The sequence below is a fragment of the Anarhichas minor genome, unplaced genomic scaffold (assembly GCF_050575085.1).
Source record: "Anarhichas minor isolate MPS153535 unplaced genomic scaffold, ASM5057508v1 ptg000136l, whole genome shotgun sequence".
In the NCBI taxonomy this organism is placed as follows: Eukaryota; Metazoa; Chordata; class Actinopteri; order Perciformes; family Anarhichadidae; genus Anarhichas; species Anarhichas minor.
In genome coordinates, this window is record NW_027466582.1 from 16,108,038 (window position 1) to 16,351,742 (window position 243,705).

Genomic DNA, 243,705 nt, shown 5'->3' on the forward strand with positions numbered 1-243,705 from the left:
GTGAGGTAAACATGCTTAAACGTCCGGTCCGCTCCATGAAGACGTGAAAAATTACGTCAGACGAAAACATCAGCTCCGTGTGGGCTGACGAGGAGTCTGTAACGTTCCTCATATTGAGTCGTGAAATACGTAAATAGAAATGGTTCTCCTCTAATTGGGGTTTGGCTGGCACTCTTTTAATTATGACATCTTGCATGACATCATGCCCTCTTCTTCTGCTATGGTTTAATGGCACCTTACTGGTGTATAAGCATTTAGGGGGATCTATTGGGAGAAATGGAATATAATATTAATAATTATGTTTTCTTTAATGTGTATTCAACTAAAAATAAGAAGTGTTTGGTTTTCGTTAGCTTAGAATTAGCTATTTACATCTTCATAGGGAGCGGGTCCTCTTCACGGAGTCCGCTACGTTGCACCGCCATGTTTCTACAGTAGCCCAGAATGGACACACAAAACATTTGCTCAAGTAAGCCACCATAGTTCTCTTACACGCTTGGCACACGCTTGGAGTTTTAGTTGGTTGCAATCTGCAACCTCACCACTAGATGCCGCCAAATCCTACACACGGGCCCTTCAACGTACCCAAGTTACATATTTTCTTTTGCCTATTTTCTGGGAATTCAGTTGAGATTTGCAATATATTTCAATGGAGACTTGACTAAAGACTCATGTTTTGAAATACCACGAATAAAAGAAACATCTTGTGGGAATCAATGCTATCAAGCTAGGTTCACTTTCTACTTTCCGAGAGGACGCTCGGTAACCTAACTTGCTAGCTTGAACTTGTAAAGTGGAATACAAACATAATGGCACAATGTGTCTTCCCAAAGTTACATGTGTTGAAGGGAGAGACATCTTAAATGAAGGGTACATGACCAAGGATATGTGGGCTTGTTGAAAAAGGGGAAAAATGTGTTCCAGTCGGTGCCGCACCACAGAGGTTTACAGCACATCTCCCATCAACACCAGCTCTCAGATGTCAGTCAACCTCGTTGGTGGGAAACGCCAACCAAGAGGCTTGAAGCTTCAAGGCTGTTCCCAGAAATCTGTTCAAAAGTAGTCTTATCCTCTTTTGAAAACTGGAAAAGTTCAGAAGCTGCCTGAAGACTTTTTTTGCTCTTGTATGGCATCTCCGCCATACAAAACTGGAATGTGACAACCTGTTTATTAGTCACTTGAGACATATAACTTCCACATGGTCCTATGGGCTTACACGACATAACTTGGACGTATTTGGAACTGCTTACAACATGGTCTTTGTGGTGAAGTCACAGCCGTCTGTGGACCTGCGTGTTAGCATCATCAGTTTCCACATGTGGCCTTTACAGTATCTGACTCATCAGATCTTGGGGAGCTACTGTTTTGAAGCCTCTGACAATACATCCTTTGTGCTGGAAGTGTCCTGCTCAGACTCTTCCTGTTAAGGGCCTCACACAATGTCTGACCTTGGACAACAAACAGAGCGCTCATGTCTGGGGGCTGTGAGGTGTAGCTGGGCCTGGGATATCAGAGCAGCTGTTTCTTTTCTGCCTGCGGAGTGCAGAGTGAGTGTTGAAGCTTTAGACCCCCTGGGGGAGGGGGGCAGACGGCGGGGGGGGATAGCCTGTTGAGGCCAAGGTGAAAGGGTGCCACGGACCTGCAAATGGAGACGCTCAATCTGACTCTGCCAGTCAGGGGGGGAGATATGCAGTCTGGATGGGTGCACTGTCTGCCTGCCTTCTGCTCAAGAGACAGAAGCCCTCTGTTGCTCTGTTGTTCTGTCGTTCTTTCTCTCTTTCTCACTCCTCCTCTCACTCTCTCTCTCTCTCCGCTTCCAGCCTTCCCATCTGCATGTGATTTAGGCACAGGCTCAGGGGAGAGGCAAGTCCGCTAGGGGAGAGGAATCAGGGCAGGGAGGGAGGGGAAGAGAGGAAGGGAGGAAGTCCACACAAGTTTGTTTTACAGGACTCTGGCCGGGCCGGGAACTAGACGCGGTGCTGCATCTGGAGGTCGGCAGCAGTGGGAGAAGCGAAGCCAACGGGTGCAGCCGAGCAAGAGGAGCTGCCCAGAGACTTTCCTACGGCCAGGAGACACTGGTAGAGACAAGGACAGAGAGGGAGGATTAGTGCTCCACTGGGCAAACACACAAATATGGCTGCTGACTCTCTGACCTGCTTCTGCCTTCTCTGCATCCTGTCGGGGATTGCCTATCCAGCTTCTGCCGCAAGGCTTGGGGAACAGCAACAGTCGCTGCTAAAAGTAAGACAGATTTGGTTTGATCTAAATTTGGCTGGTAAAACCGTGCATGCTAACACAGCTACGTTTAGTTTCTGACCCTTTCTACCCGCTGCACATGTATGTTAGTGAGGCTGATGATCGTGTACACAAATGTTAAGGTGAAAACGGTAAAAGATGAGGCAGGATTGGGGTGTGTGTTGGGAGTGATCGGTTATGGCAGTCTGCAGGGGTCTCTGGGGACCTCACAATGGTCCTGCTTTGTGTTCACGCATGTGTGTGTTTGTGTCATCAGACGTACCCCGAGGCTAAAGCTCACATGGGCTCTGAGTTACTGTCTCCGCTGTCATGGCCCTCCTGCCCCTCCCTGGCAGTTCCCTAATGGAAACCAGCTGCCAAATGTTGAGCAACAACCCAGAGAGGGAGAGAAAGAGAGAGCACAATAGACAGTAAGGGCATGAGAAGCAGTACAGGACAACTTGCCAATGTTCCCTTAGCTTAGTATGCTACAAAGGATATAAGATCAGGGGCCAAACTTTCCAAACTCGGCTGACAATTTGCTTTAAATGTTTAAATCTTTTCTGGTTCTGAGTTCATCTGTTTTGCTCTCAAGTTATAATCGATAAGATTTTCATCATATCTAATCCCTTTTATTGCCATTTTCTTTCCCACAATCTGATCATTCGATCATGATCACCATCTTTACCGTATAGACTGCGTGGTGATTCCTCTCAGCCCACTGTTTGTTTGTCCGCACTGTAAACAGATACAAGTGTGTGGAGGATGCGGGGATGTTTGGCCGTGTTGGTCATCTTTCATGCAGAAAACTGGAGTTCTTGTCCCGACACAGACCTGCACCTGAGCTTTAGTTTGTGTTGTGCCTCCGTGCCAGCGACAACCTTGAATGTTTTCAAGTCGTCCTTCCGGTCCATTGAGGTTATTTCTAAAAATTTGGCACAAGCGTCCACTTAGACTTAAGCACGAACTGATTCAATTTTGGAGGTCAAAGGTCACTGTGACTTCACGTCCGTCCCGTTTTGTGATATCTCAGGGAAAGCCTTGAACAAATTTCTTCAAATTTGGCCCAAACGTTCACATGGCCTCAAGGATGAACTGAATCACTGAGAAAACATAGTTTGGGCCTTAACTCAAGAATCCATATGCTGACTAGGACAATTTTACACAAATGTCTAATGATGATGGAGTGATGACGATTCTAGACTTAACCATGTGTATTAGTTGCCGAACACTGCCGTAACCATCATTTATTCGCCATAACCACGTTCTTTCCCTAAACTTTTGAGTGATTTTGTGGAAAGCAAAAAGTTTAAATACACAAAATAAGGTATTATCTTAATCTGGGGTTCTGCAGAGTCGAACAATATTGACATTCTTCTCTAGCAAAAGGGTTACCGTCAACTATATCTGAGCGAAACCATTCTAAATGCTTTACTTTAGAGCAACATCTTGCTTGCCAAATTGTGTGACAAAACAAAAGAAAAAACTGTGCAAGTGTTTTGTTGCACAGTTCTGATGTCCTCTTAGTCATCTGTATGGCATATGTGCTAGCTGCCAATGGCTGCCAATAAGTAGAACAAGATTTCAGGCGGTAGATAAACTACAACTCTATCCTGTTACAGAAATGTTCCGTTACACTGTGACTGTAATTATGTGGCTGCTTGATTTGTGTCCATTGGCCCCATAGAACTGAAACAGGGAGCCTTGATTCTTGGCTGTCGGGTGACTTTGTTCAAAGCTGATCTGTACAAAGAAACATCCAGGGAAAATAGAGCATGTAGAAGTAGTCAATCCCCACACTTGGCAGAGTTAAACCAGCTCTATTTAATCATTTCTTTAATTTGTTTTTCTATTGCACCATGTTTATTTCTCAATGTCTGAGTTTTCTGAAGTTGAGGGTCCCCGGAGAAGGGGCCTCGCCCCCGCAGCCAGACTGTCTGTGTGCAGTTATTGAGTTAGGATGAGATTCTCATGACCCTGGATCTGTCCCGTCCTGAGGATGTTCGGAGGAGTTAGCGTGACTAAATCCAGCGTCTGAACCCCTCTTCGAGGTCAATATAAATACAGCAGCCAGTTGTGAGGCAAAGCGGAAATGAGATTCAAGCTTTAACACTTAATCCACATAATTCTCCCACTCTGGGAAAAACTCCGTCGGCAGGCCAGATGTACATAAAAACACACACACACACATTTAAAAGTCAACTTTATAAAACATCATTCTAGAGATCCAACCGTCACAGAGACCCCACAAACACTGCAGAGAGTGGGCACGGCCACAGTTGTTGGAGCAACATGACCAGAGGGTGTGTTGACTTTGGACAGCGCTCAGCTGTAGAGCCAAATCCTGTTTTTGTGCTCGATTGCCAGCTGCATTTGTTCGGCTCTGTTTCGCAGAGATAGAGCCTCGTGGTGAATCCCCTAAGCGTCCAGTCAACGCACAGGAAGTACACTGACAAATGCTGAGACGAGGCGGCTTCACGTGGAAACAGAGAGTGGCTGTATATAACGTGTTGAATGTCATCTTTGTTCTCCACTGTGGGAGGGCCACAGAAATAGTTCACATTACTGAGTGTGCTCACAGTTGGCAGACGGCTGCAAATGTCAATTGGTATAATTCCCATGATAGTTAGGGGTTTATTAAAGTAACCATCATGTTTGAAATCCCTATTCAGTATTCGTATTACAGCCCCCCCCCCCCCCTAGAGAAATGGGTCTAAAATATGATGAAATATTCCTTTTAGGTCTGGCGCAAAGGCAAGTGATTACAACATCAAGTTATCCAAACATGGGCAGAAACATGTTAGTCCACAAGCTGCTGGGTTGTATATATGAGATGCATTCCTCTAAATTTTGAGGACTCTAAAGAGTCCGTGTCCTACCTCAAGACCATCTGCAGCGTCTCCCCTAACCTTAACCCTCTGCCCTGTGCTCCAGCAGCTGTTTTACCCATTACAGACTGTCATACAGCTAACAGGCCTGAAGTCCTTCAAAACTCTTTAAAGTAGGCTTTACAAATGGTAAGTAGCTCGGCATCTCAGTGCTTTTCCCATAAGCTTGTGGTTCATGGCTTGAACTACCATTTGGGGCCAGAACTTTTATCTTTTTTTCCTTCGAGCACGGAACCCGTTTGCATCATTAGCTGCATTTCTTCAGGATGTGTTTACATGGAAGGTTGACACCTTGAATGTTTATGTGGTAGTGATGCATGGGTCTGGTATCAGCATGTGAACTGTGGGTCAGGGGAAATCCGGACTGCAGGAAGAATCAGTGCGGCTGTTCACGGGGTGTTTCGCATTAGCTGACTACAGAAGCATGACTTTGTCTCACAGCCCATCTGTGAATAAATCAAAGGAAAAATGTGAATCATAAGTAGCCATACAGTACTGTTGGTCTGTGGAATGTTCCGTCTGCTGGCCGTCCTGCATGCAGCAATGTCCGGCTAACTGAGTGGAACAAGGAGGTCAAACTATGGACTTCTTACAGACTGCTATTGTACGCCTCATTGAATGGTGCTGCTTCAAATGTTCAAAGAGGTTCAAAGGCCTGTGTGTGTGTGTGTGTGTGTGGGGGGGGGGGGGGGGTCGTCGCTGCTCTGAACTCTGACATCACACCATCAAGAGAAACCGTGTTGAACAAACGTGAGACAGGATGCAGGTTTTAAAATGACATTCTGTAAATGGGAGGAAACTGCTGCCATTCAGTGAACTTTTCCTCCCACTTGGTGCAGAAATCATCTTAGACTTACCTCCAGCAGGTTACTCAGGTGTTTTAGCGGTACTGGTGCGGCGCCCGTTGACAACATGTCTGTTCAGAACAGGCCGAATGCTCGGAATGTGTCGTTGCTGTTTGTCGCGTTAAATACATTTTCTGAAATAAAATCGCAAAAAAATGCAGGAAAAAAATGATTTCCACGCTGCTTCATGCACACGCAGCAGAGATAAGAAAAAATCAGCGCTGTTTCACATACACGTGAGTAGAGAGCGAGTATGTAGCGTTATCGCCTACCCTCTCTGGAAGACCAACGACTGGTTTGTGATGGAAAACGCAATTTTAACAATTCTTTTCCCGGAATGTTGCCGCAGACAACCAATTCGTATCACCATTGTGTTGCCTCCTTTGGCAAAATATAGTGACTTAACAGACATTTATTTCAATGAAAATCTTTGCGATTGATACATTTGTAAGTGAGTATTTTCTGTTCCCACTGCAGGTGTGTGCAAAGGGATTTTTCCTGAGTGAGCAAAACATATGCCTGCCATGTAACTGCAAAGGCCACGCGGACTACTGCGACGACATCACTGGCGTTTGTAGAGTAAGTGTCCCCCACGTTGATTCTCTCTGTGTCAGAGTGAACAAATCACGTCCGTTCACTTCATTTCCATACCCATAACCAGTAGATCTTTTTAATACTGCTTTTAACATCCTCCCTTTCAGAAGTGCAAGGACCACAGTACAGGTGATTTCTGTGAAATGTGTGACCATGGCTACATGCTGGCTCGCAGCCTGGACGGACGCCACACCTGCCGACCCTGCGCCTGCCCCCTCTCCGTCCCCTCCAATAAGTAAGCCGGTCTGTTCATAATCCTGCAGACGCAAGACTGGGCGTTGGCAAGCGGTGGGTAATCTCTGACAATACTTTCCCCCTGTGTTTCCCGGCCAGCTTCGCAGTGCGCTGTGACAAAGGAGGTGGCCCACTGCGGTGCAAGTGCCAAGAGGGCTACGCTGGACATGTCTGTGAGAGGTCAGTGCTGACGAGGTTTTGAACAACCAATCAAGAAGTTATATAAATCAAACGTCTGTGCACAGTCAATCAAAACTACAGATTACTGACTGAGGTAAGCAGAACCTCATGACAGTATGAAAAGCATTCAAGCAGTCAGCTGAACAAGTTGCGCCTTGTCTGTGGATCATTTTAAGATGCCAAATTTGAAATTCAGAACATATCTATGATAGTAGGGATTGCCTCCACACGGCTCTCAACATGGCGACGGCTGAGCCGGTCGGCTAGAGGCTAACAGCGCAAATGGTGAAAACAGAATTTAGCACCTTTAAAGTCATAATGGAAAACAAAACAAAAACATCCCGTAAGAAATCCTGGCATGCACCGAAAAATCAAAGAGAATCGGTGGATTTTTCATGACCCTGTCCATTGTTACAGGCAGTGGTATTGTCGCTCACCCTGCTGTCTTTCTCATCCAGGTGTGCTCCAGGCTTCTATGGCAACCCCATGGCGATCGGTAATTCCTGTAAGCGATGCGACTGCAACAGCAACTCCGACCCCAACCTGATCTTCAACGAGTGCCACAACGTGACGGGCCACTGCCAGCACTGCTGGGGAAACACCGCCGGCGCCAACTGCGAGAGGTGTGCCCCGGGTTTCTACGGCGACGCCATCAACGCCAAGAACTGCAGAGGTGGGAGCGACGAGTTGACTCGTTCGTCCGAGATATGTTTGATCCGTGCTTGATAGACTCGTGATGTTCAGGGGAGCTTCCATTGCTCAAAAGTTATGCTTCAGTGAAGGTATCGCTGTTACTTAATGTTCTATGGAAGCTGAACAACTCTACTGCTGGCATATAATGTACTTTGTGGTGTGTATGTCATCCTGAAGCCGTTCAGTGGAAAAGATACGACAAGGTGACAAGTCAGGATCAAGGATTACCGCATGCCTCTTTGGAGGCCCTGCAAGTCCTAAAATAACCCTCTCCTTGTGACATCATCTGACCTCTAACGTTCTCATCGTTGAATGTGCCCTGTGTCTGTCGCAGAGTGCGAGTGCAATGAATGCGGCACCTCTTCATGCGACGACAGGAAAGGAATGTGCCACTGCAAGCCGGGTGTCACCGGACGACTCTGTGACCAATGTGAGGTGAGAGGAACCGCGTGACTCTGGTCCTACGTCATTTCTTCTGGGAGACATCCAGGAGGTTAAAGGTTTTTTAACTGCGCGGGTTTTTGTTTTTTTTCATGGTTTTGGCATTCATGCCTATCGGTAATATTAACATTATCGCAGCAATATAGTTAAAAAGAAGATCAATGGGGCAAGAAACACACGATCAGTCAGACAGTTAGCCAAAATGATTTATGGGCATTATTAATTAAGGAGAGAAGACACAGGCTGATTTCCTGATACAAATTTGAATAAGGTTTCTCAACGTGGTGCGCTCACCTGATTTCAATTTCCAAATAAAATAGTACCTATAATTTGGCTAAACAGGTTTGTGACAACCTGTCTGATATAAATAAGACCCGGAATCCTCCTTTAATTGATGCACAATGTTTCTGAATGAACATGAGCAGCCAGATACCGGACTCTAACAGTGTTGTTTCACTCGTGTAATCTAGGAGGGCTACTTTGGTTTCTCCAGCTGTCAGGGCTGCCGGAGGTGCGAATGTGGGCCAGCTTCCATTCGCTCCACCTGCCATCCCCTCACCCACAGCTGTCCGTGCCGCCCGGGGGCCGGAGGTCGTTACTGCGAGCGCTGCCTCCCAGGCTACTGGGACTACAGCCCCGCCGGCTGCCAGAGTAAGTTATCCGTCCGTCATACAGCATGTCAAATCGTGAAAAAAATAAAAGAGCATTTGCCAAAACATTCAATGCAGATAACACTCCCAGAGGAAAAGGCTGCGTTGAGTGCTCATGTTCCCACACCCTACTACCACAGTAGTGCGCATGATGTCAGAGCAGCATCTGCCGAGAGCGGCGACCCTGTGGCCGGAGACTCTCTGCTGAGAGCTAGCTGACATCACCATGCGGCCCGAATCTATATACGCACACATACGCACACACAGCTGCAAACACAATCCCACACAAGAGACGCCACAAGACAGATGTGCGGCCTCAAGCCAAATTCCCATCTGTGGGTCTTTACATACTGTATGCTTGATAACTGCACTGACCTGTTTCCAGCTGATCAAAAACGTAGGTTTTCTGGCTTACACTCGATGATGAAGTGCATCTGTTTTTTTGGGTGGGGGTTTCACAGAGTGTGACTGTGAGAGCGGCCACTGTGATATGCACACAGGAGAGTGCCTGCCAGAGGCTGCAACAGTCAACCTGTGCAACATCAGTAAGTGGACTTAACAACCCGTAGCAGAGACTCCACTGCAGCATTTTGGAAAAGAGCAAAAGACAAAAACTGTTTGAAGTTATAGCATAATTGCAACTCTGCTGTAATGCATTTCTCTTTGGTTTTTAGGTTGCGATGAGTGCATTTGGCATCTGATCGGGGACTTGCGGGTGTCCAATAAAACGCTGGACCAGCTGAAAGTCGCAGTGCTGAACATCTCCACCGGCGCTGCTGCCAACGACAGGCTCAAATACTACAACTATACCGCTCAACAACTGCAGGTACGGACACACGTGGAAGAACAAATGCAGATGTAAATGCAAGAAAAATACAACATGCATTAAAAGACAAGTTAAGCATGCAGCTGTTTTTAGCAAACCAGCTCTGACTGTACATTACCTCCCCAGCACTAAATGAGAGACAATGTTAGCGACTAGCTAGTGGAGCTACGCACAGATGCACAGATCAGCAGTGTAACAGTGTAACTTTCCTTTTCCTTGACATGTACTTTACACCACAATGAGCCGGTCTGATGAATGATTTCATCTGCTTTGCTGTTAGGCTCAGTTTCAAGGCTGGAGAAACAGGTCCTCTCTGAAGCCCCAGACTGGGGAGCTGGAGAAGGTCACAGACACCGTGGTGGTGGACATCAAACAGCTGGGAGAGTCGGTGAGCAAAGCCATCATCTTTCATTTAAATCACTTCAACCATTTAAGTGAAGTTTCTGGAATTTAAAAGGCTAAAGAAGTTTAACCATTGTGCATTTTATCGATTTTTCAATCACTTTGCATGTATAAATGCATATGGTATATATTTTGGTAGGGTGTCAGGTTTTGTTTTGGAAGAAGGGGGTGGGGGAGTCCAAACCCCACTCTTATAATAAGTCTATAGTAAACATTGTTGCCAATATACAGACACTCAATGTCCCAATTGAAAACACATCAAAAATCTATTTTGATCACACAGCCATGACAGTATAAAATCATGCGTTCTATGATATCAGGCTTTCAATCCAGAGCCCCGGCTTCAAAATTGTAGTTTTGAAGCATTTTCTCTTGTTTGCCCTAGAGCGGTGAATACATGCTATTTCCTAGTTTCCATTAGAGGCATTGCTGCTGTATTATGGAGCATTGTTTGATGGAATGGGTCAAAATAATTGTTGTTGCTAATCATTGACATATCTTAGACTGCAAAAAATAATCCCATTTAATATACAGAAAATAATTTAGTTTTGTGGTTTTTTTCATATAAAAAACCAAGAGTGGCATTATGTAAACAAACTGGTATTTAAAGGGATGAAAATCTTAAAATGAATGAATGTGTTGTAGTTGTGACCAGGGCTGATGGTTCAGATTTACCTCTGTGAAAGTGGAACATAATGTTCGTACATGCAGCTTTATAGCAGTTTTAGGACATCAGAGCAACTTCTCAGTGTTATTTGCCCCATTGAAATACATTTTGCATCAGTTCTTACCTTGTGCATCAGATTAACTACTGTACTGTACTCATAATTCCACTAAAGTTGCTTCAAACTGCTTTTCCTCATATCCATACCCTTCTATACATTATGCCAATCAGATCCGATGCATAATTTACACAACATAACATAGCCGAGTAGTGACTTCACCCGCTGATCGATGTGTCATTGATTAGTTTGTGTGGTGGTTTTCCAGGAGAGTGTGGTGAAGACTCTGGGGAACAAGCTGGATACCGACACGCTGGAGACCTTGACCCTGGCTGAGCTGCTCAGCATAAACCTCACTGACCTCAACCTACGCATTGAAGGTACCAAGCGGCTCTGGTCTTTTAGTCCTATTAGTGTCTCATGCGTTGTCTGCAATCATGAAGTTGTCCTACTGGAGAGAATTAAAAAGTTACTGACTTGTCTTTGGGAGTTGATTTTGCAGGGTGCATACAGTCATTTTAAACACATTATAGTGCATGGCCTTAAGTGCATAACGCAAGCGCAATCAGGGCGGACCAACTCCAGCTTTGCTAGTTAAATGGCGCAATCTGAGAATCAGATTAGATAAAATGTTTGGATCACACGAGTTAGAAACAATCCTACTCAGGCACCACTGGAATATCATTCTACAAATAGTATGATACTAATAATATTAGCTGATTTTTATCTGCAACTATGCAGAAATACTGAACCTGGAAGTAGCCTAAGTCTACACTCGCACACAGAGGGGTTTACGAAAGGGGTCTACGTGAGGTGTAAAAACATTTTCACCATAAATTGGTGCATGAAATGTCCCCAGAATGCAGGAAATGGAGAGTTTGACCCTCAAAATATCCATTGTGAACCTGCCTTACTATCTGAATAATGTGCCATTTAAATAGCAGGACAATGCTGTGCACATTGACTTTAGACTACGTTTTTATAGGTCAAAGGCACAATCTCTTTCTGCTGCCTCAAGATAGCAATGTGCCAACAAAGCTCCTGACCACACCTCATTTTAAGACCATGGGTGCAAGTATATTTGCTACTTTTACAACGTGAAAAAAACAACTGCAACCGTCTGAAACTAGCAGGGACAGTTTGCGCTGGGTGTAAGATAGGGCCCTAAATATACAGTCTCTTAAGTGTGCTGAATTTTATAAAACCATTTGACCTCTTAGTCTGCACTTGCAATCTGGGTCACTTACATATGTATTTAGGTTCCTAACTCATATGTGTGTGTGTTAACGTTTGTGCACAGAGATGATCCATGACTGGGAGCTGTACAGTGTTCACCAGGATGTGGATCCAGAGGCGGCCAGGCGGAACACTGAGCAGGCCCAGGGAATGGTGACCTGGATGAGGACACTGGATCTGTCCCCACGGGAGCCCATCGCCACTGACGAGTCCACGGAAGCCCATGACTGTGAGGAGATATTTACGGCAGTTCTCAAAATGACCAGAGAGCAAACGCAGGCAGAGACAGGCTCAACATACTGATTATTTTATCTTATGGCAATGAGTCGCACTCACGAAATTGTATCAAAATAACAGAGCGCTAGTTTGAATATGGACGGTGGGGACATGTCCCTAACAATATTTTGGGAGGACAGAATTATCCCTACCAATGCCCTCCCAGAGGCTACTGTACGTCTGAGAGGCAAACTAGCATGCTGGCATTTGATTGGCTAAAAGTAAGGGTCTATCTGAAAGCTCACGTCACGTGCAAATATCGTACCTAGTGCCAGACGTGGAGGAGGCGAGAGCTGATGAGTGTGCTTCAGTTATTCTGACTTTAAGTGAAAGGGTTTATACATTAGTTCAAATGAATGAATGTATCACTGAGGTGAATAGGTCCCACATGCACATTTAAAGAGGTTACTTCCCCAAAGAAAAGACACAAAAGAGAAGAGAAGAGTAAATCATGCCTACATTTGGGCTGACTCAACAGAGATAACGTTAAACGATCTTTAAATTGTCACCCGCCGCCTGTATTTGGTGTCACATTAATCAAGACATTTCCACCATAAATTGGTGCATTAAAATTGATACCCAAAATGTCCTTGTGGAGAACCCCCACAGTAACAGTAACACAACCAATTAGCACTTAAAATAAATTACAGCAGACCAAACTAGTAAAACTAGTAGTTAGTCGTTGAAATTCATTCATGCCTCGTGTTTCCGGGTTGTGTTTCCAGTGCTGAGGCGTACCCGTCAGTTGGAGAAGAAGTTGATGGTCACAGACGGCCGCCTCCCACCTGTCAAGGAGATCCTGTCCCGCTTCTCCGCCAAGCTGTCGGACGCTCAGGGCTTTCTGCAGAAAGCAGCCGGCACCGTCCAGGAGACGGAGGACATGAACAGAGCCAGCACCCTCAAATTCCGGAGGAATGAGGTGATTTCCCATGACCACCCCATCAGGCTCCTGCTGAGCACTACTCCCCTCTCTCATCTCTCCTCCAACACTCTGTCTTTCTGCATCTGTCAGTATGGACGGATGCATTAGTAGACAGTCCTGCTAAAGAGCCCACAGTCGTTCCTCCCCCCGTCGTAAGGTAGCGTGTTGGCACGGAGTTCCTCCTCTAAGTGCCGTCTGCTTTATCTCCTCTCACAATGTTACAAACAATGTTGAGTTGCGCTCAATCACAACGAGGCACCTCCCTGGCCTGAAAAGACACAAGTAGAGCTTGTCCTTAAAGGCCGAGAGAGAGAGAGAGAGAGAGAGAGAGAGAGAGAGAGAGAGAGAGAGAGAGAGAGAGAGAGAGAGAGAGCTCTGCTTGTTGTCTGCCAGGCATGTCAGAGAAGTCTATTACTGGTGGTATTTAAGTGCCGAGAACAGAAACACAAAACCATCTGTGGGAGCTTTGGGCTGTTACATTAGGAGGAGGCCCGCACAGGGGGAGCAGCAATGCCGCAATACAATTAGTTTTCCCCATGATAGAATCCAGAGCCTACATACAGAAAATGACTTTATTCCCTTGTGATACAGAAGAATCATTACTGTACAGAGAAGATTCATCTTATCCCAACTCCGAGGGTGAAAACCAAAACGCTGAAAGGTTTTTACACTGCTCAGCAAACGTTCTTCAGTATATAGTGCTGTATACTATATATCAAATAGATACAGCATATAGAAAGATATGTAGTCGTGCATTCACGCAGATTGGAAAAATTTGGGGTTCAGCCCAAATCTATTGGGGTTTGAGGCCCCCCCCCCATGGTTAATTTGTTTCCCATTAACGGCAGCTCTATGCACTATTTTTCAAGCCATGCCTACAAATCTGTACTTCACTTTGGAAAAACATCATAGTTGCCAAAGAAAAAAAGTAAATCATCCTGTAGATGCTCCATCCTACTTTGTATCTAATTTGTATCCAACTGTCTTCCATCATTCAGAACACAACAAATGTTGAGATTGTCACTCCTGCTCCCTAAAAACAAGCAAAGATTGTCCGATGTTACCATTTTTAAGTTACATAAACATACATACGCAGGCTGGGAATCTGGCATAAACAGCATTGCTAATCTGGAGACCTATTTTTGTCATACTATGCTGGAGTAGAGTTCACAGAATGAATGTTAAACTGACAAATCTTCTCCATTTGAATCCATGCATGATATTCTGCCATAATTGCAAATCCCCAACTAATAAAGTAAATTTTGTCTTCACAATTGACGTAATACAGTTGAATAGTAGGCCAACAGCAGAATAGTTACTTAATTATCTTACTTACTTTTGGGAATAACGTAGTATTAGTAGTAGTAGTAGTAGTAGTAGTAGTAGTAGTAGTAGTAGCGCAGAACAAACCCGTCAGGGTGGACATAAATGGAAATATTTCCCCAGCCCTGTGTTTGTGTATTTTTAGTTGCGTGAGTGTAATCAGGAGTGGGGATCTCCATGATCAGGGTCCCTGCTGTAAATCAATGCCGTGAATGGTGCACTAACCAAACATGGAGCCTCTACTAATCCGGGGTTCCTCCTAGCTTCAGCACAGACCGGTAGACACCAGCTGCACAGTGTGCACACTGCCGGCTTTCCACTACACGGCCAATCAAACGATCACACCCTTGTGCCATACTCTGTCATGCAGTCACATTAAAGGTGGGGTGTGGGTACTGTAATCTATTATCTCCAACAACCACATGAAATTAGTATTAAGCACGATATAATAGTAAGCACTATAAAAGCTACTTAACCTATATCTGGGCAGTTATATCTTTTATTTATTTATTAAGAGAGGGACCAAACATGCAACAAAAGTCCCAGACTGGAATAGAATTGAGGACGTTACGGTTGTATTGTTAACTAGGCCACTAAGACGCTCCAATATCACAGTTTTTCCACTTGGGAATTAATTAGTAATACAAGTAAAATGTTAGCCCACAAATCAGCAGAAAAAAGTTAAATACAAACTTAAATTTGAAGCTACAATCCCATACAACTGCATTCTCAATTACGAGTCAAGGGAACCGTATTTTCTCACGGATTACGGTCGCAGTTTTAAACACGTGATTAGCGTGGTCAATTTAATCAAATCAAAACAAAAATGCAACAAAACTACTTGGTTGGATTTAGTAATGGTTTGGCTTAAAATAAGTACGTCTGTTATGTTATTTAAGTAACGGACGTAAATTACAATAAGTAAATGTTGACTTTTGGTTCCACACGGGACATGAACGACAGTCTCCTGGGTGAAAGTCCTGTGTCTGTTTGACCCACCCGGACCTCGTCCCTGCACGGACTTCTGCAGACTATGATTAGAAACGTATTCGTGAAACATCAAAAACAAAACGTCATTTGGGAGAAAATACGTTTCCTTCGGAACAGAATTGACAATGTTGTTTAATTGCATGGGAACGTACTTTATAGGAGACCAGGCTGGTGTGTTGAATAAGGAGCTGGAACCAGGAGGTGATTAGCCTAGCTTAGCATAAAGACTGGAAGCAGGCTAGCCAGGCTAGCTATTTCACATTGCTTCCAGTCTTCATGCTAAGCTAAGCTAATCGCCTCTCAGCTCTAGCTCCAAACTTAACACACAGGTGTTAGAGTGACATCGATCTTCTTATCTCACTCTCAGCAAGAAACCGGAAAAAGTGTTTTTGCCTAAATGACAAGAATAAAAGATAGACAAAGATAGTGTTTCAAGGTGGTCAAGGCCCTAAACTTGTATTTGCAACGTGGAGATCCCCCTTCTCATTTCATATGGATCTCTAGTGTATCCTAGTTCTGAAGCTTGAATTGTGGCTACATTTGATCATGTTTATTTCCTTGTGTCACCAGGCGAAGCAGCAGATGCTGACAGAGGACCACGCCGCTGTCAACGATACGCTGGGAATAGCCAGCGGCTCCATCTCTGAAACAGAGAGGACAGTGGCTGAGGTGGATGCCATGGTGCAGGTGAGGCCTACATGACTGCGAGGACCTATGACGGTCAGGAGGGACCCATTGTGGTCTCATAAGCAGAGGTCGGTTGTTAAAATGGAAAAAATCTCTGGGTTCCTGCTGTCCAAAGATGCTCAGGTTTTCTTTATGGCTCACTGAGTGGGGAGGGGGGTTATGTTTCATAATCTAATAGACTGAGATATAGGGCCACAGTATCTCAGAGATTGCATTGAATTTATTCATGAAATGGATTCCTGAGACGCAGCCCTCTCAGTATCTAAAACTAGCCAATTTGATTTGGAAGCAATTTGTGGATGCCAGAGATTGAATAAGCTGTGTTCTCAAACAGCTCTGCCTTTTCAGTCAAGTACCTCTGTATTGAGTTACTCTGTGAATTACAATCATCCTGAGGTAACAATGTTAGCTTGGCTCTAAAGTAAAAAAAAAAATCACTTTCTGAGGATGTAACTAAGAAAAGCACCTCTACAGAGATCATTGGGGATTGTAAGAATGGGACATGAATGCAAAACGGTGGAACGTCCTTGTAAATAAATGAGTAAATGACATGTCTATGTGTTCGTGTGTTTGCACATGTACGTCTGCACAGAATGTGACCATGTACCATGCGCCGATCGATGGCGCCAGCCAAAGGCTGACGGAGAAGACCGAGCGTCTCTCGCTGGCTGACAGAGATCTGGTGCAGAGGGCCGACGAGCACGCCAACGAGCTGGACAGACAGGCCAATGACTTGGAGGAGTGAGACACCCTTCTGAGCTCAGCTTATTAGTTACAAATAATCAGACCCATGGAAAGAGCAAAGGCAACAAAGCATTAGTCCATCTCTCAAGACTTCTCTGTCCTGTCTGTGGCACTGGAAAATGTAAACCTTTGAAAATGAAATATAGGTTCAAGTTTAATTTTTTTCTTTTTTAAAAAGAAAGCTCAGTAAAACTCTAAAACTGGTCACTGTACTTTTTAGAAATCTGCATAAAGTGCATTTGAGGGGGGGCTATTTTCAGGTGCAAATTACGACACCTTCCATGCAATAGTTAGTATTTATACATTTAAATATATATAAGTATCGATTCAAAGTAAACAGTGTGTTAATGGTAATGATGGAACATACACCCAGTTCAGCAATATCTGTGTTCCCATTGACATATTTTTACATGCATTTTAAAGTATTGTATTAGAAAAGCTATATGGAAATGTGATAAAACTTCCTCAAAACGGACAACATGGCCAATACTGGCTGACATGAAAGAACGATTAAAACTTGGAAGAGTGTTGTTTTGTACCCGGTTCCCGGGTCTGTCAATATGAGCGACCCCTTTCACCTATAGTCATTTGATCCATTGTTAATATAAAAATATTGATCGGTGCGGCTTTAATTTAATATGATTTCCATGAGCACTGGGGATTTTTGATGCTGTTATACACAATACAGAAACACTCGGGTTAGACTGCAACATCTATCACCCTGTGTCCACCAGGGATCTGAGAGAGAGTGACGCCAATGGCTTTGTGCAGAAAGCCATAAGTGCCGCCAACGTCTACAACAACATAGTGAAATACACCGACGACGCCAACATCACCTCGCTCACCACCCTCAGCTTATCCCAACGAGTTGAAGACGTATGTTGTATCGCAGAAATACGAAGTACACATCCACTGTAATACCTGTCAATTCCGCCGCTTTGTTTTAATATGTTCTGTGTTTCAGGCCACCGCCGGGATCAATATGCAGCTTGGGCACCTGGTAACGCAGAGCGACAACGTTTTCAAGGAGTCTGTTTCATTACATTCTGAACAAAAAGGTATGGGGCTGTCACAGAATGAGATATCTGTCTCTTTTTTCCATTGTTAATGTATCCAAAGTCCCTTTGACTTTTACCATATCCCCCTCCAACAGAGGTTGAAGTTGAGGTGATTGACAAGCTGAAATACATCGAGGAGACCAAAGAGACCATGGATAAAAACACCAAGAAACTTTCAGAATTAGCGGAGGATATCAGTGGAATTCATGCAGGTAAGACAATACTTTGCTGTCAAACCCACGGATGGATGAGAAAATCTAATTTCCTATCTGTGTGTGCATTGCAAAGAAGAGTCAGCGGTGTGCTTAGCCTAGCTTAGCACAAACACTGGAGGGAGATGGAAACTGCAAGTGTAGTTCCTGTTAGACTTCTCTTTCTTTGTTTGAATTATTAAAGGGTTGTTTCACCAGCACGTTCTTACTCCCAACTTGTCAAACACCGACCCTTCAGTCAGTGGCACTATGACGCTCTAGGTACCCCGCTAGCTTTTCAAAATAAACTTCCAACGTTGGTTTACTTGGTTTTTAGGAAAACATCGCAGTTTGGGCTAAAATAAGTGTGTTTGTTACGTAACTGGCATTAGTTGACGTAAGAAAAATCAACAATATCAGACACGAACAATGGTCTGAAAGTCATGTGTTTGTTTGACACAACCACCCTACCCTCCAACCCGCCCTACGCGGCCTAACTTTATACTAGTTACTCTGAGCGTCTAATACTGACGTTGATGGGATTACATTGGAGTTAGTTCAAGTTGACCATTTTAAACATTGGGTTTTAATGACAGCAGGTCACCTTTCCTATAGGCCCATCAACTAAATAAAGTAGACCTTGACATAGAGTATCATAATTTACTCTCTGTCACCCTCTGCCTCCATTCCAGACAGAACACCACAGCGACTGGAGTTTACCTTGAACGTGGCTGAGGGGACTCTCAACCGCTCGGCAGAGGTCCTTCAAACCATCAACCCCATCAGCACCAAGGTGGAGGAGTGGGCCAACAACATGAGAAACAAGGAATACTCCACAACTGATTATGAGCAGGCCGTCATGTCTGCCGGGGAAGCAGGTATCATTACTGCTGCAACACGAACATATCTTGGATATTTTAAAGATCCTCATTAGGAAATCACCATTAAACAGTGACTTAAAAATGTATTAACCCTGTTTGGAATGCCACGTTTGTGTTCAGTTTCCTAAATTGTTTTGTACATTTTATCCCGTTTAAATTATCTTGTTTTCCTCTCGTTCAATGTACTTTTTAGTGGAGAACCTGAATGTACTCGTTCCCAAGCTGCTGGACAGGCTGAAGATGGTCGAGGAGAAGAAGCCTGTCAACAACGTGACCACCAACATCCTGAGGATCAGAGAGCTTATAGCTCAAGCCAGGAGTGTGGCCAAGAAAGTGAGTTCATCATTCGGAACATGCCTACAATACGGTCAATTCAGGATCAAGGGGTGTAGTGCTATTTGTTTAAGTTAAAGAGAGCACCTGGCTCGTTTTGAAGGCTATGTTCCCACTGCTCATACTGTGGCAGGTTTACATACATTAGTCAACTATAAGTGACCACGCGATCAAATGTTAGACGGACTTTATGAATAGTTTCATCATGTTGAGAATATTACGCGGCAGTTAGCCAAACATCTGGCTAAATAGTATAAGGCGGTACCATGGATGTATCAGGTTGTAATAAGCATGGCATTAAGAAATATATGCAAAGGAAAACCAATAGTTTGTGTTTTGATTTATTGTATTTACTTACCTTGCCAAGCAACCTAGCTTCGGCTGTGCCCTAATCTTCTTTCTGGATAATATATTTGTGAAATTAGAATAGGTGAACTTCCTGCTATTTACCGCCAGAGACTACACTAATCACCTATTATTTCCTTGAAATATTAAAAGAAAAACATGTATTGCATTTCCCATTCAAAGCCATCAGCCAGCTGTCACCAAGTGCATATAGAAATCTGATCACCACGGCGTGGATTGTAGAGGTTGATAAACGTTTGCACTATTCATCAAACAAGCATAGCCTTTGTTAAAATCCAGGGTTATGATCACATCGATAGACAGATATCAGTCCAAAACTTACTCCAAAAAAAGTTAGGAAAGCAAAGCAATGTTTAAGTCAAGCCTGATGTTACGTTATACATAAAAGAAAGGTATTGGTACTGTGACGGAAAAAGTCAGATCAGTGCATCCCTATTTTGAAAACATTACTTTTGCGTTGAAATTTTAAATGTATGGCATTCAAACTGATATTGATGTCACCATAAGCTCTAAGACATTCTGTTTTTTTTCTACCCCAGGTCCAAGTGTCCATGAAATTCAATGGTCAGTCCTCAGTGGAGGTTCATCCTCACAGCAACCTGGAAGACCTGAAGACAGTGACGTCCATCAGCCTGTTCATCAGAGTGGACCCTGACAAGGATCCCATAGAGGACCGTTTCATCTTATACTTGGGAGACAGAAATGTAAGGAATCCAGGGAAAACTATGTGGTTGCTTTGCTATTTGGGGTAATCAGTTACTATAAAACAAATGCATACCAGGATGCTAAGTGGATACAGATGGGAGCCATTAAATCAAGTAAAATCACTTATGGGGAACTACAAGGCATGTACATTTAGCTCCCAACTCTACGCTCTAAGAAATAAACTAGAGCCAATAGGGTTTGTTGGCTTGTCCCCATAGGAGAACCCTTTCAGAGGGTCTAGAACCCAACATAAAGGGCTATACCTAGAGCCATCTGTAAAGGGTTTCGCCCTGAACCCCCTATGGGAGGTTCTACATTGAACACTTCTGTAGTGTAATCGCTCAACCCAGAACCCTCTTCGGAGATTTTGTCCAGAACCTTTCTACCTTCGAAGGGTGCCAACAAGAACCCACCCAGGGAGTTCTACAGAGTAACCTTTTATATACCAAGGATTTCGTCTAGAACCTACCTGGTGGGTTCTACCAAAAACCCTTTTATATTCCAAGGGTTTCATCTACAACCCAAGATACCTCATGATACTAAAGGGTTGCCGATAATTTGGTGCAGCGCAACCCACAACAATCATGGTCCACAGTTGTGCGTGTTCGGGCTGGGAGGATCTTTTAACATCCATGCTTTCAACAATCCTTGAAGAACTATTTTCCAAAAAGGGTTGTTTAGATGAAAAGGGAACCCTTAATGGAACCCTTAGTCTTACAAAGAAACCCTTGAAAAACTCTTTCTTCAAAAAGATGAAATGGTTCTGTGTAAAACCTCAGCCCTTCAGGAAGAACCCTTTTGTAACCCTTATTCCTAGTGGTAAAAAAGTGAACGCCCAGGCCATGCTTGTGTTGAATAGTTGCTACAATAGTTAGCGAGAAGGTTTTAGGGTGAGTACGTGGCCCAGATCTGCTGCTGAAACTTCACAAACTTGCACCCAGAGGCCCATGGCAGAGATGAAAGGCAGAGAGCTCCTTATGGACATGAATAGTTTGTTGTGATCATGGAGGCAGGAATGACGGGCTTCGAAAGCACACAGTTGCCCTTTCAAAAGGTCTCCAAGAGACGCCTGTTACAATAGTGCATGTGTATGCCTTCAAAGTTGGAGTTAATTTGCATAAATACCGTTAGCCCCCACCCACCGGGGCACAGTAACAGTGCAGCTACCCAAAGTGGGGCCTCTCTGTTCTCTTTAACCACACTTCACCCTGGTGATTTCACTGCCACTGAAATCTATGCAGTGGTGTTTGTCTCCAGCTTTTCAGTGTGGAATAATGCCTTCAGCATGAGCACGATAGGTAGCCTCAAATGAAGGATGTTTCTGTTTGTCAAACCATTATATTCCAAGGTTGAATAACATCGAATATGATCATTTCCCTGTTGGGAACTCATACAGCAGTGGTGACCCGTTGTAAAATGACTAAACAAAGGCCATGATGGGAAAATGGAAAGAGTATGAACTCACCTGGAGGTTTTTCTTGCTTTTTTTTGCTCACAGGGCAGGAAAGACTACATGGGACTGGCTATCAAGAATGACAACCTGGTGTACGTGTACAACCTCGGGGGGGAAGATGTTGAGATCCCATTGGGTTCAAAGCCTGTGAGCCAGTGGCCCGCAGTCTTTAACTACGTCAAAGTGGAGAGGTAACACCCGTTAATGAAAGTGTTTGGGCTTTATACAATAATCCCTCGAACAAACTGATTCATCCAATTAACACAAACAAGTGATTAATAGAAGCAAATATTTTCGACCAATTATGATTTGAAGGAATTTTCATTTCAATATGTCAGTGCAATCAACAGAAAATGTCGGCGATTGGATGGTGAACACTTCTGTTCTGGAAACTGCTCATAAACCCCTCTTATTGTGAATATACCTAGGAGCCATACATCCTCTGCACAAGGCCTTTAGTTTGTGGTTGTAAAGTTTCATGAGGCTGTGATTATCCCAAAGGTCACTACAGGTCATTCTACCCGCTCCTGGATACCCATGAAACCCATTTTCATCAACATATCTTGAGGCGAGAGGCCAAGCCAGTTTTACCCTACACAAAATGTACCAATAAATGCCTTAGGTCATGTAGTAATACATAATGCAAGTATTTCCCCCCCCCCCCTAGCTTTCAAACTGAGCCCACTACAGCCTCTGAAAGACAATATGTCAGCAGGTTATGGCCGTTAAAATGACAGTGAGTACTCATGCTCCTTTGTGCACTTTGCTTGCAGGCTGGGCAGACATGGAAAAGTCTTCCTGACCATCCCCAGCCAGAGCTCCACCGACGAGCAGAAGTTCATCCAGAAAGGCGAAGCTCCAGGCACTGACTCGCTGTTTGACATCGACCCCAAGGATATAGTGTTCTTTGTTGGTGGTGTCCCAGCAGATGTCAGGGTAATGCCTTCAAGCATTCCTTACACACAAATCCTTATTTAATCATCTGTTTTTTCCTAAATGATGACTTGTATTTCTTTTAATTTTAATCAACCAGCTTCCACCTCCTCTGAGTCTAGCTCCTTTTGTGGGCTGCATCGAGTTGGGTTCGCTGAACAACGACGTGATCAGTCTTTACAATTTCAAAGAGGCTCACAAGATGGATGTCGTTACATCAGCGCCGTGCTCCAGGTACAGTACACATTTGCACGACTAGGGCCCTCGAGCAAAAATGTGCTGTTGGGCCCCTACTGACCCCATCCTTGTTACCTACCTACTCTGTACATTGTGTATGTGCCCTGCCACCTCCACATTCCAAGTACAGTGCACACAGCAGACTTCAGAGGTATCGGCAGCCTGCTACAGCTGTACTCCTTCTGTTCCTACCTTTCACAATAAAAGAGATAAGAGGAAACTGACAAGATAGCGTGCAATACGATAAAATAGCTTACAGTAGCTAACCCCAGACAGTGGAAATGACGGTGGAACAACCTGGTTTAATATTAACTGTGGAAACTCTACCCGTCAAAAGAGCCCCTTTGATGGCGGAGGCAAAGAAGGCGAAGAGGGAACGTGATGAAAGACATTCTTTGCCACTTTCAGCCATTAAAACTAAATGTTGCTGCTCCATTGATACTGTACTTTAGTGACGCAGACTCCCTAACAAATTAGCTTTCCATCAAATTAACAAAACCAATTGACATTTAGAAAACCTGCCACTTTCCCCCGTAGGAGCTGTCTATTTTTCCCATTTGGTAAAGCACCCTTCTCATTTGATACTTTCTTTCCGGTTGAATTACAAATGATACATCCCGAAACGAGATGTTGACACATTCTGCATTCTGAATACATCACACAGAGTGTTTGGAAATACCATTCCTCCTTCTGCTCTCAGGTACAAGTTGGCATTTTCCCAGAGTCGTGTTGCCAGCTACCTGTTTGACGGAACGGGCTACGCACTCATCAACAATATCGAGAGGAGGGGCAGATTTGGTGTTGTCACAAGATTTGATATTTCAGTGCGAACTGTCGCAAACAATGGTGTCCTTTTACTCATGGTCAATGGGGTAAGTCTAAAGACTCTTGAAATGTGCTTCAATCTTTAACCTCTTCAGTACATTTTCGGTCACGCACGGTTGATAGCCGGTATAAAAGATAGCCAAGATACATTAGCTGGCAGAGTATGACACAGACTGCCATTTAGCCTGCAGCCTGAGCTTGTGCACACTGACAAATAACTTGTGTTGTCGAAACATAGTTAGTTTTTCAATGTAACTGAAATGTCACAGGCAAATCCTAATGTATTTTAACGTCTTCTTTTCAGGATAATTTCTTCCTTTTAGAGTTAAAGGATGGCTTCCTGCGCCTAATGTACAACTTTGGCTTCAGCAAAGGGCCACAACTTATGGAGAGTAACTCACCGAAGCTGCAAATAAATGATGCGCGATACCATGAGGTAGATTCCCTCTTCTCATTTAGCCTGTTGGACAATTTCAACTTGAGCTTGTGACTAAGTTATATGTTATTTTTTTTAACTGTCTTGCTGGGCCGTTTGCACAGGTGTCAGTGATCTACCATCAGTCAAAGAAGGTTATCCTACTGCTGGACAAGAGCCACGTCAAATCATTGGAGAATCCAAAAACCACGCTGCCGTTCACTGATATCTACATCGGAGGGGCTCCCTCGAGCATTCTCCAATCCAGGTGAGTCAAATATACTTGCAACCAGACATATTGTTTTCAGCAGGAACTGCATTTACAGTATGTTTCTCGTGTGTAGACGAAAAAAATGAACACCTTTTAGGGCATCACCCTTTGGAAGCCCCAAGTGGCAGCAGAGAGCACCATATTTCATTTTTCCAACTTCTCTGGAGGGGACAGTTGCTCTCTGCTGTCAACAAAGTATTGACATGCATGTAATACCGTATGAAATTGCTATTGCGGATGTGTTTTAGCAATCGGTTGTGTGTTTTTTTGTTTCTTGTGGACTTCTTTTGCCTCCAAAAGGCCAAAAAGTCTATAACTACAGTTTTAAAAAGAAAGATCAGATTTCAAGTTTCAACCTGTGACATTTCATGTTTGTCAAGAGATTTCCTTGTTGCAACTATACCTATGTTTGGGGCAGATAGGTGACTAAATATAAGTAACCACTTTACAATTTGCCAGCATATGAAATATGTCTTATATATAGATAGCGTGACTAGCGCAGCTTAGAAATTCACAATAAGATGGTGACAATATGTGTATCACCACAGGCCTGAGCTGTCTGCTGTCGTAGGCCTGAAAGGCTGTGTGAAAGGTTTCCAGTTCCAGAAAAAAGACTTCAATCTGCTGGAGGAGCCTGGCACCATTGGCATCAGCAGCGGCTGCTCTGAGGAGTCCTTTGTAAGTGCTCCCTCCACCACTTCACACACTGTCAGCAATAATGCACAGCATATATCCCCCGAGGACCAATTTCAAATTCGGATGACGAGAGCAGTCTAACAATCAGTAAAACACACAAACTTTCAGTCTCATTTGAGATCAAATATTCTGTTGTTCTTGTAAAAACAGCTTTCAGACGAGTCAAACGCTGTTGCCATTGGGGGATTACTGAACTGTAAGCTGAACGCAGAGTGAAAGGTAATGGGTGATGAAAGTGCGATGTGTTTTTATCGTGACAGATGTCCCGGAAAGCCTATTTCACCGGAGAGAGCTACCTGGGATCCACAGCAAAGATTTCCCCCTTCGACAGCTTTGAAGGAGGACTCAACTTCAGAACGCTGCAGCCCGGCGGACTCCTGTTCTATCTGAGTGAAGGGGTATACACGCATCTTTGTTTTTATACACAGGGGGGGGACATTTGTTTGTGCAATTTCAAAGGATTTGGGGTCCAAACAAGGATAAGCACAAGTATGATTTAGTCATAAAAAGACCAATCAAGAATTTTACCTGGGATGTCATTGTAATAATTTGTAATAGTGCTGCTATATAATAGCTATTGCCTTATTTTCTCCCACTTCAGTCTGATGAGTTCAGTATCTCTCTGGAGAATGGAGCCGTGGTGCTGAACTCCAGAGGCACTCGAGTTAAATCGCACAAGAAACAATACAATGACGGACGGACACACTTCTTAGTGGCCTCAGTAAACAACCAGAAGTAAGTATTCAACTTGGCAGCTGCAGCGTCCTGCCGACAGCTGCCTTTTGTGAGTGTTGGGCTTTGAGTCCAGCCGTCTCTACATCCTGTTTCCTCTCAAATTAATGATGTTAGACACATGGAGAGTGTTAAACTCTTCTTAGAGCCTCCATGTTCGAAATTGTATTTGAGAGGAATTTTATTTGGTTATAGTATGTTTCGATTTCGTTTATTTGGCCTATACTACAGCAATATAACCATAAGTTTCACAAATAACTAACTGACCGGTTGAACTGTTCACCTTAGGTATTCGCTGTTGGTGGACGACAAGGACAAGCAGGAGAAGAAACGTCCGTCATCTGCCACAAGATCCTCCTCAGGTTCTGCTGTGAAGACCTTCTACTACGGAGGGTCGCCGAGCAGCAGCTTCAAGAACTTCACAGGCTGCATCAGCTACGCCTACATCAACAGGTAGATCCCCACTGAACAGTCACGACAGCCTGAAGTAAGAAGGGATGCAACTGATTTATCCTACAGGTTACACGAGGCCAAATCCTCCCCTTCATATCTCTCCACACTGCAACGCTGAGATCTTTCTAACCTTTATAAAATGTTCCACCTGGAACCACAGAGAACTATTCTATGAGGACAAGTCAAAGAACCCTATATGGTTCTTGGGTCTTTATTGTTTATTGTAGGATTGTTGCTGTTTAGTGTAGGGGATTTACCCTCTATCCCTCCATGGGAGGAAGAGACTCACAAATTAGGCTGTGAGTACTTAAGGACATGGTGTCTGTTGCTATGAAGACATGCTAGTGTGTTGAGAGCTCTCTTACATGTTTAGCACTCTTCTACCTGTATTTCTGTAGACAGGACCGGGACATTGAGCCGGAGGACTTCCAGCGATACACAGAGAAGGTCCAGACGTCCCTGCAGGACTGTCCAGTCCAGCGCCCCCCTGCTGCTCTGCTGTCAAGGCACAGGGAACACACTTCTAGAGCCAAACAGGGCCAATCACAAAAGGTAAAACAAAGAGTGTTGCAAAACTGACTTTCTTGGGGATCTTAATTTAGTTGCTATGATCTGCATCATCCTGACATTCAACAAATACTCCCATAGGTTAGCAGGGAGAAGTCCAGCCTCCCTCTGGGCCTGATGGAACTGAAGAGCGATGACCTGGAGCCATTAGAGCTGAACGACGAGCCATGCTACCTCTCCTCAAGTCCCAGAGCAACCCGCAAAGCCTTCCACTACGGCGGCATCGCCAACAGCAGGCAGCACTACACAGACCTCCCAGACTCCCTCTCCAAGAGGTACGTCAATCGAGGAACACTTTACAAGTAACCTCAAGGTTAAGTGTGTTTCGAAAAGCTCACTCTGCACTCTTTCAAGGGTTTTCTTTTTTGCCTGCACGCATGACTTAATGCGCCTACCACCTTCCAGGTCCCACTTCTCCTTGTCCCTGAAGACCCACTCGTCCTTTGGCCTCATCTTTTATGTATCGGATGTCCAAGAGGACAACTTCATGGCTCTCTTCCTGGCCCACGGGAAGCTTGTGTACACCTTCAACGTAGCAGACCAAAGAGTCAAAATCAGGAGCGAGGAGAAATACAACGACGGAGTGTGGCACAATGTAAGTTCATGAACTTATTCCATCCGTCAATACTGAGTGGATGCATTCAGTTATGTGTCAACAATGTCTACGGTGACGATTACTTCCTCTTCTCCTGCTGAAGGTTGTTTTTATCCGTGATGGGAGTATGGGGCGGTTAATAATTGATGGGCTCACGGTGCTGGAAGACAGAGCTCAGGGAGGAAACGTCTCCTGGCATGTCAGTAGTCCCGTCTACGTCGGGGGAGTTCCTCCAGAGATGGCCCAAAAGAATATTCAGGTATGGATTCAAGTTTATGTGGAAGAGGTTTAACAATTAAAACATACACTGCATGAGTCATTTGAAACACACAGATTTTGTATCACGGTCTGTAGCTTTGAATAAAAGAGTTACCTCTCACAAATTTCTGTAATTTATGAGCAGTATTAATAGATGTTTTTGGCAACCTTTGCAAAAAACTGTACATGCATAAAGGGGAAAAATGAGAGGAGGATTTTCTTTCATTTTGCATTTCGAGGATAAAGTCAAAATTTTAGAATATGCGCTAATGGTAGTTGTAGCATTCTCAACGATTCTACTTCATTTCAACATTTTATTCTTAACATATCGACTTCATTTTCAACAGTAAAACTCTATTTCTACTCTGTTCCCGACATTTCGACTTATTCTCAAAATTTCAACTTTATTCTCAAAATGCTGTTTCAACTTTATTGTCAACAATTCGACTTTATTATGAATCAATAAATAATCTTCCTCCTCTGATTTCTTATGTCTGGCACTAATACTAAAAATTCCACCTTATTCTGGACATTTAGACTTTCTTACATTCTCGAAATGAAAAATTATAAAAAGGATGTGTTTTATTGGTTATGAATTCAAGTTTTTCTTTGTAATCACTTAAATACCCAGCTCCCTGTGAGTTTGAAGAATAACCCCATAATGTTTATCTCACCTTCTGATATGCGTCTCCGCGTGTCTCCCTTCAGAGGAACTCTGCGTACAGCTTCACCGGCTGCCTGAAGAACCTTCAGCTTGACGGACAGTGGCTGTCCTCCGGGGCAGAGACCTTTGGGGTCACCCCGTGCTTCGAGGGACTCTCTGAGGCGGGAACGTACTTCTCAGAGGAAGGAGGATATGTCGTGCTAGGTACATTCTAGTAGTTTGATAATGGGAGACAAAAGGAATTCTACGCTTTGTATGAATGCAAAGATGTCACAGTGTTGATTCTGTGCAATCTTTCTTCCCGTATGTTACATCGGGCAACTGTTTGCGAAATTGAACATCTGTTATTACGCGGCTCATTAGATTCCCTTGTGGAAAAAAGCTCACAAGCCCCGGCTGGTCTCTCACCATCCCTGTGTGCACGGAGAGAGTTCGGTTGGGTGGGGGAACATGATACCCTCGGTGCAACTGTGGTGAAAGTGTGTCTCTGCTGAGAGGGGAGAGCTGAGGATGGGAGGGAGGGGTGGGGAAGGCCCCAAGGGACTTGGGAACCGAAACTGCAGCTGTTGAAGGAGCAGAGTAATTTCACACGTGCGCGCACCGCAGAGAAACCCGGCTGATTAATGTGGCAGAGAGGTGAGGCCCGGAGCGGATGAGGTACCCCAGAACTCACTTCATCTCGCTCGCTCTGCTTCTCCTCCTTCAGATGAAACATTCGACCTGGGGCTGAGGTTTGAGCTGGTGATGGAGGTGCGCCCCCGCGTGACATCGGGGGTCCTGCTGAATGTGCGCACTGCCGAGGGCTACTTTACCATGTACATTCATCAAGGGGCGGTAAGTAAGAAAAGAAACCACATCGTGTTGATCAAACATGCACCTTTCCGTTCAAAAGTATGGATGCAGTGTTGGCGTGTGTCTCCAGGTGGTGGTTCTCGTGAACGATGGGTCGCATGAGTTCTTCACAAAGGTGTCGCCGAGACAGGGTCTGTGTGCCGGCAACTGGCACAGAATCACTGGTGAGAATGTATTAGTTAAAACTACAGTTGGTAACTTTGATAAAAAATTATCAAAAGCTTTTTGTCATATTTGCACAGTATATTTTTATGAAAACACTTCTTTACTTCTAAAGATTTTAATCTTATTGTATCTTATTAATCTTATTGTATTTCAAAATAAACTTTGAAATACAATAATTTTACTTGTAACTGAGACTTCTCACATTGTGGTTTTGCTACTTTTCCTAAATAACGTGTCTGAATACTTTAAATACTATTACTAATGATATTAAAGAGTCTAAATACTCTTAATAGTAACCCACAGTTATTTGGATTCATTATATAAACTTGTTTGGATTTATTTTGGCTAAACCGATGCGTTCCATCCTTGCTTGATCTCAGTGATCCGGGACGCCAACGTCGTCCAGCTGGATGTGGACTCTGAGGTCAACCATGTGGTGGGTCCCCTGGACCCCGGCTCCACAAACACCAAGAAGCCAGTGTTCATTGGCGGAGCTCCAGGTGAACCCAGGAAGAGATTTCTGATTTTCCTCCGTTGTACTCGTCTATCATCACATCTCTCTAAACGTGCTACGCACTCTTCCTTCCTCAGATCTTTTCCTCCCAGAGAGCATCGCCACCCAGAAGCCCTACGTGGGCTGCGTGAGGAACCTGACCATCAATCACAGCCGAGTGAGCTTCAGCAAAGCCGTTCTGGTCAGCGGGGCGGTCAGCGTTGGAACCTGTCCCGCAGCGTGAACACTTCCGTCCACACCATCCCCAATACAGCACTGACCAAATACGTTACAAAACGCTCTCTGTCCAACGTAACCATTAAGAGAAGTATCGTCACTGTTTGTCCTTGTTTCTCTCTTCTACTGTCATTTTTTCATTTATTTCTGTATTTTTTAATTTTTTATTTACATGATAATGTCTCATGCCAAGAATACGACCAAATTGTCCCAAATTTGAAAATAACCGGTAAAGATTTATAAGACGAAAGGCTCACAACCATCCTGAGGAACCTACAGTGTGTCCATGATTTAGACTTTTTACATAATATAAAAGATGTTAATGCATTTTATGTTCCACCATCCCACCTTATACTCACAATGACACTTTTGTTTTTGCACAAGCTCATGTTCAAAACTTTTCTTTTTGTACAGTTTTATTTCTGATAAATAAAACATATTTTACATCCATGTACGGGTTTTGATTGCTAAAACGAGGACGTTTCATGTAGTTTTTATGGCCTTTTCGTTGGTTTAGAATCTTTCTTTATGTACAGTTCAAAATATTTGTAAACAATACGTATGTAATTATTTGTAATATTTGTTCTGCAATGGCCAAACTTTTACCCAGGGAATATTCATAGCAAAGTCAGTCCAATGTGTAATGACTTTGTGACAACCTCCAGACTGAGACAGAGAGCGAGTAGCTCCGTTTGTATCCATAAAAGGTTGGTGGATGGATATTATTGGGAAATCTCCTTTTATTTTCCAGCCATGGAGAGAATTTCAGGAAATGCGTTTATCATGATGCTAATAGCTCAATGCTTACGATTAACAGAAGCATAAAACAAGGCTGCCCATTTCCCAATCTCTCCTCAGCGGAAATATTCTTCTAAAGAATTTACATATTGAGCCGTTTAGACTCTAGATTTATTTTCAGAAGCATCTGGTTTACAATTGAACTTGAAAAAAAGGTGGGTTTATGAGTTATACATGACTGCCATCTTGTGGCAGCATACGGTATCCCCATTATATCAATATGATAGGTGTGCATATTACAAAGCATGCTAAATGAAGTGAAACTTTGAATATATGGAACAGCATGGAGGAGCGCCAGTCAAGATGAGACAGGTGATCAATTAGAGATCTTTCTCTTTTCAGGTCATAATTATACAACAAAGATGGAAAGTCTTTCAGCATTCATCCAGCTAAAGACCATCAACAAGTTACACTTTGACATTTGGAAAAGAAAACCTCATTCTATGAAGAAAGCTGCCATTGCAGACGATTAGGAAGGTGATGCTCCACAGGCCATTGACTTTGATTGTGTAAATGGAACCCTTCAAAATCAAATATTACAGCTTTTGGTATTTTTTTATGATTTGTGGTATTGATTGTCTTCTACGTTGTGACTTTTTTGTTCAAAAATTACCTGTAAAATTGTCCTCATTCCCATCACAAGTGGTTGTATTGAACGCTATTTTACAAACACAGTTTCACACCGCACCCATCTCAAATTACAGATTCATTCTTTTTAGAAATAGGTCTCTATTCTACAGTGACTGGGTGGAGAAAATGATTTGGTCCGTCACCCACTTATTAGATGATTGTAGCAACATCTCATCTGTTGAGAAATTCTGCAGCCTTTCATTTCCAGTAAAATTATTGCAACCGTAAACAAACAATGAGGTTATTAGAATCATATTTACGACTCATGTGGTTGCCCCCTCCAATCTCCCTTCACTGATGAATGATGGACACGATTTCTCAAGTAAGATCTCTCCAAACAAAGTGAGCCGTAGTCTCTTTACATGTGATTTATTTCCCATGCAATTCAGCAGGAACTCAGCAACTCATACATTTTGTCAGCCTATACGTTAAAGAAATTATGCATCAACTTCTGTAAAGTTACCTTTACCTCCAAAAGCAAAAGAGGTTCATTTCAAGTATACAAAGATACATATTCATCAGGAGAACTCTTTAGACAAAGGTTCAACATTGATCCCAATAACTGTTTATTCTGTGATGAAGAAATAGTAACTACGGACACTAGTAATTGTTTTTCTTATGTCTAAACAGAAATACTTTCTGGTGCATGATTGGCTCTCTCTCATTTTACCAGAAATTTAGAATCATAACGGAGGTTCTGTTGAATACTTTATTATTTTTTTTAGGTAGTTTGTTCATCCATAAATGTAAATGTATAAGTATGTGGAAAAGAAAGTAGCAAAACTACTTCAAAATATTTTTGAATAAAAGTCTGCCATGTGTAGGAGACGGAGACTTAATTGATATATAAAAAAATATATATTAATGATTTAAATATTCATGAGACAAAGAGATAAGTGATGAATGAATATGAATTGCAAGCTGCAGTTTACGCTCTGCATTGCCAAATACGCCGTTTCCATGGTAAAACGTCATCAGCCCTCGACCAAACACAGTGGAGGCGCGAGACGAGAAGCGTTCAAAAGTCTTCTCTAAAAGTCGTCTTAATGGACAGTTATTGAATAAAGTTAACATTAAGTATGCCTTAGCCCCGCGTTAGAAAGGGCTCTGCGTGCTGCTGCTGCCATGACACAGTCAGTCGTTGTCCAAGGTGAGTTACAACCCGGGTGCAGCAAAAAGTGTCTGGATGACGTTAGCGTCCAGACACGAGCTAACAGCTAGCTTAGCCGTCATTTGCTTTGTAGGTACTGTAGCCTCGCTATTAGCGGAACGGTCATAACTTCATCATACGTTCTTAGCTCGTTGAGTTGGTTAACTCTACCGCTGAGTTAACGGACGGTTGGCACGCGGAAACATTTACCCCAGCATGTGCTAACTACACTCTGAATTGGTGTTCTTCAGTTGGCCAGTGTGGAAACCAGGTCGGCTGCAGGTTCTGGGACCTCGCTCTGCGAGAACACGCACACGTCAATAAAGTAAGTAACACACACGTGCGATACGGAAAAGGCACTTAACCGTCATTCAAGTCAAACACAGCCTCACTCTCATCTTACATTACATTTGCTCACAATAGGCTTGTTTCTTCTTCTTCACAACAGACATTTTGACATGTCATTAAACAATAATGATGCATGAGTTACATATTTTTTAACTGGGATTCTTCAATAGAACGGAGCAATGATGAATTCACGTACTTACTTACACCTGTGCTTCTCTGGTTACTGTAAGTGACAATGTATACAATGAAAAAAGACTAGCAGTAGTAGAGCATACAGTTATATATCATATGGTAATACTTTTATGTGCATGAGATCCTCCTTTCCTTGCTGAGAATTGTGATAAGCAATTGTCTGAAATTGTATAGACCGACAATAAATCGATTAATCAGTTAACATATATTTAATTCCCATAAAGCAGCCTTTGAATTTAAATTTATATTGAGAGATGTTTACACCTCTAGCACGCACGCAAATACACAGGCTATGCATAAACATTGTTGTTGTGTCCTTAACTCATCAAACAGACATGTTGATCGCCTACCACGACCTGTAACGACATCACTAACATCCCATTTGTTCCCCCTCATATTCAGAAAGGATTGTATGATGAGGCACTGGGTAGCTTTTTCCGAAACGTGGACTCAAGGTAATCCCACCTTCTTCCACTGAGTAACGGCTAAATGGGTTGAGACATTAGCCTCCGTGCAGCGGTCCAAATGTAGCCCTGTTATGTTTGGTTTCTTCCTCCAGGGAGAGGGATGGGGGAGCCTGTGCTGTTGGTGGGAGGATCCAGCATCTGAAGGCCAGGGTAAGTTTTTGCTCCTTATTAGAAAACGGCATGAGAACATCTTTCATCCCCTGGTCTTCACAGGGGGTAACAGCTTATTTTAGAGTCGGAGGCCGAGGTCAGGGTTGGATTCTGCCTTTCAGGTGAGGCATCCATTGGTTAAGGTTACAAAGAGGAGTTGAGGAATGATGGCGGGCTGTCAAAGGCAACGAAAAAATTTGTGCTGGCCTCATACTTGCATATTTGAATCCACAGGCGGTGCTGGTGGACATGGAGGAGGGTGTGGTCAACGAGATCCTGCAGGGCCCATTGAGAGAAGTGTTCGACAGCACCCAGCTCCTCACGGACGTGTCGGGTTCAGGCAACAACTGGTGAGAGACAGACGAGCAACGGGGCCGTCTGCACACGGGCTCATGTGGCCGGCAGCAACTGTTACGAACCATCATTTTACCTGTTTCACAAGCAGTTAAACCACAGAGAGTTGTGTTCAGGGATTGAGGCGATGAAGCTGGATTGCCAGAGTTGTTTTCTTAAACTCCTAAATATGAATTGAAATCATAAAAACCTGCTGTCTTACACAGACGCTACATTTCAAATTCCAGACAAGCGTAGTAGTCTCAACAAGTGGGTCTAGTTTTCTTTCCCCCATTTGCTCTTTCTCAAGCCTACAGAGCATAATTAGGAGGAAAGGTCAGCTGTGCTTCCTGACAGGGCCGGTGCTAATACCCCCTCTGGAGGTTTTAGCCTGACAGCCATTGTTAAAAAGAAGCAATGCCTCTTATGCAGAACAGTTGAAACACCCGGAGTGGATTTTGCAGCATGTTAAAAGGCAGTTCACAGAGAGACACGTGTTTGAGTTATTTTAGAGCTGTGATTCTCACAGCATGTCGACTACCCCCCCCCCCCCCCCTTTAAATGCTTACAATAATTGTTTGCATCTTCAAACATATATATTTTTTTCTGGGGTGTCACCGGCCATAACAAACCATTGGAATATCTGTAAATCTTTGGAACATCCAGCACATACCACAAAGAGTGTGTGAACATATAATGTTTGTAGTGTCCACTTTGTGTTTCTCTGTCAGACAGACTCACTCACTGCTGCACCAGAGACTGTCTAATGCCACATTCTTTTTTTTTTTTCTTTTTTTTTCACCGCTTGCGATGTTTTCAGTATTCGACCCAAATTAGAAAATGAATCTACCATTCTGGAAGCAAAAGTTCATTTATACGTAGTACTTATGAGTTGAACAGCCCATTCTTGCTTCATGAAACCAAAACATTGTTTTACAACTTTGCATTAAAATACTTCTTCTTTTTTCTCTCCAGGGCAGTGGGATACCTGACGTATGGCTCAGCCTACAGGGAGCAGATAGTGGACAAGCTGAGGAAGGCAGCGGAACACTGTGACTGTCTGCAGTGCTTCTTTCTCATTCACTCTATGGGAGGAGGTAAGACGGGGACAGTTTGACCGCTTCCTGATTTTATTAGTCTTGTATTTTGTGCGTGTATGTCAAAGCATTTGGACTGACACATCTTCTGTTTTACAAATACCTCGGTTTATGTTTACATGCCTAAAAGATGTGCTTTCTCCGGGGGAAGTTAAGCTGGGAAAATCAGGCTTCTACAGTATTCCACACTATTAACAGAAACCAGGTTTCTGGTGAACGTGAGCCTGAGGAAGTCGGGTTACAGCAGACAGTTAATGCACCGATGTTGAATGTGAGGTACGGGCTCCGGCCTGGGGACCAGGGTGCTGAGCCTGCTGGAGGAGGAGTTCCCCGAGGTGTGTCGCATCGTCTCCTCCATCTATCCGTCCGCGGAGGACGACGTCGTCACCTCCCCCTACAACAGCGTCCTGGCCATGAGGGAGCTCACGGAGCACGCCGACTGTGTCCTGCCCGTCGAAAACCAAGTGTGTTTTTTATTCTCCTCCTCTTTCTGCAAGAATCTCTGCCATATGCACACGTTGACAACCGACGAGCATTTGTTCTCCTCCTCCAGTCGTTGGTGGACATTGTGAACAAGATCAAACAGATGTCTCACGGTGGGAGGCCGGGGTCGGCCATCAAGAGAGACAGCGCCGTCATCTCCGGGCAGGGCGGGCTCAGCGGGGCAGAGAAGCCCTTCGATGCCATGAATAATATCGTGGCTAACCTGTTGCTCAACATCACCAGGTATAGTATATCTGTTTGCTCACACACAGACGAGTGTTTCTTTCACCACTAGATCTGGAGACTGTGAAAGCCACAACGTATGATTCATCTTTTTTGAGCACATCAAACCACTCACTGGACCCTTGCCTCCTGTATGGAAGCATCCGTCTTTGTTTTGTTTCCTTGTGTAGTTCTTTTTTTGTCTCTTCAATTGGGCACCCACCTGTAGTTTTCAGACTGTATTTTGTCCTGTAGTTATTAAGTCTATTTTGCATTATTATGCATTACTCCATCACTGCTGGACAGACAGACAGGAAATAGATGTTGTGTAAACGCAATAACCAACGTAATAAAACGACAGCCTAGACAATCAGCATGGCGGAAATGTAAAACACATATGAAGGAAATGGAATCGGGAGGATGTCGGGCAGCTTCCAGGTGTCGCCAAAGAGAACCGACCTCCCTCCTCCACCAGGAGGGAGGGAGGGAGAGAGGGAGGGAGGGAGAGAGAGAAAATGACTTTTCCTGCTAAATCACTTGTTGCTGCTTATGCCTCGCCCTAAGTTTCCTTTGTTCCAGCTCGGCTCGTTTCGACGGATCCCTCAACATGGACCTGAACGAGATCGCCATGAACCTGGTGCCCTTCCCTCGGCTGCACTACCTGGTGCCCAGCCTCACCCCTCTGTACACGCTGGCCGATGTCAGTGTCCCCACCAGAAGGTCTGCTCTCTGGCTGTCACCAACCAGCAGTGGCAACTTCAAGTCTAGTACTTGCGGGCTTGTGACAGGACAAAAAAAAACATTTGATCTTGCATGCTGAGCATGCAAGATATTTTTAAGATATTTTTAATGCATTCAAAAATATCTTGCATGCTCAGCAGAACTTGCCTGGACACAAAGGTACAAATATTGCCCCCTTTGGCCCCGAGTCTAACTCCAGTGTACCTGAAATCCCTCCTCCACCTTTCACCCACTATAACCAGTAAAGAGAGACTGGTGTTTCTGTTTCCCCCCCAACGGAAACCACCCGCCTCTCCTTGAAAGAAATAAACAAAATATTTTATTTATCCAATTTCGGTTGTTTTATTTCAGCTCCGTGGGAAAGTCTTACCTGCGCTTTGCTGCCATTTACCGTCATGCTAGTTTCTGCCCTCCTTCCTCTTATGTGGAGCTTTGTACGCGGCGTGTTTAAAGCTCGCTACCAACAGAAGCTGCTCTGTTTCGACAATATGAGGGCGAAAGATTTCCGTGAAATACAACCGAATTGAAAATGCAGTGATTTAAAGCACAAAGGCTGTGTTATGTGGAAGTATAGCGTTTGTCATGTTTGGTTTCCTGTCTCCTCTAACCGTGCCCCTCTAGACTGGATCAGATGTTCAGCGATGCCTTCAGCAAAGACCACCAGCTGATCCGAGCCGACCCGAGGCGCAGCCTCTACCTGGCCTGCGCCCTCATGGTCCGGGGCAACGTGCAGGTGTCTGATGTCCGCAGGAACATCGAGAGGTCAGAGCAGCCGCCCCCCCCCCCCCACTGCACCAATCCTGGTGGGCTCTAAATAGTGCCCCCATTCAGCACCGGCAGCGGTGATTCATGACTGGTCCATTCAGCAGCCCCCTCCCCTCTCTCCTCAGCTCTCCCCCCCGCAGGCCTTGTTTTTCATGTGGCGTGTTGTCGAGGGAATCTGAAACAGAAGCGGCTGTGAGAGCACATATTTGTGTGCAACCATGGTTTAAAAGGGAAGGGGGGGGGGGGGCAGAAAGTATACTTCTATAAGAAGAAATGATACCCCACCAAAAGACTCTTAAGGGCACACATTAACACTGGACATACTGCATTTACTGTTTATTGGTCCCTTTTTAAATTTAATTTCGTTCAAAGAACAAATAAAAACAGGATGTTTTTACCATAAACTTTGGAAGTGTTGACGAAACTAAACACCAACAAAGGTGTTGACCGGTGAACCGTTTTATCAAGCAGAAGTGCCAAACATGGTTCAAGCTGCTCAAAGATGAAGAGTTGCTGCTTTTCTCTATTTTAAATCATGATCAACAGAATCCCTTTGAGTTTTGGACGGCTGGTTTGACATAACAAGACATTTGAAGACGTCAACTTTGAATTGACGAAACTCATTTAACTAACCTAATGATCAACTAGGTGATTCGGGTAAAAAAAAATAAAGATATTTTTTCAAGATTTCTTTCTTGTGAACTTCTGATTTTAATCTCAAGAGAATTTCAATTTTTATTTCTTGCAACTTTATGGCTTTATAATCTTTTCTCGTAAATATGTGAGGTTTTTTTCCTTGTAAAATGACCACTTACATCTCAGAGAATATCCATGCATTTTTCTCATGAAAATTATTCTTAGAATATTAACCCCTTCCTCTGGCTCTGTAATTTCTTTTTTTTTTAACTTACAATGGCCTGAATACACCACCATAGGTTATTAAAGACATCTGGATCATTTCCCATCCCTGAAATGTAAAATGCCCGTAGGTGCTCCATGAGCACTGCAGCCCTTTCCTTGCGTTTGACGGGTCGTTCTCGTCCCTGCTCTAGACTGAAGCCTTCGCTGCCCTTTGTCTCGTGGAACCAGGAGGGCTGGAAGACGGGCCTGTGTTCGGTGCCTCCTGTGGGTCACGCCCACTCCCTGCTGGCCCTGGCCAACAACACCTGTGTGAAGCTCACCTTCATGGAGCTGAGGGAACGTTTCACCAAGCTCTACAGGAAGAAGGTGCAAAGTCATTGTATGTTTTTTAGACCAACATAAGTTTCAGCCAAGTAAGGTATCACTTATACATTAAACCATCAAATGTTTTCTCGATACATCTTGTTAAATGTGTGGATTACTAGTTTTTATCATAGAATACCTTCTGGGTTTTTTGGACAGTTTAAGCAGATTGACGATACTGTAGTGGACATTTGTTTTGGATATGTAAATATATTGAATTAGTTTTCTCAGACTTCATAACTGACCGGCACGCCCTCTGTCTTTTCCAGGCTCACCTCCACCACTACCTGCATGTTGACGGGATGGAGCAGAGCTTCTTCTCGGAGGCCGTGGGCTCACTGAGCTCGCTGATTGAAGAGTACCACCATCTGGATGCCACCAAGGGGAGACTCGTGCCCGACGCACCCAGACTTGGCATCGCCAGCTGAAGGTTCCGCTCTGTTGTAAATCTCTGTGTAGCTGATCGGCCTCTATGTCTGTCTCCTTCTACGGCAGAGATTGTGTTTTCAATAAGGACTTCACACAACCAAATCTTTTGTACATACCTTTATAAGTTATTTATCAATATTGTCTGATTTATGACCCGATTTTAAAATGTAACACAAGGAACAACAACTCAATCTGTGTGACCTGATTTGCCATTTCTTGGCTCCCTGACCGTAGTATTATGAGGTTCTGTTAATATGTCAGCATCTGCTGTTACAGCTACAGGCGCTGGACAGATTCCTTGTTCTTATTGCACATGCATGTCCTGAAGATCGGGCTCATAAAAGCTTTTATCATAACTAGAAGTCTTCATCTATTCAATGATCCCAGCCACTCGTTCCTTACGAAAAGAGGTTGTTTTTTCTAACTTAATGACCAGAGTATGCATATGTTTCTGTCCTTAGTCCGCCACAGCAGGGATCACGTCCCAGCGCCTGTGTCTCGGTTGGATCCGTCAGAGTAACCGCAGGTCTGAGAACATGTCGTCTGGATCGGTGCACTTCCTCTGGCACACGCAGGACGTGATCCACTGCATCTTCCACTGTGTGTTGGAGCCCGCCTTGCACGTGAAGTTGACTTTGATCATGCTCGACTTGTTGGGGACACAGCAGCGCTTGTCCGTACAGACGCCGCAGTACGTGGGCTTGAACTTCTTGGTGCTGGTGCAGCCCGAGAGCGTCAGCTTCTCCGCTTTCTTCGCTTGGAACTTAGGCCGGCACGTCTTTCCCTTTGGCATCTGAGAGGAGAAAACAGCGAATTTTGTTTGTGTATATTTTTTGTAGGATTTCTAATAAATCAACACTTCAATAGAATTTTGACAAACTTGTCACCTTAACACTCCTCATCACGCTCTTCTCACACGGCCGCAGCAGACACAGGCGTCGGCCCTTCCTCATCTCGCACTTGCCGTTGTCGTTGTCGACACGCACCGAGATGCCCAGGCCGCAGGTTTTGGAGCAGGGGCTCCAGGGCGTGGTCTGGATCAGACAGTTCTTCTTCCAGGCTAAAGGAGGATCCCTGTAAGCTTTCAGTTTTACAGTTAAAGGGCACTGTGTCAGCAACATCCCGCGCAAAGAACTGTGTGCCACCTTACTGCCAAGCAGTGCATAGGCCCCACATACCTAACCCGCCAAGGAAATTCACCAAAACTTTAAATTCCTTTAGAGCTGTGCTTACTGTACAGGAGTTAAGAATGAGTCAGAAAAGGGCATTTAGCAGAACTGAAACTGTATTTCTGTTTCCTTGTGAGTATGTCAGCTCTTACATTTTAAATCTAAACAATGTGCTCTGTTCATCCAGTGAGGAATTAAATGTTTGTTTCCACGACAGGTCATGATATAGATATGTTTCTGCAAGAGTTTCATGCAAAGCAAACCAATGACTGTACTGTGCTTTTAATAAAAACAGGCAGTCGTCCCTCGTGCTGCTCATAACTGGAACCATCCATCTTTCTGTTTAGTAATGACACACCCACTCCCCTTTCCCCCCCCAACCAGCTAACTCAGACAGCAATTAGCATTCCAGGCCAGACGCTTGTGCACAGGTTTGCTCCGTAAACACACACCTGACATGTAGGTCGTGTCCTGCTGGTGCTTCTTCGGGCTCTGGCCACTGCGAAGGCCGGCTGGCATGTTGCCCATCAGAGGGGCGGGGCCCAGGAGAGCAGCAGGCTTCTGGATGAAAGCGGGGGTGCAGCCGATGGCTCCAGCAATACAAGTGCACTTATAGAGGGGGCTGGGCTGGAATCCTTCTCCGTTCTCATAGTGGGCCCCATTCAGGTCGCAGCCTACTGCCATCAGGTCTGACAGAGTGAGGGGAAACATGTCACAGCTCAGGCAGCGCAACTCTCTTCATGATGTTAATGGGAATCTAAAATGTTGTGTGAGATTTGTACATAACTTTTATTTGGTCACACAATTATGTTGACAAACTAAATATTAAAAAATACAATCTGGCATTAATGTATTTACAAAAATGTACTCATTCATACAATAAAAGTTTGGCAATGTGTATACATTAATTAATACGTTGATTGCAGGTACATTCGTAGCAGAAACGTTAGCTGTGTCGGCAGCTTTATTGATTACAATGTGTGTGTGTGTGTGTTCCATCAGATGCTCGTGAAACTTTAAAACATGCCTGAAACGCTCATGGTGCATACACTATACAAGAAGGGGACGTAGTCGTGGTGACGTCACTCACTTCCGTTTAGAAGCCTTGAGTTTGGCATTTTGGCCGTCGCCATTTTAGTTTTTTGGAACCAGAAGTGACGATATTGGGAGCGAGGCAGGGCCAGGTAGCTAGCTAGCTAGCTTGGGGGGCAAGATGCATCTGTAGTTCACGTTAACTGTGATATTAATTGGGATGCTAATTTTGTCTCGTGGAAAACAGGCTTAAGACAAAATGTGGGAGTGTCTAGTACGACTGAATGCTGAACATCACAGTGGTCACTCAAAGCGTCCACACCCTTAATTATGCATAACTTTAAGCCTTGAGTCAATTTAAATGGCTGAGTTGTATAAAGATTCACTCCATGTACAGTTGACAGGAACAGGGATATTAGCTATAGAGACCGGGCTGTAAACATGTTTATTTCTGCTGTTAAATTGGGCATTTTAACATTGCAGTCTATGGGGATTGACTCGACTTTGGAGAAGTGGCCATTTGAGGAACGGCAGTTTTTGGCACTTCCGCATTGGCTTACATTTTGGGGACTGGATGTTCGGTGTAGACCATGGCTGTATTAAGGAGAGATGCCTTCAAAGATAGCTGCCCATTCATTCCTATTGGAGCTGCTCACTGAGTGGTTATGCTGAAAAAACCTCTTTTTCTATTTTTGTCCAGCTAAGCAGGTTGAGAGTGTGCACATCCAAGACTTCTGCTGGCTGAGCCGGCTTACTTACATCCTTTTGGGACAAAATAATTGAATCGTTGGGCCCGGCTCATATAAAAACAGCTCCGTAGCTACTAGAGGTCTGCAACTTTAATTAGGCTACAGCTGTTATCTCAGTATATCGGATGCACGTTTCTAGTATTCATTCCCTCCATGACGAAGATGAAAGCCACTCACATGCACACACTCCGACCTCGTATCTGGGCCGGTCAGCTGAGAAGTCACAGTACATGTTCTTGTGCGGGTCGCAGACGTCCCTCTCGTTGCACGGCTCTCCGATCTGCCTCGCGCAGCTCTTGCAGCAGCCGCACCCGTCCAGGACGGAGCTCACCCCCGGGGCGCAGTGGGGTCTCTGCCGACACTTGCAGGGCCACTGGCAGAACTGCCGCCTCTCGGCCGCGGCCCGCCCGTCTCGAGGAGCCAGCTGCCCATTGTTCTGAGCCCAGCTGAAGCACTGGGGGAGGAGGGCAGAGATCCATCAGCTTTAGCTCACCATTTGTTTACTGGAGCTGTGTTTGATGTTCATAACACTTTTACTCAGCACACCCTCGCACCTCAAAGGCATCTTTTTGAATGGAAAACAGTAACGCCTTTGCAGTGTTAACTCACTACCTGTCTATAATCCCATGGACAGCTGCATGGTTAGCTACGTTAGAAAAAGTATGACGAGGTCGGTCAGAAAATGCCACGTGCGAGGTAGTTTGTTTGAACTGCAGAATCTGTAACGGGCCACCACAGTCATAAAATACCCTCTCATACCGAGATGTTCTTACTTTTCCAGAGAGAGAGAGAGAGCCTACAAGTTACTTCTAGTTTGAGCAGATAAACCAGTAGGGCAAGACTGGTTTATAAAAAAATAACTTGTGTTATAACTTGTTCGAGGTACACCGTGTAACTTGTCTAGGTGAGAGTTCAGAGGAGGGGGGGTGGGGGCTTGGGGTATAAAGTAGTACTCTTTGTGATGCAAATAAATCAGCATGAGCTGAAGAAAATCCAATCTCTCTCTCGTGTTCGTTACCGCGCTCCTGACAGTGAGAGCCTGTGGTGTCTCACCACGAGTCAGATAGAGAACAGGTACTGAGCCAGCCGTTAGGTATTGAGGTTTAACATAAGTCTTGAAGTCAAAGAGGCTGATCATCAACAAAAAAACAAAACACAACAGAACGTTTCAATCAAGACTACGAAAGAATAACTAGCTCAGAGTCACCAAAAGGCCATATCAGATTGCCATTTTCTATCATTCCTCTGACTGAATTCATGCATGTTGGTTGTATACAAGAGATTTGTACGGATGGCTAAAGGTCCCACTGATGAAACTAAAAGGTGGAAAAGCTAAATTTACATTCTGTGTCAAAGTTGCCTCAGGAAACTTTGGAGAAATATTTGCCTGCTTCATGCCTCTTTGACATCAGTGCCTCATGCACAGTCCCGCTGTCCTAAATACTCACTAGAACACTGAATGTGGATTAATCCGCTGCTGAAAATAGTCCCCAAAAAATGGACTATTCACTTTTGTTTGACTTAAAAACTACAGTGCCCAGCTGTTCACCGAGTTACTGAGCCTTTTTTAAAGGGCCAGTGTGTAGAAGTTGGCATGCGAATGTCCCTCTCTAGAGCCAGTGTTTGGTTTGTCCATTCTGGGCTACTGTAGAAACATGGCGGCCGGCTCCGTCAAAAGGACCCGGAGTTCCGTATGTAGATACAAACGGCTCATTCTAACCATCATTTTGCATCATCACTGACTGTTGAAGGTGTACATTTTCGCACCTATGAAATGTAACGTATTGCATGATGGGATTGTTAGCTGTTGTGGGATTTCATGAGGTTTATCTAACTCGCCTCGCATATTTATTTTAGCTCTTTACTGTCGATTACAAGAATTCAAAAAGTAAAAAAAAAAAGAGAAAAGTTCCCTTTAAAATGCAAACATACATTTTAAAGGGGCAGTGTGTTGCATTTAGGGTAATATATTAACAGGAATATATTAATGATCTCATTAATTCATCTCAAAATAAGAATCGTGTTTTCGGCAGCTTGGAATGAGCCGTTTGTATCTACATAGAGCGGCACTTCTTCACAGAGCCATGTGCCTACAGTAGCCCAGAACGGACAAACCAAACACTGGCTCTAAATAGGACCAATCCAGTTTCCACATTTTTTGCGTTGGCCACCATAGTTCACATGCACACGTGGCACACTGGAGAAGCTTCGGTTGGTTGCAATCTGCCAACTCACCACTAGATGACGCCTAACCCTACACACTGGTCTTTTAAGCCCAATCGGTTACAATCTCAACTTCTTCCTTTTCACTGCCACCTCGAATGATGTGACGCTCTTTTGTAGCTATGAATTTGAGCATTTTTCCTATTATGGTCACACAGCCATGTTTTAATGCCTTCAACCTAACTGCACATCGAGGAAGAAGGCATTTCAAATGTAAAAGACTACAGATGGCTCGGAGCGGTGACAGCCCAACAGCTTATAAATATTTTAGTGTGCGGGCCTATACAACTGGTTTGCTTGGTATTTGCTATGATGCAATCTCTGCGCGGTGCCACTTGTGCTCCAATTCCCCCGACTGCTGCTCAAGGGTCACTGAAGGCTATGCCAAAAATCTGAAGCCTGTCTGCCAGGTTTACTGAATGAGCTCATTTCATGGTGTGAAAATGGGTCCACGGGAGTTTTAAATACAAAGACGTCAGACTTCGCTCCCGTTTTCTACTCTCTGTGAAAGGAGGACCAACTCTGAGCCCAATAAAATTGAGAATACAAATATACTTGTAAATGGCCAGCTGATTATTATTTCAGAATATTTATCCAAATAGATATATTCCAAGAGTCAAATTATGAAAAGGCAAATTCAGATGGTGCCCTGCTACTGAGAAAACCAAAGCATCTGTTGTTGTTTTGCCCTCAAGACTCATCAAAAACCTCAGACTGTCTATAGAGTCAGAATAGAAAGGAAAATAAAAAGGAAGAGAATGCTCTTCTTACCTGTTGAGCAAGGATGAGCAGGAGGTAACGGCAGGGAAGCGATAGCATCTCTTAAGTGAAAAGGTCTGTGTGAGCTGCAGGAGGGCGCAGGGGGACGAGGGGAGCTGGAAGGTGGGATTTAGGGAGGAAGACTGGCAGAGGGAGAGAGGAATAAAGGGGGGGGGGGTAGAGATTGGGAGTTCTGACCTGTCGGAGAAGGGGGACAAAGCAGCCTTCTGTGTCCTCTCCAAACGCACCTTTTCCCCCCCGCCTTACTGATCCAGAGGGGAAATATTTGTCTTCATAACTGCCGGGCCACTCCAGGACCTTCAAGTCCCGCCCACTTGTTTATTCTTAGTCTGCCGAACCTCGCGCACATTTACCTGGGTGCGACTAACCGTTAAATCTGCAGAACCATGTGTGACAGGCCGCTACATGGCGCTCGGTAAAGAACGTGCTGTCTGGTTCATTCTGTAATGGACAAAAACGGGTCCGGTTGGGATGTGTGAATGCAGTCACTGTGTGTGTTGTTTGTTTAATGTGGTTCCGAAGCTGTATGGCCCCACTTAATGCGCACAGACATGTATTTGAGTTCACATTCCATTATTATTTACACTGAGTAAAGAGGTCCCTCTCAGAGCCAGCCCTCCACCTCCGTCCACGTACAGCCAACGCCCCTCTGGGAGGTCACATGGACGGACCAGAATAAAACCTGCTTACTTCTCTGTTTTTACTACTGCTATACCTGATATTACTATTGCTATACCTGCTATTACTACTGCTATACCTGCTATTACTACTGCCTGTACTACCAGCCATAAGAGCCCAACCAATACTGGATGTGTGAGGCGGATACTGATATTTGAGACAATAGTGCAGTGGCACAGAGTACAAAGTGTGCTGGAATAAATATGGAAGCATTAATGTCACATGTAAGTGGATATGACGGTATACACGGCGTGATTAGATTTCTATTGGAAGTGATGGTATTTGGCCTTCATGTTAAAAGAAACTAGACTATATAATTTACAGGTACAGTGGATGTTTAGTGGTACAGAGTCATTGCATAGGGATTGTTCCTGACACTATGCGACTGATGTTAAGTGTCCATCAGAGTGAAAAGGCTTTGGGAACAAACGGTTCTTGTGTCTGATTGTTTTGATTACAGTGTTCTGTGGCGCCTTCCAAACAGGTGGTGTCCAGGGTGTGAAGGGTCTGCAGTGATGTTTCCTGACTCTGGGGGTGTACTAGTCCTGGATGGAGGGCTGGCACCAATCATTTTCTCTGTAGTCCTGACCGTCCGTTGTAGTCTGTCCCTGTCCCGTTTAGTGGCCGATCCAAACCACACAGTGATGGAGGAGCAGAGAACAGACTGGATTTTTGCGGTGAAGGACCGGATGTTCAGTATGGTGATGAGGGGCAGTCTAGGAGGGGGTTGAGCTCCAGATTGTTCTGACCACACCAGAGGACCAGCTGTTCAACCTCCCGTCTGTACGCAGACTCATCACCGTCCCTGATGAGGCCGATGACCGTTGTGTCTTCTGTGAGCAGTCGTTGGTGTAGAGGGAGAAGAGCAGTAGGGAGAGCACACATCCCTGAAGGGCGCCAGTGCTGATGGTCCGGGTGCTGGGTACGATTTTACCCATGCAGTTATTTATTTATGCTAGCTCCGTTATTATTTTTAACACGAATGAACCATGATCTTTTTCTCTTTTTTTAACCTTCAACAAGTAGTTTTGTTTCCTCAACCCAACCAATCGCTTCACAAAGTTATCACTGGCATTGTGCGTTTCTGCAAACGTCACATGAATTGATGAATCGTATTTTTGCTTCAGAAATGTCGACATTCAACTACCCCGTGGTGTGCAGAAATGTACAATACACTTCTGTCTGTACAATGCATTCCCTCTCAAATTCAAAGGGGCTTTATTGGCCTGACATTTTCAAGAACAATGTTTCCAAAGCATTAAAATACAAAAGTACACAATAACGGTACCATATGAATATTAACACAGCACTAAGATTGATATACACATGAGTGAGTTATGTGCAGGTTTTGGCGTGTTGATACATATTGGGCAGAAACTGTTCCTGATTTCATTGAATGTTTTACGTAGTTGGAAGAAGCCTTTTTGTCCAACACTGACCCCATATTCAATTTTCTTTTGGGTACTATTATTTTATTTGTGTTTGTTCCTAATTCACTTGCCAGTTTATGGTCACAGAGCGTGCACTCGGTTAGGATCTGTCTCTGCTTTCTATCTCTGACAGCAGAGAGATATTTTTGCTAATTTACAATCTCTTTTTAGGGCCGGATGACATTCTCATCCGCTCGTTCCAAATAGATTTCTTTACATTGCGTTATAATTTGTTTTTCTGTGGTTGGTGTTTGGAGAGCAGGGTTTTTGTGAAACTGAGCACAGTGTGTCTGAGGGGGGGGGCAGTTAGCCTCAGCAGCAACTGAAATAGGGGACTATTTCTGGGCTCAGCTCTTGGGTTTGAAGGCTTTGGATTGGAGGGTCTCTGGGGCTGGATTTAAGGTGATAAAATAGAATGGAATGTTTATTATACCAGCGGGTATCTCCATAGTTGTGCTGCTCTACATGCATTTGTTGGTGTCTTTTACGTATACTTGTAAAATGTATCCGCAGAATTCTGCATTGCAAGATTGGGTATGATGTTTGGGTCTAGCTGTGATGACTGAGTGGACCCCATACTTTACTACCATACAGCGCAATGGGCTGGATGACACTTTAAATTACAATAGTCTCAAACTACATTGGACCTGCTTGATACTTTTATAATCTGCTGCTGCAAAACTTTCAACCTCTGTAACACCAGTGCTATGAGCAAAAAAAAAAAAAAAAAAGAGAGGTGAGCGTACAGCCCCGCTCCCCATAGCAGCAGGCAAATGTAAAGAAAGTCCCGACAATGGCCATACTCATCTGTAGTTGTTAGTTTTTGTAGTCACTTTCATTGATTTCAGTGCAGATTGCAGGGAGTCCAGATGTCTTGAGCTGATGTTTAGACTCCTCAGTGAGGTAATTATCTGTGCAGTAAGCACATCCTAATCTGCCTTGTGTTAGCAGCGCTGACGGTGGTGCCTGAGGGCGAATGCCCCACCTTTAAAGAGCCCAGTTATGCTCTTCGTTTGATCTTGCACTCTGCATCCTGCTTGGTCTGTTAGTCGAGCATTCCAGCTGTGTTTCCACGTTCCCTCCACGGGGGCGTGAGAGCCTTTCACTCTGGAAAATCAAATTGTAAACCGAAATCTATCGCAGTGTAAGATTTGACATACATTAAGACCTATATATATATATATATATTTAAAGAAAAGTTTGGAACACACAAAGAAAGCACATGTCTCAGTGGGATTGGATCATTTGGTTTCATGTTATTTTGATTAAATATCGGAACATATTTATAGTACTCAGATGAGTACCAACAGTTACAGGTGTCCATCTACAGCGGTGTATACTAACTGTATCATAGTGAGAATTAACAGTCGTAGCTGACGCTGACACTGGACTGACGATGAACTAAAGTACAAGTCCTGAAATGTTCCGTTACAACCTTCACAGAGCTATAGACTCTCACGCAACGGTTTCAGATTTTCTTCTTTTTCAGGCTGGTTTTGTGGAAATGGAGCTAGTCGTGGTGAAACGTTGTGTAACAGTGATACTCGTTACTAGAGAAGTTAGAAGGAGATATACATTTCTACAATGTTATGTTTCTACGTTAAAAAAAACATCGGCTGGGTTAGCCTGAACTATCCTGCGACCGCTCATCAGCCAGGTTCAAATTGGGAAGAGGAATAGCATCGGGTCCTAGCTGCGTTAGCTTAGCTTCCATCTCGCCTCTGCTCCCGCTCCCTCTCCGTGGACGAGACTCGTCTCAAGGTCCGCTGCCAGAAAATGTATCCAATCCCCACGCTTCCTTCTCCGACGTTGATGAGTGTATTCTGTCATGTGCCATAAGTACTTCAGTGAAATGGCCAACAAATTAAAACTAAAATGTAGCGAAATTCAGGGGAGCTACCGACCGCGGCATGTACATTCCATCTTTCTGACCTGTTTTTGCTGCTGAATAAGTTATATCCTAATCCTACAAACGCAAAGTATAGACCCTTCTGCCTGCTTCTCTCTGAAATCGCGTTTTTCAAAAAATATGGATGATATCTAATCAGGGAGTGCAGTTAGTGACAGTGTGTACTTTTGGCTGGTGAGTTGATTTAACCGCAAGATGGTGCTACAGTGTGTAAAGCAAGGAAGAGTAACAAGACAGGTGTTTTAAAATGTATATATAAATTGGTTTTCAACCCATTTTTCCTGTTTGGTACCTGATGTGAGCTGAAACATTGAGCTTTATGTGTTTTAATGTATCAGAGCCAATGATGAAATATATATTCTATTTACTGTATTTAGAGAATATCCTGCAGCACTCACTCTTTACTGTTTTGTCCGCTTGGCACTGAATGGGAGATCTGGTTTTTGGCACCAGGTTGAATGTATTTGTGAAATTTCTCTTAACCCTGCGACTCTTTTCTGATGCGTTTTTGCTTTGGAAATACAAACCCTTGAATAGGATTCCACGCGCCCACCGCTCACAGTGCGAGACGTGAACTGCCGGAGCCCCACAACTCATCAAAGAATGCCGAACGTCACTCCTCTCAGATTACCCCGAAAGATCTGTTCCAGATTTCGTGTATGGTTTTGATAGTGAGTTCTGCTTTGAGCCACGTAGTAGCGGAAGGCTCAATTTCCTGGAAGAAGAATCGCCCCGCCGAGGTCAAACTATGCAGCGGTAGCTCATGTCAGCAAATGACCCAATAAGGCAGATAAACGGGAGCCGCTGATGAAGGCATAGTAATAATCCCTCACTGCTGTAATTATCTACTTCTTTTGTGTCACCAGCTTAGAAATTTTTTTGAGCTTTGAGCGAGAGGAAGGGAGGGACAGAGGGGGAAGCAGCTCCTCCCACAGAGAGCAGACACCTCCCTCCTGCTTTGGTTCACTCCCGTCGCTCACATAAGAGGTTAAGTCACTCTCAGAGAGACGCACCACAGATAGCACCAGGTCGCACTCACACTGGAGCACAACACCACTGTGACTGCACACTCTCTCCACCTGTTGGTCATCAGCGTGGTGCCGACATCCATTCCACTCGTTTACCTCAGTTATTTGACTGACCCCTCTGCCTCTATCAGCTTGTGCATCTTTCACAGCTCCAGTTTCAGGAGCACTTTTGTACTTTCTGAATCCGAGCGCATCTGTCACAGAGCAGCGCATGTTGAGTATGCATCTGCAGGAAAAGCCAGAAAAAATTAACTTTGATGGCATCCTCTGTCTCATTGGAGGCTTTGGGAAGTTCCAGAAGGTCTTGTTTGTGTGGATCTGTCTGCCTCAGATCTTTCTGGCGTTCCACATGCTGGTCTCCGTCTTCACAGGGGCCGTCCCGCCGCATTTGTGCCGCTCCTCGTGGCCCTCAGCGGGCGCTCCGGCCTCCTCGGACTTCAACTTCAGCCGTCTGGCCGCCACCGATGGCCGGCCTGATCTGTCCTGCGCGGTACCCTTGAACCACAGCGGTGCTGTAGCTCTTGGCGATGGACACCCTGCTGGGAGCTGCCAGGGGGGCTGGCAGTACAGCACAGAGACCTTCCAAAGCACCACAGTAACTGAGGTGAGTGAAAAAACCAACCGCCTGCCAGGCAGCCTCTCACCTCAGGATATCTACGTTTTCACCTGATGTGTTTAACATGAGGACTCCATGCAGCTGAGGAAAGCCTAGGGTCCGTTTTATTTCCGTGGGCTCTGGTGATACCTGAGACAGGGTTAAACCGAGTGAGGTTTGAGAGATGGACTCCTGCAGAGCAGGCATCTTCTGGCCTACCCTACCCTGTTTTGTAACCTAAGGGTTGGGCAGGCGGAGCCGTTATATCACCAAAATGACGCGATTGGACAAAACAGTGTCACGTGTGGCAACGTGACGGGCCAGCTGCTGTGACCACAGTTGGACAGTAAGTCGGACAAATCTGCAATTGATTTAGAAATTGTCCGGACCTCTACTTTGGCCCTTGATGCGAAGATGTCCGGGGCTCTGTAATGTCCCCAAGCTGTGGATAACATAAGGAGCCTTAGCGGTGTGTGCTGGAAAGGAATCTCCAACAGAGCCGGCCTCTTGAGTACGGCCTCAAGAACAAAGGTTTAAATCTAGTTATCTGTTGGCTCGAGAGATGCTTAACATCAAGGTGGTGCTCATGGAGCCCCCAGAAAGGAAATGGTTAATCCTCTGGGGAACATGAATATACAGAATATATCACTTCTCTATGCTTCTTGCAGTGGGACCTGGTTTGTGATAGTGCCAGCCTGAACAACATGGCCTCCTCCATGTACATGTTTGGCCTCCTAGTAGGAGCTGTTGTGTATGGGAGCTTAGCCGATAAGTAAGTTTGATCACACCACATCCATCCTCGGAGCACTATTAAATACATGATGTAACTCCTTGTTACTTTCTCCCACGATCTGCATCAGAACAATTCTCAAAGTGTTGTTCACATGGAATGACAAGAGTTATGAAATGTCTTGTCTTGTTCCAGGTACGGTCGCAGGATCATCATTCTCATCAACCTGGCGGTCCAGGCTGTCTTTGGGGTCGGGGCTGCTTTCGCCCCTAATTTCTACGTTTACATCGCCCTCCGCTTTGTGGTTGGAACAACCATCTCTGGTGTCATCATGAATGCCTTTGTCCTAGGTCAGTGGTTCATGGAAAGTGAAAGACATCTGGGATTTCTGTCTCTTATCAAAGGATGAATTTTATTTCAATGATTTAAAAAAAAAAAAAGCATTGTGTTATCTAGCCAATCACATTGGTTTGATTTAGTTTACCATGGTTTTTAAGATGTCCTACGAGCCCCCCCCCCCCTCTCAACAAAAGCAACATGTCTCTACAGAGAGAATGTCGCGAGTACTCAAGATAATTCACAGACCTCACTGTGTAGTTTTCATGCGCAACTGGAAACCATTTACAGATTTACAGTTGCACTAATGAACAGGTTGTGAGAGGGAAGCAGCAGCAATAGATAGCTGCTGATATTTCAAATATTTTGCCTCTATGGATAAGAAGCTGTTGATGTGGGTGAACTGGTCCTTTTTCCAGCTTCAGGCTTTTGTTTTGTTTTGTTACGTTTGAAAAAAATCCTGTGTTCTGTTTTAAAGGTACAAATACCGTAAACACTAGAGATGGATGAATAACCTGAGTTTAATACAAAGTCTTAAAGAACAGTCCCCTGATTTTACACAAAAAGGCTCTACTAGTGATGAGATTGACTACTAATTATGCAAAAACAGTTGTATTTAGTCATCTGTGGCTCTGGACGAGCAATGTCCAGTATGAGGAAATAACCCTGACGATGGCTTATAGAATGAACTGGGCCGATCCACTTGTTTTTATATGTAGTTTCTCAAGCAGTTATTATCTGTACGTACAGTATATGTGATTGCATGTAATCCGTGTGTCTCATCCAGGCACAGAATGGACAGGATCCAAGCAGCGGATGTTGGCAGGTATAATCACCGACTACTTCTTCGGCTTCGGCTATATTCTTCTGGCCGGAGTGGCGTACCTCATAAGAGACTGGCGTAAACTGCAGCTGGCTATCTCAGCACCCGGTTTCCTCTTCATCTTTTACATCTGGTCAGTGGGCAGAGCAGTGTGACCCAGATTTGATGCAGCGTGTTCTGTTCTCCAGTATCTTCAAACTCAAAAACAAACTTGTTGTGCTTTGTTAATGATGGAGATCCCGTTTCAGACCCTGTGATTGAAAACAAAATGTGTGGCGAATGCTCAATGTCAGGCATGATCGGTGCCAAATTTCTCTCGTACTTTTTAGTGCAGCAGTACAGGGAGATGCAAAGAGCTTCTTTGAGGAGTATCCCTCTGTGTGCCCCTTGCCATAGATCTTACTCAAGTACGGTTTTATTAGTAAATCACCTTTTAAAACAAAGTCTGCTTCACAGGACACAGTTACAGAAAAATTAGAAACATACATAAACATCTATATACAGAAAGGACACGTATACAAATACAGAGGATTGGTGATGTTCCAGAGTTGGAAAACGCAGGTTTGTACGCGCATGTTTTTGTGCGGGTCAAAGTTCAGATTCTGACCAACAGCTCCACAGGCCGTCTCCTCAGCCCTCCGCCTAGACCTGTCGCACCTGGAGAACAAGAAAACCAGTGAGAGAACGCGGTTCATCGATTTTGGTTTAGCATTCGACAGTCATCCCCCAGAAGCCGGTGTGGAAGTTGGCCTTTCCTGGTAACTGGATTCTGGACCTTCGCAGCCCCCACCCCCCAGGGATGTTCTGTTTGGACTAATGAGCCACGGCTGCTCCGCCAAACAAGGCTCCAATCGTAATTATCAAGTTCGCGGGCGACGCAGCGCTGGTGGGTAACAACCTCAACGTCGATAAGGTGAAAGAGATGACAGTCGCCTCCCTCCTCTCAACGACGGCTGTGTTGTGTGAAACAAGGAAGAAGCAGCAAGTTTAGTGGGGTGCACATTTGTGATGACCTCACCCTCAGACATGTGCATCTTGTTGTTTCCACCTCAGGTTAACGGATGGAGCACAATACAGTCTCTCTTACCTAATCTTAAAGCCACTGTGTGCAGGATTTGTGATTTTCTTAAGCGCCATGGTGGTAGCAAGAACAGCACAGTGTTTCATTCCTGTAAATATTTTTTTTAAAGGGATAGTTTGGGTGTTATGAAGTTTGGTTGTGTAATGTACTTATCCATAGTCAGTGTATTACCCACAGTACATTACGGTCGGCATGTCCCCAGTTTGGAGAAACACACAGGAGAAGCAAAGCAGTGGACAGCTGTGGACGGGGGCAGCAGGAGTTGCTAGTCTACCGCTGGCTGCCTCGATAGGTTGGTTTGTGTTATTGTGGGACTTTGGTTAGATTGGATTCACCAAAGTCACACAATTACACAAACAAACTAAACGATTGAGGGAGTAGTAGACCACTTACTCCTGTGTTCCACGAGGTGAAATTACAGGTTTTTTTTTCAATGGAGTCTGGTGGCTTTGGCGAGAGCATGGATGGATATGACGGCTTCAGTTCCCCCTTGGGAACGTCTGTCTTATGGCAAGGTAAACCGGCAAAAATATTCTAAATATAGTGTACACTTAAACTGATAAAGATTATTTTTAGGTGTCTAAAAATGGTTTTGCTGCTGCCCCCGTCCACAGCAGTAAACTGCTTTTCTCCTCCGTGCTGGTACTCCTGTCTGTTTCTCCAAACTGGAGGGCTTTCACATGAGACTTTCATGTTTTGTAGATAATACACAGTGGGCTGAGTGCAAGTGTTTGTAAGTAGGTCACCTGAACAATTTGCTTTTACATTTTTAGGGTGTTGCCAAAATCTGCTCGCTGGCTAATGGCTAATGACAGAAAGGAGGAAGCATGGGAACTGATCCGGAAAGCAGCGCAGATGAATGGGAGGCCCCTCAGCAAAGATTTGGAGATGCGGCAGGTACAGATGCAATATATTTCATTATTTTCTAGTCTGTGAATATTTGTTACATATTAGTCATTTATTTAATCTGTTCAAAATGACAACATTAATAACAAATACCCATCGCTGTAAGCCTCCACCTCCACCTAGTTACCCTAGTTAACGTAGCGTTACAATGTAGCGTTACAAGGTAGCGTTACAAGGTAGCGTTACAAGGTAGCGTGCCAAGGTAGCGTGCCAAGGTAGCGTGCCCAGGTAGCGTGCCAAGGTAGCCTGACAAGGTAGTGTGAATTATGATTTTGAGATCACTTCATTGATCATTGCTGCACAGTGCTGAATAGTTCCCCTTGCTTTAGTAGCAGTGAGAGAGCACTAACTGTATGACATAGGTACTCCGGTCTCACTCTGAAGCAACCATTATTACTTTGCATAAATGTCATTATCATTTACACATGCAAACTACTTAAACAGTAGTGTTCTGCCACCTTTTAACCCGGACTCCCAAGTCTGTTGCTCACTGTCTTACTCCCTGTTTTTTCCAGGTCCATAACGTTGAAGAGAAAGTCGGGGTGAAGAAAAAATACTCATTCCTAGACCTTGTTCGAACCCCCAAAATGAGGAAGCACTCTTTGATTGTTTTTTATCTCTGGTGAGTATGAGCAGAGCATTCCCTTTTTCCTTATGTCAGTATTTATATCTGGATATGAAAACGCATCTTTGTCTCCCCAGCATTTTTGTCCTCATGACCATGTTGGGATTTGACATGCCAAAATAAAAAGCTCTACAGTTGGTTACGTTATTATTATTATTGCTGCACTGTAGTGCTGCGGTACGGCTCTTTTATTTGTGTGTTTTTTGTGTTTTACAGTGGCACACCCAAACAGCACAACTCTTTATCCCCTGTGTAAAACTGGAGGGGCACTTGGAGTTTTGTTGCCCTCCCACATTCTGAACAACTTTGTTTTTACAATGCACTCCTCTTTGCCATCTCTTGCCAAAGCTTATTCCTCCCTAGCAGTATTTCAAACTGGGAAACTTTGTGTATATTTGCAAAGATTTTCAGAAGATGAGTAAAAGAAAAATAAATGTAAAAATAAATAAAGTTATAAATCTGTAAGTAAATAATAATATAAAGTTGATAATATTGTTGGTCAATTTAATGGCATATTATTGTATTTATTGAGTCATTGATTGATTTATTTGTGCAGCTTCTGTCTTCCATACTAAATGTGTGTCAGTGAAACTAAGTCTTCAGCGCTGCTCGTGGCTCTGTGATTACTAACGAAACCAAACTGGCAGATTGATCCACTTTGAGGTCCAAAGTTAGTTAGTTTATCTTTAGCAATGACGGTGAAATTAATGGAGAAATGGTACTAGTTAGTATGCTAACATGTTCACAATAAAAGTTTCAACAAGGTTATCAGTTAATGATTAATTTACCACGGTCATCATTTTAGTTGAAGCAGGCTTCTATTTACTTACATGCAAATTGTCATCAAACACTAACTGCAGCTGAGGCTGATGGGAATGTCTTTCTTTTTGATGTTTTTTATTGCACTACATGTTTGTACCTGTTCGTGCATCTTGTTGTTTCCACCTCATGTTAACATATGGAGCACAATACAGTCTCTTGATTTTCCTACTCAAGCGCGGTGGTGGTATCAAGAACAGCACAGTGGAGGTGTTTCATTCTTGTAAATATTTTTTGCCGACTGTCATCTACTGCAGATAATACACTGGCTATGGATAAGTACCTCATACAACCCCGCCTCAAAACCCCCAAACCATCCCTTTCATTTTGCATGCATTATGTCCTAAATCTCCCACAAACTAAAATGTACGCCGTTATTTGAAAGATCCCACACATGCTAACTTTAAAGTGCGTCGGTTACACGATGCCCTCCAAACAAACGACGCTATATTTCCACTTTTCTGTCTCAGGTTCGCCAACGTGCTCGTGTACTACGGCCTGTCGCTGAACATTTCTGACTTTGGAATGAACATCTACCTGACCCAGATGATCTTCGGCCTGGTGGAGATGCCGGCACGCACCATCACCCTGTTCACCCTCAACCGCTCACGCAAGCTCTCCCAGCTAGCGTTCCTGGCCGTGGGCGGCACGGCCTGCCTGCTGACCGTCTTCATCCCCAATGGTATGGACACACTCGGCCGCTTACTGCAGACCTCCTCATAGACTGTCCAAACAGAGAACAATGAACATACTAATCTCGTCATGTATAAACTATATGGTTTGCTTGTCCCCACAAAATTATACAACATACGTGAATGCGTGAAACGGTTCCAGAACAATTCTTACTATGTAAACTGCAACATAGTAAAAAAAAAAGAACTTAAAAAATAAATATTAGAGACATATAGTATATGCTGCTTTTTTGGCATGACTGTTTTTAATAAAATCAACGTTGCCAAAATTTATTTTAAAAAGGCACACAATAAAATTACAATGACTATTAATACACGTAAACACAATTCCTTTGTTGTTTTTTCTTTTGTTGTTTTAGATAGAAAGCTGTATATATACAGTATATGTATATTTATATATACAGCTTTCTATCCAAAACGAGAGTTGGAAAATCACTATAAACTGACCACTGTTGTTGTAGGAAATGTCCACTTCTTAGTTTTACAAATTGTTATTGTGTCACATGTCGATGGGTGCCGTGGTGTTTCACCCTGTTAAAGAGAGTTCGTTGTGGGTTATTAATGGTGGTGCTACAAAGTTCTAACCAGCTTTTCCCTCACTTCCCTTTGACCTCTCCTCTAGAGCTCTCTGTCGTCAAAACCGTGCTGGCCATGATCGGGAAGTTCGGCATCACGGCGTCTCTCTCCATTGTTTACGTGTACTCGGCGGAGGTGTTCCCCACCGTTATCAGGTGAGTGTTTCCCTCCCAAAACACTCCTGTGGTTTACAGACTAAATCTTCCCAACGAGGTTGCCGAGCCCCATTTGACGTGACTCATCAGCGTGTGCTGAGACCAAACCTGCTCTGGTTGTAAGGACATCAGACAGGTTGTCCGACACCAAGTGGTCTATGACCCTGTGTAATGCAATGAAGCCAGCTGTGATTACGGTATGTTATAATTGAGATGTGATGCCATAAAAAAAAAACATTTGACACAAAGCAATTGTGATCATAGATTACAGTCCAATGCCAGCCAGACTGTTTTATAGTGCAGCTCACGATAAATAGGCTTTATTATGAGGCTTTTTTTTATGCACTCTGGCACCTTATTTACATTAAAGTACATATTTGAATCATTGGGAAAAGTGTGCAACCACAAAAAATTGTTGCTTTTTTTCCAGATGAAGTACTAATCGTGATGTTAAAACATAACGTCAAGTTATGTAATGCAACGCGAGGTTTTTAAAACCAAATCAACGACAGTCATGATGAAGAGAAATGTAGCATAATGACCCAGGGACGCCGCTGGTACAGCTGATGTAGATATGTACCTTTGGCCTTTTTGACCCTCTTTGTGTGTCTCCCACAGACAGAACGGGATCGGTATTGGCTCCATGTGTGCTCGGACTGGAGGGGTCCTGGCTCCCATGCTGTACCTCCTGAAGGGCATCAGTCCGCAGGCCCCCATGGTTCTGTGCGGGCTTTGCCCTCTGCTGGGCTCCGCCCTCACCCTGCTGCTACCTGAGACGGCCAATAAGCCGCTGCCCGACACCATCGAAGACGTGGAGGGATCCAACCTCAGGTTTGACACCGCCGCTTTCAGAACTTTCTGTTTTTTTTAAAGGCTCACTTCACCTAAACAACAAAAAAATGGACTGGAGGATTGGTAGAACCAGGAGGCAGACTGTCAGACCCATGCTGCAGTAAAATCTGAGGTTTTCTGAAGGGACTCTGGCAGCTGCAGATCTTTGCAGAAACACTACCGCTTCACGGGGTGAAACACCACCGCTTCACGTGTGAAACACCACCGCTTCACGAGGTGAAACACTACCGCTTCACGAGGTGAAACACTACCGCTTCACGAGGTGAAACACTACCGCTTCACGGGGTGAAACACTACCGCTTCACGGGGTGAAACACTACCGCTTCACGTGTGAAACACTACCGCTTCACGTGTGAAACACCACCGCTTCACGAGGTGAAACACCACCGCTTCACGTGTGAAACACCACCGCTTCACGAGGTGAAACACTACCGCTTCACGTGTGAAACACCACCGCTTCACGAGGTGAAACACTACCGCTTCACGGGGTGAAACACTACCGCTTCACGTGTGAAACACTACCGCTTCACGTGTGAAACACCACCGCTTCACGAGGTGAAACACCACCGCTTCACGAGGTGAAACACCACCGCTTCACGGGGTGAAACACCACCGCTTCACGAGGTGAAACACTACCGCTTCACGGGGTGAAACACTACCGCTTCACGGGGTGAAACACCACCGCTTCACGAGGTGAAACACCACCGCTTCACGGGGTGAAACACTACCGCTTCACGGGGTGAAACACCACCGCTTCACGAGGTGAAACACCACCGCTTCACGGTGTGAAACACTACCGCTTCACGAGGTGAAACACTACCGCTTCACGGGGTGAAACACTACCGCTTCACGAGGTGAAACACCACCGCTTCACGGGGTGAAACACCACCGCTTCACGTGTGAAACACCACCGCTTCACGAGGTGAAACACCACCGCTTCACGGTGTGAAACACTACCGCTTCACGAGGTGAAACACTACCGCTTCACGGGGTGAAACACTACCGCTTTCGTCCACAGGAGCCACCAAGTTCAACACAAAATCTTGTAGTAACTTTTAATTATTTTATGTTTATGAATTGGGGAGTGAAGATAGTAGCGGTGTGGACCTGCACCTTGACTTTGTCACCAATGTTTTACTTGAACTTTATTAACCTACATTTGGAGCCTTGTCACTTGAAAAAGACCAATACCCTGAATCTGAAAGCTATAGCTGGAGTATTAACTGATGTATTCTGGTGTGTAGACACAAATAATGTTGTTGCTCATGTTGGGATTCGCGTTGAAGTCGAGGCAGATTTTTTTCAATCTTCTAAAACAGGCATGTCCAAAGTCCGGCCCGCGGGCCAATCACGGCCCGAGGTCAGATTTTATATGGCCCGCACTTTCTGTCTTAAAATGCATTATTTATGTCATGTTAAGGCAAGAAAAAAAAGGAAAGTCGATAATGAGGGCCGCCGCTTCCAGGAGAGGTGGAGATCGCAATATTTTTTTCAGCGAAAACCGAAACAACTGTGTCTGCCTAATTAGTCATGAGACTGTTGCCTTGTTTAAGGAATATAATGTAAAGAGACACTACGAGACCAAACATGTTAATGCTACAACAAGCTATCAGAGCGACCGAGCTAGAAAAGTGAAGCAACTCCAAGATAACTTGGCCACACAGCAGCGGTCCTTTTCACATGAAAACATCATCAAAGTAAGCTACCAAGTGGCCATGGTAATTGCTAAACATGACAAAGTTTATCAAAGACTGTGTTATGAAAATAGCAGAAAACATTTGCCCCGAAAAGAAGACCGAGTTTGCTAATGTTTGCCTGGCTCGTAACACATCATCAGATACTAAGAGACAACTTGATTTTTTTCGTTAGCCTGTTTCATGTGTGTTGAACTTAAATGTGAGACAACTTTTCATTACCCTCACTAAGTCATATTTAAGATTGTCTTGAGGTGAGAATATTGATCGGTTTCTATGTAATTAGCTTTTAGATGGCTTGTTCTTTGTGTTATCTGACTTTCAAGATGTGAAAGAAAGGCAGACTAGTTGTTGAGATGTGTTCACACATGAATGCTTACATTTGGTTACATTGCTATTTGCTGTCATTGAAAATAAAATGATTAAATAACAATGTATGTATAGGCTACTTGTATTGTTTAAAATAATGTCAGCAGGGACTGTTGACCCTTGGGCATTTTCACATTATCAAATCTGGCCCTCTTTGAAAAAAGTTTGGACACCCCTGTGGTAAAATAACAATGTCAGGAAGTAAAGTGACATTTTTTTATCAACCTGACAAAATTACGTTCTTGTGGGAAGAAAAGAAAAGGCAACAATGTAACTTCTTTACATTCTAATAGAATATAAAGAAGTTACATTGTATCAGAATGTAACTTCTTTACATTCTAATCGAATGTAAAGAAGCTACATTGTATAGAATGATTCTATTGAAGTTATTCCTTTTTTAAATGTTTTAGACGAGTCACTAATCACTTTAAAATAGTGATTATAGCTGATTTAACTTACAGACATGAGATTGATCTTCTCATGTCACTCTCTTTATACAATGATATAAATTCATCCCCATTTTATCTACAAGGCTACTTGTATTGTTTAAAATAATGTCAGCAGGGACTGTTGGCCCTTGGGCATTTTCACATTATCAAATCTGGCCCTCTTTGAAAAAAGTTTGGACACCCCTGTTCTAAAAGAAGTGGAATTTTAAGATTCTGTTTTTAATCCGAACTCTGCAGTTGTTCCTCGGCTGCACTGAGGCTCAAATTGTCTATCACATGCCTCCATCTTTTCTTTTTCAGTGAGGAAGGTGACAGTCGTCTTTGAGCCCTCTCCGAGGAAAACTGGATATCTGCGGCGGCGGCACCGGGATGGACTGATGAACAACAACAACAGCAGCACCGGTGCAAGCTGCCGCATCAGTATGAGTACTTTTAAGGACTATTCCAAAAGGCAAACGTCTACGCTTCCAGTCAAAGTCAAGATTAAACTTTATTCATTTTTTATGGGTTTTTGCAAGATTCTGAACACTTTGTTTGTAAGTAAAATATGTTTACTCTTTTTCCACCATCTTTTGTACAAAGTTGTTTTTTTTACGCCATCTTTGCTTGTGTCAAAGAGCATCAGCTTAGATACATATTTTTTTGTCGGTGGAGTGAAATGACTCTTTTTATGTAATGTTAGTACTAAAGTATACTCCCTGTGTTGTATGACGAGCTGCGGTTTACGCATTACACACGTGTGCATTCTCCAAGTCAAAAGGAGCCATTATCGCAAAATAAAGCACTTATTTAAAGAGACAGCGTCGTCCTCTTACACGGTACCAGTTTGCTGCGGTAACTTCTCACGCAAGAAGTCCCGCAAATGTATTTTCGTACACTTCTTTTTTTACGCTGCAAATGACATGAGTGTGACTTTGTGGTCTCTAGGGGGCAGCAGAGCAAGCTGTAAACACAACATGGACATATTATCACTTTATGAAGTTGTTTGCTAAAAGAAACAGCCTCCTGTGGCCTGTGAATAGTGTGCGTCCGTGTTTCCTTTGTGTCAACAATTTGTGTTGTTCCCTTTCCTTTTACAAGGAAGCAGAGCTCTTTACCTCAACCTCATCCAACACCTTATAGGATGAATTGGAATGCAGACTGTGAGCCAGATCCCTTATCGGGGTTCCCACGCAACCTGAAAACTAATTTTAACGTTCTCCTATTTTCCTTCTGATGAAAATGATGCTCTCTGCGATCTGCTGAATCAGAGCTCCCCGAAATGGATTACATAGCCATCTGAAAGTAGGATCATATTAACGTTCAAATGGTAGTTTATGGACTATTTGGAAAAGGGTTCCCATAAGTCACGTCCCATGGTAACACATGCGGGTCACAACTTAAAGGGACAGTTCACCTCAAAATACATATTTCTCCTCTTGGTGCCATCTATCAGTTTGTTTTGGTGTAAGATGTTGGAGACGTCGGCCTTGATGACTTCTCTCCAATTTAACGGCACTATATGACACTTGACTTAACAAATATATACATTTGAATAACTCAACGTATAAGTGTACGTTTCTGAATATTTTGACTTGTATACCGTATTTTCTGTCATGTAACATTTGAGAGATCTTTTTTTTGGGGGATCTCTCCTGTGTCTCCAGCTTACAGTTTACAATGGATGTAAACAAACCGGCACTACTGCAGAGACAAAGCAGCGACTGTGTCTCTTCTGTCAGCTTAGTACAGCCAGTGGAGGCCCATAAAACTTAATCGGCCCCAGAACCAATAATATCCGTGTTCTATGCAAGCCCTTACAGAGTACGTTTGGTGTTCGGACGATAAACTCTGGTGACAACACGAGAGTTGTGGTGCACAATATGTTCGGTTTAAAATGCTCGAAAAACACAGTTTAAGTAGCAAAAGACACTTGAATGTTTGACTCAAGGCTCTTATGTGTTCTTCTTTTTTGATGTTATGTAAAATGATTGTATCGATGCGTCTCTATACTTTTACATTTATATACAGAGATTCTGCAGAACCAAAGTCTGTGACTCAAGTTGTTGCTGTGAAAATTATTTTCTATTGACTTGTTTTGTACAATAAAGATTTCTCAAGCAGAATGTATGTCGTGCTCGTCTGTTAAATTCAAAATGTTTTCCTTTGAATTTTTTATTGTGATCTATAGCGGTTATTAGCATAAAACAAACTACTCAAATGATTGGGAAATGATTTTTTATTTCAAATTTAAATCTTGTCATTAGTAGTTTTGATGATGTAGTACAAGCTGTTCAGAGCTAGTGTTAGGAAGTGAAACAGGTCGTAATTCCCTGTCTTATATCTATTTTATATGGCTGTGAAAACATTCCCTTGAAACAACTGGATTTGTTGAAGTTTCTCACCAAAAACTACATTTTACAAGATTACATTTGAACACATGATCGCGTTATAAGGATAATAAATAAATACAAAGTTGTCTGTGAAACAGGTGGGGGGAGTTGTTTGTTGTTGTAATATTCATTTTGGCCACAAGAGGCAGAAGTGCACCCCCATGTCCTTGTAATTGTAATTTCTCCATGCACTCTTAACACACAATAAATATATATATTGTGTGTTAGCAAGTTATCTAAATTAATACTCACCTGAAAACCAAAAAAAGAGATCATACTTAGAAAATGAATCGCCAGATAAAAAAAAAAATCTTCAATCTACAATTCCATCCCATCATATCAGGTTACTTATTAACCCGTCATCAGTTTCATTATTTCAGTGGGGGGTGTCCGTGTGCGTGCAACCGTCTGCGCGTGAGTCCACTCCGCCGAAGCAGCTGTAGGCTCTGAGCTGTGGGAAGCTGACAGACATCAGACAGCAACTGTTACTTCAAGAGCGGGTCTGGGATGGCTGCAAAGGCCCGAACGAAGTGATGAGGGGCTTGACTGTACGGAGTGAGACGGCTGCTCTGTAAGGCGTTAAAGTGCTGTTCCACTGTGTAGCCAGAAGATGGCGCTCCAACGTCAAGTAAAAAACAAAACAAAAAGTAAACATGCACTGCAACTCATACAGCTGTTTGTCACTTCATTGGAAGTCAAACCGAAATATAGCACCGCCTATAAGAAAAAACACACTTAAACCTTTCAGATGTTCATATGTTACTATATTTCTATTGAGACCTAGACATGTTTTTTTATTCTCGATGTCATTAATCTTCTAAAACCTAATACAAGTCTAGGATCATTTACTTCTGCTGTGACATCTGTGTTAAATCCACGTTTATTAGAAATCTTAATCAAAGGAATCTGTTTACACCATCCCCGTCCCACCCACCCACTGCCCCCTCGCTATCCTCTGATTGGACGGGCGTCCTGCCAGTCAAAGACCGGGCCCGTTATGCGTCCTTCACTTGCTTCTGGAAAGCTCTGGATTCTGACTGTCGGAGCAATCAATTGGGGTAATAAAAGCCAAACAACAATTAATAAGTCAAAAAAGTACGTAACAAAGTAATGCTTATTTATTTGTAATAAATGCAGTTGTTTAATTTTCGAAAACTCATACCAAAAGAGAGACATTCAACGAGACCAATCCTTGTCAGAGGGAATACCAATAAGATGGGCTGCAGGTCAGATAAAATCAGCCAACAAATCATGTCGTGGATTTTGTGTCCTCTGTCCTTTAAACATCCCATTCGACAGCTCGGATACAAAGAACAATTTCCATGTCTTATTTCCTCAGATAAATCTTCTATGCAACCCGCACAACCCGTTTTGTTGCACCCCGTTGGTTGCCGCACGCTGCCTCAGCGTGACATTTCCGACGGCTCGTGAAGGCGGCGCTAGTTTCATTGTGGGCCCTGCAGAGCTAACGCCATCACACGCAGCGGCCACGACGAGCGGAGCACGGCGACACCAGGGCAGCCTGTCTCACTGTCCCACTGTCAAACCACTTCATCACAACGGCAATGGAGTATAGTGCTGCGGGATATTAGACGCGTTTGAACAGGTAAGACGTGTCCCCTTTCTCTCATCACTCTGCTGCCTTGGTACCTCTGAAGCAGAGTGACTTACTTTGATTTTTTTTTCTCTCTCCATGTAGTATCAATATTATTGACATTTCTTCAACGTTAAAAGGCGCTTTAGCATGTTAGCTAGCTACGCCTTCTCCCGCTCCTCTACATGGGAAGGCTGTCTTTTTTTTTTTTTTTTTAATGACACCTGGTGTGTATTTCGGTGAAATGTTGTTACACACCAGCACATATCTAGCCCGCGTCACTGGAGTGAAGACACGGGTTTCCCGGAGCTAATTAACCTCAGACAAGTCAACGGAGAAACAGAAGGAATACTTTACGTTTGTTATCACCGGGAGGCGTTTAGCCCTGAAAGCATCTTGACGCATTGGTGTCAGGGTCCTCTGCTCGTGTTGTTTACCATGCTTACACCCCCCAGCATCATCAGCAGCAGCAGCATCATCAGCAGCAGCAGCATCAGCATCTCCCTCTCCCTATAGAGGCTAAATGGAGAGTCAGGTGAAGGACACAACCTCACGTGATTGGCAGTCTCTCTCTCCCTCTCTCTGTCTCTTGTATATACCTGGGATGCGTTTAGGCGCTCCCGCGTGCATTAGGGAAACCGTAGTGCTCAGCAGACTTTGAGGACCAGCTCGCATTCCTCCACGCATCGAGGCGCGCGATGCTGGTAAAGTGTGTCGGCATCACTTGAGAACACCACCCACCCAAGCTGATGTTTGGTCTGTGATAAGATTGCCTCCTCTCATATGATGACGGCCCTCTTCCTCTAACTGCTTCCATCACCTTTCCATCCCTCAACCCTTTCATTTAGCCTATAAAACGTCACCACAGCCATTTTCTTAATCATTGTCTGCACAATCGGTGTCATTGATAGTATTGTCGTCGGCTGCCCAACAGTTTCTCCCAATGAAGCGGCCTGTATTTACAACAGGCGACAGACAGCAAGACGTGCCACTTGGAATGACTTTATTTTTAGGTGGCTCTCAGGGGAAAAACTGCAAAATCATACAGGTGCAGGTGTATGGAAACCCAGTGTATGGATCAGTCCCCAGGCTGCCGGCATCATCTCTGTCTGAGTGGTAGTACTCTTTGAAACCAAGCACAGAAACCAGAGGCGCTTTATGAAATATATTCGTTTTTTTCCTGTAGAAGCTGTTGCGTCACGTTGTCCAGGTCTGAATATCTCGATTTAGCAGACATCAAACAAATCTTTACGTCCATGTTTGTGTTAAAAACTCATCGATGAGTTATGAGTTGAGGGCTGCTCCTCTTTCTTTTTTTATTATCGGTGCTGTACAATAGGATGAGGCATCGCTCTCTATCGCTGATTAAAGTCCCCTGTGTTTAGCATGCGGGCCCGGTTAGACAGACCACTTTAAACGACTTGTCATCCTCCTTACAGGCACTGCCAAAGTACCGCGCTCCTGATCCCAGCTCACGCCGGATACTTTGTTTTTGGCAGGAGAGACCTGATCAGGCAGGTTATCACACAGGGGTGAGGACAGTAGAACACAGGAAAGCTAATGAAGTAGTAGATCTTTACCAGCTGATCTTTTATTTTAGTCCCAATGATACACTTGGGGAAACTCAAGTCTGCAATCTGCTTTTAGATTTTTGTTTTCATTAAAGCATCACTTGAAGTTACTTTGAGGAACTTCTCACTGGTTATAAAACAGTCTGGATTTAAAGCTACCATGAGGAACTTTCCTTCTGTGTTGATTTTGGCGGTCCCTGTGGACGAAAGTGGTAGTGTTTGCGAGTCCTGGTTCGTCTCAGTCTTTTAACTTTAAAAGAAATGTTTCGCTTATGGTCACATTTTCTCATATAGAGGCATGAGTTCTGAATTCAGACTTTGTTTTAACTAATTCAATTAAAAAAATATGAATCACTTTAGCCATTTTTATGCCAAAATTACAATTTTACTGGCTAAAGTTGTTGGATATTTGCTGTTTATGTTGGTCTTCTGTGAAACTTAAGTGAATGTCTTTGGATTTTACACTGATGGTCTGGAAAAAAACATCAATTTAAGAATGTTAATTTTGGGCACTGGGAAATTATGTGCATTTTTCAGTATTTTCTTTTTTTTTGAGCCAAATAATGAATTTATTGAACAAATGTGAATCTTAAATGAATAAAAAATGAATCTGCAATGAATCCGTAACACTGAATAGCGGTAATCTTTTTCACGTGTACACAGCGAGTGTACTCTAAGATACAAATATACATCTAAAGACAGCCAACATGTCTCTGCTTGACCAAAATGTAGAGAGTCTTTTTCCCAGGGCTTTCCACCACATCTCATGGTCTTCATCAGGGAGGCAGTTTGCTCAGTTGTGATGGAGCTTGAAGTTCATCCTCAGGTGATCGACCTAAGTTCATCACTTGATAACAAGTGAGCGATCTCAGCTGAGCAAACTTTGCTGATGAAGATGGTAAGATGCGATTGAAAGCTCCGGAAAAAGCCGAGTAAGTGGACCTTGAGTATATGTGCAGTATATACAGCTTTCTTTGATGTGCAATTCCTAGTAAGAGGATATTAAATGCTATTGCAGACATTGCTTAACCACCAGAATACTGTGACAATCAGCATATTAAATCAAACCCAGTGTTTTCACACTATTGATTAAATGTAGAGCAGTCAGCTGCTCCTCCACGCTCAGCGTCACGCCACAACCTCTGAGGTCAGAAAGACATCGCTACAGTGTCGTCCTTTGTGTCACGCTCCCAGAGGAGAGGGACAAACTGTCCCCCCCCCCCTGCTGAGGCTGAGTCGTGACATAGCTATTGTTACAGATGAGTAAATGTTGAGCCACAGATCGAGGTTGAAGACGTACCGTACACTTAAACGTGTTTTTTAAGCTTCTGACTAAATGATATGGCTGGGATGATGTTGACCTGGACGTTTCTCACCAAATTTAATAAAAACTGTGATGTAAAAAGCCATCTTCTGTTTTAAATCAGCTCTAATATCGCAAGGCCAGCTCCTAGATAGAGTTGACCGTTCTAGACTAATCTACGTCATCAAATAAATAAATGTTAACGCCCTCTGATCAAACCCCCCCCCCCCCCCCCCCCCCCCTTCTTGCCTCTCTCCACGGCGTCTGTCATTTTTTACTCTTGCAGTCACCACTGTGTATCATTACTGTCACAGCGCAACACGAGCCTGTTCTCTCCTTCCTGTGTGCTGATAGTTAAGCTATCAGCACATCTCACCATCTGGTGAATCAGTGTTAGTAGCTGATTATCTGGCGATAGCAATGTGCTAACGTACGCTGTGACAAGGGTGCGTAGAGCGTTTAGTATTTCAATTTGACTCATTTAGCAGCCGGCTCGTGTGCTAGCTAACGTCAGCTTGCTAATTCCACCGTGTTTTCATGCTCTGGCTACGCTGGTTACAGGAAATGAGTGGAACAGCTCTCTGGGGGCCATTGGCCCCTGCTTCCCCGTCACTAGGAGGCTACAGCCGGTAATAGAGCAGGCTGAGGCTTTGTTTTTGTTTTTCAAGTTTTTCTTGCCCTCATACATAACGTTTTATTTATTGGCGCTTATCAAATAATAGAAAAACAAGGTTAATCGACCCTTCGTCCCGCCTCTAAAACGCAGTCTGTCCAATCATTAGCAGAGTACGTTAGCACCTCATTAACTGGCGTTGGCACGTCTATGCTACGCTAGCTACTAAAGGTGTACTGAATGTATACACGGGCTGTTTTTGCCTTTTAATGATTGTAACAGTGAATAAAGATCTACCCGGCTTTACAGGAACAATGTTGATCCTTAATTTCAATGTCTTCTGTCTCGATCTCCACGATGATTCACCTTACACTGTAACCAGCTGGCTTTAGCTTCTATCTTTTATCTTTTTAGCTCATTTTAGCTCATTCTTTTTAGCTCATTTTCACTGCTGAATCACTTTGACAACCTTTCATACGCACATTGTAAACCCTTCTATCTGCTTCTCTCTGAAATCGCTTTGTTGTTTTTCCAAAAGTGTGATCATATGTATCCAGGGAGTGAAGTTAGTGACAGTGTGGGCTCCAATGTAGCTCTGACAGCTTGATCGAGTAGCAAAAAACAACGCGTTTAATTCTCTTGTACCACTTGCAATCCCTCCAGCATCTCCATATCACAACTGCTAGTTTTGTTTTCACTCTACTAATTAAAAACCCAAGAGGTTTTACGCCGCCCTTTTTCTTTTCTTCTAGCTTTTTACAAGATCCATCAGCTTCATTAAAAAAAAATGTGAATGCAGCGAGCCGGGCATATGTCTCTGGGTCATCGTTGCAGCGATATCCAGGGAGGAAATGATGTGTGAAAGCGACACACTCGCATGAAAGCTCGTCAAAACGAACCCGCGGAGATGTCCGTCTTAAGGGTGTTTTTCTTCAAAGGAATTCAATTAGCCGGAGTTGTTTGTCTCGCTTCGAGGGGCAGGTGTAACCGATGCCGTCGATCTGATAGCATCACGCACAGTCCCTTATCGGCCCGCCACTTCCACCTGCCATGGCTCGTCTTTGTGTTCGGCTCCAAATGTGCAAAGTCAGTCGCCGGTCGTCAAGTGTGGCTTCATTTCCCTCTGAAGGGAATCACATTTGCTCATTTACATCTGGGGCGCAGGCAAGGCATGAGAGTGCCAGCAAGCGTGGCTCTCTCTCTCATATCCTGCTCAACATTTTCCATTTTTAATCTCCCTTTTTCTTCTTTCTTAATCTCTCCGATTCCATTCAGCTCTCAAGTCCATTTAGCCTTTTATTCAGGAGGTTAATAGTGCACTGGAGCGCCTCTGTCTATATTTAAAACCTTACCGCTGAATAAAGTCGAGCAAGTATCTTTTAATTTCTGCCACAGCCTGAACGGAAAGTTTCTACTGCTGCTGAAGCGGTGGTATGGCAATGGTAGGTTACTATAACAGGTTTCCTCCATATGCGGGTGTCTGAGCAGCTAGCAGCAGATCCAAGGCACCATGTGGTGGTTAGAGAAGCAGCTGAAGGAGCTCACTGACTCCATGCATTATGCTCAGTATTGTATTTAACAAGGCACAAAACGCTGTTTTCCTTCTTCTTTAGGGCATCAACTAGTCATTTTTGTTTAAATTAACCCGTCGATCGTTCTTTTGATTATGCGTATGAAATGCCAGAGGTAGTTTGAAAATCCAACAGTTACATCTTCTTCACATTCTTTGTTTTGTTCGACCAAAAGTCCAAATACCATACATGTTTAAAGTTATTACTTGATTTTGGCGGCCCCTGTGGACAACAGCGGTAGTGTTTACGAGCACCAGAGTCCCTTTTAGAAAGCCTTTCATTTTACTGCAGCAGGGCCTGACAGTCTGCCCCCGCTCAGTCCTGGTTCTGGTTCTCCCGCGCCTCCCTTTCCTCCAGCAGGCCCAGCAATACATCCTGGGCCCGTCTGCCCTGTGGTGTCTGTGTTGGCCTCGAATAGGGACCGGCGGAGCTCCTGGCCGGTGGAGGAGAGGCCGCTGCCGGGCGCGGAGCTCTTAACCTCCCGCCAGAGCTCCGACTGCAGGTCGAAGCCGGATCAGGGTCTGTCCCCGGTGGACTGGTCGGAGGCCCAGTTTGTAGTGTGACAAGATGATCGAGTCACTTAAACTATCTGCTTTTTGTTTAATTTAATGACTTAAAAAATTTGAAAATCATCACCCATCTGTAGTTCCTTGGAGTAACTTTAATTTACAATGAGCCCGGCTGAGTGTTATTCGTCTACTCCCAGCAGATTTAGAAAATTCTAATAAATAGATCATAAACAAAAAGTTGATTTTGTGAATTAATTAAAGACGGTAATGTTTTATTCATGCTTACTGTGTTGGCAGTGGAGAGACAAACGTTAACTTTTGGTGTGAACTCCTTACAATCTAACAGCGTAGTTTTTTCTCTCTAGACTCTGATGTTCAACAGTAATGTTCTTCAGATCTACCCGACTCACAGTAGCGTCAATAGACCAGCAGGCAATGCAGCACACGCCTTTGCAGGTTTTCAGATGTGTGTTACCGATGGTGTGTGAAAAGCAAAGTCTCCCTTCAATGGCTTCTTGTTTGAAGAATTTTGCAAAGCACATGACCGCATATTGGCGTCACTTTCTTTTCCTGCACCAGCCCTGTTTATGGTAAATGCAAAAAGCCTCGAACCAATTCTCAAGAAAAGTGTGTATCTATCTGTTTTCGGACCACAGACTGGTTGGAGAGCGAGTTGAGTTTGGGCCACATTAACAATATGGATCTCGATGCTGTTCTTAAAGGTGCAAGAGACGTGATCCGGGAGCATTTGGATTGCCTCTCAGCGGTTAACGGCTCGGTGTTGCGTCATAAGGCTCAGCCTGCCAGACACAAGTAGCAATTACGTTGCCTTCGCCGAAACGCACGGCGAGGCGGACAATGCGCCTCGCCGTGCCCTATTACTTATTAATGATATGTTTACCGCGGTGGCAGGCAGATTGATGACAAGTATTTGCGTTTTGTAAGGAAAACAAAGTGCTTTCTGTGCCCCTCATACATGATTAACTCGCTGCGAGTTTTCCAGCTGTGTCGCGTGTGAGTGACAGAGGCCGTATTCTGCCCCAACAAAAGCCTCCCTGTGCTGCACGCGGACGATGCGGTTAGAAGATCTGCATCGCAAAGAGGCTACTGTGTTTTATGGTGTCATATGAATTTCAATATGGTCTCATTTCAGGATTTTTCGTTTTTTTTGTCAACGCAGAGCACAGCGGAAGTGTTTACATGTAGAATCCTGGCCTCCGAGCGTTGCCAGACTACTCGCCAGGAGCTCCTATTATGGCCAATCTCCACCGCAGTGCTCAGTCTCCTGAACTCTGCCGGCTGTCTGCCCTCTGTGGAGCGCTGCGCTGTCCGTTTTGCTGTGCAGGCGTGCAGTTCTCTGCATTGCCGACGCAGACAAAAAGGAGATGACCGCTCATTGATCCGGCACGCCAGACCCGGGCCGGCGACGTCGCAGGGCTTCGTCTTCCGGATGCTCTGTCACGTGTTAAATAACCCCCCCCCCCCCCCCAAGGCCAGAGAAGGTGTTCCTGCTATGCACATATGTGGTATAAAGTGTTTCCACTGGTAATGTTTTACATTATGCTTCACGATAAAAGACTCTCTGTCATGTTTTATGGCCTGGCTCAGATTTAAACCCCCAAATACACAAACTAAAGCCGTACATAGTACTGTACATGTCACCGGTTTATTGATGGGATTGTCCAGTGTAAAATATTTGTTTGATATTCTGCTAGCTAACTGGCTAACGTCAAACTCTCCGCTAGCAACTGTCTGATCGGTACTGCACATGTGCAACTCTCAACAGAGATGAGGGAGAAAAAAGCGAGGTTTTCTCATCGTTGGCTCCTTCCATTAATCGATTTTGGACGCGGTGATAGTTATGTAATTAGTTGCACAATTCACAGTACGGATAGGTCGCTCCTGAGGAGATGGCGGGGAGCAGAAACAAAGAGGATGTGGGCGAAACTCTGAGTGTGTATTGCGCAGTCTGCAGCAAGTTTGAGGGCAAGGCGGATAAAAAAAACTGGGTCATTTTTCAAGGGCTGAAAAGGTTGCTGGGCTGCCATAACAAGAGCCGACAGCACCTTGCTTGCATTGCAGCTAAGAGGGCTGCCGTCAGCCTCTCCTCCGGGCAGGTAATCACAGAACTGACTACCACAGCGCATCATGTTTCAAACCTTTCAAAAGTCTAGTCTCTGCCGTTATTGGTTTGAATAAATACAACTTATTGGTAGAATAAAGGAGTTTTCGGTCACTGTAATTACTCTCCCTATCTTTACCGGCTGTGAAGTGACCCCTTCTTAACATCATCACAATGTAAGACATGGGGGACAAACTCCACTGTCCTGAGGTCTCACAAGTGTCTCTTTCTGGAGGTTCCACCGATTTCAAAAGGGAGCTTTAAATGTTTTTTTGCTTCCCTCAGGTGGAAGCTGCATCAGGAAATCAAAGTTGGATCTGATGAATTCTGTCTTCCTACAAACAGACGCTTTTCGGTGTTTCTGAAGTGTTGGTTCTTGATCTGGGAAAGAAAACGCCCTCCTTTTTGCTTCCTCCATAACGCTTTAATCACCTGGCAAATCCCTCTCTCTCTCTCTCTCTCTCTCTCTCTCTCTCTCTCTCTCTCTCTCTCTCTCTTTTTCTCTCTCTCGTAGCGTAGGCCTGTGTGCAGACAGCCAGTGCATTACAGTACAGAGTCCATTTTAATCCACTCCTCAGCAGCGTCTGTCAGTCAGCCTCTCAGCGAGGGCTCTCAGGCCTGACCTGCCAATCACATCACCTCCGTCAGGGCTCATGGGAACGGGGATGAAACGATCTGGATTTAATTAGCGTGCCGGCATGTCATATCTTTACCCATGAACCCCACGACAATGTTTCATAAAAAACAAAGAGAACCACAGGCGGCTGAATATATTATCATTACCGAGCCACCCCACCGTCTGCAAGGTTGCTCTAAATCCATGTAAAGGCTGCAGCCCGCAGCTGTAAGCTTTGCAAATGCAGCTCCTATTGAGACGGCAGAGTGCCCTACTTACCCTTCAGAGACTAGCCCCGAAATGAACCAGAAGTGGGCGGCTGACGGCGGGTTTTGTGTTCAACCGTGCGAGGCGCGGAGCCGAAAGCAGTCGCCCAACAACACCATGAGACTTGGGTTCATTTCCCAGCAGAAGGCCCCTTCAGTGAGTGGCCCCGGGGCCCTCTAAGATGCTGAGTGGCTGAGTGGTTGAGGTTTTGTCAAGTTGTTGTTTTTTCTTCTCTTTGTTTTATGAATTTGAAGCTAACTGGAGCAAAGCATATAAAGACGATACCAGATAGTCTTTCTGCTGTCTTAATCTGACATGTGAAGTAAACCACACAACACACTTGCCCTCATAACTTTGATTTATGTGCAAAACTCTTGTTTCCTTAAGTAGAACGATCTGTGAGAAGTTTGCTCCACTTTACAGCAATGGCTGTTGTTACTCTGCGGTAATATTCATCTTTAAGAGAATACTAGCATTAGCCTACTAGCATAACGCACCGGAATCTCCGACCGAACTGTCAGCGTTTGGGTTCCGTTGTGGGTAATGCAGTTGCCACGTTTTTTGACCAGGAAGAATGCATGGAATAAAATCGTCACAAATTACCGATTTTGGCACTGTTGGTACCATTAGCACGGCTGTTACTCCGTCAGCACTGTTAGCACCATCAGCACGACTGATGCTCGGTCAGCTTTGTAGAAGTTGGCGTAGCTATCACTGCTAACATTAGCTAGCTGCCTGTTGCTTTTCATATGTGTCGTGTGTCTTTGGCCTACATTCAGTCATTTTATGCGTGTTTATATTGATTAAAAATAATCCTTCACTGAATGCCATAGACACACATTTTATTTAATGAAAGACTGGAAATATTAATGTTGGCAGCTCACAGTCCCGGTGGGTACGTGGGTCTATTAGGCAAATAGGGGAAATGAAATGAATCCGCACAAAGCCTGATTTCTCCTCTTGAACTCTGGCTGCACTGTGGAGCACATGCAGTGCCTTCCTGCCCACTGTCGCTCACTGTGGGGTCTTCTCTGTTGATGCTGCTGTGTGTCTCTCACTTCAGTCCCACTCATCTGTCCCAGCAGAATGACTGAGTCCGTTGTGCCTCAGGCCGGTCATGTGACCGCTCCGCGTAGCTGAATGACCCCCTCCGCCCCCCCGCAACCTCAGCGCCATTATGTTTTATTGGGAGTGGGCTGCTGATGAAAAGAGAGAGTCAGCTATTCCTCCGGGTGTCAGGGGCCCCACGGAACTCACAGCAAAGCCTGCTGGGAGCCCCGTCGCCATGACTGCATCAGGCGACAGAGAGAGAGAGGACGGGGGCCACAGAGCGGACGCAGACATGCGGAGCAGCCAAATGGCAATTTTCTGCTGGTAAAGAAGACTTAAATCACACGTTACACACACACACACACACTGAGGTCAGCTCGAGTATTTTGGGTAACCCTCACAGTTCTTGTGCACAGAATCCCCAAAAATAGACGCCTAGTGAAAAAGCAGTTGTGTTTCTGGCTGAACATGTGAGCACTACTGAATGCTCACTCATCCCCCTGTAGTAACGCTTGTTTTGTTAAAAGGTGCTTTCCGACCTGCTGAATTAAAGCCTCTGACTCAAATAGACTCAAGCGGTCTCAAGTGTCTCATCCTGTTGTCCTCATTATCTTCGCTTTGTTTCTCTCTCTCTTGCTCATTTCCTCTGTCTCTTCTTCTACTGTGGGTGTGTGGTCAGAACCGTACGTGATGACGGCTTATATCTTGGCGAAAGTCTTCATGACCCTCCACTCCACATGTTCGTCTACATTGCCAAATAACAGGACTGATGCACACAGACTAATGTATATTCTTTCAGCTCGTTACCCATCATGCACCGCTTCACGCGTATTGATCTTGTGATTACAAAATCAGTCGGCATTTGCCGAGTGAACCAATATCAGGAAGTGATCATGTAACAGACCCCGACATGCACAAACCAGCAGCAGCTTTCCACGTGGGCGTCTGAACAAACAGTTTGCATCACATCACCGGAGCCCGCGTGCACTCGCAGCACCCAATACAGCGCGAGCTGCTCCGGCAGTCGGCAGAAGCCACAGAGACAGATTAAATTAGATTAGCGGGGCTGAGCTTTTAAAGTCAAATCAGCAGCTAATGGGGCTCTAACATATCTGGCAGCGACGACGGAGCGTCTTTTGTAAATAAAGGGCGGTTAGGAGGTGCAGTTAACACCCCCCCCACACACACACACACACACACACACACACACGGCCCTGCTGCTGCACAATGACTGCATTGTGTGTTTCTGCTGTCAGTTCGAAGAGCCGGCAGCCACCGTCAAAGTTCGTCCACGCCCGGTGGAGATTTGTTCTTGTGAATGAAGGTCGCCTTGTAGCGTGCCAGAGACGTCCTCTGTGGTTTAGCTCACAGTTGTGAGATTTACATTTGTGTTGTAGGAGTTAGAGAATACTCTGTCAGATAAATGCTTTAAAAAAAAATACCTTTAATTTTTTCCATTTCCACAAAACAGTTTTAATAGTACATACAGCATCAATGACAGAGAAAGAAGAACTTACAATTACACAGTTTCCGACTCCCCATGTAACATAAAGTTAATGCGTATGATTTAATGAGAGAACAAGAATGAGTCATGTGAAGGAAGATGAGCGCTTAAGATACAAAAGCAAACTAGAGACCGACCATCTTGAGATTGGATCGTCACACCAGCCGCGACGCCAGATCCCAGTGTGTTGAAATGAAAAGATGAATTGTCGAGTCCACTACCAGATGGCATGGAGTGTTTTTTTGGTTTAATTTGTCAAGCCTGCTTGTGATGCCCTACATTTAATAGCGTCTCCTCATTCACACCTGGAGAGGTGAGCCAATGGATTTTCTAAAAATCCACCCGCCTGCTGGAGAGGCAGTGAAAACGGGGCCATCACACAGGCTTTTGATTCAAGCCGGCAGCAACCTGTTGTTTACCAATTGAAATATTTCGGCCACAGTGGCGACATGTTTCTGTTTTTGTTCTTCTGAGTGGTCATTTATTCCAGCTGGACAGATCTGTGTGTATCGAACCTGTTCCTCTCTACTTTTTATCACACGTCTCGTGTTTTATCACCATGATAATAGTAAAAAAAAAAAAAAAAAGAGCGTCACCATTAGAGGTTGACGTCGTCTCAAAGCATTGTGGGAAAAGTTTGACCCATTTTGGCGAAGAAGTGTGAATGGCGGGGGCTGCCACGTGTGGCTGGTATTCATGTTTTATTGAATGCGACGATGAATAATTGAGCGTCTCTGTGTCCCCGCAGGGCCTCTGTTTCGGCGGCGCACGAAGCAATGTGGAGGAAATAGAAAAGAAAAGAAATCCTGAAACGCCGAAAACCAGAGGTATGACTCGTCCCACTCCGCTGGACTCCCAACACTCCCACGCTCATTCATAACCTCACACGAACTCTCTCCAATTCAGGGCGCGTTCACGTCGGCGTGTTGGGAGAGGAGTCTTTTTAAGGATAGCAGAGCACACATGCATTAAACCACGCACAGGTAGTCACCGCGCTGAGAGGCCAACCTGCTGTCTTAACCGCATACTCACACCTGTGGCGCATAAGCATGGGCTGTATATAATAGATTTTAAAAATCCTTGTTTTCCTTAAGAGGTTTATGTAATCCTGTTAAGGACTACATTTAAACTACATACTACCTCACTCCAAACTGAATAGAATACATTACTACCAATAAGAGCATTCAAAATATAATAAACTGTTTTGGTAAAATTCATATAAAAATACTTAATTTGTTAAAGCTGTGGCGAAAGTGTTAAGAAAGATGGACCGATGCACCAAAAAAAAGAAGTGATTTGGAGCTGTAGAGCAACTGCCACCACACACACAAGTGTACCTGCCATCACCGGGGCGGTATGTTGTTGTTGTTGTTGTTGCTTGAGGTTGACCTGCAGGGCAACAGATGCTAGCTAAAAGCTAAAGTGTTTATTGCTTGATATCTCCATATGACCTTACCCAACTGTCCATCTTTAATCCGCAACCAGCAGCAGTAAGGTCGGGGCCCGTACGTCTCCACGGGGGTCAATGTGAGATCAGCCAGTTCCACACTGCAGCTAACCCGCTGTGTGATTCCTCATGTGTCCTACCCCCCCCCCCTTAGTACGTGTTGTTTGTTCTTATCCCATGCAACATGTTGCGGCAGATGAAAGACGTGACGTATCTATACCGAGAACTTAACATACATACTGTGCACCTCTCTAGAGGTTCTATGCGGAACCTTTCCATCTTCTAAGAGTGCTAACAAGAACCCACCCAGGGTTCCTCACGAGGCTCCTAAAGGGCCAGGGTTGATGTGGTGCAGCACAACTCACAACAATCATGGTTCACAATTTTAGTTTTTTGGGGGGTCTAGAATAACACTTTCTTCCTAAAAGGCATTTAAAAAAATGTTCGCTGTGTAATTCGCACATCAATATATTGTTTCAAACTGTTGTTTTTGTCATGAATACTTTCACTCAGTAAGTGAATGCTTTTTAACGAAGACATGAGAGTCTGCATCATCAACCTCTTTCATTTGTCACCCATCAAACAAACCGCTAGCAGCCGGGCCTCTTCATATATTGTAGTTGTGAGTCAAGAACCTTTTATTGTGCACAGCAGCCATTTGCTAGCTTCACTTGTTCTGCGACCTGTTTTGAAGCCAAAGAGATGTCCATGTCTGACCGAGTCAGAGGCATTCCTGCAGCTTCCTCTTCTTCACTGTGAGAGGAGCCGCCGACAAAGGAGACTCGTTGTAATAAAAAATGAAAAACCAGCCGAGCAACCGACAAACGGCTATAAATGGGAACGAGGGTTGTTTTTTTCTCTTTTGGTGGAATTCATCAATGGGTTAGTGGAAAAGAGCTGAACAAGGGTTCCTTCCAGGAAACCAGAGTCAGCTGGGTATCCGGCATTCATCGCAACTGTATTAATTATGCAGGTTCAGTCATCGCTGCGCTAATAGCTCCTTTATTTGCGTGTGCTCCAGTTTGCTACAGTGCTCCTGCATGTCTCGCTGCTCAGAGATTGGAGTCACCAGAGCGGGCTCGTTACGGAGTTTCTCAGCTTTTTCTTTCTTTTTTGTCGGTGACACGGAAGATACGGCAGGTGTCAAGAAGAAGAAGCTCTTCACGGCCGCGATGGTAGCACATCAACTTTACTGTGGGAACGTGGAACAGGTTTATGTGTGTGTGTAGGTGTGTGAATGCTTCAGCTCCCTTGCTGGGTAGGCGGTATTGCAGGCTGGTGAGAAACCAAAAATGAGTCACCGGCTCCAATCATGTTTTCACGCTGAAGAGTTTCAGCATTGTGCAGATAAACGGCACAGAGGTGATCATCCTCACATTATCCCAGACATCGATACTGCTAGAGTCGCTTGCGGCCGCTCCCAAGCCGACCTCTCGGCCTCCCGGCTCGTCGCCTCCACCGACAGTGACGGCGTGGGCCGCGCAGCTATTCGCCGAAATGTCAGCGCCGCCCTCGGACTTTATTGTGGTTCTCAGTTTGTCTGATTGCAAGGAGGCCCAGAAGTGGTGCCGATAATGAACCCTAGTTAGGCTCCACTCCGTTATATTGACACATCTGGTGGCATGTTTTGTCTTCAGCATGCTTTTCCTGTCGCCTAATTAAGTGATCCGTATGAGGCTGCAAACTACCGCCTAGGCTCACGCAGGATGTGCTGTGTGTTGGCTCCCCGTGCTTGTTACCGAGTCCTAAAGAGGCCCTCTGTGACCTCCGCGTCACACACTGGCCAGCCGTCACCAGCAGGTTTTCTCATCATAGAACGTCTATATATATATATATATATATATATATATATATATATATATATATATTATATATATACTGGTCCAGCGACAGCTTGGTCTGTTTGCTTCTGCTGTAAGAACAATGTGCTAGAAATATCCCAAGATAAAAATATACACCCCAAGCAGCAAAATGAGCCCAAAAATGCTGGTTTGTTTGCCAGTAGCGTTTGTTTGGTTTTTAAAGGTTTTTTTTTCTTAGTAGTCGGGTAGAATTATGCGTTGCGGTTTGAGCTTGTGTTCTTTTGCACTGCCCTGCTAACCATGCATACACACATACACAAATAGTAGTAGTAAATCTAGAAGAGGTGGAGAGGAAAAAGAGCAAAGAAGAGGTGTTCTCCTCCATCCCTCATCCCTCCACTTTGCTTCAGATGAAAGGGATCCAGCATGGGCGTGGGGGAACTCATTGGCTGGAGGGGTTTTTCAACCACAGCGCCTCAATGATCCCTCACCTAAACCCCTTTATCTGTTGCCTGTAATAGCGGTCGGCTGGGTGGGTGGAGGCCACGTGCGGGAGGCTGAAGTTTGGAAAGGAAAGGACCGGGATATCCATGTCTGTTTACACCGATTGTGTTTTTTGGGGTTTGTTTGACCGGCGAAAAAGCAACATGGTTTCAAGTTCATGAACCGTCTCCGCTCGACAGCCGAACAGCTGGCTGCAGCTCTTACAGGATGCAAGTGTGTGTGTGAAGATGTGGTTGTGTCTGTGTGTGTGTGTGTGTGTGTGTGTGTGTGTGCGCGGGAAGGCCTGCTGTGCAAACGCTACAGCAGCGTAACCTCATCCTGTTTTTTACTGACTCGCCGACTTGCTAAAGACCCCACCTTCACCGCGCCTGCTGCAGCACTCTAATGACTTGCTTTCGAATCCGTCTCAGTGATTTTATGACTCCGAGAATTCTCCTCCAAGCCCTGCAAGTCGACTCGAAACTACTCGTGCGGTTGAAGGTGCCCTTTTGTCTTTCTCTTGCTGCAGAAAGGGATCTTCAGAAAGTAGTGATCTCCGTGTCTCTAATGCATGCAGATTAAGCGTGGAGGCCGCCATATGGCCCGGGAGGAGAGAATAAACTCAGATTTTTTTATTGGCCGGTTTTGATAAAAGCAGGGGTGAGGGGAATCAGATGGTTGAACAACAGCAGCCGTAGCTCCTCATTGACTGAAGCTTTAGACTTACTTAGAGCCGTGACAGGTATATTGTGCGCGAGGCCTTCTAAGTAGCATCCCACTCTGATGGGTCCGATTGGAAACACGGACGCGCAGAGGCCAACAATGGAGTCTTTCACTCGGCCGCGGCACGGGAAACTATTCTGGTTTGCATATGAGCACCAATCTGGACCCTCCCGGGCACGACGCAATCGAATCGGGACAAAGAAGAAAACACACCCTGGGGCAGAAACAAATCCCACGGGGTTCCAGTTATCTAAACGTCCCACCGCGTGGACTGCTGCGCTTCGATTCCCTCGGAGCTCTCGGTGTTCCCGCTCAGCGTTGTCGTCGTTATCGAGTGCGGTGTCGGTGGTGCCAACGCCGAGAGGAGAGCACTTTTTAATGTTTGCACTGGCTTCCTCCGTTCGGGGCAGTCTGGCTCGTCGATAACTGGCCGCGGGTTTCCATCGGCGCTCCACATGTTGGATGTTTAGCAGTGACGAGGTTTTGATTATAATGTGGAGGGAGGGAGGGAGGGAGGGGGGTGGAGCGAGGGCGGCCGTTGGGCCTCGTCCATTTGCCGGGCTTCGGATCCCCAGGGGCTAAGCCAGCGGCTTAATGAGCAGCCCCGCAGGAATTAGTGCTACTTTAACCTCGGTGTTTTGACTGCTGGGAGAAGACCGCTGCTCAGCTGATTTACAGCCTCTGGCGGGGGGGCGGGGAAAAAATCTATTTACTGTTGTAGACGGGGGCAGCAGTAAAACCTGTTTTAGACACCTAAAAAAATCATTATCAGCTGAAGTGTATGCTATATTTAGAATATTTTTCAATGCTTAATCTTGCCATCAGACAGCCATTCCCAACCACCATCTACTGTTCAGGATTACACTGACTATGGATAAGTACCTCATACAACCCCACTTCAAAACATCCAAACTATCCCTTTAAAAACTACAATCTTCCATTGCTAAGGCTGGGAGCTGTTAGAAACACTAGTGCCAATACAATAGCAGGTATTCAGTGCTGAATATTCAGTGCTGAATACCTGCTATAGAAATATTAACGTCTCTTCAAGCGGTTGTACCGGAGCTTTCCTTAAATAAACTCTCTGGACAAACCACATACCCATACTGTTCAATTATTCAGGTGAGTGTAAATAATTCTACACCTGCCGCAACTGTTTGTCTACTCGAACACATAGCTAAAAATGCATAAACGCTCCGAGTGCTGCGGACCACGCGTTGTGCTGCAGACACCGTCCACAGTCAGCCGAAAGCTGGAGATAGAATCGTAGCTGCAGTGAGCGGCTTTCCAATCAGCCATGGATGTAAGATATCTTTGTTAGCTCACGCATGGGTAAAAACCTGGGGGCGGCATCAGAAGGAAACGCAGGAAGTGTGACCGATGGTGAGAACACCAGCTAATCTTTCACATTAATTTTGTCATTCTTTCCTAAATGTCCGACGTCCCACCTACTGCTTCATCATCAGCACCGCAGCCCTTCAGACGGTCCCTGTTGATTCATCTTGAAGGAGCCCGCTGTGTTTTTGCTGGAGCCTCGTAAACCAAAGACAGACAGCGGGGGGGGGGGGGGGGGGCTAGGCTAATGGCATCAGGCCTCATCTCTCGTATGATATTACCGCAGTGACCGAAAGTCAAACCTCGTTCGTAATCAAGTGTGGGAGGTGGACAATACAGACTCACAGCTTCGGGTGTCTGCGGGGTCAAGCGCTTCCATCGGACAGGGCGCGTAGACTTTGAAGACTTGTCACAGTGACTTCTAATGTTCTAATCTCATGTGTCGTATGTATTTATAGATGTATGTGTGATAGAGGCTGGTTATCTTTGACGGAACCACGACTGATGGTCAGTCAATCACACAGGAAGTCTCCCCCCCCCCCCCCCCCCCCCCCCCCCCCCTAAATGGTCCATGACAAGATATCTAAAGACCATTTTCCACCGCAGGAACTCCTCCCAAATATGTTTTGAATACTTTGCGATGTAGAAAAGGCTTTGAAACAACGGTTTGACCATAATGTAGGGAGATTGATTCATAGGTTGATGGGAAAATTTCACGTCACAATTATCCCGGACAGAAATATTTGCCCCAAATATTATCCCAATAATAATCAAAATATGCCAAAAATTCTGAAAATGATACTAACACATTAAAAAAAACATGTTTTCTTTAAAAAATAAAAAATATATTTTATCATTGGCTTTTCAAATTGCCTGACAAATGCTTCCGTCAGGAAAAGCGAAACACAATCGATGCTTCAAATTGCAACATTATTCATGTCTCTTTTTAAAGTTTTGCCCAAAATAAGGAGTTTGCACGAACAAGATACCATAAAAGAACATTAAATTCCGGGCTCCTCAGCACAACTGAGGACAAACAGTCACATGACAAAGATTCAGGTAAACTTAGACTGAGCTGCAGGCTGTTTACAAAGAGACGGGGGGGGGGGGGGGGGGGGGGGGGTTGTGAGTAGAGGGCGTGAATATAAAATAAGAAGTTTAATATGTAGAGCACGTGGAGCCCTCATTCTTTCCCCTGATGTTGGTAACACTTGTTGGTACTTGAAAACGCGATGCATGTTTATATAGACACATTTTTTCTCAATTTATGTAAAACACAAATAAATGTATTATTTTACGATTTGTGACATTATGAATGTGCTGCATAACAGACATGTTTGAGTTCTCTACCTCTAGTCAAGATTGTGTTTTTTCCATGTAGGTGTGGGACTGTTCTATTGCAGTTTTCTATGTTAATTTCGGTGATGAAGAAACATAAAAACATTTTTTTTTTTTTTTTAACAAGCTCTATTCATTTGACATTTTAGTCGTCAGTTTGTGAAAATTGGCATTCATGTTCACGTCCCGTCTCTCCTGTAGGGCTGCGTTGCTCTTTGCAGGCGTGAACCGTGATGAGCCTTAAAGATGATCCACAGCCGGGACACAATCCTCTTTGGAGGGTGCTGAGGGGGGGGGGGGGGGGGGTCTGGGTTGTTGTCTAGACGCTTGCAGCTCAGCTCTGTGTGCCGGAACGTGCCGTACTGAGCCAGGCACAGCTGTGCACACGCTCCTCTCCTCTGAGGCACGGCACAAGACACACACACACACACAGAGACGTATGTTGAAGCAGTGCTGTCTTAAGGTGGGAGTGATGTTGCGCTGGTTCATCCTCTGTCACTCACAGGATCTGCCATCGCCATGGCTACTGCATCAGTACCACTCAACCCCGACTCTGCCAGGGCGAGGAACCCCATAGCAGCACTCGCTGTGCTCATGAATGTGGTAACCTAGCAACGGGGGGGGGGGGGGGGGATGATGGGCAACCGTGCCTCGTTCAATTCGAGGTAAATCTTGCTCCTGTGACGTCCACCTCTGATGTTCATCAGCAGTTCAATAAACGCTTAATGGCACAGAAGTTCTCCAATACTCCAAATACATAACAATAACATCAATTTTCCATAATAAAAAAATGTAACCCGTACCCCCCCCCCCATTCTTGAGGTGTAAGTTGAGTAAAAACTGTCATGAAAGCGAATCTGAAAGTTCTAGGAAGCGGGTTTTTAAAAAACAGTTGGAAATGTATTGCGAAACCTAAAACTGATGGACCACATGATCAAAACATCTGTGTGCTCACAAATTATTAGTGCCGGCAGAAGAAAGGTGACGTGTATAAAGATGCTTTTCTGTCACTTCCTTTTCCTCCTGCGAGGTAGAGGAAGTGAGCGCAGCACTAATGCTCATTTCTCCTGTCAGGAAGGATGGATGTGGCTGCCGGGGTCATAAAACATGCATCTGCTGCTAGTGGAAGGCGTAGTAGCCTCAACATGTGGAGCACTTCAAAGTAAGCTTTGTGTTTCACTCCTGCTGTAGAAAGTGGATGACACGAGCCAGAGTCAAAACCCGTGACACCACGCCCCCCCCCGCCTTGTTCGACTCTGGGTTTGGAAAGTGGAACTGCGAAGATGAAACGCAGGGAGCTGGCTGGGGCGGGACACAGAGGCCTCCTCTATTCATAGGATGACTGGTCGAGTCGGACGCGAGGCACTTCATCAGCAAAACTGTCTTCCTCCTGAATGGAAGAAGCGAGCAGTTATTTTCAGCTGTTTGTTTTGGGGGGGGGGGGGGCAAGCCACGTCATCGCAAAGCCGATGTTCTCAGAGAGTTTGATGGAAATGTGACACCGTTTCAAGGTGTATTTCAGGCTTTTTAACCACATCCCGTCACACAGCGATGAGGCCCAGATAAGTGTGCGTTCAGCGGGTTGTTGCACCTACTGCACATCTGCAGGAAAATGCAGCGCCCACGAGCTGAAACGCACAGTTGGTACGGCTTCTTCTTTTTCTCACAGCACATGTAGATCACCCCCCACCTCATGAAGGGCGACTTCTGGTTCAAAACTCTGTACTCTTTTTAAGGTAATAATTAGGTCATTTTAACATGAGCAACATGGTCTTTTGGGAGATGTCACTTCAAACTTACTATCGGCCATCTTCCTCTCCCTCCTCCCGTCTCCAGTCTGCTACTACGCTGTCTTCTGTCTAATGAAGGCTGAATTATATTTTAGAAATATTTGTGTTGAAATTCTCGTTACATTCCCACAACAATCAATAAATCAAATCCTCTGTTTTAAAAAAAGAAACTGAAAATAAAATCCGGTACCTGCGGCTGTGTCTGGACTTTATTAAGCCTTTCCCGTCATTCGTCACCAGAGTCCTCCACAAGCTTGACAGCGGTGAGTTACAATAGCTACGTTTGTTGTTTACGTTCATGATGACCATTTTGGGGGAGTGGCCTGAAGAGACGGGCTTGTTGGTGATTTAGCAACTTTTGGAGCTAGTGCGGCTAGCTACTTTCATAGGGAAAGAAGTTGACACCTGGCTGCCTTTTTTGTTGTTTTCTACAATCTCACCGACCAAAGCTTTACTCAAACTCACTTTCACTTAAGCTTTATTTATAAATACTCCAGAATCCAAAATGATTCGTTGTGAAACGGTGTTGTTCGGCAGAGGAGATGTCCGTGTTCAGTGTGTTTTTTAGTTTGTGAAATGTAATTATAACATTATTTTGACAACTAAAAATGTCTCTTTCAGCATTCGGTTGTACTTAGCTCCACCCTGTCGTGTCATTTGTCAAAAAAAAACAAGATGGCGTCGGCCAAAATACCAAAAATGGAGGCTTTGAAACCGGATTCCACAAACCAACGTGTGTCCACTTCTTATGCATGGTCAACGATGTCATCATCGTATTAGCTTGGACGTTGGTTATTTAGCACTGTAGTCGGACTTTGTCGACCTGATTTAGATGGTGCGTCTGAACTCCATCGCGCCGTGGACAGAAGTGTCAAAAGAAACGGGCTCCCTTCTGTCCGATCTGAAGGACAAAATGTGTTCTAGAGCCTTGAGAAGACAAATAAGCTCCTGAAACTGTCGAGCTGTCCCTCTGAGGGTGTTTGTGTAGTTACTCTGAAGGCGTCTCCTCTATTCTGTGCTGCTGAGCCAAAGCCCAGTGCTGTATACAGCCGCTCGGCAGGTGAAGCCAATGACATGCTCACACGCTAAATACATACCAATGTACTGAAACCGGCATTTACTGTAGATGATAAAATCACGTGTGCAGTTGACGCTCACGTTCACAGCGCGAAGAAGAGCACTCCAATGAGGTGGAAAGAGAATGGATGCTTTTTTATCCGAGGAGGAGGACCCGATATTTCACTGTGGAGAGCAGAGGCAGCGTCTTCTTGTGTTGCCGTTGATTCATCCGGAGCCCAGAGGGGAAGTGAAGAGTATCAGGGGGGGCGGGGGGGCTGCCAGGTCAAGTCCTGGACACGGCTGCATTATTAACAGAAGGTCAGCTGTCAGCGCCCGTCTGCAGGGCTCACATCAAGCGGCACCACTCCATTTTTTTTTGCACGTCCCTGGCTGACATGTTCGTAACCTTGTTGGTCGTTTAATAAAGGTTCGCAAGCCTTCTCTTCCAGCAGCCACGTTATTTATTTATTTTCTTGTTCCAATAAAACGGAGCCAGACCACAAAGAGCACATAACACACGGAGCACCTGGAGCAAGATGTATTACCTCCACCGTAAAAAGACGGAGAAGATATATTGGGTGAGAGGCTGCACATATTGACTTGGAAAACATTAAAGGGCTGCGACAAAAAAAAAAAAAAGCTCTTTAATTGAGGTTACCGTGAGGAGCTTTTAGCTGCTTTTGAAACAGTATCAATGTAGTACTGATGCCTCTATATGAAGGGCTCTAACTCTGAACATCTTTTTGGTTAATCAACCGATCTATTGATCATTTCAGCGCCAATAGCTTCCATCCCTTCAGTTTTACTGAGGAGGAGAATGGCTGCAGTAGTAGTCCGGACTCTAGAAGGCCCGACAGTTTTTGTCGCAGACTGCCGTCTCCATCGCCACCTCTGAGGATCACTAGGTGTCCGCCGTCTTCCCTGCGCCGGCTCCTACCGGCGCCGCTGCTGTCGTCCCTTACCGCTGCTGACACTGAGCCGCCCTGACACAATGGTGTCACCGCTGGTCCCGCCCGGCTTGCATTTCGACTGAGGCTTGTTCCTTCCACACAGTACAGAGAGAGAGAGAAGAGAGGATCATGGGCCTGTGTTGTTGTGATCCACGCTCAGCCAGCAGGAAGAGATGTAGACAAGCATGTGGCCTCTCCGGGAGGAAGGGCTGTTCCAGTTTTGACAGCTCGTAATCCCCCAACCAGAGAGAGGAGATGAGCCAGCAGTGTATACAAAAAATAAGTGGAGCTACGTTAATGCTCAAACTTGCCTGCCTCCCTACTTTTCTGTGCTTTACGGCTGTCTGCAGGCTCAGGTGGCGCAGACGGGCCTTTATCATCTCCGCGCTGAGGAGGCGACCTGCTCGCTCTGACGGGCTCCCGCGGAGAGGGATAAAAGCAGGATGGAGTCAGTGATTTTTTTGTTTTAACGAAGGCGGTCGGTGCATCCTGAGGCGGACCTCCTGCGGGGATACGTGCTGTAAAAAAGAGCTGTGAAAACGAGATAATCGAGCCCAGATCCTTGGCTTTATTGACTCCACCAGGCCTCTTTGAAGTAAACTGGTTTCTGGCGCTGCAGGAGCTTCAGCCTTTGAGCGCTTACTTGAGGCTTTAATGTTGACCTCGGGGAAGCCGTTAGCAGCTATTCGTGTCTTATTGAGGTCTACCGTTTCAAAAAGACAATCTTCCTAAATTGGGAGAAATGTCTTTTTGTTTCTCCTCTCCACTTAATTCAACATTTCCTCCTCTACTGACATCGTCTCAAGGTTGCAAATCACTTCCTCCTGTTGCCCCTTAGTTAGTGTCTCTGGTCAGCTGTGTGTGCTTTCCTGTCGCCCACCACAGAGCCTGGTTCCCTGAAATGGGGGGGGGGGGGGGGCTACTTTATCTCCTATTGGTCAGGATGGCGCGATGGAGGGTCGCCCTGGAGGCAGCGGGAGTGTTTTTTTTTTTGGGGGGGGGGGATAGCAGCGGTGTTTTTTTCCTGTGATGTGCCAGGTGACCTCAGGGACCTCGCGGCGCAAAGCCAGGGCTGCCCACAGAGAAGCTAAGCCAGAACATTGGTCGAGGTCGTTTGTCTAGACTGGTCCCTTTTTATTTAATACCAAGCAAACAATTGGGAAAACATGTCAACTTTTTTTTGTTTTTATGTTGAGACACTATTCTGATGGTCCATCATTTTAGAATTTAATTGCATTCTACTATAGTAAAAACAGTCCTGTGTTCTGTTTACGCACTTAAAACTGAATTAATTCTAAATAATCAACCCGTCACCACGACCCCCTTTGTTACTGTTGCTAACCCTGTTAAGGTCACTAATTTAACATCACACATGGCAGTTTAAAATGATAGCGTTTTACTTCTCAAAATCTGTGGATCTTTTTCAGACAAGGGCCCAAATCCAATCCGGCCCTGACACACTTCCGCTCCGTCTGGTGGCGGGTCCGCCATATTAAGTGCGTTAACATTGTATTTAGGATCAAATATACCCTTTTCTAGCCTTGAAAACGGTGGATGCGTTCATTTGATTGTCAAGTGCAAAAACCAAGCAGCTCATGAACACCAGAGTTAAAATCGAGAAGATGTTTACAGAAAAAGAGGAGAAGGGGAAAAAAGGCCACCAAAGAAGCTTGGGAGTTTTATTTTCCTCCACAGGCCGAAGTCGCTTCTTCCAACATGATGCTGATATGAAACCATGGTTAAGACAAAGCTGCTAGCGTCAGCATCACCATAAACTCCTCGGTAAGAACACCAGTTAACCGGGCGTGCTAGCCTTAGGGTTCCGATTAACCTTTTCCTCCACACTGTCTCGTCACCAGTGATCGGTGATTAACGGTGTCCCTTCACACCAGGCCATAAATGTGACGAGAGGCGAGGCAGCAGAGACTTGACGTGAATAAATGTTATGTTGTTAAACCCGTCGACCCCAGCTTTCTGTCATGGTGCCGTGTTCAGGCCCAGATGTGACGCACACGGTGACTTGTGAGAACTGAGTGAGGATGCTGGCTGCATGCGTGCTCGTAGCTCATGCGTCACATGACTAAATACAAGAGGAAGCGATGAAGTGTGAGTGGTAACACTGACTGGCACGGGCCTCCTCTTCTCTGCATGACACCGGCAGGAGTGCGGAGACGAGGGCCTTCCCTCTGGCAGAAGAAGCCGGCGCAGCATGTGACAACCCGGAGTCCATCATTATCCCGCTCCCTTTGACAAGAGTCGGGAGGGGGGGGGGGGGGGGACTTCCTGTCCATCCACTCTCGCCTTTATGCTTCAGTTCCATCTCACTCCTCCTCTTCCTCCTCCTCTCGATCAGCCACCGTTCTTCCTCCTCTGTAGTGGTTTTCTACCTCATTATGACTCCGTGTAGACCTCTCTGTCTCTGTCTGTCTATTTTGGTGTTCCTCCTGATGAAGGGCACAGCACGAGGACGGTGTAAAGTGATTATTATCATGATGGGTTGCCCGTATAACAACAGAGTGAGAGACAGCAGGGTCGGTTGCATCATCAGCGGCCTTTGCAGACATGGGAGGGAGATGGGTCCCGAGCCGAGAGATCTCTGTTTCCAGCGGCACGGTTTAAAATTGTGATGAGTTGTATAATAATAATTCTGCCACATGTATGTCCCAATCCGTGCGAAAACAAATTAGTTCGCACCTCTCCAGCCTCCACCCACCCTCTTTCCACTCTCCTGGAGCCGGAGGTGTTTTCACTCACACGGACACGATCCCGCCGGGGTTCACTTCACACCTCCAGTGACCGATGGGGTGGAAAAAGCCTTTCCCAGAGGGGTTAAACCGTGATAGTAAGACCTCCGTCAACAACCACCCAGAGGACCCGCCCCATCACCTCTCCATCAAATGTAAATTCAGGTCCCCGGACGGCTGCCCCCGAACGCCATGACATACCTTCAGCTCCGCGCAACCTTCCCATAAATTATTCACTCAGAGTAGCACGTGCACATGGGCGTGCCTCTGTATGAACCCCCCGCCTCAGCACCCTTCTTTATCCGTGTATCTTTTCTCAGACCGTTGGACGCCACCTTGTTTCATGTTGAGTTAACCAGTCTTCACCCCCATTCACTCCTTAAATCACTCTCTTTACATGTGCACATGCTTTCAGTCTTTGGCACCAATTAAAGCACCTAATTAATTTTGTCGATCCAGTGTTCTATCAATAGCCTTTTTGCGTTAACTATTTATAGAGCCCACTCCACCGCTGGTCACGTCCTGCCCTGAAATTAGATTTTCCCCCGGAGGGTTCATCGGTTTCATGTTGAAAGCGGCTGAAACATTGGAGGAGGCGCTCGGCCCGACGTGAATCATGACTGCATACTGAAAGCTGTAAGCCAACAAAAGGAGAATAATTCATTTCATATTATATGAAAGCGTATACATTTTAGAGACTCTGGAACGTTTTCATTTTAGTGAAGCGACAGCCCTCTGGGATTGAAAAAACGAAAAACAGCCCCTACGGCAAGCAGGTGGCGGCTTTTTTTTTAATGCGAAGGAGGAATAATTAATCAGCAGAGAGGGCTGCGTGAAAAGGAGGGAAGGAAGAGAGAAATAAAGAGATGAAAGAGCCTTCAGTTCAAAGAGAGCAACGGGCGATGAGCTCGGCCCTTTGCCGGGCCTGCAGAGAGCTCTGCTGAGGAAGACGTCGGGCAAACGGGGTTATTACTGCAACGGCTGTCTTCGGACTCGAGCAGATTGCTTACTGAGACACTTTTTGGCGTTTTTACCCTTTCATTTGCTTGACACATCGCAGTGGTGAGAGATGATCTGCCCCGAATCAGAATCAGAAATCCATCAGAGCCACCTACCTACGTGACGGCTCCGTACGACCGGCTGTGATGCTAAATCAGACCTCTCCCCGGAAACACACCCCCCGACTCCAAAGGTTATCGTTGCACCCACTGCACAGGAAATACCGTCCGTCCGGCTCAGAGGGATCAATACATTTGTATCCCAAAACTGACTCGGTGTGCCTCTGCCGGTCACGGGGGTAAAGAGTCAGAACGGCGAGCACTTCCTGGTCTCAGCCGTCCGCTGTGAGCACACACACGATTAGAGACGCTCGGCAGTCTGGCGCCGAGCATGGCATCGCCGCTGCTGTTGCCTTTAGTTACCCATATCGGGCAATTTTATTTTAACTCGTGAAAGATGCTAACATTAAAAACAAGACACACAATGAACACATAAGAGAGAAGACACGGGCATTCAGTTTGAAAAGGTTGGTCCTTGGTGTGTTTTCTTGTTTGGGTTTGAAAAAAAACAAGAAAACACAAATAATCCGGTACTTTCTCACTTCCTGTGACAACCTCTGATCGTGGCTGACGGGCGTTTCGGCCTCCGCGTGCCGTCTGAGGGATGGGCCTGTAATTATGCTGAGAGAGAGTGGTCACAGCGTGTCAGTCAGTGTTTGGCTCCCGTCCTAAATTGGCAGAGAAGAGGGCTGCTGTCGGCTGCTGTCGGCGGCGAGGCGGCATCAACAAAGACCATCATTCTAAAGTGGTAAAAGTTGCATTGAATGTCGGAGGTTAAAGACCTGCCAGCTGAATCCTAGACGTCGCAGGGTTTATTTACGATTATCAATATGGAAATCCTGGATGGAAGGAGCCACATGTAAATAATTGAGTCAATTAAGTACAGTAGTAATTGTAAGAATGGGTACTTTTACATGCTCAAGTATCCTGTTTTGATCAGTGATGGAAGAATTATTACGACATGTTGCTGAAAGAGAAACGTTGGTATGTTAACACTATTTTCCCATGTTTTTGAGTCTATAGCCGTAGACACACAGGACTAGTATTCACAACAAATGACCTACCGTATATACTCATAATATTAGTCCCTTGCGAATCAGCACTTTTTTGTCATTTGGAAAGGACCTAACAGAGAACTTAAACCTGTTTTTGTTTTTACGTTTGGCTTCATCCGGTCTGCTCGTTATTGTCTAACCACGTCTCGCTCGAGGAGAGGTCTCTTACAGAAATGTTGCGTCCTCATCCACGTTGTTGATCTAAATATTCAGCCATGACATTGAAAACTGACACTGACAACACTCTGCACTCCTCTCTCGTACTCCCACTCACATCTCCACCGATGTCCTCACACGACACGTGACAAGTCATACGCTAATTATGGCAATTTCACACGAATGTCTGATCGGATAAAATGACGAAGTGATGACATTTTCCACAGGTATGGATGTAAACTGCAGCCTGACTGGTTGGTGGAGGCATATGACCGCGGGGCGGGTCATCGTATTTCTCTTTTGATTCCTCGTTTGGTCTATAAAATGTCTGGTGTCCGTGGTGGCACCAGACAAAAACCCTATGGACCATCCTCTGGGGAACATGAATGCCCACAGCAGATTTCACAGTGATGGATGATAGATATTGTGTGCTGGTGTTGCTATTCGGTTACTTTTCAGCCTCTTGTTTACGGCAGCTACTCATTAGATCGGGGCGTGATTATGTCAGCCACACTGAGGAGTGCGATTCCTCCTCTACGATCCTCCACTTGTTTATTGCCGCTCCTAAGAAAAGGGGAAGCCCACCCTCCTCATTCATCATTCTCCTCTCTGTCCTCACGGTGTGTCACAAGTGAATCCTGCTTCTCTCCGCAGTCAGATGAGGCGACTGAGACAGAGGGAAGGCAGGGGGGAGGGGGAGGGAGGGAGGGAGAGAGAGAGAGAGTGAAATATATTCTCAAGTGACACATTCTGAGGACAGACTGGCTGAAGGCCAGACCGACACTTTGTCTTCAGAGGAGAACCTGGATTTATGGCCTGTTGTGTCTCCGCGCCCGACGCTGGTATTTTCGTCCTTGTTGCAGAGAAACAATTAGACGGCGTTGATTCCTCTGAGGGTACGCAACATTGTCCAAGGGTAATCTTGTGGCCCCGCTGCGGCGCGTCATTTTTCAAATCTCAGCAATTAATTTTGCCGAGGGAATGACCATCATTCAGTTTAGTTATAAATATACTACTGAGAAAGTATTTCAAGATGTTTCTTTAAGACTGTAATCTGGAGCGGTACCTACATGTGCTACAGAAACCTTCTTTCTATTACAAATGTGCAAAACGTGAAAAGACAATAAGAAAGTAAATGAATAAATAAATAGGGCAAATAATGGAAATAACAAAATAATAACATTCATAAACATGTGCGCTTTGGGTCGCCCCCCCAGACCCTTTAAGGGGGGGGCTGGTCCATTGTGGGTTTGATCCCAGACCCTTGGAAGGGGGCCTTGACTTGCAACTTAACGTGCAGTGCAAGAGAACTTTTACATAAGTGGGATTATGGGAGAGGATTTCTCTGTAGACAGCACGGTAAAGAATAGAGTCCAGCGCTCCGTCCAAAATGTTTAAGACAGGCGAAGGCCGGTTGTCCGTCCTCGCGCTGCTCTCCGAAGCCCGTTATTCCCTCCCCCCTGACCGAGAAAGAGACACACTTGTTTGTGTGAGTCATCCGGGGACACGGGCTGTGTGTGTGTGTGTGTGTGTGTGTGTGTGTGTGTGTGTGTGTGTTTGTGTGTGTGTGTGTGTGTGTCAGGCTATAAACTCAATGTCCCTGCCTGCCCGACTAGAGTGCCGATCAGCAGAAGAATGTCGTCCGCAGAGAAAGCAGCGTGAGCGGAGAACCTTGAGCGGAGCGATGAGTGCAGCTATGTTCGGGTGCGCTGAGCGCAGACAGACAGTTTTTCATCTCATCGATCCAGCCGTCCAGCTCATAGTACATAAGTTAAATTCATTGCCTGCGTTAATGCTCTTTTAGCCTGTTTTTATTTCTCCCGCCCCTTTATCAACATGTAATCTTCCTGCTGTCTTTTATAAACAAACATAAACCAACCCCCCTTTTTCCTCCCCCTGTCGTCCACAGATTATAGATAATGGGCTGTGTGCAATGCAAGGATAAGGAAGTAACCAAACTCACAGACGACCATGACACCGGCATCTCCCAGGGAGCGGGCTACCGCTATGGGGCCGACCCCACGCCGCAGCACTACCCCAGCTTCGGGGTCGCCGCCATCCCCAACTACAACAACTTCAACGCCCCCGTCGGACAGGAGATGACCGTCTTCGGGGGGGTCAGCACCTCCTCTCACACCGGAACCCTGAGGACCCGTGGCGGGACAGGTGAGGGATGTTCACAGCTAGTTAGGAAGAGTCACCATCAGACGTGTTTGCCGACCACGGTACCTGCTCGAATATCAAATACAAAGCTTTCTGATTGGTCACTGAAATCGCACTTAGCCCATGCTTTTTGCACTCAAAAATAGGCAAATCTCCAGGGGGAATGACCGTCAATCAAAAAGTGATCTCAAAGAGACGGCAAAGGCTCGGAGAGACGATCTGTATTTTAGAAAGAACAGAGGAGGAAGAAGTAACTCATTGGTACTTCAGTGCGTCTTTATTGTTTTGTCGGAACACGGAAAGTGTCTGCAGCCGTGGAGTGTGAAGGTCATTTCTTTTGACTGCATTCCCACGCAGTTACAGCATTCTACACACCCAGTGACAGACTGGCTCGCAGGCCGCCCACACACACACCTCCGTTTGCAAAACTCTTCGGGGAGCCTTGTGCGTTTAAAGACTTCCTTCGTCAGCCCAAAATCTTGGCGACCCTCGCCTCACAGCCCCTCGTGCAGCCCCACCGCCGACGACCAGCCCAGCCCCAGCCCAGCCCCCTGTCAGGAACGTCCGGCTGGCTTTGGCGCTGGGGCTTTGTGAGCCGGGGATCCTTGTTTATGTAGGGGAATATTCCTACTCAGGATATCCTTTATGTTTGGACTGAGCCCCGGGCCGGCTCTGCAGAGGAACTCTGCGTTTCCACTCGACCTAGCAGGAGCCCTCTCCCTCAAAGTGCGGATTATGTTCCGCGCTGCATAATCCAAATCCACTCGGCGGGCAGAGGAGCAGAGAGGGGGTTTTAGCTTTTTAATTTTCTCCTGGTGGGGGGAAATGTGGGCATAAGCCGGCCCTTCCCTCCCAACCCCTGTTATAACACAGCTGCCGAGCTTGTTTGCTCTGATGGCCACAATCAATCCCCTCCGTCGCCCTGCAGAGGAGCCCAAATTGCGGTTGGCATCAGAAATCTTATCGATCATCAGTTGACCTTTTGCTGATGTCCATTCGCCAAATGGAAATTCCTCTGACCTTATGTAACTCATTGAGTGGGGTCCCCGCAGACAGCTCCGGGATGAATCAATATGCCAGTTTATACCTGACGCCCACCTCTGCTGAACTAATGGAATATTCGAACAGTGCGAAACCACAGCAGTGAGGCGTTCAGGGTCTTGCGTTGCGTTCCAATCAGACACTCTCTTCCGAACAGTGTGCCCTCCCTTCTCTCTGTTTTCCCGTCTCTGACACGTAAATGGCGGCGGGTCCTCTCCATCTGTGACAGAGAGATGTCTCACACGCCCTCTCTTCATATCAACACGGTTTCCCAGAGAGCCTCAGTCCCAGTCAGAGCGTCTGAAGTGAAAAAAAAAAAATTTGATCAAGAGAGTTTAAGTGGGCTTTGAAGAAGTGCCCATTCGACTTCCATTTGTCAAACACTCAGAGGCATGAAACAGCTTAATAGCTGCAGTCGCCTCAGACCTGAGCGAAACACTCTTGAGTGCTGCCGTCTGATCGCTGCACTCCTGCGCTGTTATGAGTCAAGACCAATCAAACTACGACAGTGAGCGATGGTGATGGAGAGACAGACCTCTTAAAGGAGAATTCCAGTTTATAACACTGTTCATAATTTCATAAACTCATTTCATAGTAATGTATTTTACCGTGATTCCCACCCCCAATTCCCAAGTGTACCACCACTAATAGAACCACATTCTCTGGGGAACACTGCAGATCTAAGCGTTTTCGAAATTGTGCAAAAACTTTTATTACTACAAACACTTTTCAGTAACTTTGACGCAGACAAATTCTTCTCTGTTTCAGCCACTGTGATGCTGCCAGTCTCGTACGTCAGTAGAGTCGATTGTGGGCGAGATAATGGAACGATAATGGTTTTCAGGCCACTGGCTTTTATCAAGCGAGGTTTTTAGCCGGCCTCATGGGAGTCGAACTGGACTGAGGCATCCCCAAATCCCAGCTCCTGTCACTAGACCGATCGACGTTTGTGGCCCTACCCCGCCCGGCTGGATTCACATTACTGACGCGTCACGCATTCTGCTTCAGACTGGCATTCCCATGCCCCCCGGAAATTTAGTTGTAGGGATTTAGCTGATTCTGTCATTAAGAGAAACACACAGCGAGTCAACCGGCAAAGAGCTCGGCGTCTTATTCAGTTGTTGGAAAGTGAATCCATTTACAGACGGAGCTCTCAAACTACTATATAACCCTGTAACCCCAATTAAAAGTAAGCAAGAATGAGTGATTCATCTTTTCAGAGTGGAATTTCACATTTTGTGTTCACTCAATTGAAGCCGTATTGAGATGCGAGCCCTATTATGTGGTTTAGTTCGTCCCCCGGGGAGTTTATATCTTTACTAAATGTTTTCCTCTGTCGTTTCTCCGTCGTCTCCTAATCATGGACTATTTGTTCTATTTACGTTTTTTTTACCCGGCACCCCTAAAAGGGCCGTTTAACAGTTAGAGCTTTTCCTCCACCTCCCATCTTCATTTGTATTGCTCCCCTCCCGCTGCGATCTGTTTACACATCCTGCAACCGGCCCGAATTCCTTTCGTCACGTTCGCCAGGAGCGAGCAATGAGCAGGAGCGTAACGCCGGGGAGTGGTTCCTGTGAGAGAAAGTGCCGCTGTGAGATATTCAAATGAGCGCTGCTGTTCTCCGCCAGGACGAGAGCATGAATTAGTAGGATTAATGGAGGGGAGATATGGGAGAGGGGATAAGACTCCATGGAGAGGAGGTGACTTCGGGTTAGTTTGTGAGAATGATTCTGCAAAGGTTATTCTGCCATCACGACGCCGGTTCAACCTCAGGAACGCCGTACCGTATCGGAGCACCGAAGTGTTCATAGCTGTTCTGAACGGCCATGCTGTGCTGGCCTCCACCTGGCTGCCCCCCCCCCATTTAGAAAAGCCACAAAAACGGTCAAACGCAGCCAATCCATCAAGTCGATGTTCACTGGATGATTGAAAAGTTTGACATGCTGGTGGCGCCAGATAAAAAGTTAGGGGGTTATTTCGTTGTTACGGTTCATCCTGCGGGGACCATGAAAAACATTTCTAAATGTCATTGTAATTCAAGCAATATGGTGAAGGCGACTGGCAACTGCCGAGCGCTGACGCTGTGCTTTCCGTCCCTCCCGCAGGAGTCACCCTCTTCGTGGCACTTTACGACTACGAGGCGCGGACGGAGGACGACCTCACCTTCAGGAAAGGAGAGAGGTTCCAGATTATCAACAGCACGTAAGTCAGCTATGGGTAAAAAGTGGCGGCTAAGAAGTGTTGCGGTGTGACAACGAGCGGTAAACGCCGTTCATTTAAGACGTGCAGGGACTCCAGCCAGCTGTGATGAGTGTGGTGTTCCTTGAAGACTTCCCCTCTGAGCTTGGACTGGAAGGACCCCTGCTGCACCCACAGTGATGTGGGCTGATCTTTCTTTCCGATCAGCAGAAATGCAGACGTGTGTGTGTGTGTGTGTGTGTGTGTGTGTGTGTGTGTGCGCGCGTGTGCGTGTGCGTGTGCGTGTGTGTGTGTGTGTTCCAGCTCTTTAACTATCGTGGCCTCGGCTCTGCAGATTCATATTTTGTTTCCGTCTGCATGAGGCTGCTTGGAGCTGCCTCTCTGTTTGTTTGGGTTTCTGGAGCGCTGCAGTGACATGTGAGGAGGCGGGGGGAGGGATGAGGGGGGGGGGGGGGCTGCTGGATCTGTGCTCCGACACTATTCTCCGTTAGATTTCCAGGTGATTATGCTGCTCTCTGCGTGCACTGTGCATCACTGCAGAGGGACGGCAAGTGACTATTGTTTCAGAAATGAGCTGATGGTCTGATCCGTACTGCGCGTGTTGGACTCTCACTAGATCGCCCACTCGTTAGCTAATTCCTTCATCAATGTCAGACACAGCAAGTAACAATGTTGAAAGATTATATATATATATATATACTGTATATAGGAGAATGATATAGTATTATATATTGGTGCTTTACTCCTGGGAGGAGTTTACATGCTATAATTTAAAGAATCAACACATGGTGGACATGTTCTAGGTTGATTTTAGTATTTTTGGATTTAATGTTTCAATTTAGCAAACAAAAATAAAGGATCCAGTTATTTCCCAACCTGAAGTCTGGAGAAACAGCGTTTAGATTCCCGTCACGTTGAGAAATACAACATTTCAATGAAAATAGAATTCAGCAGTTAACTGAATACACGTAATATAAATAAAAACAAATAATAAAGAACAATGTGATTTGGAATTATGGGGGAAAGAGGATAAACCGCGTCAACTGCTATGCACGCAATAGACCATTTCACAGTTGTAAACATTGCAAACGTGTCCCAGTTTACTTCCTGTTGCAGAGTTAGTGAATGAAGCTGTCAAGAAGTAAACATGGACCCAAGCTGTCGCCTAGCACTGCATCTCCGTTGAAACGACCCATAAATTGTAATTAAAGCCAACAGTAGAGAGTCAAGCATACAATTCAACATGTATGAAGAAAAAAGTGTCCACACATGAATGAAGTGTCAATGCATGTAGTTCTACTATTCGTCAATATTATGCAGCGCGAGTGTTTATTTCACTGATGTTTTCCTCTAAACAAGCACAAACTGTGCTTTCACACCAAAATACAGTGTTTGAAATATAGAAATGTGAATGCTATTAAAGCTCTCCACTGTACACGGCTGCCTTATCGCCTCAGCCTTCGGTCCAGCGGCAGTCGGCGGTCGGCCTTCCTCCCCACCACCACACCCAGTCAGCATCCTGTCCCTGCCGGCGTCTCGCACACCTCGGGGCCCCTGCTGGGCCTCAGCCACGAGCAGGAAGACACTTCTTACTCTCCTCTCTCCTCCTCCTCAGCAGGGGCTAGACATCTTCACCCCCTCCTCCTCCCTCGTCCGCCCACGCCTCGCTGCTTCAACCGGCCTCCAAGAACGTTTTTGGACTGGGCTTCTTGCAGCCGGCCACACTGACCCCTGCTGGACAAAGGCAGTATCAGAAATCCTCCTGTCAGAGCTTTGCAGGAAGTGGTTGACAGATTCCCACGAGCAGGCGGGGGAGTCGGGGGGCACCAGAGATCCCAGCCTCGGCTGACAGAAGGCACTTCTCTTTTGGTTTTGCGATGGCATCGTCCAGGAAGCAGCTCTCCGTCCCTGTGAGTGTGTGTTGTGAAGGACAGGAAACGGCTCTCGTCCGTGAATGAAATTTACCGTCGCTCTGATTGAACTGCAGGCCGTGAATAGACGACACTGTGGCCCCTTGCGACGCTGTACGACTCGTCTCAGTCGACGCGGCCTCTGCGTTTAATTATTCTATCAGCAGACAGGAGGGAGGCTCTTTGTTTACTCTGTCGTTGCTTTCTGTCCTGTTGGGTTTTTTGCGGGTTTAAAAGATTGTTTCTGGAGACAAAAAGAGTCAGCGGGACAGACTGGGGCCCCACCCCCCCATCTGTTTATGTCTCTCCCAGGCTCCATGAAAACACAGATGCCGACACAAAACACATCCTCTTGCTCCTGCATACTTTTCCCCGAAGAAGGAGACAACCGATATTCGGGATTCCGTCTGTCCCTCCTCGTTCCCATCCCTCCATCCTCAGGGATCTTCCATGAACAAAGGGAAGCGGACCTGTTTCTGCCTGGGATGTCGTCCCCAGGCGAACCCCCCCCCCCCCCCCCCCCCATCATGGCTTTATTCAGCACAAATGAAGGCGTGGTGCGTCAGGGATGGGATGAAAACGAGCACAGTGTGCCAGAGAGACATTGTCAAAGCACGGGGGTTGGGGGGGGGGGGGGGGCGGTACATGAGTTATTGTGCATTCATGTGTAAGCATCTGTAATGACGGTGAACCACTACCGCTATCTGTCCCTTAAGAGAGCCGTGTGTGTGTGTGTGTGAGAGAGAGAGATTGTTAGCGAATCCCATGAAAAGATCAAAACCAATAATGCTTTTGTCTCGATACCTTCCCATTTCCCTCCCCTGTTGCCGTTGAAGATTATAATAATTGTAATTGTAATTATAATAATTGAAGCTATATAATTGTGACCCTAAAAAAGGGTCACAATTATATAGCTCCCTTTTTTCAGTAATTTTCATACATTTCATGAATTCCATACAGGAGGATATAGTGCATTTAATTCATCAATTTCCTGTGTTTCCAGCAGCGGGGCGGTTAATATTTTTAATTCGCGGATAAAGAAAAATCGAGTGGAAATGCCAGAAATACAATTAAATACAATTACATGTGGCCGAGGTGGAAAAGTTGGTGCATCGATGAACGCAAAGGTTGACGAAGTGCAATAGAAACTGACTTTGAGGTTTGACTGAAGATCTTCCTCTGCAGTGGTGTAATGGGACCCCTCACTGCACTGAAGACTTTGTTTGCCTCACCAGCTGTTTGCCTCAATGCAAAGTTTTCTGGAAATTAGTTTGAAATGTACAATAAATTTAGATGGAAACTTGACTAGTGTTTGAAAGAGTCAAATTAAGCTGCAGTGTGTGTGTGTGATTGTGATAATGAAGAAACATGTCAACCAGTACTTTCATACAGGAAGTACCTGATGCATCGTATTAATCTCCTTTTCCTTTTTTTAAAAAAAATCTGTCAAATATCAATATTGTGGATATTAAGATGCGTGCCATTCCACGCATTTCAACATTGAGAAAGTTCCATTTCTCATGCTAATGTACCTCAAACGAATGTGGCCAAATAAACTGAAGCTCTGCTTTTTAAATGGAAATAGAGGGAGCAGGAGGTGTGGTGAACTCAGCGTGGGAATATGAAAGGAGGAAAAAGATGAGAAATGTGAGGTAGACGGGGGAGAGGAAGATGAGTAGCTCGGTGAATGAACAAATGAAAAGACTCTGAGGCGCAGTGAGGGACGGAAGGGTGAGCGAGGAAGAGATGCACAGAGGACTTCAGAGAGAGACACTAATGGCTGTGTGGGTGTCCAGACTGAGAGGTCCTCTCCTCCTCTTCCCCCGTTTGTCACCTTCTACACATTTAGCACACACCCTTTCTCAAAGCAGCTAAACTGCAGTTTGTGTGTCACAAACTGCACCAGCAGCAGTTGAGGCTGAAGCAATATGAAGATGAGGAACTAGTAAAACGGTTCAGCTATATACATATTTTCAGGACGTGGTTAGCCTAGCTTAGCAGGGGGGAGAGCAGCTAGCCTCCAGCTAGCAAAAGTTACATTTTCATTAAAGTTCATTCAGTGTGTCCAATCATTTCATCCCTTTAACATTTTTAATCAATTGACTAGTACAGAGGACAAAGTACAGAGCTGGAGTCTAGCCTAGCTTAGCATTAGAAGCGGGGGGAAACGGCTAGCTTGGCTCTGCCCGAAATGAATAAATACGTCTTCCAACGCCTCTGATCAATTCTCATGTTGTACCCTGTTTATTTAACCGATACATAAAAAGACATGTAAAAACAAGAAGTTATTTTAGAGGGAGCTACATGTTGGAGCTAACATATCTCCGTCGTTAGCTAAGAAACCCTAACAGCACGTCTCTCCTTCTAAAACCACAAACAATCACCTCCACATTACTGTATGAACATGTTTAAAGGTTTAAAGAGACACAACCGGCTGCCTCGTGATGTAGAGTTCATGTTGCTCGGTGCAACCTCCACTGTGGACGGTCACGCCACGTGTTCCCCGTCTGCCTCCAGTCTTTACGCTAAGCTAGGCTAACCCCAGCCATTTCTGTGGGCATGGTTGTATGTATTGCTAGACCATTCGTGTCCGTGTCATACTACCTGTCTTCTAACTTATATTCCTGTTGACTGGTCCTTCTTGATTCCTCTAATCTCGTACAGCGTTAACATGTGTTCATACATTTGTATTACGGGTGGCTGCAGGGCTTTTCTACCGCCACGTGTCGCCCTCTACTTTCCTCCCCACAGACTCACTTTAGCCGATGTGTTTTCCACATGGAGCAGCAGCAGGGAGCAGGTCCAACTTAAGCTGTGATGTGTTCAATGGCACAGAGATCATGCCTGCTCATGCCTAAAGTGTATTACTGTGCTCATATTAATGTGCTTCCACTGTTTCTTCTCACTCTCTCTCTCTTTCAGCGAAGGGGACTGGTGGGATGCTCGCTCGCTCAACACCGGTGGCAGTGGCTACATTCCCAGTAATTACGTGGCTCCAGTGGACTCCATCCAGGCAGAGGAGTAAGTTGTGTGTGTGTGTGTGTGAGAGAGTAGTGTGTGTGTGTGTGTGTGTAAATGCTCCCCAGAGAGCCACAGTACACTGGTCCAGGACTAGTGACTTTCATCTAGAATGTGCTCTGAAGTAGCTGCAGAGTGACTGCCGCACATGTGCAGACTTTACTCCAACATATGATGATGAGGACATAAAAGTATTCTTAATCTCCCTCATAGCTGTAAACTAGTGCTAAAGGCCTATTAGAATAACTGTTGTGCATGTGTTACGGAGAAGCAGGGAGCAGGAACAATGTTCTAACATCTGCACCGAGTTGAGCAGCTGTCTTTTGCACGTTTCTCTCTGGGCTTTCAGGTCACAACCATTAAGTCTCAACAATGTGTGTGTCGGATCAAAATACTCTCGACCTCATTGACTACGAGCCACTGGTACTGTGCAGGATTGAGTTAACATGTTCTCTCCTGCGCTTGCAGCTGGTACTTCGGTAAACTGGGCCGTAAGGACGCGGAGAGGCAGCTGCAGTCCACCGGCAACCCTCGAGGAACCTATCTCATCAGGGAGAGTGAAACCACAAAGGGTAAACCCTCTCAGAGTCACACAGGCCGTTGTGTGTTTATGCCGTGACAGATTCACTACCTCTGTGGAAGAAAACAACACACAGAGCCGTAATGGTTTTTGAGTGGCAGCCGCATTGTTTTAAGTCCTTTGAATAGATTTTTGCTGATTTACACCATCGACTAGTTCGTGATGTTTAGCGACTCCAACCCTGTACTGTGTGTCCCCCCTCAGGTGCTTTCTCCTTGTCCATACGGGACTGGGACAATGTGAAAGGTGACCACGTCAAGCATTATAAGATCCGCAAGCTGGACAGTGGCGGCTACTACATCACCACGAGGGCTCAGTTTGACACGCTGCAGCAGCTGGTCCAGCACTACTCAGGTATAAAACACTGCGCTTTAAATGACTTTTACACTGCTGTCATATCTAGATGGAAATTTAAGGAGGTGTTGATTTTAGGACTTCCAACTTAGCAGTGCTACATAATAAAATACTATGAACGTATTCGCGTTCACTTTACAACGTATTTGTTATTTTTAGGATACATTCTGGTTACTTTAAGGACGTATTCCACTTTATTTATTCTCATTCACTTGAGGACTTATCCTTGTTATTTTCTAGGATGTGTTCTGGTTAGTTAGCATTTGGTTCATTTTTATTCTGGACAGAAGAAGACAAAAACTACAGCAACTACAGACATAAAGGACGAGTAAATATACAGCTGTAAAGATACAGACATCATGTCTGGAAGGTTGAATCTTTATTTGTGATTTAAATAAAGTTATTGCATTGTGCAGCTTACAACCTCCAGCACTGAAATAATATGTTATGCACATTAGCCTGAAAACCACCGAGGCTGCCCCTCAGTGGTCAGGCTGCCATACGGCCCGTGAAGCATTGCGTCGCCCACTTTCCACTAACGAGGGAAACGGACAGATGTTGCCATGGAGAGGTGCGTTGCGATGGAGACGGAGCGCGAACACCGTGGCCCAAATAGCAACGTCAAAGTCTTCTCCTCTGCCCAGTGTCCATTTCCTTGAATTGATCCAGAATGCATTAAGCAGACACTGTTACACTGTAATTGCATCTGGTCTGCCAGCACATTTTTTAACATAGAGGAATCAAAGGTGGCACTTACCACGGGGTGCAAGTAGAAAGAAATGGAAACCTACTACACGTGAAAATTTGTTTTCCATTCGCGTCTTTATTTATTTAGGTAGATTCGCGAAAAGCCACTTATTTAGCGCTCTGCTTGAGCAAAGGGAGACTCGGTTAGCATCACGTCATCCAGATGTGTGCGTTGAGCTTGTGCTGTCAGTAGATGACCCGCTGCATCTGTGCCGCAGACACACATGTTAGATAATCTGATTTACAGGATGAGACGGTGATTATTGTACTTGTTGTCAGTTTTTCCTTCTTTGTTCACTTTGTTCTCGTTTGCCTCTCTTACTCTACGTCTAGGGCGTAACGATGACGCGTTCATGTGTTCCGTTTCACCGCTCTCATCCTCTGCGTCCCTCTCACTGAGAAACGGTTGTTTTTTTTCCCGTCACGCTCTGGTTGGCACATTGACGTATCGACGTTTAAGCCCTAAAATCAACACCATGTTTGTTTTTTTCTGTGTGTTTGTGTCATTGCGCAATAACTGCCCCGTCTACGTCACCATTTATTCATCACCATCCCAGATGACCTACGGAGCCGACGACGCGTCTTTCGCAAAGAACCTTGACTCTTTTCAGGACGTTTGCTTTAATTGCTTTCTGCTTTCCTCTGTTGTCATGTCTTCAAAGAGCTAAAGAGCATATCTGGCAGTATGTACTGTAGCTATTCGTCAGATGCGACTGAAGGGACGAGAAATGCCTTGAGAATCGAGGTTATGTAATATTGGAAAAGAACAAATAGCACATTCATCCTGAATTCATGGGCAATAGAGCAGCCTTGCTTAAGTCAAATAGATGAAAAAGTAGACATGATACAAAATACAAAATGCTCATGGTAAGTCAAATTTAAAGAAGTAACAATTGAGTCAAAAATGTTGACTTATTATCTTATAATAATGACTTACTAAGTCTAGTTTAGGAGATACTAAGTCAAATTTTTGAGATAGCAATTGCACGTCAAAATGTTTACGTTTCATCTTTGCCAACGTTGACTTAGTAAGTCTTGGTCCTGATGAGAACTGGTCCAGGCTATGTCCAGTAAGTCTTTGTCCCCAGGTTGGATCAGTGGCTGTTGGTAAACTACCTCTCGGCGACGCCAAAGTTAGAACGGAAAGGAAACCAAAATGGACCGTCAGACCAAATCTGGTTTAGAAAGTTGAATAACCGCATCCTCGCTGACAGATTCTTTAAAATAAAAATAACATTTCATCGGGGGGGTAATGGATGGAATTTATTGACTCGGATCATTTGAAGCTTCCATGTATTTCTAGGAAAGCCTGTTGTGATGCGTGGTGTGTGGCTGCACACGCTGTTATGGCAGCCAGCAGGGCGAACATCGAGCTGTATTGACGTCTTGAGTGGAGCCGCTGAGGCAGCAGGCGGGCGGCCCAGATGGGCTTTGATGGTCAAGTTGCAGGGGGGGGAGACGCGGGCCTTTATCTCGTATTTACTGCCTCGTGCAAACAGCCTGGGGCCTTATCGCTGGCAGCGGGGAGGAGGGGGGGGGGGGGGTCTCACTAGATGGAGATACCAACGGAAACTCTGCCTTTAATCCACTGGCCTAATCAATCACGGGCAAACACGAGAGCTTCCTTTCAGAGTAAAAGTTGTTTGATTTCGTGACACAGAGAACACGGTGTCATCGGCTAAAGGGACAACCATCGCGGCCGCGGAGGGGTCGAAATGGGAGCAGCTGGAGCGCCACTCGGTTGCCTAAACAAGCGCGGTGCTTAATGCTTCTCGTGGAGCATGACGTCCCCGTATTTAACCACAACTGGGTGGCGTACATTTCCCAGATGGGTGACCGACGTGCCGGAGCTATCTCTCTGCGCAAAGTACCGTCATTATCGTAAAGTGTATGCGAGTCATAGATGCCATTCGCCAAAGTGAGCCATATCACGGAGCCTTGCTTTTCCTATGACTTGCTGCTTTAGCAGTAGTATGAGTTACTGGTGAGGAAGCTTACACATCTGGCACTGAATTCCTCTTCTTTTTAAATTAAACAACTAAGTACCGGATCCTAAACTTCCCATAATGCAACACAATAGTGCTTCCCTGTCTGATAAATACCCCCGTTTTTTAACGCAGGCTTTCCTTTAGAGATTTGTAGATTCCAAGCCAAAAAAACAAAACATGACATCATTGAAATAACCCAGATGACATCACTAATGATCATGGAGACCAGATTAGACTGATCTCTCCTGGATGGCCTGACCTGAAAGCAGCCTGGTTTCCAGTTGGCTCTTCGTCCTCCTTGTGTCTAGTTTCTTGTGTTGCTTTGAGGATTTTCCCGCTCTCCTGCTGGACGCTCTGCTAACGCTCTCCACGTCTCTGTCTATGCTTTTATTTGTGCATCGCCGTGCGGGGCGCGTGCAGACCGAGCCGCCGGGCTCTGCTGTCGCTTGGTGGTTCCCTGCCACAAAGGGATGCCACGCCTCGCCGACCTGTCCGTTAAAACCAAAGACGTGTGGGAGATCCCGCGGGAGTCGCTGCAGCTCATCAAGCGTCTCGGGAACGGGCAGTTTGGGGAGGTCTGGATGGGTACGGATCCAGTCGCCTCCGGAAGAGGAGGGCCGCATGGAAGGGGCCGAGCCTGAGCCAGCAGAGACACCAGACTGACTCCAAAACGCCAAGCGAATAATCTGGCCCCGGGAAGGGAGGGGATGAAATGAGAAAATGGGGCAGGAAATTACGATAATTCTCAGTTTGGGGCTTTTGCCAGGGAAATGCTTTTGGGTTTTCTGACCCCTCCCTTCCAAAATCATCTGTAAGAAAGATCCAATGTGTCAGGAGACTCTGCTCTCACGGTCTGGAGATGGCTCCCTTCCATGTCCCTCAATGCATGTTCCTCTCCCCAGTAGTTAACCCTGTGTGCCTTGCCTTCCCTCCCCATGTAGAGAGTGCGGATGGTTTGTGCTTTAATTTAACGGGCGTGTGTGTGAACTACATCCCTGACACTGTGGGCTTGAATCATGATGCCTGGGAGATCAACAGAGACACACTTGAGTTGGAAGTAAAGCTGGGGACGGGATGTTTTGCTGATGTGTTTTACGGTAAGGAAACTCCCACCCCGCCCCCCCAAAAAGTACCCTTTTTTTAAATGTTCACCTTGGGCCACTCTGGAAATACATGTAAAGATTTGTATTTATCCTTTTACGTGCATTCTAAGATGCGCCAAGAAATAATTTGAAAATTCGTTAGCTAATTGTAGATGAAAGCAACTGCTATCTTATCCCTTTCCAGCATTCCTGCAGGATTTGTTTTGCAAAACAAAATCCATAAAATAACGTTTAGAAAATCTGTTCTTAATTATAAATACAAATTTCGACTTTGTTGTTATTTCCAGTAATTAAATGAGTGCAGTATGGAACTCCAAAATGGTCGATTTTCACAAAGTTCTCTCTTAGAGGAACATGTTATCAATGGAAACACGAAGTAACCACAGCAATTAGCCGGCTAGCTGCTGTCGTTAACATTTGCTCTAAACTTTGATGCCGTGTCAAACTTTTAGCTAGCTAGGTAGCATGTGCAGCCTAGTCGAGCTAAAAGACTATAAACTGAGTTTATTTACAGCATCAGCCGGTTTGTTGTAACATAGCTAAGTAGCTAGTTAGCTGCAGCACTTGGAAACAGCTTATACCTACCCGCTCATTTACATATAAATATATAAATATATATATATATATATAAATATATATATATATATATATATATATATATATATATATATATATATATATATATATATATATATATATATATATATTATATGTTTAACTCAATTATTTCATATAATTTCCTAATGTTTAATTTTGGCTATTTTGGGCTTCCATACTGCAGAACACGAAGGTGCGCATTCTTATCATATTCCAGCTGGACAGATACTGAGCATCGGGCTTCTCCCAGATGACTCCCAGCCTCTGGGATCCTATTACCAGCAGGTGACCGTCACCGGCTCAGTCCAGACTCTCAAAATGTCGACACAGCTGCACCACTAAAGAAGCCCACGACCCCCAAACACATGTACAGTACACCACATGTTAGATGACGGGCTCTGCGCTCCCTTTGGGTCACTACTAATATTCCTTCACCCATTACTGTCACAGAATGAGATGAACGGAGTACCAGTTTATTTATTTTATTACAGTGATCCGTGTATCTTATTATGCTCGCTCTGACACAGAGGCGGAGCACATTGGTGGCATTGCCATGCTGTGTTGCAGTAACATGGCATGCAACCAGCGAGGAGCTTACAGGCTTGCCTTTTGTTAATCATCCTACAAAGGATTATCTGCTCCCGTGTTGGCGTATTGTGGCTCTCAAAGCCCCGCTGGATCCCTCTCCCGGCTTTTAAAAGCCATTTCGAATCCAGGTCCAGTCTAAATCTCGTACCCATTTAATTATCCTCCAGCACAACCTCCGTGCATGAGAATTACAGACGAGCTGGTTGTCATACGGTCTCCTGATCTCATTCTGTGCTGCATGTTTACCACATTGTCATTTCCAAGCAAGACTCGACCCCTCGGCCACCGATCCTCCCTTCAGGTTAGACGGCAGGGTTGGCATGTCTGACTTTGACGTGATGTGATTTGAATATGAATCGATGTTGCCCCTGTGCTGACGCCAGCTTGTGTGCGCATGTGCCAGGAACGTGGAACGGCACCACCAAGGTGGCGGTGAAGACTCTGAAGCCGGGCACCATGTCGCCCGAATCCTTCCTGGAGGAGGCGCAGATCATGAAGAAACTCCGCCACGACAAGCTGGTGCAGCTCTACGCCGTGGTGTCCGAGGAGCCCATTTACATCGTCACAGAGTACATGGGCCAAGGTAGATGAACACGAACATAAGCGTGTATACACACACAACACAAATCCAGTTCTTTGTTAGAGCATTCAGTCCCAATAACAGAACCGTGGCAAATCATATTGAACTGTAAAATTAAAATAAGGCCCCACTAGCAGCCCTGTGAGGTTGCACCTAATCTTACAAAAGAGTCTCGAGCTGAGACCTGAACCTATACCTGCACCTTTAAGACCCCAACTCGATTGGTCCCAACTGGTACAGCTAAATTTGAGACCTGAATCTGACTTGGGACCTGAAGCTATGCTTTTGCTATATGTATATAGCTCTTCAGGATAATGCAACACTGTGGATACAATCTGTCTCTTCCTATATTTGCCTACGGGCGTTATGCATCCACTGACAGTACATGACACACATAGATACAGGCAGAGAGGAAGAGGTAAAAAAGAAAAGGTAAAGCTCATGAAATGTTGAAAATGGAAAGGGTTCATCCTCTTGGGAGCATGAATACACTTAGTAAATTCAGCAATTACAATCTACACAATAGATGTTAATGTTTGTGTCAGTGGAAATATTTACCTGATGTTGAAACAAGAACAATAGTTGGGGGTCTCCGAAAACATTTGAAATCATCCTCTGAAGACCATGAATGTGCTCATTAATGTGGTGTTTGTAGATGGACCGACCTATCAATGGACAGCACTACTGCTTGTGGAGCATAAAAATGAATAGGATTTGTCTCAACTCCTTGAATTGTTTGACCTGATTTGCTACAAAAGCCAAAATAAATGATACAATCGGCCAGTAAAATGTACAAAATGGTTTAAATATAAAGCACCATTATATATATATATATGTACTGGATTTTGTTCTTGTATGTATTTAAGCATATTGCACTTTCTTTATTAAGACCAGAGTGTTTTTGTTTCACTCCAGGCAGAATGATGTGTCTGGTAAACTTTGTTTCAAAGAGTCTGAAGATGATTAAGGCCTTAGAAACAATCCTCCAAAATAAAAAACACTGCAATTTAGAAAGCCCACAAGAAAGAGCTGCGGACGCACATTAAAAACCAGAGAACACAAGAATGGAAACTTTGATGTGCATCGCTGTGTCCGTCGCATGCAGAGGCTCTCACATCTGGGTCAGCCCGCTGAGTTGGAGAAGGGAATGTGTTGTTCAAAAAGCAGACCCAGTGTGAAATTTGATGAATGTCAAAGTATTTGCGGTGATCCCCCAATTCTGTATTTACCCTCGAACTTTAACTTATTGCTGTTGATGGTATGAAGTGGAAGTGAACGGACAAATTACAAGCCTCACGTCTCCAAAACATTTAGAGGGTCGGGGGCACATGGGGCGCCACTGATTGGCTGCTGGATCTAAGACGTACAGTTTGTCTCTTCAGTGTCTGTGTGTGGACTGACATCAGACGTGTGTTTACGTCTGCTGTAGGAAGCCTGCTGGAATTCTTAAAGGACGGAGAAGGACGAGGGTTGAAGCTGCCTAACCTGGTGGACATAGCAGCGCAGGTAAACCTTGATCAAAGAACAACAAAACTGGTTTCAATAACCAGAATAGTATATTTGTTTCTCATCACTTGTTTACTGAAAACAAGAGAGAGAAAAATGTAGAACCTTTGGAAACATGCCTCAGCTCAGAAGACCAGGCCTTTATTTGAAACAGGCTTCTTTTAGAGACCAGCCGTGTATGTTATTACATTCAGTTAGATGCCTCCCTGTTTTATTATGAATTTGCTGTGAAGGCAAACTCAACACTTCCTTGATAAATTAAGACTGAGTAGGGCTGCAACAAACGATTATCTTCATTATCTTCATTTGCCGTTTATTTTCTCTATCGTGTGATTTGTCCGTGATGTTAAAAAAAACATTGAAAATGTCCCTTAGAATTTCCTAAAACCCAAGTAGACATATCCATAATTCTTGTGCAATTCTAACTGTCCAAAGCCAAAATGTTCAAGATATTTCATATGAGATAATATATGGCAAGTCAAAATGTCAAATCCTCCCAAAATAATCAAATAATCAAAAGAATCAAACTAATTGATTAGTCTGATATTTGTGTCAGATCTACCCACAGCAAAAAAAACTGAAATTAGAATTTGGTGCATTTTAATGAACTGGTTTGGAGATATTGAACTAAATGTTTGCGACTTCAGAAATCATTTGGCAAAAGCGTTTCAATGTCCAATTTAGTGCCTCGACTCTTTTTTTTTTGACAAAAGGCAAAAACCACAAAATGACTATAAAACGTAATTGCGCAATTGAAGTGTTAATGAAATGTAGCTGTTTTCATGCAGCTGTTTTAACATGCATAAAAATACATGAAAGGAGATCACAGCCTTCCAGCAGCTCAGTGGACGTTATACTGAACTCGTCTGGTAGGCTTTTCATTTTAAACACACAGTTCTACTTTACGTGATATATTCAGTCCGTACCAGAGCATCCTATTTTGACCAACATTTCCGGCAGGTTATAAATCTACTGTAATATGAATTAAACTTCCTTGAAACCACAGAGAGGTATTTATTAGGCCTGCATGTTGAATGGAAAAGATCTGTATGAGCTACAACTACCATCAACTATTTCTAAAGCCCAAGGGCAGACAGGAGGTTTCTATTCCTCAACCTGTTTTAGCTCAACAATCACTTGCCTACAGATCTTTTTTTGGATTGACATGTTTTCTCTCCCAACCAACATGTATCCATATTTTCTTAATGCACTTAAAAGTCACACACAAAGTAGTGCTTTTCTCGCCGCGTGAGGCAAAAGCACACTCGCAGCCTTCAGCAAGAAACGGTCCCAGGCTGGCGTCCTCAGCTCTATGTGCTCCATCCAGGTGGCGGCGGGCATGGCCTACATCGAGAGGATGAACTACATCCACAGAGACCTGCGCTCCGCCAACATCCTGGTGGGGGAGAACCAGGTGTGCAAGATCGCCGACTTCGGCCTGGCCAGGCTCATCGAGGACAACGAATACACGGCTCGGCAAGGTGAATGATGATGCATGATGTCCAGTCACTGAGTTCTGTTTCTTGGCTGCATCATTTTAACAATCTAGCGTACTATTGTTCCGTTTCTCCAAAGTTACCGACCCCACCTTCAGCGTTAATCATCACCCAGTACACCGTGAATGCTGGTGAGCTTGAGGTCATAACAGCCGTTCCTGATGATGCAGTTTGTCTGCGCTCATAAAAACGCTGCCGTCATTTTTGAGGATTTTTCTTCTCCCTTCGACATATGAAATCATTTTGCCGCGCACATGTTTTCTTTGAAAAGTCAAACCTTTTTTTATAGCTGGCAGATGCTGAAAGTTGTCATTCAGCCCAACACGACCCAACGTGACAGCAGTGTTCTTAATTAACGTCGCATCGCTTTTCCATCGAGCAGCTTGAAAGTTTAGACGATCGCATGTATATCTGTGACCCAGCAGTGGGTCAGATAGAACTGAAGAAGTAATAATACCCACAATACACCAGAATGTATTGTTGATGCTCACATGTGACAACTGTTTCATGTTTATGTCAACAAGTTCAGATGAAAGGTAAAACCTCAGGAGATTAAGACCAAGTCAAGCTGCTGAAAAAACGACATACGGACATGACCTCGATCATTTTTGCTGTCAGAGTGGCTCTCCTCAAATTCGCGGATCATTTGGTTTGTTTATGTTGTGAAACTTCATTGAAATATAAAGGGAGAGTCTCATAAATCACGTGACTTCACTCCCTCTTCACCGATGCTTCTCTCGTCTCTGCTCTCCTGCAGGAGCAAAGTTCCCCATCAAGTGGACGGCCCCGGAGGCTGCGCTGTACGGGAAGTTCACCATCAAGTCTGACGTGTGGTCGTTCGGCATCTTGCTGACGGAGCTGGTCACCAAGGGTCGGGTGCCTTACCCAGGTGAGTGGAGGAGGGGTGGGGGGGGGGGGTTAAACAGAGCAGAGGCTCCGTCGTGGCTTTCGCCTTGAGACCACTTGGGACGCGTCGATAAAGCGGCCTGATAAGAACAAGCCTCTCCTGCATGTAGCCGGGAGTCGTTACCAAAACAAACACTGCCCCCCCCCCCCCCCCCCCCCCCATAGCAACAGGCCCCTCATGCTGTTTATCGAAGTAAAAGGTTCTTGTAATGCTTGAGTAACCTTCCTCTCTCTGCCAGAATGTGAGGCAACTCTTAATTACCGCTGCTCGCCTGTGGGACAACTGACTTTCAGACAGAAACAGAAACGGGGGAGGGGGGGGGGGCGAGTGTACTCGGAGTGCAGCTCCACACAGGGAGGGAAACACATGTTTGTCCAGATGTGGGCTGGTGGGCCGAGGAAGGTCAGCACGCAATGAGCTGGAGGGAGCAGCAGCGTGCTAACAGATGTGTTAGCACGCTGCTGCTCCCTCCCCGGTGGAGACCCCCATCCACTGACCATTGATGAGTACGATCAAACAGCCCCACTTAAAAAAACAACAAACTAACCCTTAAGGAAAATATTAGCACCAAAGGTCACCGAGGCCCAGATGAAAGCAGCCGGGTCTCCGCGGAGCTCTCGCGTCGATCTGTTTTAAGGGGTCAGCACCTCCATCACCCCGTGCGTGTGTGTGTTCACCTCCAGGCATGAACAACCGCGAGGTGCTGGAGCAGGTGGAGCGGGGCTACAGGATGCCGTGCCCCCAGGACTGCCCCATCTCGCTGCACGAGCTGATGCTGCAGTGCTGGAAGAAGGACGCCGAGGAGCGGCCCACCTTCGAGTACCTGCAAGCCTTCCTGGAGGACTACTTCACGGCCACCGAGCCTCAGTACCAGCCCGGGGACAACCTCTAGACCCCCCGCTGGGCTGGGGGCAGGACTGGCCGAATCGGCGCTGTTACAAAACTCTGGAGCCTTCCCAGCCGGGCCTTTTTTTAATTTTAAGGATCTGTACAGCCTCCTCAAGCTCCAAAACCCTTAAAACACAACCTTGAGGAGGTGGTGTATGACAGACGGAGTCAACCGGGATCGTGATAATGCAATGTATTCAGTGTAAATAAGAACGGCTCGTTTCAGTTTGTTTGCTTTAAGATTTTTATTTTCTCCTGCACAAAAATAATAATGATAAAAATGATGAAGGCAAACAAAGAGAACCATTTCAGAAGCAGACACAGTTAACCTGTACGTGTATTATACCGTAGCTCCTGTATTATTTTCTAGAGATCGGATCGGAAGCCTCATATATATTTTTTTCTAATTTTCCATAATGTTTAAAAAAAAAAAAAAAAAAAAAAGATCTACCCCAGAATATTGCTTTATTCTTGACTTTTCGGTAAGTAGTATTCCTGCAACTTGAGACGAGCATGACGCAGTCCTCATCAGCCCCCCCCCCCCCCACACACACACACAGAGCTCTCTCTGAGTCGTCAGGCTGCTGCTCTATGGCTCACGGCTCTTTTTACAAATGATATGTGTCACGTGTTTTTGTAAATTACAGCCGAGCGTGTAAGGATTTTGAACATATCCCTCCCTCGCTTATAGTTTTGAGAAAAAGTGTTTTTTGTTGAACTGGAAGAGAGAAAGTTAATTTAAGAAGAGAGTATGTATGTCTTATTTGAGCGGTCGGTCCGTCGCGCGCCAACCTGCAGCTGATCCTGGACCAGCTCACTTCCTTCTTCTTTTTATCTTTTACTGACAAGGTTGTCGTCCATCAGTATTTGAGTCTTTTGTTTTTTACAGAGTATGTTTTTATTTAACCTCTTTAAGTGATCCCTTAAGAAGTCACAACTGTACGTTCAGCAGAAGCTTCGGGGCCAATTCATGTTCTGGGTTAGATGTGGAGGATTATTAAGGGTTGAATTTCACAAAGAAACCAGCTGAATTTGAAAAACTAGTGGAATGCGGCCCTGATCTGGTCTTAATGCAGACGGTTTCGTGGCCAATGGAAACATGTTTGTAGTCGTACAGCTAATTGTTTTTAAGTGTCGCTAACTTCCCTTCCTTATTGCTTTTCATTTGCATTTTTTAACATAAGTTGTTTCGTTAATTCAGTGACTTGGCGTTTGGAATTCAGAAAAGAACAATAAACATTTTACACTCTTTCCAAGACACTTCCTTTTCCGTGTGTGTGTGTGTGTGTGTGTGCTGTGAAATCTAGCATGCTATCTGAAGCGAGTTAAGATTTTATAAAGGGGAATTCCAGCTCTATTTAGTAATGCACTTCCTGTCTCACAATCAAATCACAGGTCTTTACTTTAGTACAAACGGTGATTAGTGTATCAAAGTACATTTGTAGTCCATATATTTTGCATCCTAAATATGACATTAATAATGCCGGACTCCCCTTAGTTCATACTGTACGTTAGTGGCGCATATTCCCTGATGAGTTGGCACTTTCAAAAACATACCAAGTCTGACTGACATGCAGTGAGCCTGGGACTTTTTGGGGTCCTTAGGGGTTCAGGGGCACATCGCCAACACTGTTCTCCATGCAGGACAGTATTGTGCAGCATCATTGTTTCCCAACAGCTGGAAGATTTGCATTTGTCAATTAAAACACCTTTTTTTTTTTATGGACCATTTGTCTCTTTTTGTAACACAAACCTTTCAGCGTTTTTTTATTTGAATTCCTTTTAGAAATCTTTCTTTCATTCATGTAACTTTGAATTTAGTTGCAGCTATCCAGTGGAATAATACACTCAGACCTGTGTCCTTAGGAGAGGATCGGTTCTCGGATCAATAAGGTGACGGCTTGCTGGCTGGAAGCACCGTAAAACTGATGAGTTTGACCTGTGCAACACAAATGACTGCTTTAACTTTACAGGAGTATAGAACATCCAGAACAGATCAAACGGCGTGTGTTGATTTTGTTTCGTTTTGTGCTATTTCGTAGTTTATTTCGTTTGCATCATTGAGTATCTGAACACCAGCTGTCGGTCAGGCGGTGTGACTCCCTCCTCCTGAAGCTTTATAGCGGCAGCAGCTGGAGCCGTCTCACCCACCCCTCATATCCGTGATGGTCTTGTCCTTGAGGAGACATAACTCAGCTGGTATGACCCTCTGTGGATGAAGTCCCTTCTGTGTGACAACTTCAGAGCAAATATAGAACACAGCACGGAGGATCTACAGACACCAGGTATGTCTCATTTTATACTTCTGACCTATCAGTCCAGATTTCACTTCTTTTTTTTTTTTAGCTTTCCTTCATTTCAGAAAAGGTTATTAATGTTAAGTACACCTTAATAAAACAAGCATTAGACAGAGAGCTATAGGGATCTGTGTGTGATCAACGGTGGATTAGTGTCGTTTTTCAGGTAGTTAGATTGAAAAAAGAAAAAAACACTTTGTACAGAACCCTCCACTGCTTCCTTCTCTCCAGCGAGCCGAATCAAGTTCTTTTTACTAGTTGAACCACAACAAAAAATGAGGTGTGCAAACAAATGAGCTAAAGAGGTGTGTGTATAATGGCATCTGATTTACTACCAAAAGTAAAGCTTAGTAAGCTTGGATCCATATCCAAAGCTGAATTAATACATGTCGTTAATGTGTCTTAGTCGGTTTCTTTTTCTCCCCGACTTCACATTGTACATTTGAGTCATTTCTGTGATGATTGCAATCATAAAACTGACATTTAAAATCATTCCACTTTCACCTAAATATGTTGCAAGTAGTTCAAAGTAATAAAAGCTCTAAAACGCTGGTGCTTTAAAGCGTAAATAATCTCTAATCTCAGCAGTGTTTGTCTACTGTGACTCCTCTTCTCCTCCACCTCTCTAATGGCTTTATTGCAGGTATTAGCATGTGTGCTATTGCCTGGCTGTGAATGAACTATGGAGGGAGCCGGCGTCACCTTCTTCGTCACCGTCCAGAAGATCTACTACCCGTTGCTTTGCCTCATGGGTATTCCAGGTTTGTGTCTTCTCCCCCGTCTTGTTTGGTCTTTGCCTGGACAACGCTTGCATCGTTTTAATCAGGACAGTCATAAGTTTATAGGTTATTAATGACATTTTTGTTGTTAAATCTATCCTCTTTTGCTCAATTTTTCCTGCGGGCAATAATCGGAAATGCCTCCTTCCCTTGCCCACTATGACCCACAAAGCATCCTGGTCAATCACCATTTTTTTATTAAAAATACACTTCCAGAAACAAACACTCTCTTAGTTACACTTAGTATGTTTCATTCTGTTTTAGCATCTTTTAGCTTATTTGTTAGCTATGCGGCTAAGTTACTAACCTAGCAAACAAAACCACTTAGCTAGGTCAAGGACTAAACATTATGGTTAAGGGCTTAAAATAAGAACGTAAAACGTAAACAACATAAGTACAGAAAACAACGTAACTTCAAAATAGCTCAACTACACTTTGGAACAGGAGCACTGGTGTCAACCACCGACCTCCTGGTGTCAGTGTGGGGTTATTTTTGGTATTTATAGTATGTCATCACTCTCCCGGAGTAGTACTTGAGTGTAGTTACTTGAAAGCCCGGTGCATCTCATACAGGTGCTAAAGTGTGCCTTGTGCATCGGTATCAGACGCCAAGGGGCGTGACAAAGGAACAAAGGAACCCTGGGAATGAGAACAGCTTTCAAATTATTTTGCTGCTGCCCCTAAGTGGCCAGAACACAATCAATGAATGAATTTATAAAGTACCACCTGGCGGGCAAATGTATCCATCTGAGCGTCTGTGTTCCTGTCTTCCAGCCAACCTCTTCACATTCTACATGATCTGCTTCCGTAAATGCGGGATGTCCAACACAGCCATCATTTACCTGAGCTGTCTGGCCATCATGGACACCTTCTACCTGGTGTGGGTGATCCTCATTGACCTGACCCTCACCTTCTGGCTACTGCAGCCCTTCTGGCACTCCCATCCCTGGTGTGGCATCCTGGGGTTCCTGCAGTATGGCTCGCTCTACAGCTCCTCCTGGATCGTGGTGGTGTTCACCATCGAGCGCTACCTCGTTCTTCGCAGCACGGCGGCCAAGCAGCACTTCTCCCAGGCCCGGGTCACTAAACTGACCTGTGTTGCTATCGTCCTGGTGTCGCATCTCGTCTCTGTGCCGTTGGGCTGGATCAACACCGTCACACCGGTCAACTTCACCGTGCACGGGGAGAATATGACGCAGCCCAGGTGTCACTACCGCGATAAGGTGTACTCTACAGTTATTGTGTGGATAACTACCTTCTTCTCGGGGGGAATCCCCATCGTGTTGGTCATCAACTTCAACTACCTCATCGGGCACCATCTGTGCCGCGCCACAAACCTGTTCACCAAGGAAGAGCGTCGCGTCATGCACGGGAGGAGCACCAGGGGCATGCTGAGGAGGACCATCCTGGTGCTGGGCACCGTCTCCGTGGCCTTCGTCGTCCTCAGCCTGCCCCGCTTTGTCACGTACTGCATCCTCAGGACCAAGTACAACGACGAGAACTTCGACAGGAACGACTACAGTATCCCCATCAATGTGGCCGGAGACTTGGCCAACATGCTGCAGAACCTCAACTCCACCACCAACTTCCTGCTCTACTGCATGGTCAGCCGCCGCTTCCGGCGGGAGCTCGTCCAGGTGGTGACGTGCAAGGCTAGGGCCCTCGAGCTGGGCTCAGTACTCACCCACACCACCATGAAAGTCTTCTCAGTGGTAGGTCATAAGGCCTCGCCACCCAGTGACCCTGCGACTGTGGTGCTAACCAATCTCAAACTGACAAAGTAGAAAGGATCTGGAAGAATGGACAGAGATCTGACTTTTACCTAAATGTTCATCATTGACCATGGACATTTTAGTTTGACAAACTAATCTTAGAGAATCTTAGATAAGATAAATTCCCCCAGATAAACACTGTTTATACTCTGTCACCAATGTTTCTGTTGTTTGCACTGTTTGTACTGTTAGCATTGTTAGCTACTAGCCACCGTCACCATGTTGAGGGCAGTGTGGAGGTAATCCCACAATCACAGATATGCTCTGATTTTGGAATTTAGCACCTTTTATTTTTGTTTTTAGCCAACTAGATAGCCATTGGGATGGCAAGGTTGGTCATTATTTTAGTCCAGACTGAAATATCTCAAAAGCTTTTCGATGTGTTTCCATGAAATTTTGTCCAGACGTTCATGGACTCCAGAGGATGAATGCTGATCACTCTGGTGGTCCAGCTGATGTCCAGTCACGTGACACGGTGTCCAACACCAACATTTATACACTTATACAGTGAAATACATGGATTGGCACTCATTTTTGATGCAGGCATTCATGGTTCCCAGATGATATATCTTCATGACTTAATCCCTTTAGCTCTTCCTCTAGTGCCAGCATCGGGTGAACATTTGAATGAATCAAGTACTTGTTGGTTTGTGATGAAATAACTGCTGAACTAATGACAGCCCTCTGCTTTGCTTTGTGTTTAGTGTCGATTAGCATATGTTAGCGTGCTAACATTGGGGGGAAATGGTAAATGTTATTTTCTGCTAAACATCTGCATGTTAGCATTTGTCATCGTGAGTGTGTTAGCACTATGACGTTAGCATGTAATGCTAACTACAACCTCCCAGAGCTGCTAGCCTGGCCGTCTTGTCGATCATACTACAGGTGAAATATACGAAATCCAGGTGTAGAAAGCAACTGGACCGTAATGATTTGTTCCAAATGAAATTTTGTATACATATGAGCAGCGCTGCAGTGCAATTCATGTACATGTCAAGTCAATTGTGCACTTTGACAGATTTGTTAATGTGTTGCTTGAACATTTACATGTTCTCTTTTATATGGACTGGATGTAAATCCGACCTGCCACCTCTCACAGTTACAGTTGAGCCTTGTCAGGGTACAGAAAGTCTACCTTGCTGAAGAAACAACCAGGCCAGTTGCAGTCTTTATGCCCGGCATTATTTACATAAATGGGTCACGAGGCCTCTCTGCTTTGCATAGTGGGAATATTTCCTGTTTCCCTCAGAACAGGTTTGTGCTGTGCCTCAGGGATAAGCAGACCTAAGAGAAGGTAGGTGTGGGACTATAGTGTTTTGCTTTATTCTCTATTTGTAAATGTCTATGGAAAACACGCTGAAAACGTTTCAGTTTTTTTGTCAAGGAGACGTACTTGGCATACCATTAGATCCGTGTTTTTGACCTTTGTACTAGTTCGCAGCGATCGTGTTGATGTGTACCTACAGGTACATGTAGTGTGTCACGCCTATTCAGTGGGCAAGAAACAGGATTGTGTAATACTACTTCTGAGAACTGTTTATACTTGATCATGTTCATTGTAACACTTTTCTATCCCATATTTACTCTGTAAGATGTGCATTTTCAATCGTGATCATTGTTTTTACTTCTTGGTAGCGACTTTAAAAGTGGACGTTGAATCTCTCAGTTGAAACTACACTCGTCCTCTAGTTGTGAACGTGTAGGTGACTGTCTCTTTAAGTCGTCGTGCTCTGTTGAATTCCTTTAATGTTTTCACTTCACCAGAGGCAACAGACACTGTTTCCTCAGTGTCAAAATGGACTCTTTTAAAGGTAAGAAAATACACCATCAGACTCGCTGCGGTCATAAATCTGTCTAACCGATCACAATGTCTTTCCGAGTGAATCAGTTCTTTCTGTTGGCTCTTTTTCTCAGTACCGTGCCCTCATCAGAGGGTTCCTGTTGAGACGGATGAGAGCATGACATCCTCCAGTCTGGACTTGGCCTGGCCTCCCGCTTGCAAACAGTGTAGTGGACCTACAGGGACCAGCCTGCAGGAATCTGGCTTAGGACAAGCAGCACACAACGGCGGCCAGTGGAGACTCCCTGAGGGCCGGCACGTTTCCCCCCAACCTTATATCATCACCCATAAACGTCCGGGACAGATGAACGGCCTCCACCCTGCAGATGTTTGGCTTTGTGGTCTCAGAGAGCAGGCGCCGCTGTATGAATGGGATCCCATGGGTGACTACAGTCGAGGCTTTGCTGGCCCTTCAGACTGGCCCCAGGGTCACTCTGTGGAGGAGAGAGAACCCTTGGAGGCCCCTTTCTCTCTCCAGACTGAAGTTAACTACACCCGCTATGTCCCATCACAATACCCAGCAGCACGTATGAATGGTCAGTGTTGTATTATTATTGACACACCTTATTGTCCATGTTTTTTTTTTAATCCGTAACCCCATAAAGCCTGTTACGCACCTAAACCTTGCGCACTGGGTTTGATGCGTTTTATTATTTGATTTGTTGCGACAATTTGCGATATGAGACAAAACTGAATTAATTACGTGGATGCAACAGATGGTGCGAGTCCCAAACTCGACTGATCCATAACTTTTTTTCTACCTCTGAGCTGCAGGAAATCCAGAAAAATGTTGATTTTAATTTGTTCTTTGATTTTTTTTTTCTCCACAACCAACTGGCGACCTCAGGAAATTGTCTCGCGACCCACTTGGGGTCCGGAACTGCTGGTTGAGAACCACCGGCCTAGAGCACTGTCTATTCTTATGTAAATCCTTTGTTTTGTGACCGTCCCAGATTGCAAACAGTTCTGCAATCACCTGCCACAATTACATTTAAATTCCCCAGGAAGTGAACCAGCTTATCAGAAGCCATTTCGGATGATGACGTTCTCAATACGAGTGCTCAAAAAACTCTGACAATTTGGAAAGAAATGCAGGAAATTTAACCTGTTCTAAAAAGTTTTGGAGTCGGTGTGTTGACATGTTTGACACAATGTGAGGTCGTATTTGTTTTTAGACGTGCAAGAATTAAAAAATATTATATTATTTTTTATTTGTCTAGGTTTTTAAATGTCTCTCGCTGAGATGTCTGCCTCCATCCCAATTACAATGAAGGTGAATGGAATTTTGCTGGTGGTGTTCACATTGGTAAAAAGTCATCTTTAAGGTCTGTGGATTAGTCACAATAAATATGATATTGATTTTGGCAAGACACGTTGCTGCTAATTCTTTACATTACATTTTCAATGCTGTAAATGCCACAAATTTAATTTAATTCACCTCCATTGTGTTGGTATGGAGGCAGAAATAAGAGACGGGTATCTAAAAACCTGTACAAAGTAAAAACAGAATTATCTGCATTTTTCAAGAGGTTATATGTTGTCAGGGACTCATTTTCCCAGGCCCCGATGTTCGACTCCATGCTACGGTCCCTTTGACGAGTTCCCACTGTAGTCCAGGTCATTTTAAAGACACAACGTTTAGGATTTGATGGCATCTAGCAGTGTGGCTGCAGATTGCAAGCGACTAAATACCCCTCCTATAGATATTGCTCTTTTACTGACTCACTGACTTTCATGCTACGCTAACACTACGTTTTAGCATTTTACCAATAGCTCATATTGCTTCTGTTCAAGTTACATATCGCTTAAATAGAGTAAGTTCAGATATTAGCCGTTCATTTCTTTTCAATATTAGAAGACATATTTTTTTTTTCTACCTTTTGACAAACCCAACAAAGCCGTAAGACATGTGAGGATATCTGTTTAGCCATGCTAGCTAGCTAGTTTTAGTGATGGCAATGTCTCGATGAAATGTCTGTGGACCGCCATTACATTCATGGTCCACACACCATAAACTGTAATCATTACCTACGCTGCTGTACTTTGTGTTCAGTGGTTATTAGTAAAAGCTAATATGCACTCTAAACAAAGACATTACATTGTCATTGCGAGCATGTTAGCATGCTGACATTAGCATTTACAGTAGCTCAAATCCCCTGTGCCTTAATGTAGCCTCACAGAGCCTCTAGTAAAAGCGAAGTCTTGTTGTATTATTTATCTATCCATAAGTTTTCCTCGCTGTACAATAGGTGGGTCACACTGTCACCATTAGTTTCATATATGTGGGTGTCATCATGTTCCCAGCGTCCCATGTTCACCAGCTCAGTATTCACTTCATATGACGCATGATGAAAGATTCCTTTAGAGCAAAGCTTTTCTCCCCTAGTTCACATGTTCAATGTATGTTCCCCTTCGTCAACATGTAGAAAACACCCCCGTGCAGCTTTTTGCCGACTGATTTTGTACTCCCTTAAACTTCCACCCTCAAATTTTTTCATTTTACAGTTTTCTTGTAAAACTGAGATTTGAAACATCTTTATCTCTTAGAACTGCTGTGATAGTCCTCACTGATTTCTTACAATGAGGATCCTGGGGACATGAGGATGACCCCTTTATGTAATAACTCGTGTCAGTAGTAGGTCATTTGGGGATATTATATTAATTAATTTTACAGATATTGAATATGACAAAAAATGACAAAAGTAGGACAAATGATACAACCGCATGCCATGCACAGATCCGGTAATCACTACATCTGTGATGGATTTTGTTTTAAAGTGGCCCCCCCAACCCTGTTTCTGTTGAGTCTGCATGACCTCATTACTGCTGAATTGAAAACTTTATTTTTTATTTTTTATTTTTTTTTAATGTCTGCTTCTCCTCCTTATCTCTCTGCAGACCCCAATCCAACGCAGGAGAGTCATCTCAGACAGTGCGTGTGCTGCACTCCAGCAAATCCGCCACGTCACAATAATAATAATTATCACTATAAGCGTGACTACCCAGCGGATCCATGCAACGAGCCTCACCGCTACCAACAGTCACGGTAGGAGGACGATTCTTGTCCCGTTTTGCAATTACGATCTGATATTTTCAACGCATTCATTTTTCACAGATGTCATGCATAAATCTCGGCTTGTTTCTGATTATTCCCTCCCACAGGAATCCCCCCTACGATAGGCTGCAACTTAAAGATGGTCCAAATCCCCACTATGGATCTGTGCCTAATCAGCGTGTGGGCCCTCCTAGAGAAGTGATGCACGAGGTCGGCGTGTACGGCTCCCTCCAGGCCGGTCCAGGGCCGAACACGAGGGAGATCAGGAAGACCATCAGCCTGTCTGAGGAGTATAGTAAGTCCCATCAGTGTCCCTGCATACACCTGTGCTCTTCCTCTTAGGAAATGTAGTGACATAGATAAAGATGGTTCACTGACTTTTTTGTCAACAGGGAATGTTTTCATCACATATTCAGTGGACACAGCAGAAGAAATCCTTCCTTTCACCAAATTTCTGACTGATCAGGGGTTCAAACCAGCGGTAAGTCGCGCCATGTCTTCGTCACCTTTGACTCTCCATGACGTTCCATACAAACACTCGCACTAACACGCGTGTCTGCTGGCAGATTGACATCTTTGACAACCCGATCCGAAGAATGGGCATCAACAAATGGATGGACAGCTATTTGAACGACGTAAGTCTAAACCGTCGAGTCCGAATCCGATTTGTAATGTAAGTCTTCTGCAAAGGCCAACGGTGAGCTGTCGTTTCACAGAAATCGGTGCTCATCATCGTGGTCATCAGCCCCAAGTACAAGGAGGAAGTGGAGGGAGACGGAGACGACGAGCACGGGCTGCACACCAAGTACATTCACAATCAGGTGAGAGCTCAGCTGCCAGCAACTGAGGACTGCGGGGAAATATCATCCTCTGGTGGCAAGTTTGTGTCATTAAACGCCCTCCTCCCGCATGGTAATAGAGACGGGGCATGTGACAGGGCATTTTATTTGCCAGCTCCAATCACTGTCCCCACAGTGTTAGTGTGTCACAGGTGCTGAGGCAACCTGGCCCGGCAAGGAGATTATGTGTTCCGTTGTGCGTCCGTGTGAGTGTGTGTGTGCATCTCTGTGTCCGTCTGTCCACAGCTAATCTCACGTAATGCTGGACCCATCAGCCGAATATGTTTTGTGCGCATTTCTGACTGTGTGCTCAAGGAGCACCCGTGGGTGAAGCGATTCACGCTTAAAAAAAAAAGCTTATTGACTGTTTTATACGGTAATTAACCGCTGACTCCTCGCTGCTAACCCGGCCGGTAAGCTTATGGAGAACTATAAGCACTGATAATCATGTGTTCCTGTCGGTACAGATCCAAAATGAGTACATCCAACAAGGCTGCCTGAACTTCAGACTGGTACCCGTGCTGTTTCCCAACGCATCCAAGGCAAGTAACAAGCAACGAACGGCAAACACACTGAAAGGGTCGGCTCGGCCGAGTCACGAAAACAATTGTAGACACAACTTAATGTTTTATTCCATCAGCATAGCAACATATCATCCTACGTGTCTCGCCTTGCCGTGCTTGTAGCGCTCTACCCACTGACCCCCGGTGCTGTCCGTCTGTGTTTGCAGAGAGATGTCCCCAACTGGCTCCAGAACACCAGGATCTACCGCTGGCCCCAGGACACCCAGGACCTGCTGCTGCGCCTGCTCAGGGAGGAGCGCTACATCATCCCACAGCGGGGGGCTGACCTCACCCTCACCGTCCGTCCCCTCTGAGAAACTCTGAAAACAGGACAGACACATTTTTAAAAGAACATTGTTCATTCTGTCGGAGCCGCTTTGTCTCATATGCCTTGAGGAGGACTGTTTTTACGGCAGCAGTTTGGTTCTGAAGTGTTTTCCTTTTGTCGCTTGTTGCTGTTTCCTTTTGATTCATGATTCATCTGAACAGTGTTTCTAATCCCAGTACATACTCTTAATACCAATCAATCCTCTTCTTTGAGGATAACGTCTGAAATTAGTTAGAAAAGTTTGATTTGGGGCAGCAGCACATTTTAACATATCACAATACAAAGTTCCCTATTTATTTCCAGCAAGACACCTGTGGGTTTGACACTGTGAGCGACCCGCTTTACATTCCACGCAGTCGTTCAGCCCACACTGTTAATATGAAAGTATTAAGTACTTTCAAAAGCTAGCTCACTCTTGCTTGTTTCTAAAGATTACCAACCCTAGCTTTCATTTTGCAATGCCATTTTAAGAAGATAATAAAATCAATAAGTCTGTAATGATGATTTTAAAATTACATTTTAATGTTTTGTGATTTCTGATTCATTTAGAATATAGTATAATATGATAAAACAAACTGCATGATTTATAATAGCTTTTTTTTATTGTTGAAAAGATCATAATAAACACTGTAAAAGCCTATAATTATTCCAGTGGCATACTATAGGCTCCACATTGTCTTTCTTGTCTGACCAGAAGATGGCAGCATGTCCCAAATAATGACTCCAAGCCTCGGCTACTTCTTCATGGCAACAGCTCTAACTTCCATTCAATATTAGTTTGTTATTGACATTCTGTTTTCGTATTACTTTTGAATAAATGCCGTTTGTTTTAACTAACCAGTGAGGAAATCACATGTCAGTGACAATTTCCTTTTTAAGAAAGGAGTTCTTGAGGGTCACGAGAGCAACATTGTGAGAAAGGACCTGTTGAGAAAGTGTTCCAACCGACACATGTTGAACACTTACTCCCTACTTATTGTGTCGTAAACCTCCAACTGCCAGCTCTCCCCCTGAGCTTCATCATCAGTGAGCACAGACCACAGCACCATTCTGTCAGCCTGTTTACCGAACCCGTTGATGTCCAGGCTCGTATCAGCGCCTGCAGGAGGGTGCTGTCTGTAAACACCGGGGCGCCAGTACCAATAAATCCACTGCTTGTTATTGTTCCAGGACATGCGCGCCACTTGACTCTGCCTTATCTGTTGAGCCCAAAGCAACCAGGCGCAGATATTTACCCCCCCCCCAAAAAAGGCCCTGGGTCCCCCTGCTGCTCATATAGAAATACCTTCAACATAATTTATTTCTTCATCTACAGCAGGGGTCTTCAATGTTTTTCAGGCCAAGGACCCCCAAACTGATAGAGAGATGGAGCAGGGACCCCCGACTATATATAGTATAAAATTGTGTTTTATATTAAATGGGCCTAGTACCGTGTATAAACATACCTTGTTACTATGCATTCAATACTAAGCTATTCAAATAATACACAGGTTCATATACTCATGTTTTTATTTTAAACATGTGCAAGGTACAGTGAGTAGGACATGTGCAAGGTACAGTGAGTAGGACATGTGCAAGGTACAGTGAGTAGGGAGGCCGTGCCACTGCCATTTATAAACATACCTTGTCAGCTGATACCAATGCCAATATCAACATTGTCTGTCAATTGCATGATAATCATGCACACAAGCTATTCAAATTGATGTTTTCATTTTAAACAAATGTGGAAACAAAAATGAGTGATGGCCTATTAGTGCCACTGCCATGCATAAACATACCTGTTATCTCGCATACAATACTGAACTATTAAAATAATGGACAGATTCATGTTTGAAAAAAAAATTAAAATTAAAAAGAAATCAACCAAAAATTTCACGGACCCAATGCAGTACCTCCGCGGACCCCCTGTTGAAGACTTCTGACCTACAGTATATCATGACATCAGTCCAGCTGAAGTGCTCTTGTCCTAGTATCTCCTGCTTGTTTTGTTTTTGTCCTATCTACATTCATACGTCCGGGACACGATGACTCAGGCACTGTGATGCATCAGTCCTGTCTCTGGTATGGAGGAACCGCAACCACTGGGATGAGGTCAAAGGTCACGGGTTACCGTCTCCCTCCCATGTACGACGCACCGTCATCACATGACCAGAGTTCTACGAGTCACTCTTACCAACAACTACGCAAACTCCACTGGGTAAGGACACGATGATGTCATAGGCTGTGATAAATATGGATCTGCCATCTTGGCAGTGACTACACAGCCGAACTCTAAAAGTGGTCAAAGAGGTGGGTCGTTGGTGGAGCTGTCAAAGCGGCCTCGCCCTTAATTAAGCACAATGTCAAGCCTTAATATAATCTTAACAGGTGAGTGATATAAAAACTCACCGACTGTACAGTTCGTTAGAGACCAATACCGATCTTTGTACCAGGTTGTAAACATGTTTATTTCTGCAGTAATGTTGGGCCTTTCAACATGGGGGTCTACGGGGATGAGGTATTTTTGTAGGCCAACCCGGAAGTTAGCATCGCACTGTTTTGTTTTTTTGACAAAAGGCCAATGTGATTTTAGATTTTGGATTATTGCAGAAAATAAGCTTGGTGGCAATCCAACGTTTATGACACTTGTACGTTTTGTTCGGTAAGATATTCGTCACAAACGAACACCGCTTTCAGGATTTTTTTCCCCGAGAGTGAACGCAGAAAATTAAAAAGCTAAAAAAAAAAAACATTGACTTCCAGACGAGGGAAGCAGAAGTGCAAAAAAACGCTGACTCATATTCAGGTTTTAGGACTCATTCATGCTATTGACTCGCTTCTGTAGCCAGCCTCAGGTGGACATTTGAGGAACTGCAGTTTTTTGGCACTTAAGCGTTGGCTTCATTTGTGTGAGATGCGGTTGGAAGCTCATGGAAAAAGCAAGTAAGTGGACCTTGAGTTAGGATTTTTTTTTGTCTAACGACCAGGTCATGCTGAATACACTGTGATTTTGTCTGGACATTAATGGGATCAGACCTCTGCATACCCCTACCGGTCTTGGCTGACATGATGTTGTCATAATGTGTATTTCTGGGTGACCCTTCAAGTACTTCCTTTACTTCAGGTAGCACAGATGGGTTTGCATGATGGATGTGAGCAGGATATGTCCCTTTCCCCACCTCAGACTGATGTTCCGCTCCCGCTGAGGACATCCGTACTAAAGATGTATGCGCTCAGTGTTCTGTAAAGCACTTTAGACCAAACACTGCATTAAATATGGCATGTATAATAAGTCTGGATTAGTTCTAATGTTAAATGTGTCCCTTGCATGCACTCGTAGACCTCGGGCGTAAGCAATGCCTGCTGATGGGCTCATTAAGAGGGTCAGGCTCTCGCTCAAGGTCAGCAGACAGGTCCCCCCCCCCACACACACATTCATCTGGATGAAAATGCTAATGAAACATTTTTCACCCTCGACTGCGATGTCCCCGGCATGAACCGGATCGAACCAGCTGTTTGGAGAAGGGGTTATGGCTCCTTCAGCGGAGAGGGGAAAAGCAGTGAGCTCAGCACGACCCCCGCCTCCCCCCCGCCATGTATGGACCATTATAGGAATCTGAGCGGAATACTGATCAGAGCGGGGAGATGTGTGGGAGGCAGACAGGCATCACCAACGGGTGGTGGGGAGAAAGGAAACAAAGTGTGCTCTGGAGGTTCTGAAAGATGGAATAAAAAGGGGGACAGGGGATCTTTAGGGGGAGATAGCAGCTCAACAGTACATGCCACATAGAAGTGGTGTGCATCGCCTGAAAGCTGGAAACCTGCAGATTAATTTGATTAAGTTTCTATAGTCATTAATCCATAATGAGCACTGTGTTTTGGTATAATAATAAGGGCTAAGAACATTATAATGGAGGTAGATGATGGCCATTCCCATGCTCTATTATGCCTCAAAAATGTGTTGCAGCTATTTTTTAGGGTTGATACCATTTGTTACGCAGATTTAGTGCTAATTTTAACCATTTTTGACCACTTAGGTATTTATAAAAAAAAAAAAAAAAAAAGGTCATAAATACCTCCAGAATAGCACATCACAAAGACCTCGAGGAAAACCACAGGAAAGAAGATTTGCCGCATTTGTCATCGATTAGATGGCGAGCTCTTCTGTTCTGGAAACTGCTCAGAAACGCTGTGTTGTCACTTTAAATTGGAAAAGCATGCATCCCTTTAGAGTGTCCTGGGTCTCTAGTGCGTGGTCGTAAAGAGGTCACAGCAGGTCGTTTTATTCAGTGACGTCAAGTTCCACAAAATGTTCTCACTACGTGAAAACATCACACATGAAGACGACTGGTTTCATTGGATCAACAACAGTGTCAGCTTTCCACTCATATCCAATTCTTCTTATTCCAAGTCTGTTTAGGGACCCCAGAATGCAGAAATATTGAAATGCAGATTCAGTTCAGATTAATGGCCAACAATTATATTTCCATTTGATAAATTGTACCGACACCTAATGTAGAAGTCTATCTATTGACCTTTAAAACCATGAACAAAGCAATGAGTTTCCAGAGGAGCAAGGCCGTACCCAGGATTTAAGAAAGAGTGAGGTCATAAAATGTAATTATCCTGTGCCACCCACCATCAACTTACAGCCAAAAATATTCAGTCTTTTTCACATTTTTTGTATTTGTATCCGTATTTATTTTATGCTGTCAAATCATATTTTCCTGTAATTTTGTAATTTTTAATGCCCTTTTTCATGGTCTAAAAACAGTCAAATTTAAGAATACTGCTTATACCAAATGCCACAATTAATGTGTGATTGTGGAATATAAATCCCACCATAAACAGACAAGACACTGTACTCAATGGTAGCTACGAGCCTGAAGAGGAGATACAGTATAAGACGGTGTCGACCTGTCTGAAATATTAATGCTTGTGCTGTCCATAAAAGATGCCTTCATTGAAAATCACTAAAGCCCTAGTCTATAATAAATATAAATGATATAATGGCCTCGTATTCATCTCACTGTATTTTATGGTAATTGAATCCTTTTGTATCCATGTAATGTTCCCATATAAGCTCACAGTGCATCTGTGGTGCTAAAGTAACCCAATTGCTCTTAATGGAATTTTTGAATAGGCCTAAAATATTTTTGAATCATTTTTTTATGGATTCGATGTTTCCTTGTGTGATATCCTTTTTGTTAGATGTATTCTAGGATAGGTTGTTTTTTTTTCTTCCCCAATCACAGGAAACACATCAGCCAATGAGAAACGTGCTCCTTACCAATGAGGAAATGACGCTTCCCGGCTCTTTGATCTCATCTGATCCTTGTTTTTGCTGCTGCAGTGGCAAATGAGGTGAAACGTCAAGCCTCGCGTGACGTTCACACAATGCCGTTTCCTGTTTCCCTCTGGAAGCGCGTTTAGTGACAAAATAAAAGTCCGCCAGGGGGGGGTCAGTTTGAAACTGTGGCTTGCTGCAGCATTGCTTGATGTTCACTTAATTGTAAGTACTTTCATTGTTCAAAATCACCCCATCGGACATATGTAAAGGAATAAAAATATACCATGTTTTTTTTTATCCCTTTTTTATTTCATTATTTATGATCTAAAAGTATTTTTCCACCAGGCATGTAGTGCAATCTAAGGAGTTAGGCATAGTATCATATTACACAAATAGGAAGTTAGGTATGAGCCTAAGCTTCCTGTGCAAGTTCAAATTGATACATAGCATAATGAACAGATCGATAACTAGGCTTTCAGTGGGGTTTAATGGACACTGAGGGGAGGGTCTGACCGGCTCGGACTCCTTTTCCATGCTGAACAAGATGTGTGATTATGCTCATGTGCTTTTTGTGTTCATACTTTGGTCTGAAAAGATGTCCCTCAGCTTTCATCTCCGGTGAACATTTGCACATTCCTTGGTCATTATTATTGCACATTCTGTCCTTTTTAAATTGTAAACACTGTATACATCTTTTAATTAAAACAGATTTTCTTTTTTTATATTTAGGAGTCTTGACTTGCATTACTTTTAATTTGTAATCCTACTATGTGTAATTGTGACCGTTGGCACCAAACTATGAATGCAAATTCCTTGTATGCGAATTGTGAAAACCTACAACCGGTTTGTGAGTCTGAATGAATATTTCAGTTTCATTGTTCAGATTTGTATGCTATTATTTTGAAATACCAAACACTACAATTCCGGGTAATACTGGTAAATTCATGTAGTTTCTTTTTAGTTGCACCGTTTATTGTAGACGGTTCCTTGAGGACAACACCTAATCAATCTGTTCCTTCCGCCCTACCCTTTTAGCGAATATGTCGAAGGAAGACGTGCAACACGAATATGAACCGTCTCCTGTTGGCCAAAATAAATGTCAGCGCACTAACGTCACCGTGTTATCCGGCCAGGCAGTCGATCAAATCAGCGATGCCTCCCAATCTATAACTGCTGGCCATAAACAAATGTGCCAGATGTGAGTCCTCCAAAATAAATCCGTCGTTTTCATTTCTCTGTGTGCTTTTGTGTTACTGCGCTGGTGACTCTTCGACGCCGCTTTTATTCTGAAAAAACGTAGTCGGAAGTACTATTCTCGTGCTTTCTAACGGGCTTACCTCCCCTCATATGTTAGCTAACGCGGGCTAGCCTGTTATGGAAGGAGAAGGAGCACATCAGAGGGGCTGTCTGATACAACGGGACTGGCTGGGACTAGTTCTGAGGCGTGATTTGGAAAGATAACGCTACATACCGGAAGCCTGGGGGACGTCTTCCTGGCTGATAAACAAAAACACCACGGAGCGAGAGAGCTGGAATCACGGGACAGCAACAATTACAAGAACAACATGGACCTGACAACTGCGGAGCGTCCAGTAATCACTCCCCGCCGTCGAGTTTAGCTCTCCCCGTCTGCGGCGGAGCCTCCAACGGCGGCTCCTCGGGGCGCACTGGAGCCGCGGGAATCTTTGTTCACGTCTTTTTCATGGGACACAACCGGGCTTCCCCTCCGCTTTGTCGTTGTTTTACCGCCGTGACAGCGCTCCCCTCGGCTGGTGTCGACTGGCCGCAGCGGTGCCCACGTCGCATGGACCCCTAACAGTAGTTTTTTTGGGCTTTTTTGACGCTCGGTACCTCTCTTGGCGGACGCGGCAGTCATGTTTGCCGTGCGTATCGTCACCGCGGACTTCTATTTGGCAAGTCCCATTAAAGACCTGGACGTCTGCTATTCTGAATTCAGGGAGAGCGGCGTGAAGAAAGTGCCGGTGGTCCGGATATTTGGAGCAACACCTGCAGGTTAGCCAACTCTTATGTGTATTTTGTGTGTGTGTTTTTCTCTTCATTATTAAAGGCAGCTAATGGTGGCTGTGCTTCTTGCAGCACAGCAGCACGCGGCATGTTAAACCTGGTTTTGGTTGCTGTTTCGACGCGCGCGCGCACACGCACTCGTATTGTTTAGAGGAAATCTAACGGGTCTAGTATGCAAAATGTCAACATGAAGATGATGTAGGGTGTTGACAAATTGTACTAACGCGGTCTGCGCCGCTGTTGCTTTGCATACGGGTCTGTCCGCAGCGGTGGGAGTCCTTCCTCTGCTCCCCCTCCCTCCGCACACGGCTCTGCTTTGTTTTCGCTCCCCCGCTCCATCGTGGTATGGTGGTGGTGGTGGAGGCTCTGGTCTATCAGGGCTCGACTTGTGTCTCTACCTGCCACATGTGGCATTCAGGGACAGTTTGTATACCTCCCTTTTATGCTGGTTTCTATTGTGTTTATAGCAACCTGTGGCGCGTGGACAGTCTAGACTACATCATGCTGCCTCCTCTTTGAGCTTTATTTTTATTTATTTATTCATTTTTCAGTGGAGTACAAGTAAAACGACAGTTAAAAAAAAGGAGCGAAACGGGGGGGGGGGGATCAAGTGACTGCAGCAAGATTAGCAGCTCGATAAATGGCGCGATATACTGGTAGCAGAGATTCAGATGCATAGAGGGGTTCTGTGATTGCAACCTGGTGTCAATTGTGTGGTATGGAAAACTACAGTATGAAAAGACATCATGACAGCGCATTAATATGCAGGATACAACAATGAGACACACGCTGTCCATGAAAACAGAATCCTTTATTGTGTGAAAATCAATGTGCAGTGCATATTGACAGTACAATACCTGCATATGGAGAGATTGCTGGTGTAAAAAAAAAATATATATATACACCATGGAAAAAAAGAGCATATAAGTGTATTTCTTTGAGATTTTGCCACATGCCCTGCTCTCTGATAAACCCATTACAGCCGAGCACTCTGGGTACCTTAATCCCCACCGTGCTAAACAATAGAACCATTTCCTGCACAATGGCACGGCATTAAAACCCAGCCAAACCCTCCTGCGAATGCTGTGCCGTCTCCTCAACCCTATTTGTCAGGTAAAAAACTCACCATTGCAGTACAGTGGCCATGTATGTGTGTGTGTGTATGTATATATATATATATATATATATATATATATATATATATATATATATATATATGTTTGTTTAACAGGGTTTGCCAGTACCCCAGTGGGGGGAAAATGGGAGTCAAACTTGTCTCCCCCCTCTCCCCCCCCCTACAGGGCTGTGGCGGTGCTCCTCCCCGGGACGACCCGGAGCAGCGTCCAACAGGGTGCAGCTCAGTGAGGATTAAAGGATTTGGAGTGGAGAAATGAAGGGACTGTGGGTCAGGGTTAGGGTGTCGGGTCTAATTTGGTTCTGTCATAAACCTGCACGTTCGCATGCGGATATGAGGGGGCTGCACGCACACACACACACACACATTGCAGCAGAGGCAGCCGAGGTATGTTGTCAGAGAATAAATGTTTTTGGAGCAATTCATCAACACTGATTCAAGCCCAGTGAACACTGCGTTGCATTTAAGGCTCTAGGGTCTGGAGGTACAGTGCACCTACACTGATTGAATCTGGTCAATCAGACATAACTTAGTCGATTGTCTGAATCGCGAGTCATCGTCAAGCAAAAATGGCAAAAAAAAATTGGCTTTGGGAAATTCCGATGGGAATTATAGACTAACACCCAATCTACAATGAAATAAAGGACAATATATGATTATTGTGATTAATTGATGGTACAAATTGCAGGCGATTAACTGTCTGCCCATCAAACAGTTGATTCATGTTAACATAATTTCAGCCCTTGTCCACTTTAAAGGTCAATTCTGGTATTTTTCAAACCAGTCATCTCATCGTTGTGCTGGTTCTGACTGTGGGTCCTGGTGACTTTGTATTTTGGGTGGCTGGTTGTCCTTGGTTAGTTACAGTAGTTTATCCATTAATGATTGTCTTTACCTATCTCCTGTGTAAATCCCCGCTGACATCACCAACAGTGTTTCCCCCAAAATGTCATTGATAATATATTTGTTTAATTTCAGCAGCCCTAACCCTATCACTTAGTCCACCTGGTTATATTCGCCATTGTGTCCGCCATGTTCGTAGCTTCCTGCCCAAAGTTTGATGGCCAGCAACACCCCGACCACAGCAAAATAAGAAACTCCAGGCAGAGTACAGGGCAGATACAGTTCTAGCGGGTCATAAGAGATGATTGAGAGGGACTACTTTTGCAGGAGTCTGTTGTTTTTTTCCATCCAAATGAGCCAGCATGCACGATACCAGGGTGAGTGTGTACACAAACACAGTAATTGGCATTGCTTCTTCGTTATAAATGTGGTTTGAATCGTGTGTGTGTGTGTGTGTGTGTGTGTGTGTGTGTGTGTGTGTGTGTGTGTGTGTGTGTGTGTGTGTGTGTGTGTGTGTGTGTGTGTGTGTGTGTGTGTGTGTGTGTGTGTGTGTGTGTGTGTGTGTGTGTGTGTGTGTGTGTGTGTGTGTGTGTGTGTGTGTGTGTGTGTGTCCGCGAATTTTTTTTGTCTCTGCTCTTGCTCAGCTCACGTATCACTCAGGGCGAGCCGGAGTCCCGAGTTAGCTCTGCGTTTCCAGAAATAAAATTACATCACCATCTGGAAACACATTGAGGCGGAGAGGCGGACGTTTTTTTCCCTCTATCAGGAACAGACCACGCCCACTCAAAAGGAGCTACTTCGCAATATTTCCCGTTGTCCTCCTTAGTGATTTGTGTTGTCTGCCTCAGGGGGAGGAATTCACGAGCAGCTCTTTCCTAATGTGTGTCGGCTTTTAGCTCATCGCGGCATTTACCCCGGTGTAGGCGGTCAGCAGTGCATCTGTGCCATGTGGCTCTGGCTACAACCCCCAGGCCTCTTAGTCCCTGTCCTTCCCTGACCCAAGCACACTCACCAATCAGCCCTGTGTAATTCGATGCCACGCTTCCTGCCTTTTTTCCTCCTTCTTTTTTCCCTCCTCTCATTCTTAGCATTCGGTGGCTGGCCTACTTGTGCCGCACACATACTGTACATGCATCCATTTCTGGAATAGGGAGGGGGGGGGGGGGGGTGCCTTTGTTGTGAGAATCACACTCGTGATCAGCATCTAATCACCGACTGTGTTTGTGTGCTTGCGGTTGAAAAGTCTCTCAGGGAGGTAAACTTTGAGCCTTTTTCTCACACCGCAGAGAGTCGCGGTTGAGGGGGCTGCAACCTTTTCAGGTTTTGACAGCATTGATCTCCCCCTGATGCCGGCGAGCTTGGCCCCCGGAGGCCCCACGACAGCGGGAGCCACACTGTTTTGGTTCCTTACTTCGGACATGTGCACTTGAGTGTTTATTGAGGGAGGGAGTGCATGACCGATTGACCTGAATGAGAGGGGGCCAGGCATGAAGCGTATGGAGGAGTGAAACCCGAGGGGCCTCTTCGTCCCCCTCCCACGTTGAGCTCTCTCCAGGGGAGCCCTTAATGCCATCTGAAGGAATTCCTCCCGGATCCATTAATAGGATAATAGGCGGATTCAAAAGGACTCTGTGGCTCATTAGGCAGAAGGTCATCGTCCCTTTAACTGTTTACTGTCCTCTCTCTCCCAGTATGCTGCTCCGGTTGCTTCTAATCACACTGTAATTGAGTGATATGCCCATTTGATGGAATGGTGTTTTTGGATGTGTTTTTTTGTTTACAATTTTTTAAAATATAACATTCCAGTGTTGTTTGGTTTAGTCCGGCATGTGTTGGCTACATGCGGGTTTACCAGATGGAGACGGAGCTGTGTTGGCGATAGAGGAGCGTCACAAAGAGAGGCCGAGCGCTGCTCCACGCTAATCCTCCTCCTCTGATGTTTTTGCACACAGATAGAGGCTCAGCTTCTTGTCGGGGCTTTTTTTTTTTTTTTTAGAAGTCAAACCAGAGGAAGGGATGTGTTACAGGATTTTGGCTGTGGTGATGCCGAGGCTTCCGTTCTCATGAGGAGTTGGTCGGGGGCATAAAGGCAGAGGACACAGGTCAGGCCATGATGTTTCTGTACCAGTGTCATAAGAAAAAGTGTTTGTGCCATCAGTTCCAGTCATTCCAACAAACACTGGCCTCATATTACTTTGCATAAAAATGATCCCAAAATGAGTTCAGTGTGAGGTATACAGATTTACACTATATACACATTTTGGAAAAAGGAAGAACTGGTTTTGGAATAGCACTCTGTATCGGCGGACGCCCAGAGTTGATTTATCACAATCGGTATCGTAAAAGAATTTGGATCGCTGCATCTTATCAACCGAGAGTCTAAGCAATCAAAAGAAATCCACAAAGTAGTTTATTATTGAAGCGCTGCATTTCATGCTTCATTTTTTCGAGTTACGAAGTCCCGGCAGCTTGTTCAAGTTTTAGCGTAGAGGGGTGATGCGTTCTGTCAGACCAGGAAAGCAGTGTACGTTACAGTGGCTGGTAAATCCCTACGTTATTGCTCTCTCTTGAATAAGGCCGCTATCACAGACCAACATTTAGTCCGTTTTAAATCGAACTCTGGTGCGGTTTGTTTGGGCAGTCGTGAACGAAGTAGTCGTACTCTGATGCGGACCACAATCCCAAAGCAACCGGTCGGTGGTGTTCCCGGAATGTTTCCAAACAAACCCTAGATCGCTTCAATTACAGTGACAACATAATCCGACCCCAATTGCAAGAAGTGAACCAAACATGCATGGGGGATTATGGGCTGTCAACCGAAAGCATCAAGGTGTACATATTACTCAGCATATATGAATCCTGTATGATCCTCAGGTGCTGCCGTGCTGGCAGCGGTACCATTTCCGTCACGTCTCCAGAGAGGCTTGTCCAGACATGGTCAGGGCAGCCACAGTGAAGAGCTTTAGAAACCTCCCCCTCCCTTTTCACACAGCTCTGTGTGAGCTTTATGTGGGAGGAGGCTTTGTCCTCTCCCTGAATACCTCGGGACCACTGGTGGCCCTTTTGTGGTGGATTACAGTCACAGAGGCGGAAGGGCTTGAGCACAATGTAGGTGAAGGTGATGTATTGGTCCCCAATGCGGATTTATCTGAAGTCATCAATTATCTGAGATCTATAGTATCAGAAGTCCACCAGGAATTTGCTAATTTGTCGCGCTGTCGAACTGTCATTGAATGCAACGCTGCAAGCAAATGCCAGTATACGACTCAAAACTTGTGCATTTTAATGGTGTCAAAGCCATATGGAGGTGATTGTGAGGCTGCAGATATCTGCAACTTTTCATCCAACCTGCTCATTGTGGCGGTTTTATCTTTTAACATCCCTCCAGTATTTAAAACAAATCCACTGGGTGGGGATAAAGCACGGAAAGTGTTTTTATCTTGTTGTGCACATGAAGTTATCCTAACGGTTAAGGCACGTGCCAACAAGGTCTCTGGTTCGATACCAGCCTTTGTCTGTCTCTCACACTGTCATCCTCTTGAAACAAACCTGCATATCCTTTGGCAATGGAAAGCTTTTGAATGTCCCCTCAATTGAAATGCTTTGCAATTAGATTTTGACCTCAGTGGGTGGATCGCGTACGACAGGTTGGTGACCCTCGGTCTGGTTGGTTTACGCCATAACCTCTTCGGCTCCTTGCGGACGCCGTGTCCTGCGTCCTAAACTCCACGGCCACTCTGCGGTTTGCGAGAGCAGACGAGGACTTGGTAGCCGCTACCTGGTGGATCCTGGAGATTTCCTTTTGTCTTGAAGGAGCTGTGAGTTCACAGCAGCTGCCTCGGTGTCCTTGCTGCTGCTGCAGTTGGTATGATTGATGGCTCTAATAGCTCCCTCAGGCTCCTCAGTGGGTATCCGAAGGCGTGACTGGCCTGACACTGCAGCAGTCCTCGTCCCCAATGCACTTCCTGTCAGCGTCGGGTGCGTTGGGCGACCTCACGTTAACTAGGCTGATTACTGTTTTTTCTTCCACTGTTGAAAGCCCGTTCATTATCGTGCAGGCTTGACCCGAAGTGTTCAGGTTTTTTTCGTGATGCTGCATTGACCGTCCTCTGAACCGGCACGTTCTTTCAGCTCCCGAGCTGCAGGGATTCGACTCCGCTCACCAGGCCGATCAGGCTTTGAGGTCGTAGTGCGAACAGCTCATGCACCGCATCGCCCACTGTTTTATTTTAAGAAACTCCACATTCTTGGCTTTGCAAAAGAGAGACTTGGATGTGTGGAAATGTTGGCTAGACTCCTGGATGTCAGATTCATTACCGTCACCAGACTGTGGCATTGTTATCCAGTTATAAGTAGTCACACACACACACACACACACAAATTCAGGACCATAGACCGCCCTCCATCAGTGTGATGGAAATAAGGTGGGTTGGGGGGTTGGTGGCAGATTGACACGGTTTTGAGTCATGGGTGGGATCAAATATAACTTTTAGAGACTCCCCGATCATGTTTTTCTTGCCTCTGTACCAATTGCAGATCGTAGATGAGTCATTTCAGTCGATGCAGATTGTTTCTGTTTTACCCTTATTTTATTGAGTGATCCAAAAACACGTGACCCGTATGGATCAACTACGGTCCGTTAAACCACTGCGGTAGCAGAACAGTCGATGCATCTGCACTCTGATGACGTGATATTGTCATACTGCCATTTCAATCTGTAAGTTGCTTCTTTTCTATAAGACAAAGGGGACTAAAGGGCAACAAATTTACATTGCAGTGCCTGCCCTGTGTGTGTCACAATCGTTTAGGATATTCGGGTCGTGACTGAGTGAGATGGCGTTGCCAATCAGGTGATATGATTTAGTTCATCGCCATGGTGTCTGCTAGAGATTTCTCCTCCATTCTGGCAGCACCTCGTCTTTCTTCCCCCACGAATCAGGCTCCTGCAATGTGGTTCTGTGTGGTCCGAAGAGAGAAAGTGGTGCCGGGGTCATTTCAGGTCCCCCCCTCCCCGCTCAGTGTCGGGGGCTCCTCCCCTCTCCTCCTGCACCACTGTCCCCACAGAGAGAAAGAGGAGGGGCCCCACTTTGTCCAGCGAGCTGGCGAGGGAGGGAGACTTCCCCCTCTGCGTTCCCCCAGGGCCGCTAGCAGTGCTGCAGGAGAACTCCGCAGTGTTTCAAAGCAGATTAAGACCTTGTTTAAGAAGAATGAGAGGATTTGGCAGGCCGAGGAAAGCTGGAATCGCTGCTGGAGGGAGAGAACACTTTGAACCTACCATGCTGTGCCATTCAGCATGGATGATAATGAGGCCCGTGTGTGTGTGTGTGTGTGAGTGGGTGTACACGGGCGCTTGCGTGCACATAAAGACAAACAAAGCGATTTAAGTTTTAATCTGTGGCATTGGGTATATCTGCAAATTAGGGTGGAGTAGCACTGCTTCCTGTTATTATAGGAACGCACTAATGCTCCATCACATGAGCTTTGTGATTAATGCATTGTTGTGCAAAAGTTGGATTCACAGGATTCTTGCCTCTGCATGTGAAGTCTTCCTATTTTGCTGTTGATGTGAAACCTGGCTTCTTAGTCTCTGCTCAGACCTTATTAAACATGATGGAGGACGTTGCAGAAACCCATGTTTATTTGCAACAAACATAGGCCAATATACCAAAAGTTTGCTATAGCTAGCTATCTCGCAATGTGTGCACAGTGTCTCGTCTTTGCGTCAGTTGAAATTAAAACATTTTCAACTTGAACGGGCACATCTTTACCGTAGCTTCCCAGAGTGAATCGACACTTTTCCCGCCAGTCGAAACACAACCTTATATTGCTCAATATCTTCCCCTGTGACACTGTGCAGAATGACACCTCGACTTGTTTGAGTACTCTCACTCAAAGACAGCTGATGGAAACATCCACCATGTCTAAGAATGACCACGGTCAAGGTTCAGCTGTTTAGAAGGGCAATGACAGCGTTGTGACCCTCCCACAGCAAGGGAGCAACCAGACTTCATAACAGTTACCAAAAACATGTTCTACTGTGCACCGGGCCGACTGATTGTCCCTTAACGGTACATTTCCTGTCTCACCCAGTTGTGCCCCAATTGACCCTTGGCTAAGCATCGCCGAGGATCTATCTTTTATTAGTTATTACAGGGATCGTTGATCACTTCTCAAATTGCAATGCAGTGAAACAAATATGCATAAGCATAAGCTCTGGATTTTACCAAACCTTTATTCATGCTTTCAGCCTCACGGCGTATTTGCTTAAAGTCAGTACATTCCTTCACTTGCGGTGGGAACCAACGGGTCTTTTTTTGATCAATGTTTAATTCGGTAGCAGGGTACAGTGAGTTGTGAGGGCAGGCTTATTAAAAAGGGGAGGGGGGATATTCTGGAAGCCCAGCTCTAAAAATAGCCCAGCTTGTGTGTGTGTGTGTCTTTGAATAGAAGCAGGCTTGTGTTTGTGGTGGTGGCTGGAGGGGTTGTTGTTGCTGCTACTTAACAGACCACCGGCTCTGGAGAACGGTCTGATGAGCGTTTTTTTTATTTTTGGGAGACATTTACCACCTCTGACGTCAGAACTATAAAAAAAAAGACTTTTCATTCTGTCTAGACGTGCTCGGTTCTCTTCGTGGCTCTCTCTCTCGCGCTCGCTCTCTCTCACCACTGTAATCTGCTCCAGTCACAGCAATATCTCAGCTGCGTTTACGGCCGTCCTGTGTCGGATTGAGAGCGGACTGTTGGTGGGGGGTTGCCAGGGAAGAGTGAGCGAGCGAGCGAGCGTGTGTGCGCGTGCGAGTGAGTGAGTCTCGCTCGCCCCAATGCACCAGCCGAGCCGCCGTCCCCGCTCCTTGTGATGTGTGGCGGCGAGCGGGACGCGCCGTGAATATCAAATTGTGTCGGGAGCTCAGAGAAGGAGAGCAGGCAGAGCTCGGAAATCTCTCCCGCTGTCTGGCGAGACGTCGCCCCCCCCCCCCCCCCCCTCCATCTGAGCCGTGGCAGCCAGTGCTCCTCACGCTCATTGTTAAATGTGTCACGTCATGGCATGTCATGTTTTTTATAAAGGCATTTCCTTTTGTCTTGCTCTATTTGATCCCATCCCTCTTAAATGAACATCTTTCATCGTTCCTTGTTTCTTATCGACTCCTGTTTTTCCCCATCATCCTCTCTTCCCCCACCACTCCCCTTCCTCCCCCTCTCAAGGTACTCCATACTAGATCTGCCAGTCCCACTGATATATATCTGCGGTCAGAGGAGGATCTGCATTCATTAAGGCTGCTTAAAATGGGGGCGCACATTATTACACTAAATGTCTCCCATAATGAGCGGGAGAAGAGCTTTACATAATGCGTTACATAAGAGAGCGCAGCGTCTTCGGCACTCGCCTCCCGTTATGAAACCTCAGGATTTATTTATTTACAATCTGGATGGACGGTCATCGGACCTAATACGATTGCATTGAGAATCTGTTCACATCACATGCTGGCTGTACAGAGATCCAAACCACGACCCGGGTTATAGTCGGAGACGTAGGTTGGTAGGATGCTAAACTGTTGTTGTCAAGAAAAAGCTCAGAAGAAGGCCCTTTTTTGGAAATGTCCTAAGCATCCCCACAGAAAAACTGTGTGTGAGAGAGAATATATCTGCATGTGTGCGAGGTGCAGGCACTCTGAGGTTTTCCCCTCCTCTGGTCACACTCTGTGTCTCTTGTTCTGCTGTACTGGGCCTCCCCTCATCTCCTCCTCCCCCCCTCCTTCTGTCTTCCACAATCCTTTGTTTTCCTCGACATGCCGTTCCAGTTTCGAGGGTTTTCACTTTTCTCTCCCTGAATCACATCGGCGTTTCCTTTCATCTCACCCCGCCGTCCCTCCTCCTCCTCCTCCTCCTCCTCCTCCTCTCAGATTGTCCTGGACTGCCTCCACGGAGAGCTGCCGCATAGCACACAGAGAGAGAGAGAGAGAGAGAGAGTTCGGTCTTTGCCCCCTCCCCTCCCTCAACTCAAAGCCTCACACACACTCTCAATCCCCCTCGGCCCTCTACGCCCACCTGTTGTTCTTATCTTGTAGACCCACACACTCGCATGCCTGAACATTAACATGGCGGCAGTCATTAGTGGGGGCAAATAGAGAGGGGGGTTCAAGTAGAGTGGCTGTGGGAGTCCAGGGTTTGTTTTTTATTTAGAGTTGTAGCTGTGGGCTGTTTGAACTCCACTTGCACCTTTTCCCGCATGTATTTCTTTTTCGTGTGCGTTTTTGTTTGCCTTGGTTAGACGTTCCATAGTGGAGATCTAATACAGGAAACAACAGGACATAGCGAGGGGGTGTGACATGCAACAAAGGTCCCGGTCGCAATTAAGACATCCAAACTATTTAACCGTCCTACAAGCACCTCTGGCCGCCAAAGGGCCGCGGACCATGATGCATTTCTTTGTGATAACATCAGGAAAAGAAAACCTTCCTCTATAGAAGTTCACAACACAATTGACCCTTCGTCCCGCCCCTCAAACACAGACTGGCCAATCACAGCTCAGCAGTGGCCGACAACTACCCGGCTCCACTGCACAGATCAAATCAAATAATTGAAAGGGCCAGTCTATGCGTATACCTTTTTTATTTCGGAGCAAAATTTAATTTCACTTCTCTTCTCTTGCATAGAAGTGCATTTTCATTTTTTTTTTATTTTTTTTTTTTCCATTGCATGTTGATGCAGCATAATTTAATTAAACTCCTACTCCAGCTCACTCTTCCAGCCCTTCTGTCCTACTACACCTCACTGCATCTGCACTACTCTCGTCTCCTCTTCCCTCGTTGCTGTCTCTCCTCCTCCTCATGCTTCGCTGCAGGACCAATGTGTGCCCCCCCCTCTCCCGTCCCGGCCCTGCCTCTGCTCGGGCCGTTCCCGGCCTTCGTGGCCTACGCTGATGCTCCATGTATTCATGCTCAGCCCAAAACTGTACAGCTTTTTTTCCTCCCCCGTCCCTGTCTGCTCCGAGAAGAAGTTCAGCCCAGGTCATGTGGGAATAAAGCGTCCTAGTTCACAGGGTTCTTCCTGTAAACCCTCGGCCTGCTAATTACACTCTCACTGGATGGACTCTCTCTCTCTCTCTCGCCCCTCTCTCTCTCTCTCGCCTCTCTCTCTCTCGCCCCTCTCTCTCTCTCTAGCCTCTTGCTTCCCGTCTCTTTACTCTACACCAGCTGTTTCCACCCAAATATTGCTCAAAACAAAATGCAGGACGAGGCAGGATCACAGTTACCAGTAACTCTGCATACTCTATATACGGAGAAGTGTTACGTAGCCCACACTCATTGAAATGAACAGGGCAGATGAAATAATAGCAACACCCGTCGGTATAATGCAATACTACTTGAAACACTCCTTAGTTTCAAGAATAACTGCCTCCATTGCTTCTTGTTGTTATACAGTAGATGGAGCAACCTTTCAACCCCCACAGAGCGTGAAAACATCTGCAATGTTATTCATCTCCACTGCGATTTTGATGTACATATTTAATATGCACATCGAAAGGGTGACAGAATAGGACAGATGACGGATTTCTTCCTCCTCTCCTCTCTCTCTCACCGACTGTACACATGTGATGGGGTCTGGTTTCAAACCGGCAGAGATCAGCGGACAAGCCACCAAATCACAGGTGGACAATAGGCGTGGACGGACAAGGGGCTTCTCTCTTCATCCTTCTCCAGATGTGGAGTTGTCCTGTTGGAAAACACAGGCTGTGTTCTCCCTGAGAGTTGGATTTATGTCATCAAGAACTCCCCGAGTCACCAGGAAACGGTTCGTCTCCTTACCTCTTGCTCGCCCCTCTGCATCGCCTGTGAGCGATTCCTATCTCGTCTACCCTTCCTCTGACTCCCGCTCAGGTGACTGACGGCTTTTGATCTCTTCGACGTGATCAGATTTTTTTGAGCCCTGTTCTTCTTTTATCTCTGGATAGGACCGAGCGTGTGTGACCTGCTCTACTCACTTTTGCTGTCACTCGTTCGAGCCAGAGAACTGCACCGGCCAGCTCCGCCGGAACAAGACCGACGTGCCTTGCTCGAGGGCACCTCGGCAGTTGTTGAGCAGTGGAAGGGTACTAGTCAGCATGTGGATATTACATTGAAGGAAGCAAAGCTCATGCTTGTGTCCTTGAATGGAAAACAGTCTTCTCGTGGTGTCTTGGAGAGACATGGCCGCTCAAACTGTAAAAACATCGTATTGTGTAAAGAGTAATTCTGGTTTATTACAACCTGAATTTACTAGTAAACAAACACAACGAGCGCTGTGTGCCTCTTCTCCTTCATGATCTTTCTCATGTTGCAGGCCTTAGCTCGGCAGTAAATGCTCACAGCCTTTCAGACACTAGTAGCTCCGTTTATATGCAAACATAATATTATGTTTATCAAGTTGTCCTACTGCTTTTTACCTTACGTTAGGCTATGAGCGAACTACACCACGGTCACATGACTTTGTTAGCTCTTCACTACTGAAGGTAAACGTCGTCTTTATTCATCGCATAGTGTGACAAAAGTGTCACAGATTGTGAACAACAGATGTCTAGTTTAAGGGCTCCCACCGCTAGTGTGAGCTGCAAAAGCTCTGATTTCACTCTGCCTTCTTTGGTTAGGCAGCACTCTGCTACTCATGCAGGCCATGTCTCACATTCTGCGTACACACACACACACACTGCGTTGTGATTAATGTGACCGGTGCAGTTTTGTGCATGGAGACGGGGTTTTTTTACTCTGTGGGAGATCGTTGACAGCCTCCCAGATTTCCATTTGTCTGTCAGAAGTCTTGAGCCTCCCTGTGTGTGTGTGTGTGTGTGTGTGTGTGTGTGTGTGTGTGTGTGTGTGTGTGTGTGTGTGTGTGTGTGTGTGTGTGTGTGTGTGTGTGTGTGTGTGTGTGTGTGTGTGTGTGTGTGTGTGTGTGTGTGTGTGTGTGTGTGTGTGTGTGTGTGTGTGTGCGCGCGTGTGCGTGTGCGTGCGTGCGTGCGTGCGAGAGCTGACTTCACTGAGGTGGAGAACATCTGACTCACACACAGGATGAATAGCAGCCCCAGTAACAGTGGATCTGGGTCGGACCAGCTCAGGTTGGACCGTGTTCCTCTCAACCCTGAAAACAGACGACCGATCACTTGGTTGGATTTGGACGTTTCACGAAACCTCCTTTGGATCCACAGTCCTTGTCTCACATCGGCCCCAGCAGCGCAGCCCCGTGTCTGTCTGCCCTAAGAGATGACCGATTACTTCATCTGCTGTGTCGATGCAAAGTTATTTTTATTTTATACTGTCGCTGGAGTTTGATATCAAATCTGTTAATTATTTCAAGACACTTGCTTTTGAATTATAATAATGCAACAAGTTCTGCTCTTTGATTCATTGCCAGGAGAGGAGGCCAGATTTCCTCCCATTATTTTCCTGCTTTTTGTGTGTCCATCTTGATTTTGATTCATCCCTGACCCGGTCCGTCTGAGTCCGCTGCCTCCGTCTGCACTCCGTCCTCGCCAGCCGGGCAGACGCACAGGAATCTCAACCCCGGAGGTAATGACGGGAAGACCGGCACGCACAGTCTCGGCGTCGGCCGGGCCGCCACCGCGCCGCGGCCAACCTCGATTTCTGCGTTTATGCATTGTTACTTTGTCTGCCTAACGAAGAAGGTTCTGGCACGGAGCGCCTTCCATCTGGTCAGCCTCGTGCTGTCTGCCTCAGACGACTGGCTCCGCTGTGCCGTCTGTCTCCTCGGCCAGAGAGACGTCGGGGGGGGGGGATAGCTGGCACCGAGGCCCGTCCATGCCTGTCCTCCAGCAGGCTCAGCTTGAGCGGCGGGGACATGCTGGCTACAAAGCGGTCATTAAGGAAAAATGTGGGAGCTGTTTCCGTTCCATGTCATGAAACTGGGACAGGGAGACGATGCATTGGTCGCCGTTCACCTGCTCGCTGCCATCACAGCTATTATGTTGGACACAGGTGACTGGATTCAGATTAAGCTCAAAATTACAGTGAATTGACTCAGGCTGGTTGGGCACTTGCAGGCCAAACCAAAGGGATTGGGCCAGATGTGGGCTTCATCACTACTGTTGCCTTGTTGAAGGCAAGACTGGGGCCAAAACGGGCCTTAAAGTCCCAGTGAAACGGAAGTTAGCGTGTCTTTAGCTTCTATTCTGTGAAGCTAAAGTTTTCGGCCCTCTGGTAAAAGTCAGCCGGTTCGTATAGCTTCATGCGGCGGCCTTTTACCGGTGGCTCGCGGCTGAGTTCTGGTTATAAGACTAAATGCTGCGTTCACACTATGAGCAATACACATCAACAGGCTACAAGTCATTTTCAATGGGAGCTGGTGACACGAAGCTAACAAACTAGCGTTCAGCTCGTCTCAACTTGTTTTTTCAGCCCTCCGATGACTCGTTGAAGAGTTAACCAATCAGTTTTTGTTTCACCCCGTACCGTTCCGTCTAAACAAAAATGCCGTTCCTCAAAACACAACTAAGTCAATTAGTGCTTCAGCAACACTTCGACAGCGACTCACCAACAATGTAGCTGGCCAAGTTTGGCCGTTTTGTTGCTTTTGCCACTCAGTGTGAGCATTGTTTTTGGGAATGAAAACAAACGTTTTTGTCCACGTATATATCTGGTTTCCCAAAGTCTCATTTGAGTTGATGAGTCATCAAACATTTGAAACAATTTTACAAAAGAGGGATTTTTTTCCATATATTTGGCATAACAAGCGTTAAATGAACACGTAACGCACAGATACAGGATTAAAACTGAGGAGATATATTTTTCATTATCCTGGGTCATTAAGCGTTGTGCCCTTCATAATAAGTAGGATTCAGAACACGGTTTGCTTTGCATTAACAATTAAATAATTAAAACTGAGTCAGATTGTTGGGAATGTTTTTTGCATTCATGCACTTCCCCAAATAGCACACCTGATATGCCGTATTGCAAGCAGTCATGACTGTGATGTGTCGGAGGTTTGCCCAGACTGCAATGAACACTTTTTGCCTGGAGCTCCTCTTCTATCCAGGTCACTCCGGCTGCTGCTGCTTTTACCTCGCCTCCCTTGAAATATTGAAAGCATCTTCTGAAGACTCCTTCTGCTCAGCTCCAGAACGAACCAAACCAACTAACTCGATTGACCGTGAAGCGAGATTGTTCCGTCAACTGCCGTCTCCGAGTTCTAGAAATGAACTTTAGCCTCAACTATTAAGAACGAGAAGACCTTTGAAGTATAGGTGATGTTGTTGAGAGTGAGGAAAATCGTGTTATTTCTTTATTTTCATCGACTAATGATGTAGCCCCATCGCTAACACCGGCCAATAACACGTACGGATATGATACCAGTGTGTTAAAAACAAAAACAAGTTTTCACTGTAATATAAAATGGATAAGATTACATTTGAACACATGATAACATTTATAATTTACCTTGACCTAATACTCATTTTTACTGAATGGATCTTGAACGCGTCATAATGTCACTCAATACAACCTCCGTTAGTTAGCCGATGGGGTTTAAAAGCCTCAGAGCCGCTCTGTTTATAGATTGGGAGAGTGCAGAAGATGAGGGACTGCTGTTTAGACCAAACTGGACCGATTCAAGCTCTACAGTTTATGTTGTGTGTGTGTGTGTGTTTGAGAGAACAAGCGAGTTATTCTGCCATGTGTTTGGTGTTTATGCGGTGAACTGCAGATGTTGAGAAGAGTGAAGGAGGTGTGTTCTGGCAGTGCAGCCGTGTCCACACATTCATAAAGAAACAGACCTTCGGCACCGAGGGGGCCTCGTGCCGAAGGGCGTAGAGGTGTAAGAAAATATTGATGCACTTGAGTATCGCGGTATTATGTTTTGATTTACTGTTTCCGTTCTCAAAAGCACTGAATCGATATTTGATTAATAGTTTACACGCAAAGATTTGTAACAGTGACTCAGATTGTACAAAAAGCAGTGCTATGATGCTGTGTATGCACAACTTTTTTTTTATTTTTTATACTAAAATTAGATTTAAAAAATCACAATATATCTCTTTGCCTACAGTATCGCAATGTATTGAATCGTATATCATGATACGTATCGTATCGCCACAATTATTGCCAACACACAGGCCTACTAAAGTTCAAACCACATGATCGCTGGTTTGACTCCGTCTCATTCCCTCTCTATCTCCCCTAACTTCATGCCAGATCTCTACTACTCACCTCCTATCCACTAAGGTTTCATTTCTTGTATTACATGACCGACAGCGTGCACGTGATCTGCATTAAAAGGTTCAATGCCACAACCATCATTAGCTCCAAAACCTGAGTGGTTTCCACCTCAGCCCACCCAAAGTGTTTTTCTGACCACTTGAATTCAAATACAGCACTTAAATTGCTGGGAACATGAATCGATTTTTTGTTGTTAGTCCCAGTATTGATCCCCCATGTAGCCATGTTTTTATATTTCTTTAAAACTCTCGTGCATTGCCGCTCTCTTTATTTGGCCTCCGTTGGAGTCGCCATTTGCTCTCCGACACTGTAGTGAGCGCTGTAGACGACAACATCTACTGCTGTTGAAGTTGATGCACCTTTTGTTTAAACTTTTCTGCAGCCGTTGATGTACAACAACACGGAAAAGAAAGGAAGAGCGTGTGTGTGTTTTTTTTCTTCCTTTCTTTAGAAACAGATTGGCTAACTGATTGCCGGCATGCTTTTGAAGCAGGAGCTACCACAGACCAATAAGCTTAACAAAGGAGCTTTGGGCATTCACTTTCAGATCTTGCGAGGCATGTGGTGGGACCGTGCGCCAGCCGCAGTTGCGTAACTGAGGAGGTTTGCAGGCGTGAGCGCAATACTTCGGAGCCTGAAGCTAAAACAATGCAGAAGGCCTCATCGCGCACCCATGGTACCTCCCCCCCAGCTCCCCAACCTTTGACGGCTGCGACTCCTCCACAGAGACAGCGGCGCACAAAGCAGTCCCCGTGTAATCAGTTTACAAAGCAGCGAGCGCGAAGTCCTCTTCGGCTCTCATTCATACGCCGACCGCTCGTCTGCGCCCTCCGTCCCCTCTCTCCTCGCCAGCAGTTCATTTAAGGAGACGACGCTGAGAGTGAATCCATTAGAAAGAGTGTGATTTAGAGGGTTGTTGCCCTCCTCTGTTCCCTTCCTCCTCCTGCTTATCACAGTCATTCTGTTCTCCCTGGAACGTGACTCATTGTGTCCCTCTGTGACTTTACGTAGAAGCTTACTCTATGAAGGCTCTTAATGTAGAAGCTGTACACCGCTAGCAGTTGCTGGAAGCCATTGGAATGACCCGACATGATGGAGGATGGAGGATACATAAGCACGGCCAGCGACTCATTAGGCCAGTGGCAGCGAACACAGAGAGCGGTGCCAGCGTTGCTACCCGAGCTGAGGAGGTATTGATCGGCCGGTCTCATCGCGCCGATTACTTATTTCTGCGTGGAATTGACTACATTTATTTATTTTGCTGGGTGAAGCACAACAACACACAAGCGCTTCCAATTTCGTAGAGAGTTCCTCCTCTCTCTCATCCTCTGACCTTTTATTGCACCGCATAACCGTCTGTCCCTCCCTATATTTTCTGTCTATATTTACACCGTAAGCTGTCAGAATGCCACAAAAAAGAACTAAATCAAAAGATATAAATGGAGTATAATCGTGTGGGCACAAATCTGGCCCGGCACCTTCTCCTTCCCTCTCCTTCCCACCTGTCCTTGCTAAAAGAATATTGAGTACTGTTAATGTCACTGGCATTAATGCTCTGCATGTCCATAGGTTTTGGAAAAGAAGCTCACATCACGTCCTTTAGATTTAGTCATTTATATACAGAGTTGTTCCGATACCATTTTTTCCTTCCTGATACCTGAACGTGCGCATCGGCCGTTACCGAGTACCGATCCGATACCAGTGCATAAACTCCCTCTTTAATATCTATTTCACATTGTTGTGAAAACATCTCCTTCAAACAACTGCATTTATTCAAGTTTCTTGCCTAACACAAAATCATACAAGATTGCATTTACCCATCATGATATCGTTTTAATTTACCTTCACCCGATACTCGATGTTTCTATGGTGTTAATGCGCCATGTCTCTTCAAGACGCACATGCTATCTTTGTGTGCAACTACATCAGCGAGCGATCTTTTGGAAGCAGCGAGATAAAGGCAGCTAAAGTGACACTGAAATCGAACATCTGTCTCCTCGTAACTCCAGCAACTTTAACACAATATACTGCTGTACTGCTTATCTGATCCCTGATCAGTGCAACCATTTAAGGATTCCTCTGTGTGTGTGTGATGCTCACAGGTTAGTGCCCATGCAGACAACAACGTGTTTATATGTTTCTGTTAGTTCATGGTTGGTTGTTATTATAGTTTCCAATAATAGCCAGATGCATGTTTTTCTCTTCCTCCTCTTCCTCCTCCAGACCTCTCACTCCGTCTCATGGCGCTCTGCCAGGCTGCTCAGTGAGACACACACTGAATCTCCCAGCGTGTGTGCTTTCTGTGTGCAATTAAAGAACCGCTGGTCCACCTTAAAAGGTCAGCCCACCTTAAGTGAGCCTGAGTTGTTGCTAACTTCAGGACTAACACCCTTCTACTTTAATCAGCAGCTAGCTGGCAAGCAAAGACGCGGGAGCTTGGCTTCGGGTCTTGAGGAGTTGTGTCGCTCACTTTTCACCACTACGTTGACGGCCGTGCGTCGGTAGCGCGTACTCTTGACTTCCCCTCTCCAGCCGGTGGGAGTGCTCGGGCCTGGATTTCACGCAGCTCTCCCTGGGCCTTTTCTTAATTAATACCATCACTGGTTTTATTAACATCCTCATCCACTCTTCCCCGTGGCAGCTGTCTATCTGATTACAGTCTGAACGCTCCCCCGAACCTCTGAGAGTTAAAGGAGGGAAAAGAAATGAACTCGATGCACTCTGCTCAAATGTACAGTCGAGCACACACTGAGTCATGTATATTTGCTCATTTCCTGTACAGTTCAGTATGAGCTTGAGGATAATTGGTGTCCCAAAATGCCTCACTTATGGATGTCAGTTAAGACTGGGGCTTTTTTTCCGGACAACTTCCAGGTTTGTGTGAGTGAGTTTTCACGTAAAACGATCGTTTGTACTCGGGGAACCTGCCTCAGACCAATAAAGGTGTCTGCCTCCAGTGGGCAGTCATGTATGTTAAGCTCAGAGAAGTAACGTTGGCATCAGGAATGAGGATTTCCTGCTTCAACAACTTAAGTTTATTTGCATATTTTTTCCCCAGCTCCTGAGCAGGAAGCCACCGCCGACTGATTTGTAACATTCGCCAGGAAATGTGACCGTGTTTTTTCCCCCTGTAGCAAGTAGGTCTCCCAAACTGCATTGGAGCTGGCTGGTTAGCAGGCGGAGCGGCCGACAGAGTAAACAGACCCGACTGCCAAGGAAAAAGTTACCAGCATGGCCGATGGCCAGCGCCGACTCTCTGGTCTCATCCCCGAAGGGAACCCTGCTTCATCAGAGCAGTGTGTCGCGTCTACATGAACACACTTCAAACCCCTTTAAAAAAGGCCCTACACACACACACACACACACACACACATAGGTCACTTAATCCGGCTGATTAGACCTCTGCTCAAAGTTGAAGGTGGGTGGAGCAATGCTGGGATTACGTAAAGTCACCGAACTCCATGTTCTAATACGAATGATAAAGCTTGTCCTTTTATTGGGATGCGATTTCAATCACGGCCAATCTCCACACAGTCTTGAGATGAGGTCTAATCGGATTCAGCCGAGATAATTAGCTAATTAATTAATCACCAGTGTGGGTGCGTCATGGGTCTGCAGGCTGAGGCCTACAATGTTGATGAAGCAGAAAATATAGACGCCAACAGAGATGTAAGTGCTACCACAAGGCGCACATTTGTTGCCTCAAATCTCCGTTCAGCTGTCACTGTTCTCCGAAACAGCAGCGATGTCGGCAGCACAGACCGGTGTGTTTGCTGTGACACTCACCTGTACGGTCCGCGTACGCCTGGATGGTTTGTTTCTTTGGATTGAATCCAAAGTGGCAACAGCGAGACGAAACCACCGGCACTTTGGTCTCGTCTTCCCCGCGGCCAGGAGACCGCCTGGCGCTCAGCAACTGCTGGGGTGACACTGGCTGAATTCGAGCCAAGAACTGGGGGTTCGGCATGGCCAACAACAGGTTAACAGCGTTCTGCCCGACAGACAGACTCACTGGCTGGTTTTATGACTAAGCTGCCGCTGTTCATGGCCTTACTGACCCAGAGGTGTGGGGCTGCTGCTGAGTCATGGAGCTGCCCCGTAGATAACAATGAGGGAGAGGGGGGGGGGATCCTCATTCACAAATCCTCCAGTAGTAAGCTAGACAGGAAATGGCACATATGGCAGGGGAATAGTGAGGAAAGCAACAAGAGGTGTGTAGGAGCCCGAAACACACAATCGTCAAATTGTTGTCGATTCATTTTCTGTCGTCATTTATCAAGTAAAATGTGACGATTTGCTCTTACTACTAAACAATTTTTGAATTGCCATAAAATAACTTTTTTTTTTTATTAATCTTCAGGGTGCGATTTTTTTTTAGTAGTCTCTCAAAATGTCCAATTAAATACTGGTTTGCCACCGCTGAAATGATCAGTTAATGAGAAGATGACACCTTCCTCATCTATATGTACAGTATAAAGACGCGCTGCTTTTGAGCATTCGCACGCGAGTTTCGTTTTAGCTCAATGCTAAATTGAATGAGGATAAAATAATTAAATTATCAAGCTGAATTATTGCCATTCTGATGGTGAAACTAGTCATTTTGTGAGGGGATGTGACGCTCAAAACAATGTTCCCACAATTTTATCGCCTATCATTAACGTGGAACATTTTTGTTTCATTGCCTTTATTGATGCATTTTAATATCTAGCATCAAAATGTTAAAATCTCTCAGGCGTGTGTTTATCACAGACCTTATTTCCAGCATCTAACAAAAAAAAAGTACACATTTAATAATGCCGACTCATCCAGGTTTAGGACTCACTCCCGCAGCACTGCATTGCCCCCGGTCCGAAGTCTGACTACATCCCAGTGATGAGCCCACATCCAGCTGAAGCAGCAGATGCTCCTTCTATCTGAAACACAACGTCCTGGCAGACAGTCCAACATCGGCCTCTGCTCACATCACAAAGAGGCTGCACACACTGTCGCTATTACTCTCCACTCTACCCCCCTATTCTCTTCTCATGCAGACACAAACACACTTTCTCTCTTATCACTATTCTTCTTCTCTTTCTCTGACACTCTCTTGCTTTCTCTCTCTCTCTGTCTGTCTCTCTCTCTCTCTCTGTCTGTCTCTCTCTCTCTCTCTCTCTCTGTCTGTTGCCTGACCAGCTGGGCAGAAAGAATCACTTGTTTATCTCTCCCGCTGTCCGTCAGGGGCTTTTGCTTTGCCGTTGCTTAGCAACTGCAGCCGAAGCAGACATCGGTTGCTTACGGTGTGTGTGTGTATGTGTGTGTGTGTGTATGAGTGTGTGTGTGAGTGGGTGAGAGACTCCATGTTGACACGGCAGGCTGAGGACAGACACACTCCCCCCACCGCCGGAGTGGCTGCCAGCCTTTGTGTGGCCGGCACTACACACACCTTGGCATTGTTCATCTTGAGACACACACACACACACACACACTCTCCAGACTTGACAGAGACCTGCTGATCCCGCCGTCTCTCTCTGCGTGTCACTGGCTGCACCATAATCCGTTCATTTTTTCAATTGCCTGTCTAGTCATGAAGGCTTCCTGAGTAACTGAGGCTGTCTGAGTGAAGAATTATGTGAATGGTTGCATTCAAATGTGTGATGAATTACAGGTATACAGGTACAGTCTAGTGACTAAATATATTTGTCACCTTCACAATGCTAATAAAATGTGACGGCTCATTACAGGGGTCAATAACAATAGGTCGATGTGGATCTATGTATGGATTCAATGATCAACGATCCAATACAAAGTAAACGCATCGATACGCATCATCACCTTTAGGATATACCTTTATTTTGAAATTCCATCCTGCAAAGACACATTGTCAAAGCATATTTCAGAATTTAATTGAAATTTTATCATGGCAGAGTTTGTAATATCAGCCAATATCATATTTCTGTCCAAAGATTAGATAAGACTAGTATTGTGATTAAACCTCTGATTAACGCCTCTACTCACCACCCAACAGTAATCCACAGAATCAGTGAAATCTAGGAGGTGTTTCTTTCTTTTGGAAGCTCCACTTTAGGTCCAGCAATCTCAACAAACAATCGTGCCCAGGGGACTGCGGCATTGTCTGTCATACCGTAGCGTTGAGGATGGAGAATTGGCAAGCTGTGTGTGTGTGTGCAGGCATGTCTCCGGGCATGTGCAGACAAGTCCGGGGCAAGAGTCGGTCCTCCTGCGTGACACCGCCTCCTCCCGTCCAGCAGTCACTGGTGGAGAGAGAGAGAGAGAGAGAGAGACAGAAGCTCAGATTTCTGTGAGCCTCAGCACTCCTCAGCCTTCTTTATTGTCTTCATTTTTACACCGCTGTTATTATCCCTTATATAACCCGACTAAACCTCCTCCGGCAGCCCGCGGATGAAAGAGCCGGGCCTAGGCCGATAATGAATCGGAGCGCGCCGTCTGCAGCGCAGCCTCACCTCAGATGACTCTCAGCAGTGTGCGTGTCGTGGGAGTGATGACGTCATGGCTGTTATAAATATTGCATCTCTCTTTCTTTCTCTCTCTCTCTTTCTCTGCGCCGGCTGACCTCTCTTCACACGGCTCGAGACCTAAATCCGCTCCACCCACAATCCCCAGCGTCGCTCTCCCTCTCTGTTTCTATGTAGTTATTTAGCTAATGGGCTGCTTTGTGGCATTACGGGCTTGTTGTCGCACTCCATCTGTGTCGCCGGTGCCTTGCAGTGATTGGTCAGAAAGTGTACTGGAGGGGGGGGGGGGGGGAAACTGTTTACTGGACCCTCTGCACACTTCATCCATCTCACTTACCCTGTCAGTAGATGTACTAGCTTCTGTAGGAGAAGTCGCATCTAAGGCTCCCGCTGCTCTGCTGCATGCTGGGAACGAGAGTACAGTGAGTTGATTCGTATTGTTCTGTAATACTGGGAACGGGGCTGAGATCGGTGCGTGATACCTTTTTAAGGTATCGACCGAAATAACCCAATGCCAGTGGTATAGCAACCTGCAATCCATCCTTTTTGTTTGGCCAATTGTGCGAAAAACATGTCTGTCGTGTGAGCTCATTTACTGTATGAGAATACACAGATGTTTTATCATTTTTGGCTCCATGAAGTCATTCCAGGTTTGTTGGATTTGTCAAGCATAAATACATAAGATTACATAGAAGTCTATGAGAAAATGACTCTACTTCTCTCTTGATTTATTACCTCAGTAAACATTGTAAACATGAGTTCATGGTCTCAATCTCTAGTTTCAAGTCTTCTTCAACACAGCATTTAGTAAATTATGTTCATTTAGAGTCAAATAGACCATAAAGCAGAGTATGCTTTAGGGCGGGGCTACCTTGTGATTCACTACCACTGCGTTGTTTTGGTCAGTGTTTTCGTCTCAGAGCTTTAACCCTTTCACAGTGTGTTCTCGGTTCATTAAATGGTAACATTTTAGTCTCCTAGAATGTCTTGTTTAGTGTTCGATTAGCTCCACCCTCCTCTCTCACCTCAAGATGGCGATGGCCCAAATGCCAAAGTCGAGGCTTCAGAACTGTAGTCCACGAAGCAATTTGACGAAGTTCTTTGGTCTTGAATGAATAGTTTTTTGTAAAAGTATTTTGTTATTAGACGCCAGTGTGTGATTTTGATAATCATGCACAACATGTGTTGGTGCTTGTGTTACTGTAACTCACAAAAATGGGTCTTGCCTTCTTACAATGCATTAAAAAAACTGAGAAAAGTTGTGTTCACGACACCTTCCAGCCCTACTGGTCACATTACCAAGCCACTATACAGTGTATGTTATTCATAAACTATATAGTCCGAGTTATACTAAAGTCTGAATATATAAGCTAGAAGTTGTGAATTCAGTGACGTAGACGTGCAAAATGCGTCTGTTGGATTTGAGAGCAGCAACCCTTGCAAATAACAAAAGTGAGACTTAGATGAATGAAATATGATGAAGCCGGATGTTCAATGGATTTGTTGTTGTGTTGCAGGCCAGAAAACGTGTCTCCACCTCCATGGCGTGTTCCCCTACATCTACGTGCCGTACGATGGCCTCGGCCAGCAGCCGGAGCGCTACCTGCGGCAGGTGGCCTTCAGCATCGACCGGGCCCTCAACGTGGCCATGGGAAACCCCGCCTCCAGCGCCCAGCACGTGTTCAAGGTGGTGCTGGTCTCCGGCATGTAAGTGACTCGTGATTTTCTAGTCTTACCAACACAACCGAGCTGACGGAAGCCGGGATTTCTTTTATTAAAGCTCATAGAATAACAAAGGCGTCCTTTATAACACCGAATGATCCAGGTTTACATGCTGATGTGGTCCGTCTCTTGTCTTTCAGGCCTTTCTATGGCTACCACGCTAAGGAGAAGCACTTTATGAAAATCTATCTGTACAATCCCCAGATGGTCAAAAGGTAAGGTTACGTCGAATCGATGCACTCTAATGCGAATGGAGATCATCCCGAGCTTGTTTGATGTCGCTGAACGCCACACGGCGTCCGCACGACTCCACCGGCTCACTAAATGGAAATCAATCGCTGCGTATTCAGTTGTACAAATTGATCGTGTGTGTGTGTGTGTGTGTGTGTGTGTGTGTGTGTGTGTGTGTGTGTGTGTGTGTGTGTGTGTGTGTGTGTGTGTGTGTGTGTGTGTGTGTGTGTGTGTGTGTGTGTGTGTGTGTGTGTGTGTGTGTGTGTGTGTTAAATGCACACGGGACGACTGTGAATTATTTGCCAGAGCGATCGCCGTTAGTGGTGACAAGGTGAGTGGAGTTGTGCAGCTGAATTAGTTCCTTGGCAGAGAGCCGAGTGACTCACAGGGAGGGAGAGAGAGGGGAGGGAGAGAGGCTTGAGGAGAGGACGATATACAGTGTATATATGGCGATGAGATTGGAGAGAGAGAGAAGAGAAAAGGCAGACTGGGGAAGAGAAAGAACAAGAGACCAAGGTAAAGAGTAAAGAGACTTGGAGTGGCAGGTCTGGGGTCCCTCGTCTCTGATCAGATGTGACCTTTTTAAAGGGGGACCGTGACTCCAGGAGACGGAGCTTAGACATCCACACAGTGAGCTGCTCTTCATCCGTGGAGCCGCCACTGTGAACGCAAGCTTTTCTGTGGTTGAGGATGGTTCTGGAAAAAAAGTCTTCTTTTTTTCTGTGTGGACATTCAACATAGATTTTAATAAAAGCCTTTTATATATTTGAAGAAGCGCTCCACGGATTTTAAATGTCAAAGGCAGTTTGATGACGTGTGAGCCTGTAAAAGCAGTTGTGTAACGTCTGAGGAGCTCTCACTATATCACAAATGCATCGAGCTCATACTGACTCGTGTAGCTGCTCCGGATATCTGTGACAATAGGGCCAATCTATTCAATTCAATTCTAGGTTTGTGTACTATATACGTTTTGAATTCCTGTGCGATTTGTTATTTTAATAATAAATGATAAACAATTCATTCAATTTGAATGTATTTATTTGTTACATTTTGTCACACAAAGTTAAGAAAGCAGCAATGCTGACACTAAAGACAACCCCAGTCTGTTCCACACAGTGAGGGGTGCAGCTTATTAATCAAACACTGGTATCAGATCGGTATTGGGACTGAAAAATAGAAAATAATCAATACAAAAATGCAAAAAGATCAGCTTTGTCAAATCTGAGAAAACTAAACTCATGCTTGGAAACTAAAAATAGAAACAGAAAATGAAATCCTGTGTTAAAAACGGTGGCTTTTGTGTAATTGTCTTTAGTAAGTAAGTGTGTTTTTTTTTTTTCCTTCCCCCGGGTGTCAGAAGTGTTTCATGATAGAATCTCGTCTGTGTGTTGCAGGGTGTGCGAGCTGTTACAGAGCGGAGCGGTGATGAACAAGAGCTACCAGCCTCACGAAGGCCACATCCCCTACCTGCTGCAGCTCTTCATAGACTACAACCTGTACGGCATGAACCTGCTTAACCTGGGGGCCGTCAAGTTCCGCAGGGGCCAGAACAAAGGTAAGGAGCGAAGGCCCCACTCGTCCCTCAACTCAAGGATAGTTTATTGCCATCATAATAAAATACATTGTGCTGCTGCCCCCGTCCACAGCAGCACATAACTTGCTTCTTGTGGTAAAAAAAAACGTTTTTACGGGTGACATCGTGCTCCACACGTTTTGTGTTTCCACTTTTTCCGCATGTGGCCCACTTGTTGTCTCTCGCTGGACTGCGTCGTTCCCCCCCCCCCCGGGCCCAGCAGGGGATGGGAGAGCAGGCCAGGGAACGCCGCCATGCCTCGTGTCATATCCAATTAGTCCTGAGCTCACCTCAGCCTCAGGATGCCTCTGTTGTCTTTTGGCAGCTCTCTCTGTTTTCATCTCCATTGTTGCCCCCTCGCTTCTTTTCACATGTCACTCTTAACTCTCTTTTTACTCCCGGGTCTCTGACCTCTTTGAATTTCCGCCTCTATTTTTCTCTCTTTGGTTACCCCCAGTTTCTGTCTCTGGTTCGTATTTTTTTTTTGCCATTTTGCCGTTTTCATCGCTACTCACCAAGGAGACAAAAGTCAAATCTAGTGGAAGCACACTGTCTCCTGGAAATCAGTCCAGGGAGCTGCTACAGAAACATCAGATTGTTAAAAGAATGAAACACAGAATGAAAAGGTATTTTGTGTATGTAGCAGGCACTCTGTCTTGTGTTTGCCTGAGTGACGCAGACTGACGATACAGAAGAACTTCATCTTCTACAGGTTCCTGCTGACGGCAGGCAAAAGTTGCATGCGTCACTTTGTGAAATGTGAACAAAACATTGGGAGTGCTCGTCAGGCGGATGTCTAATTTTAGCAACCCTGCACCCAGCTTTATAAAAATACATTTTCATCTTCCCTGTGGAACGAACGGTAATGTCATGTTCTTGTTTACCGTCTTATCTGTTACTGGGTAGCAAACAGGTGCCTTCATACGTCCAGCAGACACAGAGAGATGTTGTGTTTCTGTCAACCTGGAGAACGTAGGACCAATATTCACTCTTATTTAACTTCCCGAGGGCAAATGTTTGACTCTGTAGCTGCTAAAAGTTCCACCATGCTCATTAGTCATTTTTATTACTGGAGGTGTAGGTACAAATACTGCATCTGTAAGTTAAAAAATAATTTAATATTTAAAAAAAAAGATAATGTCTGAGCTCTTTCACTAGAAACGACTGCATAATGTTACCGGTAACTATTTTACCAAGAGTGGTGAGAGTTAACTAAACTAGTGAAGTTGCAAATCGCCCACAATGCAGCTAATAGTGGCTAATGTTAGCTTAAGTAGGGTATCGTTGTGTAGCTTGAGCTACTTTCACACTGTGATGAAGCATGTGTCAGATAAATACTGCGATTGCTTTGTGACAAAAATAGGATGATAAGTAAACACACTGTATGGCATAAGAGGACATGTTTGTCTTGGGGGGATGCATTGAGATCCGATCGCTCGGTGGCCATCTTTTTTTATTTCAACTAAGGATAAGGAATATTTGCAGTTTGCGTAATCCGTTTGAAATTCATACACTTAAGCGATAGCTCACACCTTTGAGCGTCACAGTGAATGAAATGATTTATTTTCTCGGTCTATAGCAAGCTAACTGATTAATTTCCTCGGCACGAATAAGTAAATTAAATCTATCAAAGGTTTCCGAACAACAAATGTATTTAAAGCAACTGACTCTTGAATGACTTGAAGCATAATGTTCCGTTATCAAGTCATTGTCATTCATGGCCACGGTAGCTGCTCTTCATCAAAAGTTCTCAATTCAAGAAACATTGACGCTGCTAAGCAGCTGCATTAGGGAGCCGTCACAGCGCATCCATGTCCCGTCACAGCGCATCCATGTCCCGTCACAGCGCATCCATGTCCCGTCACATTCCCTCTATTCTCTGTTCTCAGGGTGGGCAGCAGAACCTTCATTTAGCTCGTCCTTAGCCAGCAGATGATGTTTCAAGTGTGTACTGCCTCTTTAAAAGTGGGGACCCGGGTTTCTGCTCTCCGGCCGGTGAACCACACAGTCCCTGGGGCCTCACAGTGGGAGTGGCAGACTGAGGGGGATTCCTCCTCAGATCTCCCCTCTCCCGCCCCGTCTCCCCTCCTTTCTGATGGAGACTAAACCCCCTGATTGCTGACTCTGTTTGGTCACAGCTTAGTCCTAAACTCAGACCAGCTCATCATTGCCAATCGGACCTGTCTTCGTCCCCCTCCCCCACCTCGCTCCCAGAGGACTTATCCAGCCCAGCAGGGACACCGTTACGCGTGAGGGGGTTAATGATTCCGGGCAGGAAATTCCTCACTTGGCTTTAATAAAGTTTTTTTTGTTTTTTTTTAATCCTCACGCTTGACTCCCCTCCGACTAAAGCAGAGTTCCCATGTTTGATCCACCTCTACGTTGATGCAATCAATGGGATCAATGCGCCGTGCAACAAAGAAAGTAAAACACCCAATAGTTACACCTGTTTACATTTGCTGCTCCCCGCGAGCTCCAACTTGAAAGCAAGTTCATCTGGGGTAAAGTGGAGGAGTGATGAAAGGGTTTGGACTGGTAAAAAGGGCTTGTTGAAGATGAATAGAAGCCGTTAGTGTGTTTTGAAGTCCGCTGCACAGCTTGAACACTCTGCTTCAAAACTGTTCAAGTGCTTAAAGTACAAGTAGAATGTATCCTTGAAATGACCCACGTGACAAAGCGACGCTAACGAGGGCTTCTCATTGTACCGAACTATACTTTAACGCATTCTTACTCTTATTTTTTTAGTAGTTCTGGCAAACTGTGGTGTCATTGATAAAGTTCAAAAGCAAAAACACATTCAACTATTATTAACAGAAGTGATTAGCCCAGCTGTCCGTTATAAACTCCAATCACACTTTGACCTCCTGTACTCGCTGCAGGGTTGAGCACACACTGTTTCTGTCAACAACTGGGGTTTATTATAGAGATGCACAGATTGCAATTTATTGGCCAATTGAGTTTCTTTCTTTTGTCTGACCTGCAGATTTCTATTCGGATTGTTTTTTTTTTGCATTTTTTAAATCGACAGCAAGGTTCCAGACCAACTTTTTTCACCATCGTCCCAAAAACTCATTTCAACCTTTCCGAAGTCAATGTAAGCTGTCAGAAGTTCTGACTGTTGTCATTGTCATCTACAGTGGTTATGTGCATAAAAACACACCGTTCAAATGAATAGGAATCAAATGATTGTATTTATATTTAAAGGTGCAACGTACGAGGCATTTCTGTTGCCTCTCAACATGGCGACAGCAGAGCCGGCTTTGATTTAATTAGTAATCTTAAGGTCCAGCCTTTCATGCCTTTTCTTTTCATCTCATTCTTCCGTTGCAGGTGATTAATCTCACTTATATTCACGCTCATATTTGCCACAAAGACGTACAGTATATGTTGAATATCTCCCCATGGGAAAAGCAAGTGAGGATTGTAGTTTTTGCTGCCGTCTTGTCACACAGACAGGAGGTCTTTCTGTCCTCACAGTACCGTGTTTTCTACCGTGTGTTTTTTTTCTAGGAGGCGCAGCGGCGCTCCCAGACAGGCCGACTCCCAGCGGTCGTCCCAGCATCAGCCCCTGGAAGAGCCCCTGCACCTCCAAGCTCAACGACAGCACCCTCGGGGGCACGTTTGTCCGCTGGGAGGAGAACGCCATACCCTGGTGAGTCCTGCCTGCACCCTAGAAAGGTTTATCTGAAGATCAATTCCATACCCGACATGTTGTGATCCACTAAGGTAAGGCTCGATTCAAGATGAATAACTCGGCTCTCGTGATCTTTGCCGCCATCTTGACTGTAAACGGAACACAAGGGTCAGCTAGAGTCCACGTGACTTAAACTTGGTCTTCAGAGACACATCGGCTCTGTGCAGACGTCTGCGTACCTTTATTCTGTTGTGATCGCACCGACTCGTCCATGTCGCCACTACACTACAAGTGGTAGCTTAGCAATCTATTGCGCATGCGTTTGACTCCAGGAAGTATCTCCTTGCGGCGATCTGCACTCCGAGTACTCTTTTCTATTTTTTCTATTGTTATTAATGTTAATTTTTCCATTTTGGAAGATATGTTTTCCCCCCCTGTTCTCACCAATCCTCCTGTCTCATTATGTTAATTATACAATTTATTAACGATAATCACACTTTAATTACCCCATCGTCATTTAGCTTCCCATGTCTCTAAAATAAAATGGTGCCTGACAAAGAAAGAAAAAGTCACAAAAGTCCCACTTTCTTTATTCCTTACATTAATTGTGAGTCAGCAGTACGACGTGATTTACTGTAGCACCTCTTGAAGCGTTTTAATAGCACTTGTTTCCGTCTTCCCGCAGCTCCCTAATCCTGGACGAGGTGGAGAAGCAGAGCACCTGTGAGCTGGAGGTCGACGCTGTGGCTGTAGACGTCCTCAACCGCTTGGAGATTGAAAGTAAGACCACTCAGGACAACGTCCCCACCCGCCGCACCTTTGCCACAGTATTCCAGGCCAATCCGAGACAGGGGGGGACATAAAGGTGGAAGGTCGTCTGCTGACTCATCGGCGCTGAAGATGACGCACGTTTGGCTGAGCTGACCGAGAGAACACAGCTGATCTCCACACACAGTATCCATTAGCAGCCCTAAACATAAACGCCGTGGAGCCGAGCTAACGCCTCCTGTCACAGGGGAGCGGAGAGTTGAACAGACGAGGGACTCCAGGATGGAGAGATATTTCACAGAACTGAACAAAACCCATAAAGCCGGATGGCATTATCTGACAAAGCCGCGCACACCCAGAACACATGCAACTATTGCTTGTGTTTGGTTATGCATCTATCTGCAGAATGTGCCTAAATCTCAGGATTTAGTGACTTTGTCTTTGGGCTCTTTGTTGCTTTTTTTCAAATATGTCAAGTTTTTTATTTTTTTTTAGACCAAATTGGATTTTTCGCCTTTTCTTTCTTATCCCGAACCACAGCTGTGCTGTGGTTGGCATTTTGTGGTTGGCTTCATTCTCACTGGCATTCTCACTGGCATTGGAAGCCATACGTGTGCAGAGTTTGTTGGTGCAGCTTTAAAAGAGCAGCTCAGTAAACATGTCCTTGTCAGTATGAGGGCCCTCAAGTTCTGCTGAATGTTTCTTTTTTCTTTCTCCACATGGAAGCTGTAAGTACACAGTTAGTCCTTATGATTTAAATCAGGCTGGACGCAAAACCGTAAACCACAACAAGCATCTGTCTGAGTGAAGAGAGGAGAGGCCTCTCCAGGGCAGGCAGTGTTCTGACTCATACTTTTCCATCTGCTCTATAGCTGTGAATTAAACCCGCACTGTTGGAAATGTATGAATGAACAGTATGAATGGGTTGAGTTTTACAGTTCGCTCTAGCGTCGCTTTGATTCATCAGGTCTGCTTGGGCGTAAAAAAGATCCTTCTGCGTTGTAGGTTAAAAACTTGGGATGGTATTGTTAGCTGACCCACTGTGCTGTGACTCTCCTCTGTTCCCAGATCAGATCGGCAGGAACCCGGGCCTGCAGAACATCTGGGAGGACGAGAAGCAGAGGAGGAGAGAGAAGAACCAGGTCTCCCAGATAGAAACCCCCGAGTCACAAGGTGAGCAGATCCTCAGTGGAAACTACTCTAAACACAGTTGACTTTTCTTCTTTCATCTCAATGCTATTGTAACTAGAAATGATGGCTGAAAACAACACCTAAGTTGTACGAAATTGTAATTACCTTATGGGTTGGAGAACCTAAAATGAGTGGAGGTGTTGAAACATGGAGGTTTATAAAACACTTCAAATTCAAAATGATGTCCCCCTTCATGTCTTATCTTAAACACTCGTCAAGAAAAGATGTGAGATGCTAGGGGAATCCGACGGCTGGATGTTTTTATTGTTAACACTCAGAATATGAGTACAATGCAGTTTAATTCAATTAAGGCTTCCTGTCCAAGACAGAATCACACCTCCTAAGGATGGCGGTTTCAATTTATCCCGTGCCGTATGGTGCTTAGCTTTTAAATGTTGCCGCCGCAAAGAACTGTGGGACGGCATCATCTGCTTTCCTTTCCGAAAGGGTGGTCCAGTGTCTCCTCTGCTAAAGGCTCTAAGAAAGGAGGCACTGAGGCGCCTTTTCTCAGCATTTAGAGGATTCGACCAGCTCTCATCGTGGCTGTCTCTTAAATACCTGCAGGTCATTTCACTCAGTTAGGAACCCTCCTAACAACTTTATCCTCTAACCACACATGGGAGCTTTAATCTTTCTTCCCCCCCCCACACACACACACAGGGAACTGGCATGGCAACAGGGTGATAAATAATCACAGGCCCATCTGCTGTTGATGATGAAACAAGTTTGCTTTCACATGTGTGGGCCGAGATCCAGGTACACAGGGTTTGGAGAGAGGATACGTTAATGTCCAGATCTACCGAGATTACAGTTTCTACAGAAAATATATATATAATAAAGTAAATGTATAAAACATTTAGTTGTACAGTCATGGAATGTAGGATTACACCCAGTTTTATTGTTGTGCTTCAGCGATATAACTCCACTGACAGCGACCACTACCGGCGTACACGGCGGCAATTACCGACCGCGATGTAGCTAAGAATTTGCGGTGTGGAAAAACTCTGGGAATGTTACAGGAACGAGGCATCGCACTGTTGAAACCGTTTGTCTGATGTTTTCCAGATCGTGGGTTCGTCACTTCGACGGAGAGCGAGAAAATCTTCATGAAGAGGTTCAAGGAGATCCTGAAGGAGAACGAGTTTGACGTGTAAGTTCCTCGTCCTTCCCCCCTCCGCTCTGTCGAGGCGGGACCGACGGGCTCGCCGGAGTGTTTCGGGACAACTTCGATTTTAAAGTCACTGTTGGACGTTTGTCCCTTTTTTACTGAGGAAAGCCAGAGTCGCTGGCAAGAAGCTGGAACTTATGAAACAATGCATTTATAAATAAGCACAAGATGCTTCCACTCACGTCAGCGGACCGCAGTGTCCGACCACATTCATCACGAGTTTCTCTCGTCTTTGATTCTCTGTGTGGAACTGAAATCTCTTCCCTGTGCCTCTTGGCTTCGTGTCAGCGCCTTTTGTCCTCTCGGGGCAGAGAGGGAGGGAGCAAGTGAAGTCAGAGCCGACGTAGCGAAGGGGGCGGAGACAGAACAGGCGTAGCGCGGAAGAAAAAAAAGGGGGGGGAGAGTAAAACGATGTCGACAAGGTTACGCTCCCCCTCCCTCCCGCTCCCACGATGTACAGGCATGAAAGTATTTCCTGTTATAAATTATAGTTCAGTCGTGGCCCCGGCAGCCGTGCATTCCTCTGCATTGGATCCAGATGGCTTCTATTCACTAACCTCTGATATCAGACAGGAATGGGGGGGGGGGGCAGGCAGGCAGGCAGGCAGGCAATGTGGTGTGGGAGAAGTGTGGGCTTTCGATGTGGAGTGATGGAACACACACACGCACACACACACACACACACACAGCTCTCTCACTGCCTGACTGTCTCCGTCCCTCTGTCTGTTAATACTCACACGCAGCCCTCCTCTCTGCTCTATTATGCGTCGCTATTGTTGCTGCTGTGTTCTCAAGGTCTCACTCAGCACTGCAGGCTTTGCTGGAAATTTCAAATTTCATTTTAATGCGTTTAGGAGTGGGGGGGGGGGTATGTTTTGGCGTGTAAGCTCTTGATAATTTATCGATCAACGACGTATACCAAATACTTTCTGGTTGTCTCTGGGCAACAGTGTTAACCTAACCTGCCAGATGGTTTGCTACACAGAACCATCTCAGCAGCCGTGACTGGAAAGTGTCTGGAAAAGGCAGGTACTTTTCAAAAACACATGGCATGTGATTGGATAAAACCACCTGTCAATCAAACTCTTACCAATCAGGAGAAGAGTGACTTTTCCATTGAGAAGAGCCTTCAGTGCCGTCCTTCATTACTCTCCACTTCTGATAGAACTGAAGCTCTTGCAGCATCTAAGCTAACCTCTCTGTGGCTCCTCACAGGACGCCCATTGGTCCGGCCTCTTGTGGTTTGGACACAAACGCATTGCTTGAAACCTGACGAGATGGATTCTCTCGTGATATCACGAGACTCCAGCTGCCTTCTAAAGGAAACAACAATGTGCCATATGAGTATAAAAACAAAAGTAAGCCAGAGGGAAACGTTATGAGGTGAAAACAAGCAACATATGCCCCATAAAAGTTGTATTTGAAAGCCCTTCACCAAATGCTGTGGTAAATATGGATCATTGTTGGTTGGAAAAAATAATTCTGCAAGGACCAAGACTGCAGTACCGCCTCTCAAACCTGATTGGTGGATCCAGTCTCCCTCCCTGTCTCTGTCCTCTCTCTCAGAGGGAGGAGACCCAGACCATTATGAGGCATGATGGTTTTTGGGTCGTCCGTCCCACCTGTTCTCGTAACGCCTGAAGAGAATTTTTCCAAATTTGGCAAAAATGTCCGCCTTGACTCGAGGATGAACTGATCAGAACTTGGTGGTCAAAGGTCACTGTGACCTTACAAAACACGTTTTTGGCCATAACCCAAGAATTGATAATGACAATTTCATTAGTCCTAATAAGATAAAATGATGGCAATGAAGTGATGACATTTTCTGACATGGCCGTAAACTGCAACGTGACTTGTAGGTGGAGGCATTGAACCTCAAGGGGATCATTCTAGTTCCTTCTTTACACTGTAAAATGTCCTGCTTGGTATCTTGGTCACACTCTTTCATATAACAAAGAATGTTTATCATGATTGTTTGTTCAGAACAAACATCATTATCACATTCCTTAAACCTCCACATATCTGTATCAGCATTATCCAGTATCGCCTGACCCCTTAAACCAAAGCAATGTTGCCTTCAAGCCCACATCAATAGTTTACCCCTTGACCAGGGTCATCATTTAAATCATAGTACATCTCCATCATTGAGCACATTGTCCTAAAAACTATCCTAACTGCACAATTCTCCAGGTTTTACCAGTTAAAGTGGCGGTTTTTTCCCCTATGGCTCGAGGGTATCATGTGCTGCACAGATGGAAAAGCCTATTTAGGAAAATTTGTGATATTGAGCTATATAACTAAAATTAACCTGACTTGATAATGTTGCCTTGAGGCAACAAAGGGGAAATTCTGTGTGTAAACAGTCAATGGAAAGTATGTCCCCACTCTAAGATGTAACGATGTACCCACCATAGCTCCTCATTTCATTCATCAGAAACATTTCATTAAATATTACAACATCTAAAAATGGAAATATTTGTGAATGGGAGGGGTTTCTGGTACCTCAGTGCAATGATATCTTTCCATTCCTCTTTCTCCACCCTCCTTGTATTTCTGTCTTTTTGTCAGTCCCGCCATTAAAACTGTCACATCAAAGCAGAGCCAGTAAAGGCAGCGAGCGAGGGGGCGTGGCTCGCTGGCGAAATGTGTTAATCGCTGCGGTAATCTCCCGACGCCTGCCGGGCCTCGCTCCCTCGTCGCCCGCTAAAGTCGTTAGCTGGCAGACTAATTAAGAGACAGCCAGACGGTGGCACGTGCACGCCGGCTCTCTGGAGCCCTTTCCTCACACGGCACTCGGCAGAGAGAACTCTCTGAATGACAATGAGACTGCAGTAAAAATCTCTCTCGCTGTCGTCCTCGCCTCAAGACGCTGGAATGGCAGCGAGACGCCAGCCGATAACAGACCATTGATTTCATGTGTTTTTCATCATTCATCACCTCTGTAAAAAAACAATCATTTACCGGGTTGGATTCATCGTTTTAGTGCAAGAAGCCGTTATCTCAGTCTCTCACTGGCTGTAACTCGTCACTAAATGCAGCCGCGTGTCTCTCTGAACAGTGTTTTCTTTCTTCCTCTGCTGGGCTCAGACACTGTGGTACACAGCTTCACCTGTCTGGTGTTCGCAGTGTGTGTCATCACAGTGTGTTTCTAAAGCCCCTTTCCCACCGGACAAAAACAAAACACTTAACACCTGCTAGCATCTGGCTTTTGTCTTCAGTGGGAGAGGTTACAATCAGCTTTCATTCTTGGGGAAAACATGACTCTGCGTGAGTCACGGGTATTGATTCATCCAGCTCTCATCTCGGCGGTGATGGAAACATGACACCAGGGTGGACGCGCTAATATTCACCCCCCTCTTTTCCGGCGCAATGCTATGTGACCCACGTTGAAGTGAATATATAATAAATTAAATCTACATGGATTTGAAAATGACAATTTATTAACGTACAAAACATAAAAATTAACCAGACATATAAATATATATATATATAATAGTAATTTTAACTTGCTGGTCATCAAACATAATCGACAGAAACATAATATAACTCATGAAAACCATCTTGGTTAGTCTTTCCTCTGCTCCAACAACCACCAACTCTGGTTTGGTCAAAATAAACCCAAAGTTCAGGAGTTTGATGTGAAAAGAAACGGCGCTTATATGCGCTCCTTAAAGCCACCAGACTCTATTGACAGAGGCAGTAATTTTTACCTGTAAAACACATTTGACTCAAATTCTACAGAAACAAAATAAGACTCATCAAAATCCTCCTGGTTCGTACTGTTTCAGCAATCGCCAGCTCTGGTTTGAGAGTTTGAAAGAGAGACGGAATAACGGATATTTTTGAAAAAGGAGGAACCACCGGAACATTTTTTACTGTTTACTAACTCTGTTTCCCGGCACGACAGAAAAGCAATGGGAAAGGAGTCCACACCTTTTTTCTATATATATTTTTTTTTGAAGGTTTTCGCATATTCAAAGAAAACCTGCGTATATGCACGAATTTTGACGGAAAACAAGCTTGAATTCATCCTGGGAAAATTGACTGTGCATGGCTGCAGCCGCTGAGTCGCTGGAGCAACAGGTAGTTGAATTAGTAGCTTGAGGGCATCACATATTAAGTTCCTCCTGCTCGTTGTAGGATTTAAACTTGTAACTTCACGGGCACGAGGCTCCAATGTGAAAAAACCGTCTTCCACACGAGGTTTAGCTCAGCCCAGCAGCAGCACCTAAAATGGAACTCGTTTTTTCATTTTCTTTTTCTTTTTTATGACCGTTCCTGTGAAATTTGTTCCACTCGTGAGCAGCTGCCGCCCGGCTGGTCTGCATTTCAATATTTCAGAGTCACTAAGTGGTGAGTTGCTAGGCGATGCAGCAGGGCAGCATGGGTAAGGGAGCGTGATCGGCAGCTTGTAGCTGAGAGCGATCTGGGGGGATACAGAGCCCGAGCTGGCTGCCTGCCCGTTTTCCATTCATATTCTCTCTCTAATGCACACACACACACAGCACTTAGCAGGCTAGAGACGCTCTACACACATGTGCAGCCACACACACACACACACACACACACTACCTCCGTGTACACATACACGCAGAGTAAACAGAGCACTTCCCCTGATTAAGACCCACAGTAAAGAGATGATAATAAAACATGACTGTATGGGGGCCAGATACCAGAAGGTCCTCTGCTTTGTGGTTCAGGTAACGGCCAAGCTGACTGAACTGCCGATGCTCATGTGTTTGCAATGAATAGAAGAGACTTCCATAATGTGGCATTTTAGCAGGAATTTTCATCATGCAGAAATGGCCTCAATTTTCCCGTCTCTCTCTCTGCTCAGGACACGAGGTTCGTCCGTTAGCGACGGGGAGGACCAAGAGGATCTTCTGGGTGAAATGACCCTCCATTCCAACCCGCTGACCCCCGAGGGACTGCTGTGCACTCCGGCTAATGCTGTGGAGGCGCACGGGCAATCGCAGCCAGGTGAGGAAAACCGCCCTTCTACTGTTCAGGATGCATGAAAATAGACACCAAGTATCTGTAACGGAGAGTTGCCAAATTAAATCTCACACAAAGAGCAATATGGCAGAAATCACAGTCAGTAGTTTACCCCAGCAAACTCACAAAGAGTGATTTTATATATTTTCTTATGCCAAGTGTCTGAACCCCCACCTTCAGTCCGGCCCGGAGCCTCCAGTTGTATCGCTTGGTGTTAAATGGACCTTGAGGTGTGACTGTTTTGTCAAAAACTAAAGGGGGAGGAACCAAAGATGTAAGTCATTCTGTTAACAGCCTTTCATTCTCTTTATGAGACGGAGCAACCATCCGAAGGTTTGCCTTCTCTCGCCCCTGAGTAAGAGACGTGTGCCTTGCCATCATTGATAGCTGAGCTCATCGTTGCATATGTTCATTCGTTATGTTTTGCGTTGCATCACAGCACATGTCTGGTGTTTTTTCAAAGGGGGGAGACTACTGAACTTGGGATAAACACAAGCAGACCAATCACAGCTCCCGCAGTCTCTTCATAGGGTCTCCGTAGCTGCCATAGCCCACTTTGGGATTTGCATTAGCCTAATCTGCCTGCACTCTCTCTGCCAAGGCTCCTGCAGGCGCACAGAAACACATTGACCTCATGCTGAACCACAGTGTTACTGCTGCGTTGGTGTGTGTGTGTGTGTGTTGCGGACCCTTCTTTTTTTCTCGATGATCTCAATCAAGGTCTGCCTGAGTCATACAGTGTGATGTTTCAGTGATGCTAACAGTAATCTTGTTTCCCTGCCCTCCCCCACCCCCCCTGTCCCAGACTCTTTGAGGAGCAGTGGTAAAGTCCCAGAGGAGGCTGTCGTGGATGAGGAGGCCATCTTGAGTCTCCTGGAGAACAGTCAGACCTTCCTCCCGCTCTCCCAGACCTCCAACCACTCTCCTCTGTTAGGTACGTAGCCACTTAGATCCACGCAACTCTCCAGTTATTTGGTTTACATATCTCTTTAAAACCTACATTGACGTGAAGCCGTGTCTGTATCATGAATAGACTCATTTTTTAATCAGTGTTTTGTAGTTGTGTTCCAAGACTCTAATGCACAGATGTCGCACACATATCGCTAGAACCAACGCAACGGACTCTTCCCAGTGTATCTCTGATGTCCATTAAGAAATTAGAAATCTTAATCATCATTTTTAGACGCTTTCTTGAGTATACAAAGTAACAGAATCAACAAACGCAACATGACCTTTTATGGTGTCGATTCACCAAACTGTAAAGAAATAACAGAAACGGGTATCGAGGCGAAGCAGAGGCCCACTCCGCACTCACTACTGCGTGAGCAACACGGTCGTTCAGAAGCGGTCTTGGGTCTCAAGCTCCCTCACACGATGCTAATTAAAAAGAAAACCCCTCAAGTAAAAACAAAGGAGAATCTAAAATAGTGCTTCTTCTGACATTACTAAGAGAGTCCCACCAACATGGACCACTAACTCTCTCCTATGTTCATTCACATACAGGTATTCGTGAGGTGTTGACAAATTGTGAATAAATACATCCATAATTGACAAATTGATAGACTTTCTAAATAGCGCAGCTTACCTTGGAAATTTTGATATATGGCGTATAGACGTGGTGACTAATGCTGAAAGCCCGTAAATAACAGGCGTAAAAGACTAGGGTTCATTTATCGCTTTGATTTAATTGGTTTAATGACTTTTTAAATGCTTTGTTTTTGTTGTCTGTGCAGACGGCAGCCAGGACCAAGCCATCATCGATCTGCTGGCAGGGCTGGAGAACGACGGTTTCTGCAGGACCCCCGTTAGGCAGAATTCCCAGTCCCAGTCACTTCCTGGTGCCGGGAGCTGCCACTGCAACAGCGACGAGGAGGAGGAGGGACCGGAGCTGGACAAGGTGGAGGCCGAGCTCAGCGTGGTGATGTCACAGCGGTGGGACAACGAGCCTCCCGAGAACTCACCCTCACCAAGGCAAGTTTGTCTCTCTCGTATCTGAGTGAGAGATTAGCAGAGATTTTGTTTCATGAAACCATCAGATAGTTAGTTGTTCATCTAATACACGTTTTCACCATTTGTTCTGCCCTTGAAACAGCTCAGCTTAGTCACAAATGTTGGAAGAATACAAACATTACAAGTGGAAAAGAAATGAGTGTATACAGTGGTAATAATGTGCAGATGAGAGACTGGAGATGGATATTTGTTGTACCAACAGAAATGTGATTGCTGCTCTGAGTATTTTAAATTATCAAGACAGAGTTGGCACTGACTGTCTTGTTTACTTATTCTTTGATCAGGAAGATTTTCATTTGAATGATAGTTTTGCAAACCCAATTCTTTAGTTTGGCAGCTTGTGCTTACACATTGGAGAGATGCGATTTCTTTGGTTAAATGTTTTTTTTTTTTTTTTTTACAATTTAACACAAAGCACGATGAAAAATCTGGACCTGAATGTCAAACAGCAGCTGATCTGGCAGAAATTTTGCCCGATTCTTATAGTAAACAGTCCGGGGCGATCAATTTTGGGGTTGAAATTTGGATAAGTCTGTACAGTCTCTGCCCATCTTAATGAATAGTAATGTAAGTAAATACAGCATCACGGTATTTGTGTGTGTGTGTGTGTGTTCTGCTTGAGTGCGAGCGGGAGCCAGCAGACACTAAGCAGTGTGCTTGTGCTTTGTTTGACAAGTGCTCCTCTTATGCCCCCGTGCACAGGCCCGCTGTGAAGGAGCCAGACGACGGCTTCAGCGACGAGCAGCATGAGTCCTCCGACGAAGACATGGAGTGGAGTGGGAGCAGCTCTCTGTTCGCCAACCTGTCCATCCCCCAGCTCGACGGGGCCGCAGACGAGAGCAGCGGTGAGTCACCTCATGCTGTGACGTGCTGAGACGGCACTTGAATGTCATTCTGCTTTTGATGCTTATCTTACATCCCCCCGCTGGTGTTCCATCAAGGATATCAGAATACAGATCTGACTGCAGCTGCACAATAACAATCTCGGTTGACGCAATGTTTCGGCTGTACGACCTAATTTCGTCGCGAGGGAGCTGTGATTTTAATTTGGTGCAAGACTTTGGGATTGTAATTGATTCCCTGGAGTTATTGTCAATTAACTCTTGGCATCATGAGTGCACCTGTGTATTTATGTGCATGTGCCATTTGCTCTAGTTATTTATTATGGCATCGGGCTTTTGTTTTAATGAGATGGTCTTTTTATAACACTGCCAGAGCTGCTGGTGTCAGAGCTGGAGCACATGGAACCAGTGTGCACCCTTTACACCGAGCACTTAAGACGATACAGGACACGTGTATGTAACAGCCTCGTTAAATCGGTTCTGATTAAAACGGTTGTCTGGGGCTGTATTCACAAAGGACTGTACCGTACCGCTACTAGTGCTCCTAAAAGTCACTAAGAGGTGACCGTTTGTGTCAGTATAAACATTACAAATATATTCAGTAAACAGGAGCTTGAGGAGCAAATAAGAAACACATGGATGTGATGGATAAGATGGATTTCATAAACAATGTTTTAGATAAACTGTCTTATTTCCAGCCGACAAAACAAATCATCATACTTTGAGAGGTGGTAATTCTACATAATAGCATACATTTTACTGGATAATCCAGTAATGGCCATAACATCATCTTCTTCATGTATTAATTGCAGTTGGAGATGATTTAATATGCACTTAATGAACTGTCAAACAACTGTCCAGTGTCCAAGTAGCATAGACTTGTGCCAGCCATCATCTCCAGTGTTAATGGATTAGTTTGATTTGTTAGTGAGCAGATTCAGTCCTTATTTAATGAGCGCTAATTTTAAAATGAGCTTCACAGCGTTGAGATGGATTACCTGCAGCACATTACAGACCGTGAGGTCTTTTCGTGACTTAGAATTCCTCTAGACCTCTACATTCTCTCATACTTAGGAGATACTTTTAGTGCTTAAAACAACAACTAAGCAGCCTTAAAGTTAGAACTAACACCTCTTTATTTTTCTCTTAACTTAGCCAGGATGTTTTCTGAAAATCTAAATCCATTTTTTTCTGCTGATAACCTTTAATCAGGAGCCTCTTTTGTTGTATCCATAGATTCATCCTTAACGGACAGTGGCTCCAGGACGCAGTCTTCCGTCCTAGTCTCAGAGAAGATGCTCGGGAAAAGGAATCCCTTTTCCGGGGAGACGGTTCACCTGGAGCCGCCTTCTTCAGCTAAGATCTTTCCTGAGCACAGACCAGTTCATGTTCTGGACACGGAGCAACCACTTGACAAGCACTTTCAATCAAAAAGCAGCCAGGACAGCAGTAGTGAATGTTCAACAGGGTTCAAGTTTAATAAAGAAATACCCTACATCCCGCCAGTCAAACACCCCATCCCTTGCAAGTTATCCAGTCATCCTGAAGTGTCTCCCATCTGCGTAGACAAACAGAACTTACGACCCCTGTATACATATGACAAGAAAACCTCCATAGCGTTGGACAAGACAGACCTAGAAAGTTTCTCATTTGGTAACGGAAAGGTCACCAAAAACGGGAAGAAGTACGGCAGCATAAAGAATGTAGAAACTAACTGTCTGTCCATTCTTCAGAACCATAGGACCTTCTCTCTCTGTTACTCAGAGCTGAGAAACTGCTCAGCTAAGACGGAGCTGGACCTGAGCCAGAAGGACAGTAAAAGCCCCATCCTGAGGAACATCTCCTCAGCTCCTTCACCCATGGTGGATGATGGATTTCTTGATCCTCAGGAGGAAGAAATGGGCCAGGACAGTGAGGAGGGGGATGTTGGTGAACTCAAAATCAGGTACGAGGACTATCAGGAAAATAAGACTGAGAGGACTATTGTGGCCCAGCAGGAAGCACACTACAAGTTCTTCCCAAGTGTCATCCTCTCCAACTGCCTCAGTAGGAAGAAAGCTGCGAGTAAAAAGCCGGCAGATCCCTGCAGCAAGCTTGAACAGGCCCAGCCTCGCAGGGCTAGGCTAAAAATGTATAAAAAGGGGTTGGGAATGTCAGGACAGAGGAATAAAATAAGCATATTTGAAAGCTCTACTTCTGACAGCCAGGATAGCACTGGCCTCACCTTTACCACGCCTGCTTGTCCAGTGACTGTAGACGCAGAGATGCCAGTTTTGGAGAATAACTCAATAAAAGAGGCTGAGCCAATTGAAGATGTGCCAATCATGGAGGAGGAGCCAATCACAAAGGAGGAGCTACAAAGTGAGGACAGCTCTGTAAGTGAACAGAGGGAACAGACAGAACCACTTTCAGAGCCCCCTGCCACCACCTTTTCCAGTTTTTCCTTGGAAGTTAAAGACTCAGCAGAAGATAGCTTAAGCCCAACACAGGATTTATCAGCTAAGGTCACCTGTACTAAACCCTCAGCGCTGCCTGGTAGTAAATACACCCTGAGGGCCAAACGGAAGATGATCTATGATGGCGAGGATGGAGAATACTCAAGTGCCACTCGTTCTAAAAGTCCAGCCTCCGTCAAAGAACGGTTTAAGGACACCAATGTCCCCAGTGGGCAGGAAGTAAAACACCAGAAACGGAGCAAGAAGGAACCCCCTATTATCATCAAGTACATTATCATCAACAGGTTTAAAGGACAGAAAAACATGCTGGTGAAGATGTCCAAAGTGAATGCAGAAGAGCAGTTGGTGATGCTGACGTCGGACAAGCTAGACCAGTACAATAAACTAGCCCCTCTTAAAGTATTCTGGCCCAAGGTGGCAGAATCTGCTGCTGTCAAGTTTCCCATTCCTGAGTCAAAGGCAAAAAAACAGCCCAAAAGAAAGGCAAAGGTCACCTCCACAAATAAAAAAACAGTCTGCAACTCCTCCAAACCTCCAGTCAGACAGGGTGTAAGGGTCAAAAGGACTAAAGGCTTCAAGAGAGGTCCAATTCTACCCTCTCTACCGCCCCCTAGGCCATGTTACTGTGAGCTAGCAGACGACCATGACCGTGATTATTCTGATGTCATGGTAGAGTTGGGCTACCTTTCTGATAGATCCCCAAGTCCTGCAAACTCAACACCCCCTCGTTGTTGGTCCCCAAGTGACCCTCTCATGGACACCAGGAGTTCAGAACAGCTGATAAACCCACTCAGTGACCCATGTCTTAGTTCTGCTTCTATCAAAGCACACACAGTGTGTTCAACCAAAGGAGCACAAAAAAAGTGTCAAACTGCCAAACCTAAGAGATCCACACACACTAAAAGGAAAGTAAGCAAGTCTGTTACTAAGCCTCAGGTGGAAGAGGAACCCCAAAAAGAGAAGTCAAGACCAAGGAGAGGTGGTGCTCCAAAGCAGAGGAAGAAAGCTAAAGATACAGCAGAAAGCATCTTCAACAGTTCTACACCCACCACAAGACCGAGAAAGTCTCGCAAAAAGAAGACTGAGGAACACAAAAGCCATGACTCAAGTCAAGACACCTCCCAGCTTCTTTTCCTGGAGGATGAGCTACCTCCTTCTGTGAGTTCCTCTCAAGACGTCCCTCCATTTCAGCAGCCAATGAGCACAGATGGTAACAGCCAGGGCAGTTCCCAGCCAGCATCTAATTCAGGCTCTAACTTAGGAGCCCAGTCGATAGAACCAAAGGTTGAGGACTGTGAGACTTCCATCATGGAGGTCAACCAAAGCTTTTCAGTACCGGTTCAGCTGAAGCAACAAGGTTGCCAGACCACTATGGTAAAGTTAGAGGCTTCACAAGAGAAGTGCACAGCTCCTCCACCTCCTCTGGCTGGTAGACTCCTACTGGAAGACAGTAAAGACTCCAAAGCCTCCCCACACTCAGGCCCTAAGAACGGGCAGATCCCCACTCTCTCCGAGACCCCCTCTGGCTTGGCTGTCCTCAAGCAGCTTCTCCAGAAGAGGCAGCAGGGAAAGGCTCTTCCTCTACAAGTGGTTGGTGCAGATAGCCACTCAACTGCCATAGCTCAGGCCACAGCACTACTAGATCCCAAATCTAAACCAGTCAAATCCAGAAGAGCTCCCTCCGCCACTCCACGGAAACCAAGGGCCCCGAAATCTACCACTCCCAAGGATAAAAAGCCCAGAATCAGGAAAGGCAAGGCAAGCAGCACTCAGCCAAATCTATCAGTGAAGCAGGAGGGCAACATGTCCGATGACTGCCCCATCTTCCTGTCAGACCCAGGCCTGGACAGCTGCAACTACATAGAGGACAGCTTGTCTCCAGAGCTCCCACACAACTATACCTTTGATATAAATGCCATTGATCAGACGGAGTTCTCCAGCCCGTACAGCGGCAGTCAGTTTGTCCTGACTGATAAGAATTTACCAGTTAAGTTCTTGAGTGATGTCAGCCAGGAAGCTGTATCTGCTCAGGCACTGGGCTTTGAGAAGAAACTTGATAGGCTATTTGATTCTGGGGAGGAGCTTCAGAGGGGCTCTGACTGGCACAAAGCAAGGCCCGTCAGCCCTGACCTCTATGGTAGACCCGAGAACGGGGAGTCTCTATCAAATCACCTCACATTCCTCGACTCAGAGAAAACCAAGAGCAGAGAGTGGGACTTCTCTTTAGGTAAAGCCCACACACTCAGCCCCTTTCAAGACTTTCACTGTGAGAGAAAAGAGCTGCTCTTTTCCGTCTTCGACTCTGTTCTACCTTTGCCTTTAAGCTCTGCGTCATTCGTCGACCATGAGGGCTCCCCAACGGGGGATCTTCTGGAGGGCATTGATGGACTAACGTCCACCACGCCCAGTAGCTCTCCACGCTCCATCAGCTCACTATCCCAGGTGAGGGCAAGCCAGCTGCTGCGGGGAGCAGGGGGTGGAGCCCACGTCCTCAAGCCCCTCATGTCCCCTCCAAGTCGGGAGGAGATCCTCGGCACTCTGCTGGACCTGGAGATATCGGAGGCCACATTCCAGGAGCCCTTCTGCAGCAACCCCTCTGATGCGCCAGGGAAACCAATGTAAGGCTTTATGCACCATCAGCACAAAGTAATTATATTCAAGGCATCTTGCATGCATGTGTGGACTAAATCAGTCAGTCTTATATAACTACATTTAGGGGAATCTTATGAAAAACATTCGTACGTCCAAATGGAAACCAATACATCTAGTTTTTTTCTCACACTCAAATATCAAACCCTAAAAAATCCAGTATTAGTCGGGCTCTAATCAATACTATCTACAGGTCTTTATTTAATACATCACTCATGTCTTTGCAAAGTTTTCCACTTCTGAAGTTGTAAAATTGTAGTGATTGATGAAAGATTCCTCTGTTGTCTCTCCAGGGAAGTTGGCGGCCGTAAGTTAACAGTGCATACCAGGCTGACTAAGGAGCTGGCAGAGTTCAGTGGAGACTTGTCTTTGGAGGGCCTCCATTTCTGGAAGACGGCCTTCTCAGCCATGACACACCCTGCCATCACTATTACCTCATCTTCCCAAGCCCGGGGAGCTCAGGCCTCAGAGGCCAGCAAAGACCATGCCGAGCTTGACCCGTCCTCCGCCAGTGACAAGAAGGTCATCCTGCTGCCCTGCAAAAACCCGCCAAGCAGAGAGCGTGTGCAGCTGTGGCTGGAAGCCAGGAAACAGTACGAGAGTTTGCAAAAAGGGCTGCTGAAGAAGGGGAGGGTTGGGCTGGATGTGGAGGGGAACCCGGAAAGAACTGAGCAGCCAACTGTTTCCAGCTGTCCAGCAGCGAAGGTTGAGCTGTGCCAGAGACTCTCCAGTATCAGGATGCAAAGGAGGAAGAAAAGCAACCTGTCCTTAATCATAACTCCCATGGAGAACACAGGCTCTCATTGTAAATCCACAGCGGTGAGTCCGGTTTCAGATGAAGGCGGTGTGGATATTGAGCGGGAGGGCAGAGAGAACGATGATTGCGACGATAAAACCACCTCTCCAGAGTCCCCAGAGCTGCCTCCCTGGCAGCAGTCCTGTCAGCCCAGCCCCTTAGGGCCAGACCGGCTCAGCGGAAACAGGCAAAGTGAAAACTCTCCAGAACTACTGTCACCTGGGCTCTCTAACTCCCTGGAGAGAATGGGGGAGAATCCCAGCCCTTCGCTCCGCCATCTCAGTAACAGGGAAGAGGGGAGGACGAGTCCCCACCTCCTTCACAGCACCCCCTTTTTAAGGAGGAGGCGGAGAAGCAAGGAAGACCTGGAGCCCGTGTGCAGCTCGCCCATATCTGAGGGTAAGAAAACATTCTGCCTGTAATCTGTTAGCCAGGAATTTATCATAGCTGACTTATTCTTTGATTACAGGGATTGTTTCTTCATGTTGTCTTCCTGTTTCTTACTCCTGCTGCAGAGGATCCCGTTTCTCAGAGACTCCAGCAAAGGAGGAGAAGCCAAGTGGACCCGCTGAGACGAGTGTTGCTGACCACACAGATAAAGGTCAGACCACAAGTGTTGATTTTGTTTAGACCTCTCACCACATAGGGAACTCAGGGAAAAGGGTTTTAATACCAGTGTAGAACTGTGCATGGAGAGTCCTACTACCTGATATTATGCCTCCAGCTTGTTGAAGTTAGCCATAATGTTTTTTTGCTGTTTCTTTTGTACTCTTTGTCTTCCACAGAACCAGTTTGCTGCTTTGAATGTGCCAAAGAATGATAACTCTGAGATTGAAGGCCCCAGCATAGCCAACTCTTACGGTTTTAAAATCAGCATGCAAAACCTGCAGGATGCCAAAGCTCTGCACGAGGTGAGCCGCTCCAGCCTTTTCCCAGCCTGTCTGGGTTCTGTTTGGCGCATTTAGGGTGGAAGAGTCCACTATTTAAGGTTGGAGTTGGATAGATATTTAATAAATGCGCTTATTGAATCAGAGTCTTTTAGAGTACTATACAATCTAATTAGGTTCATACAGTTTTAAGTGGCAGCCAAGATTTGTTCATTTCCATTCTGTTGTTGTGCACATAACATTCACATTTATAAATAAGCAATATCAAAATTACATATTATATTTTATTAAAAAGCATTTTATATCGCCACAACAAGCGCTCTAAAGATTTGTTTGTACATCGAGCTAAAAGAAAAGCTGGCCCATCTGGGACCTCAACACAGTCTAATGTGTTCACCCCCCCCCCCCCCCCCCCCCCAGGTCCAGCACCTAACACTGATAGGCATGGAGCTCCATGCAAGAACCCGACGTGACCTCGAGCCTGACCCCGAGTTCGACCCCATATGTGCCTTATTCTACTGCCTCAGTTGTGACGCTCCCCTGCCCGATGTCGACAGCACCCAGCTGACGGGCGCCATCGTGGTGGACAAAGACCGTCAAAGCAGTGACCAAGGTTACAACTGACTTTATCACAGTGCTGCTGAAGAGGACATTATTTGTACTAAGATTTAATAATATGTAGCATTATTTTAGTCTAAGTAGGACGCATTGTTTTGCACGTGTTGCTCGTAGTCACACGATCAGTGGCTACGTACAGTCAGGCTGATGAACAGGGTTGTAAGAAAATGTTGAGTATCACAATATAATGTTTTGTGATAATGCATAGATTATTTTTTTTCTATATGGAGGTGTTCTTTATACAATGACCGTTTTCCTTAAATTAGATTTAACCATAAATATTGTATGGTACATAGTGTAGTACACAGCCTGACTGAAAATTGTGTTTGCACACCCTCCGCAGGTCACAGAGGAACAGCGCCCCTGCTGGTCAGGTCGGGCATCTCTGGGCTGCAGGTGACATACGCCACTGACGAGAAGGTGCTGTTTCAGGAGCTGATCACCATCATGAGGAGGTGTGTAAGCACGTGGTTTTTACGCTGCTCCTTCACATACTGCTCAAAAGCATTGTTTGGGTTATGAAATACTAAGCTAAGCAGCCACTGCACGTGTTCATTGGTCGGGAAAACGAAGCCTTGGCTCTGACATGGCTGTTGTTCTGTCAGGTTTGACCCAGACATCCTGGTGGGCTACGAGGTGCAGATGCGCTCCTGGGGCTACCTCCTCCAGCGGGCCGCAGCGCTCGGCGTGGACCTGTGTCGGCAGCTGTCACGAGTGCCAGGTAGGGCCAACTGTCACCACAGCTGCTCCTCTAACAGTTAACAGGAAGCAGTCTGAGTTCAAAGCAGATTTTCTTTCATATGTACTTATGTGTGTGTGTGTGTGTGTGGTAGCTGAATAGAGAGCCTCCTCCTCTGTAATCGACTGTGTGTCTGGCTCTGTGCGTGTCCTCAGGTGACTCCAAAGAGAACCGCTTCGCCGCAGACAGAGACGAGTACGGAGCCGACACCATGAGCGAGATCAACATCATCGGACGCATCACCCTCAACCTGTGGAGGACGATGAAGACTGAGGCAGGTGTCCCGGCATGACCTCCACCCAACTCCCGCACACACACACACACACACACACACACACACACACACACATATAGACACACTGTTGTTCTCAAAAGTTTTATCTTGTGACCTACTTTCTCTCATTCCTCCAGGCAGGATTCTCACCACTGGTGTTCTGGTTCCACTTGATTTTTTGTTTTGATATATCGGGGGTTATATAATCCTTTTATTGAAACTACAAAATCAAATCTTGCCTCATCCTCCACCCGTCCAATGAGTGTCTTTGATTGCTGTGTTTGTTTGGATTCCCTGCCGATGTCTGCGTGGTGCGGTCCTTTCTTCAGCTTCAGGCTGAGCGCCGTTGCTTTTTGATCACTCACTCAGAACACACAGGGGAAGGTGCTCTTGTGGCCAGCGGTTAAATTCATATGGAACTATGTCACAGCTCAACGAAAATACTGTGTGAGAAATGCAACAGTTAGCAAAAGAGTTTGAATGATTTGGAGGAATTTCCATCTTCCATTTTCATAGACATTTTATGAGTCTTCAGGGGCATTTTCTTTAATTAATTTTGGGCCCCGCGGGGAGTCATGAGATTTGTGGAACATCATAAAACCGTGGGTTTGGGACCCCTCAAAGAGTCATAAAAATAAAAGAATAATTTCTGTTACACAGAGCTATATGTATTGTTCTTGTGAAATACTGGATACCTTGACCTCACCGGGAGTCTAAACACCGTTCTATGCGGAAAAGAAACCGCTCTTTGGTCAAATGTCTACACAAAGGCCATAACCTGTGATTAGTGGTCACAAAAAGAAAACGTAGGAACCGCTGCCATAAAAAGGATTCCGCTGTACAAATCAGATATGGAAAGTCTGGGCGTGTTACAAGTTGTACACGTTGTCTGTGTTCACTGAATATCTTCTTAGTGTATGACATGTTTTTTGAGTGTATTCGCCCCGACAGGACTTTTGAATTTGATACACAACGTCAACAAAGGAGTCGAGGTCTGACTGACTTGATGAACAGTCGTGGAGGATCTACCTTTAAAGGAAATGGTCGAAGATATGTTTTATTTATTTTCATTTTCTGCCCCCAGGCGACGCTGAACAACTACACTTTTGAGAACGTGGCCTTCCATGTCCTCCACCAGCGCTTCCCCCTCTACAGCCCCCGCACACTGTCCGACTGGTTCGACCACAACACCGACCTCTACAGGTTTGTGCCCGCACCAAACACACCCCATCAGAACTGAAAAAGTTGAGCAATGATAATCAAAATAAAGATTTAACACCAAAACAATTTGCCTCTCAACAAATACTGTGTTAGGTGGAAGATGGTGGACCACTACGTGAGCCGCGTGCGAGGCTCAATGCAGCTTCTTCAGCAGCGCGACATCATCGGCAGAACCAGCGAGCTGGCCAGATTGTTTGGGATTCAGTTCTTTCACGTTCTGACCCGAGGATCACAGGTTGGTCCACAGCTTCCTGCTCTGTAGCCGTTGGGCCCCTGATGCACCGTCTCGCCCCGTAGATGAGCGTCTGTCCCCCTAGTTTGTGCGCGGTGTGTCCTGAACCGTTGGAACTTGTTGGTGGCTTTTTCGGCCGATTGAGCGTGTTGAATTGGCGGTCAGAGAAATCACTCTGATTGGCTGTTCAGCCTAAAGAGAATCAGTGCACGAAAAGAAAGCCAGCAAACGAGTAAAGTCAGAATGTACATGCTGGTTTGCTGTAGTCTTCTCGCTGTGTTCAAGTGCAACGTTTTGTCCAGGACACGCAACAGTGGGCCTTTGAAGCTATCAGGGGGTTATGAACGGTTACACCGGTGACTCTGGTACATTCTTCCTTTTTTGTCCCTCCAGTACCGCGTTGAGTCCATGATGCTCCGCCTGGCCAAGCCGCTGAACTACATCCCCGTGACGCCCAGCATCCAGCAGCGAGCCCAGCAGAGGGCGCCGCAGTGCATTCCTCTGGTGATGGAGCCCGAGTCGCGCTTCTACAGCAACTCGGTGATCGTGTTGGACTTCCAGTCGCTCTATCCCTCCATCATCATCGCGTACAACTACTGCTACTCCACTTGCCTGGGCCACGTGGACAGCCTGGGAACGTAAGCATGCGCGGCGGGGCCCGACACAAACACAACTCGCTTAAGTGGCGCGTCTGCCAGGAAAGTGTCCTTTTCCGGCGCTGCCTTCCTTCCTCCTCGTTATTTTTAATGGAACCGACACGCTGAGAGCTCCGCGTGGCGTTCACAGCTAAGAGCAGAGAGCGCTGCTAGTTGGGATATATTTCAGGCTTACTGTAGTTGCATAGCAACAGCAGGAGCCATGAACACTTTTCCTCCCAACATGCATCTGTCTGCCACTCCGAGGTGGCTGGCTTCATGCTCTTCACTCCCAGCAGAGTAGAAAAGCGGCAAATTAGCTCCAGGAGCTCCGGCTGCAATGCTGCATTTATTTAGTATTCGTCTGTAACAGTTTTTAAAAGCTGCAGTTATTTTACATTTAATAATTAAAACTGTCATCGGCTTGTTGCTGTAACAGCCGCACATGTTTTGTAAGAAGTGGCCGTTAACTGACTGCCCACTCGATATTTGAGTTTATTTAAAAGTCTTATTTGTAGACGCATCCTCGTCATGTAAGTTGATATCTTAAGACATCGTTGAATGGCTGAGCCAAAGCTGCTTCGGGCCTTTAAGTCGGCCACAGTGAGGCTGCTTCAGACGTTCCTCTTAGTCATACTCGGGTGATTGAGCGATAGCTAAGATGCTGCAGTGCTGCCAGCAGCGCAGTGTGACAACTAAGTACCGATAACGGATGAGAACTGCCTCTCTCTCTGACATTAACACACCCGCGTCTTCTGTTTCAGGCCCGATGAGTTTAAGTTCGGCTGCTCCTCCCTGCGGGTTCCTCCTGAGCTCCTCTACCAGCTCCGCAACGACATCACCGTGTCACCCAACGGCATCGCCTTTGTCAAGGTACGGCACCCTCTGCCCTTCACTCTACCTGTGTGTTGTCTTTGAGAAAAAACACTTGGGCCCCCCCGAGTATGAATCATTTGTCTGAGTCTTCCAGCGGTGCAGCTTTATTAAGGTTCATTAGCTGCTGCGGAGGCCAAGAACGTCTATAGAAAGCCCACTTCATGCTCTACGTCCTCCCATTCATTCTTTTCACTCATCGCTCCACACTCCCTGGCCCCGGTCCCAGTCTCATTACGTCACACACACACACACAGCCACAGCGCAGTGCAGTGAACACCGGTCATGTGTAATGAGGTTATTAAAAGGCACAGAAGGAACTCAATTATGGATCTGATTTTATTTCTTTTATCGATGCATTCTTTTGGAGAAAACCTGCTGAAGCTGGATATTTGTAGTTTAGTTTCTGGACCACTCTGTCGATGTGCCCTTCATCTAAACCATGTATTATATATTTATCTTTGTCTGTACACTTCACAGGAAATGTTGGACACCTACTCCAGCTGTTTGAGTCGGTATCGGCCCGGTATCGATATCGGTGCATCCCTAGTAGAACAGAAAGAAACCCTCCTGCAGTGTGAATGTGGACCACTGCGCCCTGTGTTCACCCCTTTGTTGTGTGTGTGTCCAGTCGTCGGTGCGTAAAGGCGTCCTGCCCAGCATGCTGGAGGAGATCCTGAACACCAGGATCATGGTGAAGCAGTCGATGAAAGCCTCCAAGCAGGACAAGACCCTGACGAAGCTGCTGGACGCCCGGCAGCTCGGACTCAAGCTCATCGCCAACTTCACCTTCGGCTACACCGCCGCCAACTACTCTGGACGCATGCCCAGCGTGGAGGTGAGCTTATCGAAGGTCACGTCCTGTTGTCTGCACTGAGGATAACACGGTTAAAGCCTGCTGTGGTTGTTGTGGAGGAGTGGAATGGATATAACGCCGCACATGTTCTTAGTATTTATAATATGTCCCGTTCCAGGTTGGAGACAGTATCGTCCACAAAGCCAGAGAGACCCTGGAGAGAGCCATCAAGCTGGTCAGCGACACTAAGAAATGGGGAGCGCGCGTCGTGTACGGAGACACCGACAGGTACCTTTCTTTAGAGTCACTGTTCACATCAAAGCAGCAGGAATACAAGTAGCGCACGCTCACAGTGACTGATACGAACTCATGTGAGACCAGAGCCACGACTGACACACTTTAATAATTTCCGCTTGCTGTCTCTCACCCCGCGTTCACGCTGCTGATGTGTCACTATTTTGTGATGATGTGATAGCACCTTTACCACGGAGCGCCAACAATCAAATTACACCTTTTATTGTTTTGACAAGTAGCTCCAAGGCACTAGTTAACTGTCGGTATCTAAAAGGTTTTCCCAGCAATGATTTAGAGACGTTTTGTTCTTCGTGGTGTTTCACACAGAAGAACTATGATGTTTTCAGCTCTTTGTTGGTGAGACTGAATTACTGAAGTAGAGAAACCAGAGAGGAGACCTGGGCCTGTATTTATCAATCCGTACTCTGAGTGTAATTCATTTGCCAAAAATGAAACTAAACGCACAATAAATAATCTTATTTTGGGAAAATTATGTAGTTGAAAACTGGTATCATGGCAGCGCTCATCCAGACTAAAATACCTAAACAGCTATTGGATGGACTCCCATGTAATGCGGATCAGATGGGATCAGTTGTAATAACTTTGGGGATCCTCTCACTTTTCCTCCAGCGCCGTCATCATCGGGTCAACTGTCGTTCCCATCAGCCTCAGCTGTGCTTTGTGTTTACTCATAATCACAGGTTGTAGCATGCTAACAGGCTAAACTAAGGTGGTGGACATGGTAAACATTATTCAGTTCAATTCAATCCAACTTTATTAATCCAGGAAGGCAATTTGATTTTGGGCAGAAGTACAAACAGAAGGAGGTCTGTCATTACCTGCTTGTCAGTATGTTAGCATTGTCATTGTTAGCATGCTGACGTTAACACTGAGCCCAGTAGTAGTAGTACAACCTCTTGCCAGTGTTTACTCATAGCCTTGGGAGCCTGAAATTAATCAGGCTACTTATTGATTGTCATCGTGTGGTTGCATACGCAAAAATATAGCATATGCTGTTATGAGATTGCAGCTTTTTCGGAACGTCAGCATCATATCTATGCACACTCATCCTGGGTGGCTCTGTTATGTCGGTTATTTGCTTGTACACGTACAGTAAAGCCCATACTGCTCTGAAGTACGAGGGTTTAGTTGAACTCGTAGTCCAATTCCAGAAGAGGGATTCTGAGAAGCTTGATAAACACAGACCCTGAACAAGAAGTTGATGACGCTTTGTTGAGTGACAGTGACGGGGAGCGACTGTAGTGATGGCGGCGCTGCGTAGGTGGAGCCGCAGTATTGATGCCCGGCTTGTGTCTCTGTGTGTCTGGCAGCATGTTTGTTTTGCTGAAGGGAGCCACCAAAGAGCAGGCCTTCAAGATCGGCAACGAGATCGCCGAGGCCGTGACCGCAACCAACCCCAAGCCGATCAAGCTCAAGTTTGAGAAGGTAGCGCTTTGCCAACACACACACACACACACACACACACACACACACACACACACACAGCAGCCTCACTGTAATGTTTGTGCATTTTCATTTGTGTCAGTCTGTGCCAATTCTCTCTCTCAATCGGCACAGACAGACACATTTTAGATTTTTTTTATTGATGTGTGTGTGTGTGTGTGTGTGTGTGTGTGTGTGTTCCCAGGTGTACCTGCCCTGCGTGTTGCAGACAAAGAAGCGCTATGTGGGCTACATGTACGAGAGCCTGGACCAAAAGGAGCCCGTGTTCGACGCCAAAGGGATCGAGACGGTGCGCCGTGATGGCTGCCCCGCTGTTTCCAAGGTAACAGGCAAACGATCCTCGCCTCCTCCCTCCTCCGCTCCTCACCAATCACAGACAGTTTCCACTTCCACCTTCACGCGTGTCAATCAGGCAAAAAAGGGCCCCGGCTCAGGAGCATGGCTGGATAAATGTCACAAGAACGAAACAGCAGATCACTATATATATATTTATTATATATATATATTAGGGGTGTAACGGTTCACAAAATTCACGGTTCGGTTCGGTACGATACAGTGGAGCCACGGTTCGGTACGTTTACAATACAGTAGAAAACTATAAATGCCAGAGAAACGTACTTGATTTTAAAATAAATTTATTCATTAAAACTAACATCATAAAGTTATTCTTTGACTTTGAACAATGATGGAACTATACCTGAGTGACTCATCTTCTGGGGTGTCTTCTTAGCAACACATAAGCATAAAAAACAAAAACTGCTCCTTAAAAAATGTTATGTAGTATTGTTACTTACATCTTCTCCATCATCATTTTAGTATGAACAATGATGGAACTATACCTGAGTGAACGTGGCTCTTCATCTCCCATTCAGTGGTCAGGTGATGTGCGTTACAGTCAGGTAGCTGTGTGTAGCCCTCGATGTCCAGGGACCCGCTGTCAGAGCAGCAGCGGGTGCCTCGGACATTTGATTCTCCACTCGTGCTTTTGTTTTCTTGTACAAAGCGGGAATTACGGTTTGGCTGAAATGGGCTCGTGAAGGAATTGTGTAACGGGGCTCAATAACATTCTGCAGGTTCATGAAGCTGCGTTTACCACTACAGAGTCCGGTCTCATGTCCGCGGCTATAAATGTACCAATCGCCGTGGTGATGCTTCAGCCCTGTTCGACTCGGTAGTGAACAGCTGCTTAAATGCTTCGGGGAGTTTAGCAAATGCAACATAGTGTTGTTTTTTTATCCACCACTCTCTCGCCATCGCCCTCATAGTTCACAGAGAAACCAACGTGGCTCCAAACACCAGACCTGCAGGTCGTTGGAGGATCTTCTATTTCTGGTCTATAGCCATATTGCACCGAGCTAGCTTCGTGTAGCGTGTCTCACAGCGCAAAAGTGCCCGACTGGAGTAGAATGTTTTTCTTTGGTGGTGGGCGTGTCAGAGAGCACGCTGTCCGTTACGTCATGTGGGTTGCCAGTTTGAGAACAGTGGCTCCCCCGAAAACATAATATTTCCCACAATTTAAGCTTCTGCATTTTCCAAATGCACTAGTATTATTAAAACGTATTGTTCGGTTCGTCATGCGTACCGAACCGTGAGCCTCGTACCGAACGGTTCAATACGAATACGCGTATTGTTACACCCCTAATATATATACACGAATATTCCGTATGAATCCAGCTTCATACAACCACTTTTTTTCTTTTGTTCATTCATCTCATGTTTCCGCTCCTCTCACCCATCATGTCCTCCAGATTCTGGAGCGTTCCATCAAGCTGCTGTTTGAGACTCGGGACATCAGCCAGGTGAAGCAGTTTGTGCAGCATCAGTGCATGAAGGTTCTGGACGGCCGGGCCAGCATGCAGGACCTGACCTTCGCCAAGGAGTACCGGGGCAGCGGCACGTACCGGCCCGGAGCCTGCGTGCCCGCCCTGGAGCTCACCAGGTGTGTGTGTGTGTGTGTTTGTGTGTGTGTGACGGCACATTGTCAGTGGCCATTTACAGAAAAGCAACACTAAAACACAGTCTGTTGTTTCACTACTGTGTGTGTGTGTGTGTGTGTGTGTGTGTGTGTGTGTGTGTGTGTGTGTGTGTGTGTGTGTGTGTGTGTGTGTGTGTGTGTGTGTGTGTGTGTGTGTGTGTGTGTGTGTGTGTGTGTGTGCAGAGATCAGAAAAAGCTTGCTGTCAACTACAGTTACAGTAGTCGGTGTGTGTGAATCCAATTACTGCTTCCCCACAGTGCTCATTGTCTGGCTGCACTAGCCGGCATGTACAGTACCTGAGTCTGTTGCTAGGCAACACATCTCTTAATGGGTGGGGAGAAAAAAAAAAATCTGATTTCAGAGGCTCGGATAAGAGGAAAATATTGAGCCTCATTCATTAGCAGCAGAATAGTTTATCTGGTGTGTTTTATCCGCTGGGTTGATTCCTGATGTTAATCATGAATTGAATCTATTACATTATTTAATAGATTATTTAGAATATTTAACAAACACACAGTTCTGATGCACATTGTCAAGTTGTGTTGCGTTTCCGTCTCAGGCGCATGATGGCGTACGACCGTCGGCTGGAGCCCCGCGTGGGCGAGCGGGTGCCCTACGTGATCGTGTACGGGATGCCCGGCGTGCCCCTCATCCAGCTGGTGCGTCGGCCCATGGAGGTCCTGCAGGACCCCGGCCTCCGCCTCAACGCCACGTACTACATCACCAAGCAGATCCTGGCGCCGCTGGGCCGCATGTTCCAGCTGATCGGGGTGGACGTGTTCGGCTGGTACCAGGAGCTCCCCAGGGTGAGACGGAGAACAATTTGTATTTTCAGGAAATTGAGCGGCCGTTAGGATTTCTTTTTTTTTTTAGAAGCGATGCAAATGATGATTAACTTACTAAACAACGCCACAGGAAACTATAGTGTCAAAGAAGAAAGCTGGAGTAAAGACACACAGATAAACCAGAATGGGTTAGAGTTTGGGGAATGGGTTTTATGTTCAGTGACTCACAAGGTCTTTTCATTCAGTCTGTTTGGTGGAGAGAGAACAAAGGATGAGGAGAAAATCTCATTTGTGCTTCCTGCTGAGGATCGAGTGAGACTCATCGAACCTGCCTCCGTCTTTGTGTCGATACTGAAGTCCGGTTCCACTCTGACGGAGCACACACGCCCTCTGCTGGTGGAGCTGAGAGCAGAGCTCATCAAAACAATGGCAGACCTCACATTGTGTGTGACCATTGGTCAACAGTTTTACAATCTGATCCAGTCAGAAGGCTGTGGTTGTCTTCTTCCTCTAGCAAATTCTGACCATGTTGTTGGACGATAAAATGCACTCAGACTCCGTCACATTAAGACTCCCCCCCCTCTGCACACAGATCCAGAAGGCGTCCTGCTCCTTGGCCGTGGGTGGAGAGGAGGTCGGGAGGAAGGGAACCATCTCCCAGTACTTCACCACGCTGCACTGCCCCGTGTGTGACGAGCTGACCCAGCTGGGCGTGTGCTCGCGGTGCCGCTCCGAGCCCCAGAGAGTCACGGTTACGCTCTACCAGGACATGAGGCTGTGGGAGAGTCAGCAAGACCAGCTGCTGAAGGTGAGAGGAGAATAATAGATTATGGGTTCCAGCTCTCAACTTTAATTTTATAAAACGGCACCTACAGTCATGATAAAGACAAATGCATTTCATGTTTTAAATCACAGCCTGCTGCAGGTCGACTTCGTGCCCTTCCTTCTCTTTTGGATGAAATACTAAAAGATTCGTTTTTTGCCACCTGGACGTGTAGGTGGCGTGCTACTCACGCTGCAGTTGGTTTAGCGACCTGCTTTCACTTTAACAGTCTGTTCTGTTTTAAAGACTATCGCACATTATCACACATTACTTTTTCTCTGTCGAGCGTCACAGCATTTAAAATGATATTCGCAGTTATCCTCAAAACAGCCCTGGCTACGCCGACATAGAAGAGCGTGAGTGTCGGCCCAGTTTAACCCCCGTTCACGCCGGCCTTTGACCCTGTCTCCCTGGGTCATATTGATAGAGATGAAGCACCATGCCAACTGTGATCTGGCTCCTAGCTGGAATGATAATCAAATACCTTTCAGATCTTGCAGACTCAGCTTTTCGCCCGTGTAAAATAATAAAAATGGAAATTGTAGCCTCGCCTCAAGAGTGCAATATTTCTGTGTTCACCCAGCGTGTGTGTGTGTGTGTGTGTCCAGATCTGTAGGAACTGTAGCGGCTGTGCAGAGCGACAGGTGCCCTGTGTGTCTCTGGACTGTCCCGTCCTCTACAAGCTGTCCCGGGTCAACAGACAGCTCTCCAAGGCCCCCTACCTCCGACAGCTGCTGGAGCAGTTCTGATTGGCTCCTGAACCCCCGGAGCCCCCCCCCCCCCCTCCCTCTGATATGGTGCTAAAATCTGTCCCGTCCCCCGTCCCCCCCTCTCTGTGTTTGATTGTCCACTCAGTTGTAATAGTTTAAATGGTGCTTTGATTGAACCCTGTCAGGGTTTTCATTCTGTCTTGTAACTGTTATCCGTTATGGTATTTTTCTGCGTGTGCAGACTGTCTGGTTTGACCCCCCCGTCTTCATGCTTGTTTGCTGCCATCTCCATTAGCTGCTATGAGTGCAGTCCAGTCGAGGAGGATGAGTTGAGTCCTGTATGAGCTGTAGCAGTTTGAACTCATTGTTTTATTTTTTTAAAGGAGCTCCTTACAACTCTAAAGACAAAACTACATTCACACCACTAACTGACTTTTCTTCATTTTTATATAGACTGCAGTCTTTTTTGTAAATAGTTCCTGTATAGCTCCATCTTTAATCTCACTGTGCATTAGCATCAACAAAAAAGATACTAAAGCTCCGGCCATGAATGCAATCAAATCTGTTTTTATGCATTCTGTTTGAGGATGCCATTTTCCATCTTTCTTTTCATCTTGATTGTACTGATATCCTTTTGGCAGATTTGACACTTCATACTCTATCTTCTGAGTGTGGGAACTGGAAACAATTTCAGTCTTTCCAAAAAATCTGGGACTGTTGCAATACTGTGTTTTGATAATTTATGTCATGAAGAGTCTATCGTTTCCCTGTGCATATATGGATTTGTGTACAATTCCAATTTTCTGAGCAAAAAAAAGAAGAAATCTGTCATCAAATCACATCAAGATCCAATCCTCAATGCTCCATACAGCCGTACACAGGATCTGTGTATTTGTATAAATGTAAAAATAATAATGATGATGAAGGAGGTGTTTTTTTTGTTTGTTTTTAATGAACATTGCTGTGGGTGGAGGTTTGAGATTGATATAATAAAAAGTAAATGTATTAAGATGCATTCTGTCAATGATTCAATTAAAAAATAACTTCTATTGAATCACAGAGACGACACATCGCACAACATGACACAAACAAAACTCTTCTTTACAAAAGTGCAACCAAAACTAATTTAAATCTTACAACTATCATCACGCTCATGTCCTGCTCACTGCAAAATGAGTTTACATTTTCAGAACGTGTTTTTGGCAGCAGGGTGGAAGATGAGTGCGACGGTCCCCGGTTCATCTCATGTGTCCTCCAGCAAGGCACTGAAGTCTAGCAGCCCTGGGACCCGTTCACGAGCTTACTGACTTCACTGTGGAGGGAAGCGGGCCAACACAGAATCCTGTGGGGAATCAATGACGTATTTTATTTCCAACAATCCGTAGCATAGAAGTGCAGTTTAAAGCCTGAGCCTTCATCATCATGATTCAAACGATGCTGATGACCCAAACTTTCACGGATGCTGCACAGGTTTCGGTCAGTGGTCAGTGCTTCATTCAGTACACAGTAAATCAACTGTTCATAAATGTTGGAATTTTCAGGTTCTGGACAACGAATGGGCGCAAACATGGAGACTCTTGTTTTTAGTGAGAGATGAACAGCATGTAGGAGCCACAGGAGGAGGTGTCAGTCTCTCTTCTCTCGGTCCAGAGAGAGCAGTAGTTTACGTCTGGGGGAGTCTCTAACCGGGGAGATGGTGGCCGAGTAAGAGGCTCCACCTGCGGGCTCCGTCGCCTGGGTGTTGGAGGCAGCAGGGCTCCCTGTGAGACCAGAGCCAGGAGGAGGAGAGGAAGCCTTGCTGGGTGAACTGATGAGACTTGCTGTGTCATCCATTTCAATGACCTCAAAGTCTGCGTCGTTCCACTGATCGGCCTCATTGTCTTGGTCCTGCTCCTCCTTCTCTTGCTCCTCCTCTTCCTCCTCGTTGGCCCCCGAGTCCAGCAGCGCCTGGCGGTATTCGCTGTCGTCTGCGTCGGGCCGGCCCCTGACGCGGGGCTTCCTGCTCTGGCTGCCGGGGGCCGAGGCCAGCTTGTACATGACCGGGAAGAGGATGGAGGTGAAGGTGGAGGTGATGAGCGACAGGTACATGAGCAGGGGCTGGTCGTGGAACTTCCCCAGCAGGAAGCCCACAAGAGCGGGAAGCACCATCTCACCCAGCGCCGCCCCCACCACGAAGGCGGCTGCCGTGCGGCCCGTCACCGTGGTGTACTGCTCCACCCAGGAGATGCCGCTGGGGAAGATGGTGGCCATGGAGGCGCCGTACAGACCGGTGCAAACCCACAGGGCCACCTTCTCCTTGCTGAAGAGGCAGAGAAGCAGGGAGGACACAGTGGAGCCCACCAGGCTGAGCAGGATCATGGTGGCCGGGTGCATGCAGGCCGCAAAGAAGATGGCCAACCCCCTGCAGGCGGCGAACGTCGCCCAGAACAACGAATTCAGCCCGGCTGCCTGGGACTGAGGCATGTGGGCGTAGTCCTTGGCGAAGGTGAAGATGAACGAGCCGTACGCCACCTCAGCGCCTACGTAGAAGAAGAAGAAGCAGCAGAGCAGGGCGATAAGGGCAATGTGACGTTTGGCCACCAGGGGCTTTCCTGACGAGGCCTTGGCTTTGTCGCGTGACGCGCCGCAGCGACAGTAGAGGATGAAGAAGAGCAAGGAGATGAGAAAGATGTAGGAGCCGATCACAACGTAGGCCCACATGGACTTGAGGGTGCTGTGGACGTAGTGGGTGATCGCGTGAGCGTCGGGGACTTGCTCTGTGGTGACGGGAGGCGTAGAGTTGGTCGGTGAGATTCCTGTGCTGCCGTCGCCATCGGGCCCAAACAGCAGCTTGGCTATGATCGGAGACACGAAGGCCCCGGCTGCGAAGCTGAAGTGCAGAGCCTGCATGTGAGGACCCGCCTGGTCACCCCATGTGTTCAGTATGAGGACATTACCACCTGACGGAGAGAGGAGAAAAACATTGACACTTCATTAACAATATGGCGGTGGCACCGTTGGAGCCTCTGCATGATGTCCTGCAGTGACGTAACATCTCATAATCCTGTAATGCTTTCCTTCTCTTTGAAAGGTTGACTTTTCATGGACGCACACTGTGCAAAAACACTGATGTTTTTGCACAGTGTTACCATGACCTGAAAATGATTTCAGGTCATGAAGGTTTTCACTAAAGTATGAAAATACAGAGCTCAGCGGGTATCAGAGATTAGGTTTTTAACAATGTGCGTGTATGAATAAATAACTGATGCTCTCAAAGTAACAACTCATCTGGAAAGATAACACAATGTGTTGTGTGTTACAGAAACACGAGTTACAGCCCTTTATCAGTCAAATACAGAGTGAAAGAAAGACGGCTAGCTGGTAGTGGGTTGTTTGGGGCTTACTTTAGGCTGGCATCAATTACAGCGAGCACTAACAGCCCCAGCAGGTGCATTGAGCAGCTACAGAGATCCATTTCTTTCAGGAGTCGGTGGAGACCAAAAACAGAGCTAAAAGTAGCTGGAGGTAGTCATTTTCATAGTTCTCATCAGAAAGTACATAAGGCTCAAACATCAAAACAGACAGCATCTGGATGACCAGTGTGTGTGTGTGTGTGTGTGTGTAGGATCTTAGCCTCCATATATAATTCTTCATTAAGTGTTCTAATACTAACTACTAGCTAAAAGGTTTCCCTCCAGGAAAGCAAGACTCGTACCATTAGCTCGTGTATTTAAGTGTTGTCTTACCTGTATCCAGAATACCCATCGACATCCCAATGCTGGACATGAGCCCAGTGAGGAGCAGAGCTTGCTTACAGAAGGGGATAGCACACATTCCAACGGATGTGACCAGCATAGAGAAACCTGGAAGGCAAGATAACAAGAGTAGAATATGTGTTTAAAATGTGACGTAAGACCCTTTCCATATATCTGAAGATTTCATAGCCGAGTGCAAAACAGGCCATTCAAATGTCATAAAAATATCAATGTATAGTATGCGATTAAAATGTAATTTTAAATGTCATATTATAGTATTCCATAAAAAGTCATAATGAAGCTTAAGCGGAAGGTCAGTCAGTCAGTCAGACTCTCTCTCTCTCTCTCGCTCTCTGATTACTTCATCAGCTGATTGTGGGCGTCACTATAAGTTAACCAACCAGATGTTGCACAGTTTCCTTAAAGCCGATCACATCGTTGCTGTCAAATTTTAAAAAGTGTCCTCTCCATTATTGTCAGTTGTCATTTCAGCTCAAATCGAATGTGACCCTCCTCCACTCCAGTCACCTCGAGTCAGCATCACAGTCAAGCTCCTCCTCCTCATCTTCATCATCCCCACCACCACCAGTGTCTGGACTTATCTGACCTCAGCATCACTACCCCTCTATTATCCTACTTCAGGATGGAGTCCAATCGCCAAAGACATTGCACTATTCATATTTTATGCATGTGTAATAAATATTATTCAATTCTAATGAAGTTTCTCCTGATTGAAATGTAGTCTGTCATAAAATGCCATACTATGTTATTCCATATTAAGTGACTAAAATGGCATAGTCGTCACAGCATAGTTAACATAAAAAGTCTTAATGCAGTAATAAAATATAAGTCATAGTATAGCATACCATAAAAAGTCATATAGTATATCATAAAAGAGTCACAGGATAGTATATTTTAAAAACTGTTAAGTCATTTAAGATTATCATGAAAAATCCTAAAAGTCATAGTCGAAAACAGTGATAAAAAAGTCGAAAAAATGTCACAATACAGTATACAAAAAAACAGGAAAAAAAGTCAGAAAAATAATAAAAAACAGATATAGTATGTCGAAAAAAAGTCAGAGTATAATATATTGAAAAAAAGTCACAGAATAGTTTGTTGAAAAAAAACATTAAAAAGTCATATGTCGGAAAAAAGCCATGAAGAAGCCATAGAAATGTCAGAAAGAACTGTCATAGTATATTAAGTAAGTCATAAAAATGCCAGAAAACAGAAAACACGTAGCCAGGACACCTCTGACTGAGCGATATGCGCCTTTTCTGACTCATCCAAAAAGCACTACAGCAATCACATCGCTGCATGTCGGGGCGATGCTGCCTCGGGGCGACTGGTCTGGTTGCCCCGTCGCTCAGAGGTCCCTGCGGCCGATCGACCCGGTCGCGGCTGTTTTCTGTCCTGGCCCCACAGTGGTGGAATGAACTCCCCGCTGACCTCAGGACAGCAGAGTCGCTGCCCATCTTTCATCAGTCTGAAAACTCACCTCTTCAAGAAGTACTACCCTGAGCCTTCCACTCAGCACTTATTGTATTCATATTAGTTTGTTGCACTTATTGTATTCGTTTGTTTTTGCACTGGTTTATGCTCTGGTTTATGGTCTTAGATGCTTGTGTAAAAAAGGAGATGCACTTATGACTTCTGGTGACTAGTAGTTCTCTTGAATACCTATGTTGAATACACTTATTGTAAGTCGCTTTGGATAAAAGCGTCTGCTAAATGACTGTAATGTAATGTAAACTCTCGATTGAATTTCTCATCCACTGGAAACATGAAGGAGTTTTGAGAGCCGATGGAAATTATATTTGATTTAAACACATAAGCGGTGGGGACAATTTTAGGTTTTCAGAAAAGTGGTCGGGACACATCCCCACCGTCGCTATCATAAATTACACCAGCACCATGTGCAGCTCCAACATCTACGTGTGGATGAAGGGTTACCCAGCAGGAGGTGGGGGTTCAAGCAGTCGAAGAGAATCCCCCCGAAGAGGGAACCGCCGATGTAGCCCGCGGAGCGGCCGACGAAGATGTAGGAAATATTGCTGATGTTCTTCTTCACATTCAGAGCCAGGTCCTCGAATGTGGGGCCAAGAACAGAGATACTCATCCCCTAGAGAACAACAAGAGAGAGCAGCAGGAGTTACAAAGAGAGAGCACATTTACTGCACGTGAAAACTGAAATAAAATGAGAATAATAATATAATAATATATATATATATAAGCTGAACACAAGTGAAGCCTATGTGTATTTTTACTTTAGACTGTGTAAATGGAGCAATAATTGGCCCAGAAGAGTAAAGCAGTCACTCGGGTGTGCACTGATGGTTAATCTTAGCAGATGGTTGAAGAGCAAGTTTTGCAACTATGTAAATCCAGTCTGTCCAGGTTCCTGCAGCAGACTGGATATACGACTTCCTGCACATTGCAACAGCTTATTGTTGACCGATAGCAGGTTCATTCAGACTGTATCTCTGGCCAGCTTTTGCATTCATGTGTCTTATTTTTCAAAGTGGATGCAGGTGATCCACATGGGGCCAGAACGCTGCACGTGATGCAGTAGGGGCCAGAATTAAAAATAACTTGAAACTTGAAACTGTGGTATAAAACAGGCAGCACACAACCGAGGGTTTGCAGACAGTGGTTAAAGAGTGTGTGACTGTAACTACTTACACAGGTAACACAGGTTATAAACTGATTCCTTGAACAGGTGTTTGCAATGCTACCTGATTGCATCTAGAATAAGAGCGCGAGGTAACCTAACCCTGACTAAGCTAACATCGTTGTCATGTTAGCTTAACATGTGTTTGTCATGAGTAGTATTCATATCTAAACACATTGTGGTGGCGTTAAACGAGTAGAAGGCCTGAGGAAACTCACGGATACATTTTCATGGAACATTTTCCTTAAAAGAAGCTAACAGGTTATAGCATTCGCTGCTAAATGTACCAAGCCCAGGAAAGATGCACAGAGCGCGAGGGTGACCATCCAGCGAGCGCATGCTCCATGTCCGCCCCTTCCTCCGCCGACCACGTCCACCCGGTCGTCGCATCTCGGCTTCGTGGACCTCTTGACCGCCTTCAGCACGCTCTTCAGCCCCCTCGCGGTGTCCTTCCTCTTGTCAAACAGGGTGTCCTCCTCCTGGTCGTCGTTATCGTCATCGTCGTCCTCCATGCTGGCGAAACGAACCTGCTTCTTTTTGACAACAGTGTCGCGCGCGGCGGACGAAGACATACCTGTCAGTTTGTTACTACGACTGCTGACGCTGATGTTGCGCTGTCTGAACGCTGTTAGCGGGCTGGTGAACAGCGATAACCGCCCGATAAGCGGTGCTTCGGCTCCTTCCGCGCTTCCTGTTCGTAGGTCTATCGGTGCTAAGTCGTTCAAATGCAGTCAGTCTTGTTAAAACCCCGCTGGTTCTTGGGATGAAAGCGGTCCAGGTACCAGCGTACGGGATCCTCCATATGGCAACAGCCAACGTATAGCTGCTGGAGGCTCGCAAAGATCGTCTAATGACACAGAGTCTCACTTGATCCACATAAGCGACACGCGAAGAACATGGGATAATATCCTGTTTAACTCGTCGGCAGAACCACTTACACATTTGTTTAGATCATGAATCAGTTATACATAAACTACAGCGGTCATTACTTTATTTTTGTTTGTTGGACTGCCTTGTTTTATCCTCGACCGCAGGGTGGATTTAACAACAGTGTTCACATTTTCCATGTCTCATTTGCATTTGTAAACTCACTCACAACCCAATTCATTCCAGCTCAGTAAATATCAGTATTTTAAAGTTGTTGGTAATTTGAATGAATTTGCTACACTTTTAACGGAACAACACTGACTCAGATTGTCGTTGACGTTCTTTGTACTCAGAAGTCAGAGTAGAGTGAGACCCCGCTGCTCGTTTTTCCTCTCTGACTCAGCTGACGCGTTACAAAAATGGTTCAGTGCTTCAGGAGGTAATAATAATAATAATACATCAATTTTATATAGCGCTTTTCAAAATACCCAAATACGCTTTACAGGGCAGAGACAAACAGAACAAACAAACAAAAAGAAAAAGAAAAAAGAAAGACAGAGGCGCAAACAAAACAAACACAACATTTTTGTAAAAAAAAAAAGAATAACTGGAGAAGCTGTGCTGAATGGGTCATGTAATGGAAGGTAGGGTGCAGGGGTTAGCAGGTGAAGGCGAGTTTGAATGTTGATAGGGAGGGAGCCTCACGGATGTGGATGGGGAGGTGCAGCGGCTGAGAAGGCCCTGTCACCCCAGGTCCGGCGCTTGGTCCTGATGGTCTTCAGAGTGTTTGCACCGGCGGACCTGAGGCAACGGGTTGGGGCGTGGAGGTCTGCAAGGTAGGGAGGGGCCAGGTTGTTTAGGGCTTTGTAGTCGCCACCACGTTAGCAGCGAGGGGACATGGCGGCCTCTAGTGTTACAGAACGATGGAGCGCAGAAGTGGCCTAAAGCCTGAGGTTAGGAGGGGGAAGTTGGGCCACCAGTGTTCATACCTCATTTTAAATATATTGGAACTATCTCTATCCTCATTTTAAATAGAAATATAACTTTTGAGGGCTAAACAAAACAAAAAGTACTTTTGATATTTTGGTATGTTTAAATATCAAGCAGGCGTACTTATGAGCCAAGGTGGACAATTACATGCTTGCAAATAAAGTAAAAAATGCTCCTTTATAAGTGCTACTATGATTTTACTCACCATAGAGACTGACCCGTTAGTGCTACATTATTCATTGAATTATTGTTAGTGATGCATTAGTGCAGTGTATGCGTACATTTAAGAAATAAATGTTCATATTTCTGTCACTTTGTGGACAAAACGAATCTGGCCAGTTGATTTTTATTTAAGGTGCCAATGAAAATTGGCACCGTTGTGTCCCATCCGTTTAGATTGATGCTGTTAAGACCTGGTTTTGCTACCAACATGAGCATTGGATGGATTGGGCAATACAAACAGCCCCTTACTGTATCAGTTGTTTGTTTGAGACGGATACACTTACCACTTACATTTTGCTCTTATAGTAATGTATCCTGTAAAATAATGAGCAAACAATCAAACCTATTGTTTTATCAGCCCCCTTAGGTATCCACATGTAGGCATTCATTACTAATAAAGAACAGTTCTTCCTCACTTCTTTCATTGGTGAGAGGTTCTGAGGAAGAGTTTCACATGTTTAAAGTCGTTTAAAATCTGTTAAAAGAGTCGTTTGTCTTGTGTAGGGACAACCTGCATTTTATTGTGCAAACCTGTGTTGTAGAATGACAATAAACGAACCTTGAATCATGTTTACGTTTACTGCACTTGCACTTAGCCCCACATTCTGCTGTTTGCATGCATAGTGACAGAAGTTGATTCAACGTTGATCGTTAGTGTGTGAGCTCACTGTGGTGACATACTGTGGCTACCAGCCAGACGTGGAGAGACAAATTAAGAGAAAGTCACGGAAAATGCAAACATCTTTTTTTTTTTTTTTTTTACTGCCTTGAAAATGCTGATTGCATTTACATAATATTACATTGCATATATCGTAGCTCACCGCACATCCTGCAGCAGATAGGAAAGAGTAATATTTTAGTAGAAAACAGTTTGGGTATAACTCATGAGAGATAAGCATATAAAATAAAAATCAGAAATTAGGACAAAATGATGCTGAAATGGGATGAGAGGATAAAATATGCATTTCTTGCAGCAAAGCATTACAGAAGTAAAAACTAAATGGTTGGATTAGATATGAGAGGCAAAATAATGATAACAACAAATGCACAATAAAATGCTAAGAACAAACTCAACAGTCATGCATGTCATAAAAAAAAAAGAAAAGAAAAATTGTTTGGCAACAGATGTTATTTAATTATGATATATAAAAGATATACTTAGCGGAGAGAATAGTAATACATGCTTATTGTTAAAAAAGGCATTTCTGGTTCCGAGCAGCAAGCGCTTCATTAAAGAGCAACGTTTTTGGACAGCTAGATACATTCTTTTTAAAGACTTTGCGAGTTTATTTTAGCATTTATTTTGTTTTTCAAGTCAAACGTGAACGCTGCTCTGTTGGACTGCCTCTGATGGAGGAACAGGGACGAGTACAGAGCTCTACACGAGTACAACATCAGAGGTATAGAGTGTCACAGGCCTGCAGAGGAGGAGGGGGGGGGGGGGGGACACAGAAAAAACACAGAAATCCAGTCCCCCAGTTCTCCTAAAGCATCACGCAGTGTGAAGAGTGACGGACGGATCGGAGACTTCCTGACAGACAACCTGTGGCTTTAGGGAGCCGTACGGCAAGCAAACAGGACCAACACACGTTCAGCCATTGTCATTTCTGTACAATGTTTTTGGTCTTCAGGTAAATCAAATTTAAGGCTCGATGCAAATGCCCGTCTTATGCAGCACGACATTCTCCACAAAAAAATAAATACAATATGAAAACATGAAACAAGCAGCTCTCTATCCGAGGCCAACGACCCGGACACAGAGTGAACGATTAACTGGACTTTACTGACTGATGGTCACGAAGTCAAAAGATTAATGTGTAATAGACTTTTATAAAGAGACGAGGAGCTACAGATGCACCGTGTTTTTGGTGTTTTTTTTGGTCCTTTTAAGGAGTCACATGGCAACGGTTGTTTTATGACCTGGACTGCGTCAGCTACTGGGCTAACTTTATTCTCCTTTACATACCAGGAAGCATACGAGGGCTTTTCCCACTTTAACCAGAGGCAGCACTTTGTAAATGTATGTCACACAATATATATATATATATAAATATGGGACCAAACTACAGAGAGAAAAGAAAACAAGTCTCACCGCCATGTCAATACTACAGTCAACTAACAGACATATACACAAACACAATGTCAGGACGTTCTTGTGTATCTACATTCAGGTTCCTAACTGAATAGATAATTTTAAGCAAAAGATAATTTGACATTTTGGGAAATTCGCTTCCATCCCCTGATGAGATCAAACATAGAACTAGTGAGTTCTAGAGGAGCTGGAAGTTGAAGATGTGTTACCTTTTGGACAGAGCCCTCCCAGCTGTTTCCAGGCTTGATGCTAAGCTAAGCTAACGCACTGGTTTTATATACATCTAATGAACAGGTATGACAGTGGTAGGGATTTTCTCATCTAACCGTCGGCAGGAGAGCGAACAGGCGCATTTCCCCAAAATGACGAACTGTTCCTTTAAAGACATGAAGGTTGAACACTGGCGAGGTATGTTCAGGCACACGGCTACAAGCAGCCGCTTTGCGTGAATCAATCACAGTACAATCAGGGCCCGATGAACCCTCTATGGGGCCCCGGGGCCTCTATTCCTCCCACTCCCTGTGTATTGTGTTTGTATTACTTCATAATAATAATAATAAGATGGGGACCTCGATGTTACGTCATAAAGCAGGTGTCTCCTCAAGGGCCCAATCATTTCGGTTTATACTGTGCTTCAGCGGTGCACACAGAGCTACCAGACTAATGTGCCGTCAATCGCCACACGGTGACCGTGGAGCATTTGGGGGTCTTGCCCAGTTGGTAATCTATCCCATTGTATAAAAAGGTGAACGCAGCCTGGTGGACGGAGCTCCTTGTCGTGAGATGATGCGTAAAGAGTTTCAGACAAGGATGTAAAATCATAGAGCGGCTTCCCTTGAAGTGTGCGGGCACCTGTACGGCTCGGACGATCCCAGAGCTTCACGACCAACACTAACCTCCAAATCTCCCAGAGCACTCTGAATGTCCCTTTTCTTTTTTTAAATACTATGAACAGAATACTCCCAGACAGTAACAACATATTTGGCTTTAAGCGACAATAAAGATGGCAGGTTTGAGGAGAAATCTTTAGCAGACCAGTTTGATTTGCACTGACGCAGAGCAAATATGTAAAGTCCAAGTCGAGTTATGTTCCCACACATGACTGCGTTCCCGTCTTGTGTAACCCGACATGTGTTCTTTATTTTATGCCACATTTCTACATCTAAAAACAAAATGGTGGTGTTGAAAACTGACTGTAAAGAATCCCTTCCCTTAAGAATGCCATCCGAAAGAGACACTGGCTAAAGATGTGCATGAGCAGCTGTTACACTGCACTTAGTCAGCACAGCAACACAAACAAAACTGAAACGGTCTCAATTTCCATTTAAAACTTCAAGTTTGCCTGTTAAGATTAGTTCAGTCAAACTATCTAATGCATAGTTCTTCAGGTTCACATTCACGTTAAGCTGGACTTCAACTCTATCTGATATGTTTCTTTGGCACGTTCTCCTACTGAAGGCAGTCATTGCAATCTTACTCCCACTGTATGTCGGTACCCAGCAGCCTCAGTCTGATCCCGCGTGTCTCTCTTTTAAGTCTGCTCAGCGGGGCCTTTAGAGGACCGACTCTCCACTTCTGCTCTGAGCGGCTTCCTGAGCCTTCTCGTGCTCCATCATCTTCTCGGTGACACCCTGGTCCTTGGTCAGCGCCTCCTCCTTCTCCCTCCTCTTGCGCCGGGCCTCCACCCAGGGTATCAGACACAGCAGGGCTCCTCCGACGATCGGGGGGATGCCGGCCAGGTAGAAGGCCTCGTCGTAGCTACCCAGTCGGTCCCTCAGGAAACCTGTGAGCAGATGCATGGATGGATGGATGGATAGATTTCATTTGTCTTATCAATTATGGAATTTCTCTTACTAATTCTCAAATTTTTATTCAATTTAATTTTTTTAAATTTCACTTATTGACATATATTTTAGAATCTAAGCTTTTTGTTTAATTTGATCCTTTATCTGCCTTTGTTTGAATGCGTTTTATATTTTTTTGTAAAGCACTTTGAGCTACATCGTTTATAAAAAAGTGCTCTGTAAATAAAGTCATTATTACTCTTGTTATTATGTTTACCTCTCATGCAAAGCTTCTTACATGCATTTCACAAAGCTGACAATAACCTGCTTTCTGAAACATTAGGAGGTTTGTGCTTCAGCAGCGCCAAAACTGCAAGGTGCCCAAATAAACACTAGGAGGTGCCGAAGACCTGAGAACGTAAGCTGTAAGACATTATTCTCTTCTCTCTCAGGACAGAGACCAAGAGCTGCACTCGGATGCTGAGGGTCTGTTCACAGAATTGGCCACTATTGTTATTATAAAATCACATCTTCAGTAGTATAAAATTAGATTTTTCCTTTTTGTGAGACTTTCTGAAAGAAATAGCAGTATATATTTTTATGAGTGATATGAATCTAATATGAATGAGATTCACAATAATTATGGAAAGACTGACTTCACTACAAAGACAAATACACAAATTAGTCATTAAAAGATGGACAAAATGTATAACGCGTTCATTTGACTAATGGAAATGACAACTTTCTACCTACTTCCCTTTTTCTGTTGTATGATTTAGTATTCATGAAAATAAACATTTTCAGTGCTTTTCAATGGTGTAATAATGGTGATGTAATAAACAACAAAAGTAACAACAAAGTATAATATTCTACTGATCACAGCAGGGAAAGCCTAATTAAACATATTCAGTACGACGGCACCACACACGGCTCCTGTATTACCTGCGATGGGGGGTCCCACGGTCATGGGCACGGACATCAGGCCCAGCAGGAAGCCGATGGCCTGGGAGACGTCGTCGGCCCCGACCAGCTCGAAGGCGATGGGGGCCATGATGGAGATGAAGCAGCCGTCGAACAGTCCCATCAGCAGGCACACGGCAATCAGACCGCCGAAGATGTTGCACAGAGGGATCATCATGGACATGAGGCCGATGACGAAGAAGGAGGTCACCTGGAGGGACAGGGGGGAGGGGTTGAATCCACATCCGTCATTTGAAGGTTTAATCATCTGTATGTGGTACTTGATCATCTATGGCTGTTTTGGAGGAATTCCTTTTTGGAAAGTAAAGTCTGCTTCCTTAAACTCCTGGCACTGACCTGCAGGTAGACTTTGTTGACTCCATCAACGTAGTCTGCCGCCCTGCCGAAGATGAGGCGGCCCACGCCGGACGTGATGCCGATGCACATGAGCAGAACTTCTTTACTGGCATCCGGTCCAAAGCGCTCCTCCACGTGCTTCATCTAAGGGACAGTTGAGAGGAAACAGATGAACACAGCTGTCTCGTGGCTCTCATCCAGAGTAACAACCGGGACACAAAAGAAAAGAAAGGAATGTTAAAAATGCAGAAGAGGAAACTGCAGTGGCGGAGATCACTTCACCTTCACATATTCAAGAAGTCTCGTAGAAAATGAGGCCCGTAGACGTCAGACATTTTTATGTAACTCATGGTGATGAGTGTGACAGCCGTCTTGTCTTACGTGAACACCATTCAGTTGTTTAGGGGTAGTGTTGAGTGGAGAAACTTAAGATTAGAGCGAAACGCTTTAAATCACTGTTATCTATAAGGCCCAACATCACAAATCACAGGGGCTTAAAAGGAATACTTCACCTACAAAGTGCCCATTTGTATATCAGTTACCATGTGTTGCCTTTCATTTCTATAGCATGCCTCCACGGTGAACTAAGAGTAAAAAAAACGGAGAAAAGTCTTGACGTCTTGTGAAGCAGTAACAGCCTTGGATCAAACAGATGTTTTGATAAAGTTCTGCTGTTGCTAAACTGCAGCCACCATTCACTTCAATTCATCAAGACTCTCCTCCGTTTTTCGATTCTTTGTTTACTGTGGAGGCATGCGGGAAAAATAATGTTTTCTTCAGGAACTCGAGGTAACATGGGGCAAGTAATTGATACACAAATGGTCATTTTGGGGGGTGAAGTGTTCCTTTAACACAGGTCTGTGACCTGCAGAAGGTTTGACGTGGAGATGTCAAACAGGATGGTTTTGTCAGCATTAAAATGGACATTGCAGTAGTCAGTTGGAGAGTAAATAGCGGGGGGGCCGAGTGTTGGTCCTTGAGGGACACCTTCATCCATCATCTGGCCACCTGATTGGAAACCCTCTGCAGTCAGTAAACTCAAACCACGACAACATGATCTGAACCAGGATCATCAGAACCAATGGAAATGAATGTTGACTAATAGTAACAACAGCCTTGGAGTTCACAATGCCATCCACAGCAGCAGTTTACTGGCAGGAAATCACTTCCCTTCCCTGGCACAGAGTTGTGAGGGAACCAGTGTTTCTTGTATTTTTGAACATCTTTCATGTCAATGTTTTCACACTGAGGACGTGAGCCTTCACTTGCATGGGTAGCAGTGTTTTGCATTCCTTTTTGCAGAAAACAAGTTGTATACGTATGTGGGGGTTTGAAGCGTTTGGCAGTGCTGAGGCCAGCTTAGTGATTCCACTGCTCTGTACTGTATCAGCCGCAGTTGATGCTGCCATGTCAAAGCCTTATCCAACGTGTCCGTATTTCAACATACCTCTTTTATATCTTCCGGTTCTGTTGCCAGTGAATGTTAGATTCCACTGCAGCCTGTTAGAAAATCAGCCCAGGTGTTCTTTTTCCACATTACAGTACTTGCTGTACTTGTCCCCTTCCTACCCCCAAGGTGCCAATCTGTGAGGCCCAGAGTTTGAGTGCCAGTGAGAAAAGCAGGGCCCTGCCAGCCACCTCTACCTCCAGGAAGGCAGCAGCAGTCCTGCTCAAAGGGCCTGTCTGTCTGCTGCTTCTATAACCCCAAAGCCCCCCCCCCCCCCCACAGGTCACACATCCATTCGCAAAGATCTCGGGATGACTTATTGTCTTTGTCAATACGCCACAACACCATTCTCTGTGTTCAGGAGCGTCCCGCTCAAAGGGGATTCCAGCATCCAAGAAGCTGGTGGCTCAGAGTGTGTGTGTGTGTGTGTGTGTGTGTGTGTGTGTGTGTGTGTGTGTGTGTGCATAATTGCTTCAGTAGAGCAACTGATGACACGCACACACACACACACACCCTCACACACACACACAGTCAAAGCTGAGAGGTGACTTTCAAGAGACATGCCCGATGTGACTGGCATTCTCCCAGCAGGAGATGTTCTGATGTAATACTGAGTACTCCCTCTCAGCACATCGTTACCATGCAGGCATAAAGCAGTGAGTGGTGTCCACGTATCTCCTCAGTCACTGGAAAAAGTGAACCAATAAAGAACGTTGTTTTTTTGATTGGTTTTCTCATGCATAACTTTCATCTCACACTGCCGTTTTTTTTTTTGTTTTTTTTAGCAATTTACCAGTTAAATTCTAGATAAGAATATACATTTGATGGGCAAGAACTCAGAGATTCGACTCACTATCGCTCACACCAACTCTCCTACAGCTTTGTGCAGTTGTGTAACGTATCGCTTGGGTTTATGTTTACTAGAGCTGCAACCATTAGTCGACTGATCCATTAGTCGGATCAAGAGAAAAATAAATCGCCAACTATTTCGATAATTGATTAATCGTTCAAGGTGCTGCATTTCAAATACAGAGACGTGTCTATGATCGAGAGAGTGTGGCGACGGCTGAGCGGATGGACGAGCAGCTAACGGTGCTAGCAGCACAAACAGAGCGGACAGTGTCAAGCTAGTGGGGGGGGGGGGGACATTATGAGGGGTAACCGCTGTTTGAGGGCAGTGCAGAGTTGCGGTAATTAGCTAGCCGGCAGAGCTAGTCAAGTGCTGCTCTAGCCAGCGGGGTTAGCTGATTAACAAAGCACGGAGAAGCTCTGATGACACTCACAGAGGGAGAGGGACTTAATTCTCTGTAGCCATTTCTCCACTATATTTTTATACATTGCAAATAGTTGTTTGCTGCTACATTAATGCCTTGCATATTGAATTATGCACCTTTACAGTCATTTTTCATGCAAAAATGGCAGAACATTTTGTTTTTCAGCCTTTCAAATATGGAGATTTCCTACTTTTCGCTGTATTATATCCTATTGGAGTGAATATCTTTGGAGTTTTTTGACTGACAAAACAAGACATTTAGAGACATTGGACTTTTGGGATGGACTATTTTCTGAAATTGTACAAACCAAATGATTACTCGCCTAATCTAGGGAATTATCGACAAATGAATCGAATATGAAAATAACTGTTAATTGCAGCCCTAATGACTATTTATTCTCTTGAGAAGGAGAATGCTGTTTTTTTTCATTGGAATCCACTGTGGTGCTACAGTAGACCATGATCCTGTGGTGCTACAGTAGACCATGATCCTGTGGTGCTACAGTAGACCATGATCCTGTGGTGCTACAGTAGACCATGATCCTGTGGTGCTACAGTAGACCATGATCCTGTAGCCAAGACACAAGATAACCAGCACAACAGAGGTCTGAGTAACGACCACGCAAAACCCCGCACTGACCCCATCATGAGAATCATCTGGTCAGTCACATCTATGAGGCGGACAGTTCCTCTGTTGCGATGTCTGACTGTTTGACTTCTGGACACACACGAGGAGGAGACTCTATAAAACACCATCCCTCTGTCATTTCTGTGAAAACGCGGCTGGATGTTCAGAAAGAGACATTCCCCATTGAACTCACACGCTGCATTGATAATGTCTGTTACGTATTCGAGGCTTCCTGCGAGGTTGCAGGATGGTGCGGTTTCATGTGTTCACTGTCCTCAAACAGATTAGATGCTCTTATAGATTCTGCAATGATTATCTAACATTACAACCTGTATCGTGCACAAGTTCGTCACGGGGCTTTGACATTTAAACACGGGCTGATCGACCCTCGGAAACAATCTGTCTGTCTCCAGACACTACAGTCACCCCCACATTACTGTACTCTGACAAAAAAACAAAAGAAAGATGATACATGTGGCAAATTTTTTGCACCAATCTCCTCAGTGGTTGGCAAAAAAAAAAACCTGCAACGAATATGTCTTTGTGGAAAAAGGTATTCTTATTTAAACTGAGCTGCTCAACAAAGCTGCATGGAAGTGTGCAAAACGACTGCAGCAGGGCGTAGTTTGTCGGTTTGCTTTTAGAGGTTGCATGCGCGTGTGTGTCTGTGATTATGTTTCCGGAACCACAAGCACACATTCATGTGAAATGTGATAAAACACACACTCCTTTAACACACACGCACACACACTTAAATGCAGGCACAGCGGCTCAACTTCTAACTGCTTTTGTAACTCTGCCTCCTTCCCTTAGATGTAACCCGTGCACTATTGCTACACGAGACGTACTTATCCATATTCAGTGTATGACGGTCGGGAATTTGGAGAAGCAGACATGAAGTTCTGGCACAGCATCAAATCAATGTGCTGCAGCAAAACACATTTCAACCTGAAAATAAAGGCACAACTAAAAAAAACTACTATATCAGTTCAAGTGTACGCTATATTATATTAATATTTTCGCTGGTTTACCTTGCTGTGAGAAATCTTTACAGTTGGTTTTTTTCTGACCGGGAACCGAGTTACCTGTACTCTCGCCAAAGTCACCGGACTTCATTGGAAAAGACGACTATTTTACCACGCAGCACACGGGGATTGTTGGTCTATTTGTGATATTGTGTGACTTCGGTTAGTTCGAATTCACCCAAGTCCCACACTAAGACCAACTAACCAATCAAAGCAGCGGTAGACCAGCAGGTCCCGTGTACTGCGTGGTGAAGTATTAGTTTTTTCCAATGAAGTCTGGTGAGAGCGTAGATAACTCAGTTCCCCCGTCAGAAACATAGACTGTTTCTGGAGTCAGCTTTTGGCGAGAGCATATATGGACACACCGGTTTCAGTTCCCTATTCTAGTATTCTAATTACACACTATTTTTAGGTGGCCTTTTCAGGTGTCTAAAATAAGTTTTGCTGCTGCCCCCGTCCACAGCAGTACTCCTGTCTGCTTCTCGAAACTGAGGGGGGGGGGGGGGGGGGCGTCATCTGCTGCAGGTAATACACAGACTGTGAGCGAGTGCCTCGTACAAACCCCACTTCAAAACATCCAAACTATCCCTTTACCTGCCAGTAGACTCCTTTAACCTCCACAGTAGGGCTTTCTCACAACAGCTGTAATTAATACCATTATTGATGGAGCAGAGCGCTCATTAATGCTATCAGGAACACCTGTGTGTGCTTCTCCTGCTGTTAGTGAATCCTTAGTTGCTGGAATTAATGAGACGTTCTACATTAATTTAAACACACGAATAAGAAAAACAAGATAAAACACATCGGCAATGCGCTCTTTAAAGCTGCTTTAGCAGTGTGTTTTGGGGTTTTGAATTTTCCCTTTCAGAGCCCCGCGATGCACCAACCCACATGCCCTCTGCTCTCCCTCCTCGGCTGTTTAATGCTCATTAGACATCCAGCTCCCTTCCAGCCAACACAGACACACCGCATCCCTGCAGGTGCTCCTCGTTAGACGCACTCAAACAAACTCCTTTTTCAAGTAGAACGAGCTTTCTAAAGACAAAAAATACCACTCCGTATGACGCTAATGTGAATCTATTGTAGGAGGGGGGGGGACACGAGTTATCTGTCTGGCTGACGTTCAAACTTTCCTGTGTGCTGTTCGTCAATATGCTCTCTTTGCAAAGTAGGCAGAAAAGACACTACCACGCCTTTAAATCAGCCCATGCACAGGGCAAACACAGCCGTACCTGGAGTAACATCTTATCTCTAATCAGCAATACTTGGAAAGGTGTGTGCAAGTGTGTGTGGACTTTACACTTTTACAGTGTTCAGATATGTACAGCTGGATTTGGAGCCACGGAACTGTGGCAGTGTGGCTCTAAAAAGGCAAAAGACCCACAGTGAGTGACGCACGCAGACACACCGGGGAAAGAAAAAGAGTGGAGAGGGTTCTGAGGGCCTGATGGGACTCCCTTCCTGAAAAGCTGAACAATATGCTGCTTTGACCCGTGTTTTTTTTCCTCCTTCCTCTTCCCACGCAGTAGCCTTAGGAGCGGGGAGGCTCTGTGTCTAGGGAAGGACGGGTGCTGGGGCCATAAGGGCAGTGGTGGCGCTGAGGCTGCAGCCGCCCCCCCGCGGTGTCCCAGTCTGAGTAGCAGACACGGGAGAAGTGTTGGGAAAACACATCCCAGAGTCATCGTGTCCAAATAAACAGTCGCCTCATGAGTCAGTCCAACGCGTCCCGGCTGTGCTCCCCCAGCCCTCCAGAGGAGATGTTTTCCCCAACGCCATATCTTCCCATCTCGTAGCCGGAATGAACAAAATGAATGTTATATTTTGATTAGCCTATATCAGTGTGAACAGACTAACAAAACACGGTAAAGGACGCTGTTCACTGAGGAGGGATGGTTCAATTCTGTATTTACAGAAACATTATAGCAGTATGCGGTCCTGATTGGCAGGAAATATTAATCAGCTTTAACTGGTTTTGACGCTATTATGCAACATCCGGATTGTTGTTGCAGCAAGTAAGGCCTGCTGAATTGTTTGTCAGGAAAGGTAACGAGCCTGGACCGCAGCCTTAATGAAGAATGGACTAGCATTGCAACGTCAACGTCGCTGTTGCAGAAGAACACAATTGTAGGCGTCACCACTGCACAAGGCATGCAGCTTCAGGTTAAACATAACAAAAATAAGCCAGCTAATAAAATATTGACATTTGTTTATGCGATCGACAGATTATTTTCGACGGCATAAATCAGTTCATATCGTCACGCAACAATACGGATATCCATCGATTGATCCATTTGAATATCCCGTAGTTTTGTTGTTTCGTCCCCGGTGCTGAAGGCCTTTAGACCGTCCTAACGAACAGTTCCTAAATACTGAAGTACACTCTACGAGTCATGAACCATCTTGTGGTAACGCGCCGTGCCGTCTCTGAATGCCTGGGGGATTCTGGCTCGGGTTTAGAGTTCCCTTCCTCTCACATTAATAAATCTCATGTTGCGAGTATGTGTTTTGATATGCGTGTTGTTGAAGCTCCCTCCTTGACCTCACCCTTATTCCTCCCCCGTGCCTACAAACACATCCAAAACATGGGATCAGGATACTGGAAAATCACAGCGTAGAATTCCTCTGTTGGCATTTAGATGCTGTTATTCATCCGACTGACCTTTGGCCTGGAGAGCGGGGTGACGATAACAACAGATCAGAATCAAATCTGACTGAGCGAGCAGATGAATGAAAAGGTATGTGGAGAACACAGACTCACCAGGTGAACGTAAGGCACGAAGTAGCCATAGAGGGCTGCAGGGATGCCGAAGGCCCAAATGCGATACCCCAAGGACTTCCAGATATTGAGGTTGAAGATCTGGCTCAGGGGTGGGCACCGGCGGCCTGTGCGGGTCTTGCTGGATTTGACCGGCAGCAGGGGCGTGTAGGTGAAGCCGGCCAGCATCAGCACAAACATGAGGATGCAGAGGACGCGCATGGTGTTGTGGAGGCCCACGTTTGCCAGCAGGTGCGACAGCGCGAAGGGCAAGGTGATGGTGAAGACGCTGCTGCCGGCCGTCACGATGCCGTTCACCAGGCCCAGGCGCTTCTTGAAGTAGTGGCCCAGGATGACCAAGCTGGGCTGGTAGGCGAAGGAGCAGCCGCAGGCGAACACAATGCCATAGGTGAAATACAGGGGGCCCAGGGACCTGAGGGGGGAATAGAGCCAAAAGTTACATCACTGTACAGCCTTTTGACCCTCTGCTGACATTAATGTATTTACACATTCAAAAGTCTGTTTACATAGTTATTCAACCGGGGGAAAAACGGTAATTATGCTGCCCACTGAAACTGTTGCCAGCAGCAGAGGATCACGGTTTTCCTTTTCTTGTGAATGTGTAACCGTAGTTTTTAAAGGTTTTTGATTCCGTCGATCGTGACATTTTGTTCAATAAGCTACTTTGTTAATGATTCTGCTTACAGCTGGTTCAAATCACAACTTTCTGGAGTCTGGAGTTCAAGTCCCAAGGTGGTTGATAAAGGCGTTCCCAGTAATCAATATTGCCATTTACTCTATACATAAATAAAATGGATTTTTCATCTGAGCACTGCCATGTTCAATTTCATGCTGACGACACCATACATTATGTCATCGGCCCATACGCAGCTAAAGCTCTCTTTGAACCTTGTACTGTCCGCTGCACAACTGGGCTGTCAGCCTGCCCTGTGAAATGTGTGTGGAATGCTGCTCGACAGCCACTTGATAAGTGGTAGTTTAACTGTTTTATTACTCAATTTATTGCACTTGAAAGTGATGAGGCCAGGGTCGAACACTTTGTCTAGATCACACATTCCTGTGCGTTTGTGAGAGTGTTTCCTCACGTGTACACGTATCAAATTCCAGGAAATGATTAACAACCGAGTGCCAAGAGCAGAGCCACTCGCCCGCTGGGTCGAGATAAAAGCTAAAAGGAGTCAGACAGACGCAGTTAGAGACTAGCTGGTGAACATGGTGGAGCATTTAGCAGCTAATGAGATGGATATTTCCCTCAGTAGATGGTGGAGACCAAAAACAGAGCTAACAGAGGGGGAATATTGGGCTTACATTCATCAGTTGGATGCACATTTGACTCCAAACGAATCATTATGCTGCTCTGTAACTGGGTTTTCAAATAAGCAACTGTTTGCCATCAAGTGTGACATGTCAACTTTAAAGGTGATTAGATGTAACGTTGTGTTTTTGAAGAAGATTTTTCTACCCTGCATTTATTATGCTCTCCTCAAAGCCACTGGACTCCATTGACAGAAACGGTCATTTTACTTTGCTGGTCGTTGAAAAGCACTCTTCATTCAAACTGTACAGAAACAAAATAAAACTCTTTGTTATTGATCCCTATTGTTCCAGCAATGGCCAACTCTGGTTTGAGAGATTGGCAGAGACATTTTGACTGTGTACTAAGCCTGCTTCCGTTGCCAGTTGGTGACACACCACAAGAGAAACAACAGAAAGGCAGACTCGTCTACTGCCAATGGGAAAGCAGTCCATCACCTATTTTTAGCAGGACTGAAGGCGCCCGCTACCCCGATAACTATGTTGGAAAAGGTGTCATGTATACTCTGTATGCAGTGATGACATGTCATTTTGAACAGCTTTTTGTTGTCCTTACGTGACAAAGGAGCTGGCCAGCAGGCCGACCAGGCCGACAGCAGCGCCGCCCACTGCCGTGACTCTGCAGCCGAGGATGTCGGTGAAGACGCTGACGATGGGGGAGCAGAAGAAGATCATCCCCATGGAGAGGGAGCCCACCCATGCTGCAAGAGACAAAACGAATGTCAAAACGAGGGGAAAACCTCACACAACAACGAGCCGTAAGTCAGAGTGATCATCGGTTCACATCCAAAACAGAAAGCTGTCTCCGGGAAGACAGCGTTGTTTAACATTAATGCTGCGGATGCTGACACCAGAACAAAGCCTAGTGATGCAATAATAGAACACTGTTGCTCTTGTACACACACACACGCGTTTCCTTTTTTTCATCTTGTTCATTAATCATACTGTACATTGTTTGTGTTTGCATCTGTTAAAAGCCACTGGCCTTTCCTAGAGCAAGCGTACAATGACAAGACAAGAGTCGGGCAACAGCAGGAACACACATTGACGGGACACCGGAGTGACAGAGTGGACAGGAAGGAGTGGTCAGGAAAACACTTAGGCCCGGTCTCAACACTAAGTACACAGATACCATGGTGATGTCGTCTGCCTCCTGGGTAGAACATACTGAAACATCTCACTTAACTTACTCAGTAGACCCAAAAATGATCCAGGCAGCAAACTAATCGCTAAAAATGTTGCTAAAATACAAATCAAGGTGCTTCATCACATTAAATTCAATATTACAATTACAGAAAATAGCTTTCTGGTCAAATACAACTAAAGCTATTGAAGGAATTGCTACTTCAGTGTGATATCTACAGTATAATCTCTACCGGCTGACTAATATCTGTGAGCTCAAATATCTGCGGTTAAAGGGAAACTCCGGCAGTTACAGTGGGGGAAAAAAGTATTTAGTCAGCCACCAATTGTGCAAGTTCTCCCACTTAAAAAGATGAGAGAGGCCTGTAATTTTCATCATAGGTATACCTCAACTATGAGAGACAAAATGAGAAAAAAAAAAAAATAAAAAATCCAGAAAATCAAATTTATTTGCAAATTATGGTGGAAAATAAGTATTTGGTCAATAACAAAAGTTCATCTCAATACTTTGTTATATACCCTTTGTTGGCAATGACAGAGGTCAAACGTTTTCTGTAAGTCTTCACAAGCTTTTCACACACTGTTGCTGGTATTTTGGCCCATTCCTCCATGCAGATCTCCTCTAGAGCAGTGATGTTTTGGGGTTGTCGCTGGGCAAAACGGACTTTCAACTCCCTCCACAGATTTTCTATGGGGTTGAGATCTGGAGACTGGCTAGGCCACTCCAGGACCTTGAAATGCTTCTTACGAAGCCACTCCAAAAACAGCCCCAAAGCATGATGTTTCCACCCCCATGCTTCACAGTAGGTATGGTGTTCTTTGGATGCAACTCGGCATTCTTTCTCCTCCAAACACGACGAGTTGAGCTTTTACCAAAAAGTTCTATTTTGGTTTCATCTGACCATATGACATTCTCCCAATCCTCTTCTGGATCATCCAAATGCTCTCTAGCAAACTTCAGACGGGCCTGGACATGTACTGGCTTAAGCAGGGGGACACGTCTGGCACTGCAGGATTTGAGTCCCTGGCGGCGTAGTGTGTTACTGATGGTAGCCTTTGTTACTTTGGTCCCAGCTCTCTGCAGGTCATTCACTAGGTCCCTCCGTGTGGTTCTGGGATTTTTGTTCACCGTTCTTGTGATCGTTTTGACCCCACGGGGTGAGATCTTGCGTGGATCTTGTAAGTCTTCCATTTTCTAATAATTGCTCCCACAGTTTATTTCTTCACACCAAGCTGCTTACCTATTGCAGATTCAGTCTTCCCAGCCTGGTGCAGGTCTACAATTTTGTTTCTGGTGTCCTTTGACAGCTCTTTGGTCTTGGCCATAGTGGAGTTTGGAGTGTGACTGTTTGAGGTTGTGGACAGGTGTCTTTTATACTGATAACGAGTTCAAATAGTTGCCATTAATACAGGTAACGAGTGGAGGACGGAGGAGCCTCTTAAAGAAGAAGTTACAGGTCTGTGAGAGCCAGAAATCTTGCTTGTTTGTAGGTGACCAAATACTTATTTTACCAATTAATTCATTAAAAATCCTACAATGTGATTTCCTGGATTCTTTCCCCCCATTCTGTCTCTCATAGTTGAAGTGTACCTATGATGAAAATTACAGGCATCTCTCATCTTTTTAAGTGGGAGAACTTGCACAATTGGTGGCTGACTAAATACTTTTTTTCCCCACTGTATATACATATGTCAGTTTATTAGTCGACCTGTGAAAACAGTTGTGCAATAGTTTCTGGCAATTATTTTTCAGGTTTGAAAAAAATGACTCAGCCTGTGCTCAGAAATTACACTTTTTCTTCTTCTTATAAACTGGGGTGTGGAGTCTGAAAGACCTGGGTGTTGACCCGGCAGGGAGGGTATAACAAAAATAAATGCTATTGTTTGCATTATGAGAAATGTGGGATCCAGTGTTTTTGGAACTTTACCATTATTTTTGAAATCCTTCTTCTTGTAAGGTCCCTCCTCTATGAATGTATTGATGCTAAATCACCAGCGTGACCTTTAAGTATTGTCATATTGAAAAACCGTGGCTTCAGATTTGCATAACATCTTAGTACAGATCTTTCCCTGTGCTCACTTACCAGACTCTGTGAGACTGGCTTGTATTTTCTCAGGCAGAAGAAACGGCACTGGGCTATTTCAGGGAAAACAAAGTAATTTCTTTTTTTTTTTTTCATTGCAGATCAGATCTGCTTCTAAAAAATGTCAGTGGAGCTAAAACTCTGACCAGGAAACACCCGCAGTGTTTGCTCAATGCTTGGTCAGCAGTCTTCTGTGAGTGTAAGGTTGAATACCGCTGTCACATGCTGCAGCAGACCTCTGACTAATGCATTACATGTTAAGATACGCAGGACACATTTACAGTAATGCAGATTGGCAATTCTGGGATAGTGACAGCACTGGAGGGATTCAGAAAATAACTTGCATCTCTAAGGTCTTATCACAAGTTGTTTCTATGCATTTAAGACAAATGGGAGGGCATGTATGTGCAGCTGAGATATGCAGGGAACACCCGTCTGCTCTGGAAATACTTCCTAAATATCAAGCTTTTAGATATACTGTTTCCGGCTTTTATTCTCAACAAGGAAAAGAGGCAAACACGAAGATAGGGTGAAACAAGCAACGACTGACAAAACGCACTAGTACACAAATTGCGCAAGACCCCCCCCCCGTGCAGCGCTGCCCTTTGACCACAGAGAGGATGGGGAAGCCGGGAGTAAGCAAGGGGGGACGTTCAGGTCTCCAATGAAATCCCACATCCAGATACTGTAACAGCATAGGTAGGGTCACAAAAGCTGTTTTTCCTCGATTCTGAAGCGCCGTCAGAGGAAACTTATGGGAAAATACAGAGCAGCTGGAGTTTGAGTGTTATTGTTACCCGTTTTTTTACCGGGGGTAATGGGAGACCCCTGTGTCAAGTTTCAGGGTTAATACTGGTTTCACTGCTGTGTCCTCATTCGCCCTGAATCCTCATCTCACCCCCCGCTGTCAGAGTATCAATACAACTCTCAGGTTGCCCCGTAAGATGGAGGTTATGAAGCAGCACAGGAGCACAGAACACAACACGGGCTACTAGCACCAGCAGTTATGTTAGGCTGCAATGCTAATTGTTGAGAAAATCAAACTTTAACATGGATAAAAGCTTTTATTCCCCCTTAGCAGACAAAGTGGAGAAGATATACAAAGTGTAGTTGTTGTCATGTAACACGTTCACAATGACAATAGCAACATGGTGATGTTTAGAGGAAAACGTTTGTCCGTGTTCAGCATCTCAGTTTACTGTGCTATCATAGTATCGCTAACATTAGCTAACATGCAAATAAGTAGAGCCGAGGCTGATGGGAATTAGTTTAGCTCACAAACTAAATTATTGGACAGATTCAAAGTTTGACCCGATGACGGCAACAAATCAGAAGTACGGGGAATCACCAAAGTTATAACAATTCATCCTGCGGGGAACATGAACGTCCACTTTTCATGACGATCCATTTAATAGTCGTTATTGACACGAATGTCAGCGTGCTGGTGGCGCTAGAGCAGGGGGGGTCAAACTCAAGGCCCGCGGGCTGCAGAGACAGTTATTTAACAAGATGTTAGGGAGTAGTTACAGTTATACAGTCTTACAGTTACAACCGGCCCTTTGACGGAAACCATAATGCTGATGTGACCCAGGGTGAAAATGAGTTTGCCAGAGGAAGTGCCAGAGGATCACTAAAGTCATTAGGATGCATCATCTGGGGACCTTGAATCGCTGTACAACATTTCAAAGCAATCCATCCGAGTCTGGACCAAAGTGGTGGATCGACCAATGTTACCAACCCTAGGGCCGTGGCTAAAACCAAACATGTCTAATGGACACAGAGCAGCAATATAGTCAAAATCTGTACATATTGATGTTTCCGCATATAAAAATACTGACGTGTTACCTATATTTAGTTACAGTTTGTACCTCAGCGCACTGCTCTGGTTTCACAGCCAAAAGCTTCTAAGGATCTATTCCAGACACTGTAGTCAGCAGAAATGCCCCAAATTCAATGGGGTCCTCTCTGCCAGGTCTCATATTTGTGGGGATATCATCCCGCTTTAAGCAACATAATGTAATAAATGGCAGTGAACAAAGCAAGGCAAAGAATCCCTCAAGGACAACAGGAAATTGCTGTTGCGGTTTCATCTGCTGGCTCTCTCGATTTAAAAGCATCTACGCTTCAGACAAAGAGGAATTCTAGATTTAAAAATGCAATATCAGGATTCCCTCTGTCCCGGTGGCATCCACCGTTGGCCGCGGGCCCCGGCTTGGATGCTGACAGACGAGGCAGAGTTGCCTTAAGTCGTCTGTCTGCCTCATTACGGGCTCCTTGCTGGAACCCCCCCCTGCTCTGCTCTGAACCCGGTCACCCCACAATGACGGGACCTACAGCCGCGAAAACTGCATAAAACTCTGCCTCTTGCAAGCCACACTAAATGGATTCAAAGCCATTGCGGTGACACCCGTGAGAGTTCTTGAACTGCAGACTCTGAGCTCAAGTCTTTGTTGTGGAGGCGTGCAGGTGTGCATGCACAAGTCCTAACAGCTGTAATTATGTGTTTTGACATTCTTGTGCCACCTAGAACAGTAATCCCAAACTTTTTTGTCTCACTTATCCAAATAGCACTATCAACTGTGTTTCCATTACTTTTAGCTAAATACAAACTGCTTATAGTGATCATGGTTACAGTGATCAAAAAGCTTGGGACGGAATCATGTTTCATTAGAAACTACCAAAAACAAGATGCAGCAGCAAAACTCGTTACGTAATGCCCCCTTGAGCGGGCTTACAGTAAGCTATATCATATTTAAAGTACTGAATCATAGTGTATCTGAATTATACACAGCACAGTCATTACATTTGTACAGTACTGTAATTTGAAAACAATTGGTTATAATAATCATCTGCAGATGGTACCAAATGCAGTGCTTTCCACTGTATTTTAACTGTTTATTGATTACATTTAGCTAACTATGGTTGGAAACCACTGTCTGAGAACATGAACTGAGACCCAGCGTGTGGAGCACAGAGGGGCCCTCGTGAATCCCTGATGACTTCTCCTGCATTAAAGCAGCTGGTTGGAGAGTTATCTATTAACCAAAGTGAATGGAACCGGCTAATGGACAGGCATACTTGGCTGATATTGCAGTGGTGTGACGGACCATTTTCCTGACTTGATCAAATAAACAACTTGTCCCCGTAGCACATTCTAGGAACCCGATGACACGCTCGGGCTACAATCTAGTCCCACACCAGAGACCACTTAAAACTGTGGCAGGCTGCTGCACTAGAACGTAAACACAAACGGAGGAGGAAGAGGTGTTCATAAATCAACAGGACCAGATGTCCCTCTGTGTCACCACCACATTAACATGCAACAGTAGGGCTTATCATGTCACCCGGGGTGATGCAGCCGGTATATTAACGAAAACTGGTCTCTGTAATTGCTGGTAAAAGATGTTTGAGAAATAAATATTGTGCTTTATACTTTTACTTCACTACATTTCAGAGGGAAACTAAATATATGGAGTTAATTTATGGATTCAGATTTTACAAACAAAACACATGGTGAATGTATAAAATATGATACTGTGCTGTAAAGTCAACTACTAGTAGATCAAGTTAATACACCAGCTGGAACCGTAAAATGCTGCTCATGAGTTAAGAGTCCACTAATATGTACAGTACATAATAAAATGACTCTCTGAACCATTCTGCCCAAACCAGTCTTACTAAAGTGAAACTTGAATGCAGGGTTTTACTTGTAACAGAGTATTTTTTACAGAGTAATAGTGCAACTTTCACTTGAAGCTGCGAGTACTTCTTCCACCACGGTATACAACCCATCACTTCCTGCATTGGACAGGACAGTTTCTCTATGTGTTCAGTTTGACTTCCCAAGTAGTAGCCCAAACAACAATAGACATTGCAACATAATAAACCCCTAAAATAAATCCTCATCTCTAAACGGTCAAACTGCAGCTTTTATGGTGATGTACTTTGACAGCATCTGCAGAGCCTCAAGGTCCAGTGTTCCCTGCGAGGATAGGTGCAGGCCCCATCTGTACTGGATGGAAACACATTCGTATCCGACAGCTGAACTGCTGCTAGAAGAACCAGCCAGCTCACGTTACAATCAGAGTTTTACACCCACTGACCCGGAGTCAGGAAGTGGACCGTACTGTACTGATATTACGGCTCCCTCCCACAAGGCAGAGCAAAAAACGTTTCTCTGGTTTAGAGGGAGAGACGGAGGAGGAAAGTTAAGAAAGGGAAAGTAAAGGTGTAGATTTTGGAAATCCTTGCGTTTCCCAGCAGGTCTTGGATTACGTCCTGACGGAGCTTTGTTACCTGAAAAATGGAAAACCACTCTAGTTCTAAAAAGAAAGAAAGCAGAGCAAGCAGCAGGGTTAATGGGCTTACAAGCTGTGGCCTATGTTAAGCTGAACATGTTTGGCACATAGCGGAGACTCATTACTAATGTCCCCCCTCAGGGCATCGGCAGTAAAAGAAGATGTGTTCTTCTTCTAGTCTGGAAAAGGATTGGACTGAAGAGCAACCTTTTTAAAAGCCAAAGAAGTGACAAACAACGACAACAACAACCCTCTTATTACTAGAGGCCGGAGTGTCAAAGAGTAAGCGGGGAGTAGGATATCAAAACCAGAGAATGTGTTTTTAGCTTACAGGATTTCCTCGTTTCAAATAAAGCTTCACAGGGCTCTGCCTGTGCACCTTGGTGTTACACTGATCCAGTCAAGTCTTAATCAAGAAAGCCCCAGTTATTCATTGACTATACAGATCCTACAACCAGGACCAAAGGATAGCTGATTAATCCCTATTCGGACAGGATTAGACCAACAGGAGGAGGTGCACTGCAAAAAATAAATTTAAAAAAACACTTGAAAGGAGTTAATCCAGATTTAAGTCTTCAAATTTGATTTAATTGAAAAGACATATACCTAATTGCTTTCAGTGCGACCAACTTATTTTTCTCAAAGGAACAGCGTGTAGCATTTCAGCAACCTATTGGGAGAAATGGAATATAATATATAATACAGACAAACCTCCCCAAGGAGGCACTCTTCCGGACTATTGAGCTCATGCTCGGGTATAAAATTGGTGGCGTTCCCCTTAAAGATCGATTCCAGTTCAAACTGACTTTTTTATTTATTATTTTACAGGGAAGGGTGCTCTAATCATTATTGGCACATGTCCAGACGTTAGATCCCATCCAGGTCTGTCAAGATAAGTTCCAGGCCTCTTTGACTGCAATAATCTCACCTGCAAAAAGCAGGAAAACCAGTTGGAGCCTGAGTGGATGTAGTAAAACAAAGATTCCTGCATGTGAAGCATGAGATTCTTGCTACTATTCACAACCCTCAACTTCAGTCCCTTTGACAAACTGTAGACTTGATGTGGCCTTACAGTGCAACAGCCGGTCCTGCTAAAGTATGGCTTTACAGCTGCTGCTGTTCAATCACAAAGGCCTCAGTCATAACCCTAATTAGGGCCTCACAGTACTGCACATGAGTGGACCATATAGAACTGCAACCATAACTCCATCTCCTGCTTCCAGCAGCTGGAAGTCATTTATACTGGGCCGCTCCATTGGAGGCCCTTGGGGAGGGGGGGCAGTGAGACACGCCAAATTCTTTTTGGCATCCTCGTGTTCTTCTTGGGTTTTTCTGGCCTCACAGCACGGGAAGTGAAACCTATAACCCAATGACACAGACAGAAACTCGGGGAGCAGCCGCAGAGAAATTTACGGATGTGCAAGCAGAGAGAAAAGAAATATGCATATTTTGGAAACGGATTTCTTCTCTCTGCAGTAGATACAACAGATCCATATGAAAAACGTTAGATGGGAGTTGCGATCCGTGTCAGAGGAACGGGGCGGTGTGTAGGGGCTGGTCGGTGATTGGGGGAGCTTTTCATCCAACCACTTCTTTTGAGTGCACAGTATATGGAGTATGGCACCAGGCCTCTCATGAGGTCTGTACTCAATATCTCCAGAATTGTTTGCATCTGCGTCGAGTCTGAGAATGCAGCCACATCAAAGCGTTACACTAGTTTACTGAACTCCAGTCAAAAGATGACTTAATATATGTCATATATGTATGGAGGTAATATATGCTGACTGCTGAACGTAATCTTTTGATGGTTAAATTATAAGATAAAAAACACTATAAGATAAAAATTATGAAATCATTAAAAAAATAAAAAAAATAAAAAAAAAAGACTTTTACTTCACAGATCCCTACTGTGTATTTCTTGTAGGGCTGCGAGGGACCAAAGGAATTCTTACACTCGTACGATATTGTCAACTAAGCGCCACTTTAAATCTTGTGTTTACCAGAGATGTGTTTATAAGTGAGTCATTCAGCATGAAAACAAGCATAAAAAACGACTAAAGAAATCTTAGTTGGCTCAGATCAAAATGACCGATAAGTGAGCTCATCGACTGAGAGGAAGGAACAGCCTTCATCTCTTCTCGCTCAAGCTTTCTAAACACTTCATTCAGTGTGCTAAACCAAAATAATGACCTGACGCACTCTAAAACGCTCCGTAGCTTTCAGTATTCACATCATACAGTCATTTGATTCTTTGTTGCTATAAAAACAAATGATAACAAATTGATTAGATTAGATATTTTATACATGTACAAAGTACAATGTTTTGACAATTAGGCCTTACACAATTCTGGCAGTTAACAATAACGACTTAAGCTAATAAAAGAATGATACTGTGACTAGTATGAAGTAGCACACCCGCATCCAATAATTCCTCAATAAACCTCTGTGCACATAATAATTCATGAACTGCTCTTCAGAGTTCTCAAAGACGCTTGAAAAAAAAAAAAAGAAGCATTCAACTCTTTAAAGTTACAATGAGGAACTTTCATTTTGTGTAGATTTTGGCGGTCCCAGCGGTAGTGTTTCCGAGCACCAGACTCCCTTTAGAAAACCTGTAATTTTACCACAGCAGGGTCTGACAGTCTGCCCCGCTCAGTGCTGGTTCTGGTTCTCCCGTGCCTCCCTTCCATACAGCGTGCCCAACAATATGGCCTGGGCCATAAGGGTGTTGGCGTTGTCTTCCAGCGGGGGCCGGTGGAGCGGAGTAGGAGACACAGTCGGTCGTGGAGCTCTCCACCTCCGACTACAGGTCAAAAGGGGTTTCTGGTGAACCTGCATGATTTCATCGGATTACCGCGGAATCCGACCCGGTTGCACCGACGACAAGCATTAATAATAACAACATAGAAATAGCAAATAATCTCGCTGATGGTCTCGTTTGTTTATTTAGGTAATATAGGGGCATCAGCACTAAATTAAGACTGTTTCCTAACCAGGTAGAAGTTAAATACAGACAGAGGAGATAAAAAGAAAACAAAAACAAAGATTAGAATAAAACTGTGAAGACCAGATGAACACATAGGTCACATAAACAGACCAGACTGGTCGTAGACCTCTGAATCTTGTTATCTATTGTGGTTTCATATGGTGTATGTGATGTATAATGAGCTCGGAATTGTTCTTTACAAACCTAATTACCTCCAGGACAATGTATTGTGCTGCGCTACATCCAGTACCCCCGCTCTAAACAACACTGAACGGGTACCAGCACTGACTACAAGGTGCCCTCCCAGCCCTCCCAGCCGGCCCCTCAGGCCGTGGCCTGATGATGCATGTCATGTGCAGGAGGCCAAACAATTGGTCCTCCCGCCGCCATTGAAGTGCAGCTCTGCCTCAGACGTGTTTACCCGCTCTCGGCTTTATCTCTCGACAACCTTCACCTAAGCACCGGGCCCGAGCATACACACACGCCTGAGATTAAACGGCCGGTCAAACATTAACCCGTGTGTGCTCAAAACCTGCCAAGGTTTAATGGGATCGATTCGATCCGTCTTTTGTTTTGTTTTTGTTTAAACTTAAGTTGCCGTGCAGGCCGTTCATTCACAGATACGAGACTGGTATTGATTTTAGGGCTGAACAATGAATCTGGATTTTATTGAAATCTCAATATGGAAATGGGGCAATATTGCAAAATCGCAGAAAGCGCAATATTTGTTAAAAGGTAAAATATGTGTTGATATACATTATCCTCCACCATGGAAGCATATTTTCATTGTGCAAACTGCAAGGTGACTGTGGCTAAGTGGAGAGCAGAGCCACCCTTCAATCAGAAGATCGGTGGTTCGATCCCCGGCTCCACTAGTCGCATGTCGATGTGTCCTTGACCCCAAAATTGCTCCCGTAGCCGTGCCTACGGTGTATGAATGTGATACTCTGAATTGTAAGTGTCTGCCAAATGACTAATGATCCACGGCTTTTGGCAGAGAACATTCACACAACATTTAACCTGGTCTCCCTTATAAAGGAACCTGGACCCATACCTGGACCCATGAGAGAAAACTGATTATTTGCTTTGGCCACCTAAACCCTGAAGAGGGTTTCATGAAGATCATGTGCGTCTGCATAACAAATACCTTCACAAAAGGGGCTAAAGGAAAAGTCTGAATTTTGATCAACCCCATATAAGCAGGTTCTTTTGATTAGCTTACGTTACAATGACACTTTGCATTGAGCTGGACAAGGCAGCAGAAACCAGAAGTGAGGAGTCAGCAAAAGGCTAGAAGGAAATGCTGTCCCTCTCGTTAATATGTAGACGAGTGGGAGTTGCACAAACCTACCTGGGTCAGGGTCGTATTTCTTGTCGGTGGATTTACAGCCACCGCCACTCAAACTACATTTCATCTAATGTTGACAGGGGCGGGTCAAACTACAGCCAATTACTGGCACGTCAGCTGCCTCGCTGCAGTGAGCTCTGTTGCTGTGTGTGTGTGTGTGTGTGCGCGTGTGTGAGTGATCGTAAAAACCCACATATCCTGGCTACGTCGCGCTCAGCGTGACGGGCCCAGTGATACTATAGAGCAATATTTTCCAACTCAGCCGTACAGTCAGCGTGTCTATTTCACATCAAGGGACAAAACATCGGCTTCGTGTGTCGTCCTCCCCTCCGTGTTCTCCTTTCACACCGAGTGAAAATAATATTCAGCCAAAATATGGTCAGGGGACTTGTTGTTGTTGTTGACATGAACGTCAGTCAACCACGTGAGTTCAGGTTGGTACTTTACTTCACCCCTTGGGTCGGAGCCTAAATCCACACACTGCATCAATTTTTTTTTTTAACAAGCTTTCGTTAGCTGGCTAACTAGCTAGCCGCTAAATAAGAAAAATTTAGCCACTTGAGGCTTCATGTCAACACTATTCACAAGATTGTATTATGTAATCATAGCATCGCAGCACCGTCATTTAGTTTACAGCTTAAAAGAAACGCACTGAAGTGTGCAGTTCCCTCTTTAGGATTCATGAAAACAGCACAATAAAAGGACTCTAGACCTCCTGTTTGGTCCAGAGGTCTTTTGGCTGCTCCAACACTGGACGACGGGCAAGTGGCTTTCCTGGCAGCGGGCCCAGGAACAGCCCCATCTGGCATTCCCACAGTGAGGGAACCAGAGCCTGGAACACAGATGTGAAGGCCGCTGACCTGACAGTTCAGGCCAGTCTATGGGCTGAACCTCCCCCGCCCCAGCATTATGCCCTGCGATTGGTTGATTATGACGCCATGAAAAGACAACAGCTGTTAATCGGGCCCGTCATGGTAAACTCAAGTCTTCATGCAACAACACCATAGAAATGCAATCAACATTTTGTCTCAGCAAACAAGATTTTATTGTAGGTTAGCTTATGATTTGTTGTAGCTTGTTAGCGTGAGCCACCTAGCTGCTACTACGTGAGCACCACAGCAGCTGTTTGGCTAGAAAAGAGACAACAACTGACCATAATATCTCCATAAAAACATACATGATCAAACTGACACATGTTCTAATACATAACTCGTGACCTGCGTGTCTGCAAAACAATGAAGGTAGCAGTCGAAACCTAAGTTGGGACCTGAAATGATACATGCCGCAGTTGTTGGTGAACTACAATGCATCAAACTGCCGGTGTAAGGGCTGTTAGGGTCATGTGATCACACAGCTTCCCTAGAAAGTTATCCAGGGTCTTATTCAAATTCATCCCCCCCCCCCCCCGACAGACAAGCTGAACAAGCACCGAACGTTTTCCGTCGTGTTTCCAGCGGGAGCCCTTTAACAACGGCCCAGTGAAAGGACACACACGGGCCACACTAATTCCATTAAATCAGCACTCGAGGAACATTTTCATTTCTGAAGGATTGTCAAATTGACACTGCGACAGGTGGATCGTTCCTTAACGCACACCGATCACCAGGAAATCAAGACTTATGGGGACCAAGAGTGAGTGATATTTTGTATCGTATTTTTAGGTAGCTTGTGACAAAAGTTTAGGAAGTTTAATGTAGGACATGGAATTAACACCTTAAAAAGTAAGATACTGTAACTTCGATACAACTTTTTTAAAGAGCTGTTAATCGATCCTGTAGACTGACTGATCTAAGACAGTTGCTCACACACCTTTTAAACTTAACATATAAAAAAGGCATAAAAAAAGGAATCTACAAGTTGGTCTAACAAAGGAAATTGTAGATAGAATACACTCCCCAGAATACACTCCCCAAACACAGACTATCCTTTTAATAATGAAATAATGTTTGGTGGTTTGGTACTAAATGCACGTGGAGGTATTTGGGAGCATTTGGCGATCAGCAAGTTTTAACATGAGGAAAAAAACCCACGTTGCAACATGTCCTCCGTCGGTTCTCACAACAAGGTGAGACCAGATGGGTTTTCATTGTGTGATTGCCAGTATTCCACCAGACAGGTTTCTACTGTGAGCATACAGTCTCCATAAAGAACAGACGAGTGAAATGACACGTGGGGCAAGGAGAGTCAAATTAAACCCGATAGCAGGCTTATTTTAAGAGCTATTGATCTCAGAGTTTCATTTTTGCATATTCATGCCCTGCTACTGTTGAGTTGTTGGCTATTTATTTTTATTTCTATAACCAGTAGTAGAGGTGAAATGCTACCCTCCATTTCTTTAAAATCATTTTAGGTCCATCTCAATGTGATCTGATTATTTGTCCAGCTACAACTCATCCCTAAGAGATCTCACCAACGTAATCGATCAAATCCCTCTGTGTTGAGAAGTAGTTTTTACACTGCCAGTTACAGGAAATATCCAATGGAGATCATCGATGTCTCTCACAGTTCTGTCAATTAAAATCTGTTTTTCTCCTGATCGGAGGCAAAAACACCAGAGGAAAGATATGGAGGAAAGGATCCCACTTGAATGAATCGCGATGTTTATCAAGTCTCCTTGGCCTCTCATCCTGCCTGTCAAGGCGTCCGAGGTCCCCTCCCACCACCACTTCCTCTACGCCGGCGTCCAACTTCGACAATCTGATTAATGCGCCCCCCCTCTCACAACAGGAAGACGTGCTGCAGAGAGCGGTGTTCTCGGCTGAAGCAGCACTTCATGTACTCGCTCTGGTAAAAACACACAAGGAAAAACAGGGCATAGCAGGAAATGCGCTGTTATTGTCATCAGAGGAGCGAGACGGCAGGACGCGGACTATATTTAAACCCCGCACCTTTAAATCTAAAAGGTCCGGTCTTCAGCGTCTCCATCTGCAACCGGGATGTCGTTATAATTAGAAAACCTTGGTGTCCCAACGGTTGCCACGGTTCATATCAAGGCGGCGTAATTCTACAGGGGAGAAAGCTTTTTTTTGTCTTCTGCTGGCATGTCTAAGGACAACAAAGCCGGACAGACCTTTCAAAAAGGTATGCCGTAAGGGGAACGTGTCCCACGATACACAGCAAGTACACCAACCAGGGAAACTGCTACAACCGCACTGACTAGAGTTCTTCGGCATTCAGCCTTGATGAATGACAGTTGTGACGGTATGAAGCCCTGTTAGTCGGGGATTACAGCGTGAGAGCGCAAAGGAAAGGAAAACACACGGTACAGCATTCGTCGTTTGCACAAAGCTAACAAGTTGGCGTCAAACGTCGCCCGTGAGCGGTGAGAAACTGCGTTGCCACACTGACGGGACAGCAGGTGAAGCAATCTAAACATGTGGTTAAAAACAGAATATAGAACGATGAAATAAAAAGTAGGGCTGTGCAAAAATATTGATATAGCTTGCTATCGCGATAGTTTTTTTAAACGATAGTGTAGCGATAAGTCCATGGCTACTATCGATACATTTTTATTTAAATGTTCTTTAAATTGCCTTGACTCCCTGTGTTTCTGTGTTTCGTGTAGTGAAATCAGTTATGTTAAATAGGTCGACGTGGCAATCCGATCAGCGGAAAAGAACATCAATACTGGACAGTTCTGCTCAACTCTGGAGAACCGAAATGATACGTTTAATTTACTTTCAATGCCAACTTTTTAAAAACTGCAATAAAGTTAGGAAACAGGGGCCAAAAGTTCTAACCACAAAAAGCAAGCAGGCTAAGAACCCGTGACGTGTTCCGTCTGTCTACCTATCAATCCCCTCCGCTCCGTTTCAGAACCATGGACAGCGCCGCAATTACACGCGCTAAATCCGTCAAGCTGTCAGATCTACCATGGAGCCCACACGGCCACTAACTGCACTCCAGGAAGGAATATGATCTAATTTTTTGGATAAACAAAAAAGCGATTTCAGAGAGAAGCAGAGGCGGATAGTTGTCTGTCTCATGTTTACGATGCAGAGCTCCATCGACCTCGTGGAGATTAAATCCCAAAACCACGACGACACAGCAAAGTGACCAGTAAGATGGGAAAAATTCTGGTTGCTATTCCTGTCGTTTTTTTTAACCAACCAGTTCTGGGCTCAGACCGGACTGGGCCTAATCTTTCTGGCAAATTCCAACTACCAAAAAAATATGTAAAACAGAGCTTCAGTGAAGACTACCTTTGTCAAGATCAAATCAATTCCAAAGGAACCACGGCCAAAGGTTTGGAGAGGTCTGAATGATTAGAGAACAAGCTGAAGTTGAACAAGGGACAGCGTGTTCGGTTTCATGATAAAAAACAAGTATTCTGCAGCACTGCAACATACTGCAGAGAGCGTATTTGATTAATCTTTTTTTTTTTTTATTGTAAAAAAACAACTTTGTTTCACATTTCTGTTGCTATTATTTTCAGTACAATCACTATGATCATTGTAGATTGAAATAGACCCATTAAGGCATCAAATTAAACAATACGACCCGTTCAAGAGCTCTGCTATCGCTTGTGAAAACAAGAGAGAGATATGAAACCCTTGGTGGAAGTTGCATAAGCATGCCTGGAGTCCAACTGTCGTCCCCTCCTCCTCACATTCCCATCGTCCAGTAGTCTCAGCCTCGCTGGGGGGGCGGGGGGGGGGGGGCGTCACTCATCAAGACAGAGTTCCAATGAACTCTGGGCATTGGAAGGGGGCGGTGTGTAGGTGGTGTGTGTGTGTGTGTGCATTGGGTTGGAGTGCAGACTAGAATATATCCAAGCCAGACAGAGCTATGACAGCAGCAATAATACAAAATAGTTGCATTTATTAAAAGATGAATTCATCGATTTTACTAAAGTAGATTTGTAATCTCTCGTTAGATTTACATTGTGAACAAAGTTCATCATCAAAAAGCGAGCAATTAGTAAAAAAGTAAAGTATGAGTTACTGTTCCAAGTATGAAGTTGAGTATAATACGCGTCTAATCGCAACAAATGTTGCTCTCAAAACAGGTCACAGGACATGACTCGACGACATTATCGTTGCTTGCACTCTGAAACATTACCTCCTCATTACACGTCTGTAAAAATGTGACTTTGTTGCTTGTGTCAGCTGCAGGCCACCACAGCTTAAAGGGAGGAATGAGCAACCTTCTACAGCGTTGCTGCAATTTCAACAGAGATCCTCAGGAACCTTTAATAAAGTCCAGATGAAACGCAAAATGCCTTTTAATTGTGTTGCAACTAAAAGAAAGAAGTAGATTCTGTCCTGTAACCACCTCTCACGTTATACTGTTTAGATTCTAGAAAACCACAAAGGGTTTCCATACAGTTCTGGTCTTATACGGTATCACCATGTGGTAACAATCACATCAGAGCAGCACCAGGTCATTATTCAAGAGGTCACACACACCCCCCCCCCCCCTCTCTTGGACTTTTCTACATTTTGTCATGGTTTAACTACAGATTAACATTTATTTCATTGGGATGTAATGGACCGACACAAAATAGTCCATCATTTGGAAGTGATTTACAAATAAAAATCTGAAAAGTGGTGAATGCATAAGTATTCCCTCCATTCTGACCAGTTCCCCTGTAGCTGCTGAAGAGAAGCATCCCCACAGCATGATGCTACCACCACCATGTTTCACAGTTAGGATGGTGTGCTCAGGGCGATGGGCAGTGTTGATATAGCGCAAAATAGCGTTTTGCATTGAGGCCAAAAAGTTAAATTTTGGTCTCATCTGACCAGAGCACCTTCTTCCACATGTTTGCCGTGTCTCCCACATGGCTTGTGGTTCACTTTCAACAATGGCTTTCTTCTTGCCACTCTTCCATGAAGGCCAGATTTGTGGAGTACACGACTAATAGTTGTCCTGTGGACAGATACTCCCTTCTCAGCTGTAGATCTCTCCAGAGTTACCATGGGCCTCTTGGTTGCTCCTCTGATTAATTTTCTCCTTGTCCGGCTTGTCAGTTTGGGTGGACGGCCTTCTCTCGGTAGGTTTGCGGTCGTGCCATATTCTTTCCATTTTCTGATGAAGGATTTTATGGTGCTCCGTGAGATGTTCAAAGCTTGGGATATTTTTTTATAACCTAACCCTGCTTCATACTTCTCCACAACTTTACCCCTGAGCCGTTTGGTGAGCTCCTTGTTCTTCGTGATGCTGTTTGCTCAGTAATGCTCTCTAACAAACTTTGAGGCCTTCACAGAGCAGGTGTATTTATACTGAGATTAAATTGCAGACAGGCATTTCCTATTTACAAATTATGTGACTTGTGAAGGCAATTGGTCGCACCAGATCTTTGTTTGGGGTTTCACAGTAAAGGGGGTGAATACATATGCACTCAACACTTTTCAGATTTTTATTTGTAAATCATTTTGAAATCCATGTAATAGTTCCCCCCACTTCCAACTGTACATACAGCAGGGTGAGGGATTTTCACTATGTGACCTTTCCCTTGACCCCGCCCCCCATGTTCGGTCAACAAATGTGATTTAAGAGCAGAAAGATAAGGAATAGGTTGTCAAAAACCTTTTTAACATCCTATACACACACCACCACGTGAGGCACAACGTAATGTCTGTTAAATGTCTGATGATTTAACTCCATTACTTTTTAAAGAGCAGCCTCTGTGGCACAATGTAAGCGCCGTATTTCTCTCTCGCCTGTCCACGAGAGAGCACGCGGCACCTACAAGCTGCCCGCAGCTTTTACACACCTGTAGGGCACAAACCAGCAACACCGCAGAACGTGCCACCACGTAGCTACAGGGTTTACCGGCAGCACGCTTCACAGCACCGTATGTCCCCACAGCCGTGCCACCTGGCCACAGACAGTTGCTCCAGTTTCCCCCTCTCTCACCAGGAAATGATTATATTACCTGCTAGCTGACATGTTAGCTTACACGTGCTTCTTTAACTTAATGTGACACACGAGCGCGACGTTTACTATAACTTTTACTTCACTGAGTCACACCGAAGAGGACCTCCAGAGGAGCTAGCTTCTTCTGCTCCGTCTTAAACATAGAGCTCAACTTAAAATACTTCCGTTGCATGCTGACTTTTAATGCCATTCAGGCGAAACGACCCGAAGTTTGAACTCCTCCCTCCAACCCGGCGCTCACCTGTCTTGAACCGGAGGTCAGCGTCCTCCTCGGAGCCGAACTCCCGCAGCAGCGAGAGGAAGAGAATACCGAAGGCGTTCTGGATCCCGAACACCGATCCGTTACACCACATGGCCGCCAGCATGACCACCCAACCCCAGCCGCCTTCGGGGTGCACAAACTCGACCTCCGCCGCTCCGGGAGCCGCGGCTTGCTCCGCCACTCTGCTGTCCCCGTTCACCTTCTTCTCCTCCTCCCCGTCCTTCTCCTCCGACCGCTGCTCCTCCGCGGGCACGCCGGCGGGCACCTCATCCTTACCGGCTGTATCCCCTTCTTCTGCCACGTGATTCCCGCCTTCTGTCATTGTTTTTGCTACTGTCAGGTTTATGTCGATGAGCAGAGGAACTGCAGTGTTTGTCCTTAATGTCTGGAGGTATGTAACAGTTCAATGACAGAGGTAAGATGAAAAGTCAAATGCGGGCTATCTGTGATCAATGACGGCTTTCGGGTCACGGTGAAGTCTCATCCATTGAGGTGAAGCAGCGGTGTGAGAGTGGAGCTGGTGAACGCAGCATCTGGTCCTACAGTAGCCGTCAAAAAGCTGCTGTTGCAATATTATAAATAGACAGCGCGGAGGGGCGGGGCTCCGGGGAATCCTGCTGCTGATTGGTTCCCGTCATTCCACCGTGACGAAGCAGTGAATGAGTGAAATACAGACTTAATACTTGGTTAAACGTTTTGCACGACTAGTGATTAAAAAAAAGATAAACTCTATACACCGCATAATGTTTTCCTCCCTTCGGCTCCACAGTAGCAGCTGGCTCAGATTGTCGCAGCTGCCACGACTTGCTACGGCAGTTGCCAAAGGTTTTAAGCCTTTATCTTTGGTATTTTGACAATATGTGACAATACATTGAGGTCCTTGGGAGTATGACTGTTGGTAGTTGTAATTGGTTTCGTAAAAATTGTAATATTATGGCTACTCATTTTAATTAAACTAAGTTAATATAGGGCAACATCAGTTGGCACTTGTTGGCAACAATAAACACTTTTAGGCAGCCGGCTGAAGGAATGCAAATTGTGAATATGGATAAGATGCATTGTACAGATAAGATGCATTGTACAGTTTAGAATGATGAGAACCCATATCACCTATTGATTTGTATATATATATATATAAAATCAGAATCAGCTTTATTGGCCATGTATGCGTACGAATACAAGGAATGTGACACCGGTTTTTACGTGGCTCTCAGCATACATACATAGAATATACAAATAAACAAAAAACAAGGACAACAAAGTATAACAGAGGTAAGCATAAACATTTAACTACTATGTACAGTATAAATATATATCCAAAAGTATGTATATGGACATAAAGAACAACAATGACAATAGAATTGAGGAATTAGTGCAGAATGGTGGTAATAGTGCAGTATATCTGATTCATTGTTCATCAGAGTGACGGCCAGTGGAAAGAAGCTGTTCCTGTGTCTGGTGGTTTTGGCATACAGAGCTCTGTAGCGCCTACCAGAGGGGAGGAGTTGGAACAGGTTGTGGACAGGGTGTGATGGGTCTGCAGTGATCTTTCCTGCACGTTTCCTGGGTCTGGAGGTGTACAAGTCCAGGATGGAGGGCAGACTAGCACCAATGATTTTTTCTGCAGACCTGACAGTCCGTTGTAGTCTGTTCCTGTCCTGTTTAGTGGCCGATCCAAACCACACAGTGATGGAGGAGCAGAGGACAGACTGGATGATGGTGGAGTAGAACAGAATCAGCAGCTCCTGAGGCAGGTTGAACTTCCTGAGCATGGATAATGTGGATCTACAGCAGACACAGTGCTGTTGAGAATGGTGAGGGGGGGGGCAGTGTTGGGGGGGCTCCTCCTGAAGTCCACGGTCATCTCCACAGTTTTGAGCTTGTTCAGCTCCAGGTTGTTCTGACCACACCAGAGGACCAGCTGGTCAAGTGCTGATAGCCCGGGTGCTGGGTATGATTTTTCCCAGCCTCACCGGCTGTGTCCTGTCAGTCAGGAAGTTAGTGATCCACTGATAGGTGGAGGCTGGCACAGTAAGCTGGGAGCATTTGGGTTCAAGTATTTCCGGGATGATGGTGTTGAACGCTGAGCTGAAGTCCACAGAACCCTTGCATATGTCCCTGGGGAGTCGAGGTGTTGCAGCATGTAGTGCAGTCCCATGTTGACTGCATCATCCACCGACCTGTTTGCCCGGTAGGCAAACTGCAGGGGGTCCAGCCGGGGTCCTGTGATGTCCTTCAGGTGGGTCAACACCAGTCTCTCAAAGGATTTCGTGACCACAGACGTCAGGGCGACGGGCCTGTAGTCATTCAATCCTGTGATGGAGGATTTCTTGGGGACCGGGATGATCGTGGAGCACTTGAAGCACACAGCTCCAGTGATCGGTTGAAGATCTGCGTGAAGATGGGGGCCAGCTGGTCAGCACAGACTTTCGGGCAGGAGGGGGACACACCGTCTGGGCCCGGTGCCTTCCTGATGTTCTGTCTGTGAAAGAGCCGACTCATATCCTCTTCGCAGATCCTCAGTACTGGTGGGGGTGGGGGTGGGGGGTGGGGGGGGGGGGGGGGGGTCCGCTGCCACAATTTGAGCTTGCTCTTTCTCCAGGCGGCTCCCTCAGTGCAGTTACGAAAGGTCTCACTTCCCCCTTTTTTCCAGCTGCTAAAAACAGACAAATTGCAAGGCAAGCAGATGGACAGACATGCAGAAGGATATGTGCAGTGAGCAGAAAATTACAGGAAAAAAGTAGGTAACTGTGGTTGGAGATCATATGACAAGGACGCCAGAAAAACAACACTGCTTTATATGGGGAAGTAATGTTGTGAAATGGTGATGTAAAAATGACCCAAAAAAATGGAACGATATCAGTAATTTGACTGGAAAATAGTTGCTAATTGTGACCACAAATAGATCCCCCTGTTGAGGATACCTTTGTGCTAGACGTGTGTTCAGCTGTCACACAGAAAAGTCTTGTGGTGTTATTGTTATGAATGGCATTTAATCTATTGCATAATGTAAAAAAAAAAAAAAATCCTTTTAAAGATTAAATGTAGGTAACTTTCATGTTGCACCACATATGTTGTCTTCTATCATTTAAAGTCACTCATATATCTGAAAGATCTACATTCTCATAAAAACCCAGACAAAAGAAAAAATTTGGTTCTCATTTACCACCATATATACTATACTGTATGGGTGTTGACTGTTTATAAGAAGTAGGCCTAGCCGCCGTGTGGTCACCCATTGGTTTATGGAGTACGGTTTTTGAAGCCTCAATTTTGGCATTTTGGCCGTCGCCATTTTTGTTTTTGGAACCAGAAGTGACACAAGAAGGTGGAGCTAAGTACAACCAAATACTAAAGACATTTTAAGTCGACCGAAAGGTTTCAATTAACTTTCATACTCTGCTTTATGGTCTATTTAACTGTAAATGGACCATAATTTGCTAAATGAACATCATGCTGTATTGAAGAAGACTTGAAACTAGAGATTGAGACCATAAACTCATGTTTACAATGTTTACTGAGGGAATAAATCAAGAGAGAAGGAGTCATTTTCTCATAGACTTCCATACAACCAGAGGAGTCGCCCCCTGATGGCCATTATAAAGTTTAGTGAACTTCCACATTGGATGAATTTTGTGTGGGAATTTTCCTTTGTATTTTATGAGCAATCGGGGTCATGATGTTAACAAATAAATACATTTAGTGATTTCCCGCAGTTGAGGTCTTAAAATCAAATCAACTAAGTACTCTTTGGAGACTTCGACCAGACGGAGTAAAAACGAGTTCAATTCCGAGATGAAACCTTATAAAAGTGGCCTTGAGACCAGGATCGATCTCGAGTACCACAACAGCTGGAATGCAAAGAGCCTGACTTTAGGACGTGAACATAAGCAAAACCTAAAGTCATGACAGGCAGAGACACAGTGAACACAAACAATTAATAAAAATGAAATCTCTGAACAACCCGACGTAATTAAGGGACAGCTTTATTTCCTTTTAAGTGAGTGCAGCCGGTGAAATTCAACTTTTACACGCTCCAATTTATAAACAACAAATTCAGCTAATCTCAGGCAGACTTCCTCTGCAACTGCCGATGGAAAACACTTTCTTCTGTTTCCTGATGCTGTTGTGGTTTTGCCAGAGAGCTGAGCGCAAACACTCATGACGCTCGAGACAAAGACGTATCTGAAAGTCACATGGAAAAAGAACAGGGGGAACAATAGGGGGCAGGAATAATAGATCTGCATGGCCCCCTCCTCACCAGCACAAGCTGGCAATGCTAAGCACAGGGTCAGTGTTGTAAACAAGGGCACTTGTCCAGGACGTTGATCTGTACGCACGCTGGTAGAGGCGACCTCAGCCCTCCACTTTGGCCACCTTGGGCGCCTGTGTGTCCGGGTCTTCGGCGACCTTCGGCCCCCTCCTCTTCCTCAGGCCCTTCATCTTACGCGTCTGCAGCTTGGACAGATCCTGCTTCTGCATGTGCAACCGGCCCAACTTGGTGCCGAAGGCGTCGCGGGAAATGTTCTTCTTCTTCCGGATCTGCATCGGTGATGAAGAGAAGCGTTAACGACATGTCGGTTTGAGAATTTAACTTGCTCGTTGTTTTGTTTGCCAGATGTTTTGTCGTACTTTGGTCATTTTGGGGACATTTGAATGATGTACTCAACAATACACCAACAGAAATACTGACAAAGAGAGTCAATTTGTACCATCAATACACCAACTGTACCACAGGCCAGAATCCCAGGTACCTCTCTCCAAAACATCCAACCTCATTGTACATACATGACATATTTTTAAAGAAGTAAAAAAAAAAAAAACATTGGACACTGTTGGGCTACACAGCATGAGTGTATGGAGACTGGCCGTATGGAGCGTCAGCCGGATGTTTAATGCTAATGTTAGCATTAACCTTGGAGCACAGATAAGTAGAGCCCAGCCTGGTTAAAAGTTGGACAGAGCCTGACGATGTAGAGTGTTGGATGTTGTAAAATGGTAACAGTGTAGAGGTTCAAATCTGTATTATGCAACAGGCAATAATGTGGTCTCTCCTCTGGCGCCACCCTCAGGACAAAGGCATTTTTTTAGTGCACTGATGGCCAGGATCTAACAGCAGAATTGCCTTTATATTTTTCAATAATACATTGTTTTTTAATGAGTAGAACAACTTCATGGGGGCAGTAATGAGGTTATAAGAGACTTTTAGTATCAATAACTTGGTCATATGTACAGATGACTGAACATAGTGGAAAGAAAACCCCGGTTAGGTCATCCAACCGCACACCTTATTGTCATGTCCCATCAAAGGACAGCTGAGAGTCAGAGCAAGACGATCTTACCTTCAGAGTTTTGGGCCGTCTGTGGGACAACTTGAACAAGTCATCTGAAGCCAGATGTGTTCTCCTTAGGACCAAGTCGAACGACGGCCCGATCTCCTCGAGCTCTATCCGCGGCGTGCGGCACCCGGACTTCTTCAACAGACTCCTGCAATGACGCATGACATCAATATCTCTGTTGTGGGGGGATGCTAGCTAAACTCGGACCAATTTAAGACGCAAGCCAATTCTTAACATCATTTTTTTAACCAACAAATCCAACTGACCTGTAGCTGCGCATGTAGATTTTCCCCTCCAGGGCTGTGAAGTGCAGAACGTGTTCCAAACCCGCCAGACGCACCGCAGTCACGGCGGGACCTCTGAAGAAGTCTGACAGGCGGGGACAGAGAGATGGACGAGGACAGATGTTAGCAGTGGGATGAAATGAAAGGAAACGTAGAGACACATGGAGTAGAAGGAGTGCTCACCTATGAACAGACTCTTCAGACGTTTGTGTTCGTTGTCCGTATCGAAAGCCTCCCCAGCAAACACCAGCATCGGCTTGGTCCCCTCGGGACATTTGCTGGTCTGCAACAAAAAAAAAAACACAAACACTAGATTTTAGCAGATTGTGTGACATTTTTTATTATTTTGGTCGAGTGAAAAAAATAAAGAAATGAGGTTGCTATTTAAAGAGGTTTTTTGGAGGATGTTTGATGGCCAGTGATGATTTTTTCTGACCAATCAGTGGTCTGCAGGGTTTTAACTCTACCTTGTAGTATCGGCTCAGCTCGCTTGGAACCTTGACCGAGGTGGTACCAGTACCAGGTGCTATGAACGACTTGTGCTCATAAAACAATGACATCAACCGCTCTAATGTGTAACAAACTGAACTTCTTGGTAGAAACGTGGCTTTGGTGAACAGATTAAAATCCGCGTTAATTAGTGAGCATTAGAGGCATATTTGTTAACTTTCAACGGAGCCAAGCTAGCCGTTCCCCCCCCCTTGCTTCCATTACTTATGCTAAGCTAACATGCATTTCCCAAAAATCCTTTCTCAGTTCAACCTGCTCTAAGACTCCATGTGTAGCCTCTGATTGGCTGGTAGGCTGTCTTCTAAAGCCGTGTACAACAGCTGTAACCACCGCTCTAATCAGTGACATGTGAGCTGACTGGGGATTTTTTTTTTTTTTTTAAAGGACCATTTAACCGTTTAAACATGGCGGTGATACATTACCTTGATTTCACTCAGAGAGACGAACTTCTCAATCCCAACTTCAATCATATCGAGCACGTGAAAGTCAAACAGACGACCTGCAGACAAACCAAAAGACGGTCAACATGGTGTTAAATACGTTTATGTGACACATCGATAAGTGGTTTGACTGGACCCCTTACACATCTACAGTTATTACAACATTAAATATATATACAGACACGCTGGCTGTCAAAATGAATTGCACATGCACAGAATTGTGGGAAAAACAAATGTCCTCGCTACAATTCAAAAACTATTCAAGTATGATTTATTAAATGTTCTACTGGGAATATGTACAGAAATGACATCTAACTGGTCTCTTAATGCACATTTAAAACGGTGAGATATGAAGCGGAAAGAGAGTTTACCAAATACGAGGTTGTTGGGCCGTTTCTTGTTGTGGGAGCCGAACAGAAACAGAGAGCAGTCGGACTTCTTGGAGAAAAATTCCTGATTAAGAGAGCGATGATTAGCAATAAGACTGGATGATAGATTACATTGTAATAAAGCGCTCGGGGTGATTCTTGTCTGCTCACCAGTGATGTCGAGTCCTCAAACGGACGCGTTATGTTCTTCCTGAAAAGCAAATACGCAGCAGTTAGCTCAACGGGTTTCTAACACTCAAAGACGGTTAACGGCGTCGACAAATTTAGGAATGATTGCTCGATCGTGTAGGACTGAGTCCCTTCCTTTGGGTCAAAACATATTTAAATTATTTTTCAGAAGATTTTTGGTCTACATCTTAAAAGGGATCTAAGAAAACACCAAGAATCAGGAAGTTCAGGAAAGTGTCATTGTTGCTCAAATAAATACTGTTATTTTGATTTCATTCCATTCCGTTTGTTTCATTCTCAGCAGAAACCAGGACGTGAAATATTGATTGTGAGCCAACGAAGTTAAAATTACACAAAATAGTAATTTAAAATGCTCCGCTTTCATTTGTACTGAAGATTGTGATTTGAATTGTAAAGTATAGAATGTTTGCAAGAGGAAAACAAAACGAATGTCAAGTCAAATGTATTTATTCATTAATCTTAATGTATCCTCTTAGTAACTTCACTTACTTCTTGTACAGCACAGCATTGGGCTTCTTCAGGGAATACTGCAGAAAAAAATGTAATTCTGGTTTGAATTCATAATTCTATTAGTGAGTCAGCAGTTTTATAAATAAAAATGAATAAATAAAATAAAAGATTTATGATATTTCAATTAAAAGGGTCAGTTCACCCAGATTCAGATTTTACCCCTGAAACATATAACCAAATAGATATGATAAATTATTGTCCAAATAACTATCCAGTACTATCAATTTAAAAGCTCCCCCTTGAACACACTAAGTACATTGTGCTGATAAAGTCTCTGTCCCTCTTCCCTTGAAGTAAAAGGGGAGAAACTACCCTGTTAAACAATCGTTAACTCAATTAAACTCAAGAGTTTCTGATACTTCACAATCCTTTTTTTCTTGTATGTCACATGCGATGTGTTGCATGAGTTGAAATCTGTACTTGAAGTCTGTATGCAAAGTAACTGAATTATAAGATTGAGAGAACTTAAATCCTACGAGTCGATAAAAAGCTACTTAAAGAAGTGTAACGGTAGAAGAACACAGTGTGATGTCATCATGCCTGCTATCGCCTCAACATCTGGACTATTAAACCGTTATAACAGCCCGTGCATCTGTGTGAAGCAAGTCGTGTCTGGAAGGTCTCTCTCACCGAGAGCACCTTCAGGTCACTTACTATGTCCTTGAGGGCCTGGGTGACGGTCAGACTGGAGTTCCCCCCTTTCATGATCATGGCGGTCTTCACATCCTCGGTCAGCTTGGGCGCTCTGCCCTCCAAGAAGCGCTTGGAGCGCTTCGTCTTGGGTTTTCTGAGGATGCACACACAAACAGAGGAGGGGAAGATGACAGTCTGCACAGTGCAGTTCACCGCAACACAAGATCAAATAATAATAATAAATAAAGAGGCAGTCAGAGTGACAACACGTGTTTAAAAGAGTGTTAAACAGCATTGATTCAGAAGAGCTTTTAATTATGTATTCTATATTACTGCTGGGTGTTGTCCTTTGCTAGTTAAATATAGTACATTAAATATAAAAACGTTTAAAAAGTTTATTGTGGTCAAGAGAAAGTACAATGTCGTTGAAAAGGTAGATATATTGAACGTATCCTAATTTTGATTATTATTGGTCTTTAATAGAATAATCATAATAAATATTATAGCTTCACAAATTACAAAAAATTAACAGAATTTGCATGTTTTTACATTTCATACCCATCAATACTAACCTGAACATGACTAAAGGAAGACATATTCCTATGATGCTCCTTCTTCCACTCACCTAACATAAATTATTGATATCTAACTTTTTACCTAAATAAAATAGCGACAAACTTTCCCCCCTCACGTGCTATTAATGTTATCTTTATTATAACAAGTAGGACCATAGTTTTGATCGGACAGGTGAACCCAAACTCTGGATAAGTAACAGTTTATTGATGCATCGGAGCTAGCCCATGTAACGTGTTGCCGCTAGTTAAACCAGTTACATGCTTACGTGACTGACATTTTAAACACTAGCTTGACAGTATATCGTTTACACTGAATATAGAAAACGAGGCGTAAAAAATGCAACCTCACGTTATAAAAAGCTGCGTAAACAAGAACATCTGCCTATACGTTAAGCTAACGTTAGCTTACAAAACGCCACGCTGGGCTAACGTTAGCGGTCCCTACACAGTTAACGTTAGTTTCACGAGCACTGAACGAAGGAGATACATACGGACGCTTAAACACAGTGAGGTTCAATAGTACGCTGTCAAACTTACACTATACCGTCTAACTGCGTCATTTTAGAGTCTTTATTCGTCTTCCTGTCGGCTGCACGAGCGCTCACGTTGCGGTTCCTCCACGTGAATGTGAGCGGCGGAAGACAACATTGGTGATGTTCTTCTTCTTTGGTGGCGCGGTGGTTGATTTCCTGCGCCGAGTGAATTACCGCCGTCCAGTGTCAGAAATTCCACTGCACGTCTCAAACTGTCCACTAGGGGAGCTGCCGAACAAGACAGACCGAAATAACTACAGAACCCCAGCAGTAAGTCAAAGCGTTATAAGATTCTGTGGCCTGCTGGGAAGGGTAGTACTTTACAAGCACTGTGGTCACCCCCCAATTCTTAATGTCAGTTTAGCATGGGATTGTAGATTATGTAAATATTATTTTAGGAGACTGTGAGGTATTATCTCTTTTTCCATAGTCACTGGTGTACTTATACATAGCAGCAGTGGTTGGATAGCATTATTCTAAGGAACTGGAGTGGCCTACTATACTAAGGATTGGGTGACAGAGTGAGAATAGAAAAGGGATGACATCTAATCAGGTTTAAGTAATCAGATTAGAAAAGAAATTAACTATAGTTAGACTAGATTACAATTGAAAAAAAAGTTGCAATCAGAGTAGTTACAATAGTTACATGATTCATTTTCTTATTGCGTCTTTAAAATATATGTTTATGCCATCATGTTTTTGTACAGGTTATTTGATTTGACCAATTTTAAATGCTGAATACGTTCAACTGTTACTCCTCTCAGGCTCACAGTTTTGTTAATGGGGACTTTGCTAATACTTGTTTATGTTTTAATGCTGATTTATGGAGTTTTTATTTCATTTCTATTTACAGTGAATTTGGAAAATGGAACATTTTGATTAGGTGCTCCTCTTGCATTACAAGAGCAAAGTCCTCCATGTGGCCTTTGATAAGAAAAGAAAAAGTGCACTAAAGAAACACCATCCCACATGTTGTACACACAGTACACATGTTTGTGCCAGTACTGCATTTGTAAGGGTCAATAGTAATCCAGAAGTATTCAGATTAGATTACGTTATTTTTTCCATTACTGATTACAAAAAATGTCATATCATTTGTCAGCAACTGGCTACATTTCAAAGCAAATCAAACCCAAACCTGTGTATATAAAAGCATGTCATATAATATCTGTTAAAGGGCAGAAAAAAAGTTCCCTTTAAGGTGGAATCATTGATGACATTTATTTGGATGGAATTTATGTCTTTGTATTTTCTCTCGGGTTGTATTGATTATCTTTTTCTTTCTAGCAAAGCCACTTTTGGCGGACCCCTCTTTATTCTGCGTGTCTGAGGAAAACCTTGTGCTTTTTGAAATGAGCCCCTGACACTACACTTCATTCAAAGCAGCTCGTGGCGCTACACTCTGAGGGTAAACTCTCTGTCCACCAGGTGGTAGCATGTCCACATACATATAAGTGAGATGTCACAGTCAGGATTCACTCTATACAGGACTGCTGCTGCTGTGAAGGGAATTTAGGAACAGTGTGGTAGTGAGGTGAAATAGTGGGATATAAATAAACTAATAGAACCTGTTTGATGGCGACGCCAACATTCGTGTTTTGGTGGGGGTTTCTGTTTTTTGGCCCTGAGGTGATCAGAATCAGAATCCGGTCTTTTGCCATGTAGGTTTTCACATACAATGA

At 45.1% G+C, this 243,705-nt stretch overlaps 11 protein-coding genes across 15 annotated transcripts; 7 read left to right on the plus strand and 4 right to left on the minus strand.

Annotated features, from left to right (window-relative positions):
• Nucleotides 1-6,723: 6,723 nt before the first annotated feature.
• On the plus strand, nucleotides 6,724-30,712 carry lama4 (laminin, alpha 4). Its single transcript, XM_076084071.1, has 38 exons — nucleotides 6,724-6,797; nucleotides 6,896-6,976; nucleotides 7,435-7,649; nucleotides 8,004-8,104; nucleotides 8,581-8,761; nucleotides 9,222-9,305; nucleotides 9,435-9,586; nucleotides 9,867-9,974; nucleotides 10,979-11,090; nucleotides 12,011-12,175; nucleotides 12,948-13,141; nucleotides 16,028-16,144; nucleotides 16,737-16,885; nucleotides 17,623-17,764; nucleotides 17,853-17,946; nucleotides 18,042-18,158; nucleotides 18,830-19,015; nucleotides 19,212-19,351; nucleotides 20,257-20,421; nucleotides 21,921-22,066; nucleotides 22,649-22,811; nucleotides 22,909-23,042; nucleotides 23,746-23,917; nucleotides 24,175-24,306; nucleotides 24,411-24,553; nucleotides 25,105-25,234; nucleotides 25,513-25,650; nucleotides 25,854-25,987; nucleotides 26,273-26,437; nucleotides 26,836-26,989; nucleotides 27,086-27,279; nucleotides 27,410-27,599; nucleotides 27,703-27,858; nucleotides 28,566-28,725; nucleotides 29,228-29,355; nucleotides 29,444-29,537; nucleotides 29,919-30,038; nucleotides 30,130-30,712. The coding sequence occupies exons 1-38, from the start codon at nucleotides 6,724-6,726 to the stop codon at nucleotides 30,273-30,275; spliced, it is 5,376 nt and encodes a 1,791-aa protein (XP_075940186.1). The 3' UTR covers nucleotides 30,276-30,712.
• A 1,955-nt stretch (nucleotides 30,713-32,667) lies between these two features.
• On the plus strand, nucleotides 32,668-40,793 carry tube1 (tubulin, epsilon 1). 3 transcript variants are annotated; one of them, XM_076084329.1, is made up of 13 exons: nucleotides 32,668-32,846; nucleotides 33,098-33,171; nucleotides 33,789-33,841; nucleotides 33,946-34,003; nucleotides 34,238-34,353; nucleotides 35,312-35,433; nucleotides 35,710-35,897; nucleotides 35,987-36,159; nucleotides 36,718-36,858; nucleotides 37,501-37,641; nucleotides 38,697-38,871; nucleotides 39,138-39,298; nucleotides 39,759-40,793. In XM_076084329.1, the coding sequence occupies exons 1-12, from the start codon at nucleotides 32,822-32,824 to the stop codon at nucleotides 39,294-39,296; spliced, it is 1,425 nt and encodes a 474-aa protein (XP_075940444.1). In that variant the 5' UTR covers nucleotides 32,668-32,821; the 3' UTR covers nucleotides 39,297-39,298; nucleotides 39,759-40,793. The 3 variants fall into 3 exon arrangements, with proteins under 3 accessions (XP_075940444.1, XP_075940445.1, XP_075940446.1); XM_076084330.1 differs by having other exon boundaries at nucleotides 39,138-40,793; XM_076084331.1 differs by lacking the exon at nucleotides 36,718-36,858.
• Nucleotides 39,809-45,289, minus strand: ccn6 (cellular communication network factor 6). Its single transcript, XM_076084332.1, has 5 exons — nucleotides 45,242-45,289; nucleotides 42,425-42,701; nucleotides 40,919-41,155; nucleotides 40,185-40,378; nucleotides 39,809-40,090 (listed from the first exon to the last, which is right to left on the minus strand). The coding sequence occupies exons 1-5, from the start codon at nucleotides 45,287-45,289 to the stop codon at nucleotides 39,809-39,811; spliced, it is 1,038 nt and encodes a 345-aa protein (XP_075940447.1).
• Nucleotides 45,290-50,515: 5,226 nt separating this feature from the next.
• LOC142941946 (solute carrier family 22 member 6) lies at nucleotides 50,516-70,584 on the plus strand. The gene is made up of 11 exons (XM_076084073.1): nucleotides 50,516-50,899; nucleotides 51,559-51,662; nucleotides 51,816-51,970; nucleotides 52,744-52,912; nucleotides 54,634-54,757; nucleotides 55,282-55,388; nucleotides 56,681-56,892; nucleotides 57,525-57,633; nucleotides 58,252-58,493; nucleotides 61,298-61,417; nucleotides 70,382-70,584. The coding sequence occupies exons 1-11, from the start codon at nucleotides 50,516-50,518 to the stop codon at nucleotides 70,582-70,584; spliced, it is 1,929 nt and encodes a 642-aa protein (XP_075940188.1).
• On the plus strand, nucleotides 64,527-114,945 carry fynb (FYN proto-oncogene, Src family tyrosine kinase b). Its single transcript, XM_076084424.1, has 14 exons — nucleotides 64,527-64,975; nucleotides 76,838-76,916; nucleotides 93,939-94,195; nucleotides 97,339-97,435; nucleotides 102,265-102,363; nucleotides 102,829-102,932; nucleotides 103,145-103,294; nucleotides 106,450-106,614; nucleotides 106,971-107,126; nucleotides 108,721-108,900; nucleotides 110,327-110,403; nucleotides 111,731-111,884; nucleotides 112,657-112,788; nucleotides 113,490-114,945. The coding sequence occupies exons 3-14, from the start codon at nucleotides 93,949-93,951 to the stop codon at nucleotides 113,696-113,698; spliced, it is 1,770 nt and encodes a 589-aa protein (XP_075940539.1). The 5' UTR covers nucleotides 64,527-64,975; nucleotides 76,838-76,916; nucleotides 93,939-93,948; the 3' UTR covers nucleotides 113,699-114,945.
• A 1,728-nt stretch (nucleotides 114,946-116,673) lies between these two features.
• Nucleotides 116,674-118,554, plus strand: LOC142941947 (putative G-protein coupled receptor 139). Its single transcript, XM_076084074.1, has 2 exons — nucleotides 116,674-116,752; nucleotides 117,545-118,554. The coding sequence occupies exons 1-2, from the start codon at nucleotides 116,674-116,676 to the stop codon at nucleotides 118,552-118,554; spliced, it is 1,089 nt and encodes a 362-aa protein (XP_075940189.1).
• Nucleotides 118,555-124,026: 5,472 nt separating this feature from the next.
• Nucleotides 124,027-125,926, plus strand: traf3ip2a (TRAF3 interacting protein 2a). The gene is made up of 4 exons (XM_076084497.1): nucleotides 124,027-124,072; nucleotides 124,154-124,258; nucleotides 124,744-124,822; nucleotides 125,011-125,926. The coding sequence occupies exons 1-4, from the start codon at nucleotides 124,034-124,036 to the stop codon at nucleotides 125,151-125,153; spliced, it is 366 nt and encodes a 121-aa protein (XP_075940612.1). The 5' UTR covers nucleotides 124,027-124,033; the 3' UTR covers nucleotides 125,154-125,926.
• A 5,873-nt stretch (nucleotides 125,927-131,799) lies between these two features.
• On the plus strand, nucleotides 131,800-192,484 carry rev3l (REV3 like, DNA directed polymerase zeta catalytic subunit). 2 transcript variants are annotated; one of them, XM_076083698.1, is made up of 32 exons: nucleotides 131,800-132,449; nucleotides 156,631-156,820; nucleotides 156,976-157,050; nucleotides 158,461-158,621; nucleotides 162,150-162,291; nucleotides 162,959-163,053; nucleotides 164,110-164,214; nucleotides 165,298-165,382; nucleotides 170,238-170,380; nucleotides 171,201-171,329; nucleotides 172,129-172,366; nucleotides 173,108-173,250; nucleotides 174,484-178,321; nucleotides 178,646-179,547; nucleotides 179,664-179,749; nucleotides 179,934-180,059; nucleotides 180,456-180,648; nucleotides 180,997-181,108; nucleotides 181,259-181,374; nucleotides 181,548-181,666; nucleotides 182,751-182,869; nucleotides 182,981-183,122; nucleotides 183,513-183,757; nucleotides 184,519-184,627; nucleotides 185,259-185,465; nucleotides 185,602-185,711; nucleotides 187,049-187,163; nucleotides 187,366-187,503; nucleotides 188,930-189,120; nucleotides 189,717-189,963; nucleotides 190,535-190,750; nucleotides 191,374-192,484. In XM_076083698.1, exons 1-32 carry the CDS (start codon nucleotides 132,311-132,313, stop codon nucleotides 191,512-191,514), a joined length of 9,117 nt encoding a protein of 3,038 aa, XP_075939813.1. In that variant the 5' UTR covers nucleotides 131,800-132,310; the 3' UTR covers nucleotides 191,515-192,484. The 2 variants fall into 2 exon arrangements, with proteins under 2 accessions (XP_075939813.1, XP_075939814.1); XM_076083699.1 differs by lacking the exon at nucleotides 131,800-132,449 and adding an exon at nucleotides 141,438-145,979.
• Nucleotides 192,406-199,593, minus strand: slc60a2b (solute carrier family 60 member 2b). 2 transcript variants are annotated; one of them, XM_076083700.1, is made up of 4 exons: nucleotides 198,171-199,593; nucleotides 197,166-197,334; nucleotides 195,201-195,317; nucleotides 192,406-194,414 (listed from the first exon to the last, which is right to left on the minus strand). In XM_076083700.1, exons 1-4 carry the CDS (start codon nucleotides 198,453-198,455, stop codon nucleotides 193,102-193,104), a joined length of 1,884 nt encoding a protein of 627 aa, XP_075939815.1. In that variant the 5' UTR covers nucleotides 198,456-199,593; the 3' UTR covers nucleotides 192,406-193,101. The 2 variants fall into 2 exon arrangements, with proteins under 2 accessions (XP_075939815.1, XP_075939817.1); XM_076083702.1 differs by having other exon boundaries at nucleotides 198,102-198,238.
• Nucleotides 199,594-201,073: 1,480 nt separating this feature from the next.
• slc16a10 (solute carrier family 16 member 10) lies at nucleotides 201,074-233,181 on the minus strand. The gene is made up of 6 exons (XM_076083703.1): nucleotides 232,601-233,181; nucleotides 214,175-214,319; nucleotides 212,287-212,716; nucleotides 205,156-205,299; nucleotides 204,781-205,009; nucleotides 201,074-203,837 (listed from the first exon to the last, which is right to left on the minus strand). The coding sequence occupies exons 1-6, from the start codon at nucleotides 232,941-232,943 to the stop codon at nucleotides 203,608-203,610; spliced, it is 1,521 nt and encodes a 506-aa protein (XP_075939818.1). The 5' UTR covers nucleotides 232,944-233,181; the 3' UTR covers nucleotides 201,074-203,607.
• A 3,408-nt stretch (nucleotides 233,182-236,589) lies between these two features.
• Nucleotides 236,590-242,185, minus strand: rpf2 (ribosome production factor 2 homolog). Its single transcript, XM_076083704.1, has 10 exons — nucleotides 242,028-242,185; nucleotides 240,937-241,069; nucleotides 240,262-240,299; nucleotides 239,734-239,773; nucleotides 239,566-239,647; nucleotides 239,177-239,253; nucleotides 238,428-238,527; nucleotides 238,227-238,329; nucleotides 237,964-238,108; nucleotides 236,590-237,163 (listed from the first exon to the last, which is right to left on the minus strand). The coding sequence occupies exons 1-10, from the start codon at nucleotides 242,048-242,050 to the stop codon at nucleotides 236,978-236,980; spliced, it is 927 nt and encodes a 308-aa protein (XP_075939819.1). The 5' UTR covers nucleotides 242,051-242,185; the 3' UTR covers nucleotides 236,590-236,977.
• Nucleotides 242,186-243,705: the final 1,520 nt, after the last annotated feature.

Excerpts from the sequence above, each read along its gene's own strand:
- rev3l (XM_076083698.1), top strand. The coding sequence starts at position 132,311 with ATGTTTGCCGTGCGTATCGTCACCGCGGACTTCTATTTGGCAAGTCCC. Across the intron at positions 180,649-180,996 it reads CCGTCAAAGCAGTGACCAAG|GTCACAGAGGAACAGCGCCC; the intron begins GTTACAACTGAC and ends CACCCTCCGCAG. Across the intron at positions 185,466-185,601 it reads GACGCATGCCCAGCGTGGAG|GTTGGAGACAGTATCGTCCA; the intron begins GTGAGCTTATCG and ends GTCCCGTTCCAG.
- traf3ip2a (XM_076084497.1), top strand. The coding sequence starts at position 124,034 with ATGGGCATCAACAAATGGATGGACAGCTATTTGAACGAC. Across the intron at positions 124,073-124,153 it reads TGGACAGCTATTTGAACGAC|AAATCGGTGCTCATCATCGT; the intron begins GTAAGTCTAAAC and ends GTCGTTTCACAG. Across the intron at positions 124,259-124,743 it reads CCAAGTACATTCACAATCAG|ATCCAAAATGAGTACATCCA; the intron begins GTGAGAGCTCAG and ends CTGTCGGTACAG.
- slc16a10 (XM_076083703.1), bottom strand. The coding sequence starts at position 232,943 with ATGACAGAAGGCGGGAATCACGTGGCAGAAGAAGGGGATACAGCCGGT. Across the intron at positions 214,320-232,600 it reads TGACCTCCGGTTCAAGACAG|CATGGGTGGGCTCCCTCTCC; the intron begins GTGAGCGCCGGG and ends TGTCTCTTGCAG. Across the intron at positions 205,010-205,155 it reads TCAACAAAGTCTACCTGCAG|GTGACCTCCTTCTTCGTCAT; the intron begins GTCAGTGCCAGG and ends CTGTCCCTCCAG.
- lama4 (XM_076084071.1), top strand. The coding sequence starts at position 6,724 with ATGCTGGCTCGCAGCCTGGACGGACGCCACACCTGCCGACCCTGCGCC. Across the intron at positions 28,726-29,227 it reads AGGAGGATATGTCGTGCTAG|ATGAAACATTCGACCTGGGG; the intron begins GTACATTCTAGT and ends CTCCTCCTTCAG. Across the intron at positions 30,039-30,129 it reads GTTCATTGGCGGAGCTCCAG|ATCTTTTCCTCCCAGAGAGC; the intron begins GTGAACCCAGGA and ends TTCCTTCCTCAG.
- ccn6 (XM_076084332.1), bottom strand. The coding sequence starts at position 45,289 with ATGCTATCGCTTCCCTGCCGTTACCTCCTGCTCATCCTTGCTCAACAG. Across the intron at positions 42,702-45,241 it reads TGCTCATCCTTGCTCAACAG|TGCTTCAGCTGGGCTCAGAA; the intron begins GTAAGAAGAGCA and ends CTCCTCCCCCAG. Across the intron at positions 40,379-40,918 it reads GGACACGACCTACATGTCAG|CTTACAGGGATCCTCCTTTA; the intron begins GTGTGTGTTTAC and ends TAAAACTGAAAG.
- slc60a2b (XM_076083700.1), bottom strand. The coding sequence starts at position 198,455 with ATGTCTTCGTCCGCCGCGCGCGACACTGTTGTCAAAAAGAAGCAGGTT. Across the intron at positions 197,335-198,170 it reads GTGCATCTTTCCTGGGCTTG|GGGATGAGTATCTCTGTTCT; the intron begins GTACATTTAGCA and ends GTTGTTCTCTAG. Across the intron at positions 195,318-197,165 it reads GAACCCCCACCTCCTGCTGG|GTTTCTCTATGCTGGTCACA; the intron begins GTAACCCTTCAT and ends CTTGCCTTCCAG.
- fynb (XM_076084424.1), top strand. The coding sequence starts at position 93,949 with ATGGGCTGTGTGCAATGCAAGGATAAGGAAGTAACCAAACTCACAGAC. Across the intron at positions 102,364-102,828 it reads GACTCCATCCAGGCAGAGGA|CTGGTACTTCGGTAAACTGG; the intron begins GTAAGTTGTGTG and ends CTGCGCTTGCAG. Across the intron at positions 112,789-113,489 it reads GGGTCGGGTGCCTTACCCAG|GCATGAACAACCGCGAGGTG; the intron begins GTGAGTGGAGGA and ends GTTCACCTCCAG.
- LOC142941946 (XM_076084073.1), top strand. The coding sequence starts at position 50,516 with ATGCATCTGCAGGAAAAGCCAGAAAAAATTAACTTTGATGGCATCCTC. Across the intron at positions 55,389-56,680 it reads TTGATTGTTTTTTATCTCTG|GTTCGCCAACGTGCTCGTGT; the intron begins GTGAGTATGAGC and ends TTTCTGTCTCAG. Across the intron at positions 56,893-57,524 it reads GACCGTCTTCATCCCCAATG|AGCTCTCTGTCGTCAAAACC; the intron begins GTATGGACACAC and ends CCTCTCCTCTAG.
- LOC142941947 (XM_076084074.1), top strand. The coding sequence starts at position 116,674 with ATGGAGGGAGCCGGCGTCACCTTCTTCGTCACCGTCCAGAAGATCTAC. Across the intron at positions 116,753-117,544 it reads TTGCCTCATGGGTATTCCAG|CCAACCTCTTCACATTCTAC; the intron begins GTTTGTGTCTTC and ends CCTGTCTTCCAG.
- tube1 (XM_076084330.1), top strand. The coding sequence starts at position 32,822 with ATGACACAGTCAGTCGTTGTCCAAG. Across the intron at positions 33,842-33,945 it reads TTCCGAAACGTGGACTCAAG|GGAGAGGGATGGGGGAGCCT; the intron begins GTAATCCCACCT and ends TTCTTCCTCCAG. Across the intron at positions 38,872-39,137 it reads CCAAGCTCTACAGGAAGAAG|GCTCACCTCCACCACTACCT; the intron begins GTGCAAAGTCAT and ends TGTCTTTTCCAG.
- rpf2 (XM_076083704.1), bottom strand. The coding sequence starts at position 242,050 with ATGACGCAGTTAGACGGTATAGT. Across the intron at positions 241,070-242,027 it reads ACGCAGTTAGACGGTATAGT|AAAACCCAAGACGAAGCGCT; the intron begins GTAAGTTTGACA and ends GTGCATCCTCAG. Across the intron at positions 239,774-240,261 it reads AATGCTGTGCTGTACAAGAA|GAAGAACATAACGCGTCCGT; the intron begins GTAAGTGAAGTT and ends TTTGCTTTTCAG.